The sequence below is a fragment of the Rattus rattus genome, chromosome 5, assembly GCF_011064425.1.
Source record: "Rattus rattus isolate New Zealand chromosome 5, Rrattus_CSIRO_v1, whole genome shotgun sequence".
In the NCBI taxonomy this organism is placed as follows: Eukaryota; Metazoa; Chordata; class Mammalia; order Rodentia; family Muridae; genus Rattus; species Rattus rattus.
In genome coordinates this window covers 133,776,909-134,022,291 of record NC_046158.1, presented here as the reverse complement: position 1 = coordinate 134,022,291, position 245,383 = coordinate 133,776,909, and the positions used below count along the sequence as shown (strand labels likewise).

The 245,383-nt window shown below is 46.2% G+C and overlaps 9 protein-coding genes, 1 long non-coding RNA gene and 2 pseudogenes across 15 annotated transcripts; 6 read left to right on the top strand and 6 right to left on the bottom strand.

Moving 5' to 3' along the window:
* Positions 1-5,192: 5,192 nt before the first annotated feature.
* Znf341 (zinc finger protein 341) lies at positions 5,193-37,370 on the bottom strand. Its single transcript, XM_032904505.1, has 16 exons — positions 37,283-37,370; positions 29,193-29,303; positions 26,419-26,615; positions 25,338-25,487; positions 24,375-24,620; positions 23,598-23,793; positions 22,281-22,371; position 21,734; positions 19,737-19,926; positions 17,885-18,075; positions 14,160-14,368; positions 10,782-10,878; positions 10,288-10,420; positions 8,801-8,912; positions 8,515-8,585; positions 5,193-6,392 (listed from the first exon to the last, which is right to left on the bottom strand). Exons 1-16 carry the CDS (start codon positions 37,311-37,313, stop codon positions 5,878-5,880), a joined length of 2,541 nt encoding a protein of 846 aa, XP_032760396.1. The 5' UTR covers positions 37,314-37,370; the 3' UTR covers positions 5,193-5,877.
* Positions 37,371-40,027: 2,657 nt separating this feature from the next.
* On the bottom strand, positions 40,028-40,264 carry LOC116900722 (small nuclear ribonucleoprotein E-like). Its single transcript, XM_032902429.1, has one exon. The coding sequence runs from the start codon at positions 40,262-40,264 to the stop codon at positions 40,028-40,030; it is 237 nt and encodes a 78-aa protein (XP_032758320.1).
* An 8,144-nt stretch (positions 40,265-48,408) lies between these two features.
* On the top strand, positions 48,409-65,681 carry Pxmp4 (peroxisomal membrane protein 4). Its single transcript, XM_032904504.1, has 4 exons — positions 48,409-48,604; positions 55,526-55,588; positions 58,994-59,192; positions 64,761-65,681. Exons 1-4 carry the CDS (start codon positions 48,492-48,494, stop codon positions 65,022-65,024), a joined length of 639 nt encoding a protein of 212 aa, XP_032760395.1. The 5' UTR covers positions 48,409-48,491; the 3' UTR covers positions 65,025-65,681.
* Positions 65,682-74,701: 9,020 nt separating this feature from the next.
* On the top strand, positions 74,702-94,146 carry E2f1 (E2F transcription factor 1). The gene is made up of 9 exons (XM_032902631.1): positions 74,702-74,881; positions 75,421-75,537; positions 84,502-84,747; positions 84,799-85,179; positions 90,324-90,414; positions 90,738-90,957; positions 91,746-91,898; positions 93,498-93,612; positions 94,018-94,146. Exons 1-9 carry the CDS (start codon positions 74,702-74,704, stop codon positions 94,036-94,038), a joined length of 1,524 nt encoding a protein of 507 aa, XP_032758522.1. The 3' UTR covers positions 94,039-94,146.
* A 1,850-nt stretch (positions 94,147-95,996) lies between these two features.
* Necab3 (N-terminal EF-hand calcium binding protein 3) lies at positions 95,997-110,330 on the top strand. 2 transcript variants are annotated; one of them, XM_032904502.1, is made up of 12 exons: positions 95,997-96,144; positions 97,723-97,747; positions 99,094-99,202; positions 99,835-99,860; positions 100,017-100,114; positions 107,185-107,321; positions 107,588-107,706; positions 107,863-107,942; positions 108,039-108,092; positions 108,392-108,504; positions 108,660-108,737; positions 109,409-110,330. In XM_032904502.1, exons 1-12 carry the CDS (start codon positions 96,043-96,045, stop codon positions 109,563-109,565), a joined length of 1,098 nt encoding a protein of 365 aa, XP_032760393.1. In that variant the 5' UTR covers positions 95,997-96,042; the 3' UTR covers positions 109,566-110,330. The 2 variants fall into 2 exon arrangements, with proteins under 2 accessions (XP_032760393.1, XP_032760391.1); XM_032904500.1 differs by having other exon boundaries at positions 107,863-108,092.
* On the bottom strand, positions 101,420-102,580 carry Actl10 (actin like 10; the record flags this gene model as incomplete). Its single annotated transcript, XM_032901797.1, has 1 exon — positions 101,420-102,580. A coding segment is annotated over one exon (1,161 nt), but the record flags the coding sequence as incomplete, so codon positions are not given.
* Positions 104,482-106,188, bottom strand: C5H20orf144 (chromosome 5 C20orf144 homolog). Its single transcript, XM_032904503.1, has 3 exons — positions 105,488-106,188; positions 105,156-105,215; positions 104,482-104,995 (listed from the first exon to the last, which is right to left on the bottom strand). The coding sequence occupies exons 1-3, from the start codon at positions 105,611-105,613 to the stop codon at positions 104,585-104,587; spliced, it is 597 nt and encodes a 198-aa protein (XP_032760394.1). The 5' UTR covers positions 105,614-106,188; the 3' UTR covers positions 104,482-104,584.
* Positions 110,331-116,584: 6,254 nt separating the features above from the next.
* Positions 116,585-222,318, bottom strand: Cbfa2t2 (CBFA2/RUNX1 partner transcriptional co-repressor 2). Of its 5 annotated transcripts, none has more exons than XR_004388047.1 (12): positions 222,150-222,318; positions 152,244-152,387; positions 147,530-147,771; positions 143,842-143,931; positions 138,769-138,950; positions 136,840-137,093; positions 133,862-133,947; positions 130,739-130,934; positions 126,971-127,039; positions 124,164-124,354; positions 119,536-120,887; positions 116,585-117,720 (listed from the first exon to the last, which is right to left on the bottom strand). XR_004388047.1 is itself a non-coding variant. In XM_032904496.1 (12 exons), exons 3-12 carry the CDS (start codon positions 152,359-152,361, stop codon positions 120,591-120,593), a joined length of 1,725 nt encoding a protein of 574 aa, XP_032760387.1. In that variant the 5' UTR covers positions 152,362-152,387; positions 155,849-155,991; positions 222,150-222,318; the 3' UTR covers positions 116,585-120,590. The 5 variants fall into 5 exon arrangements, 4 of the variants coding, with proteins under 4 accessions (XP_032760387.1, XP_032760389.1, XP_032760385.1 ...); XM_032904496.1 differs by adding an exon at positions 155,849-155,991 and having other exon boundaries at positions 116,585-120,887; XM_032904498.1 differs by lacking the exon at positions 222,150-222,318 and adding exons at positions 155,849-155,991; positions 156,315-156,448 and having other exon boundaries at positions 116,585-120,887.
* Positions 145,291-146,741, top strand: LOC116899978 (annotated as a pseudogene).
* LOC116902160 lies at positions 168,455-169,053 on the bottom strand. The gene is made up of 2 exons (XR_004388048.1): positions 168,875-169,053; positions 168,455-168,773 (listed from the first exon to the last, which is right to left on the bottom strand). It is a non-coding gene; the product is annotated as an uncharacterized LOC116902160 (long non-coding RNA).
* On the top strand, positions 207,111-207,524 carry LOC116899977 (annotated as a pseudogene).
* Positions 214,259-215,677, top strand: LOC116902159 (spermine synthase-like). Its single transcript, XM_032904499.1, has one exon. It carries the CDS (start codon positions 214,382-214,384, stop codon positions 215,480-215,482), a length of 1,101 nt encoding a protein of 366 aa, XP_032760390.1. The 5' UTR covers positions 214,259-214,381; the 3' UTR covers positions 215,483-215,677.
* Positions 222,319-245,383: the final 23,065 nt, after the last annotated feature.

Sequence of the window (245,383 nt, the reverse complement as noted above, 5' to 3'; positions counted from 1 at the left end):
CTGTATCCTAAACCACAGCTAACCTTCCATTGGAATGCCGGGGACACAGCAGGGCCAAGGGTCATTTGCATTTACATCCCAACTCGTGAGACTGGCTTGCTCTGCTCCCCCTGCTGCCCCCACTGTCAGATAACCCAAGTCCGGATACACTGCAAACCCAGATTTTTAAGTGAAATGCCTACACTTAAATTTTATTTTACTATTTTGTGTTTGTTTGTTTGTTTTTCGAGACAGGGTTTCTCTGCGTAGCCAGGCCGGCGGTGGAGAATTGCATTTTGAATTGCTGCTCAAGAACAGAACATTGGTATGCATCCCTCTCATTGTTTCAGCATTACTTTACCCGTCCTAAGCCTTGTAGCACCTCCTGCTCTCTCTCTTTTTTTTTTTTTTTTTAAGATTTATTTATTTATATGTAAGTACATTGTAGCTGTCTTCAGACGCACCCGAAGAGGACGTCAGATCTCATTACAGATGGTTGTGAGCCACCATGTGGTTGCTGGGAATTGAACTCAGGACCTCTGAAAGAGCAGTCAGTGCTCTTAATCACTGAGCCATTTCTCCAGCCCTCCTGCTCTCTTTTTACATTTGCTTTTGTGTGTGAGCGTGCTCGCGGGACTGCAAACGTGTGGCCGGTCTTGAGCTCGTTCCCTCCTTTTACCATGTGGCAGGTGCTTCACCCTCTAAGCCCTTATGCACCTCCTTTTCCTGTTGTATTGCTCTGGCCAGACCTCCAGGATCCTGCTGGAGTCCTTGCCTCATTCCTGGCAGCTACCATGTTTTCCCATTGTAGTGCATTTTTACCTTAATTTTTGTTTTATTTGCAGTTTATTCTAGTTTCACTATTTTGACATTTATTATTTGGAGATGGGGTTTCATGTATCCTGGGCTGGCCTCCATCTCCATGTACACAGCTCCTGCCTTCACTACCCACATTGGAATTACACGCATGCACCACCACTTGGTTTAATGTGGTGAAAAGACCCCCGGAGAGGACCTTTCCCTCAGGAGGAGACCCCCAAGCGCCCAATGACCGAACCGAGGCCACTCGGATGCAATCAGCAAGAGGGTTTATTGGAAAACACAGACAGGTACCTGCGGGCACACAGTCTCTTCGGAGGACTTGCGCGCCCAGCAGCTCCAGCATGGGGCTTTTATAGGGTTTGGGGAAGCAGAAGCGGGTGTACAGAAGCAGATACATAGTTACGGGGATTGGTGGATTTAAACGAGGCATATAGACATGTTCACATATGATTGGTTATTTCACAAGATGAGGTAATAAGGTATTGCTACACACATTGGCAGGTTTGAATCATATTCGAATGAGGTTGTAACATGGTAAAAGAGTACGTGCAGGCTGGGACGTCCTGAATGTCGGGGGGCTAGGGACTTATCCCTTCCTGCCAGATCCGGTACTCCTAGTCTGTTCTGTATTCCTTTCCTTTTATGGTCTGTTAGTTTTAACGGTGACTCGGCCCTAGGTATCTGGGCGTGCCTGGGCTCGTTCAAGCCTGTTGCAGCTCTGAGTTAAGACTCATGGGGTGGGTCTTTCAGTGGTACTGGGGATTGAACCCCGAGCTTCACATTTGTTATGAAAGCACTCCCAGCCCTTCTTTCCTTCCTTCCTCCCTTCCTTCCTTCCTTTCTCTTCCTCCTCTTCCTCCTTTCCCCTTTGAAGCAGGATCTCACAAATACAGCACTGGCTAGACTAGAACTCACTATGTAGACCAGGCTGGCCTCAAACTCACAAAGATTTACTTGCCTCTGTCTCCTAAGTGCTAAAATTAAAGGTGTGAACTACCACACCAGACTATTAGCAACACTTTTAGGTTGGTTTTTTGTTTGTTTGTTTGTTTGTTGTTTTAAAATTAGGTCTGGCTCTATAGCCCTAGCTGGCCTTGAACTCAAGAGATCTGCTTGCCTCTGCCTCCTGAGTGCTGGGATTGAAGGGTTTGCCATTGCTGGATGGTGTTGGCACTTTCTTTTAATCCCAGCACTTGAAAGGCAGAGGCAGACGGATGTCTATGAGAGTCTGAGGCCAGCCTGGTCTTCAGTGCTAGTTCCAGGACAGCCAGGGCTACATGGAGAAAGCCTGTCTCAGTCAACTAACAAACAAAAGCATGCAGTCATCATACATGAAACACGGTCTTGCTATATAGCTCAGACAACTTACTCAGTGGCCGAGGTTGACCTCAAACTTGTGATCTTCCTGCCTCAGGCTCCAGAGTGCTAGTGTTACAGTTCTGCACTGCCCCCTGGGTGAGGATTTACTAATTTATTTACCTTTCTTTGGCAGTGGTGAGGATTGAACCTGGGACCGTATACATGTGAGACAAATGGTAACCCCTGAGCCGTACCTCCTGTCTTTCTCTTTTTCTCACATGGCAAATGCCTGTCGACTGGATTCAAGCCACCACCTGCCAATTTGTGCTCTCCAGTTTACTTACTTTATTCCCCTGAATTACAGCATTAACCCCATCGAGTAGGACACGGTTCTTCCCTTAAACTGTGGGAGTTGAGAATTCGCCACAGTCCAAAAGGGGCCAGGATTCAAACACAGCCCGGTCTGATGCCAGGTTGTGGTCTCTCTGGATTGGGGTGGGGCCGGGATGCTCAGCCTCTCAACACCCCAGTGTCCCGCAACCTGGGGCTCTTCAAGCTGCTTTGGATCCCCTGCCACCAATTCTCTGTCCCTTGAAGAAGGGCTTTCCTTCCCCCGGAGCTCAGTTTCCTATCTGCTAACCTAGGAGTATGTGTGCCAGCCCACTGTCCAGCTCCCTCCCACAGCCCTACCCCAAACCTGCCTTATTCTGTGACCCGCCTCTGCCACCTATCTGCACATGGCTTTGGTCTGATAACCCTCCATACCCCCACTGCCCTATCTCAGCAGCAAAGCTGGATTAGAGGCAGCTCCTAACTTGAGTGTTGGAACAACACCAAGCTTATGGCAAGTATGCGACTTTCCACCATTCCTGGCAAATATGTGCACAGGAGGCTGCACTTCCGGTGGGCACAGAGCTCTCGAGGTGTGTGGACACAGGAATGTTAACATCTCCTTCAGTGTCCAAGCTTCCGTCTGAAACCAGGTTTTCTGCCTCCCATGACTCCTTGATGTGTAGAGAATGAAAGCCAAACTCTTTAATACCCAAGGTTCTGCTCCTTCACCACCAACTCATATGGCGCAATGTGGCTAGGAGCATGTGCAGACAGGCCAGGCTGGCTCAACTCTCAGCTCTGCAGCTTTACCAGCTCTGCGAGCTTGGCCAAGAGCTCTGCCTTCCTGTGCCTCTGCCTCCTCAGCTGCACACCCAGGAAAGCACTAGCATCACCTGACAGACTGAAACTACGTGGCACGAGCAGCTGAGCAGGGTCCATCTCATGAAGGCTCACAGAACCAGCCACTGTCACCTCCACAGTCTTTAGTCACCCTGGGCCATTCACCAGCCCCAGACCTGCCTCCTCGATCTCATACTTGGGAGGTTGAGATAAGATGACTTTTCAGGAGTTTGAAGCCAGGTTGGGTTATACAGTGAGTTCCAGGCTAGCCTGACACGCAGAGTGAGGTCTTGTCTCAGAAAGTCATCCACCCACCCATCCATCCATTCATCCATGCAGCTATCCATCCATCCAGCTATCAGTCAGCCAGCTGTATAAACCAAAACAAAGCCCCAGCTCAAATGTCCCCTCTTCAAGAATTCCTGTCCCCACCAGTCCTCTGGCACTTTTGCAAACAGGGACACATTGGTGTTGTCCCTCTTGCCACTTCCTACCCCCTTAAGCACGTGGGAAGTCAGGCATGGCTCCAAACTCCAGCCTCGGGACTTAACACAGAGGTCTGAGGATCATGCCAGGCATCTAAGAAACTCAGCCATCAAAGAGTCAACCCGATTGCCCTGCCTTGGTCCTTCTGGGCCTCAGTTTCTCCCTCTAGAACAGAAACAGCGTGGTCCTGAGGATGGCTGAGGAGAGAAATGAGAAAACATGAATTTGGGACCTTTTTCTCCTCCTGCCTCACAGTGGTCCTGGCTTGCCACCCACCTGGACCAGCCCAGACTGGGGGGGACCACGGGAGGTAGGGACTCAGGGATTGGGGCTTCTATCTAGAGAATCCACGGCAAGAGGGAAAAGACCCAGGATTCTAAAGTTACACACACAAGTATAAACCTCTCCCCCAGGCTGTAGGTTGATGTCGAGGTGATACATGATTGGACAGTAAAGAGTGGGGTGGGGACAAAGTCTTTGTAAGGTGGGAGAGGGGAGGAAGGAGAGAGATCAAAATGGAGTCTATAGAGGAGGGTGGTTCAGATTTAGGTGGACTAGATCGATTTTATCTTGTCTAGGTGGGCGGTTTATATCTTTATCAATGGGCAGTGAATTTATTGTGTGGATGAATGTGGATTGAGAATTTAACATGTAAATCTATTTGCTCAATTATAAGTTTCTGGAACTTTGATTTTACCTGGCTAAAGAGGACAGCGTGTGAAAGAAATGGCTGAGAGGCCGTTGGAGCGTGTGGATCTGGTTTTCTTCAAGGAGTGAGAAGGCGAGGCCACAGAATGAGGTAGGGGGTGTGTGTGTGTGTGTGTGTGTGTGTGTGTGTGTGTGTGTGTGTGAGAGAGAGAGAGAGAGAGAGAGAGAGAGAGAGAGAGAGAGAGAGAGAGACAGAGAGACAGAGACAGAGGGAGAGAGAGACAGAGACAGAGAGACAGAGGGACAGAGAGACAGAGAGAGACAGAGACAGAGAGAGCCTGCACACACAGCCAGGAGTAGTAACCACTGCCTGGGGGACCTCGTGGAGAGGGCGCTAAAGGGAGACAGCCGAGAGTGGGGCAGCTTGTGGACCCCGTGGCAGAGTAACAGCTGAAGTGAGCAGATCCAGATCACAGGAACTGATAGAAAATGTTCCTTTTTAATTCTTACCACAACACAGGCCGTTTGTCCAAACTATGCTATGTGAGAAACACCTGGGGAGTTCCAGGTCTGCACCCATGGGAAAGAGGGGGGCAGAAGCCTGTAACCCAGGCTGACCTGAAACTCAAAATCCTCCTGCCTCAGCTTCCTGAGTGCTGAGGACTGCTGGAGTTAGACTGATCGGGGAAGCCTGCTGACTCTCCTGGGCCAGCATGAGGGCTACAAGGCCTGTGCTTTGGGGAGAGTGGTGCCACCATGGGGCTAGAAAAGGCCCAGAACAGTGGTTTGGACTCATGTCATCGGTAAAAACATTTATTGAGATTTACTGAGCACTTTCCAGGTCATGGGTACTCTGCCCAGCCCTTTGCACATCGTAGCAGACTATGTCCCCGGGACACTCTAGGAGGTAGTGCTGTATGAAGTCCTGTTGTACAGGTGAGGAGCTCTGAGCAGAAAGAGGTTAAGTGCCCTGCTCAGGTCACACTGGTGAGTCTGAAGCCAAGGGCTGGCTGGTAGCTACAGCCTTAGCCCTGGGCTGAGTGCCTCTCACATACGCACCTCATACAGTCCTCAGAGGACCCACTCATCACGAAGTGTTTTAGTAATGGTTCAACATACAAGGACTCCGGCCACATCCAGCTAGCATCCCAAATGGCAGCACGACCTGAGGCCACCCCAGGTAACCTGGATAGGTGGGTGGGATCACCCTACCTTCTCTTGGAGGATGCCCAAGTACCAGCCTCCATCATCAGCCAGCCCCCTGGGCACTTCATGCCCTGGCCTTGTCTCTTACCACCGCTATGCCCTGGAGCTATGGCGCCTGCCTCAGACCCTATAAGTGCTGCAGGTTTCTCCAGACAATCGAGGGGCGGAGGAGGACAGCAGCCGACAAGGTTGATACAGTAACTTCCAAAAGGGATTGGGCCAATGCACTTTTCCCCCACCTCACTTTCAGCAAGTCCAGCTCGGTTACTCTGAGGCCTGGATGTAGACTGGGACAGCGAGCATGGCACACCCTCCCTCGGTTCCAGCCTGCAGCTCGGCAAGTGCCAGGTTGGAGCCCAGACCCTCAGTGTGACCAGGCACCACGAGCTCCGGGTCCCCGCCCACCACAATGGACAACACAGCGTCCTGCTCAAAGGGTGGCTTGCCAGGGGCAGCCTCAGGAGAGGGTCCTGCGGCCTTTAGCTCCTCCAGCCCCAGCGGATCCGGCAAGGGGTTCTCCTCCTTATGCACGCTGGCGATGTTGCCAGCACCACGAGCTGTTGCCCTCCTCCGAGGAGGCCGCCGGGTTTGCAGGTCCTTGTCCTTCGAGGGGCCCAGGCGGCAGCGATGATCCTTGAGGTATTTGTGTCGTGAGAAGCCCTTGGCACAGCCTGCGCAGCGGAACTTGTAGTTGCCCGTGTGAGCGCGTTGGTGCTCTGCCAGGTGGGCTCGGCGGCTGAAGGACTTGCTGCATAGCCCACACTTGTGGAGCTTCAGGCCTGGGGAATGAGGAGCCATCAGGGAGAGGCATGGCCACCCTCACCCTGCACATGTCCCACCTGGGAATGCCTGCAGGCTCTACAAGCATCCGTGTGGTTGGACCTCAGCAAGCTCCATTGTTGCTTCTCCATTGTTCCCTGCCACTCACTCCTCCGCTCTGTGCTGCTCCCTGCCCCATGGCCTCTCTTTGTACTTGCCTTTCCCGGTCTGAAGTAATTTGCTAAATCCCTAAGCCTTGGTGAACTCTGTAGGTCACACCGCCTCCCACCCAGATGACTAGGCACAGCCACCTCTTGTAGGCTGCAGGCCTCACCTCTGCCCCTCGGACCATCACAGTGGGATAGAGAAAGCTTGCTGCCTAAACCCTGCTGAGGCCTGGGTCCTACACAACAGGATGCAGTGTGCCAGCCCCTCCTCAACCCTTTGCCCTGAGCTTGGGCCCCTCCCTCCCTCTGGTCTCTCCCATTCCCAGGGGCCTGTACTCGCTGTCCTCTCTTCCAGGAAAGTTTTCCTGCTCTCTCTCCTCAGGCCTGAGCCCTGTGGGACACTTCCCAGATTCCCACACTGAAGGCCAGGCTCCTTCAGTAAATGCTTCCTGGGGCTGGGGTCCAGAAGGGGGAAGCCACTTGCCTGAGACCTACCCAGCGCTCAGAGCCAAGATGTCACAAGCCTTGATCCACTCTCCCGTGTAGCTCGGATGGCTTTTTTTGTTTTGTTTGAGACCGGGTTCCACTCTTGTAACCCTGGCTGTCCTAGAACTCACTCTGAGGACCAGGCTGGCCTCAGACTCAGAAACCCAACTGCCTCTGCCTCCCAAGTGCTGGGATTAAAGGTGGCTTCAGGCTGGCTTTGAGCTTGAACTCCTGATCCTCTTGCTTCTGTCTTTCAAGGGCTGGAACTACAGTTGGTGGCTAGCATGCTTAGTTTATGTGTTGTTGGGGATCAAACCACGGGCTTCATGGATGCTGGGCAGGTGCTCTACACACTGAGCTACGTTCCCAGTTTACTCCCCCATTTTCAAGCTTTTAACAGGAGCAATTTCATCTCCAAGGAAACTTTTGGAGACATTTTTGGTTGTTACTCTATGGGGAAGATGCTTCACTGACTTAACGTGGATGTAGAGGTGGGGATGGACCATGGGGGTGGGGGTGGAGATGGACAGCAGGTGTGGATGTGGGGATGGACAGCGGGTGTGGGTGTGGGGATGGACAGCGCAGGTGTGGGTGTGGGGATGGACAGCGGGTGTGGGGTGGGGATGGACAGTGGGGGTGGGGGTGGGGATGGACAGCAGGTGTGGGTGTGGGGATGGACAGCAGGTGTGGGTGTGGGGATGGACAGCGGGTGTGGGGGTGGGGATGGACAGCGGGTGTGGGGGTGGGGATGGACAGCAGGTGTGGGTGTGGGGATGGACAGCGGGTGTGGGGATGGGGATGGACAGCAGGTGTGGGTGTGGGGATGGACAGCGGGTGTGGGGATGAGGATAGACTGTGGGTGTGGGGATGGACAGCGGGTGTGGGTGGGGTGGACAGTGGGTGTGGGGATGGACAGCAGGGTGGTGTGGGGATGGACAGCGGGTGTGGGTGGGCGTGGACAGGGTGTGGGGTGGGGATGGACAGTGGGTGTGGGGATGGACAGCGGGTGTGGGGATGAGGATAGACTGTGGGTGTGGGGATGGACAGCGGGTGTGGGGATGGGGATGGACAGCGGGTGTGGGTGGGGATGGACAGTGGGTGTGGGTGGGCGTGGACAGAGAATATGGGGGTGGGCATTGGCAGAAGATGAGATGCTGATACTCATCTCCCCTGGGAAGGTGGCTTGGAGAGCTCTGTCCCTTCCCAGGCTACCCATGGGCTACATCTTGGATGGCACCAACACACACCTCTATGTCCCTGCAAATAATCCAGTTCAGCTGCCTATTCTCACAACTACTTCCTCTGGGACTGGAGTGGCATCTAATTTACCTCTGTACCCCAAGGTCCCCATCACAGATCTGGCTTCTAGCTCTCAGGAGCGGATAAGTAGAAAGACACCCACAATATGTCTCACACAGGCGTCCTCTCTTCCTTCCTGCTGATGGCTCGATCTCAGAGAATCATCTTAGCCAGTCCCTAAGCCTCTTACCAGCGTGGGAGAGGATGTGAGCTTTCAGCTTGTCCTGCCGGTTGAACTCCTTACTGCAGCCTGTGTGCATCCTGGAACCCAAAGCCATCAGTTACTGGAATGTGGGAGCAGGAATCCTCTCACCGGTTCCTGCACCAGCCTTTGTCAATCAAAGGGCTAAGCAGGTTGGGGAGTGAGGTAGGCAGGGTCCGAACAAGACACACGAAGGGAGGCCCTCAGCCCAGCCCTCCATATTGGCCCCTCTAAAGTAATCTAACTCCAGCCCCATTATGGCGCCTCTACTTACGAGAAGGGACATTTGTACTTCTTGAAGGGCTCGTGGATCAGCATGTGTCTCTTGAGCTTGTCTTTGCGGTTGAACGCAGACTCACACACTGAGCATTTGTAGGGCTTCTCACCTATAGAGACATGGCATGGGTACACCACATGGGTCCCACCAGGAGGAAGCTTAATTTAGGGCCCAGCTCCTCCCCCAAGTGGCTTTTCTTACTCTTCCTGACTTGGCACAGAGAATTTGGAGGGGTTTTGTTTGGGCTTTGAGACAAGTGTTCACTGTGTAGCCCATGCTGGATTGGAGTGCCCAGCCCTCCCTCGTCAGCCTTCCTAAGTGCTAGCATTACAGTAATATGTCACCATGGACCTCAAGGCTTGATGCTTGCCAGGAAAACCCCCACACCACTGCTGGGCAGCGCACAACTGCTTGTGGCGCCCTCTTCTGGTCTCATCGGGTACTGCACGTACATGGCATACACTCACACAGATATATAAATAAATCATTTTTTTTTAATCTGTTAAACTATAGTCACCCAATCTAGACAGTAGCTGCAGTTACTGGGTAGGGAGTTGTGAGTACAATATATGACCTGCAGGTGCTAGCTTGTAGGGATTTATTTTTGTCTGGTACTGTGTTGAAAGGGAGACTCATTCTATTACCCAGGCTTATCTCAAACCCCTGAGTCCTCCCATCTCAGCCTCCTGAGTAGCCAGGATTTCAGGTGTACACCACCCCCAGCCAGTACTTATTTTAAAGATAAAATTTAACTCTGGTGTTGGCATGGCTCCATGGGTGTGTGTATCCTACACAAGTGTGAGGATACACACACACACACACACACACACACACACACACACACACACACACACACACATTCAAAACAAAACAAAACTAAACTAAACCCTGTGGTACAGTCCCATAATTCCAGCACTCGAGTTGGAAGGTGGAAGATCAGGAATGCAAGGTTAGCCTTGGCTATCTCCCTCCAAGGAAGTTTAATGATTAAAAAATTTTTTTATTATACCTCAAGCTGGAAACCTAGGAGAGGGTAGGAATTTGCAGGAGGATGGTCACCCTACACCCATCAGTTAATAATCCAGTAGGGCTGGCACCCAGGGAGCAGAGCCAAGTCCACTTGCCTCTGGGACTCACCTCTACTCTCAAGGTGTTAAGAACTCAGTGTCCACAGGTGAGGTAGAGGGAATCCTGTGACCACAGGTGAGGTGGACGGAACCCCGTGTTCCCAAGTGAGGGGGTGGGAACCCTGTGTTCCCAGGGGAGGTGGAAGGAACCCGGCGACCACAGGTGAGGTGGAGGGAACCCCATGTTCACAGGTGAGGTGGAGGGAACCCGGTGACCACAGGTGAGACAGGTGAGTGGCAGTCAGTGTGGAGAACAGGAAGAAGGATTTAGAGAAGAGCCAGTAGGATGGAAACGCAACAGAGGGGCAGGTCAGACAGGAAATGGGTGGGCGGGGCACAGGTGAGCGGCGCACCCACCTGAGTGGATGTGGGCGTGCAGCTTGAGGTAGTGCTCCTTCCGGAAGAACTTCTTACAGATCTGGCACCTGAACCGGCCACCACTGCCGTGGGTGGGTAAGTGACGCCGCAGGTAGCGTTCACAAGGGAAGACCTAGAGGAAGACCTTGGTAGCTCCAGAACCCCTTCCCAGACCTTCTACCCTCTGGGACCCTAGTTTCTAGCTTCTTAGAAACATCATTCAGCCCCGCTGGGGGCTGGAGGCCAGAGTGTCAGACCTAATCCCCAGACCACTTGGCTCTCTAAGCACTTGTGAGCCCAGTCAAAGCATACCCCGCCCCCTGTTCCCACCCACGCTGTTCTTCACAAAGGGCTTTTTTCTTGCTCATAAACTCCTATTCATCCTTCGGGACCCAAGTCCGGTGCCAATGCCTCTGTGAACATGATGGCATGCTAGACTGTCAGCTCACTGTCCCTCTCCGGGCCTCCTCTGAGGGAAATGCTGTGACACCTACCTTCTGGCAGTGTGGGCAGGGGAAGCTATGAGTGGCCGTCTGTATGTGGTGCTCCAAGGCCTCAGGGGTGGAGTATTTGTTGACACACTTGACACACCTAGGCGGGAAAGAAGAGAGAGATGAGCTCTAGCAAGTTCCCCTGCTTCCCCAAAACCAACTTAGGGAGGCGAAGGCCCACGCGCCGTTCGTTCTCAAGGTGTCCACTCCTGTCTGACGTTCTCTGCGTCAGCTGAGCTGCTGAGACGTGTGTGCGAGCCTCTCTGGCTTTCCTGCCTCATCTTTACCCTGAGGTCCCTTCTCCCCCAGGGAAGCCAGGTGACACCTATAAAAACGAAAACCAGGGCTCAGTGGTTAAGAGCACTGGCTGCTCTCCCAAAGGACCTGGGTTCAATGGCACAGACAATGGCGGCTCCCAACTGTCTGTATCTCTAGTTTCAGGGGAGTCAATGCCCTCTTCAGGTTTCCATGGGTAAACAACAATAACATTTCTTTTTTAATTTAAAGAAAAAAATCTCGTGGGGACGTGGGCCATACCTATTATCCCAGTGGCTCGGGGTAGAGACAGGATGCTGGGCATTCGGGTTATCCCTGACTACATTCTCAAAAATTAAAAATAAAAATCCTTTTTCTGTATTTAACAAGAATGCATTTTTTTTTAATTTTTCTATTAGATATATTTCTTTATTTACATTTCAAACGTTATTCCCCTTCCCGGTTTCCTGTCCATAAACCCCCATTCCCTCCCCCATATGGGTATTCCCCCCATCTATCCCCCTTTGCTGCCCCACCCCATATTCCCCTGTACTGGGGGTCCAACCTTGGCAGAACCAAGGGCTTCCTTCCCCTTCCCCTTCCCCTGGTGCCCCAACAAGGCTATTCTCTACATATGTAGTTGGAGCCCTGGGTCGGTTCATGTATATATAGTCTTTCTGTAGTGGTTTAGTCCCTGGAAGCTCTGGTTGGTTGAAGAATGCCTTTTTGTAACTAGGGAGAAAATACTATCAATAATTTTTTTAAATATTTATTTTTATTTCCTGTGCATTGGTATTTGGCCTGCATGTGTGTCTGTGTGAGGATGTGTCCTCCTCTGGCTTTGCAGACAGTTGTGAGCTGCCATGTGGGTGTTGGCAATTGAACCCGTGTCCTCTGGAAGAGCAGCTAGTATCCTTAACCACTGAGCCATCGCTCCAGCCCAATAATTTTTTTTTTGAGACAAGGTCTCAGGGAGCCCAAGCTGGTTTCAAATTTCTATACAGTTGAGGCCTAGAATTCCTGCCTCCAATTCCTTAATGCTGGGTTACATGTGCTGTGACACCAGGCAATAAATCAGATTTTCAAAAGGAAAAAAAAGGGAGGGGTGCTAGGTGTGATAATCCAGCACCTGGGTAACATGGTGGAGGGTTGCTGTGAATGAAGGCTGGCCTCATCTGCATACCAAGCTCCAGCCAGTCAGGGCCATGTAGCAACACCCCGATGACTCAAACAACAAAAACAAAAACAAACAACAAAACCAAAAAAGCAAACAACCAAAGAACCAAATACAGTGAGTTGTGGAGATGGAGTCACTTCAGTGGCTTGGGGACATTCCATGGGCAGGCCAAGTCAGCTTAACTCTAAGGACACGCAGCGACCAACTGCCAGGGCCACCACACAAGCTTAGTCTACCTGAGAGGCAGAGCTTTCCATGAAGCTGTTGTCGCTTTGGGTCTCTGCACACAAGTGAACAGTACAGCAAGAAGGACAGTAGCAATCTATTCTGAGCACCTACTGTGTTCCCAGGACTGTGCTCGATAGAGTTCTCTCTTACTGGACCCTACTGAGAGTCCAGGAGAAAGCTGGGCACAATGGCCCTGGCCTAGAATTCCAACTCTCTCAGGAAGCTGAGGTAAGAGGGTCACTTCAAACGCAATGCAAGCCTCAGCTCCAGTGAGCTCAAGGTCGGCCTGGCTTACACATGGAAACAAAATGGAGGCGGAAGAAGCAGGGCTATAACTGAACTAGCACTGGAGAGTTCACGGCCAGCCTGCTACATAAGAGTACTTGAGAGAAGTGAAGACCAGGGTCACCCTTAGTTGTGCAGAGAAATCAGCCAGGACTACGGGAGATACTGAGTAGGAGGCGAGTTGAGGGAGGGGAGACTCGTTCTAATAGGCTAAGCACCATTAGAACCTCCTTATCATACGTGAGAAAATTAAGGTCCCGAAAGTCAGGCTTCAGCCCAAGGCTGTGGGATGTGAGCCTTGGCAGGTAGCGCCATAGTCCTTATCGTGACTCTTGGGCAACTCTGAAGCAGCTGCGTCCTGAGCTGGTTCACACACCTGCCCTGAGGGATCTTCACTTATCTTCATTCCAGAAGCCTCACCCAGAGGTTTCTGAGGTGAGAGAGACCACCTACCAGATCCCTACAGGCATAAGTTTGTATAGAGACGCAAAAGCCATACCAACATCAAAACATTTAGCTGAAGGCGTCCCAGACAGATACCTGTCCTTACCTGTTCCCACAGACTTGGGACTGTTTGCAAAACACCTGCTTCTAACCAGCAGCCAGCAGATGGACAGGAAAAACCCGAAGGGCAAAATTTGACGGTAGGTGCCTGCAGAATGCACCCTCTATAAAGAAGACCCAGAAAACACAGGGAGGTGCTCTAGGGAGGAGTGAAGACAAGCCCGACAGCCCCAGGGACAAAGAGCTGAAGATCTATGTGGTGACCTCATTTCTGACAACCCAGAACACCAGTGTTCAAGACTGTTTCCTGTGTGGCCGGCATGAGTTTATTGGCATCTTGTGCCTACAGGAGCCCACAGTGGCCAGAAGAGGGCACCAGATACCTCTTTTGTAACAGGCAGTTCTGAACAACAAGGTAAGTGCTGGGAACTGAACCCAGGACCTCTTCAAATACTCTTACCCACCCACTGAACCATCTCTCCAGCCCTAAACATTTGTTTGTATGTATGTATGTATGTATGTATGAGTGTATGTATGTATGTATGTATGTATGTATGTATGTATGTATGTATGTATTTTGTGTGTGCACTTGGCAGTGGGGGTGAGAGGACAACTTTGTGGAAGTGAGTTCTTTCCCTCAGTCGTGTAGGGTCTTAGGGATCAAACCCAGGCGGTGAAGCTGGTAGCAAGCATTCTCCCGCTGAGCCATCTTTCTGGCTCAGTTACCCTTTTCTATGCTAAATGACTGGCAAACAATGAACGGTCTAAGAAGAGTCCGTTTCATTTTTCTATTCGTACCAACACTCAAACCCTCCAGGCAGGACCTTGGCTGTCAGCCTCAGGCTGCCTTCGAGATGCGTCTTTTAACCGGAGCAGTCTGAGTCCGGGGCTCCCTGCCCTCAGTCCAGCGTGGCTGGTGGCATGGTACATACTTGTAGACGGTGCTGTCCTTCCTGGGGCTGTGCTGCGGCAGGAGACTGTGAGAGTACTGGTGCACGCCCAGGTCATACAGGGAGGGGAAGTCCTTGCTACAGAGATGACAGCGGTAACTCAGCTCCTCCTGGTGGCTTCTGATGTGCTCCAGAAAGGTGTCCAGCTTGGGGAACATCTGGGCACAGCTTTTAACCACGCACTTGTACACCTTGAGGGGAGACACTGGAAGGTGAGAACAGCGGGAGTGGCCTCTACTGCCGCCACAGCCTTGCGACCGCTGTGGACAACCTGCCAACCACAGAGGAAACCAGAGCCTCCGGGTGCTGGGCAAGTAAGCTGCCTTCGAGTTCTATCTCTCTTTTTTTTTTTTTTTGGTTCTTTTTTTCGGAGCTGGGGACCGAACCCAGGGCCTTGCGCTTCCTAGGCAAGCGCTCTACCACTGAGCTAAATCCCCAACCCCGAGTTCTATCTCTTATCTCTCTTCTTGGTTCTTGTTTTGATACAGGTGCTCACTAAGTCTGCCCAGGCTGGCTTTGAACTCACTCCGTGGCTCAGTCAGGCCTTGAATTGACATCCTCCTGTATGAGCCTCCTGAGGATCACAGGGGTGACACTAGCTCAGCTCCTGGCTGCACTGTGGTTAAAGGATTCTCTTCTTTTGGCCAGCTATCCCTCCTTCAGGCTTTGTAAAGCTTGAATGTTTCTGTAAAAATTACCCAAGACCTGGGAATGCAGCAAAGGGATGACGCTTTGCCCTTTGAATGTCACCCGGAATCATGTCCTGACTCTCAGAACAAGTGGACATCCTAGCTGAGGGCAGTGGTACACACCTGTGACTCCAGCACTTGGGAAGAAAAGGCAGGAAGGTCTGGACCCCAAGATCACGATCAGTCGGGGGCTGGAATGATATCTCAGCCATTAGGGTCGTTAGGAGCACGTGTTGCTCTTGCAGAGGACCCAGGTTCAAGTCCCAGCTCCCACACAGTAGTCCATAACCACCCAGAGCTCCGATTGCAGGCGATTCAATGCCTTTTCTGACTTCCAGAGCACCGGGCATACACATGGTACAGTATGCATGCATACATACACACAATCAAAACATTCATAAACAAAAATAGAGTAAGTCTTTAAACATTAAAAAACATCATTTTTAGCTACATGGTGAGTTTGCAGCCAGCCTGAGCTACGCGAGGCTGCATATTAAAAAAAGAAAAAGAAAAGAAATATTTGAGAGGCACCTCCACCAGGATCTCCGACCTGGCAGGTGGAGACGGCCCAAACACATGACTCTTAGGGCACGCTAGTCTGGGGACCGCCTTTAGAACCGCTACCCAACAAACTTCCCCAGAGTCCTCTTGCTCCTCGGGGACATGGCTGGTCTTGACTATTTATTATTGACTTAGGACCCAGACTCTCAAGTTCAATGTTAATTTGTAAGTGACATATAATCTGATATAAATGATTTTTGAGAGCACATGTGTGATGTTAGGATGTAACTCGGGGTCTTGTACGTGTCCCCAGTCCTTAAGGGGAGAGACTTTTTTTTTGTCAGATAGAAGAGTTAACTCCAAAGGCTATGGACGAGACATTAACAGAATTTGCATCTGGCTTAGCAGTCTGATGGGGGACAAGTCAAGTGTAGAGACAGGTGTCATATACTGTGTGAACTGGATGATCATTTCCACCTCTCCTTTCATAAACTGTGTGACAAGTCTATAACAAATACGCTTGCAGTATTTTGAAAATTCTAGTAGTCATCCGTATTCCTCAGGTGCCCACACAACGCCAAGTTCTCTTTATCCTTAATTACATTGACTCCAGTTCCCCCAGGGTAGCAACAGACTGGGTAAACACCCTTCATCCCCGTGACAGCCATGCGGCTCCTTCCTTGGCAATGATATGCAGGCAACAGTCTCTGGGGACATCATCCCTCCTGAAACAAGATGGCGAAAGCCTGCTGGCAGGAACCCTTCCATTTTTTTGCATTTATCTTGAGTGGCATATAAATGTGACAGATGGAGTCATCGTGACTGTCCTGCAGCTTCTTCGAGGGTGAATACCGCAAGCCAAAGACTCTAGAGAAGAGAGTCAGAAGCCTGGCCCACGGTGATACACCTAGCCTGCTATCCAAGCCCAATACTGCTCATTTCTGGCCTACTGTGATAAGAGAGAAATAAAGCCCTAACTGCTGGCCAGCCTTCTATTACTATACACACATTAAATAGTCCTCTATTTGATAAGAGCAGCACATTAACAGTGATAAGGGCTCTGGAGCTGGGGACACTTGGCTCAGTTGGTAGCAGGCTTACCTACCATGCAGGAAGCGCTCTGACACCTCATAGACAGGCACACACACTCACAACCTCGGTGCTTGGAAGATCAGTTCAAGGCCAGTCTCAGCACACACATGTGCATGCACATGCCAGTACAGGTGGCTCAGAGGCTAGAAGAGGGTGCCGTCCCTCAGAGCTGGAGTCACAGGCACTTGTGAGCCACCTGGTGTGGATGCTAGGAACTGAGCTCAGTGCACCTAACCACCGAGCCGCTGCTTGGTTTTGAGAGCGCTTGTCTTTTTTTTTTAAAGAATTATTTATGTATGTATATATAAGTACACTGTAGCTGTCCTCAGACACACCAGAAGAGGGCATCACGTCCCATTACAGATGGTTGTGAGCCACCATGTGACTGCTGGGAATTGAACTCAGGGCCTCTGGAAGAGCAGACAGTGCTCTTTTATATATATATATCTTTTTTTCAGAGCTGGGGACCCAGACCCAGGGCCTTGTGCTTGCTAGGCAAGCGCTCTACCACTGAGCTAAATCCCAACCCCAGACAGTGCTCTTAACCACTGAGCCATCTCTCCGACCCCAAGAGCACTTGTCTTTAAACAAAACTGTCTCTGATCCATAAGAGATGCAGAATTCTAGGAAGGTTTCCACTGCTCATAAGAAACACTAAGACTGGGGGTTGGGGATTTGGCTCAGTGGTAGGCTGCCTGTAAGCACAAAAACCCAAGTTCAGTCCCCAGCTCCAAAAAAAAAAAAAACAAAACATTAAGACTGGATTTTTGATGAAAAATAACCCTGACACGTGAGGCGGCTCAGAAGGTAAAGCGGGTGATGCTGAACTTGACAACCTGACCCGACTTCAATTTCCGGGAGAGAACCACCTCCTACAGTTGTCTTCTGACCTTCACATTCTCCTTGGCGCTTATGCGAGCGTGTGCTCGTGCGTGCATGTGCACACACATATTAAATAAACAAAGGTCGGAAACAGCATGCAGGCATAGCGATGCTCTTTAATCCCAGCACCCAGGAGGCTGAAGCAGTCAGATCTTTGCAAATTTGAGGCTAGCCTGGTCTACATGGCCAGTTCTAGTCAGCCTGGGCCACAACCATAACCTGTTACTTAAAAAAAGAAAAGCCACGCCCACAGTATGATAACCGCAGCCCTTGATGCTGAGCTGAGCGACTGCCCTGGCTCCGCCTCCTGCTATGTCATACACAATGTCCCTCACCATTTACACCACCTAACTCAAAGATCCCTAGGATCTGACCTAATTACAAATCACTGCTCCCTTCTGCCAGGAATCTGCCCTGAGGACAGCAAGCCATGGGAAAGGCTGGGCTCAGCCCTGTCCCTTTCTAGGCAGCAGGGGTGACCCCAGTGTCATCAAGCTCATAAATGGGGAGCTGTGCCCGCCCTCTGCTTCCCCACCCACCCACCTGCTCCTTCTTGTGCTGGATCATGTGGGACTTGAGCTGAAAGTAGGTGCTGAACTTGCTGGGGCAGAACTGACACAGGTAGGAGCTGTCGATGAGAACCACCTGCTTGGCCTCTGGCTTGTCGCCTTCCTCCTCTCCTGCCGTGGGCAAGGCCTGGGGCTGCGTGGTGCTGGACAGGGACTGACCCAACCCTACGCAGACAGAGAAGTCACAGGGAAGGGTTTTGAGTGAGGCAGGACAAGAGCCATCCCACACAGGAAGGCTCCTGGGACACGGACTGCAGACTTGCTCCCAGATGATGTGTTCAAGGCTGCACTCCAACTCCAGCACCACCAGACAAGAGGCTAAAATACTAACACACATTTTTTTTTTCCCCAAGACAGGGTCTCATGTAGTCCAGGTCGGCCTCAAATATGCTATGTAGCTAAAAGGGACCTTGAACTTCTGGTTTTGTTTGTTTTTTAAAATTAATTTATTCTATGTATATGAGCATGCTGTTCTCTGCTTGGATACTCCAGAAGAGGGCATCGGACCCCATTACAGACAGTTGTGAGCCACCATGTGGTTGTTGGGAACTGAACTCAGGACCTCTGGAAGAGCAGTCAGTGCTCTTAACCACTGAGCCATCTCTCCTGCCCCAGCCTTGAACTTCTAATCCTCCTGCACTCTCTCCCAACAGCCACCCTGCTCAGTTTATACACCGTCGGGGACTGAGCCCAGGGCATCCTGTGGGAGGCAAACACTCTAGCCTAAGTTACATCCACAGCCCTGAAGTACATTCTGACTGAGAGACAGCCAGTGACCTCAGTTCCTCTCCTTACCTTTGCCCTCTCCGTGGTCATTAGACACTGAAGACTTCTACGCACACTCAGACTGCCTCCCAGGCCTTCCTAACTGGGACACTTACCTTTGCTCCGTCTTTGCTAACTAGGCTGCCCTGCCCTCTCCCTGACATCAAGAGCCCTGAACAAACGACGCCCTGGGTTCAGCTTCTGGCACTACATAGAACTAGGTGAAATAGCACAGGCCCATAATAGCACTCAGAAGGTGGAGGAGGGAGATCAGGTGTTCAAGGCCACTTTCAGCTATACAGCTATACAGCATGTTCTAAGCCAGTCTAGGCTACATGAGACCCGGGGGAGGGGGAGGGCACAGTGAGAGGGAGGACAGAAGGACGGAAGGAAGGAAGGAAGGGAGGAAGGAAGGAAGGAAGGAAAGAAGGAAGGATATAGATTCTAATGTGGGATTCAGGCTCAGCCAGAAAGAAAGAGACAGTAACTAATTAGTGAGTGATGTCTGCCCTGGACACAGTATTAGGGTAATGGCGCACATTTATATACTTGGCGTCCTCCCCGTGCTCCCTTGCTTAGATAGGCTGCTGTAGGGTTGGGGATTTAGCTCAATGGTAGGGCGCTTGCCTAGGAAGCGCAAGGCCCTGGGTTCAGTCCCCAGCTCCAAAAAAAAGAAAAAAAAAAAAAAAGAAATAGATAGGCTGCTGTATAGCACAGACTAGACTCATAATCCCTGTGTAACAGAGACCGACTACCAACTCCTGCTCCTCCCATCTTAGCTTCTCCAAGGCTAGGATGACACGTGGATACCTCACCCAGCTCGCTAGGTCCCTTCATAGAGAAAGTAGTTTCTCTGAGGCCCAGAGAAGTCACAGGTCACAGAGGCCACCCAACTAGCAACAAAACCTATGAGGCTGGGACCGAGCACGTATCGCATGTACAGCTCTGCTCTGGAATACAACAGACCCTGGGTTCAGTTCCCACGACATCGTCAGACAACACTCTGAAGCATCAGAGGGGATGAGTGGGAAGAGTGGCCCAGCTCCTCCCAGTCCACCCACCTGTGTCTTCCTCCTCTTGCCTGTTGGGGTTCAAAGCCATGACTTGTACCGTCACAGAGTTTCGGGAAACTGTGCCACCACTTCTCCCTGGAGGCCACACCTTATGAGTCTGCATGTGCTTCTTGACGTTAGACTTCTGGGCAAAGGCACGGCCACATGCAATGCACTGGAAGGGCTTTTCCCCGTGTGGCTGTAGGAACAAGGTTAGTCAGCATTCCTGTGTACACACAGGGACACGGCCTCCACCCAGGGGCTCACAATCACCAGGAGGACCCAGAGACGCTGTCATCACTCTGACACCATGAAGACCCGCTCTCCCAGTGTGGCAGCTACACCAAAGGTGGAAAGATGGGCTCCTGAGCTCTCAATGAGCAGGTCCTCTCCTTGGCTACCTCAGTCTGGGATGACAGATTTCCTAACCTTTAAAGCATCAAGTAGGAAACTCTGTGTGTGTGTGTGTGTGTGTGTGTGTGTGTGTGTGTGTGTGTGTGTGCGCGCGCGCGCGCGCGCGCTCGCGCGCGCGTGCACGTGTGTAAGCATGAAGATGCCACAGCATATACTTGGAGGTCAAAGAAGGTCTTGTGGGGGTTTCCTTTACCGACCATGTGGTAGAAAATCCCCAGAAATTGAACCCAGGTTGTTAGGCTTGGCAAATCCCTTTACCTACTGAACTATCTATCTCCTTGGCCCAAGCACAGCCTCAGCTCAGTGCCTGCCACATTTGTTTATTAGTTACTAATTGGCATTTATTCTTTCGTTCGCTTGTTTGCCCTTACAGGGACTGGACCACAGACCTCCTACATGTTAGCGAGCCCACTACACTAAGTCAGAACCTGCAGTTTTGGGAGGAAACAATTTTTTCTTTAAGATTTGTTTTTATTTTATGTGTATGGCTGTTTTGATTGCATACATGTCTGTGTACCACATGTGTGCCTGGTGCCTACGGAGGTCAGAAGCGGGGACTGGGTCCTCCGGAACTGGAGTCACAGATAGGGCTGGAATTTGAATCTGGGTCCTCTGAAAGAGCAGACGGTGCTCACAACCTCAGAGCCACCTCTCCAGTCCCCAAGAAAATATTCATGTAGTACTATCCTAACATTTTCTTCAAAAAACAATTTTTTTTTTGAGACAAGGTCTCATGTAGCCCAGGTCACCCTAGAACTTGCTATGTAGCTAAGGATGACCTTGAATGCCATCAAGGAGAGCAGCCTTCAATTTATGATCTTCAATATTCCAAGTACCAGGATTACACAGTGCATTACCTCAGCCAGCAAAATCAACTTCCTACTGTTTTGTGGTGCTGGGGACTGACTGAACCCAGGGTCTTTCATACACTAAGCAAGTGCTGGGCCGATAAATCCTCTCAACACACTTTTTCTTTCTTTTTTTTTTTTTTTTGGAGCTGAGGTCCGAACCCAGGGCCTTGCGCTTGCTGGGCAAGTGCTCTACCCCTGAGCTAAATCCCCAACCCCACAACACACTTTTTCAAAACTTAAAGTCTTTTTTTTTTTTTTTTTTTTGGAGACAGAGTCTCAGCATATAATCCTGGCTGGCCTGGAGCTCACTAGGTAGATCACACTGGTCTGAAACTCACACAGATCCGCCTGCCTGTGCCTCCTGAGTGCTGGGATTAAAGGGGTGTGCCACCAAGCCCAGCTTTCAAAATAATTTTAAAGAGTTAAGTCTCAGGCTGGAGAGATGGCTCAGCAGTTAAGAGCACTGACTGCTCTTCCAGAGGTCCTGAGTTCAATTCCCAGCAACCACATGGTGGCTCACAACCATCTGTAATGAGATCCGATGCCCTCGTCTGGTGTATCTGAAGACAGCTACAGTGTACTCACACAAAAACCAAAACCAAAAAGTCCCACAGGCTTTAAAAAGGAAAAACTACTTCTAGTGAGTACCAATGTATTGAAAATGCAGGGACTAAATAATAGCAACGTCATTTAGGATTCAAAGGGCGCCATGTGATAAGGGAGATGTTCAGGTCTAGTCACACTCAGCTTCGTCATTAGGTGGAATTTAAAAGTTCCGATTTTTAGCTGCACTAGCCAGGCCCTAACAGCCATACAAGGTTAACAGTGCCAATTCGAACATTTCCACTAGTGCTGAATGATCTCGATGACATCCAGTTTACTTTCGGCAACATTTGGCAGTGTGTGTGTGTGTGTGTGTGTGTGTGTGTGTGTGTGTGTGTGTGTGTGAAGATGCTCTCTGTTAAGAGTGCCTGCCCACACAGAGATGCCAATCTTCCTGTCTCAGTGATTATGCTCAGGACCCTCCACTCCCCCCACTGCCCCCACCCCCTACCCCCTCATCCCCCCTCCCACCAGCCCCCCACCCCAATCTGAGAAGAATGTAGAAACCCTCCTCCTCTGTACTGCCGGCCCACAGATGGCCAGGGGGCCTGAGAAGGAAGCCCCGCTGCCTCGCTGCCTGGCCCGTGCTGCCCCCTGTGCTGCCCCTAGGGCTGGCTGGCCCGTGCTGCCCCCCCCCATGGTGCCCCCTGTGCTGCCCCCCCCCCCGTGCTGCCCCCAGGGCTACCTTCGGACGTGCTGCTGAAGGTCAAAGTTTTTGGTGAACGACTTGTCACAGTAGGAGCACTTGAGTTTCTGAGCCTTTGGCTTCCCTGCAGCTGGAAGACAATGGAGGAGAGGAATGGTTAGGCTGAGGACCCAGCAGAGGGAACTGGGGAGCCTCCAATGGCTTCTCCCCTGTCCCTGGGGTCAGACAGGGCTGCACCTTGGAGACATCTCTATCTACACATAGACAGTGTGAGAGGGAAAGTCCAAGCCTTGCTCTGAAGGGAACAGACAAAGCTCTCTCAAAGGCTGCCTCTGCCTCATGATGAAGTCCACCTGCTCTGCCATAGCCTTAAGGACTCCACACCCTCTGCCCCTGCCAACTGCAATGGATTCTTGCTACTCATGATGTCCGCACACATGGTCTTATTATCTCAGGACTTGTGTTCATTCCCCTGCCTGGAAAGTTTGTCCCCAGGTACCAATATGTCTACTTCCTTCCCTCCAGAAATGAAGGTGTGTCCTTTTCTAGCCTGCGGTTTCTCCATTAAACTGTGAGTGACAACAGGGGAGACCCTGGACAGGGACCTAAGTCCCCAGAGGGTAATGCACAGATGCTAAGAAGGAATAGGGAAGGGGTTGGGGATTTAGCTCAGTGGTAGAGCACTTGCCTAGCAAGCGCAAGGCCCTGGGTTCGGTCCCCAGCTCCGGGGGGAAAAAAAAAAAGGAGGAGGAGGAGGAGGAGGAGGAGGAGGAGGAGGAGGAGGAGGAGGAGGAAGAGGAGGAGGAGGAGGAGGAGGAGGAGGAGGAGGAGGAGGAGGAGGAAGAAGAAGAAGAAGAAGAAGAAGAAGAAGAAGAAGAAGAAGAAGAAGAAGAAGAAGAAGAAGAAGAAGAAGAAAAGAAGGGATAGGGAAAAGGTTGAAAGGGAAGCCCTTAAGAAATTCCCAGTTCCCTAGGAAGCGCAAGGCCCTGGGTTCGGTCCCCAGCTCCGAAAAAAAGAACCAAAAAATATGAAACTGATGACTGGCATTTCGGCAACCTACCTAGGTGACAGGGCACCGTGATAAACCACGTCCCTAGAAAACATGCTCTAGCGACAGAGAAACAGAACAACAAAAGTAACATGGGTGCTTGGTGACAGTGACGCAGACTTCCCAGATTTTCTGCTTCTGGTCTAAGGAAAGAAAATCCTCACCATCCTAAGTCACTGCCATTTCAACTTTTCCAATATATGCCACCAAACTCAACCCTAACCATTTTAACAGCAAAGACCAGAACCAAGCAAACTGTGGGGAAGCCAATGCCAAGGAAAGACGCCTACGTCTGGTGGGTGGCCGACCTTCTGGGAGTCCACTGGCACTTTTAGCACGTCTGGTCTTCAGCGTCGGTGGGGGGTCAAAGGTGGCCACTGTGCTCCCAGTTGCACTGGTCATGGGGGCAGTGGAGTTGGGTCCTTTGGGTTTGAATTCCTGCTTGCCAGGGCTGTACACCGGGGGTGTGGGGTACACTGGAGCCTCCACACACTGATTTGGCACCTAGAAGGACAGCACTGTGACAGGGGAGAGCCTTTGAAGGGACAGGATAGCTTCCCGCCCATGGACCTTCACTATGGCCCTAGCTGCTTTAACCACTGCCATTCCATCACCACCAAAGCTTGCCCCTGGCTCACGAAGGCCAAGTACTCCCAAGACCCCTTAGAACTTCACGAAGTGGGCCAGTAGATGGCTCAGTGGGTAAAGGCCTTTGCTGCCAAGACTCATGACCTAGGTTGGATCCCCAGAGCCCTCAGAGTGGGAGAGAATGGATTCTCACAAGTCGTCCTGTGACTTCCACACGCATGCCCCCATCCACTAAATAAGAGAAAGAAAGGGGAGGAGGGGCTTTATGAGGTAGCATTGGAGCTGGGCTGTCTGGGTTTAAACCCAGACTCTGCTCCTCAGTCCTAAGTGGCCTCACGCAGTTTGCATGTTCTAACCAGAAGACTGCACGCTTTGATTACAGCCCTCCTCCCCCTACACTGGTACTCATGAGGAGACGCTTGGGGTTGCTTCTGTTCCCCATGATGACTGTGCCCAGTTCCCCTGACCGCCCCCACCACACCACTGCCTCTGCTCACCTCCAGGGGTGGGTATGGCTGCATCCCCAGTGCCTGAATGTCCACCGTTCCGTTCCCCGCCATGGGAGCAGCAGCACTGTACACCTCCACCACGCTGTTTCCAACAGGGTTGGAGCGCCCAGAAGGACCCAGGGTCTGGGGTGGGGGAGGGGGAGGCTGGGGGGGCGGGGGCAGGGGTGGAGGAGGTGGAGGAGGGGGTGGAGGCTGGGTGAGGTAATTGGGCACAGGATGCATGTTCAAGCTGTTCTGCAATCAGAAGAGAAAATGGCAGCATTGAAGTGTCTCGTTCGCCAGCTTGTGGAAAGGACACCAACCCACTGGGCAGCTCAGAGGACGGCGCTGAGACAGGGAAGGAAACAAAGACCTGGGAGAATTTCAAGGGACATCGGCTGAGGGCTGTGATTGCTCTTCTCTACAGTTGGCTAGGCTAGCCTGACTGCCTTAGGCATACACAGGTCAACAGAGGAGGCCTAACAAGGGTATTACAAACAAACAAACAAAAGGAAACAAAACGAAAGTTCATAAAGCTGGACTGGCTCTCGATTGATGACTCAAGACTGACTTTGGGACATTTCCCAGGGCAGTGACCACAGAGCAGTCACTTACTACAATGTAACAGGGGCTTCTGAGAGCATGGTCACCTATGTGCACTAGAAAATCTCAAGGAGACACTATATTTTCTATTGTTAGCACTGGGTCAAGAATAGAAATGGAACTTAAAATAGCTGGAAAGTGGTTGTCAAGGATCCCTTGCTCTGCAGGGCTGGTCAGAGAAGGCAGAGAGTCCCTTCCACGTAGGGGAACTGGAGCTAAGGCCATTTTCTTCTACAATATTCTGGTTTCACAGGAGTTGGTTTTCAAGCCTGGAATTAAACTCTTGAGAAACGTAACTAGGCCCTGGAGTCACTCCCCACCATTGCGAGAAGAAAAAGCAGAGCCCCAGGGAAAGCCCCGCCTCCTTACCTGCACAGGGGAGGGTCCTTGAGGCATTGGCTGGTCCAGGGAGGTGAAAGCTGACATGGCTGACATGAGCACGTCATCGCTCACCAGGATGTTCCCTTGCACCAGGGTCTGGATCAGTGGGGATGGGGGCACTGTGATGTATGTGGAGATCTGAGAAAGAGAGGTGGGAACATGTCTGTGGCTCTATAAGGAAGCTGGGGGGTGATATAAAAGGCCTAAGTTCGACAGGCGGTGGTGATGTACACCTTTAATCCCAGCTCTCAGAGGCACAGGCAGAAGTCTCTGTGTTCAAGGGCAGTCTGGTCTACGGAGTGAGTGCCAGAATAGCCAATGCTACACAGAGAAACCCTACCTCAACAAAAACAAGAGAAAAAGAGAAAAAAACCTAAGTTCAAGCCACACATAGGGGTCTACCTCTAAAATCCTAGTACCTGGGGGCCAGAGGCTAACTTTGAACACAATAACTTTTAGACCAGCTTGTGCTACATAGAAAGACTGTCTCGGGCTGGAGAGATGGCTCGGCAGTTAAGAGCACTGGCTACTCTTGCAGAGGACCCTGTTCAATTCTCAGCACTCACATGGTAATTTCCAACTATCTGTAACTCTAGCCCCAGGGGACCTGATGTCCTCGTCTGTCCTCCAAGGGCATCAAGCAGCCACACAGTAGGGAACTAAGCTTCAGAGCAAGAGTAAGGAACCCCAAAGTAGTGGGGGCCCCAGGTGTTAGAGAAAGCATACTTAGAGACTGAATGAAGAAGAGAAGTCATGCTGATCTGCATAACCTAGAAAAGTGGGCAGACTGGGGACATACGTTGCTGCCACCTTGCAAGATACAGCCCAGTGCAGTCTTGAACTCTTGATTCTCCTGTTTCAGACTCCTCAGTGTTAGAATTACAGATATACACCAGTATGTCCAGCAAAACACGTCTATGTTCATGGATTTGTGTCCTATCCATTCATCCAACCCACAACAGTAGGTTCTTCATCTGCCCTGCTCAATATCGCTCCTCCAAGACTCGGTACAGCATGTGTGGGAAAAGGCCTGCTGTAGGAATCACCAAGCAAAGGAAGAAGTGACTACCTGGCGGTTGGCAGGAGGCGGGGCCTGCTGGACGGCAGCAGGTGCTGCCGAAGGTGTGTAGATGCTGTTGGTAGCCAGCGAGACCGTAGCCAGAGCAGGGGCGTTCCCCTGGCACTGCTCACGCTTGTGGGTCATGAAGGCCGGCAGTGAGTTGAATTGCTTCTTACACTTCCCGCAGAGAAAGACATCCTCATCGTCTGGGGCAGGGTGGTAGTCGAAGAGGCCACACGTAAAGTGCAGTAAAGAAAAAAAGCAAGAATGAGTCAAGGGGGGAATCACAGTGAAGAACAGGAAATCAACTGGCCTCAGAGCGGCAAGTCTGAAAACACTGTGTGACCTGCCATGCAGATGTCAAGCAGCCTAGGAATGTTCAGAGCCCAACGGGTGCCTTCAGGAAGAGCCAGTCATGTGTAGCCAGGTATCAAATAATTTAAAATATGGACGCATACAGTGACTTCACTTCCAAGTTGACCAATAGACTATTCTGATTTGACTCTCCAGTGTACCATGCAGCCTCTTCCTTATGCCTCTGCATCCACTATTCCCCTGCCTGAGTGAATCTCAGATCAACTGCATGGCTCATCAGCTTTAAGAAGTCTTCTTTATACAGATTTATTTGTATTTTTTTAATATTATGTGCATGTGTGTATTTGTGTCTGTGCATACAAGTGCAGTGCCCTCAGAGGCCAGAAGAGGGCAGTAGATCTCCTGGAGCTGAAGTTACAGGCAGTGGTGAGTCATCTTAAGTATGTGCTGGGAATGGAACTCAGGTCCTCTGCAAAAACTCTTAACTGCTGAGTCATGTCCTGTACTCCCAGGAAGTCTGCTTATGCCAGAGTTACAATTCCTTATTCCGGGCTGGCCTCACAAATAACAATTTTCACCAGCTTGCATGTTCTCTAAGGGAAAGAAGCATGTTTTATTTATCAGCATGGCTGTGATAAGTCCTGGGCACCTCAAAGGTCCTCAAAGGGCATGTGCTTTATAAATGAAAACCCACTCAAAGGATAGAGATTGCTAACTACTGAGACATACTGCTTCTTCTTCTTCTTTTTTTAAAGATTTATTTATTTATTTTATGTATATGAGTGCACTATATCCGTCTTCAGACACACCAGAAGAGGGTATCGGATCCCATTACGGATGGTTGTGAGCCACCATGTGGTTGCTGGGAATTGAACTCAGGACCTCTGGAAGAGCAGTCAGTGCTCTTAACCTCTGAGCCATCTCTCCAGCCCGACATACTGCTTCTTAAAGCACAAGGTAGCTCAAATGTCCTATTACTCAACTCTTATGTCTGGTATTGGTTATAAAATCCAATGGCGGGGTTGGGGATTTAGCCCAGGGGTAGAGCACTTGCCTAGCAAGCACAAGGCCCTGGGTTCGGTCCCCAGCTCCAAAAAAAAAAAAAAAGGAAAGGAAAAAATCCAAGGGCACTAAGCTATAACCCCAAACCTGGCATACATTTTCATTGTATTCTTCTTACAGACCAGAACAGTGGGAAATACTACTACTACTACTACTACTACTACTACTACTACTACTACTACTACTACTACTACTTCTTCTTCTTCTTCTTCTTCTTCTTCTTCTTCTTCTTCTTCTTCTTCTTCTTCTTCTTCTTCTTCTTCTTCCTTCTTCCTCCTCCTCCTCCTTCTCCTCCTTCTTTGCTTGCTTGTTTGTCTTTTCCTTTTTGAAGACAGTATTTCTCTGTGTACCTCCGGCTGTCCTGGAACTTGGTCTGTTCCAGGACAAGTTGTCTTCAAATGAGATCCACCTGCCTCTGTCTCTTGAGTGCTGGGATTAAAGAGGTGTCACTAACACTTGGCATGACTTCCTACTTAAAGTATATATTTCCCAGTTTGCTTTGAGAATATCACATGACTACTTTCTGATCAATGTGATAAGGGTAGAAGTGTAATATTTATGCAAATTTCTCCTAAAAGGAAAAGTACAGCTGGATGTGGTGGCATACACCAACAATCGCATGTCCCAGGAGGTTAAAGGCAGGAGGGTCTGGAGTTCTAGACCAGCTTGTGCTACATAGGAAACCCAACACAAACAAAACAAAACAAAACTGTATGACCTCCACTTCCTTTTCTCTCCCCTTTCCCTTCTACCATGTGAGCTCTGGGGATCAAACTCAGGTCATAGACTCGGCAGTATTTTCCGCACTGAGCCTTCTTGCTGACCTCAGAAACTTCTGTTTCTTATATACAATAGCTAAAGCCAAGTCCTGAGCACGCTCATAAGTTTCTTTCTTTCTTTTAGATTAATTTATTTATTCTATATGCATACACTGCAGCTGTCTTCAGAAACACCAGAAGAGGGCATCAGATCTCATTACAGATGGTTGTGAGCCACCATGTGGTTGCTGGGAATTGAACTCAGGACCTCTGGAAGAGCAGTCAGTGCTCCTAACTGCAGAGCCATCTCTCCAGCTCCTCCTTTGCTTTAACTGCCAGAGGCTTAACTCATGAACTGGAAAACAATCTATAGCCTCTCTTCAAGGAAGGGAAGTTGAGCTGTGACTTCCAAGGCAAAGGTCAGGGCTCCTGGACATTCCCAAAGGATGAGACCCACGATCCACGTCCTCTAAGCATTAGACAGAGAAAGGCATGAGCCAGAAGGTTCAGGCAGGAGGAAGGGAGAGAAGTCAGATCCCAGGGGTCAGTCTGAGGCCACAGGGCAGTTCCCTCCCATGCTCCGTTAACCTCACACATTCTGCTTGAGGAGCCTTTGGCCCTGTACAGATGGGCAGCGCAGATACTCACCCAGTGGCTGGATGGCAGGCGGTGCACTTACACCTTGCCCTGTTGGATCAGGGACTGCTCCTTGGCCATCCAACAAGGACTGGACGGCCAGAACAGTTTGATTGTCCATTCCTGAAACAGGAAATGCAGCCTGTGAGGAAGTGGGGCCAGCTTCCACCTAACATCGCCCTCCCAAGCCAGAGCTAACCAAAACAATCCAAGATATGTTCTCTCTATTACACTGCACCAGATTCCAGGACGTGAGTCTGGAGCCATGGCCTCAGAGTCGACTACATTCCTAAGGCTCTCACAGCTAGGAAGGAGTGCATGCAGGCAAGGAAACAGAAAGTGTAGTGTAAAAGGTTCTTAGAGCCGAGTAGAGTAGCGCACACCTTTAATTTTAGCGCTCAGGAGGCAGAGGCAGGTGGATCTTTGAGAGTTTGAGCCCAGTATGGTCTACAGAGTACCAGGATAGTTAGGGCTAAATCAGTGGTTCTCCACCTTCCTAATGCTTACAGCCTTTTCTTACAGTTCATGCTGTGGTGACTCCCAACCATAAAAAGTATTTTTGTTACTATTTCATAATTGTATTTTTGCTACTATTTTGAATTCTAATGTAAATATTAATGTATTCTGATGGTCTTAGGCAACCTTAAGAAAAGGTCATTTGACCCCTAAAGGTTGAGAACTGCTGGGCTAAATAGAGCAATTCTGTCTCAAAAAAATAAAAAATGGTTTTGAGAATGAAGGTTTCTTGCTGGGCAGTAGTGTCCTGTTTTTAACCCCAGCACTCAGGAGGCAGGGGCAGAGGCAGGCCAATCTCTGTGAGTTCAAGGCTAGCCTGGTCTACAGAGCAAGTTCCAGGACAGCCTAGGCTACACAGAGAAACCCTGTCTCAAAAAAGAAAAACAAACAACAAACAGGGGAAAAAAGCTTCTTGAAAGATGACCTACGTGGTTTTTGTTTTGTTTTGTTTTGTTGTTTTGTTTTGTTTGAGATAGTAGGGTCTCACTCTAATAGCCCAGGCTGGTCTTGAACTCATTATGAATGATTAAGCCTCCAGGTGCTGGGATCACAGGTATGCATCTCCACAACTAGCTTTCTGTGGTTTTCTGTGGTGTTGGTGACTGAACACAGGACTCTGAACGCCTGGCAGGATTCTACCACCTGAGCTGCATCCTCAAACCGAGAGACTTATGCCCACAGCAGTACATGTGGAGACCAGAGACAAGTCTATCAAGCTTTTACCTTTATGTGGGCTCCTGAGATCCACGTTAGACCCTAAGGGTGACATGGACCTTCACCTGCTGAGCCATCTTGCTAGCCCCCAAGATGTCTTAGGAGCTGCCTATTACATACTGCCTTTTTGTTTGCTTTTTTGAGACAGGGTTTCTCTGTGCATAGCTTTTGGCTGTCCTGGAACTCAATCTGTAGATCAGGCTGGCCTCGAACTCAAAGATCCATGCGTGGCTGCCTCCAGGATTAAAGGCATGTGCCACCATACCGCTCCAGTCATAGTGTCCTTCTTTACGACATCCTCAACTCTGCTTCCTAGAACAAGGACATGGAAGTCTGCACACCACTCCTGATCATGAGGATAAGCTCTAGAGACTGGAACACTAAAAAACTGGAAAGAGGAGCCAAGAGCATATTCCCACTGGTACAAAGGGCCAATGACCACTTCAACCCTGCAAAAGGTGAGAATTCTTTTGGGATTGTGAGAAGCTTAGACACAGCCAATTCACTCCCAGACCACCTCCCTTTGTACTTTTTAAAAAATATTTATACAGTGTATATGAATACACCTTAGCCGTCTTTAAACACACCAGAAGAGAGCATCAGATCCTATTACAGATGGTTGTGAGCCACCATGTGGTTGCTGGGAATTGAACTCGGGACCTCTGGAAGAGCAGCCAGTGCTCTTAACCATTGAGCCATCTCTCCAGCCCCCTTTGTACTTTTTATAAACCAGCCCTTTTCTAATGTCTCAGAGCATTGCTAGATCCTAAGTCACAAAGCCCTTTGGAAATTCCATTACTTGCTCCCCCTCACCCACACCCCACGAGTCTCCCAGGTCTCCTTGCTTCTTTGTTCTCATCTCTGCCCATTTAACAAGCATCTGCTGTCAAATCTTTGAAGTATCTGCCTGTGCCCACCATCTCCTTGCTTACCTTCCAATGTTCTTCTACCTCTTCTGGCAAAACTTAAGCTCTCACCTTCCACCAGAGACCATGCCACAGTACCTGACACACCAAGACCCCCTTCTTGGCTCCAGGTGGACCCCTTCTTGGATCTCTTCCACTTTGCTAGAGGACCTTCTTTATGATCTCCTCCTACCCGCCCAAAAAGGTAGCTGTTTGGAGGAGTTCTGTCTGTCTGGATTTTGAGGTGCTCCTTCTATTTGATTCTACCTCCCACGCTGTCCCCAGTGGTCTCATTCTCTTTCATCTAGTTCCCCGTCTTGAGGGGCACAGACTTGGGGTTCCTGCTTTCCTGAACAACTTCTGTAAACCCTTTCCCACTCTTAGGCTTCAGATGGAGTCGGGTAGTTCAAGAGGACATTGAGATGAACATAAGTTAGTTTATTAGAAGAATTATTAAAGTCATGGGTAGACAGAGGGACAACTGGATAGTGGGGGCTCTGAGGAGGCTTCAGGGACCAGAACCTGAGACAGACAGCAAGGTGTCCCATCTGAAGAGAATCAGAGCCCATGTAGCAGAAATGGGGTCTGTTCTTAAGCCTTTTGAGGACAGGGGTAGGAAATTAACAGCAAGAGTCTGAGACAGGAGTCAGGGAAGAGTGTGAGGAATAAGATGTGCTTCGTGCCAAAACCTTAACATGAATCAAAATCCTTTGATGTTACCTCAGGTCTCAAGTGACAAAGCCTGTCTGCAATGTCCCAGTACCTATCAGCATGGGGGGACAGGGGAGCTGTTGCCAAGCACTGGCTAGGTGTGTGTGTGTGTGTGTGTGTGTGTGTGTACTTGAGGAGGTCAGAGGAGTGTCAGCTCCTCTTGGAAGCTGGGCTTACAGGTATAAACAAGTGTTCCAAAACCACCAAACTAGACTCCATAGGTAGAAAAACAGTTTATTACAGTTTATTAGGGGACAAACTGGACTGCATCAGAGAGCAGACAGCTGCAACCTGGTGGGAAAGCAAGTGGATTTTATGACACTCAGCAAGGTGGGGTCTTGAGCTGATGCAGGCTGTTTGCCTTAAGTGGGAACTAGATGAGCTTTGCCCCCATCAGTTGACCATCAGAGGCAGAGAGGGTAAGTAGTGGTTTTCCTGACAAACAAAAACATAAGGAATACTGAGTTTAGAATTCTGTTTACCCAACAAGAATCCTTTATTTACCCCAATTCCAGCCTGGGTTGGGCCCCAGGTTATCATCTTAGGACACAGTCAGCACTGCCATTTTGGGGCCTGCTTTGGGACCTAACAACAGGCTGCCTGATACAGGTGCTGAGAATCAAACTCTGGTCCTTTGCAAAAACAAAAAGCACTCTTAACTACTGAGCTCTTATCCCTAGTCCCACCGGCCTAGTTCTAACATTACGTCCTTATACCCATCTTATATAAACCTGTGTTCTTGTGTCTTGATGCAAATCTGGTGCCTACAGAATTTGAATTCATAGACTTCTTTTTAAAAGATTTCTTTTTGGGCTGGAGAGATGGCTCAGTGGTTAAGAGCACTGACTGCTCTTCCAGAGGTCCTGAGTTCAAATCCCAGCAACCACATGGTGGCTCACAACCATCTGTAATGGGATCAGATGCCCTCTTCTGGTGTGTCTGAAGACAGCGACAGTGTACTTATAATAAATAAATAAGTCTTAAAGAAAAAAAAGTTTCCATACAACATATTTTGATCATATTCCTCCCAATATAATAATTGTTATTTACTTTACACCCCGATTGCAGCTTCCCCTCCCCTCCTCCCTCTCTACTTAGACAAGGGGATATCAACCAGCCTTGACCTATCAAGTTGCAGTAAGACTAGTCGAATTTTCTTCTATCGAGGTGTCTTAGTCAGGGTTCCTATTCCTGCACAAACATCATGACTAAGAAGCAAGTTGGGGAGGAAAGGGTTTATTCAGCTTACACTTCCATGTTGCTGTTCATCACCAAAGGAAGTCAGGATGTTACTTATTGGTTTGTTTCCCCTGGCTTGCTGAGCTTGCTCTCTTATAGAACCCTAGACCACCAGCCCAGGGACAGCACCACCCACAATGGGCTGGGTCCTCCCCTCCTTATCCACTAGTTGAGAAAATGCCTCACAGCTGGGTCTCATGGAGGCATTTCCTCAAGGGAGGCTCCTTTCTCTGTGGTAATTCCAGCTTGAGTCAAGTTGACACACAAAACCAGCCGGTACCCAAGGCTGAGACGAGAAAGCCCAGTCAGTGGAAAGGGATGCAAAGGCAGACAATGTATGCAGAGACAGCCCCTGCTCCTGCTCTAGAAGTCACACGGAGACCCAGCTGCACAACTGTCACACATGTGCAGAGGGCCTTGGTCCGGCCCACGAATGCTCTCTGGTTGGCGGTTTAGTATCTGTGACCCTTATGTGCCTTAGTTGATCTTGTAGGTTTTCTTGTGGTGTCCTCGACCCCTCTGGCTCCTTCCTCCCCCTCTTCCACAGGATCCCCCAAGCTCCACTTAAGACTTGGCTGTGGGTCTCTGCACCGGTTTCCATCAGTTGCTGGGTGAAGCCTCTCTGATGATGGTTTATGCTAGGCACCTGTCTGCACGTATAGCAGATTATCGTTAATACTGTCAGGGTGGGCTCCCTCACGGGGTTGGTGTCCGAATCCCACCATTGGAAGTCTTGCCTGGTCACACGTGATGGCTGTGTCAGGCTCCATCCCCCATTGCTAGGAGTCTTAACTAGGGTCACCCTGATCGTTTCACACTGCCTAGGTTTCTAGTTCATTCTGGTCCCCCCATCCAGTTGTCTCTCCCAGTCCTGTCTCCCCCTATCCTCCCTCATTTCTTTTCCAGGCAAAAATGAATAAATTTAGTGAGGCAATGAATCATTAAACATGACTAACATATCAGATGAGGTCTTGAATGTGCTCCACTGAACTGACATCCCAATTCAAACCTAAAGAGGACCTGAACTTATCAAAATCCCGACGCCTAACATCCTTAGAACTATGCGACGACTCAAGCCACTGGACTATCTTTAGGTGGAGTCCGTATTGTGAGGTTTCTGCACAAGAATTCATTACTCTGCACCTCGCCACTCAGTCACGCATCCTCTGTGCTCCATCAAACCTAACGACTTCACCATCATTTAGTGTATTTTCAAACTACACAGGCTACAAGATTGAGACCACTTGCTACATACTTGTCCATGACATCAAAATCGCCAATGAAAAGTTAAACCCATCTTTCTTGCCCAGTTCTATTCACTGTTCCTTTGTAGTTCAGATCTGTAACTCAGTACTTTCCTCAAATGTCTTCCTTTGCTCTGTTGAGTGCAGTTGTCTTTCTCCATGATTCAAATACATTTTTTCTACGGTTGAGAGAGAGAGAGAGAGAGAGAGAGAGAGAGAGAGAGAGAGAATACCAGCACATATAACCTTAAGGGTAAATAATAATTTGTGGGTAAAATATAGGTCTCAAGGGCAAGATCCTCTAGTAGCCCACTTACATAACAGACTTACAATGACAACATTTCATAGGCGAGGAATAGAAGAGGCCGGAGTCAGGGAGGATGGGAGAAGGGAGGGATGTGGCTTGAAAAAGGCCACAGCTGGAAGTGATAGACGGCTGTCGGGTAGTGAGACTCGATAGTATAACAAAGTCAAGCTGTTATCACCGGGAGAAACCAGGTTCTTGGGATCACTCTCTTAGAACTTCCGGAGGTGGGGGGGGGATCTTTTTCCAAGATAAAATATTGGGCCTGAGAGGGGTTTACACAGCGTGTAAAGGCATCTGGCAAGCTGAGTTTGGTTTCTAGGACCTACTGACTCCTGCACGTTCTCCTCTGATCGGCACATCCATGCTGTGACCTAAGTATACTCACATACATGCCATACATATAAGGGAAAAATAAAAAATAAATTAAACATTAAACATTCCACCCTCCGTTCAGTTCCCTTCTGGTAATGCCCATCAGTATAAGTAGGGGGTCAGGGCACACCGTGCGCTTCCGGAATCTTCCCTCACCCCCACAGCTTCCTTCCTGACATTTCTAGACTTTTGGCAAATCTAACCTATTCTGCCTCCCAGATATATCTGAAATCCACTCTCCCCATCCCCTCAGCTGCCTAGCCTAGCTCCTCACCCACTCCCTGCTGCCCTTCTGCCCGCTCCAGTCATTCCCCAGAAGCCAGGGTGAACTTTATAAAACATACATCAGATGATGTGGCTCCCCGATGAAAAGCTTTTTTTAGCACCGCGCTGATCCCAAGATAAAGTTCAGAAGCTCCATCAAATCAGCGGAGGGCTTTTCTCTGGCTGCTCCCCTACACTGACCTGGGAGTTATGGAAAATCTTGTTCTCCCCAGGGTTTTGCAAACTCCACTTCCACCACCTGGTCCTTCAGATGCCCTTCTATTTGGATCGCCACACACCTGCTGTTCTCTCTCTCTCAGAAATTCTATTTATTTTGGTCCTGGGGATTTTCCAAGGCCAGTGAAGCTACACTTCTTGAATTCTTTTTAATTTTTTTCTTCAGCTAATACACAGACTTATGCCTGTAGTAAACGGTTAAACAATGCAATACCCCACTGTCCTCCAAAAGGGAATGGACACCCATGACCCTGACTGCCCAGATTCACACCATCCCTGCTGTTTTCTTTACAGAACACAGCAGCTGTGTCACCTTTGTAGTCTTCTTTTTTGGGGGTTCTTGTTTTGTGTTTTTTGTTTGTTTTCTATACAATGTTATTTTTAAATATTTTTATTATTTTTGAGATTATAATTTGATCGCAACATTCCTCCCTTCACTCTCCTCCCTCCAAACCCTCCCATACAACCTCTCCACTCTCCTTCAACGTCAAGGCCTTTTTTAAAAAAGTTGTTATTGTGAGTTTATATGTATGTACACACATATTCCTAATTGGTTAAGTCTCATGGTGCCGAAGCTGGCCTCAAAACGAGGCCAACGATTTTCCTGCCTGTCTTCCCACGGCTGGGATTACCGGCATGCACCGTCACACCTGACTGAGATTTCCTTCTTTTACTATTCTTTCTCAGGCGGAGGTGGGGTGGGGTAGTAATGAGGGCCGATGAGGACAAGTGAATCTTAGTAAGAATCACTGAAACTGGACTCAGGTAGATAGGAATAGATGCTCCATCACGCCATGGTGAGTGCTCACCCTCCAAGAAGCTAGAGAACTAAAAGCCTCGGCCTCCTTCAGTCGGTCCGGCCCACAAATTTCCACTCCAGCTGTTCACTCCACCCTCCTCCCACAAGGCGACTGCGGTGGCCAACTCCTCTTCTGTCTCTAGCGCCATTCTTTGTCGCTAAACTCCAGCAGGTGCACATGGTGGCGCTCAGAGCTCCCTTTCTCCAGAGCCTAAGGCCCATCCACCACGGTGATCTTGCAGATCACAGAATCGGGTCCGATTCGATCAGAGACCAGCGTAGCCCAAGCAGGCACACGCCGGCAGGGCTTAGATCGGAGCACGGTGGGTGCCCTGTGTTTACTGGTTGGGGCCTGTGGTCACTTCCAGACTCAGCTGCGCACACAGGCGGCGCCTCCTTCCCTGCTCTGGACTTAGTAGGACTACACCCTAGCCCGGAGGGCACAGTGGATCTCCGGAAGATCTTGGTGGTTAGAGCGCCCGATTGGGCTGCCAGGCCACACAGTCCTCCCGCGCCAAAGTCTCTCCAGGCCCGGGTCCCGGGCTGTTTCCTCCGCGTGCACCCTCCCGCGCCAGCGGCCTCGATTGCCGCGCTGTTCCGGTCCCGAGGCCCCCTCCCCGCAGAGCCGGCGCCCCCCGGCTGTTCCCGCCCCCTCCCGCCCCGCGGCTGTTCCGGCCCGGACGCCCTCCGCCCTCCGCCCCGCGGCCTCCGCGCGCCCTGGGCCCGGCGCTGCGAGGGCGCGGCGGGAGGGGGCGCCACGCGGAACAGCCGCTGCCCCGGCCCGGCGCGCTCACCCTCCAGGGCCTCGAAGATCGCCTGCGCCATCTTGGAGCTGCCGCCGCCCGGGGAGTCGAAGCGGGGCTACGCAAGCATTGTGAAAACCGCGGTGGGGTCGAGGCCGCCAGGGGGCGCCCAGGAGCCGGCGCCGAACCCCCTGCCCCGGAAACAGCTTTCCCTGCTGTCCGGCTGGAGACCCAGTCCCCTTGTAGTTCCCACTCTACACACACACATCCGGCGCTCGCACATCACCTCCCAACGCTGACACTGACTCCAGCTCTGCAACACGCACCCCATTATCGCTGCACACAGTATTCTCCAACGTTGCAACATCAACCCACCTCACCGGATTGCCAGTTAGAAGGACACCTCATACCTTGCAACTGTGCCATGCAGATTGGAAAGCAATCTCGAATGACTCCCATTGTCTTAATTCATCAGTATATGTTAGATTCCCTCAGGGCTCTTCTTAACCCCAATTTCCATCTTTGGAGGGACCTCCATTCCCATTCACACACTTCAAGACCGTGATTCTCTGACACCGCATTTCTTTCACAACCCTATTCTCATCTCAGCCATTGCTAGCCCAAGCTAATAGCGATATTCAACCCCCCCCCAACTTTATGTCCTCCTTTTTACACTTATTAATTTTGTTTTGTGTGTATGTGGGCACACATGGCATGTATCTACACACAGACGCAGACACACAACAAAACACATGTGTGAATATCAGAGGACAATGTTCAGGCATCGATTCTCTCTTTCCACCCTGTAAGACCCTGGAACTGAACTCCGTCTCTGTAGCAAGTACTTTTACCAGCTGAGCCCTCTCCAAAGGCTATGTTTGGTTTATAATCCACAAGTCCACTTTGAACTGCCAGTATATTACATTGATGGGTGTGGGGTCATTCACAGGAACATGGTCTATCAGGGACTATACATGCCCTCAGAGGAAACTGACTTTCCCACCCAAGGCAGCCCTCTGTGGGGATCTGTGAGCTCTTCCCCCATGCATTCTGGAATGGTGACTGGCTTGATCCTGTGCAGGCAGAGAAACCTACATCTGGTCTAAGTTTGTGAGTGCTGTAGTCCTGTCATTTCTGAGACAACCTCTGGCTCTTATAATATCTTCCCACGCCCTCATTCATGGTGATGCCTGAGTCTTAGACAGGGGAAAAGATGAGAAAGAAGTCCTACTGTGGCTGAATACTCTACTGACACGTTGACCAGTTGCGCGAGTTTCTGACTTCACTGCCGTCCATTACACAAAGATCTGTAATGATAGCTGAGAGCCGCGCTAATGTGTGGATGGAGAGATACGAATGTTGAGGGTAGTTTGATATTATGATCATTCAATCTTTAAAAATATTTAACTACGGGGTTGGGGATTTAGCTCAGTGGTAGAGTGCTTGCCTAGCAAGCACAAGGCCCTGGGTTCGGTCCCCAGCTCTGAAAAAAAGAAAAAAGAAAAGAAAAAAAAATTTAACTACAATGTGGACTAGTGAGATCAGTCTGCTGCCCTTGGGCAGCCAGAAAGAGTTGGAAGCCCACACAGAGAAAGGGGAACCAGAGAGATGTCATCCACAGTGGATGGCTTCCATCATCATAACCACACTGTCATCCTAAGAATGCATTACCAGGGATTTGACTCCAAATGGCCTTCTTGTTTTACCACAAATACCCATTTAAGCCTCAGCCAGAGGAATAATCAATACAAACCACAATTTTCACTTTCCTCACTAAACTCCTAAAATTAGCCTCAGCCACCACCAAGCCTACAGCCAACCACTGACAAGCCAAGGACTCTCCCCTTGGTACCAGCCAGAGCTGCCCCTCTTTCCTGCTCCGCCCCGGGCTAGATCCAGCCCACGGGCCCCCACCTCTGTACTCAATTCTTCCATGGCATCCAGTGGTGCCTAGGTGTCCAAGAGCCTGAGAACCAGACAGTCCCCACCCCTACCCCCCTCACCCCGGGCCTCGACGCAGACCCAGGGACCCAGACCCAGGGACCCACGAGCCAGCTCCTGCTGTCCTGCACCTCAGGCTGTGCTTCCCCACCCCTGAGCTTTGCCCATGGGCTGCCCTACAGCCTGACACCTGCCCAGGAAGCACAGTCGAATTTCCTGCGTCTGGCCAGCTATGCCCTGTGGTGGAGCAGATGACCCCATAACCGGACAATCCCGCTGCCTCTGCCTCTGGAATGCTGGGATTAAAGGCCTGTGCCAGCACTATCCTGCTCTTGTTGGCAACCTTTAATCCTACTACTCCCAAGGCAGAAGCAGGCAGATCTCTGTGAATTTGAGGCTAACCTGATCTACATAGCAAGTTCCAAGCCAGCCAGGAGTACATAGTGAGAACCTGTCTCAAAACAAAACTAAAAACTACACCACCACAACAAAAACATTACTCCCTGACTTCATGGGCCAGTCAGTCCTTTTCCTGGGTCTTCTGCAGACTCCGAATCCTAAAGCCTCTTTCTCTCTACCCTTTCCAGGAGTGAGAACAGAATTCCTTCTTTCCTATCATAACATCGCCATTGATCCATCAGCCTCAGAGTTTAATTTCTTCCCTAAAGTTCTGTTTGGCATAGCTTGTATCATTAATATTATCATTCTAATATACCTGGTCATTTTTTTATAACAAAAACAAGCTCACATTTATTTTTACCTCAATGATAATGTGCAAGTAAAACAGGATGAATAAATGTAGTCACCAGCAGGCCCCTGAACCTCCTTCTAAACTTCTCCCCTGCTTGACTATTGCTAGTTGCAAACACGTTGGAGCAGAGTAATATTGTCTCCTTTTAGCATGATCCAACCCGGTTGTTCTCTTGACTTTGTTTTAGAATGAATTTCTTCTGCATCATCTGATATCCGAGCATCCACTTGCTCACAGAGCCACACCTGAATTCGAGATCCACTTTGCAAGTATCTGAAGATAAGATTGATGGGCTGCACCATCACCTTCTGCGCCTTCTGGCCCTGGCCGCGGTACGCCATGGTGATACCTGGTCATTTAATTTAACTTTTAATCATTGGGGCTTAATCGTGCAGCGGTTAAGAGCATTTGTTTGTGCAGAAGACCCAGGTTCCATTCCCAGCACCCATTTGTTGGCTCACAACCTTCCATCCCTCCAGTTCCAGGGGATCCAACATCTTCTGGCCTCCAGGGCACTGCTGCACACCATGCACAACTATACTTGCTCATAAAAATAAAAATTTTAGGGTTGGGGATTTAGCTCAGTGGTAGGCGCTTGCTAGCAAGTACAAGGCCCTCGGTTGGGTCCCCAGCTCGGAAAAAATAAAATAAAAATTTTGCACCTATGCACAAAATAAAAGTGAAAATAGCATCTTAAAAAAAATCCGGGGTTGGAAATTTAGCTCAGTGGTAGAGCGCACTTGCCTAGCAAGTGCAAGGTCCTGGGTTCGGTCCTCAGCTCCAGAAAAAAAAAAAAAAAGACAAAATAACAAAAAATCCATTTGTTTGTTGGGCACCTACTAAATGTCAGATATTATTCTGGATTCTAGAAACATAGCCAAGACAAAAGAAAATGTCTTCTTCATTCAGTCATAAACCAAGGGAAAGATGGGCCATCGACAAGGAAATAAACGAGGGATCCAGGAGAGAGAGGACCCATCGCTTCAAATAATGTTTTTGTTCTGGTACAAAGAGAAGCTATGTTACGTTAGTCAGGGTGGTTGGTCAAGAAAAGCCTGGGGAGGTAGATGACCTAAGAAACAGTGGTGTCGACTGTCGGAAAAGGTAATGGAAGCTAGAGAGAATAGTTAAATACAAACACTCTGAGGTCAAAATCAAAGGCTAAGGGTGGGGATGGAGCTCAAAATAGATCACCTGCTTAGCATTCATTCACACGGCTCTGTATGCAGCCCCACACACTGAGGGGAGCTGAGACTATCAAGTGAGACTTTGTTCTGAGAGTGACAGACAGTGAAAGGGTCCGTGGACACCGGGCACTGCAGCCACGGCAGCTCTCTGATCTTTTCCTCACCCAGGGGTACATGCGCATCTGTTCTGAGTGCTGGTCTGCCTTCCTAAAGGGCAGTTTTTCTGTCCTCCCTGGGACAATAGGAACCTGTCTTCTTGCCTCCCTCGAGAGATGTCCTGTGATCTCCCAGGACAGAACAACACCTGGCCTGCCATTCTAAATTCTCACGGTTCCTGGCACCACACACATCGTGTGACAATTTCCTGCTATTATTAGCAGTAGTTATCTCTCCTCTTCTTACTCATCAAGCAGGGGAGGTACTGGATCCATGCTGGTTGGACCTCAAGGCCTGTCCCAGAGGCCAGCAGGGAAATGCTTAACTGATCCCAAGCCCTGACACAGATGAATTTCCCCCAGGCAGACCTTATCCTCTACAAACATTACACTGTCTCTTCCTCTATGCCTTCCTCCATCACAATCCCTATCAGTCCCTTGGCCTAGTCCCTCTGGGCTACCTGATTGGCATTGAACTTCTGAAGCAACTAATGTAGTAACTCCAGGCCCAGGGCCAACTAGGGAAAGGAAAAAGATTGAGAAGGTTCTACCGACAAATTTGACAGTGGGCACTCCACTTACCGGCAGAACGTTAAGGACTCTGACAGAACTTAAAACTAGACCCCAGGTTAAGGGCAGGACACGAGCCTTTGAGAAGCAATGTTACATCCTTATATTTGGTGTCTGTAGGAGGTAGCAGGGCATGGGCCATTGATACACACAGAATTGAGAGTTCACCTTCACCCAACTCCCAGCCCCCAGCCCCCAGCCCATGATACCTACAGGGCCTAGACGCAGTAGTCAGAATGTTTCTTTCTGTGTGTGAGGGCTGAGGATGCAGTCTAATTGGTGCTTGCTTGGCAGGCAGGAAGCTGCAGGTGGGTCCTCAGCACTGGATAAATAAACCATCATGGTGGTGTGCCTGTAATTTCAGCAATAGGCAGGCGGCTGCGGGAAGATCATAGCTTCAAGTCATTCTCAGCCACGGAGTCGGTTTGAGGGCAGCCAGTGATATAGAAGCCCTTGGTTGGAGGGGACAGGGGTGAGGCTGACAGGAGTAAAGTAAGTAAAGAAGAGACTTGCCACATGGTGGCAGGAGGAGAACCAGGTTCTGCCTGTTGTCTTCTCATTTCATGTGCAGTGTGGTGTGTGTGCATGCACACACTAAGGAAATAGCTGTAATAAAAAATATAGATATATTAAAAACAAACTGGGAGCTAGAGAAATGGCTCAGTGGTTAAGAGCACTGCATAGTCTCCAGATGATCTGGTTTTGAGTCCCAGAACCCGCATGACCACTCGCAATGATCAGGAACTTCAGTTCCAGCGGATCTGAGGGTCTCTTTTGGACTCTGTGGGCACCAGGCACAGAAATGGTTTATAGACATATTTGTCTGCAAAACACCCATACACATAACATAGTAACATATACATCATATACATACACATACACACATATAATAGATATACATATATATGTATATATGTATAATTATACCTCAGTGAGTAAAGGGGTCACCTTTAAGCCTGAGCCTAGAGTTCGATGCCCTGGACCCATGCGTTGGAAGACAGAACTAGGGGTTGGGGATTTAGCTCAGTGGTAGAGCGCTTGCCTAGCAAGCTCAAGGCCCTGGGTTCGGTCCCCAGCTCCGGAAAAAAAAGAAAAAAAAAAAAAAAAGGAAGACAGAACTAACTTCCAGTTGTCCTCTGATCTCCAGAGGTATTTGGTAGCACACATATATGACTCTTGCCCAGGAATCAATAAATATAATTTTTAAAAGAATTTTTTTGGAGGCAGGGTCTCATTATGTAGTTCTGACAGGCCTGGAACTCAAACTCAGAGATCCACCTGTGTCTCTGTCTCCCCAGTGCTGAGATTAAAGTCATAGACCACAACTGGATAAGAATCTCTCTTTTTTTAAAAAATGGGGTGACCATGCGAGAACTCGCCTTAGAGGCACTATCTTTTATTTTTTTAAAGCTTGCTTTCTTTCTTTCTTTCTTTCTTTCTTTCTTTATTTATTTATTTATTTATTTATTTATTTATATGAGAAAACTGTGGCTGTCTTCAGACACACTAGAAGAGGGCATCAGATCCCATTACAGATAGTTATAAGCCACTATGTGGTTGCTGGGAATTGAACTCAGGACCTCTGGAAGAGCAGTCAGTGCTCTTAACCACTGAGCCATCTCTCCAGCCCTGGCACTTTCTTTTAAAAACAAGGGAGAAAGGTCTCCAGAGAATTGAAATTGACTAAGAACACTCTGGTATTTAACATCTATTTTCCAGGACTCTGATACAATAGATTTCTGCTGGCAAGTCTCTGTGATACTTTGTCACGGCAGTACTAACAAACTATATGGTTAAGATCACAGACTTTAGAAACAAGCCAGGAGACCCCGATTAAAATCCCTCCTCTAGCCTTTATCAGGGCAAGTTATTAAATTATCTTGGGCAAGTTACTTTGCCTCTGTATACCTCTGCTTCCCATAAGTTAGCTAATGTTCTTTTTTTTTTTTCTGGAGCTGGGGACCGAACCCAGGGCCTTGCGCTTGCTAGGCAAGCGCTCTACCACTGAACTAAATCCCCAACCCCCGCTGATGTTCTTTATAGCACTTAACTCACAGACCTTCTATGAGAATGAGACTGGTAACAAAAGATTTAAGGTCTGTGGGTGTAGTTCTGTGTCAGGACACTCAGTTCCCATAAGACCCAGAGGTTGATACCCAGCACTAGACAAAGAGCATTCAAGAAGTCAGTACCCAGTTAGTACACTATAAATGCACTTAATAAAATTTCTTTTTCTGGGCAAAGGTAAATAAACAGATCTGCCCTGAGGAGTTTAGAGTTGTGCAAAATGTAAATGGGTCACTAGGCAATGAATGTTTGTATTGTGGCAATATTTTTGCCTTTAGCACCATGAGAGGCTTAGAGAGGTAGAAACTTTTTCATCCAGCTAAGAAAGAGCTTACCAAGAGATAGTATACAGGAAGACTTGCCAAACCAAATTATTTCCAAACATCTGCTCCCAATGCTGGGCCACATGTCACAACCCAGGAACTGATTCTCCATGTAGTTGCAGGTGACATTTTCTTATAGCTTTACTTAGCTCTTTTCCAAATCTCTCTCTCTCTCTCTCTCTCTCTCTCTCTCTCTCTCTCTCTCTCTCTCTCTCACACACACACACACACACACACACACACGGACACACGGACACACGGCGGTTGGGTGAGAGGGAGAGAGAGATTGTGACAGGGTCCCTTGTAGCATAGACAGCTTCAAACTCTCAGTGAAGCTGAGTATGACCTCAAACTCCTGGTCCGCCAGCTTCCACCTCTCAAGCACTAAGATTACCTAATTTGACATATTGAAAATTGTTTCTGAGGCTGCGCGGTGGTAGCACACACCTTTTTGTCTTAGTCAGGGTTTTCTATTCCTGCACAAACATCACGACCAAGAAGCAAGTTGGGAAGGAAAAGGTTTATTCAGCTTACACATTCACATTGCTGTTCATCACTAAAGGAAGTCAGGACTGGAACTCAAGCAGGTCAGGAAGCAGGAGCTGATGCAGAGGCCATGGAGGGATGTTACTTACTGGCTTGCTTTCCCTGGCTTGCTTCCCCTGCTTTCTTATACAACCCAGGACCACCAGCCCAGGGACGGCACCACCCACAATGGGCTGGGTCCTCCCCCCTTGATCACTAGTTGAGGAAATGCCTTACAGCTGGATCTCAGGAAGGCATTTCCACAACTGAGGCTCCTTTCTCTGTGATAATTCCAGCTTTTGTCAAGTTGACACACAAAACCAGCCAGTACACCTTTAATACCAGTAAGCTGGAGGAAGAGGCAAGTGAATCTCTGAGTTTGAGGCCAGCCTGCTCGACAGATGGAGTCCCAGGACAGCCGGGGTTACACAGATAAACCCTATCTCCCATTTACAAACAAACAAACAAACCCACAACAGATAGACGTCTGTTGCAGAGGACCCAAGTCCAGTTCCCAGCACCCACACTAGAAGCCTCACAAAGGCTTGTTACTCCTGCTCCAGAGGGATGGGACTCTCTGGCCTCCCAGATGACTTGTACTCACATGCACATACCACACACAGATACATGCAATCACTCGTAATTGAGAAATAGCTTTCAACTTTGTGTTCATTGTTATTTCTCAAAAGTCTGTGCTGAATTATAATCTCCATAATCTGTGTTGATCTGTTTGAGTTTCTATGACCTCATAGGAACCCCATTATCTTTGATGACAGGCTGGTCGTCCACCTGCGAAAGTTTATTTTGGGGGGGTCCCAGAATCCCAAAACAGATGTGCTGTTCTTCACTTTGTTTTGAGACAAGGTCTTGTGTGGCCTTGGCTAGCCCGGAGCTCCTCCTCCTAGTTCTCCAATTCTTGGTGAGCACTAAGCCACTGCACTCCTCTAGACAAGGAGGTTCCTGGGAATCCCAACATAGGCCCTCAGGCTGGCAAGGCAAACACTATCACTTTAGTCAAATCCTCACCCCTAAGTCTGACCTCTGCGAGGCTGTGGAGACCTCCATATCTACCTTTCACGGCCTGAGGGGTCTTCCTTATTTTTATCGTGAGAAAAAAATTTTCAGGGTTGGGGAAGATCAGGTTTCAGCAGTTAAGATCACGTGCTGCGGGGCTGGGGGATTTAGCTCAGTGGTAGGCGCTTACCTAGGAAGCGCGCAAGGCCCTGGTTCGGTCCCCAGCTCGAAAAAAAAAGAACCAAAAAAAAAAAAAAAAAAAAAAAAAAAAATCACGTGCTGCTCTTGTTCAGGACCTGAGTCTGGCTCTCAGTTTCCATGTTGGGTGGCTCACTAATGGCTCCAGCTTCCCTGATCACCAACACTCAAACATATGCGCTCAGCAACAGTGAAAATAAATTTTTAAAAAAGAATAAGATGGGGCTGGAGAGATGGCTTAGTGGTTAAGAGCACTGACTGTTCTTCCAGAGGTCCTGAGTTCAAATCCCAGCAACCACATGGTGACTCACAACCATCTGTAATGGAATCCAAGGCCCTCTTCTGGTGTGTCTGAAGACAGCTACAGTGTACTCATATATAATAAATAAATAAATCATAAAAAACAAAACAAAACAATGAGGTGGGTGTGGTGGCAAATGCCCTGCCTGGAGTCTTACAGGATGGCCCAGGCTGGGCTAAAGTCTATGGTCCTTTTGCCTCTGCCTCACCAGGACTGAGATTACAGATGTGCACTACCACCACAGCTGGCATAGTTTGAGATTTCTTGATGTACCAAACCCTACTCCCCAGGGTGCAGAAAGACTCATCAGTCACATGGTCCAAGAAAGAGCTTTAAAAGAATCCCCCTTGGGGTTGGGGATTTAGCTCAGTGGTAGAGTGCTTGCCTAGCAAGCACAAGGCCCTGAGTTTGGTCCCCAGCTCCGAAAAAAAGAAAAAAAAAAAAAGAATCCCCTTTTCCTTTTTTTCCCCTCAACTGTTGTGTTTGTCTCTGAGGCATCCTTTTCTGGGGTTGCTTGGAGCTAAGGGTTATACAATGGTTTCTGTCACATTAGCCCAGAAGGTGAAATCCTTTGGCTGTTGTTTCCCTAGGGGGCCGTCTCAGAAGGACTCAGGAGGGTCTGCTCTAAGCCTCCTGACTTTGAGCAGGCCCTGAACTTTCACTCTATAATTTCATGCCCTGTGTGGTTAACAATTGAAATTCACAGGGTCAATATTTGCCAAGGCTCTCATGTCATGAGTGGCTTTAGTGTGCCAGTATCTGAGTCCTCTTGTTAACTATCTGGTTACCAGTATCTGAGTCCTCTTGTTAACTATCTGGTTACTAGTATCTGAGTCCTCTTGTTAACTATCTGGTTACCAGTATTTGCAACCTCTTGTTAACTATCTAGTTACCAGTATCTGAGTCCTCTTGTTAACTATTTAGTTACCAGTATCTGAGTCCTCTTGTTAACTATCTGGCTACCAATTTTCACTCAGTGATTGGCGTGGACATTCCTCACATTTTTAAGCATCTTTATGTTTATAAGAGGATTATATAAATAAACATATTGGAATGACTAGCTGTCTATTAACAGAAATGCCTGAAGAGTTCCCATGCTAAGACCATAATGGACAGTGGTCGCGATGTGTGGGCCTTGGACATACAAGTGCCAGATACACAATGCTGCATGGGTCTCAGTCTACATCAAGTGTCTCAGGGGCTTGACAGAAGTCGATGTGCAGACACTTGACCAAGCCTGGTTCGATTCTTTCTGCCCATCTTTCTTGTGTTCAAGTCGGGGTCTCGTTCTGGTATAGATTCTGCCTGGCTACGATCATATGTTTCCTGCACCCTCAGTGAGTTCTCCAGCACTCCACACTGAGCACATCTTTGCTCCACAACCTTTATATCAATAATGGCAAAGGCCAAGCCCTGCTGCTCGTCAGTGCTGGTGCTGAGTACCAGCAAAATGTGATGGAGCTTCTCAGAAATCACTGGAGACTTGGTCACCAACTGTAAGTCTTCCATTCTCAACATAAAGGAAGGCAACTAAGCCAGTAGGTTGGAGAGAAGAGAAGATATGAAATAAGAGGCAAAGGCTGACAATCACATAAATAAGTTCGCTCCTGAGGGCCCTAGGGAAGAGTTTGTATTTTAAAATAAGTAGAAACAGGTACGAGTATGGCACAGGCCTGCAACCCCAGTCTGTGGGAGATAGAAGCAGGGGGATCATAGTTTAAGGCCAGCCTGGGCTACAAGAGATCCTGTCTCAAAGCACCAAACAACAAGAGTGACATGTAATTTATGTTCTGAAAAGTTAGCTGTGCTACTCGCTAGGCAATTCAAAGTGTCAAGTGTGATGACAAGCCCAACGTCACCTTCCAAACACCACCCATTCCAAATCGAAAGAGCAACAAACCCCTCCTTCGCCCACAATGAAACAAACTTCTCTCTAAGAAAACTGCCTTCTTATTGGGCAAATCCTGGGTGAGACCTTCCAAGTCCTGGTGATTGGCTACCAACTCTCCATTCTCTTCCAATCAGACAGATATTCCGAAGTGTAATCGCGTCTCAGCCCCTTGCGGACAAATGCGCTCTATGATTGGCTCGCTTGTATGATTGACAGCAGGATCAGCCAATAGATACAACGACGGGGCGGTGCTCTCCAATGCAGTGAGCTGTGCACCTAGAGCGCAGGGCTGTCAGTGCTTGACCAGCTAGGTCCTTCGACCCAGTGCTCCGGTGCTATGGCTGCCCCACCGCAGCTACGGGCTCTTCTCCAGGCTGTCAACAAGCTGCTGCGCCAGCGCCGTTACCACACTGCGCTGGCCGTGATAAAGGGCTTCCGGAACGGGGCTGTGTGAGTAGGGCCCTGGACTTCGGTTAGGGCTGAGGGACGGGCCTACCTGGGGTCGTGAGTTCGAGGCTCGGAGCCACTGTGCTGTGCACTCTCTAGGAAGCCTTAGGTGTCTGTAGATTTCGGTGCCCCGTTGGTGCAGCAGGCGTAGGTTTCTGGGTTCCGGTTACCTTACCCTGAGCTGGGGCTTCCTCTGTCCTGCTTCTTGGTCCTCTGTCCTTTCCAACCTGGCATTCTTGGCTTGGTTGCCTCCTGTGCCAGCACCCGTATCCCCTCACAGGGTCTAATTCATCTCATCTTGCCTTGTGCCCTTTAGCCTACTTGGCTTCTGTAGTTCTGTCTGCACACAAAAAACTGGACTCTGTCCTTTAACAAGCAGGTGGTCACCTACTGACCTTATAGGTGCCAACAGCGTCACATCTATATGGGACTTCACCTCATTCTTCATTTCCACTGGGGACTCGTGAGAAGTGCCGGTGAATGTATGTAAGGAAATGTAGCTAATATTTGCTGGGTAAATCAATCTCACTCCCTCAGAGGTAGGAGAGGGAGATCATAGGGTAGTTTTGCATGACCGCTGCCTGGAGGGGAGTTCCAGCTTCTTTAAACCTCATGCCTTAACAGTTACTGAGAGGTTACTGTCACAGTGCGAGCAGTGACTCGGAGAAGAAACCAACGTCTCTGTCCCCTAAAGTTGGCATCCTGGTAGCAGGGTGTGGCATGGAGGTGAGTGTGTCCACTGCCAGGATTAAAACCTGGGGTCAGCTACCATGTTCTTCATCTTGAACAAATCATTTAGGCTTTCTGGGTCTCACTTTCTGGAAAATGGGTCCCCCGGAATTTTCTATACTGTTTGAAGACCATTGCTTCCTGTTCTTTACTCTCTTTCTCTATAGTTTGTGTCGCCATCAGACACTGAATAATCTTTTTCCCCGGCCCATGACTCTCACTAGAAAGTCTTGAGTGGTGTACGTGCCCGTCATCCCAACCCTCAGGAGGCTGGAACGAGCATATTTGCTCAAAATAAAGAATTCTGGGTCATCTTGGGCCACAGTGTGAGACCCTGCCTAACAACGGCAACAAAAAGTGCTTCCCAAGGTTGGACATCTTTGTCTAGACTCCTCTGTGTGTCCTGGTGCTCCCTCTGTTATAGGCATTCACAGTTCCTTTATGGATGTTTGAAAACTAGGAACCACTCTTGTCTCTGCCTCGCTGATGGGTGGGCCGCGGTTACGGGAGGTCTGTCGATCGCTCCTGGTCACATCCTGTCAGCGTTATAGTCAGGATTCAAACTCAAAATGGATACAGAGTCGGGGAGCAAATGCGTCCTACTGAATCTGGCCAAATCGTACCAGACACTGTTTGACCAAGATGGTAACGTCAGTAGCCCCTTTGCCAGGTATGTACTGTACAAAGCAGGAGCTGGCCCTGTACCAGCGAGCACTGCCCAAAATGATCTTTGTACAGCTGCCCCTATGCCACCTCTCTCTGTGCCCTCCTCAGTGGACCTTTTCTAGACAGCACAGACACTTTCTAGGGTCGGGTGCTTGGGCTCCACTCCCAGTGCTTTCATTGTAAAAACTGAGCGATTTTTCGTCTCCTCTGGTCTTGGTTTCCTTTGTAAAATTAAAACTATAAACTCAGCCAGACCTGAGTCCCCAAGGCAGGGATCTCAATACTTGGTAGAGGTACTGATGCTCTGCCTCTCTACAAGGGTCATAAGCCCTGTGACAGGGCTGAGCATGGCGACACACACTTGTCATCATAACGCTTTAGAATCAAGTGGATTGAGAATTTGAGGGTAGCCTTGGCTGAAGACCTAGACTCTATAACCAAAAACAAAACAAAACAAAACCCCAAGAAACAAATACCACGCCAGTGCAAAGCAGTACTGAACAATGCTTTTCAGGATAAGTAGTGGTGATATTCCGGAAGCCAAAATAGAATTTTCCAGAAAGAAAAGGGCATTCTAGCCGTGGAAATGCCTTCAACAAAGGCCTGGAGGCAGGGGGGAGAGGTGCTGTATTTGTGAAGAGGTGTGGCCAGTTTGGAGAGGTCAACCTGGATGACTGAGATGTTTGAACTTCTAGTAAGCGCAAGGCCCTGGGTTCGGTCCCCAGCTCCAGAAAAAAGAAAAAAGAAAAAAAAGAAAAAAAAAAAAAAGGAGATGTTTGAACTTTGTGAACACTTAACTCACCCCTAACTAGTCCACAAGTGTGAGTTGCCCTCATGCCCAGTACCCTTGCACACGTGGAGGTACAAGGACCAGCTCGCACACTTGGCTTGAGAAAGGGTCTCACTGGCCTGGAATGTCACCAGATGGCTAGCTTTTGGCCATCAACCTCCAAGAATCTCCACCCCTTATCTCATTTCTTTGGAATCGTATTTCTTTACATGCAGGTGCCCACCATTATGCCTTGCCTTTTAACGTGGGTCCCAGAGTTTCCAAATTTAGGTCCTCACACTTATAAGGCAAACACCTGACTGACCAAGACACCATTCTAGCCTCTACTTTAATTAAAAACAAAAACCCAAACCAACCAACCAACCAAACAAACAACAACAACAACAACAACAAAAAAACCCAAAATAATCCCTGTGTAGCTTAGGTAGAGCTCAAAGCTAAGGCCCTCCTGTCTCAGCCATCCGATTTCTGATACTGGAGGCATGAGGTAACACATCTCATCTGAATTTGAGGAGTCTGAGAAGGGGCTTGTCAGATGTAGGGACTTGAGGACAGGCTGTCTCTGGCATAAAAGGAAGGCCCTGACTCTGGAGGAGGCTGAAGGCCTCTGTGTAGGAGAAGGAGATAAGGCTTTGAAGGTGCTGGGAGAAAGGCCACAGAGACTGAGGTGGGAACTTCCTGGCCACTGCCAGGCAGAGGAGATAAAAGAGAGTCCTGCTGGCTTCTGCGAGAAAATCACCATTTAAAGTTGTTAACTTTAAACTTTTCCTCTAATTTCGTCTTTGAAAAGTTAGGTAACTCATTCACAAAAGTCAAGGGCACTCACTTAGCATGCGAGAGTCCCAGTCCCGGAGTTCCATCCCCAACTATAAAGTTAGGCGATTGTCCTCTGTCAGCAGTCCCTCTCTGTGGAGACAGTCCCCGTGTGAGTGCATCTCTTAGGTCTTCACCCAGAGTGTTGTGTGCACACACAAACAGGTCTAACCCCCACCCTCAATGTTTTTCTTTTTAAATGTTAATTTATAGAGTACCTTCCTCACCTTGCAATCTTTGCTACAGTTGCTCTTGTAAATCCCAAAGACAGCCCCAGAGCCAGCAGGCACTTCCCAGTGAGGGCTTTATACCTCCTCCTCCTTCCTGCTCTCGCGTATCCTTCTCAGTGAATCGTTCTGTGTTCAGGTCCTCCGGCTCAGATCTGATTCAGGCTTTTAGTCTGAACGTTGAATGAGTCGTCGTCTCTTCTGACCTCCGTTTTCTCTTTTTAAAAACGTTGACTTCTTTTTAAGATACATTTTTCGTGTGTATGAATGCTTTGCCCACGTGTGTGCTTATGTGCAATGTATGTGCTTCATACGTGTGGAAGCCAGAAGGGGGTGTGAGATGCCCCCGCAACTGGACATACAGATGGTCGTGAGCTACCGTGTGGGGCTGAGAACTGAACTGGAGTCCTCTGTGAGGGCAGCACTTTAAGTTTTGCTTTTGTTTGTTTTAAGATTTATTTATTTTAGGGGTTGGGGATTTGGCTCAGTGGTAGAACGCTTGCCTAGGAAGCGCAAGGTCCTGGGTTCGATTCCCCAGCCCCGAAAAAAAAAAAAGATTTATTTATTTTTATATATTGAATGCACTGTAGCTGTCTTCAGACACACAAGAAGAGGGCATCGGATCCCATTACAGATGGTTGTGAGCCACCATGTGGTTGTAGGGGATTGAACTCAGGACCTCTGGAAGAGCAGCCAGTGCTCTTAACCGCTGAGCCCTCTCTTCAACACCCCCCCCCCCCCCGAAACACTTGTTCTTAATCACTGAACCATCTCAGTGGTTGCCAGGCAGAGGGGAAGATAATTCCTTTATTTGCCTGATAATTCTTCAGTCCCAAACTAGTGTGTGTTTTGTTTTGTTTTTTTGTTTTGTTTTGGTTTTTTTAAGACAGAGTCTCTCTCTCTCTCTCTTTTTTTTTTTTCGTCTTCTTTTTTTCGGAGCTGGGGACCGAACCCAGGGCCTTGCGCTTGCTAGGCAAGCGCTCTACCACTGAGCTAAATCCCCAACCCCGAGACAGAGTCTCTTTATGTAACCCTGGCTCACCTGGAACTCCATGTAGACCAGGCTGGCTTTGAACTCACAAAGATCTGCCTGCCGCTTCCTCTTAAATGCTGGGATTAAAGGCCTAAAGGCATCCACCACCGCACTCAGCTTGGTTTCCTATAAGTCTCTTCTGGCCTTATTTCCTCACATGTAAAATGAAAACAAAGGAAACCATTCTCACCACCCCCACCTCTCTCATGTGCATGTGCATGTGGGTATGTGACTGAGAGAGTATGGAGGCCAGAGGTTGACATTAGTTCTCTTCCTCCATTGCGGTCTGCATTGTTTTTTGTGGCTGTGACTGTCACTGAGCCTGGAGCCTGTGCGTTGGGTGGGGTGGCCGAGCAGTGAGTTCCAAGGCTCTGCCTGCCCATCTCCGTCCCTTGGTCTGGGGCTGCTGGCGAGGCTCACAGCTATTGTGTCCTCGTGGTCACTGTGCCAGCACTTTACTTTCTGAGCCGTCCACCCTGTGCCTGATCCCAGCCATTTGCAGTTTCATTAAGTACCAGGTTAAGGCCGTGTGTCAGTGGAGTCCCTCCCTCCCCCTGACCCCCTGGCTTTTTTTTGAGACAGGGTTTCCTGTGTAGCCCTGGCTGTCCTTAAACTTACTCTGTAGACCAGGCTGGCCTTGAACTAAGAGATCGCCTGCCTCTGTCTCCCAAGTGCTGGGGCTCCTCTTCGTTGAAGCCCACAGTGAATATTCCTGTATATTCAGGTAACAACAGTAAGTGGCTCACAACCATTGTCCCAGGCCTTCAAGGGGTTTTAGGACTCATAAAGCTAGACTCAGCTGTAGAAATGAGGGTGAAGGTGTATCTTAGGGTTACCAGTGCTGTGATGAAATACCATGACCACAAGCAACTTGGAAAGGGTTTGTTCAGCTTACATGTCCTAAGTCACAGTCCACTGAAGGAAGCCAAGGCAGGCACTCAAACCAGGCAGAAACCTGAGGCAGGAGCTAATGCAGAAGCCTGCAGCCATGCTGCTTACTGCCTTATTTCCCATGGCTTGCTTAGTTGGCTTTCCTATACCAACCAGGAGCATCCGCCCACGGTTGGCCTCATCTGTGGCCTGGGCCCTCCCCATCACTCACTAATTAAGAAAATGCCCCACAGGCTTCCTGCCTACAGCTTGATCTTAAGGAGACATTTTCTCTTGAGGTTCCCCTCTCTGAAATTACTGTCACTTGTGTCAAGTTAATATAAAACCAGCTAGCATACATGTCCGCACACATACACACAAATAAATCATGTTTAAATCTATCAAAATGGGTTGGGGATTTAGCTCAGTGGTAGAGCGCTTGCCTAGGAAGCACAAGGCTCTGGGTTCAGTCCTCAGCTCCGAAAAAAAAAAAAACACTAAATCTATCAAAATAATAGTAATAAACAACTAAAATTAAATTCTTGGTATGGTGACATACACCTTTGATTCCAGCACTCAGAAGGTATAAGCAGGTAGGTCTCTATGAGGTTTTTTGTTTTTCGAGGCAGGGTTTCTCTGTATAACAGTCTTGGCTATTCTGGAGCTAACTTTGTACACCAGGTTGGCCTTGAACTCTATCTGACCCTGCAAGAGTCTGTCTGCCTCTGCTTCCCAAGTGTTGGGACTAAAGGTGTGCACCGGGCTGGAGAGATGGCTCAGTGGTTAAGAGCACTGATTGCTCTTCCAGAGGTCCTGAGTTCAAATCCCTCTTCTGATGTGTCTGAAGACAGCTACAGTGTACTGACATACATAAAAATGAATCTTTTTAAAAATGCATTTATTTATTTATTTATTTATTTATTTAATTTATTTCATGTTGCTACACCGTAGCTGTTTTGAGACATACCAGAAGAGGGCATCAGATCTCTTTACAGATGGCTGTGAGCCACCATGTGGTTGCTGGGAATTGAACTCAGGACCTCTGGAAGAGGCTCTTAACCACTGAGCCATCTCTCCAGCCCAATAAATCTTAAAAAAAAAAAAAAAAAGTGTGCACACCTCTCCAGGCCTTTATGAGGGATTTTGTTGTTTTGTTTTTGGTGGTGATGGTTTGTTTTTGAGACAGGTTCTCACTTTGTAGTCTTTGGAACTCACTATACAAACCAGGCTGGTCTGGAATTCAGAGAGACCCCGTTGGGATCAAAGGTGTGCACCACCACAGTGGGCCTCTCTGAGCTCGAGGCTAGCTTGGTGTACATGTTGAGTTCTAACCTAGTTAGTGCTACATAGTAAGATTCTGTGTCAACGAATGAATGTAATAAAATCGGTATTAGTAATAACAATAATAAATCAAATTTAAAGTTAATAAAAGATGAACATGGCTGTTATGAAATACACAAGGAGCTGAGGGCATGTCTCTGCAAAGCCAGGAGGGTGGGAATGGTGGCCACCTTTTGCATACTTCGTTTTCTCCCATTAGAATTATACCCATCCTTCTAAGGTCTAGCATTCCTTTTTACTTGGGGAAACTGAGGCTCGGGGAAGGTACAGATAAGCCAAAGGCCACTCTACCAGGAAGGACTAGAACTTGAACCCACATATAAATGGAGAGCCAACATTATTTCCTCTCCCACGGGCATCAGTATTGGGGGTGGGAGAGAGACCCTGGGGTCCAAGGGAGAGGCTGGAAACTGCTACAGCAATGGCTTAGTGACTGTTTTCTTCCATTTCTACAGCTATGGAGTCAAAATCCGGGCACCTCATGCACTGGTGATGACCTTTCTCTTCAGGAGTGGCAGGTACCTACCCTCTCTGCATACCACTGGGCGAGATGGGGTCAGCACTCAGGCCAGAACGGCTAGTTCCTAGCTGGGACAAGCTTTCCTCTGCCCCTATTCTTCCTAAAGGCCAACTCTGAGTCTGTGTCCCTGACTTGAAAATGCCTGTGGCTCCTCATATCCTCCAAAGAGACCCAGCAGTCAGATCTGACCTTCGCGGCCTTCTGCACTCTGGCAGCGTCCCGTGTGGGTTTCCTTGGCACACAAGTTCTGTTCCAGGCACATGCTTGGTTCTTCCACCCCCACACATTTCCCTGTGTGTGTGCCCACTTCCAGGTTTGCCCTGGCCTCTGTAGCGAGCCTTTATTTTCTTCCTGGAAACCTGTCTAGTTCTCCGGGAATCAGACTCTGTTCTCCCTCACCGGCTTCAGTGTCCTGGCCCTCTTTTGAGTTCCTGTAACCCTTCCTTCTTGGCCTCACTCAGAAAATTCACTGCAGTCCAGTTTTTGTGGCTATACACACACCTGCGGCTTACAAGAGTCCTACCCAAGGGTTGGAGCGACGGCGCCATTGGTTATGAGCACTTGTTGGTTTTTCAGAAGACCTGAGTTTAATTCTTAGCACTCACATAGTGACTCCCGGTCATCTGTGGCTCCAGTCCCAAGGACCCCCACGCCCTCTTCTGAGCTCTGCAGGCACCAAGCATACGTACGTGTGATATATAAAGATGCAGGCAGAACACTCAATCATCAAAAATAAATACGTCCAAAAGCAGAATCATACTGAGAGGGCAGGTTAAGTCTAAGTTGCAAGATTTCTAATTTGACATTTTTATTTTACCTACTTTTGTTGGGGCTTCTTGCCCTCCAAATCTCATCTTTTCCTTTCCTCTCCCTCCCCTTCTCTTTCCCCCCTCTCCTTCCTCTCCAGGGCCAGGAACATAGCAGCCATGCACACTGCTACTGAACTTTATCCCCAGCTCCTCCCGGCCTTTTTGTTTCTGAGACGGGGGCCCACATCGTTTTCTTTGTTTGTTTGTTTGTTTGGTTGCTTGGTTTTTGTTTTTCAAGACAGGGTTTCTCTGTCAAGCCCTGGCTGTCCTGGAATTTATTCTGTAAACCAGACTGGCCTCGAACTCACAGAGGTCTGCCTACCTGGTGTGTGCCACCATGCCTGGCCCAAATCATTTTTTAAAGCCTGAACCTATTCATTCGGTCACCAAGTATTTAGTGAATGTCCCTTATGAGATGGACACCGTTTGGGCTGCTACGGAGATAGCTGAGAGCAAAGCAGACATGGACCCCTGGATCCCTGCCTTTCTAGGGTTCGTCTTCCAGCAGGAGGAAGCAGAGCAGGAGGCGAGGCATGCCTGGTGAGGCTGAGGAGTCAGCCGCCAGAGGACTGAGCTAGTCCTGTCCAGCTCTAGACCTGAGAGACTGAGAGAGGACCTTTTAAGTGAGAACAGAAAACTAGCAGGGCATGCCAACTTCCTGCAGGGTTGTTTTTTTTTTTTTTTTTTTTAATTTATTTTATTTTTTAATTATATATCTCTGAACATGTCCCTGTGAGTGCAGGTGCCCTTGGAGGCCAAAAGAAAGTGTCAAATCTTTGGAGCTAAACCCTGATGTGGGTGCTGGGAACTGAACTTGGGCCCTCCGTGAGAGCAGTATTCGCTCCTAACCTCTGAGCCATCTCACCAGCCCCCTGTGGGAAGCATCGCACGTTCTGTTAACTTTTTGCTCCTTGAGACAAAGTGTCCTGCCCTGTTATCTGCCTGCCCTCCCACTTGAAGGCCCCTGTCCCACTTCAGCCTTCCAGACAGCTAGGAGAATAGGTTGGTGGCTTCTGTATGTGGAGCAGCATGGAGACATTTGCTGCCTGGTTGAGAACAGCTTGGAGAGAGAACCACACAAAAGCAGAAGCCATGGCGTATCCGTGGTGGCGGCTGGGAAGACAGCAGTCAGACTCGGGGACATTTTCAAGGGAAGATCACTGCCTGCTACTTACGTTTTCAGGGTTTGTTTGTTTGTTTTGTTTTGTTTTGTTTGAGGCAGAGTCTCACTGTACAGACCAGGATGGCCTCACACAGAGGTCCACAGACCTTTGCCCTCTCAAGTGCTGGAATTAAAGGCAAGCATCACAATGTTTGGCCTTACTCTTTCACTTAGTTTTTGAGACAGGGTCTTGCTTCATAGCTCAGGCTGGCCCCCAACTCCCAATCTTTCTGTTTTACCCAGGAATGTGTCACTATGCCCAACTGTAATCCAACTTTCTTGCTTTAGAAATGGTATTCATAGCTGGACATGGTGGCACACTCCTTTAATCCCAGCACTTGGGAGGCAGAGGCAGGTGGTCTCTGAGTTCCAAACAGTCTGGTCTATATAGTGAGTTTTTGGACAGCTATCTCAAAAAAAAAATTAACCAGCTAACCCATAAACAAACAAAGGTACTCATGGGGCCCATGTTCTCATTCACTACGCCCCTGTCTAGAACTGTAGTCTCTGCTCTCTCCCTGGGTTGTCTTTGCTGCCCCCTAGTGGCACTGTAAAGATGGCTCTGCCATTGTGAATGTCAGTCAGTTTTACAGAGGACTGGAATTTGGTTCCTTGCACCCCACACACCAGCTCCTGTAACTCCAGGTCCAGGGAGTCTGGTGCCCTCTTCTGGTCTCTGTAGGTACTCACATGGGAGCAAGACACCCCCTTTCACCATACCCCACTCCCCCCTTTAGAAAGAAGATGGATTGAATTAGTTCTTTATCTCAAAAGGAGGAGCAGTTGCAGTTGGCTGACTTCAGTCCCCCTTGCCCACACACAGCCCCTGTTCATAGCCCACACTGGTCTTTCTCCATTGCTTCACTCCCTTCCTCTGTGTCTGTCCTTGGGGCCTGTGTGTACATCGAGTCTTCTGCCCAGCAAGCAGCCTGCTCTCCTCACTGAGTCCTTCCTGTCCGTCAGACCCCAGGACAACCTGCTGCCAACGTCAGTGTCTAATTCTTGTCTCGTTTCCCCCTCATAGACCCCACAAAGGCAGAAAGCAGATCTGTCTTTTCTCAGAATTCAGTCTGCAGATCCAGCTCACAGTAGGCACTCATGTGTTCACTCACCTCTTCCGTTTGTTGAACACCTACTGTGTGCCGGACCCCGTTCTGTGCCCTTAAGAAAAACAAAATCTGGACCTTGCCAGAGCAGGGGCTTACACCAAGGACAAGGGGACTTCATAAACCAGCTCATTAACACTAAATGGTGACAAGAAGGACCGGTGAGGAAGGGGATGGGCACTCGTTAACAAAAGGGGTCGGGGAGTGGCTCCAGTCTGGTGAGAGAGCTACCCACGGAGGACATGATTCAGATCTGTGTGCACCCTGGGGAAACCTACCTGAGCCCGCTGGGCCTGCACTCACGGGAGGGCTTTCTGTTTGTGCAGTCTCCAAGAGAAGCTGCAGGCCATTCTGAAAGCCACGTACACCCACTCTCGGAACCTGGCCTGCTTCGTCTTCACCTATAAGAGTCTCCAGGCCCTACAGTCCCATGTGCAAGGCGGGACCCACCAGATGCACTCTTTCCTGGCTGCCTTCATCGGGGGGCTCCTGCTGTTTAGAGAGAACAATAACATTAATAGCCAGGTAAAGGCTTTCCTGAGATGGGATGGGGTCATTGGGGCGGCCTTCAGTTGAAGGTGAACTCTTGGCTGCCGTCTGTGACTGAGGTCTAAGAATTGCCAGTCCCCGGGTGACTTTGTCTGTGTCATTTCTCCCTGAATTTTCCCATTGTTGGGGTTGGGAGGTGTTTTGGGGGGCAGGGTTTCACTGTATAGCCTTGTACACATCACTCTGTAGACCAGACTGGCCTTGAAATCACATAGATCTGCTTGTCTTTGCCTCCTGACTTCTGAGATTAAAGGCAGGTGTCAGCACCTCCCAGGGCAGTTTTCCCCACAGTTGGAATCCAAGGGTTCCCCACATCAGTGTGTCTGCTGCTCTTTGGGGCAAAGATCTTGGTGGTGGTGGTGGTGGTGGTGGTGGTGGTGGTGGTGGTGGTGGTTGGGACAGGTTTCATCTGGTTCAGGCAGGCCTGGCGCTTGCTATGTAGCTAAGGCTGGGCTTGAACTCCTGATGTTCTTGCCTTGTTTCAGGTGCTGAGATTACAGATTTTAAATTATTTACTTGTGTGTGTGTGTGTGTGTGTGTGTGTGTGCCTCTGTGTGGGGTGTGTACCCGCGGGTGGGTGGTCTTGGAGGCCAGAAGAGGGTGTTATCTCTGGAGCTGGAGTTGTGTGCCACTGCCCTATGTGGGTGCTAGGAATCGAACTCTGTCCTCTGGAAGAACAGCCAGTGCTCTTAACTGCTGAGTCATCTCTCCAGCCTAAGACTTTTTTTTTTTTTTAAGATACTTTGACCTGGGTGTGGTGGTACAGTGAGAGACTAACCTGGTTTGAAGCCAGGCCTGGACTGCTTAACACAAACAAGCAGAACTCAGTGAAATTGAAAATAGGAAATCAAAAGAGAAAAGCCGGTTGCTGGAAAGATGGATAATATCTATAAGCCTCTACCCCAGGATCACCTACCAAGATCTTTCCCAGTGCTAGACCTGACACAGGTTATGTTTAATGCCTTGTACAGTAAAAGACCTTGAGGAGGTCCAGCACTCAGAAGGCAAAGGCAGGAGGATGTGTGTGAGTTGGAGGCCAGCCTGGTCTACAGAGTGACGGGGTCTCTCTATGTAGCCTGTGAGGTGCAGGTAAAGTTGCCTGCCATTAAGTCTGACAACCTGATTTGCTCCCTGGGACGCACATGGTGAAGAGAACCACCTCCTGAAGGTTTTTCTCTGATCTCTTTACATGTGCTCTGGGGTACTCATTCTGTACCCCCTAAAATAAAATAATAAGAAATGAAACATAATTTTTTTAAAGATCTTGAATACCATGGGTTACTATTCTATTTTTTGCAGACTAGCTTTTTTGCAGACTTGGTAGCTGATATGAAATAGACTGATTCTTTAGGAAGAAAAATGTGTGCCCGGGAAAAGACAGTGTGGATGACCAGTGTCTGATAAAAGGGCAGACTCTGCCTGGCTTGCTCCCAGGTGCTCAGAGACATTATGATAAAATCAGAAAACAAATGCAGGGGTTGGGGATTTGGCTCAGTGGTAGAGCGCTTGCCTAGGAAGCGCAAGGTCCTGGGTTCAATCCCCAGCCCCGGGGGAGGGGGGGGCAAATGCAAAAGAAAGTCCTCACCTACCGCCTACCCCCACCCCACCCCTCACCCTCTTAACTCAAGCTGCTGATGGAGCCAGTCCCTGTTGTCCACGCTTGTGCCAGGATGTGGATGGAGCTTTGATTTCCACCATGCCTGCTGCATGGAGATGGGAAAGGGGACTAGCTTTTGGCCATTGTACTCTGTGGCCATTTGTATGTGTGTCAGATTGCACATTCCTAGAAATGAAAGGTCTGTGGGGGTATTTTCATTTTGTAAGGAAGTTTTCTGAGGTCCTTTTGCTATATGGGTGTTTCGCCTACATGTGTGTCTGTGCAGCATATATGTGCCTGCTGTAACGGTTTGTATGTGCTCAGCCCAGGGAGTGGCACGATTAGGAGATGTGGCCTTGGTGAGTGAGTAGGTCTGTCACTGTGGGCATGGGCTTTATTTAAGACCCTCGCTGCCCAGGAGCCAGTCTTTTCAGAACTGCCTTCAGATGAAGATGTAGAACTCTCAGCTCTGCTCACACCATGTCTGCCTAGATGCTGCCATGTTCCTGCCTTGATGATAACGGACTGAACCTCTGAACCGTTGAGCCAGGCCCAGTTAAATGTTGTCCTTGTAAGACTTGCCTTGGTCATGATGTCTGTTTCACAGCATAAAACCCTGACTAAGACACGGGGACTCCCTGGAGGCCAGAAGAGGGCATTGGATCCCCTGGACCTCAAGTTACAGATGGTTGTGAGCCGCCATGTGGTTGCTGGGAATTGAACATGGGTCTCCTGGAAGAGCAGCCAGTGCTCTTAACGGCTGAGCCATCTCTCCTGCCCCAGAGTTTTTTTTCAGGGTTTTTGAAAAAGGGTTTCTCTTTAGACCTGGCTGTCCTGGAACTCAGAAGACCAGGCTGGCCTCGAACTCAGAGGACAGCCTGCCTCTGCCTCCTGAGTGCTGGGACTAAAGGCATCACCTGGCTCCTTCTTTCTTTTAAAACAAATTATTTTTCTTGTCTGTTTTGGAGTGTTTGCCTGCATGTGTGTGTGCACCGTATGCATGCCTGTGTGTGTGCACTGTATGCATGCCTGGCATCTGGGAAACCAAAAAAAGATGTTGGGTCCCCTGGAACAGGAGTTACAGAAAGTAGTGAGCTGCCATGTGGATGCTGGGAACTGAACCTGGGTCCTCTAAGAGCAGCAGTGCTTAACTGCTGAGCCATCTCTGTAGCCCATTTTACTTTTTGAGACAAGGTCGCATGTTACCCGAGCTGTCCTCAAACTCAGCATAAGGCTGAGGTTAGCCTTGAACCCCTGCTGCCTTTACTTCCCCAGCATTTGGATTATAGGCACAGCCAAGCTATTTCATTTTCCTTACAGTGTCTTGTTCTGTAGCCCACGTTGGTCTTGAGTCTTGGCAGTTTTCCCTGAGCCTCCAGGGCTCTGGATTTATAGCAGTTGCTGGCCTGCCTGGCTTAATTCATTCCTTTTTATTCCTAAGCAGTGTAGGTGGTGGTGGTGGTTGTTGTTGTTGTTGTTGTTGTTGTTGTTGTTGTCGTCGAGGGATATCTGGGGTCTCTAACTTTGGAATATTGCAAGGAGAGCTGAGAAGAACTCTCGAGTATAGATTCTCCTATGAACATAAGTTCTAGTTTTTCTGGGATAAAAGCCCAAGAGTGTAACTGTGGGCTGTGTGGTATATGCATGCTTGGTTTTAAAACAACCTGCCAAGAAAGAAAAAGGAAAAGCCGAACAACCCTCTGCTGAGCTGTTTTCCAGAGTAACTGTCATTTTTACACTCTCTCCAGGGAGACGGGGATGGCTTGTCCACCTTCTCCACATCCTAGCTAACATTTGGTTTGTTGCGTGGTTTATTTTATCCATGTCTTAAAATTTTTATGTGTGTCTGTGTGTGTGTGTGTGTGTGTGTGTGTGTGTGTGTGTGTGTGTGTGTGTGTGTGCGCATGCGTGATGTGGTAAGTGCAGGCAGGCACCTGCCGTGGTTCATGTGTGGAGGTCAGAGGACAACTGTTGGAAGTTGGTTCTCGCCTTCCACTGTTGACTCTGGGATCTAACCAGCTTGTCAGGCTTTTGCTGCAAGAGCCCTCAAACCATCCCACTGGCCCTGTCTTAGCCATTGCCACAGTGACCCCGCCTTCCCTGTTGGCATCTCCTTGTTATCATTTATTCACCACCAGCGCGAGCTCTTTGAGGAAGCGCCTTTCCTTATTCTCCAGTGGGAATACTTCATGTTTTACTTCTGAGCCCTGAGGACCGTTTCCAGGTAGTCTGCACGCTGCTGCTTTGCAGATATGCGTCGTGAACGTCTCTCATCTCTAACTTTTCTTTTGAGATAAGGTCTTGGCATGTAGCCTCTGTTGGCCTGGAATTTACTCCATACACTCAGCTGGCTTCACAAAGAAAAAAAATGGAATTTCAGGGAGATCCAAAATGTTGTTTTTCCTTCTTGGGGTTCTTTTTTTTTTTTTTTTAAATTTTGAACTGCATATAATTCATTTTAAAAACTTCTAATAAGGGAGTCAGGTATAGTGGTGCACGTCTTTAATACCCATTCTTGAGAGGCAAAGGCAGGAAGATCTTTGTGAGTTCAAGGCCAGCCTGGTCTACAGGATGAGTTCCAGGACAGACAGGGCTGTAGTGAGATATCCTGTCTAGAAAAATAAGAAGACAAAAACAATAACAACAACAACTATTATTATCATTATCATTATTATTATTATCATCATTATTATTATTTGTCAACCACAAAGGCTGACAAGATGGTTCAGCAGGCTAAGGTGCTTGCTGCCAAAGCCAATGACCGGAGTTCCATCCCTGGAACCATGTAATAGGAGGAGAGAGTATCAACTTCAAGTTATCCTTGAAGAAGCTAGGCACTAAGGTACTTACTTGTAATCTCAGCACTGGGGAGGTGGATAGTGTCCTCTGGCTTACACACACACACACACACACACACACACACACACACACACACACACACACGACACATACATATATACACCACACACAGAGAACACACATATACACTATACATACACACAAATAAGTACATACAATATTACCTTATTACTTTTTTTAAAGGCAGGCACAGAAGCATCTGTTCATGATTCCAATTTTGGGGAAATAGAAAGAGGTGAACCCCTGAACCCCCTGGTCAGCCAGCCTGGCCGCTTGGTGCATTCCAGGTTCACTGAGAAAAAAATCTTGTCTCACAAATGGGGTAGAGGACAGGATGGATCTATAGCTCAGAGATAAAGAATGTTTTTACATCTTTAAAAAGAGGAAACATTTGTATTCTTTGGGGGTCAGGGGCTGAAGCAAGGTTCATCTACACAGGCCTTGCTGTCTCAGCGCTCACTCTGTTACCAGGCTGTGTCAGACTCACAGAGGGGATTAAAGGCTTAGAGGTGCCACTCCACCTGGTTATAAATGGAAAGATTTATTAGGACATTGTTGGCTTTTTGAAAAATTTGTCAATTTGTCACAGAAAAAAAGAAAGAAAGAAAAAGAAATTAAACTAGAGCAGGCATGGTGGCGCACGCCTTTAGTCTCTGCACTCAGGAGGCAGAGGCAGACCGAGATCTCCGAGTTCCAGGCCAGCCTGCTCTTCAGACAAGTTCGAGGAGAGCTATGTAATAGGGAGACCCGGTCTCCAAACAAAAACCCAAAACAAAACAAAGAATTATGCTAGAAAGGAGAGTGAAGAAGATACTCAGTGTCTGTCTCTGGTCTCTACACACGTGTGCACGTGTCTATGTCACAAGCACCCAACACGCGCGGGGACTCACATACACAGACACATGCACCACACACACAGAAGTAGAAACATGAAGGTGCCTGTCATACCACCCCAGTCAGCTTGCCCGTTAACTTGGAGATCACAGAGCCAGTGCACAGTGGATATCCAGTGCCTCTGGTTGAGCGGGTGGGTGAAGGTTCCCAGAGGCTATGCTGACTGGTAACCCCGAGTATTTCCCTCCCCGCAGATCAACATGTACCTGACGTCACGTGTCCTGTTTGCCTTGTGCCGCCTGGGTGTGGAGAAGGGCTACATCCCTGCGCTCAAGTGGGACCCGTTCCCCTTACACACGGCGGTGATTTGGGGGCTTGTGCTGTGGCTCTTTGAGTATCACCGGCCCACTCTGCAGCCCTCACTACAGTCCTCCATGACCTACCTCTACGAGGACAGCAACGTGTGGCACGACCTCTCAGACTTCCTCATCTTCAACAAGAGCGGCCCCTCCAAGTAACACAGCCCAAGGTGCTTCGGGAACTCCAACGCCCAGACAACTTCCCTGCTGCTCAGGGTACCGTTCTATTGGCATACCGTCATGGAGGATCCTGCCTTCTCAAAGTCATGGACCTCACACTCCAACTTTTATTATCCCAGCCTCCCACTTGCTGAAGGAAAAGTACCGAGGTTTACGCCTGCCTCCGGATACTGTAGCAAGTGGCTGGATCCCGCTGAGGATTCCAGATGCTCTTCCGACCTCTGTAAGGCCAGGGCGAGTTCTACCCTCTCTGGGCCTCAGGTCATTCAGTTCAGGGGAGGACCCTCAGAGGAGAGTGTCCTCCTGGGGGATACGGTGACCCTCCCCTTTACTGTGTATCCGAGGGCTCCTTGCTACTGGGCAATAGGTTACAAATACTTTGAAAGGGAAAAAAAACTAAATTCTTTGTCTAAGTTACTCTACTGAGACGTTCCGGAGCCCCACTGTCCAATGGGAACACAACATGAGCCATGCGTACAACTAAGATTTTCAAGAGCTTAGAGGTACAGCACGTGCCAAGCTTGTGCGAGATCCTATCACCAGCACTGAGAATAAAACTAGTGACCACATTTTTGAGATGCACTAAGAAGGCTGTGGCACTAGGGTTATGCGCTCCAGGCCAGGCTGGGATACATTTAAAAAACAAAACAAAACTCTATTTCAAAAAAAAAAGGGGGGTGGTGGTGGTGGCAGAGAGATGGCTCAGTGGATAAAGGCGGTTGCTGTCCCAAGCCTGACAACCCGAGTTCCACGTGGTGACATGGTGGAAGAAGAGTACCAGATCCTGCAAATTGTCCTCTGACCTCCACATGTGTGCCTTGGCATGTATGTGTGTGTGCATGCATACACACACATGCACATATACAATAAATAAATGAAACTATAATAAAGCATTAAAGAATGTGTAAGATTAACCTTCATCGTACATTTTGTCTGCGTGTATATCTGTGTACAGTGTGTGTGTCTGGTACCAGCAGAAGTCAGCGGAGGGTGCTGACTCCTTGGAACCGGGGGCATGGGTGTTATGATCCACCATGTGAAAACTGAGGCTACGTCTTCCACAAGAGCACTTAGGGCTTTTTGCTGGTATTGTATGTTTGTCTGTTTTTTTTTGTTTTGTTTTGTTTTATTTTGTTTTGTTTTTTGTTTTGTTTTGTTTGTTTGTTTGTTTGTTTTTGTGGTTTTCCAAGACAGGCTATCCTGGAACTCAGACTGCCTCTGTCTCCCAGGGCTGGGATTAGAGACATTCGCCACCACTATCTGGTGAACTAAATGCTTTTCACTACTAAGCCATTTCTTCAGCCTCAGATTTTAATCATATACATTTTAACTCAGTATTTCCAAAACCTTATCATTGCAACATTATGTTATTATAAAGAATCAATGACAGTTCTTCCTTAAGCTGCATACTCACCACTGGCAGCGTGTGCTACGTGTATCAGGTAACGAGTTATCGGCACAGAAGATTCCAGCGGACACTGAAAATCTAGAGCTAAAGATACAGTCTGAGCTCCACAACCCCTCTGTGATGCGTCCCTTGGAGGTTGGGGGGAGGCTTTTCAACTCTCAGTACCTCCAGCCCCATAAATGAGGATAATCACGGTCACCTGATGCCCACACTGGACACATCACAACACCTGAAGCTCTGTACCAGCTACTGCAGCGTAGCGAGTTTCTACTTTCTCCTGCCCACCCTGTACATGATCGCCTCTAATCCATAGTTACCTCGCGAGGATGCTTTGTTGATCGTGTTTTCCAGGTATGGAAACTCCAGTCAGAAAAGAGGTACCTTGCCCAAAGTAACGTGGCTACCGTGATGTAGCCTCGTGATGATTTGAACAGCCTGCCTGAAACCTGGGCCATGTTCTGCAATCGCTGATTATAGGATCTGACATTTGAAACCAACCCAGATGCTCACAGGAGCTCCTGGTGGCATAAATGGAGGTGCTTGGGGTGCTATGGCACAGGGGGAAGGGAGCACAGTGAGCTGGGGAGCTGTGTGCCAGGTGGGATTTTAAAAAACATTCATCTGAAGGAAAAAATCAGCTCTCGGGAAGGCCTGGTCCAGAGGCTACAGATTTGAGACACTTTGTTTAGGTCAGTACATTACTGTACCGGCTGGTTTTGTGTGTCAACTTGACACAAGCTGGAGCTATCACAGAGAAAGGAGCCTCTGCTGAGGAAATGCCTCCGTGAGATCCAGCTGTAAGGCATTTTCTCAGTTAGTGATCCAGGGAGGAGGACCCAGGGCTGGAGAGATGGCTCAGCGGTTCAGAGCACTGACTGCTCTTCCAGAGGTCCTGAGTTCAAATCCCAGCAACCACATGGTGGCTCACAACCACCTGTAATGGGATCTGATGCCCTCTTCTGGTGTGTCTGAAGACAGCTACAGTGTACTCATATACATAAAATAAATAAAATTTAAAAAAAGGGTGGGGGAGGACCCAGCCCCATTGTGGGTGGTGCAGTCCCTGGCCTGGTGGTCTTGGGTTCTATAAGACAGTAAGCTGAGCAAGCCAGGGGAAGCAAGCCAGTAAGTAACATCCCTCTGTGGCCTCTGCATCAGCTCCTGCTTCCTGACCTGCTTGAGTTCCAGTCCTGACTTCCTTCGGTGATGAACAGAAACATGGAAGTGTAAGCTGAATAAACCCTTTCCTCCCCAACTTGCTTCTTGGTCATGATGTTTGTGCAGGAATAGAAACCCTGACTAAGACAATTACTTACAACATTCCCTCTCCTCCTGTGACTGAAATGACCAGTAGACATCTACATGGAGTGCTCATAACATGCAAATTCTGGCCAGGAATAGAGACGTACGCCTATACTCACAGTACCTGGGAGGTGGAGGCAAAGGGAAGGGAGTTCAAGGTAATATTCTGCTACAAAGCAGGTTGGAAACCAGCATAGCATGAACCACTGAGACCCTATCTCACAAACAAACGAACCGACGAATGAACACAACACAAATTCCAACCCAGGGGGTCTGGAGCTGGTCTAAGAGTCAATTGTCTTACAAGTTCCCTGTGTAGGTGCTGTCCTATGAGCTTGGCCAGCTTGCTCAGGGAGTGGTGAGCAGCAGGGCCAAGAGTGTTATTGTCCCAGGTATTATGTTATTGTGACCGATCACAGAGCTCCGGGGTAGTGGAGGTTGTGTCTGATTCCCCAGTGCTCTCAGCTACAGAGGTTTATTGCAAGTTCAGAGCAGATGGTTTGGAAGAGCTTCTTACTCTGCTCCAATTGGAAGACGAAGAAACTCTTGAGACTGTCAGGAGCCGGCCATTGCCAGGCAAGTCTATTCTAGCAGATGGTGGGGAGCCCTCTGGCTTCTCCAGTCACCACTGTGTCCCCAGCCTGAAGGCTCCCACCCCTGATGCCTGATCTACCACTCCGAAGCAGGTGGGAAGTGTTAGAGATTAATATACCCCTTGAGCAGCATTAACCAGCACTAAGAAATAACATTCCAAGCAGCCTCCAGCCCTCAGCGGCGATAAGCCTCCATACACTCTGTGTGCTGCTTGCTAGAGCTCCAAGCAGGATTGGACTCCAGGTGCCCAGAGTGGAAACTATCCCCTTCAAGACACAGCCACCCCATCCTGGGTCCCATTAAGTCACTTGCACACAAACCCTTATCTTGGGGTTTATTATTGGAGAAAGACCCAAATTAAAATTGGCCTCTGGTTCGTAGACCTCTTAAGGCAGTATACGTGGTTGCAAGGGACATGGACTTTGCAACCAGCGTGCCCAGGTTCAAGGCCCGACTGATTAAGTGACTTAGCCATCTGTGTCTCATCTGCAAAAGAGGGGTTGTGATGCCACGCACCTCGTGGTGTCTGGAAGGATGGAGTGACACACGTAAAGTGCACATTCAATAAACACTGCTCTTATTTCCAGTAGAACAAATACAGGAGGAAGCGGGTTGTAAGAAATCAGTGCGCCCTGTGTTTAGCTGGCCCTTCTCCCCAGCCAGCCTTGGACTCCTGCCCTGACATCCCTCCTCCACTGCTGGGGGTGGCCGGCTCCGCCACTGACTGGCTCTGCTCTCTAAGAATAGGTTTCCCTCGCAGATGGCATCTCTCTGGATCTTGCCAGAGCATCTGGCGCCTCCAACTGCACACTCCGGGGAGGAAGGCGGGGTGGTCCCCGCAGAGAGGAGCAGAGCCTGTCTTCAGCGGCTTTGGGAGGAGCCCAGCTTCACTAGCTGAGTCTCCATTTTCTATGATCTGTGTGTAGACATTGCCGAAGGGCCATTGGCGCATGGGAGGGCGCCACTGCCATCCGACTTCCTTAAACAGCATCGTGGATTAATCTGCAGTTACTGTCTACCACATTTGTAGAGGAGTTTTGATTGAAAAACGTACAAAATTATATCATTTCATTAACTTTTTTCGGGGGGGGTGAGGTGTCTTGTTTTGTTTTGTTTTGTTTTTTTTATTTTATTTTATTTTATTTTTTTTTTTTTTTGGTTCTTTTTTTCGGAGCTGGGGACCGAACCGAGGGCCTTGCGCTTCCTAGGCAAGCGCTCTACCACTGAGCTAAATCCCCAACCCCCTTGTTTTGTTTTTTTAAGACAGGGCGTGCCCAGCAGTGGTGGCACACACCTTTAACCCCAGTACTCAGGAGGCAGAGGCAGGTGGATCTCTGTGAATTCAACCTGGTCTATAGAGCAAGTTCCAGGACAGCCTGGGCTACACAGAAAAATCCTGTCTCCAAAACCAAAACTAAAACGAACGAACGAACAGAAGGGCAGGATATCATGTAGCCCCAGGTTAGCCTTAAACTCTGTGTGCAGCCGACGCTGGCCTTAAATTCCTGACCCTTCTGCTTGTACTTCCTGGACACTGGGATTATTAATGTGTGTCACCGTGCTCTGTCTGCCTACCTACCAGGCAGGAAGGGGATGGCTGAGCCCAGGACAGGGTGAGATCCACTTTGGCTCCAGTGAGTGCTAAGAGTATGGAGGAGGCAGGCGAGAGAAGGTCCTCTCCCTGAGGTTTAGGTGTGGCTCTTTAGGATGAAGGCCTCCAGCCTCCTCAATCCTAGAAGGAGAGGGTTCTTGCATATCCAAACTGCTTTATGTGATGGCGGATATGAATGCATATGTCTTACTCCGGGTAGACCAGAGATTAAATACCTTCTGCAGGAAAGAGTGCCCAGGAAGGGAAGCTCATTGGCTGAACACTCAAGGCCTAGCTAGTTACCTCATCGGCATGGAAAACTATAGGTTTTTATGCTAAAAGAAGGATTGTCATGGTCCTCTCAGTGGGGTGTCATGACTACATGTCCAAGTTCAGGTAGTTTGACAGGGGCCTGGCCTCATGCCTACCGTTCTCAATTCCGAGATTTCCCTGGTGGCATGGTCCACTTGCTCCACAATGCTTGGACTTCCCTCCCACTCGTGTGTGTGTGTGTGTGTGTGTGTGTGTGTGTGTGTATGAGAGTCTTACTCTGTAGCCCAGGATGACCTACAATTCACTGTAAAGCCTAAGTTAGCCATGATGGTGGCTTCCCATACATTCCTCTGATATCACCTTTCCATGGTAGAAGCCTGCACTGAGATCTCTCTGTCTCGCCTCTGTCTCTGTCTCTGTCTCTGTCTCTGTCTCTCTCACACACACACACACATACACACAGTATAAAAACACAAAGGTAGGGGTTAGGGATTTAGCTCAGTGGAAGAGCGCTTGCCTAGCAAGCGCAAGGCCCTGGGTTCGGTCCCCAGCTCCGAAAAAAAAAAAACCAAAAACCACAAAGGTGGTCCGGTCCCTTCATTCCAGCACTTGGGAGTCAGAGGCTGGCCTGTGAGTTGGAAGACCAGCCTGATCTGCATTGTAAGTTCCAGGCCAGGCTACATAATGAGACCCTGCCTCAAACAAAACAAACCATCGAGCTGCCTAACAATTGTATAAGAGGAGAAAAAGTAAGACTCTTTTCTAAGCTCAGTCCTAAGTACCCCCTTGCCAGGGAGACCCACTAGAAGAATACCCTCCACTCTGCGTGTATGTGCAGGCACATGTGTAAACATGCATGTGTGTGTGTGTGTGTGTGTGTGTGTGTGTGTGTGTGTGTGTGTGTGTGTGTGTAGGGGTCAAAGACCTACATTAGGTGTCTGTCTACCTCAGGAATTCAGTTAGGTTGGCTGGCCAGTGAGTCCCAGGGATCCTGTCCTTAACGTGGGGGTTACAGACACACACTACTGCACCTGGCCTTTTACATGGATACTGCAGATCCCAACGCTGGACTTCATGCTTCCATGACCAAGCTCGTAGCTGACTGGTTCATCCCTTTCCCCCTTTGCTCCACCCCAGCTTCCAGCACTTTCAGAGCTGCCCAACCTTCTGATGTGTCCTGTGAACAGCCACGTCTCTTCGTCTACGAATAAGCCTCTATATTGTTTTCTCTTGACTCTGACACTGCTCCTCAACTGTGTGCTTGGGTCACTTTCTATATAAAATGAGCCTTGGAAGGGCTGGAGAGATAGCTTGGTGGTTGAAAGCTCTAGCTGATCTCCCAGAGGACCCAGGTTGATCCTCAGCACCCACGTGATAACTCGGCTGTTACTTCAGTTCCAGGGGATGGAACTCTCTCTTCTGGCTCTCAGGCACCACATGCACAGTGGTGGTGGACAGACAGATGTAAAAGCAGGCATAACATCCTCACATACCCATATACATAAAATAAATTTCCATTTATTCTGTACACACACACACACACACACACACACACACACACACACACACACCAGCCAAAAATAAATCTATTCTTAAGTAATCAGACGTCCACGTGAAGGGGAAGGAAGATGTTCATTTGGGACCCTCAAGCAAGCCCATGTGAGAGCAATGATTTGCAGACTGAGATGCCAAGAAACTGCCCGTGATGCTCTCCGCTCAAGCCTTCCGCATCTATGCTCCAGAAAGGACCCTGGCAAAGGCCTCTGTCTGCACACTGTCCTCTTTTACTGCCCTGTGAGTGCATTTGGCTTATAAGAAGCAGGCTTTGAACCCTTCGTTCTCCTAAACCAGAACACCATGTTCCACCGCCCAGAATGAAGCCCTGTCACAAGCTGTGACTTAAGATCGTCCTTTTCTTTGACAAATTATAACGTATTTATAAAAGGAAAAGTGTTTTCCCCTCTTCCCTTGTCTTATTTCAGATTCCCAGGGAGGGGATGTGTCCTACTCAGGCTAGAAGGGCATTTTGGAGCGAGGGTTTTGATGTTAAGCAGAGGTAGATGAGGCCAGTGACACCCTGGCAGAGGACAAAGGAGAGCTGAACTCTCTTCTCATGTTGGTTTGAAAAATCTAAATACGGGGAGCCTGTGTTTTGCACCGGCTCTGCTCAAGAACGCCCGCGGAAGCCGTGACTGAGAAAGTAGGCTGCGCTGTACACAGGTCCTGGCGTGAATGCCAGGATCCTTGTTCTTTACTCTTCCAGGCTTCTCCCTGTGGGCTGGGTGTCAGCTGAGAGTCAGGACCAGGGCCAGGCCACATCAGCTCTCTAGACACTTCTTTTGGAGCGCCTTTGTTATGTCATGAATTCCTCTGGCATCTGTGGGAGCCCACGATCCCCTCTCGAGAGTGTTGTTTCCAAAACCCATGAATAAAGTATCACAGAGCCAGGACCAACAGACAGGCCTGTCTCAAAAACAAAAACAAAACAAAAAACCCCCAAAACACCCCCTTTAAAAAGCCCCGAACTACAAAACCTAAGATGTAATGAAACATCTAAGAACTATGGCTTTGAAGGGATAACACAAGCGATGTCTGTGCTAAGGCAGTGAACCCAGCCCAGTAGGCAGAGCTGTGAGCCCCTCTGGGTGCTGAGTGCTCGGAATGCTGGGTTTGAGCCCTACTGGGAGACAAGCAGTCTCCTGACTGAGCTACATTCCCGGCCCTGGAAAAACTGTACTTTCTGTTCCCCGTGTAATTTCAGCCATCAAGAGGTAGAGGAAGGTGAGTCATGAGTTCGAGATCATCTCCTGCTACACACAGTGAGTTTGAGCCAGTGTCTTAGATTTCTATTTCTGCTGACCATAGAACACCAGGACCAAAAGCAGCTTGGGGAAGAAAGGGTTTATTTCATCTTCTAACTACTCAGGTCACATCTTGTCACTGAGGAAGTCAGTCAGGAATGAAAGGCTGAAACTGAAGGAGAAGCCATGGAGGAATGCTGCCCCTGGCTTGATGCCCCTGGCTTGCTCAGTCTGTCTGTTTCCTTCCTTCCTTCCTTCTTTCCTTCCTTCCTTCCTTCCTGAAGACTTATTTATTTAATGTATATGAGTACACTGTAGCTGTCTTAGACACATCAGAAGAGGGCATCAGATCCCATTACAGATGGTTGTGAGCCACCATGTGGTTGCTGGGAATTGAACTCAGGACCTCAGGAAGAGCAGTCAGTGCTCTTAACCACTGAGCCATCTCTCCAGCCCTCAGTCTGTTTTCTTCTACCACCCAGCCCTTATACTGTCTGTCCAAGGATGGCACTGGCCCCTCCCATGTTGTCAATCATTAAGACAAAGTGCCCAATGGCTACACCCACAGGCCAGTCTGATGGAGGCATTTTTCTCAATTAAGGTTCCTTGTCTCAGGTGACTCTAGTTTGTGTCAAGTTGACAAAAAAATTAACCAGAACAGCCAGTCTGGACTACATGAGACTGTCAACAAAACAACAACCAAACAACCAAAAAGCAAAAATGAAAACCAAGCTGGTTAGTGATGGAGCCTGCACTGCTCTTGCAGAAGACTTGAGTTCGATTCCCAGCACCCACCCACAGCAGATGCTATGAGCGCATCTCCCCACCAGATAAGCAAATAAGCAAATTTAAAAATAAACTATTTTGGGGGCTTGGTATGATGACACACACCTTTAATCTTAGCACTCTGGGGGCTGGGGAGATGGAGATATATATATATATATATTAGACCCTGGACTCAAGGTGAGGCAGGAGTATCAGAAAGTTGATGAGACCAGAGCCTTCCAGTAAAAAGATCCTATCTCAAAAACCAAAGTCACAAATCACAGTCCTGACTTTCTTTGGTGATGAACAGCAATGTGGACGTGTAAGCTGAATAACACCCCCCCCAAAACCCAAAAAACAAAATCAAGCAATAAACTGGGATATAATAAAAGGAAGAAAAAGCCCATACATGGTTGGTAGACACTTGTAACCCCAACATTCATGAAGCATAGACTGCTTGAGGCTAGAGAGTTACAGGCCAGCCTGGGCTACATAATGAGACCATATCTTTTCTTTTTTAAAGATTTATTTATTTATTATATATGAGTACACTGAAGCTGTCTTCAGACACACCAGAAGAGGGCATCGGATCTCATTACAGATGGTTGTGAGCCACCATGTGGTTGCTGGGATTTGAACGCAGGACCTCTGAAAGAGCTGTCAGTGCTCTTAATCGCTGAGCCGTCTCTCTAGCCCGAGACCATATCTTAACAACCACAAAAATCCAAACCAGAAAAAACCAGCCTTCATGACTGCCACAGTACGGTAAGCCCGACCCTCACCTGGGCCCTTTCATCAAGCCTAACATCCTTAGGAACTCGGTGAGTTCTAACCCCAGTGAGGGCTCGGGTGCTGGCTGCAGGCCTCTGGCTTGTCACAGACATGCCTTTGGTAGGCCTAATCGAGGGAACACCAGGGTGACATGAGTTCCCTTTGGGGAAGACTTTTCTGCCTTCCTGTGAGAAATGCAGCGCGGGCTCAGCGTGCCAGCAAGAAGCACTGGTGCCGGGTGTACTGGGCCAAGATAGTGAAGGAAGAGTGGGCGAACCTGGAGAACGGCACAGTGGCCCAGGGCTTAGAAGGGGTGGGAGAGAAGGGTGTAGTGAGTGGCCCCTATGTTTTTCTACTTTAAGGTTTGCCTCCAGCCAAAAAGATAGACCTGAACCTTGTGCCCCTCCCTGTTCCTCTCCAATCCTCTCCTGCCCTTCATGGCCCTTCTGAGGCCAGCCGCCTACCAGGCCCCTGGCATGCCAGGCTTCGCAGCTGGCCCTGATTGTCATTGCTCCCCAGGGAGTCATGGGAACACATTCCCCTTGCCCTCTTCACCCCCCTCTTCCCAGACGAGGCCAGGCCCTAACAATGCCCCCTCAGCCATCCAGTGGCCTGGACACAATGCCCCTGTTTCGGTTCATTGCCAGCTCCAGGAGGCCCGCTGGGTTTCCTGGCCTGTCTTGCATATATATAACTCTAGCTTCCAGAAGAGAGTTAAAAAAAAAAAAATTAAAAATAGTGTGTCGGTGGGGGTGGGGCCGGGCGCTGGAGGGCTCTGACTCTTCCTCTGAATATCTTAATATATGTACAAAGTCCGCCACCCCTCCTCTACCCCCTCTCCCACCAACCCCCGCTCCGTCTCCTCCATAGCTGTATTTGCCATGCGCCTGTCAACTTGGGGCCCTAATGCAGGTGTCAGCTACAGAAACGAAGAAAAGCGGATTGCTCCATTGTGCCCAGCCTCTGCTGCTGCTGCAGCCCACGGTGGTAACCTGAGGGCTTAGGATGTGGCAGGCGCTGGGCCCTGCACGATGTGTGCCAGGGATGGAAACCGGTCTGACCTAGGCTGAGCATGGGCTAGCTCACCGTTGTCACACCCAGCCCCACCTGGCACTTGCTGTGCACTGTAGCTTGTCACCTCTAAGACCATTCGAGATCTAAGATGCACTGGTTCCCTAAAACGGAAGAGAGGAGCTGGAGACTTAGCTGAGTCGCAAAGCATTGCTGCTATGTGACACACTTGAGGCTTCTTGCCCTCATCACCGAAAAGAGAGGAGGGGGAGGGGTGTGGGAGAGGAAGGAGGAGGAGAGATTAAAAATGTTAGAGATTTTTTTTTTTTTTTTTTTTTTTTTGGTTTTTTTTTTTGGTGTTGGGGTCCGAACCCAGGGCCTTGCGCTTCCTAGGCAAGCGCCCTCCCCACCGAGCTAAATCCCCAACCCCTAGAGATGTTAAAATATGAAAGTTTCAGGACCTGGGTATGGTAGTATGGTATGCACACCTACCACTTAGAAGGGGAAGACCACTCAGGAGTTCAAGGTTATCCTTCGACACCTTTTCCCTCCCTCCTACCTCAGGATCAGTGGAATCGGAGTTGTCTCATTCAATTGTCCTCCGAATGTACTTCCCCTCTCCTTGTCTCTGGGCCTGTGTGTACCTATTTCAGACAACTATCCTACTCTCATGATGAACAAGCCATCTCTTTTATTCTACATTGTGAAAAATTCAAGATGAGAGAGAGACAGAGAGAGAGAGAGAGGTGTGTGTGTAATGCGAGCATGTGTGTGCTTTTGATTTAAGGTCTCATGTAGCCCATGCTGGCATTGACTTCATCAGGTAGCTAATACTGGCCTTGAACTGATCTTTCTGCTTCTGTCTCCCAAGAACTGAGATTACAGATGTGCACCTCCATTGTTTGGGTTGGTTCATCTCCATTTTATGTTTATCTATCTATCTATCTATCTATCTATCTATCTATCTATCTATCATTATTCATCATCTATCTACCTATCTATCATCTATCATCCATCATCTATCATCTATCTATCAATCATCTATCTATCAATCATCTATATATCTATCATTTATTTATCATCTATCTACTTAGCTACCATCATCTATCATCTATTATCTCTATCTATCTATCTATCTAACATCTATCATCTATCTTTCTATCTATCATCTATTATCTATATCTATCTATCTATCATCTATCATCTATCTATCTATCATCTATCTTTCTACCTATCATCTATCTATCATCTATCTATCTATCTATCTATCTATCTATCTATCTATCATCTATCTTTCTACCTATCATCTATCTATCTATCATCTATCTATCTATCTATCTATCTATCTATCTATCTATCTATCATCTATCTGTATGTATGTATCTATTTTTAGAGAGAGTGCCATTATGTAGCCATTGGGTTCTTAGAACTTGTTAAATAGACAAAGCTGAGACCCCTCTGCCCTTACTTCCTGAGTGCTGTCACTACCCCCATTAAGAACACATTTTTAACACTGACTTGTTTGTGTTGTAGGGTTGTGTATGTGGGGCTAACAATGAACTGAGAGAGTCCGTTCTCTCCTACCTTGATCTGGGTTCTGTGTATTCTTCGCTAATTGAACTCCAGTCCTCAGGCTCATGGGCGGCCATCTATCTCACTGGCCTTGTCTCTATTCTTTTATCATTTTTAAAGGCTTTTTTTTAAAAGATATGTTTTATTTTATTTTATGTGTATAAATATTTTAATAGTTTGTTTCAAATTTTTTATTTTATTTTTAGGTGTGTGTGTGTGTATGTATGTGTGTATGTGTATATGTGGTGTGTGTATGTGTGTATGTGTGTGATTGTGGTGTATGTGTATGTGTCTGTCTGTCTGTATGTACGTACGTGTGTGTGTGTGTGTGTGTGTGTGTGTGTGTGTGTGTGTGTGTGTGTTATGACGGTCTCCACTGAGAGAAGGAAAGGGGACTGGATCCTGTAGAGTTGGAGATACAGAGGATTGTGAGCTGACCTACTGACCTAAGTGGATGCTGAGAGTCAAGCTCGGATCTTCCGGAGGAGCAGTACATATTGTTTGTTTGTTTATGCATTCATTCATTCATTCATTTAGAAAAAGTCTCACTTTGTAGCACAAGATGGCCTGGAACTTACCAGGCTGGCCTTAAACTCACAGAGATCCTCTGCCTCCCAAGTGCTGGGATTAAAGGCACCAGCACTGCCCAGTTTCATCTTCTTTTTTTTTTTTTTTTTTTTTAAAGATTTATTTATTTTATGTATGTGAGCACACTGTCGCTGACTTCAGACACACCAGAAGAGGGCATCAGATCCCATCACAGATGGTTGTGAGCCACCATGTGGTTGCTGGGAATTGAACTCAGGACCTCGGGAAGAGCAGCCAGCGCTCTTAACCACTGAGCCATCTCTCCAGAACCTTCATCTTCATTCTTATAGCAGCTGACATTGCATTGAGCACTCTTGGGACCTTAGGTAGTGTTCTAAGCATCCGCAGCTCATTCACCATGGCGACAGCCCTATCAGACAAGCTGCTGCTGCTGCTTCTTCTTCTTCTTCTTCTTCTTCTTCTTCTTCTTCTTCTTCTTCTTCTTCTTCTTCTTCTTCTTCTTCTTCTTCTTCTTCTTCTTCCTCCTCCTCCTCCTCCTCCTCCTCCTCCTCCTCCTCCTCCTCCTCCTCCTCTTCTTCCTCCTCTTCTTCCTCCTCCTCCTCCTCCTCCTCCTATTGTTTTCCCCATTTACAGATGAAGAATCAGAGCCAGCTCTAAGAATCTCCTACATCATTGTGGGCCTGGTCAGGGAAGGGATAAAGCCACTCTATGTTTTTTTCCTCTCTCTTGGGAGAGGCATGATCCCTCAGAAGTTTCTCCCACTGAACACAGGGGCTTCCTGATGGCTAGGACCACACAGTGACACCGGGAGTGTCTACTTTCGCTGTCCTCCCATGTCTATATCTTAGTCTTCCTGACCTGCGGATGAGAGAAGCTGTGTTGGGACCAGTTGGTGCCCAAGCAATATCAATAGTACTGTGACATTTACTGGGGATCCCTCTGTGCCTCACAGGACACCATGTGTGAGGAGTTGCAGACTCACCTGGAACGGCAGGAGAAGCTGGACATAGTCATGGTGCAAGGCAAGCTGGGAAGTGACCAGGGGAGGAGAGAGGCACTGCTTAGTACCTTGATGACCTGTTTAGTATTGCCAACAATTACAGGTTTTTGGGTTTGTTTCATTTTGTTTGATACAGGGTCTCATGTAGCCTAGGCTAACCCTGAACTTGCTAGATGGCTAAGGATGACTTCACACTTCTGATCCTTCTGTTTCTATCTCTCTAGTGCTGGGGTTACAAGTATACATCATCACAACCGGTTTTATTCAGAGCTGGGGATGAACCCCAGGGCGATGAACCCCAGGGCAAGCACTCTCCCCAACCGAGCTACAGTCCCACACGCTATTTCTGTTTGTTGTTTTGGTTGTTGTTGATGTTATTGTTGTTGGTTTTTCTGAGACAAGGTTTCTCTGTGTAGCCCTGGCTGTCCTGGAACTTGCTCTGTAGACCAGGCTGGCCTTGAAGTCAGAAATCCACCTGCCTCTGCCTCCCCAGTGCTGAGATTAAAAGGCAGTTGCCAGTTTTATCAGAAAGCCAGGTGCTTGAATTTCAAAATTAAACCATTCTGTGTGTCAGTCTGAAAATTCTACTTCCTGTTTCTTCATCTCACCCTGACACCTGTCAGCACAGCTCCCCACATTCCAGGTCTGGGGCAAGCACAGCCCTTCTTGAACTAAGGCACTGTCAGCCAGCCAGGGTGAGGGTCTGCCTGGCTCTGAATCCTTGCCTTTGTATGAGACCACCTCTCCAGTGGGTAGGGGGTCTACTCAACCAGAGCTGGCATGATGACAGAACATCTCTAGGGACAGTAAACTGCCAGTCAGTGTAGCGTCGTGGGATCACTCAAGAGGAACGAGATGTCGCAGATGTAGAACTCCCCACTGCCTTCTGCCAGAACTCAACAATGGAGGCCTCTGTGCCCCTTAATAACATGAAGCCACTGTAGAGACATTTCTTCCAATTATGCGTCCCTTGTAATGATGGGACACTCACGTTTGGAGTGCTCTTTTTTTTTTAAACTAAGAATGTATATTTATGGGAGGTTTGTGTGAAAGAAATAGCTTTAAATTATCTGTCACTTGTCAAGCTTCGTAATGAGCATATTGTGCAGGTCCCATGGAAGTAATTCTTTAGTCTTGCACTAATCTGCAGGCTCCAGGTGTCTCAGATGTATCTGCTTTGCTCATGGATGAAGAGCCCCAGATCCTACAATGTCACACACACACACACACACACACACACACACACACACACATTCACACACTCACATATTCACACACACACTCTCTCACACACTCTCACATTCATACACACACACTCACACACACTCTCTCACATACTCTCACACACACATTCTCTCACACACTCTCACACTCACACACAGACACACAGACACAGACACACAGACACACACACACTCTCTCACACACTCTCACATTCATACACACACACTCACACACACTCTCTCACACACTCTCACACTCACACGCATAGACACACACACAGACACAGACATACAGACAGACAGACACACATACACACACACACTCTCTTTCACATACTCTCACACTCATACACACACACTCACACATACTCTCTCACACCACACACACAGATACATTACACACAGACCCCCCCACACACACACAGTAGGTGTTCAGTCGATGGCCATGGCACAAATGAGTGAGGTTCAATGGAAATGATTGTGAGCCTTGGTCACACAGCCTAGGATTCCTGTTTATGTCTATTTAAATATATGGAGTGAGAGGTCTAACCATTTACTGTTTCATCATTCTGCTTGCTTGCTTGCTTGCTTATCTATCTATCTATCTATCTATCTATCTATCTATCTATCTATCTATCTATTTATAAATAGGGTTTCTCTATGTAGCTCTCGCTGTCCTGGAACTTGCTCTGTAATCCACACTAGCCTAGAAACCAGAGATCCACCTCCTCTGCCTCCCAAGTGCTGGGATTAAAGGCGTGAGCCACCGTATCCATTCTGCATCTCAGAAAGAACCAAAGGCAAGATTTCTCCAGGGAGAGGGCACAGAACCAGGTTCCACTACCTCCAAGTGCTCCCTTAGAGATGGGGCTGGTGTAGATGTTGGTAGGTGTAAGTAACACTAACCAAGCCAGAATCCACCCTAGTATTCTTCGGAAGCCACTAATTATATCCTAATTCTGGCTCTTGGGACATTATCAAGGGCAGCCCTGGATTTTGCAGAGGAACAGGCTAAGTTCTCACTTTGCTGTGTGACCTTGAGCTGTGAGGGACCCTCTCTGAGCCGATTCCCTTCTGCATCCTGCAGATAAATAAGCTTCATTTCTGGGATTATAAGGTCGAAAGAAGAGCATCAGTTGAAGTGGCTGCCCAGTGATGGCGGATTAGTGTTTGGGTGCCAGTCAGCCTCAGAAGAACTGCTGACACTGAGAACAGCCTTATCAGGATCTTCCAGGCTCTGGGCCGAGGGGTCCAACTCTCCGGCCTTTTCAGCTGTCCACTACTTAATAACAGGTCCAAAAGCTCATTTTCTTATAAGGAATTCTGCTCTTCACCCCACAGTCCATTCTGCTGCTCAGAACCTGGGGGGCTGGTGGGAAAGAACACCTCTGTCACTTGGATATATAGTTGATTTTATTTTATTTTTTAAAGAAAGGGTCTTATTGTGTAACTCTGACTGGCCTGGAATTCTCTGTGTAGAGCAGGCTGGTCTTGAATTCACAAAGATCCACCTGACTCTGCCTTTGGAGTGGGGGAATCAAAGGCGAGCGCCACCTCACCTGGCTTAAGTTCCCTCTGTATAATGGGTATCACCATTTTTCACTCAGTGGCTCAGTGTCCTTGAATCTCTAGGCCTGAATGCCTGTGACAGTAAGCATTTATAGGATATGAAGTTGAATATTTTGGAAGGGTAAGGCTTTGCAAAGCCCTTGGCCTTGGTGTCTCCAACTCTGGGTAACGTAGCCTTTTAACCTACTAGGAAAACTCAGTTCAATCGCTATAAAATGAGATAGTATTATGTTTCCCCCTCCGGCAACCATCTCGATCCTCGATACATAACAGATGCTCAGTAAGTGTTTGTTGAATGACTATGGAGTAACAGAAGGCTTTACGAAAGCGAGTGTCCTTGTTAATGGGTCCCTTAGGAGAGCCAGAGGACAGCAAACCCTACATCTGGCATGAGAATGTGCCAACCTCTCTCATTCTGCTGTGGTGTCAGTGTCAGGCTTGGTTACCCTGAAGGTTAGCCTTCGGCTCCTCTACTGTGCTGTGGAGGGTGGGCAGCACAGGCATGGGCACAGGCAGACCCAGGTCAGGGGGCCTAGTGTGGGCCACATTCTGTCACTGAATGTGCAGGCACCAGCCCTGAATGGGCCTCCTTTTCCCATCTGTACAGCGAGAGGCTCATGTGCTCTCTGTGGTTCTTCCCTGTTCTGACACATTCCAGGATTTGCAATGAGTAATTTCACAAACTGTTCATGAGTGGGGGAAGGAAAGACACCCTCGCTGCTTTCCAAATCACCACAGAGTCTACAGAACACTTTCCAGTCCCTATGCTTCTATCCTCATGCAAACTTGAGACAGCCAAGGCAAGATCTAGGTGCCCATTTTATTTTTTTAAACACAAAACTGAACTGAAAAGCATCCTTGGGGGCTGCAGTTTGCTTGCTTTATAACAAGATCTCATGTGGCCCTGACTGCCTACATGGCCAAGGATGACCTAGCACTCTCCTGGGCTTCCTCTATCTACCTGACCTGCTGGGGTTGCAGGTGTATGCAACTATACCCAGCTGTAGGAATTGTAAATTTCGGCTCCACTCCACATTTTCATTGTAAAGGTATACCAATTTGTTTTCAAAGATGAACACATTATCTGGGATGGGCATAAGTGTTCCTTGTGTTTCTTTGTTTACATTTTTATTTATTTCTTCTTCTTTTTATTTTATTTATTTTATTTTTTTTCGGAGCTGGGAACCGAACCCAAGGCCTTGCGCTTGCTAGGCAAGCGCTCTACCACTGAGCTAAATCCCCAACCCCTTCTTCTTTTTAAAAAATATTTTATTTATTTAATATGTATATGAGTACACTGCAGTTGTCTTCAGATACACCAGAATCCGTTACAGATGGTTGTGAGCCACCACGTGGTTGCTGGGATTTGAACTCAGGACCTCTGGAAGAGCAGTCAGTGCGCTTAACCATTGAGCCATCTCTCCAGCCCCTATTTATTTATTCTTGCTGTATCACAGTCCATGTCCTGGGACTTAATCTCTTCCAATCTTGACCAAAAGACTCTAAACTGGAACTGGGGATAGTGGTCCAAACATGCAATCCTAGCACTCAGGAGGCCATGCAGGAAGGTTACATTGATTCAGTTTGAGCTACTACATAGCAAGATTCTATTATCTTAAAAAAAAGGTGTGTGCGTGTGAATAAACCAAGCATAATGGCTAACCCGTTCAATTCCAGACTTGGGAGGCAGAAGCAGGCATATTTAAGCGTGTTCCAGGACAGCCAGAGCCAGACAATGAGACCATGCCTCGAAAAAACAAAGAAACAAATTACCCCCCCCCAAAAAAAACCAAAAATAAGGGGGGCAGAGGCGGCCTGGGATTGATTCTAAATTGACCAAGGTTGGGTGGTTCAAAGTTAACCGACGCCTTGGTATTTCTGGGCCTTGGAGAATCACAGCCTCCTCAATGCATCCTGGTTCACCTCTGCCCTCAGCCTCCATTTCTCTCATACCCAGAAAGGGTATGAGAAACAGCCCCTGCTAAGCCAGCCCAGAGTAACGTGGAAGATAAAGTAGTATGAGGTGATGGTGAAAGTACCCCGGCTTAAGAGCTCCTTGTAGCTTACACTGGACTTGGGGACTTGAATATTGTCAGCTACTCTTCTTGTGGTCATCCCCACCTGCAAGGGCAGGAAGTATGTAGGTCTTGTTAAACCTTTCGCGTGTCTATTCCCAGTATTGGCAAGATGCCTGTCAGAGAGGACAACAATGCTGATCAGATAGGCTGACCTGAGCAATCAGAAATGCTGATGGAGGACCTCAGGATTAAAGGCTCCCTCCATATGCACCCTCCCCACCCCCGCACCGCCCTCTGTGAGGCCTAACGTGGAGTTACTTAGTTCAATCTCTTCACATTGTAAGCATCTGCTGCCTCTCAGTTCCCTTTTTTCCTTTTCACTAAGTCAGGAGTCAAGGTCTGGGTTGAGGATGGGACAATAAACAGGCTCTCAGGCGTTTGTGATTTTTTTTTTCTTTTCTTTTTTTCGGAGCTGGGGACCGAACCCAGGGCCTTGTGCTTGCTAGGCAAGCGCTCTACCACTGAGCTAAATCCCCAACCCCGCATTTGTGATTTTTTGAGACAGGGTCTCACTGTGTAGTCCTGAATGGCCTGAACTTGGAAAATCCGCCCGCCTCTGCCTCCCAAGTGCTGGGACTAAAGACAGGCGCCATTGTGGACTGACCAAACGAATGAACGCTAACTGGGCGTTGGCTACTAAAGGAATTTCAGTAAAATGAGACTGAGATCAAAGCCACACATCCCTACTCATTTCCTGGCACCCCTCTTGGGCTTGGCTTCTGGGTGACAGGGAAGAACCCATGATGTGAACTAATGGAATAAGTGGGTCTTAAGACCGGAGATGTGGCTGAAGTGAGCTTTGGAGGTGAGCCTGAGCGTGCAGAAGAAACAGTTTCTGGACTGTAAACTGAGGAGGTGGAGACCACAGGTTGAGAGTTTAGGGGCTCATGCGGCATGTGGAGACTGCGGGACGTGCAGAACCGAGTACGAAGTTTGTTGCCTTCGCCAGACCCCGCCACCCATCGAGTGGGCGGTGAAGGGGGCGGGGTCCATTGCCCACGCCCCCTGCAGGGCACAGCGAGAGGCAGAAGGGAGAAGGCGCCCGGCACCGCCCGGACAAAGCCTGCGCGCGCCCCGCCCCGCGATTGGCCACCCCGCCCCTGGTCCCACCCTCCGTCGCCTGCCCCGCACGCTGCAACCAATGTCTGCTACCGAAGCCGACTTCGTCACAGCCACGCCGGCCAATGGAGGAGGCGTTCGGCGGCGCGTGGCTCTTTCGCGGCAAAAAGGATTTGGCGCGTAAAAGTGGTCCGGACTTTGCAGGCAGCGGCGGCCGGGGCGGAGCGGGATCGAGCCCCCTCGCCGCGGCCTGCCGTCATGGGCCCGCGCCGCCGCCGCCGCCTGCCTCCCGGGCCACGCGGGCCGTGATTGCCATGGCCGTAGCCCCGCGGGCGGCCAGCACGCGCCGGCGCTGGAGGCCCTGCTCGGGGCGGGCGCGCTGCGGCTGCTCGACTCCTCGCAGATCGTCATCATCTCCACCGCGCCCGATGTCGGCGCCCCGCAGGTCCCCACGGGCCCCGCCGCGCCGCCCGCTGGCCCTCGCGATCCTGACGTGCTGCTCTTCGCAACGCCGCAGGCGCCCCGACCCGCGCCTAGTGCACCGCGCCCGGCTCTCGGCCGCCCGCCGGTACGGACCCTAGGCGCGGGCGGGGGAGGGGCGGGCTGCAGCGCTGGGCGGTGCGGAGTCTGGGCTGGGCCTCGGGGCTCCGCCCCGGGGCGCGCGCTGACTGCCTGCCTTGCCCTGTCTGTTTGCTGCGCCTTGCTCTGGGCCTCAGCGTCTTCACCAGAGCGGCGGGTTTATTAATGATAATGGCTCACGTGTATTCAGCTGGTGCTTGCTTATTGCACGCCCAGGCTTTGGCACACTTGGAGTCGACCAAAATTCTCAACTCTGTTGTGAGCTGGGTGTTGTCACGTGCCCATCTGCCAGAGGGAGGAACTGAGGCCCAGAGACAGGGAAGTGCTTCACGCAGCTGCAGATGGTGGGGCTGGTATTTGAACTGATGTCGGCTGGCTTGCTGCAGAACCTATGGCTAGTTAGTGCGCACAGTTGCTTGTTGGAGATGAAAGAGGGTGACTGTTGGAGACATCCTCGAGAGACCCTCCTTCGTGGCTCTGCCAGGTGCAGGCCTGGCCTTCCAGGCCTCTGGGGATAGGCCTCTTGATTGGGAGGCCTTCTCTGCAGGGGCGGGGTGCTGGGCCAGCTGCTGCAACCCTTCCTCTGCCTGTCCTTCCATCTGCCACCCTTCCAGCCCCTGGTTGCCATGGAACTTTATTAATCAGGCGGACAGACCCCTGAGACTCTGGAAGACTGGGTGGGCTGGGCCCCTGAGAAGGGGCCTCCAGTCCTGGAGAGAGAAGACGTGGGAGGGAGATCCCTGGATAAAGTCTTTTCCTGATCCTAAGTAGCAAGACCAGTTTAGGCTGGGGGCCTAGAAAAGGCAGCGGAAGTGGAGAGTGGAACTTGGATCTAAGCAGGGGCCAGCTCAGCCAGTGGGCCACCAACTTTATTGTAGGGGTGGAGCAAGCAGGAGGTGTTCACAGCAGGGGGCTTGGAGCAAGCGGGAGGGGCCAGACCCAGTACCGGAGTAGAAACTGTTCAACTCCTGATGGGGGTGCGGGTGGCAGCTGGTCCCAGAGGCATCTTAGAGAAGGCCCATACCCCCTTTGGCCCAGTGCCCAGTGCTGCCTTCCTTCCGGAATCACCAAGATGCTAATAACAATAACAATAGCAACCACCATTGTTTTGAGGACGTTTTGGGTGCCAGGCTCTGTGCTAAGCACTTTACCCACTTAACCCTGTGGACAGCCTTACTTTTTCATCCTTCCATAGATGAGGGGGCTGAAGCCCCAAAATGATGGAACTTCTTAATCATTCTTCTAGGGAATGGTATTTCCTGATTGTTAAAGCCCTTTCCTCGCACTGAGGAGGCCGGCCAGTATTTGGTGGGTCAGCTGGCTTGCCTTCCCTCTACTCCACGGGCCTGTACCAGTAGGTAGAAGGTTGGGCCCTGGGCAGATATTCTACATTTGACCAAACATTGCATTCACTCAAGTTGTGGAGTTCGTGAGTCCCCATTATGTGCTAGGTGCAGAGGTACTTAAGGATCCCCTGCCCCCATGGTACTTAAGGCCCAGCAAACATTTTCTGTGGGAGAGGTTGACACCATCCTGGAGCCAAAGGCCAGGAATGCAAATCTGGATTTTGGCCTCTACTGACTTTGCTCTGGAATTTGGGGTGGCGGGGGGCAGTCCTTGAAATAAACTACAGGCTTGGCTTCCACCCAGTGAGCACTTGCTGGGTGCTTCCTGTGTACCTCTCTACACCTCTTTGCAATTCAGACATTCTTCCTGCCCTACCTACCTTTACCTTGTTTGTCTGTCTGTCTCTGTGTGTGTGTGTGTGTGTGTGTGTGTGCGCGCGCGCGCGCGTGTGTTTATAGATTCTATCGGGGGTGTATTGACTAGGGAGAAGCAGAGACAGGAGAATCCACATGTTCAAGGCCAGCCAGGGTTACCTAGAGTGAAACTGTACCTTAAAGGAAGTTGGTCTGGAGAGATGGTTTAGCCATTGAAAGCACTTGCTGTTCTATATGACAACTTGAGTTTGATCACAGCCCCAACACTGAGGTCACAGATGACCAACTCCAGTTTCGAGGGGTTTGATATTGTCTTCTCCTGTCCTTGGGTACCCATGTTCACATATAGTCATACAGACACAAAGTTCTTTTTAAAAAGAAAACAATTTAAAAAGTAAATTAGTTAAATAAAAATAAATTAAAACACCAACAGCCTATTTTGGTTAACTGACATCTTATAATCCAAGCAGGCAAGAATGAGGATACTGAGTCTTGAGTTCAAAGCCAGCCTGCACTACAAAGACCCTGTTTCAAAATGGTAACAGCAAGACGCTGATGTTTCCATTATAATGTAGTACTTGTTTACTGTGGACAGTATGTGGTGCCATACATTGAGTCTGTAAAAGACAGGCTTAGAGTAGAAAGCTAGCTCTTCTTCAGGGCTCTTGTTTTAGGTGTGACACTGTTACTCTATTATGTGAATCTCTTGCTGGTCACTGTGAGCACTTAACTGCTGTTGGGGATTGGACCCAGAATGGAATGCACACCAAATAAGTACTCTGCCAGTCCCCAGTCTTCAGAACTTTTGTTTTTAATAGTTCTAAAAGTTGCTGTGAGCCACGTGTGATGGCACCTTTATAATTCCAGTACTTAAGAAGTAGAGGTATAAGGATCAGGAGTTCAAGGTTTTCCTGTGCCTGATCCATGTTCAAACAGTACGTCATTCACATTGCCCAGAGGAGGTAACAGTCTGCCCTGGCTCTCCCACAGAAGCGCTCCTGTTTCTGAAACACACTCTGTCAGAAACTGAACTGGAGCAGCTCCTGAGCTTTTAGTCCAGGAAGGGACCATATATGTATTAGCCTGTCACAGTGGTTTCCTTGTGTGTCTGTGAGAGCATTCTGTGCTGGCCTGGACCTGTCTCGGTCTTTTACTGAGACCGCATGCTGTTCCAGGGGCTACACACAGCTTTTGTAGATGGGTGTTTGAAGCACTCAGTTATCAATATCTTCTCCTGTGGTTTTTAGGACCTCAGTGTTGTCTAAAGATGAATGACAGAAACAGCATCAGTCTGAGCACTACTTTAAGGATGCCTTTGGAGATGGGCAAGGGCATCTGGGGCTGTGTCAGCCCATTGGGGTGCATATACCTGGATTTCTTCCTGGCTACAGGTCTTCCAAGGTGGAGACTGCCATACGTCGTCCTACAGTCAGACAAAAGTTTGCTGAGGAAATGTTTGGGATTTAGTCACCACCCTGCTCTGGCACAGACAGCAGAGGCAGTGTCTGCCTTTTTCTCATCGTCTCACTCTCATGTGCTGTCCTCTTCCTTGGCTTCCAGGAGTTGGTGGCAGGATGATGGTGGGGAGTCTTGACGGACACTGAGGCCTGTGGCAGACACTGATGCAGGGGTTTATTGGTCCAGTGTCCAATGAATGACCTTTCTCCAGTGGAGGCAGTGGGCAGGGACAACAGACACATCTGTAGAAGTTGTATTGGATGGAGGAAAAGGCCAGGTTTGAGGCAGTACCGAGAGAGGACAGCAATTGCTCTCTTAAGCAATCGTGCAGGAGGCAGCTTCAGGTGTGTGGAGAGGGCATAGAATAGCGTTAGAGCAGGGCTTGGGAGAAGCTCATCCCCACAGTTCATGTGAGGAGTGCTGTTGGAAGGCTTTACTGAGGCAGAGTGATGTAGAGGGAGACCAGCATGGGGACAGCTGTCCTGTCCGGTGGGAGGGTGATAATGGCTGTGGGTAGAATTCTTGGCAAAAGAACGTGACAGGTGGTGGGCCAGGTTGAGAGGGTTTAGTTGAGAAAGGCCCATGACTGGTGAAGGATAGCAAGTCTGGTCCGGTTAGTGTGTTTTGAGCTATCCGTGGGATTTCGGGGTCCTTCCCGTCACCGTGAAGTTAGAACTTAGGTTAGAGGGCATGGAGGTTAGCAGCTCAGGGTCTTTCTCGCAGACCTGGGTAGGGATTGTGGCTCTGCCACTTCTCTGTGGTCTTGTATGTAGGTTGTAAAGTGGAGGGTTGTGGTGGTGTCAGTCCAAAGAGCAGAGTACACTGAACACAGAGCAGTTGGTGAGCTCCAGCTGCTGCCATGGTTATAGATACGCAAATGAGCTAAAAGCTAGAGGCGGGAGCTGCCTGGGGGACCCAGACCCTCCCTTGGTGGCTGGAAGCACTGGTTGTGTAGTCTCTGTAGGTTGGGACTTGAGGGAGATTTAGCTAGTGCTTCTAGCCTGAGGTGGAGTCCTGTTGCAGCCAGAAAGGTCCCAGGCTGTAGTCAGAAGTGAGACTAAGGTTGCAAGCTTGCCCTGCTCCTCCTCACCTGGAGGAGGTCTCAGCTCTCTTGTCATAGGGGCTTATCCCCAGGGCTACTTGAGAGCATGGCACAAAGCTGTCTCCCTCCCCATCACTTCAGAAGAAGCATCACTGACGTAGTGACCAGTCTCAGCAGGGACACTATCACTCTTGGCTTGCTTTAAGGGGAGAAAGTTAGCAAATATCTTTGAAAGCGCCAAGTCCTGGTGGCATGTGCCTGTAAGCCCGGTACTTGGGAGATAGAGGCAGGAAGATAAGAAAGTAACTCAAGGTCATCTTTGGCTATATAGTGCCAGCCTGGGCTAAATAGTGAGACCTTGTATTTGTAGGAACTAAGGAGACTAATTGGTAGATTGTGTGGTAGCGTTCACGAGGCCTTTATTTTAACCTCTAGCATTACAGTGATGATTTATATGTATTTAAAAGCCACCAGGCTGGTGAGATGGCTCAGTGGTTAAGAGCACTGACTGCTCTTCCAGAGGTCCTGAGTTCAAATCCCAGCAACCCCATGATGGATCAAAACCATCTGTAATGGGAGTCTGATGCCCTCTTCTGGTGTGTCTGGAGACAGCTACAGTGTAATCATATACATAAAATAAATAAATAAATCTAAACAAATTTTTTTAAAAACCACCACCAGCCGTAATGTTGGACCTAAAATTTGAACCCAGGTTTTCAGCCTTGTACTTGACTGATTTGTGTGATAGGGTAATAAATAACCCCATGCCGTGTCCCTCAGGATCTGTCTCTCTTCGCACTCCTAGGCATCATAACAGAGAAGTAAGACTGGGTTTTGGGTATCAAGCCCTTAGCTAAGTCTTCTGTGGTGTCAGTCCTGGTTTTGGGGCATCTTCCTGTGTTTCTGCTACAGGTGAAACGGAGGCTGGATCTGGAAACTGACCATCAGTACCTTGCTGGTAGCAGCGGGCCATTCCGGGGCAGAGGCCGCCACCCAGGGAAAGGTGCCCATTGACTCCAGCTTCTCAGTCCCATACTGGGGGAGGGGCGTAGACATGGTTGTACACTCTGGGGCCCCAGGAGGTGGCTGGAATGGCTGCCTAACAGGACTTCCTTGGGCCTTGGAGGTGGGGAGTTGCCCAGCTACAAGAGGAATGCTTTGGTTGGCAGACAACAGGCACAGAGCCTTTCTGTTTGGCCTGACTAAGGGGAAGGAGCCATTTGCCTCCTGCCTCATCTTGCCACTCCAGATTGCTAGGGAGACAGGTCTGTTGGGGGCAGACTGAGTGTTTGAGGAACCCTGCCTAGCCTAACCCCTGCCCCCCAGGTGTGAAATCTCCAGGGGAGAAGTCACGCTATGAGACCTCACTAAATCTGACCACCAAACGCTTCTTGGAGCTGCTGAGCCACTCAGCTGATGGTGTTGTTGACTTGAACTGGGCAGCCGAGGTGCTGAAGGTGCAGAAACGGCGCATCTATGACATCACCAATGTCCTGGAGGGCATCCAGCTCATTGCCAAGAAGTCCAAGAATCATATCCAGTGGCTGTAAGTACTCATCAGGCAGGTGGGCAGGTGGCAGCCAGACCAAGCCAAATTGGCTTACAGTGGCTTCCTGCATTCCCAACAGCTGGGAAACCAAGGTCCAAAGAGAGTTACCTTCCCTGGGATGATAGAAGGGGAAGAACACACAGGTCTTGCAGATCCAGTTCCCTATAGCTGTAGGTTTCCTATACGTGTGTGTGCATGCACACGCGCACACACACACACGCACACACACGCACACACACGTGCCTTGCCAGAGGTTTCCTGTTCCCTCTCCCATTATTGCTCATTCTTAGATCACTGTGCTGCCACAATTCCAGCTCTTGCTGTCATCATTGAGATGGGCCTTACAGAGGCTTTGGTTTTTTTACTACTTCTCTCTTGTACCTGCTGCCTCCCCAGGCATCCTGCTGCCTTCTCTGACATATCTGCCTTGGCTTTTACTAGGCAATTCTTCATTCTGTATTGTTTTCTTTTCACTTGACAGTGTCTCAAAAATGTCTCTGTGTACATCTAATTCAGCTGTGTCATTCCATGGCACATAGGTGCTATTGTTTCCTTACCTGGCTCCTTGGTGGGGCTCTATAGGTGTTTATTGACTGATCTGATCAGGCATTTTACTAAGCCCGTCCCAGTCTAACTCAAAGCCTAGCCGGGGAGCAGAGCCACAGAAGAAGGACAACTTGCCAATTACTCACAGAAGAGTGGCAGCAGCAGATTGTCTTGAGGGCTAGGGCTGATGGATGGGTCGGGCGCTCAAGGACTGCTGATTCTTGACTGGCTTCCCACAGAGGCAGCCGCACCATGGTGGGGATCGGTCAGCGGCTTGAAGGCCTGACCCAGGACCTGCAACAACTGCAGGAGAGTGAGCAGCAGCTGGATCACCTGATGCACATCTGTACCACTCAGCTGCAATTGCTTTCTGAGGACTCAGACATCCAGCGATATCCTTGGGTTGGTCAGGGTGCATTGAAAGCAGGCATGGCCAGTGGTGGCCCACATTCCTGAGACTATAGAGGTTACCTGAGACTCAGATTATAAAGGATTCTGACTTTGGAAACAAGCCTGGCTCTGCATTTACTCTGAACAAGTTACTTGGATTTTATTGGCCTCAGTTTCATCTGTGAAATAGAGGACAGTAATATCCATTTCCAAAATTGTCAATCCCAGTATGCAGGAGGCGGAGGCAGGCAGCTCTCTCTAAATTTGAGGGCAGCCTGCTCTATAGAGCCAGTTCCAGGGCTACACAGAAATGCTATTTTGGGGCTGAAGAGATGGCTCAGAGGTTAAGAGCACCTTTCACACTGCTCTTTCAGAGGACCTGAGTTCAAATCCCTGCAACCACATGGTCGTTCACAACCATCCGTAATGAGATCTGATGCCCTCTTCTGGGGGGTGTGTGTGTGTGTGTGTGTGTGTGTGTGTGTGTGTGTGTGTGTGTGTGCTAAAAAAAAGAGATGCTATTTGAAAAAAAGGGGGGGGAAAGAGAAGAAAAAGATGGGCAAATGATTTGATAAGTAGATGTGCTTTTGGCCAGTCCTGATTACCTGAGTTTGAGTTCCCAGTGGAAGGAGAAACTAATGCCTGTAAGCTGTCCTCTGACCTGTACATATGCATTCACAAGCACACCTCTGTGGCATGTGTGGGCGCGCGCACACACACACACACACACACACACACACAAATTAAAGGACTGGAGAGATGGCTCAACTGTTAAAAGCATTTGTTACTTTTACAGAGAACCCATGTTCAAATCTTCACATCTACATGGTGGCTCTGCAAATTCTACTTTGAGTGTATCTGGTGCTTCTGACCTCCAAAATCACATACATGTAAGGAAGACACTCATATACAAAAAAGACTAGGTTGAATATGGGGGTGCAAGCCTTTAAAATCCAAACTCTTGGGAAGCAGAAGCATGTGGGTCTCTGAACTCAAGGCTGGTCTGGTCTACATACTTCTAGGCTAGCCAGGGCTATACACAATGACACCCTGTCTCAACCAAACAGAAGAAAAGCTCAGAATGTACTCGTAATTCCAGGGCCAAGTATGAGGCAGAAACTATAACATTGAAGGCCAATTGAGGTTATATATGAAGACTCTAAAAAACAAATATAGGCCACTGGATTACACAGTGAGATCTTATCACCAAAGAGAAAACCTAGTACCAGTAATGACAAACTTTACCTTAGTCATTTAGTTCCTGATTGTAGCTTCAAAGTTAAGGCTTTAATTCACAAAAAGAAACTTTATTAGGAAATGTGCCTTTTAGTGAATATCATTCATTAATTAACAGTGAGATTGTCAAAATCAATTTCCATTTTCTAGCCTGGAGACCTGTTGAGCATTTGATGTGGAATTATTGCAGGCAACCATTAGTTTGGAATTGGATGGGTAGACAGTCTCATTGTTGAGGAAGTTGAAGTTTGGGAATGAGATTCTGAGTACCTACTATGTGCCAGGCCCTGGGCTGAGGGTGTCAAAACAGGAGTGGCTAGGAAGGTATATGCTGAGTCAGTGAAGTGGCCCTTGACTCCCCCGACCCTGGCCTATGTGACCTGCCAAGATCTCCGCAGCATTGCAGACCCTGCAGAACAAATGGTCATAGTGATCAAGGCCCCTCCTGAGACCCAACTACAAGCTGTGGATTCTGCAGAGGTGAGACTTCAGACCTGAAGCCTGACCAGGACAGAGTGGGCTGGGCTGGTGGTCACCTAGGCCTCACCTATCCCGCCTGCTGCCTCCACCCAGACATTTCAGATCTCCCTTAAGAGCAAACAAGGCCCCATCGATGTTTTCCTGTGCCCTGAGGAAAGTGCAGAGGGGATTAGCCCTGGGAGGACCTCATACCAGGAGACATCTGGGGAGGACAGGAATGCTGACTCTGGCACAGCAGGGCCTCCACCATCACCTCCCTCCACATCCCCAACCTTGGATCCCAGCCAGTCCCTGTTAGGCCTGGAGCAAGGTAGGTAGGGGCAGGGTTGGTTCTGTTTGGCAGGTAATTATGGCAGTCCCTCTCCTGCTGGGCCATTCCTAACCTGTAATACCTCCTTTCTCCAGAAGCTGTATTGCCTCGAATAGGCAACCTGAGGGGCCCCATGGAAGAAGACCGGTTGTCACCACTGGTGGCTGCTGACTCACTCCTGGAGCATGTTAAAGAAGACTTCTCTGGGCTCCTCCCTGGGGAGTTCATCAGCCTTTCCCCACCCCATGAGGCCGTTGACTATCACTTTGGTCTCGAGGAGGGTGAGGGCATTAGAGATCTCTTTGACTGTGACTTTGGGGACTTGACCCCTCTGGATTTCTGACAGAAGCCTAGGGACTCGGTGTCTGGAGATGCCCACCTTGTCTGCTGCCGCTTTGGAGCGTCCTGCCCTGGGCCATCCTTCCTGCCTCATTGGAATAGCACGATTCATACTCTCTTCTCTGTCCAGTAGCTTCTAGCTCTGGGGTTTGGTTGCTGCCACATTGAGCAGACCAAAGGGGGAGGATGTTGTACAGTGTATGTGCATGCACCCCATACTGCGCACTGTGTACCTGGGGTGTGTGTGTGTTTATGTGTGTGTATGTGTGTGTGCCGGGGAATGAAGGTGAACACATCTGTATGTGTGCTGCAGACACATCCTGGTGTGTCCACATGTGTGCATGAGTCCATGTGTGCGCATTGGGGTGGGGTGGGCTCTAACAGCACTTTTGGTGTCCTTGCTGCAGGGGCCCTGTGAGGCCCAGGGTGGCTGCCTGCTTCCAGAATCCTGTGTCAGCCAGGCTGGGTGGTGCAGCTTGGCTGACTGGGTTTGCAGGGCAGCAAGAGCACTGCTTAAAAGTTTTCCGATCGAAGCTTTAATGGAACGTTTATTTATTTATCGAGGCCTCTGGCAAACCTGGGGAATAAGCAAAGAGTGGGGAGATGTGGGGCCGATACCCCAAATCCCTGTTCTCTGAAGCAAGGGCAGGGTCCCCTACTCAAGGAGCTGAGGCCCAAGCAGTTTATTTATTGGGAGAGAGGGAGACAGACTGACAGCCATGGATGGGCTGGAGAAAGTCCCTTTTTAGAAGGTAGTACCAGCACCCTGGCCACATGCATGCATGTGGATCTGAGATGGAGAGGGTGAGTGAGGGCCTTGGCTGATAGGGTGGGCAGGAGGGGTAGACGTGGGTCCCTCCTGTGGTTGGAGCGCTCCACTGCCCTTCCCACCGGCCAGTCTGCACTTTGGTTTGTTTTCTAACAGTTCTGTTCCCTCCTGCTTTGATTTTTAATAAATATTTTGATGGTGTTAGGGCTGGGTTGGGGACTCTGTGAGGCTAGTGTTGAGGGGAATGTTCATTCCCTGTACCTGACTTAATTTCCTTTCAATTTGTAACCCCTTGAGAAGAGGAAAACTGACCAAGTGATGGGTAGGAGATTATGTGTGTTACCTAAGTACAGAAAAGTGTCAGTCTGCTTGTTGTGCACCTTCTGGTCATTTCTGAGCATTAGTAAAGATGCAACACACAGTGAACTGTGTTTGTGCTGTATGCTTTCCTGTGTGTGTGTGTGGGGGGGGGCATTTGTAGTATGCGTTCCCTCTCTCTAGGCCTTGTGAGAGGACCAGGGAAAGTGCTGGGGCAGAGATCTGGGTGAAGGACTGGGTGACTGGAAATCCATGGCTTGCATTAAACCATAGGAGGAAGTCCTCTGAACTGAGCATTTACAATCTTAAGCGCTATGTTTACTTCTCCTTTACAAGCGGGAGGGGGGATGGGGGGCGCTATTGTTATCCTCATTTGGCAGGGAAGTGCCCAGATAGATGCCCAGATGTAAAAAGCTTGTGGGTTTTATCTATTAGGACTCCTGCACTTAGGGCTTTGCCTGCCCACACCCGACTAGGTGGAGTGCCCGTTCCTGTGGGATTCCTGGCAAGATGTCATTGTCAGTGACTTCTGTGGTGACTCCTTACCCCACTCCTTTTGGAAGCTTCTTCCAGGCGGGGAAACCGAGGCCAGGTGGGGGCGGGGCCGTGCTTGGGCCAATGGGCGTGCGCCCCGCCCCCAACCAGCCTGGGCGGCCTGGTAACCGCAACCCGCAGCCTTGCAAGCCTCTGAGCCATGGCGTGCGCTGGGCTGCTCACTATGTGCCTGCTTGGGCCACCTGCGCCCCAGCCGACGCGACACTCTGCGCCTGCCGCGGGACACGCGCTTTTTCAGGACGTGAGTGGGGCACCGGTGGGCGGGCATCGGGCTCCCTCGGTCTCAGTCCTCCGTGTCTCTGTCTCTCCCTCCGCATCTGTTGGTCTTGCTTCGGTCCCTCTCCTAGACTATTTGTGACCCTGCTGTTCTGGTCTTCCTGCCTTTGTGTTCCTTGTGCTGTCTGTGCCGCTCCGTGCCTCTCCTTGTCCCTCAGCAGTACTGCCCCTCACCCCAAATGTGCCCAATGGGGTTAGGGGCTGTCAGCACTCAGTCACAGCAGCCGGCTCCATGGCAGCCCCTGCTGGGCTGATAGGACCGGGGAGCCTAGACCTAGAAGGAACTCTGCCCTACCCCAGAAGCCTCAGGCCTGATCAAAGGTGGCGGAGTCTTACAGTTGGTAAGGGACTCCTCTCATGGGCAGCAGGTGGCCTTGGGCCCCCTTTTGTAGCTGTAGAGCATCCAAGCTTGTCTTGCTCACTGCACTGAGCACCCCTCTTTCCCCTTTTACTATGTGCTCAGCAAGTCCTGGCTCTCTCCTGCCCTACTCTAGAAGTCTCTGCCAATTTAAGAGGCTGTTTTGCCCCCTCCCCAATGCCCTAGTGACTCAGCACCTTGACCATGGTCCTTCAGGCCCGAGGAGGCATGTTCCAGGTCAAGAGGCATACTGGGATGTGGATGGAGTGTCTTCATTCCAAGCCTAGCTCTCCTGCCCATCCTAATGACCCCGGCCAGGCCACATTGAGCTGCTGTCGTGATCCCACTCTAGTAGCAGAGCTTCTCTCAGTTGGCCTTAAGGGTTACATTGGTTGGTTAGCCCAGTGACCCTGAGGGAGTTGGGTGGAAAGGTTTAGCATTCAGGACCCTGTGCTATATGGGTTCTGTCCAGGCTTTGAACTTGTCTGTCTCATCATTGCCTCTACAAATAAAATCTGCTAACCCTTGCCATCCTCCTTGCCCCTCACACAAATGTGTATACACACATGCCCACAGTCTTCATGATGGGTTGGCCTTATAAGCGGTCCCAGCCCTGAAAGGGTTAAGCTGCTCCCTCACATACTAGTGGGAAAACCAAAGTACCTACTGGCACTGTGGGCCAGCCACTGCCAGCCAGTCTTAAGCAGGCACAAGGGAAAGAGCCTGTTCAGTGAGGGTAGATGGAGAATAGTGTGGACTTGGGAGAACACCCAGAAAAGTCTGAGGGTGTGGGGGGCGATTCAGATCTGATATGGCTTCCAAGGCTTCTCAGGACGAATCGTAGCCCATCTGTCCAAGCTTTTTCAAGCTGGGAACATGCCAAAGGCTGCTACATCAGAGCGAACTCGGGCTTGACTCCAGCTGTGGGAAGTGAAGGTACAGAGAGCTGGTCAGGAGCACCCACCCACCGTGAAGCCAGCCCCACAGCAGGAGGGAGTCAGCATTGGGGCTGGCTGTGGGATCTTCCTGTGCTGCCTTGCTGGAGACTCCTGCAGGACCGCCCTGGGCAGGGGAAGGCGATGCAGGGGGGCTGGCTGGCAAGCTGGAGCCCCGCTGGCTTGGGAGGGGGACTCCTACCTCTCTGACTCCACTCAGAGTGTCCACTTATTCCCCTTTGTCCCTTAGGTTTTCCGAAGAGCAGACAAGAATGGTGAGTGTTTTTTTTCCCCCCTTGGGTCCCACAGTGTGTGTGTGTGTGTGTGTGTGTGTGTGTGTGTGTGTGTGTGTGTGTGTGTGTGTGTGTGTATATGTAGGAGGCAGAGTATGCGAGCCAGGGACTTGGAGTGTGGGGGCTAGGGTAAGAGAGCTAGGGATTTGGAGATGCAGCTTGGAGTAAAGTCTTGAGAGCCCAAAAACGGGGGAGGTCAAGCACGGAACCCTTCCTGGGGAGTGTACTGAATAGGATTCAGGGAAGTGTGGTGTGATCCGAGGCTGGAGGTAGGGGCTTATATTAAGACAGTTCTCTAGTTCGGTGATGGGTGTACAAGACCTTGTGATGTCCTTACAACAGCTCGCTAGGTGGGAATTCATTCCATTTCATGGGCAAAGGAGTAGTAGAGGCTCGGAGAAGTGAGTCAGTGTGGGCCTGGGATCCAGACTTGTGTGGTACGTCACTGAGGCTCCCTGAGTGAGGGTGGGTGGAGCGCGCATTTGGCCTTCACTTTTCCTCTCCCTGGGCTCGCAGACTCTTGTTTCAGCTTCTTTGTGTTCTCAGTGCTTGCCTTTTCATGGGTCTCTTCAAATTGATGGGGCCATTAATTTAACATACATACCCTCAAGCTGGATGGTGGTGGCGCACACCTTGAATCCCAGCATTTAGGAGGCAGAGGCAGGCGGATCTCTGAGTTTGACAGCCTGGGCCACACAGAGAACCCTGGCTTGGGAAAAGAAGAAAGCTAACACTCTCCCCCAAAAGATACCTGCTCTCAATACCTTCTGCTGCAGAGACTCAGACCTCCTTGCATCATCACTCAGACAGAGCAAACCCCATTGTCTTTAGCCTTGCTCTCCTCCTCCTCTCTGCCTCTGCCCCAGGAGGGGAAGCTCTTTCACATCCCAGTCAGTCCCCTGCGCTGTGGAGTCTGGCTGGTGGGCAGGCTTCCAGTGCTTCTCTGTCACTTCCTGGGAAGGTCCTGGGACCAGAACATGGAGGTCTTGTCTACCCTGGGGCAAGGCTGGTCTATAGGGCCAGGGGCTGTGCCCTCAAGTCCTAAGCTATGCTCTGATATGTCCCTGCTGTTCTTTCATGTTTCCACTTGGCAGACATTTGAGTCCCAACCAAATGTGTCCTGGATAAGGTGGGCCCTGTTTCTTTCAGCATATACTTTTTGGGGAACTTTTGTCCTTTTATTCAAAATAGGGCCCCCAGTGGAGTCAGAGCCCTGGGCTATCTGGCCGAGAGATTGTGAATGCTGCTGGCCTCTGGGGAGTCTGGATCTGGGGATAGGATGTGGCTAGGACTCAAGGGTAGCAACACCATGCCCTGTCTCTCCCCAGATGATGGTAAGCTCTCGTTTGAAGAATTCCAGAATTACTTTGCCGATGGGGTTCTCAGCTCTGCAGAGCTGCGGGAACTGTTCAGCGGCATCGATGAGCAGCTCACTGAGTGAGTACAATGGAAGGATTGGCTTGCTATGGCAGAGCAAGGCTAGCTTGTTCCAACTCACTGTGTCCCCTGCTGTCAGGCTCTTGCTGGAGGACAGGGGGTGGGGAGAGACGACAGGGCCCAGTGCAGACTTTCAACCCGCCCACACCTTCTCCAGCTCCAGTCTTGTTGCTACACTGATTCCAGCTGGGACCCCAGAATAACCAGACCTGAGTCACCAACCATGCTCAGCCCTTCCATTCCCAAGTAGAGGATGTTTGAGGACAGCTGGGTTCTGCCTGCCTCTGCCTGGAATCCACACTTCCCCACCTCCCACAAGTCCACATGTCCACATCTGGTTCAAGTGTATGCAACTTCCCCGATTCTTCACTTGGAGATGCACACAGACGCCATGAACATGCACAGCTGCCCTAGCTCCCTTCCCTTCCCTCCCCATCTCCTTAGTGTAAATCCCAGACTAGGTCAGCATTCAAAGCTTTGAGAACTTGGGTTGACCCTTTTGAAGGGCCGTGACCCTTCACCCACCAGATACACCATGTGAGGCTGAGTAGAAGGGGTGAGGACACTGACATCTATGGTTCCCTAGGCCCCAGGTCCTAAGAGTCTGAAAGATGTTTCTCTTCCCTCCACAGCAATTTAGAAACAGAGAAACTGTGTGGTGAGTAGGCCTTGGGTCGCAGCCCCTGGGTGTGTGGGTGTGATAAGGGATGCTTTATGGGGCTGGCCTCTTGGGATCGGAAGGCTGGGGCAGCCAAAGAATCCCAGGCTGGGGAGATGGTTTAGGCTGGAACCCTTGGCCCTCCCCTGTCTGTAGACTATTTCTCCACACACCTGGGTGTCTATCGGCCTGTGCTGGCTGCGCTGGAGTCTCTGAACCGCGCGGTGCTCACTGCCATGGACACGACAAAGCTGGTAAGTGCAAGGAAGGGCCTGTGGGGAACCTGAAGTGTTTGTCCTGCTGTGGCTCAGGGATGTGGAAATGGAGGTTGGGTCCAAGCTCTAGCACTTAATGACTGTGCCCTTTACTCCCAGAGCCACAGTTTTCTCGTCTATAGCCAGGGATGATAGTGAACAATTCAGTGTGTCACAGTGGCTCGCTCACACCTGGAATCTCAATGTTCAGGAGGAGAGGCAGGAAGATTTGCTGCCGGTTCCAGGCCAGTCTGGCTACAGTGAGCCCCTGTTGAGGGAGGAGCAGGCAGACATCTTATGTTTTGTTCTTTGCTCTGTTCTCTGTGCCCAAAACCATGCAGGCTACAGAGCAGGTTTTTGTTGGCCTGTTACAGTTGCTGAGAGCTGTTAAGCCAGGACCCAGTAGGCACAGGCTGGGGCATAGATGAGGTCATAAATGCCTACTGGTACATGGAGGCCATGGGGCTGGGCCTAACCCCAGGACATTTGAGACGGTAGGTGTGTATAGGCCTACCTTGTTGGCCAATGCTATGACCTGTGTAGACAAGTGTTGACAGCCAGTGCTTCAGACCCAGAAAGTGACCAAAACCAAAACCAACCCTCCTTTTATGTGTTAAGAACCATCTTTGGCAAGAACAGGTGTGGTAGCTTATACCTTTTTTTTCCCTCTGTGTATTTCTGGGTGTTCTGGAACTTGCTCTGTGGACCAGGCTGGCCTCACACACAGAGATCCACAGGCCTTTGCCTCCTGAGTGCTGGGATTAATTTTCATGATACACTTGGAAGGGGCAGGAGAGCCTGGGCAATATAGTGAGATCCTATCTGAAAAACAGAGAAAAAGATCTCTTCTCCCTGTGTCCTTAGCTCCTCTGGGGGTAGGGGGTGATGTGGCTGGGATTTACCTGACCGTACTTCTTTAGGTACTGAGGATAGAACCCAAGGCCTTGTACTATACTGCCCTCTGACCCCACTTTCTACAAAGGAAAAATGAGACCTGAGCACACAGCTAGGGACAGGACTTCTAGTTCCCTCATGTGTTTTTCCAAGTATTGTTCTTTAAGCTTGGCCCTGCTGAACTGGCATTCTCTAAACTGGTTTGGGTATTCAAATTGAAAGCAAAATGAAGGTCAGGGTTAGCTCAGAAAAGGAAAAGGGCAGCCCATTCCCATATGATAACCCTGCCAGCTGTGAACACTTTAATATTTATCTGGTTCTCCATGCTAGGACAGAATTGCAACCTCTGTTCCCGAAGTAGCCCCTGAAGTGCGCCCTGGTGGCACCATCCATTCTCGATCAATATAAAACTCAATCGAACACTTCTCGCACCAGGAAAGGGCCGTATTCCTGGTACATGGCCCGAGTCATCCAGCGGCACTGAAAGGAGTGCAAGGAGGCCATCATAGAACCTCCAGTCCACACAGCTGTGCCCCGGCCAGGATGAGCCACCAGACAGGGCTGCAGGGCCGGGTACCCATGCCTCTGGCACTGTGCCTGGAGCTCCAGGTTCATGCGCTCCACAAAGCCAGGGAAAAGGGTGGAACCACCAGCTAGCACCACCGTATTGGCCAGCCGTGTCCGCAGTGTTGTGGGTATCTTCTGCAGTGCCTGGAAGGCCAACGTGGGCAGTCCTGGCTCAGGGTGGCCTAGGAGACTTGGCTGGAAGATGGGTTCAGGGCAGCGGAAGCGCTCACTGCCTAGGCGCACGTAGCAGCCTTTGCCCAGGCAAAAACAGGCCCTCTGGTGGCGGGCAGGGTCACAAATATCACCCTGGAAATCTAGCGACACATAGCAGCAGCGCTTCTTGAGCTGTGTAACGGTCTTGCGGGGCAGGGCATGCAGCTGAAGATCTGGGCACGATGCCACCAGCAGATCGCGAAAGTAGCGCGACAGGGTGCTGCCTGCCACATTCAGACGGAAGGTGGCCTTGTGCCACGAGTGACCCGCGTAGATGGGTGTGGCGTGGCACACGCCCGCTCCCGCCTCCACAGCCAGCCCACTGAAAGCTCCGACGGAGCAGAGTGCCAGCAGCGCCGTGCTGGCCATGTGGCACGCAGGCACTGTCAGGGCCTCAAACAGCAGCTCAGCCACTTTCTCTCGGCCCTCGGGTGGTGCTGATGGCGAGTCGCTCACCAGCACAGGCCACTGCTCCGGGTGGATCTGCAGGCCTCCCACTATTAGGCGCTCCCACAGTCCCTCCAGTGCGTCCCAATCCACTACAACTCCATGCTTGATAGGGTGCGCGCGGGCCACGCCTCCCGCCAGCTCGCAACCGGGTACTCCTGGCAGCACAGGCCGGTCCCAACTGGGCATCAGATTCGAGCTCTTCAGTACGACGCGCGGCTTGATCTCCCCAGCGAAGCCTGCCTTGGTGAAGCCTGAGCCTTGATCCACTACCACAGCAACTCGGTTCAATGAAGGCAGCCTGCGGGCACCGCGAGACCGGTGCACCGACGCCACCTTCAGTGTTCAGTGCGCCCGGAAGCCCTAATGGGCCTTCTGGGCGGATAACCGGCCCTCTCAGTTCTCGGCTCCGCCTCTAGCTATGAGGTTCTGCCTCTCTAGGGTAGCGTTCCTTTCTGTGGCACTACCTCAACAAAGTGTCAGTCAAAACTTGATTCCTCCTTAGGGTCCCAGGGTCCCACCTTTCCTAGGCAGCTCTCTTGGCACGTCACCAAGCTTGGCTAGAGGTGGGAAGGAATCGTTGAAGGAACTTAGATTGGGCTCATTATGACCTCAGTCTTGCAGGCACCCCACCCCCACCCCTTGCGTGGGCTGGTGGCAGCAGCCGTTTGGGAACCCATGTTAAGGGCCTGTCTGGCCAACAGAGTACTTAATTCTTTTTCCCAACCGATGGAGTATTTATGTACTCTGGCTAGATGTACAGCATGTTAACTCTCAGTTCTAAAGAGAAACAACACATCTACAAGTACTTTCCTTGTGCCCAGCTGTGATAGCCATATGGGGTCTGGCCTGACCCCTTCAGGTCTGAAGCTCACATAGCAGCCCTAAGCAAGTCCAAATCTTTTTTTTTGTGGTGTTTCTAACTCTGAAAGGTAGCAGTGAGCCCGGCCTCCTGCATAGACCATTTTGGTTGCAAATAGAAGACTCGGTGCACTTAAACTAAAATAAGGATTTTATTACAAGGATCCTGGATTTTGTCTGGATCACAGGGGCAAACTAGGTCTCAGGAAGAGAATCTGACCTGGATGTACCTGGGAAGGTCTCTTAAAGTTCCCAGTTACGATTGTGGAGGGACGACAGTCAGCTGTCATGACACATGCTGTGTCTGTCACACTTTCCAGCACAATTCCAACCTGTGGATGGTAACAAAAGTGCATCCTCAACTCCATTGCTTATTTCTAGTGAGCTGAGACTGCCTGCCACCTCTGGCCCCAGGTGAAGCATTTTCAGTGTGTAGCAGGAAAGGAAACAAGAATTTTTGTTTTCTGAAGCAACCTGTGGCACTGAATTCACGATACTCCTACCCCATCATCTTGAGTTCTGGTATTGTCACAGTCGAAAGTGGTGGCTTTAGGGTCTGGTCTGAAGCTGGGTGTGGAATCCTAGAAAGCCAGCAGTTGGCTTCTGCCCAGAGCATGCTGCTTCTCTCACATAAAGAGTAAGAGTGACATTGGAGGCCATTGGTGCCATGTCAGTATGAAGGTGCAGAGGGCAAGCACTGAAGGTAGTCAGGATGGGGAGCTGGATGCGCATGCACTAATTTTAGCCTTGGCCGTTGGAGGGGTAGCGGGGAGACAGTGGGGATTATAAGCAGGGGAAACTAATTTGCCACAGACAGATTAGTGGTTTGGAAGAAGCTTTTGGCCTCAAATGGGGTAGAGGATGGAACTGGTACCTCCGGAGGAAAGTGCTTTGACTAAAATTTGGGGGAGTTGAGTGCTTGGAACTGTCAGGCAGTAGGGTGAGAGACTAGAGGTTCAAGCCCCCCCCTTTTTTTTTCTTTTTTTCGGAGCTGGGGACCGAACCCAGGGCCTTGCGCCTGCTAAGCGAGCGCTCTACCACTGAGCTAAATCCCCAACCTCCAAGCCCCTTTTCTTGAGTGTGTACTGTAAGCAGAATCTGAGGTTGCAGCCCCACCATGACTGACTAGCCTACCTGTTCTTCCTGAAAACCTTCCTCTGCCTAAGAGGGATTTTTGAACGTTGGGGACTCTTGGAGACTCCAAGGCTTTGCCTGAAACAAGTTCTTCCTAGCGTTTCCAAGTAGTTTGCTCAAGCCCACTTTGAATCTATGGATTTGGCATAAGCTGACCTTAGTGCCACAAAATAAGTTAAAGGCAGCCCTAGCTCAGGTTGCGCTGGTGGCTGTACTAAGTACCGATTTCTCCTACTCACCCAGGGCCTCAATTTTGACCCTGGGACCGACAGCAGGGACAGAAGTAGCAGACGCCAGGGTTGCTATGTGCTCTTTATTGAGCAGAGTCCTGGCGTTAGGGGTCGTGCCAGACACTCAGGGCCGCGGGCGAGGACAGCGGCGCCGCTTGCGCGGCTGCTCCTCGCGGGGGTCGCCTTCGCCGCAGGCCTCGCGTTGGGTCAGCAGGTGCGCATACAGCGGCTGCCAGTACTGCTGGGCCTTGGCCCCGCCCCCCGGCCTGCCTGCCACTCGACGCCCCTCCTCCTGCAGCCTCGCGTCCAGCTGCAGCAGCAGCACCAGGATCCTTTTCATCTCTCTCGCGCGCGCACCTTCGCGCCTGTCCACGCCGTCGCCTGCCCCACGTAGCATAGGCGCCACCGTGGCTGGGAAGCACGTCGGGGCGCCGAGCGGGTCCTCAGCGGGCCGCACGGGCCGCACAAATGGGCCCGCCGCTGCCTCGGCCAGCTGCTGCCGCTTGTCCAGCGGGAAAAGCAGCACGATCTTGGTCTGGGGGTGGGCCGGTGTGAAGGGAAGAACACGCCCTTGCGGGGCCTGAGGTTTCTTCCGTACCCAACCCAACCCCCCAAACCCCAATATGCCCCGCACCCTGGGACCCTGCCCCCCCCCCAAAAACCCATTGCCCACCCTAGGCTGAATAACTGCATACTTTCCCAGCCTTGATGCGGGGGTTCTCACCCACCCGGGCAGGGTCAGGAGCCTCTCGCCATTGAAAAAAGGGGAAAGTGGCATGTTGTGAGGCTGTGGGCTGGAGAGAGGGAGTAAAGGATATTTCAGGTCTGTGGTCCCAGACACTATGATTGATCCCTGGATGTGAGAGCGCACCCCCGCCTCCCAGCCCTTACTTCTAGAACCTCTACACTACCTATATGGGCCCCAGGGATCCTGCTCCTCTAGAGAGATTCTCTAACCTCTCATGACCCTCGCTAAAGGTGTAGACTCCAACACCCAGCGTCCCTTCCAGTCTCTCTCTATACTCACACTTGGCTTCTTCCGCTTGAGGTGGCTGAAGAACTGCTTGTGACGGGCCTTGTCCATGTCAGGTGGCCTGTCCTTGCTGGCCTGATTGGGTGCTTTGGTCCTCTTGTGGGAACCGCTGTTTCCCATGATAGGACTGGTCACTAGAAGCCACTGCCCATGCTGCCTCAGCCCTGCCCTCTAGCCAGGGGCCCCAGTTTGACCCCGCCCCATCAGGGTAATAGTATTGTGAGCTCACAAGTGACCTCACTCTGCTCTTCCCCTGGAACTCCCAGGAGACTTTGGCCACTGCTCACTGCCTATGACCTCTTCTGGTCTTAGCTTCCCGGCTGCAAAACAGGGCTAGTGCTTTAACGAAGCAATGCTTATAAGGTGCTTAAGGGTGAGTAGAGGGGAATTCCTATGGCTTTGATTTGAATCTTGGCCCGCCACAATTAGCTGTTTAACCTTGACTAAGGTTCAACCTCTCAAGGCCCCAGATACAAAGTGGAGTCAATTATGGTTACTAAAAGTTGTTAATGATGGACAAACAAAATTCTTGGGATTGAGTCTGGTATAAGGAGGTTGGTTATGACAACTAGGTTTGGTTGCAAACAGCAGAAAATACAAAGGGAAATTACTAAAAAGATGTCATGGAAACAGACCCACAGACTTAGGGCAGACCTCACGCACTACTCTATCCCGTTTGTTATAAGCCTGGTCCAGAATCTTAGTTGAGTCAAAGCAGGTCATACACCAAAAATGAAACCCACTGTCTGTGTTGCCATGGAGCCTGGATCTTTGTGGCTCCTCCTGTCTCTCATTTTAGGTTTGGGTGTGTGGTGGGGGTGAGGGCTTCTAAGGGTACCCTGGACTGTCCATGCAGTAGCTGGGCAGATTACTATGTTCCACAATAGTGGTGACATTTTCAGATTGACAACTTAGGCTGCAAGCACTAGGAAGTAATTGAGGGGAACCTTAATGTGGTATTGTGGGAGAAACTGAGGCACAAAGTGAAAGCAGCTGAGGAGCGTGAGTGTTCCAAGATGGTTGGCACAAGGTCTGATGTATAGTCAGGATCCCTGTTTCTGCTCACCTTCAGGGAGCTGAGGGGAGGCTGCAGTTAAGTGTTTGTGTCTGTCCAGTGACCTGGATGTCTTGTATTTGTAGCTTCCCACAAAATGCATGCAGTAAATGTTTGTTAAATGGATCACTGAATGGAATAATGAAAGAACAAACAAATGCAGACCAGTAAGGGGTCCTATCCTCCATCATCTTGTACCATGTGTAAAACTGGCTTTAGTGCCCTGCACCCTCACCCTGCCTATGTATGTCCAGAGGCCTCCCGAGCTGTTGCAAAGGTGGGAATGAGCCTTAACTTCGAAGAGGAATCGAGATCCTGGAAAACCCAGCGTGCCGGCATGGTACGATTCCTGTGAATTAGCCTCATATCTGTGAGGATGAACAATGCCCATCTGGACTGGGAAAAGGGACCTTAGAAGCTGGATAGAGTGGTACCCATTTTTAATTCTAGCACTAGAGAGGCATATGCAGGAGGATCACAATTCAAAGCCAGCCTGGGCTAGAAAGTGGTGGTAACTAGCCTGCACCGGGCCTGCGTGCTCTGTCCATCCACTTTCACTGTTGCTCTCATGAGCAAGATAAGCTCCTTCTTACAACGACAATGACGATGATGACAATACCCTCTGCCCTGCCCACAGGAGTATGAACAGGCCTCCAAGGTGGACCAGTTTGTCACACGATTCCTGCTGCGGGAGACTGCGAATCAGCTACAAGCCCTACAGACCTCCCTGGAGGGGGCATCAGACACTCTGGAGGCCCAGGCCCGTGGCCAGCGGTATGTCAGTGCTGCTGGGCTGTGGGTGTATGGGTGTCGTTTGTTCCTGCATTCCAAACTCCTCAGTATCACGATCCATCCAGCCTCTGGAGGCCACGTTCTTGGGTAGGGAGGCATGAACTGCTGAGAAGGGGTCAGTGGTTTGGGGTCCGGGCTTCAAAGATCCAGGAGACCTGTCTTGCCCCAACTAAGCTTGGTCTTGGGCTGAAATCTCAGTCCTTGACCCTATGGGTCGGAGGACACTGGACTAACCTTCTACCTTCTAGGTTGGATGAAGAAAATATCAAAGTGCAGAGTAGGTCCTGTGGCAGCCGGAGGGCAGGACGCAGAGCCCTGAGGAGCATCAGTTGGTCACCAACCTGGTCTCCTGGATCCTCTGATACAGGTGTGCCTGTGGCAGGGTAGGATTTGGTTGCATAGGGCCAGGAAAGATGTGGCGTCTCCTATTCTCTCAGGGCTTTGCTCTGCCAATGTTCCCAATTCACCCTGAGCAGCCTCCCTTCAGGGCGCCTGGCTGATGTCCTCATGGTCCCTCTGCTAGGGCGGAGTTCAGAGGCTGAGCTGCAGTGGCGGCTGCAGGTCAACCGCCTCCAAGAGCTCATAGACCAGCTTGAGTGCAAGGTAAGGGGCTGGGTGGCCAGTGCCCCTCAGAAGGGCTCCTGTCGCACCTGCCCGAGTCGATACACAGGCTCCGTCTATATTCTGTGTCTCTTGCAGGCACCACGGTTGGAACCCATGCATGAAGGGAACCTTGCCAAGGGTCTTGACTCAGTAAGTTGGGAAGAAGTGCCCAGATCTGGGAGGCAGGAGTTCTTGCTCTGTGACCTTAGGTTTTCTGTTCTTTCATCTGTATCTGTGAAAGTCAGGCCTGAGGCAGGAATGGAAGTTAGAAGGCACAGTGGGAGGTGGTACAGCACAGGGTCAGTCAACGGCTTGGAGGATGGAGTCAGATGCTAGGGGGTCCTGTTGGCCTGGGGAACTTGATCCCACAGGGGGCAGATCTGGATGACATCAGGAAAGCTGGGTTAAACGGAGCTCAGCTTAGCCCTGACTAGCTGCTTTCTTGCCAGCACATCCTTGTAGCACAGAGGCAAGTACAAGTGGCAGAGGATGCCCTGCAGGATTTCCATCGCGCTCTGTGCTGCTACATGAACTTCACAGGAGCCCAAAGTCACTGTCTGCAGTGAGTCTCTGGAGAGCCAGTGGGCTGGGTGAGCGGGTGGGAGCAGAGGTGGATGTGCACTGGGTACTCTGGGCAGGGCTCCCATGAGACCCTTGGCAGGTAGGCAGTGGTGTTCATAGCTGTGGTCCAGCCTGGCTACCTCTTTGGTTCTGCAGTGTATCTGCCCAGAAGATGCTAGACAATGCTGCTTTCACCCTATATGAGTTCTGGCAGGATGAGGCCTCCTGGAGAAGGTGAGTGGTGGTCTAACATCTGACACTGATGGGGTTCTGGAGGGCATTGGACCAGGTACAAGTCCTGCTCTCCTACTCACTGGCTGTGTGACTTCAGATAACTAACCTAACACATGTGGGTCCCAGGTGAGATGACATGTAAGGAGTAAATGCGTTAGGTATTGGGTGCTGGCCTGTTAACCCTGAAGGCAGAGGGAAGAAAGCTCCGACTACAAGGCCAATCTAGGTCTCACAGCAAATTCAGCAAAGCCCTGTCTCCAAAAACAAACCCAATAGCCCCACAACCAATCAACCAACCAAAACAACAAATAAAGTCCAAAGCAATAATGTAAGCTGGCCATGCTTACACCAGCCTATGGTCCCAGCGCTTGGAAGACAGAGGCAGGAGGACCAATGATTCAGGGGTAGCCTGAATTATATAGACCCTGTCTAACATAAACCCTCCAAACTCAATACAGTACAGATGCACAGAATGCACTCGATGAGTGTACACTACTGTCAGTATGCCCCCTGTGCTAGGGGCCTTCATCTTGTTCCCAGTTTTCTGAAGGGGAAAACTGAGGCTAGAAGCAGTAACAGAATGGTTGGTGCCTTGAGCCGGACTAAGCGTGAATGACCTAGTGAGTCTTGGAGCAGATGACTCAGCCTCTGTCTATTCCATGGCCTCCCAGGCACCAGCAGTCACCCTGCAGCAAGGCTTTCCAGCGCACCCTCATTGATCACCTGCAGGCGCCGGACACTCTCACCACTGTGTTCTTCCCAGGTGCGCTGTATTCCTGTGCTTCAAATAGTTCTGGGACCCAGGAGGAGAGCCCCAATATCTCCTGACGCCCCAACTTCTCATCCACAGCCTCCTGGTGGATTATGAATAATAACTGAGTCGCTGGTGACTACAGCCCTGCTTATTACTCTAGAGCCCGTTGCACTGGTCAACTCTACACTAAGATCAAGGAGTCTGCCTGTTCCCAGGCTAAAGGCCTGGTCAGCTGGTAGAGGGTCTCTCAGCCCAGGAATCAGGAGCCAGGCCATTTGCTTGCTTTATATATTTTACTGTTTGTAACTTTCAAGCACCTGGGCTTCTGCCTGATTCAGGAAACCCAGATTCTGGTCTCCCTTTCCTCTACCTTGCTGTGTGACCCAGGCAGATCCCTCACCTCTCTGGCTGCCTAGGGGAGTTCTTCTTTCTGCTTACTGCTTTGGGGTTATGTTTCTGTTCTTCCTCAATCAGTGGCAGAACCAGGGCTGATGCTCAGGGACCCCCCTCAAACCCTGGAACCTTGACCCTTAAGGCCATGCCAACACAGTGCATAGTGTAGAGACCTGGGTGTCTATCACCCTGGGGTCAGTCCTAACATTTCTAGCATTAGTAGTTGTACCAGAGACCTCTGGAAGATCCTGGGTTGGTTTGCATGTCATTTACATATCATTTGCATGCTCTTACCCCACCCATTCTCAGGGCACTATGGGAAGCCCCAAGATGACCTTGCAAAGTAGCAATAATTTGGGCCTAGAGTTGCCTGCTGCCCCCCAGAGATCTCTGAACCCCAGCCTGGGTCTTCAGCACAGAGGCAATAAAGTTGGTAGTCACCTGTGGTGGTCTCTCTCTTTCCTTGACTCAGGGAAGAAAGCCTATCTTTAGAGCTGCAGTTGGTCCCCAGGTGAAGCAGCCATACTGGCAGGACCTTCATCATCATTCATTCAGCTAAAGGCCATCCTACCCCAGACCCTCCATCCAGAGCACTGTCTGGAAAAGAGGAATGATATGGCCTAAGCTCAACCTCTCCCTACAGAGCCCTCTCAGTGTTCAAAAGGGCTTGCTTGGCTGGATTCCTTGAGGGGCCTATCCTATGCAGAACCTGCCCGGCTGGTCTGTTCTCCCCACTGTCTCCTCCTAGCATATTCAAGAGTCCTACCAGCCACAGTAGGTCAGGACAAGACTGAAGAGTAGCCAATGGTGACACCTAAAGTGGTACTCTATGGGAGGTGTGTGGTCTCACAAAAGCACGGAATGGATGTCACCTGTCTCAAACGTAGGAATCCAAAGCTCAGAGTGGCAGGGATACTCAACTCCAATCAACCAATGGAAGCCAAACAAGATGGATACTGAGACCAGGGGGAAGAAAGACTGGGGGGGGGGTGCAGCTAGAAAGGCAGTGCCCTTACAGGAGCTTCATTCTGGAAGCTTCAGTAAGGTTTTAAGCCAAGGCTGGTGGCCAGGGTCCGAGTGCTACTTCATTCATTTCCCTGTGTCTGATTGCCAGATCCTTGCTGGGTGCTGGGGTATGGCCAGGAAAGCAGCTCTCCTGGCACGAATGCAAATGGCCTTTTCCATAGTTCTCTCCAGTGGCCTCAAGAGAGGCCTGAATGCCTTGGGCCCAGAGGCCTAAATCCAGCAGGCTCCAGAATGAGCAGCCAGTATCTGATCCTGTTCCACATGGGCCCTGAGTGGTCTTGGAGAGGTTTGTTACCCACACTGTGGTTTCAGTGTGTGTTCATGTGCGTGCATGTGTACACACGTGCCAGAGGACAACTCAGGTATGGTTCCTCAGGTACTGGTTTAGATTTTTTGTTTTTGAGACAATGTCTCTTAATAACTTAGAGCTTGCTGAGGCTTTGCTGGCTGGATAATTAACAAACCCTGAGAACACAATCCTATCTTGGCTTTTAAAAGCTATGGGTTCTGGGGACTGAACTCAGGTCTTCTTAAAAGCTTTACTGACTGAGCTATCTCACCAGTCCCTTGCTTGATGTCCCAGGATGTTTTCTGTTCAGCAAGAGTTAACATTAAAAAATTTTTTTCTGAGACAAGGTCCTCAGACAGGCCTTGACTTTGCTGAGATGCCCCTGCCTCTGCTTCCTAAGTGCTGGGACACAGGCCTCCAGGTTTGTTTTTAGGAAGGGTCTCACTGTGTAGCTTGAACTCAGAGATCCACCTGCCTCTGCTTCCTAAGTGTCAGAATTATTATTTTTATTTTATTCTTTTGAAGTACTGGGGGCTGAGTCCAGGGACTCACAGGCTACACAAACGCTGTGCTACTGAGCTACAGCCCCAGACTTGCCATTTTTTTAAAAAAATGTATTATATATAAATACACTGTAGCGTAGCTGTCTTCAGACACCACAAGAGGGCATCAGATCCCATTACAGATGGTTGTGAGCCACCATGTGGTCGCTGGGATTTGAACTCAGGACCTCTGGAAGAGCAGTCGGTGCTCTTAACCCCTGAGCCATCTCTCCAGCTTAGATTTCCATTTTTTATCTTAGTTTTGAGACAGTGTGAAACTTGGATGGTAATCCTGCCTCACTATATACCGCCATGTTTGTTTTAACTTTCAGTTATGTGACAGGATGTCTGTAAGTTTCTAATGCATGTCTTGAACTTTTTATTCCCCTGCCTCAGCCTCCTTAGATGCTAACTCAAGGCACCTGTAGCCTTGCTCCCTTGTGACGGCCCAGAACTGCTAGTTGGAAACAGGTCCATACTGCTGGGCGTCCTCTAGGAGAGAGTGACGTGGTTTGAGATTTCCATACGTAAGCAGGATCTTTAGAGGAAGGAAAGGAGTTGGGGCAGGAGAGCTTCAGATCAGTGCAAAGGAACAGAATGAAGGAGTAATTGGAGGCCAGGCACCAGGCAGCTGCAGTGCTGCCCAGGAGTAACACAAGGCCCCAGAGGTACAGGGGTCTGGAGTCGCAGCCTCCTGTGGGGAGGTACTGGGGGCACATTGTGTCTTTGATGTGATGTGTCCCCTCACAGCCCACCTCATCTCTATCTAGCGTCTGCACCATAACTCACAGCTCACGACTGGCAACAGCAGCAGCTTCGTCAGGCTGCACATGTCCCAAAAGGGGGCCCTCACAATGTTCATCCTATGGTCGCCACATCCCTAGTCAAGACCTTCAACGGCTTCTATCTCTCCTCCACTGAAATCATTTTTTTGTCTGATATTTGAGGTCTTTCCCACTTCCAATCCATTCAGTCTGCTTTCCCTAAATCACACGTAGGCTGATGGGCCACCCCTACTCTTAGTTGCCCTTCCTTGGTCTTTCACTGATGTCTACTTTAAAGAAACACTGCCTCAGCCTTTCAGCAGCAGGGCAAAGGCACGAACTTGAAATCATCATCTCCTACCACTCTTGCCCTCAGAGCCTGCTATGACTGGCTCTGGCAGTCCTCCCAACAGCTACTGGGAACATGCTCTGTAGTAGACACTAGGGATAATACAGTGTTAGCCAGCAGGCCATGACAGGCTGAGTGAGTCCTGGAGCCTCAACTGCCTACACCTGTGACTGCAGCATGGCTTGGGGCTAGGTCAAGTGCAGCAACCTAGATAGCGCCCATTGCTGACAGCCTTAGCTCCTTGCACACCAGCTCCTGTGGATGTAGCCGCTAAGATAAAAGAAGAGGACTGTAAAGTAGGGTCACCAAGTCATTGTTTTGTTTTTCAAGACAGGTTTTCTCTGTGTAGCCCTAGCTGTCATGGAACACTCTATAGACCAGCTGGCCTCAAATTTAGAGATCCACCCGCCTCTTCCTGAGTGATAGGATTAAAGGCAGCTGCCACCACTGCTCTGCAAGAAGTCTTTTTTTTTTTTTTTCGGAGCTGGGGATCGAACCCAGGGCCTTGCGCTTGCTAGGCAAGTGCTCTACCACTGAGCTAAATCCCCAACCCCTTGCAAGAAGTCATTCTTAACAGGGCCTAACTATGAAGCCCTGGCCAGCCCGACACTCAAAGTGATACACCTGCCTTTGCCTTCCAAGTGCCAGAAGAGTCATTCTTAAATAGATATTATAGAGCAAGTCCTGCATGTTCCATGCACAGGGCTGAGGATTAATGAACCTTCAAGGAATCAGATTGGCTGGAAGAAAATACAAGAACAGCCGTGTGGATAGCAGTTTCCTGGGACCTGCTGTGCAGAGTAGGCTGACCTCAATCCTGCTATGCCTCATGACTGCCATAGCTGGCTTAAAGTGGCATAAAGAATTTTTTATTAATGTGTAATGAGTGTGTATGCCATGTGTCAGGTACTGGATGAGGTCATCAGATCCCTTGGAAGAGCAAGTGTTCTTAACCATTGAGCCAGCTCTCTAGTCCCCAACATTTGATTCTTTAAAAAATGTGTGTGCATGCGCATGGGTGCTTGCTGGTACCCCTGGAAGCCAGAGGTGGTAGCTGGAGTTGTATTGTGAGCTCAGTGCTGGAAACCAAACTGAGGTCCTCTGCAAAAGCAGTGCTCTCAACCAGTGAGCTCTCTCTACACCTGAAACATGTGAGAAAGGTTTTTGTCCCTTTTTTGGTTATTCTGTGTTTATCTGTGTACCAGGACTGGCACCTGTGGAGTCCAGAAGAGGGCACTGGATTCTCTGGAATTATGGTTATAGACAGTTGTGAACCACCATGTGGGTGCTAGGAACCGAACCCAGGTCCCCTGGAAGAGCATCTCTCCAGTCCCTGGTTTGAGGCAGGATCTCATGTAGCTCAGGTTGGCCTCAAACTCACTATAATCTTGAACCCTCAAATCTTTCTGTTATCACTTCCAAGTGCTGGGATTAGAGGCTACCACACTCCATTCCCAGAATTTCCCTCTCTTTAATTAAAAGTAGACTTTCCCCTCTCACGTGAGATACTCTGATTACTTATCCTGATTATTTCCCCTTACTCTACTCCCAGTTCCTTTCCAACTTCCCACCCCAACCCCCACCCCATCCCATCCAGATCCACTCCTTTTCTGCCTCTTGTTAGAAAAGCAAAGGCCTGTAAGGAACAATAATAACACATAAGAGCTGGACAAAGCAAACCAACAGAAGGGAAAAAGCCGAAGACAAGGCACGAGAATCAGAGATCCGCTCATTCACGCACTCAGGAGTCCCACGAAACCTCTCAACTGGGAGCTACAATAACTGGCAGAGGACTCGGTGCAGACCTGCGCTTGCTGCCTGTCTGAGTTCGTGTGAGCTTTGAGCATGTTGATCTAGAGGGCCAGTGTCCTCCATACCTTCGGGCCTTTGGGCCCTTTCAGCCCCCTTTCCCATGGGGTTCCCTGGGCCGAGGGAGGGGTTTGAGGGAGACTTCGTGTTTAGGGCTGCGTAATCCAGAGTGTTTCACTCTGCATGGTGTCTGGCTGTGGGTCTCTGTTCCTATCTGCTGCAGGAGGAAGCTTCTCTGATGATGGCTGAGCAAGGCACCAATCTAGGAGTATAGCCGAGTGTCATTAGTCTTTTTATAATATTTTTTGAGATAGGGTTTCTCTGTGTAGCATTGCCTGTCCTGAAACTCTGTAAACCAGGCTGGCCTTGAGCTCAGGGAGTAGCCTGCTACTGAGAGTAGGGGTGAAGGTTTATCTAGGCAACAGCTCAACTTCTCCCTGTTCAATGGAGTTATGTCAATGTGGTCTTCAGCAATGGGTCCTTCCCATCAGTTTGTGGAGAAGAAACTGTAGTCTTGGCAACAGCCGGAATTGTTTGGGAATTCCCATGGGACCCCTTTGGCCAACAGCTTAATTAGATGTAACACCAATACTGGGAGTTTCATTTGGTGAAGAGAGCCAGCTGGGGCTGTCTCCCCCATTATTTGATTTCCTTTAGATTACTTTCATATATGTATATATTTAAGCTCCTATTGTATTGTTTCTATACAACTCTTCAAATGGCTCTTAATTTAGCTCCTCTCCCGACTCCACTTGATGCTTCTGTTCCAGCCCCTTACCCAATCCACTCATAACTATGTATCCTATTTCCCTTCCCAATGATATCTGTCCCCAACCCTTTCCCTTACTGTATATCTAACTTCTGTGGTTCTTAGGATTGCAGCTTGGTTATTGACTAAAGCTAATCCCACATATACCACTTGGCTTTTATCACATTTCACCCTCACATCCTAGGGGTGGGCACTGCTACTCCCCCACATTACAGGAGACATATATGTAGTTACATGTTTTGTTCTGGTGCTGTGAAGTGAGGAGGGCACTGAATGTGGGCATCCTTGGGTGGCAGCTCTTGGCTAAAGCAGGGATGGGGAAAAGATTCTACTTAGTCCTACAATATGTCAAGGCCAAGCCTTGGGGTCTAGGGGAGGTCAAAACAAGGTAGAGTCAAACAGAAAAAAGCTGAATCCTGAGGCGTTCTGGAACTTCCTACATGTACCCAGAAACCATCTGAACTCGGGATGGAGGTGGTCTCAGAAAAGGCTGAAATACAGAAAACAAAAGCAGCCAGCGGATCACGCTGGATAGGACTTAGCTCTCAGAAGCAGAAGCAGCAGGCCCCGTTTTGTCCTCCAGAGGGCACTTGATACTAGAAAATGAAGCTAAATGAAGCTTGGAAAGTACTGCCTCAAATTACACAACCTTAAGATCAGTGAAATTAAAATTTAATGCCAGTTCACAAAGGATATAAAAATCTCACAAGCCCAAGTATGTTAATATTGAAATTTTGTAAGGAAATAAGTTACTTGGAAAAACTACTCATGTCCATTCTGTGGCTGAAGTTATTACTAAAAGATCACTCAATGGAGCAGAGTGCAAGGAACCCAAGGCTATCTCTGTTATTGCTGTCACCTGGACAGAGAAGTTAGGGGCAACTAGCATCATGGAGGGGTCCAACTGCAAGCACTCCAGAACTTCTGTGTTAAAACCTATCTTCTTAGCAGTCTGCCTCCTTCCTATCCCTAGCCCCATCCCATGATCTTTTGGCCATAGCAAGGATGCTTAGAGACCAGTTGCCGCTTCACCAAAGACTTGGGAAGGGAAGAGCGAGTGCCCACATGTGGTGCATGGTAATCCCGAAGCCTGCAGCAGGCCTTGGCATTTGCACTCCACCACTACACTACCTTCCCCAGGCCTAGTCCAGCTTGAGTCAGAAAAGGAATATAGCATTTTTATTAACTACTTTAAGTAGAACAAACTAAATACATATTTAACAGTTTTGGTTCATTTATACAGTACATTAAATAAGTTATGCACAGAGTTAAGTAACAAAAGTTCCTATTGAGTCAAATGACAAAGCACAGAAAAACCAGACTCAAATGCATCCTGCCGGTGGCTTCACATTCATCTGCCGCCTCTGCAAACCATGCTTGCAGGATTGGCTTTTATTTACATTATTGGTTTTCTGTAGGGATGGAGCCGTCGTAGCCTCATCAGGAACTTGGGAAGCCACAGGAGTGGAATGAAGGCCTTATATCAAACAGCCCTTCAACCATTCGCTGGATTGTTACAGCTTCTTCCAGGCAACACAAGCCAGGGACTAGGCTGTCCCTGACTGCAGCTGCGCATGCCCTTTTTGGCATAAGCACTGACAGTTTACACTGGGCAGCAGGAGGTGTGACAAGACGGGGTCTAAGCGGGAAGTACCGCCTCTTGGGCTGTGGAAGGGAAGATGGAGAAATTATCACCCGCCATCTCGCGTCCTCCTGGCTCACTTGCTCCATCATCTTTGGAAATGGGTGTCACATGAGGCAGAGCAGGCAGTCAGCATTTTGGCTTTAAAGGAATATACTTGAGTGGCCAGGCTCTGCTAAGCAGCTGCTGGACCAAGGATCTTCCACAGCTGGCCATCTGGCTCACAATGGCCAGCTCAGTTCCTTCTGGCTTTTCTCACATTTGGTTCAAACCTGCCACCACCCAGTTCTCTGCAAACAGCTAACACTCATCAAAGGACACTGGCTTAGTCTCCTGAGCCAGGAGCCTGGAGACCTTGGTTCCAGTCCAGTTCTGAAGCAAGCCTCCAGGATGTGTCCTATTTGTAAAGGTTTATCCAACCCACAGTCCTGTCTGCAGTTTCCAGAACGAAGGCCATCTGCTCATTCCTTATGCTCCAGGAGAACCACTAACACACACTTGCAGTTGTGTGGAGGCCTCACACACCTGCTGAGATCCAGAACCACTCAGAAAAAATGTCTTCACTATGAGGTGACAAGAATTCGTACACTTCCGCTTTGGAAGCTAAAGATGGTAAAGTTGACATCAAGATGCGAAGAAGCACTTCCTGGGGGTCAAATGGATAAAGGAGTCCACATTACAGAAGACTGACAGCCAATGCCTGGATAGACTCAGGGGGGCAGACAGCTTGTTCCATGCAGATCCAAGCAGCACATAACTTTGTACCTCAGGAACAGCCATTCAGCCTGTGCCCTCACCACCACCTACCTCCCTGCATGAGTCAATCTGAAGGAGCTGCAGGGACCCCTTCAGTGAGTCTTTTTGTGGGATAGGTCTAAAGTAACTTAGGCTGGTCTCAACTTGCTAAGCAGCTATGGATAATCTTAAACTTCTGGTCCTTCTGCTTCGACCTCCCAAGTTTTAGGATCATAGGTATGCACCACCATGGCTGGTTTATGTCACACTGGGAATCAAATCCATGCTAGCCATGCTATCAAATAAGCCACATCCCAACCTAGCTTTGTCAAGTCTTCATTCGCTGGAGTGAGAAACAGTGCATGACTCCCAGTTTGGTTACTTTTGTTGTCTAGTTTCTGTAATTTTATCCCACACTTGGTATTGGATGGCCAAGCCCTGACCACTTTTGTTCCCCAAGTAGTTACTGCAGAGGCCAGCCTCCTGAGCAGCCTGAAACTTTGTGTTCACTCCCAGCCGTGTGGCAGAGGGTCATATAAGCGGACTAGAAATACAGTGGGGAGCCAGGATTCACTTCTAACTCCAGCTCCTCAGATGCTGCTACTGCTCCTGCCTAGGGAGGAGTTAGAGAACTGCCAAAAGAACAACTTACATTGGAAAGCAAGTCCTAAGCAGATGCCACTTGAGAGTGATGCTGACTGCGAAAGTGGCAAGCCTGGGACCTGAACCATGTAATGTAAATAAAGTACTGCCCAGGTCTGTAGACAAACCTGGCAGGACACAGAAGCCAGGTAGTCCCCAACAGCACTATAGAAATTTGGAATCTGTCAGGCTAACCACATAGCTAAGCTGGATTTTGTATCCCAAACCTTTGCTATATAAACCAATCTCCAACCTGGTAAGTACTAGTGCATTGGTCCTAGCTCTTGATTCCAACTATCTGGGCTAGTCCTGTGGCAAAAAGATTTTAACATTTAAAATGTGTTCATCCAATCTACTAATGACCTGTGGTACACCAGGAGACATTCTTAGGTTCACAGAAGTCTGTGATCTTCTCTTGACAGTTTTGTGTCTGAGTGTGGACAAGTGCTGTCTGGTACTAACCCTACCTAGTAAAACAAAAGTTGTCCCCAGTGGCTGGGGTACTAGACTGATGGGATGGGACCAGTGAGGCCAGGCTGCACTAGGCTGTCTGGCAAGCAGTGGGTCTTGGGTACTCTATGCTAAAATAACATGATTTTAAAGGCCTAAGTTTCTAAGTCTGAAAACCCTTGTTCTATTAAGATAGGGGCTTGGTATCTTTAAATCAGCCTTAACTATGTGCAAGGACAATACATCCATACTTTTATAGGGCAAGGGCTAGTATTCAGACTTGGTCATTGTACAAATAGTGGCCACAGCTTGCAAAAGCAAAAAAATGACTCATCCCAATTGTCTGACAGAGCTTTAAAAGGATGCTAGAGTAGACTGAGTGGCCAAGGTAAGGTGCTGGCAACTAACAATGGCGAGGGAAAAGATGTGAGCAGTACTCGGCCTGATCAATGGGATCCAGTAAAGACTAATGGATCTTGTCTCCAATTTCTATTTGGAGAATCAGGTAACTGGAAAAGTTCCTGAAGATGGGAAGAATAACAGGTCAAGCTCTTCAAACAGTTCTCATTCTTCACAAACTCTGAGCTGTGAGGGACACTATCAAACACAGAAAAAGGATGCCAAGAACGTTTACCTGATAACGAACCCGTGAGGCGATGTCAAAACCAGGTGTGAATAATGCCATCAGGGTCAGGAGCACTGCTTAAACATGTGCCAAACAGAACCTATGCGCGAGACACCAAGGATCCAGACATGCACAGTCCGAGAGGGAGAAGGACACAGAACAAGGTGACTGTTTTAAACAGTCAAGCAGTGGCAGAGGGTTTTGCATTTCCAAGGTGATCCACTGAACATTTTAGTGTGGCCAGCATGCTCAGAGAAAAGACTAACACAATGGTTTATCCTCTCAGACCAACCCATGCGGTGGAGATTAGCACAAGCAAAGAAACACTGGAGTTGGGAGTGGAGGGTGGGGGGTGGGGGGTGGGGGGTGGGGGGTGGGGGGTGAGTGGGTTCCAAACTAACGAAGATGGCCCGGTTGGAAAATCTTGTCCAAAATGATCCATGATCTTGGGAAGACTAATTTAATTTTTTTAATCATTACTAGAGATTTTACTGAAATAGTGACTTCTTTCTTCCATTTTTGAGCCTCTTAACAGCTCTGAGTGGCTCAGGAAGGAGTTCTGAGTACTTACTGCTTTTGTGCTACCCAAGTCTCTTTTAGGCCAATCCGTGTCACCTGAGGGTGGATATGGGGCTCAAAGAACTGTTTGAAGGCAGGGGAAGGAAGGGCCTCCTCCTACTGCTACCAATCTTCAGGCCTCTACTATGGACACTGTGGGACACTGGTGCCTGCTGGGACACTACTGACAATCTGCTGATGCAGGGAGCTGGAGGGAGCTGGTGTATACACTGAGAAGGGGCTGGTTGTGCCAGCTTTAGCTGGAAGAGAAACCTCAGGAAAGCCATGGAGGAGGCAGCTCAAGCTCCTTCCTGTGTGCACAGAATGATCCGTTAGTTCTTCCAAGGACATGTGGCAAACCCCGGGGAAGCTGTGGAACCTCTGATGCTTCCTGCCACTTCATTTCCTGCTGATGACCCAACAGAGCTGCTTGTTCGCATAGCCAGCTCACTGCTGCAAGCATTCTGCCATGTGGAGGGGTCATCAGGGGAGGTGGAGTCTGTAGCTCAGAGCCCGTTGGCATCAATGGCTGTCACAGAGGCAGGTGTTGAGGACCGTGAGGTGGTAGCTGAGGTCTTGTCCAGGGCTGGGCTGGGCACACTGCAGTCAGCAGACCTGGCTGAGCCCCGCCCTCCAGGGAGCAGTGACCGGCTCTGGCTGTGAGGACTGTGGCCATGTAGACTCTGGCCACAGAGGCGGTGGTGCCGCTCCCAGTCCTTATGCTGGCAGAAGGAGCCACAGTAGCGAGCAATATTGCAGCCACTGCACGTCTCGCTGGCTTTTCGGCCACAGTTCCAGCAGTTCTGCAAGACACAGGCATCGGTTAGTGGCTGCTGACTTCTTGAGGGGCAGGTTTGCCACTGTCACTTGTCATCTGCATGGTACAGCAAGGGCTGTGGAGCTACAGACCTGTGGGTGTCTCTGCTGATGACTTTTAACTCTTGATCCTCTTGCTTCTCCCTCCCAAATGCCAGGATCACAGGCATGTGTCACCTGGGCCCAGGTCTTACAACTACCTTCTGAAGACCATGCGTCCACACATGAGCTTGAACAAACATTTTCTAGAGCTCCCAATGGAGGAACAGTCTTCAGCGTTTTTATTGACAATATTTGATCTTTTAACTAAGATTTTTAAAGGAATATAGGAAAACAGACTTTTCTCCAAAAAGTTACCTTCCAGGGAACCAGGATGGATGAAGAAAGAGGGAGGTGGCTATGCTGCTGCCTCCTTTGTCCTCTGTGCTTATTTCCCTCACTGTTATGTCATAAAGCAGATGGGCGGACAAGAAACTACAGTCTGTTCTCAAGGGCCACTCAATCCTGGAGTCCCTAAAGTAGACTCTGGGCATTTTCTTATTACTTGTTACATTTATTAAGAGCGGAGTAAACGATCCTGAGGCTTAGCAGAAATGGCACCTATGAATAGTAATTCTATCACAGAATGTAAGAGCAAGACAGGTTTCCTGCAGGCTCAAGGAGCAGCCATGAAAGCAGCACAGTCATTAAAAGTACAACTCACCCCCCAACCCCCAATGGCTGGGAGAAAAGACAACATAAAAAGAATGCTAGCCCTGTGCAGCCTCAGTACTAATACTCGTGATACGTGATCTATACTCGAAGACTCCCAGGACCCACTGGTAAAAGCTTTTCTCTCCCTTGATGTTCTAGTATGGTAAAACTATCAACAATAAACAACTAGCCTTCTCATCCATAAGGACACAATGGCAGAGGCCCATCTCACAGCCTGGTCACAGGACTAGCTAGGGAAGAAAGACAGCCTTCCCTGTGAACTCAGGATACTTGATCAGTGAATAAAACATGCCAAATGGCTCCTTCCCAGCACTGTAAGATGGGGAAACTGAGGCATAGATGTGCTAAGGTTAGAATGCCATCAAAGTGCTGGCTATTCAAAGCTTGAGAATGAGTTCCTGAGGTCCAGATACTCCACATAAGCATTTACTTCAAAGTACATCTCCTAACCCATGCGTCTTAAGAAATGTAACAACAGGCACAGTAACTTGCCAATACTACCAGCATCAGTGGACACAATTAGAGAATACAGAGAATTATACTCCATTTACACATCTTCTGGCAAAATGGATTCCAGAGAATGGGCCACTGAAGAGCAACAACTCAGGAAAACAATGGCACCTGTGAGGAAGAAGCCAGGGGCTGCCCTACACAGGCTACCTCTAACTCCAGGTGTCTGCAAGGGTATCTGAGAACTAGGTCACAGCACAACATTTCCATCCTGGCTGCCATTATTTAGCCATGTCTTCATGGGGATGAAATACAGAGTGGAGTAGGAGCCCCCAGTGACAGGCCTCATATGCAGGTATAACGCAGGTAGTGTCAAGAGCACTTGGGTGAAGAAATGGTGCTACCCTGTGGTTCCAGCTAATTGGGAGGCTAAAATGGAAGCTAAAATTTAACTTGGGACATCTTCAAAACAAGGGCTTAAGCCGGGCTTGGTGGTATGTGCCTACAATCCCTGCGCTTGGAGACGGAGGCAGGCGAGCTGGGAGCTCAAGGTCGGCCTGGGCTACACAGTAAATTCAAGACCAGCCTACAAAACTATCTCAAGAACAACCCTTCTTATTCTCCAAATAAAAAACGCAAATGTTTATTGTTCAGTCACGCTTCAAATTAGCATTCCCCAAAACTTGAGCTAGGTCAGTAGTGTTCTGTGGTTAGTGTGCAAAGGTTATGAACCTTCTGAGGTCAGAACTGTAATTCTAGAATCTCCTTTAAGTAGAGGCTCTCAGGTCCCAACTGGACCTCTGGGCAGCTTGGACCACAGGAGGAAGACGTTCCTCTTCACTGTCAATTGCTAGTTTATTGTGTTTGCAGGAAAATGCCTGTGGGAGAGGCAAGGTGACATGATACTCCCTGTCCCTCCATCTCAGGCAAGCAAGCAGCCTGGTCTAGGGTTTGCTGCAGGTATAGAAGTTGCTGTAGGTTGCACAGTAAAGTCCTTATCAATTGAACAAACAGCACTGTAAACTCAGTTTATCTTCCTAAAGGATGCCAGGCAACAGGACAAGGCAGCTGAGGACTCAGGCGATGTAAAGCCAGTGTGCAGACAAGCTGAGACTGGCCTTTCTCTCCAGGTCACACAGCTTATCGTGAGATGAGAAACTGCGAGTCATCCAGATGATGAAATGCGAGAGAGAATCAGAATTTTTGGTCCAATGCAAACTCAACAAAAGCTTGGGCTGTACGTTCTTCCTTTTGAAATGCAAATTTGCCAGAATCCATGCTGGCATGCATGCAGAATCCATGCAGGCTACTTAGTTTGCTGCTTAAAAATACAACTCCTACAGTCTTATTCCCTGTGTTCTACACTTGGCCAGCCTAATTTACATAGCAAGTTCCAGAACAAGAGACCCTATCGCAAATAACAACCACCTCCCCCACAACAACAACAACAACAACAACAACAACAACAAGAAAAAAAAACTGGAAAATTTGTGTTGACTTCAAATGCACTAGTGCTAGGGCTCAATGCAGGCCCTGCAGGTACAGCTGCTCTGGAGGCAGCTTTATCAACTCGGTGAGACCCTGACTCAAAACAAAAGAAGCCTGGGATGCAGTTAGGAAAGAGGCAACACACTTGCCAAATGTACCCAAGGCCCTAGTAGTGTGTGGGGGTCGGGGGAGAGGTAGATTGGTACGGTCACATTGTTTCTGCCTTTACATCATTTTTTTTTCTTCTTTATAACCTACCTGTCCTCTCCTATGTGTATCAGGATCATATGAACTCTAAATTGTCTCAGTCTCCCAAATGCTACAATTTTACACGTGTGTAACATGTCTGGTTCCAATTTTTCATTTTTGTTTTTATTGTATTAAAACATCCTGGGTCCTGGGTAAAGTATTGGGAGGTCTAAGTTTGTAAATTTAGAACCAACATCTACTAATGAGATTACTGTGAGGACTAGAAAGGAGTATACATATATAGCCAGGTATCCGCCTGCATGTGTGAGGTAAGCCTTTCTACCCAGCACCTCAGTGGCAAGCAGTGGGCTTGCTGCCCCTTCAGCCACCCAGCCCAGCCTATAGCCCAGTGACCCTCTGACCTCTGTGGACTCTTCTTGCTCATTGATGACCAGGAAAGCATCTTCTGCCGCCTGCCTTTTGACATCCGCTATGGTTTGCTCCATTCGAGCTCTCTCAGTTGCAATCACTTCAAAGGCTTTTTGCTCTGCCTCAGCTACAGCCTTTTGTACCTCTGACATGGCCTGAATTTTCACCTTGTTCACAGCTTCTTCTGGAAGAAAGCAACAGTAAAATCAACTGGCAGAGAAATCTTTTCCCTTCCAACCCACAGCATTAGGGGGTGGGAATGGAAAGTGGGGGCAGCAACACACTCAGCTGGCCAACCACAGTATTGCTAAGGGGAAAATAGTAAAACAAGATGTGCAGGGGTGAACATGTAGCCTACACTTACAGTATTCCTACAACGGCTCACCCAGTCATGCAACTGCTAGGTATAAACACAAAGGTGGATGCTGTGTTAAACCTGGGAAGACATCAGTAAGTAGACACCATATATCCTGTACGGGATCAAGTACTCTAATGGCTTAGATGCCTTATGTCAAATGAAAGACTAGAGTTTCAAGGACAAAGGTTTTCAACTTTACAAGAGCAAGAGGATCAAAAGGTGTTTTCCACATTTTACTTTCTAAAGGAAATGTGAAGTTCTAGAATTGTATACAATGAGAAAGAAAGCACCTGGAAAAGTAGGTGTGACTCAGTTGAGAGAGAGGTCTCTGGATTTGTAAACCAGGTACTTAGGACCTGAGCAGTCAGGGTAGTCTGGGTGGGGGTACAGGACAATGGTACCTGTGTGCCATGAAATGGCACAGAGAGCAGGGAAGTGAGATGGCTGAAGTGCTTGGAGTATCCAGTGCAACCAACAATGGGGAACTTGAAGAAACAGGACTGCTTGGTCCAGATCCCTCCGTCCCTCCCTGATCCACCCTGCTTGGTTGAAGACACTCCAAATGACAAGGGCTTTTAGCCAAAAGAGGATGGGAATATAAAACACCTCCTATAAGTCTGCAGGGAAACACAAGACCAAGGCCAAAACCAAAACCAAATCAAACCAAAATCATAGTTTGGATTGCTATCTTACTAGAGGTTGTCTAAGGTCACAGGAACACTGGAGCAGAGTGAGGACTTAGACTTAGTTGGCTCAATGGCAAGTTGGGTATCTACCAGCTTACAAAGGAAGGTTCTCAAGCAGTCAGTCATTAGTTCTAAGGTTCTGTTTATCATATTCTTTTCCTTTTAGTATGAATTTACACTATTCTATCTCATTTTAATATCAACATAAAAATACATCTTCTCATTTTTAAGATTATTTCCAAAACTGTATTATATGGTAAGAAAAGCCCCATCGACTTAGTGAAACCACTTCTTAAGACCACCCCTCCCTGCTCCCCCCCAAAAAGGACTAGGATGTAGTTCAAAAGAAGACCTTCAAAGTATTCTTAAGAATGTACCTGCATGTACCCACTATGGTAACTGTGTGCGCTTCTAGAGACCTAACACAATAAACATCTTTCAACCCTAGAATAGTCTTGAGTAAGCTAGAGCAAGAAAAGAAAAAGGAGCTGAAGAGATAGCTCGGTGGTTCACTGCTCTCGCAGAGAACCCAGGTTCAGTTCCTAGCACTCACATGAAGGCAGACAACTGCTTATAATCCCAGCCCAAAGGATCTGTGGTGGTTTGAATTTGAATGGACCTCTATTTGGTCCCCAGGATTAGGAGGTGTGGCCTTGAGAGGGTGAGTCATTGGGGGTGGAGGTGGGCTCTGAGGATTCAAAACATTCTAGGTTCTCAGTGTTCTGGCTCATGCCCACCTGCCCTCCCTTGCTCTATCAGTCCCTCCCTCCCGAGGTAAGCCCTCAGCTGTTGCTGCAACTCTCTTTGCTCAGCCATCATGGACTCTAACCCTCTGAAACCAAGTTAATGAAATCGTTCATATACATGCTGCCTTACCCCCGCATTTTATCATAGCAATGGCAAAGTAACTAAGACAGGATCCCATACCCTCTCCGGCCTCTGCTGGCTCAGTATGCATGCAGTACACATAAACCGGTGCAGGCTCAAACACAGACACATTAGTTTAAAAACAAAGGAAAAGGAAGAGCAACGGTGTTAAAGAGCTGGATCAAGCTCAGAATCGAGACTATGGAGATCTATGGAAATGCTCAATGGATACAGTGTCTGCCATGTAAGTATAAGATGAGCTCTTGGATCTACAGAACCCACATAAAGCTGGATGTGGAAGTATGCATCTAACTATCCCAGGATTCCAAAGGGAACCACAGAGTGGAAACAGAATTTGTTATAAGCATCCTGGCCATATAGCCGGGTGTTACAAGCAGCAAACAAGAGCCAGGTTTAAAAAGGTAGAAATCAAGAGCTGACACTGCAGACACCCTCTGTTCTCTACACCGTGGTACCCAAACACAAGAAAATTTAAAAACAAAACAACAACAACAACAACAACAACCAGAGTGAAGCAAACGTGGCGGCAGGTGAGCACATTATGACCCTAGCCAGGAGAGCAAACAGAGAGAAATTCAACCTCTGTCAAATGAGGAAGGGCCAGGTGCCCGTGGCTCAGTGGGAAGTCAATAGGGGTGTGAAAGGCCTGGGGGGAACCATCCCCAACTCCCGACCTGCCAAGGGTCAGGCATGCAGTTCAGCCCAGGAGATGTACAGTCAGCCAGAGGGTGAGCAGAAGAAGCCAACGACTCCATAAGGAGGACATTATGGACAGCTGAAAGGCTGGTTATAACTTCTCCCCAGTATACAGATTCCCAGCTTGCATTACCAGTGAGTACAGTCAGTCTACCAACAGACAGACACACACCTGTTTTCTTCCAAAACTCTACAGGCACGTATCCTGCTGCTGGCCTACTGGTGAATTCCCGCTGAGAATCTACACAAGAGAGAGAAAAGAGCAAGGTCAGAAGCTACTTTAATCAGTATTCAGAACCCAAGTACTCATAGACGCTAGGCGATACTCTAACAATCCCTAGCTCCAACACGAGATTTTAATTAAGACACAAGAAGTTTTAATCAAAGTTCTTTTACTGTCTAGATTCAAATAAGTATGCTTGTTTGATGTAAAACATTCAGAACAAGAATTAAGCTTCAAATTATGAAACCATATACTGCATTTTTATCTAAGTATACATAAGCATGGTGAATATAACATATTCCATGGTGTAGGCATCAAACCCAGGCCCTTGGTTCATGATAAGTAAGCGCTCTACCAGTGGGCCGCATAAAACGTGGGCTATCACAGACATGAATTCAGTATATCTTGGCTAGGGATCACACACAGAGACACACACACAGATACACACACAAATGGTCACTCTTGTTACTTTTAGACAGAGTGTGCCTATGTTATTCAAGCTGTCCTTGAATTTTGCAGCTCAGGTAAGCCTTGAACTCATCCTCTGGATTCTGCCTCTTGAGTAGCTGGGATTACAGGGCAGTGCCAACAAGTTCAGACTGAAAATGTCGAAACAAATAAAAATGGGGAAATTTTCTTCAAGTATGAACTGGAAGCACTTCTATCTTTCTAAATTCTATGATCTTAGCTTTTTTTGGAGCTGGGGATAAAGTTTCAGTATGTCACAATTCAGGGGGCTTGAAACTAAAGATCCTCCTGCCTTAGCTTCCAAAGTGCTTTTTCATGACATTTGCACAGTACAATTACTTATAAAATAGCATTTAACTGGGCATGGTACTGCATGTTTTAATTCCTCATGAAGGAGGCAGAGACTGACAGGAAAATTTGAGTTTGAAGGCAGCTTGTTCTATACAACTAGTTCCAGACTAGCCAGGGCTACACAGTGAGATCTGTATAAAAAACAAAACAAAAACAACACTTAAAAACATTGGTCTACATAGCAAGTTCTAGGCCAACACAGGGCTATACAGTGAGACCCTGTACACAAAAAAAGTGACAGATGGCTGAACTGCTTGCCATGCAAGCCTGTGAACTGTTAGATAATGGAGCCCAAATAAAGGAGAAGCAAAGAATCAACTCCTGCCAGAGTGAAGACGCCTGCCTTGGTGAGATTTCCTGAGGCTGAAGTTGTAAGCCATTCGGAGTCATGCCCAGGATTCCTCCCCCCACCCCTCACCCAAGAGCAGTTAGTGTTCTCAATTCGGAGCCATCTCTTCTGTCTTTTCTTTTTTTCTCTGTGTAGAACAGCCCTGTCTTTGCCTCCTGGGTGCTGGGATTAAAGGCATTCACCTCCATGCCTGGAACTGAGTCATCTCTTTAGCTCCTACCCTACCAAGTTTCCCCTTCTTTCCCTCCCCTTCCTTTCAGATAGGGTCTCATGAAGCCCATGCTAACACCAAACTTCTGAAACTCTTGTCTCTGCCTATCAAATGCTGGAATTCCAGGTATGCACTAAGGCCAAATCCAGTTTATTTGTAGCTAGAGAGCAAACCCAGAGCTCAGTGCATCTTAAGTAACACTGTGTCAACTAAGCTATATCCCAGACAAATGATACATTGTATATCAGACATGTTGGTAATTTTCTCAAAATTTTAATATATGCCACTGGGATCCATGAAGCACTAAACCTACAGTAACTAGAATTTATCACACAAATTGTCTTCATTTTGAAAGTCAGGTGCTGGTAACTATTATGACAGGTACTAGAAACAATTAAGAACTGTCCCAGGCACATTGGACAAAGTGGTTATCCCAGCTAGACCCTCAAGTTAAGGATGCTTTGTGTGGAGCAGTGACAGTGAGTTTAGTGAGTTCTGTCAGCCTGCACGCTGCCACCTCAGCTGGACACAGGCCCACACTCTGGATGGAGTACATGTGACTGTAGATGTTGACAAGAAAGATCTGTATGTTGCTGCAGGGACCTGTATCAGCAAGGGTTCAGATTTGTAAGGCTTACTTGATAATTAGCCTCGACTGGTTTTGAAATTTTTAATCAAAGTTTTGTGTCTGTGTCTGTGTGTAAGTTGTTTGTTTCTTCATATACTAGATTATCTCACATAAAATAGTACAACTGATGGCTGGCCCAGGAGTCATGCCTGTCATGAGAAGAGAGTGGCAGCCTTTAGCTATTTAGGATAGGACACACATTATTAATGCTGGCATTTCGTCTAAATTTTCTTCCAGTCCTTTTGAGACTAACAGCTGTCTTGCATGGAAAATGCTAGCACTGAAATAAGAAATTCATTCTCCTTGATGAACATTTGGGAACTTTAAGTGGGTGGGTGGAGAAAGAGTGTGATCACAGATGGCCTGTCATTCAGCTGTGCCTTTTGGATAGGGCATTTTTTCAACTTTTGGGGAAAATGATGGAACATTGTGGGGGGATATCTCTGGCTTCCTGGATGTATCCTGCTCATCTCTGCTGCTTCAACACGAGTAACCTAGCTTTGTCTAAGCTAATCTTTTGATAGTCTCTAGGCAGTGGATGGTAACTGGGGAAAGAAAGCAAAGTGGGGTACGTTCCTACGAGAAAGAATATGGTGAACATAACCATCAAAGTACCAACTGTGATGTGACATACAGAATCAGAACTCTTTTCTTTCTTACTGACTTTTTGTGCTGTTAGGTTGAAGCCAGGCCACTGTTCAGCAGGGCAAGTGCTCACCATTAGGCTACTTCTAGTTACCAAAGTTCAGAGGTTACCTATTGTTTCTGGCTACTAACAATCTTCTCCATTGGAGCCTAAAGTTCTCCTCCTCAAGGCAGGCTACAAAAGCTCTAGCATGTGTCCACCCACTACTAAAGCTTTCTATATTGGGACTGGACACAACAAAATCACAGGATTTGCTGTGGATGGGTGCTCATGCTGGAATCTTAGCAGATGCAGTGCTGAAGTAGGTTTGTGTCGGCCTGGGCTATGGAATGAGAAATATCTTGAAAACCAACTCAGAAAATAAACAATAAAACCAAACCCAACAATTCCAAAACTGTTTGAATGTATGCTTGTGTGATAATATATACAGGGGTCCTGCCTCATCACCTAGAGAAGGAATTCTGCAAAATAGCAAAACTCACCAATGCACACAGGCCATCCTTGTTTCCCCATCTAGTCTATTGTAATTCAACTGCAATGATACAGCATGAGGTACAGAATCCAGAAAGCTGGTTAGCAAAAATGTGTGACTCTTGAGTGCGGCAGGTCCAGAGAAATCCTGTGTTCCTTTCCCCAGACCTTGTGTTTCGCATCTCTTCATGCGAATTCTTTGTAAACAGATTAAGCTTGCTTCCCTGAGCCTGTGAGCAGCTCGGGCAAACCTTATGAAAGGAATTATGGGAAGCTCAGTTGATAGCCAGCAGGTAAGAACAAGAACGCACAGTGGGAAGAAGACTTAATCTTGTAAGTTGCCCTCTGACCAGACTACACACATACCCCAACATTAAAAAAAGTAAACACAAATCTCTCCCCTCCACACCCACTAAATTAATGTAGTTGGGCAAGGAGGATATCAGCAGGATGGAGTCCAGCTTAAATTACATAGTGAGAGTCTCAAAAACCAAACCAAACCAAACCAAAGCCACAGAACAAACAAAAGCATCAAACTCAGGTTAGGTGGAATGGAAGCTGCCGCTTTTTCCATGTTCCCGCTCTATATTTACCGTTGCTGAGAGAATCTGTACTCCCAGGGCTGTGCTGCCTAGAGACCAACTCGGTCCCAGTCTTCCTCAACTCTGTATTTTCATTACACCGCCTTTTCCAATAGTTAAGCTCTTCACGGTCAGATTCCTGACAGCGCCTCAGGACAGCCATGGAGCGCCTCGTTTTTTCCACCATTTCCATGATGCAATTCAGGGCCTGAAGCGAGGAGACAGGGAAGCAGAGCGGAGGTGAGAAATGTAAACAAGAACAGGAAAACCAAAGATGGATAAACAATAGGAAGAAGGGAAAGGGGGCTCTCGGATTTTATAACCGTAGGAACAAAGTTTACAGTTAAAAGTCATTATTATACCTTCTTTACTTATATTAGATTTATTTATTTTATGAGTGTCTTGTCTGCACAAAGGGATGCGCCTGTATGTGTGCCTGTGCCCTTAGAGATCAGAAGGGAAAGAAATCCCTGGAACTAGGGTTACTAATGGTTGTGAGCTACCATGTGGATGCTGAGAAGCAAACCCAGGTCTTCTACAGGAGCAGCAAGTGCTCTAACCACTGAGTGCCCTCTTAGTCCTGGTTATTTTACATATACAGCTATCTTTTCCTATCTATACAGCTGTCAGTTCTAGAACACTTCAGGGACATTAAAAGTCACGACAGTTCCAATTCCCTTAAGTAAAATGTATGGCATCTGCATACAACCTGTGCACATTTTACCTACATACCCTTTTGTTTTGTTTTCCCGAGACAGGGTTTCTCTGTGAAGTATCAGCTGTCCTGGACCTCACTTTATAGACCAGGCTGGCCCCAAAAATCACAGAGATCCACCTGCCTTTGCCTCTAGAGTGCTGAGATTAAACAGCATTCACCACCACTCCCAGCCAAGACTTTTTTTAAAGGATTATTTATTTTATGTATATGAGTGCTCTATCTGCACGCACATCTACACGTATGCCTGCACGCCAGAGAGGGCATCAGATCACATATAGATGTTTGTGAGCCACCATGTGGTTGTTGGGAACTGAACTCAGGACCGATGTTAGAGCAATCAGCAATCTGAGTTACTGGAACCCCTGAGCCATTCTCTAACCCAAGATTTTTTTTTTTTTTTTTTAAAAAGTCATTAGATACTATAATCAAGAAGTGACTTAAGCTTGTGGGTAGCTGGGTGGTGGTGGTGTACACCTTATACAAAGCACTTGGGAGGCAGAGACAGGCAATCTCTGAATTTGAGGTCAGCCTGGTCTACAAAGCAGGTTCTAGGACAGCCAGGGCCATTACATAGAGAAGCCTTGTCTCAAAAAACCCACACAAACAAAGTCTTTACATGGGCCAGCAAGATGGCTCAGTAGGTTGTGGGTACTTGCTGCCCTCTGAAACCTACAGGGTGGCAGGAGTGAAGACTTCTGAAGGTAATCCTCTGGCCTTCACACTCATTGTGGCACAACACACTACCATATACACATACATAAAGTAAGCAATTTTGGGTCTGTGCGTTAAGATGGCTCAATGAGTGAAGACCTTCTCACCAAGCCTGAGTCCCTGATAATGTTAAATAAAACTAAATGTCTGCATAATACTGCAGCCTGGAGCTGGAAAGACTGCTTAGTGATCAAAAGAATTTGCTGTTCTTGCTGAGGAGCCTGGCTCAGTTCCCATCAAATTTATTGGGTGGTCTGCAACTGCTTGTAACTTCAATTCCAAAGGACCTAACCTCCTCTTCTAGTTTGTCTGTGCCCTGAGCCACCATAGAAACTACCTGAGGTTAAGAGCTGGGATCAAATGATGATGATGATGATGATGATGATGATGATGATGATGATGATGTTATCTAAGGTACGGATCAGGGTCAGCTACCACTCAAGAAGGAAAGGCCACAATATGCAATTTTAAAGTAGGCACCACTTAAAATCAAGGATAAAGGATGCTCTATTCTGATGGGGACAAGAACGTGAGAATATAGTCTATACCAGCATGCTAACTCTTACTTGGACTTGTCTAACTCTCCATGTGCTACATCCTATGATTAGTACTTTATGTACTTTACAAATAATGCCGGTCTTTTTTTTTTTTTTTAAAGAGAAAGATTATAGTATTTTAGTATGTGTGTGGTTTTTGTGTGTCTGCTTGCACACAATCCATGGCCCATGAGTTGAAGTCAGAGGACAACTTGTGAGAATTGGTTCTTTCCCTCCTCCACATGGGTCTCAGGGCTCAAACTTGGAATCTCTAGCTTCACTGTAAATGCCTTTGTCCACTGAACATATACATATATATATATATATATATTTTTTTTTTTTTGAAAGGAGAAAGCTAAAAGAAGTAAAGTAACTTAGCCAGCTCTCAAAGGCAGTGAGTAGAAAAGTGGAAACTTTTGATTTAACTATTTATTGCATGACTACGTGGTTTAGGAACTGTCAATGTCGACCTACCACTAAGACTAGGAACCACTCTACAGTCCTTCACCAAACCAGCTTCCATTAAAAAGTCATGCTCGCTTCAGGCACCCAAGAATTTAAGTATTTAAGAATTAAGAGCTTTCAAAGCTACACAGAAAAAGCCTGTCTTGGAGAAAAAAAAAAAAAAAAGAATAATTAGGGCTGAAGAGATGGCTCAGCAGTTAAGAGCACTGACTGCTCTTCCAGAGGTCCTGAGTTCAAATCCCAGCAATAACATGGTGGCTCACAACCATCTGTAATGGGATCTGATGCCCTCTTCTGGTGTGTCTGAAGACGGCTACAGTGCACTCATTTATAATAAATAAATAAATCTTAAAAAATAAAAAAAAGAATAATTAAGAGCTAGATGCAGGTGGTACATGCCTGAGTAAAAAAAGAGAAGTATGTGTGGGGGTGGGGGTGGGAGTTGTGACAAATTGGTTCAGTGTGTAAGGGTGAGTCCTGCCAAGCCAGATGACCAAGTGTCTGTCTTCTTACTCTCCACATTCATGTCAAGGTATGTACAGCAATGAGCATGGATGCAAGCAAGCAAACACAGAGATACACACCAAACACACAAGCCATACACCAAATCCACAAGCTACCAAAACCAACAGAAAATGTGAAACAAACCATAAGGATCTAAAAATAAAAAGGACTTGGGGAAATTAAACACGCTGGGATTCTTACATGGTCAAGATGTTTCCATTCATCGGCCCACTCCCTTTCTGTCAAACGGTGGTCTACCAACTCATCTTGATAGCCTCCATTGAGACCTATTAGAAACAAGAGACCACATTTAAAGAATACAGAGCAACTGAATTCTACCAATACAGCATTTTATCAATTTAGAGCACACTACTAATACAGTAAGTTACCATAACTGGTATGAGACTCACAAAAGGACAAACCAACAGCGTTAGCACTCAGATAAAATAACGTCGGAGACTGGAAGCATACATAGTTCAGTATATATTAACTAGCATACACTAGGCCCTGGGTTCTACTGTGGGGATGTCTCCCAAACTCTTAACAATTCACTTATAATGACAAATATCACAAAAGAACAACAATCACAAGATGCAACAGGTTATATCAGGAAAAAAGAATAGATGGTTCATAAGCATGAAAACAGCCAAGCTTCTAAGTATTCAGGAGTCAATCCTTTTCTGTTGTTCACATAGCATTTCACATCCAACATTCCAGAAGATAAAATAGCAGAAACAGTCTGTTGAGTTGGATGAACTAATGGATTAAATGAGAATGGGCCCCATAGGCCCGCATATTTGAAAGGATTAGGAGGTGTGGCCTTGTAAGAAGAAGTATGTCACTGTAGGTGGACTTTGAAGTGAAAAAAACCTGAGCCAGGGTCAGCGGTTCTTCCTGCTCCCTTTGGATCTGTATCTATAGACCTCTCCAGCACCATGTTCTCCTGCTTGCTGCCGTGCTGATAATGGACAGAAAATGTAAGCTAGCTGCAATTAGATGCTTTCTTTTAGAAGAGCTGCTGTGATCGTGGTATCTCTTCATGGCAATAGAACACTAAGACTACATTGTGGCACACATTAATAATTCAACTACATACAAAGTAAAGGCAAGAGAACCAGAGTTTGCTCTGCCACTCTAAACCCTGTATTTTTCATTGCTATCTTCTAAAATTGCTATGCCTAAGAACTAGTACTTTTTTATTGTAAATTTCTTATGTGCTACATAGACTATTGACTCTAAAATTATGGATCTAAGATATACTATAGTGTCCATAGATTTCATTTTAGGAGAAAATGGGGAGTGGACTTATTGATTCAATTAAGGGGAAAGGCAAGTGGTGGTTTGATGAATGAAAACCAATATAATAGGGCAGACAATTTCTAAATAGGTCTAGGGAAAACAAGTCTCTGATGAGTCTGGTGGAGTCAGCATGGAAGGTGACTAACAGTCTTTTAGATGTAAATTAATTAGAAATACAAGAAAAATCTAACAAAATACAGTTATACCTAGCTTTCATCATTTTTCTCATTAATGGACAAAACTGTATATGAATAAATGAAAGCCTAATTCTAAAAGTAACTTAATATTATTATTTTTAAAGATTTATTTATTAATTTCATGTATGTGGCTACACTGTCGCTGTCTTTTTTTTTTTTTTTTTGTTTCTTTTTTTCGGAGCTGGGGACCGAACCCAGGGCTTTGCGCTTCCTAGGTAAGCGCTCTCCCACTGAGCTAAATCCCCAGCCCCCACTGTCGCTGTCTTTAGACACACCAGAAGAGGACATCGGATCCCATTACAGATGGTTGTGAGCCACCATGTGGTTGCTGGGATTTGAACTCAGGACCTCTGGAAGAGCAGTCAGTGCTCTTAACCACTGAGCCATCTCTCCAGCCCGTAACTTAATATTATTGTTGTGCATCATGATGATACATGGAAGTTAGAAACAACTATCTGGAGTTAATTCTCTTTAGGAAACAAACTCAGGTCCCCAGGCTTAAATGGCAAGTCCCTTTAGTCACCGGGCTATCTGCCTGAGTGCCTCCATGCCCAAATCTGGTTTGTAACAGCTGAAGAAAGAGGCATGGGAGAGTAAGAACTGGATACTGAGGAAGGTGTGTGTGTCACCATCTGCTACTAATACAGTCAAACTCAGCTTCCAGCAGGCACTTAGGAGCTGAATCTTGTCAAGACTATTTACTAGCTACGTGACACTGGCCACAGCTGCTTTGATCTTCTCTGTCTGAAGAAATTAATGACTGGTTAGACTTTTTAGAAAGACTGAATCAAATAATGTAGTATAGCTGAGACGCAGTAAGTGCGTGGAGACAAGTCTCTCATGGCCTTCACCATTACGTAGGAAGTGCACGGTGCCTGAATCCCTGCTGAGGTTTATGCCCTGGAAGATGCTTCTCAGCCTAAGTGAGAATGAGAAAGAATCACTGTGTTCTCCACAAGGTACCACAGAAACTAGAATGTAAGGGAAACCTATAAATTGGCAGTCTTTTGTGGGTTTTCTTTTTTTTTTCTCTCCTGTCAGATAGATGCTGCACAGTTAAACTCCAGAAGGGAATGTGACTAAAAGCTCTTTTAAGAACTGATCTCAAATTAGGACTCTGTAGATTTTTTTTCTTTTTTATAATGGAAGTGTTTATCCCTAAATTTAGTAGTTACATAGTCCCTGCTTCAGGCATTTTAAACCTAACAAAAGAGCAGAACTGGTAATGTTATCTTCATTCATTTCAGACCTCATTTCAGAAGCTATCACTCTCAGGTTCAAGAGCCTACGCAATTTCCATTAGATTACACACGCAGAGCCAAACCTGCTGGGGCAGTCCTGGGACTCATGTAGCTCAAACTAGCCTCCAACGTGGGGTAACTCTCCTGACTGCTAAGATAAGAAATGTGTGCCACCATGCCCAGCCCTTTCACTATTTATAGCACAGGCTATCCCGAAAACTCTAAGGTAGCTGAAGTCCAAAAGCTGATCATGCTGCCTCAGCCCCGACAGTACTGGAGTGAGAAGCATGTGCTACTATGCTTTACCTAGCTAGCTACATAACATCATCTTATCAACAGAAGAAAGGCAGTGATGAGAGTATTTGGCTTTATCACTGAATAGGAAAGCAATCCGTGAATTTCGTCGAGTTCAAAGCATCATCATGCTGTTGAGATCACTTACTAAGATTGTGGTGCCTCTCACGAACTTCTCGGTGTTCTAGCATCTTGTTTGGTTCCCGATACAGGTGAGAAGTTGCAATGTCTTCTAAGGTATAGTGCTGAAGAGGTGGTGGAGTAGGATGGAACTGGCCCCCGGCACTCATGAGGGGAACAGTGAGGGCAGGACTGTGCCGAGGAGCAGGGCTGATAGTGCACACTCTCTTGGCAGGCGGTTCAGGAGGAACTGTGTCTCTTTCAAAATTATTCTCATCCCTCCTGTAGAAGAAACCGAAGTGCTTATAGGCGCCTGGCAAGAAGTGCTCATGGTAACACCCTACAGGCTTCAGAATGGCTCCTTGCAACTCACCTCCCTTTAGATGCTACAGGACCTGGAACCTTCTGGAGCACTATGCTTTGATCTACTCACTTTCCAATATTTCCTAAGCAAGAATGATTATTTTGGTGCTGCAGCCCACATACTAAGCACATGCTTCATACTATTCTACTCCCAGCCCCTCTGCTCTTGGCCCAGCTGTCAGCCAAACTAGAGATCTGACTTTAGTGCCTTTTCTGGTGTGTGTTCCTATACCCTAGAGGCATGAACCAAACTGTCTTCGGGCCAGACACAATTCATAAATGCTTTTTTATTCCAGCATGAAGAGAGGCCAAATTTACCTATAAGTAGGCAGAACCATATAACTGTTACACAGGAAAGGGAAAACTGAATGGAACAAGAACTGAGAAACTTTAGGAATGCTGTAGGTCAAGTGTCTGCCTATGGAGGTGAGTTGCTGGGAAGAAAACTGCCTCTATGACTCAATATGGGTTTTAGTCACTCAGCTTCAACTGTAATAAGCCTTCTATTGTTGTTCAGTACTGCTTCCTCAACAACTCATACTCTATTTAACAGCCACTTTATCCTACGTTCTGACGTACTAGTCATAAAGACACACTTAGAGTCTCTCAAGTGCTAAAGTCTTAAGAGGCCAACTGTAGGCTGGCAACTACTAGGTAGCCTCAGGATTGGGGCTGGTTATGGGAAGGACCAAAACAGAATTATACTATCCACCCCTAGGGAGGGGAGGTGATTGAAGGTTAAGTAGATCATGAGTTAGTTGTCATCAATCTCACCTATGGAATGAAGCAGACCAGACAGACAAGAGTACGTGTGGCATCTCCTTGGAGATGGTGGTGCAACTACCAGGAGAGGGCAGACCCACTCCACATACCCAGTGCCACTCTGCCTTGCCTTTACCTACTGTTTATCAGTATCCTAGGAACACATCCTTAATTGTAAGACAGTTAATGGTTCTGAGTTCACTGAAACAATAAACAATTAAATAATACTGAGAAGTTCATTTTGGCCCAGCAGTGGTGCTGTACATCTTTAATCCCAGCACTCAGGAGACAAAGGCAGGCAGATCTCTGTGAGCTTGAACCCCACTTCCACCAAAAGAAGCCCAATTTAGAGACCATCATTGAGAATCAGCCAATGAGAATAAAGCAAAGGGGCTGTTTGACAGGACAGTATTCACAAACAACCACAACCTGACACTTGTCATAAGGGGGATGACAATCCTGGGAGCTGAGTCTTCAACCTGTGGCGTCTGTCGGCTGTGTCTCAAGGTAGAGAACAGCAACAGTAAAGAACAACTGACGGATGACCGCTGTAGCACTGGCTGCTGACCACATGTAAGGTCCCACGCATCTGATAAATACATCTGTCTTGCAGGTGGCAGAATAAAAAGGATCAAGGGACTGGGTGTTCTTCTACTTCTGGGACAGTGAACCTATCTAAACTCTAGGGCAGAGGTCCTCCAAAGGAATGTGCAGTCACCTGAAGAGTTGTTGGGAAAACTAACCTTGGAAAGCCTAAGACCCACAACCAAACCCTCTTTCTTTCAAAGCAGAGTAGTTCCAGAAAAACAAAACAGACCTCTTCTCTGCTCACCTTTCGGGACTGGGCCTCTTTCCATTTCCATGAACCTCCATAAGCAGTTCAGAAGAGTCAGCAGGAGATGCGATACTGGTGTTGAGCAGAAGGTGCTCATGCTGGGCCAGGTACTGGGATGGGGTCTGCTTGGCAGCCCGGGCACAGTGCAGCAGTTCTCGCTGCAGCAGGGGCAGGTTGGCCTTGAAAAGAAAGAGGCAGTTTTCTGCTGAGCCCTACCTACAGAGATTAACTTCTCAATGTGCTCTCACAGACCAAAGCCCTCTGCTTTCTCCCTCTACCACTCACTAGCAAAGTGACATCGAAGTAGTAAAGGGGCATTTTTTTGAGTTGCTGATTGGTCTGTTTCTTCCCCCAGGAAGATATCGATCTTCTTCTTCTTCTTCTTTTTTTCTCTTTTTTTTCAGAGCTGGGACCGAACCCAGGGCCTTGTGCTTGCTAGGCAAGTGCTCTACCACTGAGCTAAACCCCCCAACCCAATCTTCTTCGTTTTTCAAGACTGGGCTTTTCTATGTAGCCCTGGGTTGTCCTGGAACTCGCTCTGTAGATCAGGCTGCCTTCCAACTCAGCGATCTGCGTGCCTCTGCCTCCCAAATGCTGAGATTAAAAGGCATGTGCCACCACCACTTGGCTGACTTCAATCTTCTTAAAGGGACTGTACCTTAGTTATTTTTGTGGCCTGATACAGAACACAAAGATTTATTGAACATAATTTTAAAACATACATTTTTCTTTTTTAAAAGATGTCTTTTATTTATTTTTAACTGTGTTTGTGTTTGGGGATATGAGTGCAGATGCCCTGGAGCTGGCGGTACAAGGGGTTGTGAGCCCCAGCACTATGGGTGCTGTGCGTCGAACTTAAGTACTCTGTAAACGCAGCAAACACTCTTAGTCACTAGGCTGTCTCTCCAACCCTAAACACATCTTCAGGAAGAATGGTTCAATCTGGGAAATAGGACGAGGGCCCAATACAGACGGCGCAAATGCTCTTTTACAAAATTCTATCTCCAGCATCCAAAATACACATTTTCCTGAAGACTAGCCAGTTAGAGAATTACTAATGCCTAAAAAGGAGAATTACAAGTCCTAGTTTCCCTCTTCTAATCACAACCCTTCTCTGATAGTGGCACATTCAACTCTCTCTTAGGGTTCTCTGGAGAAATCTTGGAATTTCAGAAACCAGGATTATTTTAGAAATGGGGTTTTGAAGAGGAGTACTGGGAATAATGTAATTTGGAAAAGAAAAATTGTATTCTGCTGTCCTTTCCTTCTCACATTAAGAAAAAATTTGGTAGATTAAATCACACACACACACACACACGCACGCACGCACGCACGCACACGCACGCACGCACACTCACTCCCTATACTTTTACAGAATTCTAATTCTTTTCCAGATTTCTTTTTATATACATCAAAAATATTTTATTTTCCCCTAAATTTAAGGAAAATTCAGGGAGAACCTATAATGAACACCTTTACCTCAAAGAGTAAATAAATAATTAAAAGGTTTTAATATATTCAAGTAGTCACCCCCCTTGCTGACGGTTAACTTAGCAGGTACCATAATTAGTGGATTTTTTAAAGCAGAAATAAATTGACAAAATCTGAAATGGTAGCCAAAAACTGCTGTAACAGCCTACCTCGGGCTGTCACCCAAATAACAGAGTTAAGAATAGAGAATGGACAATACCAAACACTTCTTAAGTCTGGTCTAGAATTTTAATCTTACAACTGGGAATGTGTAATTGAAAAAGAAACATGTCAGATCATTACACTTGTGACATTAGGTCTTTGGTGAGTACTGGTGAGTACAGGAAAAGCATAGCTAATTATTTTCTGCTAACACAAATCTCATAATTTTGTTTCCTATTTTGGCTTTTCGAGACAGGGTTTCTTTGTGTAGCCCTGGCTGTCCTGGAACTCACTCTTTAGACCAGGCTGGTCTAGAACTCACAGAGATCCACCTGCCTTTGTCTCCTGGGTGCTGGGATCAAGTTATGAGCCACCACTGCCTAGCTTACTGATTTTATTATGATTAGTAACGATTTCTTGACTGTACATCCTCAGTTATTAATTGTATACAGATTCAGGCATAAAGAAAAAACATTCAGGGTCCAAGTGGCATAGGTGCTCCAGAGCTGAGTACAGGCTTATAAACCTCATACCAGAATATCTTCTTGATTTGACTAGCCTGCAAGTTATCCTACACCTCTAGTTCTAGCACTTGGGAAGCTGATCCTCTTGCCTCAGCATCCCAGTTACTACAAGGAACTGCAGTTGTGTGCCAACATGTTGTGGGGGGGGAAATAATTATTTAATCAGAGAAAATATTAACTTTATAGAAAAGAAAAATATGGTAGATAACCAGTTTTACTAAATTGTGCCCCACAAAAAAAATGATAGAGCCGTCAGTCACGACGCTGTACTATGGCAGCATATGTGTAGTGATACCACTGGCTGTCATTCCTTTTTTAGGGGTGGGAAGAGGATAATGACCTATAAGCAGACATTGTCTCTGACTTCTTAGCTGACCTTGCTATGCTGCCATCACCAGAAATCTGCAACACAGACCAGGGCAGTTCTGCTGCCTCTGCTCCTTCTTAGCTGCTGGGGTTGCAGGCATGCAACACCATGTTCTAACTTACCTGTAGTTCTTCACTAAAATGTATCAAATGACTTTAAGCTACACGAGGAGGAAGTTCCTGAACAAAGCAAGCTAAGCTTCTTTACAATAATCAGTGCCTTCTAAACTATTAGGCTCTTAGTGCTAGAAAATTGGCTCACACTTAAAGAACCCAGCACTCACATCAGATGGCTCAAAATCAGCATTAAAGCCAGTTCCAGGGGATTCAACATCCTTCTCTGGATTCTATAAGCACAAACACTCATATACATGATTAAAAATAAAATTATCAAAGCTGAAACACTCATTAAAAGTGGAAATTGTTCCAGATTAATACTACACGCAATGTGGAGTCATGTAAATATAGACCCAGACCATGATCCCCACATTCAACAAAAAAACTTGCTTTTTCACTTGGAAGACAGAGGTGTGGTGACACACATCTGTAATCCCAGCACTGGAGATGCAGAGGCTGGAGGATCTCTGAGCTCAAGACCAGCCTGGTCTACAAAGAGAGTTCTAGGCCAATCAGGACTACACAGTAAAAAGAATCTTTAAGAATTAACCTCTCTTTCCATTTCTGAAATGGCAGAAGCTTTAATGGTGGCAAGTACTTCATACAAAAGCTCTAGTGTTTCAAGGCCATTGAGAACAGGAACTGCTTCCTGTTGTACTGGGCAGACAAGAATGCCCTTTTTTTCTCCTTATCATTGCCCCTCAGGCCCTTTCCAGATACTAGATAAATACCAGCAGAAGAGAAAAAGCACAGGCACGGAGGGTAAACCCTGGGACGCACCAGGAGATGATTCCACAGTGGGCTTCCCCACACTCCAGTTGTGTAAGAGGCCAGTAGCTGAGAGGAAAAGAATCATCCCTCAGACAGCATCTGTGGCGGAACCTGATGAGTTAAGTAACCAGCCCCTTTACCAAGCTTTCTGTCTAGACTTTCTATCCTCTGCTAAATTTAGGTGATACTATGTGGCAGAGTCCTGGCCAATAAGGAGATTTAAAAAAAAAAAAAAAAAAAAGAAACAGACAGACACAGAGAGAAAGGCACAGGTGCTAGTTCCTTTATGCACCCATTTGCTTCCTCCCTAATCCATCCCTCTTAGCCATCAGCCAACTGAATTTGTGCCCTATTATCTAGAAAGCCACAGGTTGAAAATTTTGGGATTTTCCTCATTCTATGGTTCTGAACAACTATGGAAGAAAGGTCTTCATTCCTAACTCCCTTTAGCATGTTTTGTATGACTGAGGAATCCATCAATTTATTGAATAACACACACATATAAAGGCTTAATTTTGTTGTAAAGAGCATTAGTGAGACATTCGTAGAGATAAATAAAGTCTGAACATCAGATAACAAGTGTTGCCTGGATGTTAACATCTTGATTTAAGGCCCTGTGGACACGGCCCCTTAGGAGACCATGTGCCTGGCATGCTTGAAGCCCAAGGCTGGATCCCTACGATCATGAAGAATGAAATTTTCATTTGGTAGTTTAAATGTGTCACATCTATAATTTTTTATTTTTAAATATCTGAAGAAAATATGACAGGATTGTAAAATGCTCCTTTTTGGGAAATTGGTTTTGAGGCCATAAAGGAAGCTTACTGTACCATTTTACAGCTTATCTGTGAGCATGAAATTTCTTAAAAAGTGCGGTGCTTTGAATAGAAATGGCCCCCATAGATAGACTCATGTGTTTGAATGGTTGGCCCACAGAGTGGCACTACTAGGAGGTATGGTCTTGTAGTTGGTGTGCCCTTACTGGAGGAAGTGTGCCATTATGGAGGAAGGCTTTGAGATCTCATATATGCTCAAGTCACGCAGAGTGGCACAGTCATCTGCTTAGGGATCAAGATGTAGAACTCTCAGCTTCTCCAACACCCAGTCTGCCAGCAGGGTATGACATTTAATAGACTAAACCTTTGAAACTGTAAACCAGCCCTAATTAAATACTTTCCTTTAAGACAGCTGCTATGGTCATGGTGTCTCCCCACAGCAATAACAACTCAACTAAGACAGTAAGCATAATTTAAACCAGGTGCACAAAGGGATGCTCCAGGGAACAATAACTCAAGATGACATCAGTAGACTGTGGTATCTGGGGCTCTCTTGGTAAGGGTCTCCTCTCAGATAACACACACTCCATCTTCAGATCACACCTACAGGATGGAGTGGCATTCCCCCCACTGCCACAAACTCACACACTTCCATCCTCTTTCTTCTGGTACTTGCTCTTAGATGCTAACTACAGTGTCTAGAAACAGAAATCATTCTCACCAGGTATTAGGTCAGTTTACATACTGTTTATCTATCAGCCCCAAATAAGACAAAATTATGAAAATGCAACAAGCTGTCCTTGCTGAGGTCACAGAGCAAGTATCGGTAGACTTTGAGGAAATGCCGATGATAATAAATGACAATGAATGCCCCTCAGAATTACCTTGAGAAACGGAATTACAAATGGACGAAGTGGGAAGTTTGTAGCCTCCTGGAGCTTGCAATGGAATTCTTCAATTGTCACTGTTGAGTTCTGAAAAGATAAATAATATTCAATATCCAAAACTGGGCACACACAGCAAAAAAATTAAGTAGATTAAAAGCACAGAAAAGCCAAAGGAATGATCTGCTATCCCCATGGATAGACAAAGTGGTAATAGAAATTTCCAGTGGAGACTGAGTGAGGCCTGCCAGAGGCTGCCTGCATCTCAGAGGAATGAGCTGCTGTATCAAAGTGCCTTCAGGCAAATGTTCGATCACTAAGAACGTAACTGCTTAGTTTTTGCTTAGCTGTTTTATTTTCCCTCCCCTCTCTAAAGACTGCACAGTCTAGCAGGAAATCAGACTACTTTCTCGTATTTGTAATAGTGGATGATTCGGTGGGTAAAGGTGCTTACTGCCAAACCTGAGTTCCTCCACCTCTGACTTCCATGCACATATAATGGCACAAGTGTAGACACACTCAGAATCAATCAATCAATCAATCACATTTTTAAAAAAATTGTTTTGATTTTTGATACAGCACCTCACTGTGTAGTTTTAGCTGGCTTGACCTTGTAGCGATCTTCATGACTGCTAGAGGGAATTCAGGCCACGCACTCCTACTGCAGCTGTTCCTATGTGCAGTGGTTTTTGAGACAAGGATTTTCTTTGTAGTTTTGGTTGTCCTTTGGATTAAGGGTGTGCACTACCCAACCCAGCTTAATGATGTTTTTTAAAAGACCCAGAAAGTTTTGGGAGAGAGAAAATGTGAAAGGTAAAATATTAGCAGATTTATTCTTAAGGGAACACCTGCAGTGGACTTGACGTATAGGGATAGATAGGCCCCCATACTTGTTTGGTGCAGACAGGATCTCTCTGAAACTCAGAGTGGCCTGAACAGCTTACACACTGCTACAATTATTTAACATATACCTTTTAAATTTTTTGAGAAAAATTATAAACTACTAACATCCTCTCCTTTGGGCCTCTAAGGGTACTAGGTTGCGTGTGGTACACAGATGTCCACAAAACAAAGAACTCACACAATCAATTCATACAGGCCTTCCTTTCACTTTTTCTATTTTTATTACAATTTATATAATTTTATTTAGAAAATTTAAAATTAGGTTACATATGATGAGCTGTTTCTCTAATCTCCTCTGCTGTTAACATTTTATGCAGCTCACTGACATGTGTTACCAGCCACTGGCTCAGCGAGTAAAGTACTACGGCCAATCTGTAGGACATGCATTTTCCCTGGACCCAGCTGCACATTAACTTAAGGTGATACTTCTGCAAATATTTTTAAAATTTTAACTTGATTTTTATTTTTTAAAAGATTTATATTTTTGTTTAATGTGTATGTTCTGCCTGCATATGTGTACATGTAACATGTGAGTGTTTGGCGCCTATGGAGGCCAGAAAAGGACAACATCAGAACTCCTTTAACACAGCCATGCCTGCACATATCCTAAGTAAAGATTAAATTATAATAAAAATAGAAAGAAAAGGGAAAAGAAAATGCAGGCCTGCATGAGAAGCAGACTGTCAGCTGATCTGAGACTGTGAACTGGAAAACGTCTACAATGATATAAAACTTTTCCCTAAGTGGCAAGGCAGAAGCAACAATCTAGCACTCTTCATACAGGACACATGGATAAACAGAATCTGTGCATACAGATGACACAAGATGCTCTGTCCTTTAAAAAGCACCTGCACATTCTTCACAGCGCTGTGGAACCAGGAGAGGGCTGAGGAGGTAGCTGTATTGGTACAGTGCTTGTCTGGCATACGTGAAGGCCTAAATGGGACCCCAGTACAATATGAGCTCTACATGGTGGTACATGATTATAACCCTAACCCTGGGGGGTAGAGCTGAGGAGTAAGCAGACAAAAGCCACCTTTAACTACACAGTGAACTTAACCTGGCCTACATGAAACATAATCTTGACAAACCAAGTAGATGGAAGTAGTTCTGAAGACAAATGGCAGTGGTGACAGTTGTGACAGTGGGGGCACACATGGGAATGTAGTGTACTATAAACTTCAAAGGGATAAAGTGGGCTACCCTGTGTGGCTCAGCATGTGAACTGTAAGGGTTCAAGCTGTGGCTGTAGCAAGTAAGGATGCAAAGAAGTTTGTGCACTCGCCCAGTGGACTGCACATGGTACAGCACGCTGTGCCTGGGAAAGCCCACTCAGCTTGGAGGAGCGTCTAAGGTGTGTACAGCGTGATGCCAACTTGCCTTCACTACCAGAGGGCATCGCTGCAGCCACTGTAGAAAATGCTATGATGACAGGCGCTGCAGCCAGAAGGTGGCACTTCCGCACATGTGCTATGTGACCTAGTACTCCAGTGTGCTGAGTGTGCCTTGGTGTCCCACTGCAAGGCTGAGTTTTACAACTAGCAACACAAGGTGCTTCCTTGTTACTGTTGGTACTCAGAGAAGCCTGAGTCCATGGTTTGTAGTCTTTGCACAACTAGAGATGCTTGATTCTGGATGGAGACAGCCATCATGTCTATACTATGCAGATTCTCACAGAAGGCTTCCCTCCTGGAGCAGGCGAGCACTCGCACCACAGGCATGATCCTGCAGTGCACGTGATCCTGCAGTACACACTGCCAGGGGCACAGGCTGCGGCATAGCTGAAGATGATGGCTGGAGAGGATGCAAATGGCAGCAAGAGGCAGGCAGGAGCATGACTGGCAGCCACACACTAGGCTATCAAGCTCCTCCATGAAATCATGAAACCAGTAACTGCAAGGGAACTGAGCTCTGAGCACGTGTGGTTACAAAGGCCAAGGAGCTTGCCCCTGCCTGTGCACTCGGGGTTCTGCCCTGTTATGTGCTTGAAAATGTAATTCAAGTGTCTGGAAGCGGAATGTTCACTTATCTAGTGCAATGCGTACACTGCTGAGGCTTTAAGGAGCTTCTGTTGCAGCGCCCTCTTGCAACTTCAGTAGGGTTGGGAGAAGCCGCACTACAGCACTGCTAAGCCAGGTTTAATAAAACCTATTTTTTAATAAATTCCCAGGTTCATGAGAGAGTTTTGGCCCTATTCCCTCAGAAACAAATTAGGTGGTGACCACTCAGGCCCCTGGTTTAGCACTGGCCCAGCATCAATAGCCAGTTTCCAATGCCTTAGCTTACTTACAGACTCTGTTCACTTTGTCACTAACTGGGGCAATGAGTAATCCTTTTATACGGCACCAAGGGGAAGGCATCACCTTGTGTTTTCTAATTCTCACTTACTGTTCCAATTTATTAAAATGACTGTAATCTATATATAAAGTGTATGATTAAACCTTAAAAGTGGGGGTTGGGGATTTGGCTCAGGGGTAGGGGGCTTTCCTAGTAAGCGGAAGGCCCTGGGTTCTGGCCTCGGCTGGGGGGGGGGGGCCTTAAAAGTACAAAAACAGTGATGAAATGGGTTCTCATACCACGGGAACAGCCCCAGAGCAAGTGAGAACTGGAAGCGCTCTGGGCTGAGACAAACCATTAACCATGAACACAGGAGATCCTAAGGCCACAGCGCGCTCTTCTGGCTCTCTGGGCACTACACACTTATATGGGGCCATCTCCATGGTTTGGGAATGAGCAGAAATATAACCACTGCTTAGGCAGCTGATGGGGGTGAAGCTGAACTTACCACCAAGGCTAGAACAAGCGTCCGAACCTTCTCGCCAATCTCAGGTGAGATGTCATTGCCAAACTGTTGCAGAGTAGTGAGAAAGCGTTTCAACTTGCTGAGTTGCCGAGCACCACAAGTAGCTGGCAACTGCTGATTTGTTAGCGCTGAGGACGTGGAGGAGGCGGGCCCGTTGCTGAATCTCTGTGGTGGCGATGGGGCACCGTTCAGGGTAGGAGGGGAATGGCTGATGCCATTGCTTACTAAAAGAAAGGCAGGATGAGAAGAGTCAGGTGAAGTACAGAACTTATGAGGCTTTGCTCACCTCTTCACCTTTATGTTCTCTCATTTACTCATTTGTATTCTGTAAAGCATTTCGGTGTAAAAAAACCTATTTCCGTCCCCAATGAGTTTGCTGTGTGCCAAGACAAACTGTCAGAAATAAATGGTGACAGAATATTGTACAAATGTTAAAACATAAGTGTTGTGATATGTGCTTCTGTTGTAGTCATGGCCACTCAAAGGGCCAGAAAGGAAAAAAAATGTATAAACCCAGCAATACAAGGTTAGACTTGGGGGTTGGGGATTTAGCTCAGTGGTGGAGCGCTTGCCTAGCAAGCGCAAGGCCCTGGGTTCAGTCCCCATCTGGGGGGGGGGACAGGGGACGACGGACCCGACCCCAAAAAAACAAGGTTAGACTTAGTAAGATAGGGACATCTGACTTAAAGCAAGCAAACAAACAGATAAAAATAAGGTGGAGAAGGCTGGAGAGAGGAAGGAACATGGGAAGGATAACTAACATTAAAGCCTTTTGAAAAGGTCATACAGAAAAATTACTATTGTACAAGCGGTGATGCTCTCTCTATAATGGGGGAAACAATACCCCAACTATGCAGCTGACACCACCAAAGAAAACTCGTTTTAAGCTGTTGGACAATGGGGTCTGAACCCCATACTTTAAAGGCTATTGCCAATGCTATTTGTTACTCTCCAGAACTTTCTGTAAGACCCTAAAGCTGGAGATACCAACACAGGAGACATCAAATACGAAGAAATCTAGTTTGTACTTAACTAGAGCTTCGTCTCTACTGGCTAGTGTTCAAAATGCTAAAAGGGTGTTACGTACACTACTAGAGAAGACACCAAGTCATCAGTCTCGAATCCAGCTACAGACTCAATAAAGACCTGGTTGACAAGACATCCTCACTAGCATAAATGTTACAGGAGCAATCAACCATTTTTCGTAGACTTAAGGCCTTACTCCACGAGACAGAACCTGTATCTGATACTGTGTCAATGAGGCTAAGCACCTCTGGCTAGATAGGTCTTGAGTCCTAAGGGGAAACCTACTGTTATCTGCTGACACCTTGCATCTCTTAAGTGATGCACGCATGGACGCATAAACAAACAAACAAACAAACGCATCACTCAACTCTCATCAGAGAAGCTTCCTGCGGTGGATAACAACTAACACAGAAACCCACAACTGGTCAGCACGCACAGAGTGAGAGGTTTCAGGATACACAGCCCTAAAGAGGATATCTGTATTACGTTCTTCCCTGCACGGCTTAAGCCATCTATGAGAGAGACTGTAAGGTCCAGAGATGGCAGATATCTTCAAGGAAACAGTGTTCTCCATTTATAATAAGGCAGATGCACAGACTAACAGAGATTAATTGTGAAATGTGAATAAGTTAAAGCCAGATCAAATTTCAGCATAGAAGAGGACTGGAGAGGTGGGCATGAAGTCTGTTCATCCCATCCAGTTCAGTCCCATCCCATGCCAAGCCCTAGCAGCCTCCATGAGTAGCTATTGACATTTGATTCTTGCTCAATGTTTATGGCTGGTATATCAACCATACTATGGGGCAGGTCCCATACCCAGAGGTAGTCAGGTAACACAAACTAGAGGGAAAGGACAAAAGAGGAAAGGGTGAAAACACAGCAGGCAGGCAGGCAGGCAGGCAGGAGGCAGGCAGGCAGAGAGACACACAAAGCAAACAAGAGAGAAGATAAAGTTGAATAGCTAGAGGAAGATCTGAAGGAATTGGAGGAAGGGGGTTAAATACGATCAAAATATATTGTAAGAAATTCTCAACAAATCAAAACATTATTTACAAAACAAATAAGCAGACACAACATCCACACACAATCATTTTAAGGTACTACAAAGAATAGGAAAAAGCCAGCTATAATAATGTCAAATGTAATCCCGGCACTTAGGTGAAGGAGGACATTGAGTTCATTCAAGGACAAGGAATCCCTGTTGCAAAAACAAAACAAAACGAAAAACCAAAATGAAACAAACAACAAAGAAAATGCATAGGCACAGAAGTGATATTTAACTACAGACACCATAGTTGGTACTGGATTTTTTTTTTTTTTTAAACTCAGGAGACGAGTTATGAGGATTCCAACTTGGAAGCCAAACTGAGCTACAGAGTGAGACCTATCTTAGAAAGCAAAAATGGGGACTGGGGGCACATTCCTGTGATCCCACCAGTACTTGGAAGGCGGAGTCAAAAATATCCACCTTGACTGTGAAATGTACACAAGTTAAAGCCATGGCCACGCTGGGCAGTTCAAGGCTATGCTGGGCTTGTGTCACAGAGTTCAAGATTAGTGAACTACATAAGACTATAAATCAACAAACAAAAATCAAGTGTGCAAGCAACGAAGCACAGAAAATAATTTAAGACCAGCTGTGTTTTAGAAAGCTAACCTTTAACCTTTACTTAGCTAATAAACCAGAGAAGACCAGCATGAGCAGTCACACTTCCTTTCTCCTAAAATAGTCACACTTAGTTCTCTATCTCTGTTCCTTCTGTCTGGACAGACTAGGATTCAAATCCGAACCAACAAACTCTTCTTTATCTTATATATACCTTGGTTATCTCTTGAAGTAAGACCTTTTCTTTGATATTCATTCAACTGTGGTGATTTTAAGGTACATCCTAAAAGATGGAATAAACTGGAGCCAGGCTAGTGGCGCACACTTTTATTCCCAGTACTCCAGAGACAGAGGCAGGTAGATCTTTATGAGTTCAAGGACAGCCTGGTCTACAGAACAAATTTCAGAAATCTGCATGTACAAAGCTACTATTTTACCTCCCCAAATATACTTCTATTTGCACACTGGCAAAGCCTTAATGGTCTTCCTTTCGCTTGGTTTTTGCTGAGACAAGCCTTTGAACTAGAGTCCTATCCACCTCCACCTTCTAATTCCCTTCTTCCTTGAACATTTATTTACAAGCATATATCAACACAATAGGCAGGACTGCTTGATAAATATTATCTTACCATATATACCATGTATATATGCATATACACTACTAGGTTTCTGTAAACTATCATTACATGTATTCAGTGTATGTGTGCATCCAAGTGTATGCATATGCCATGAGTGTGGAGTCCTCTGAACTCTAGGAGTTGGTTCTCTCCTTCTACAACATGGGTTCTGGGGGTCAAACTCAGGTTGTCAGTCTTGGCAGCAGGCATCTTTACCTATGAGCCATCTGCCTCACATTCTTTCATTCTTTTGCTTTGTTATTCCCCAGCAAAGGGTAGGTTTTTGGAATAAGAGTGCTGAATTGGTATAAAACTAATGGGCTGAGGGGGAAAAGGGAGAACAATTCTCCCATTCGAAAAAAAAAAAAAAATCACTAAAACAACTGGAAAGGAGACCTCCACACTTAACCTCACCAATCTGGAAAATTAGCTTCAATCATCTTTCATTTCTTCGTTTGCACTGGAAGATCCATCCTGATCAAAGCTGCCCTCCCTCTTTGAAGTGCCCCACAAGAACAGTACTGGGTTTGTAGTCACTCTGACATTATAGATAAACTTTTCACAGCCTTTTAAATAAAACTACATCATCCCATTTTCATGGGTTTTTTTGTTGTAGATGCTGTTGTTACTGAGACAGGGTTTCTTTGTGTAGCCTTGGCTGTCCTAGAACTAGCTCTGTAGACCAGACTGGTCACAAACTCACAAACATCCACCTACCTTTGCCTCCTGAGTCCTTGTATTAAAGGTGAGTACCACTATTGCCCAGCTACATTTTCACAGTTTTCAAATTGTAATATATCCAGCTATATAGTGACACTGTCTCAATAAAAATCATGTCAATCTATATGTTTCTGGAGGTCAGACAGAAACATCTCCCTCCCCACCCCTTTTTGTGGATAGGGTATTACTAAGTAGCTTAACTGGCCAGGAACTCACAATATCGAACAGCCTGGCCTTAAACTCACTGAGAGCCACTTGTTTCTGCCTCCCACACTCTAGGAATAAAGGCATGAGCCACTCCAAGGGGCTGCCCTAGATTCTTGATCCTCTGAAAGGTGGAATGATTACAGGCTGAGATTATAGGAATGCATTGCTATACCCCGCCCCCATGCACACACGTATAGTCATGTTGAATGGTGTATACACTGAAGGTTTAATGTAAACCTGTCACTCGTCACTCAGATCTAAATTATGATTTGAAGTATAAATTCAACTTAATTAAGAGGTCTCATGGGCTGGAGAGATGGCTCAGCGGTTAAGAGCAACGACTGCTCTTCCAGAGGTCCTGAGTTCCATTCCCAGCAACCACATGGTGGCTCACAACCATCTGTAATGAGATCTGATGCCCTCTTCTGGTGTGTCTGAAGACAGCTACAGTGTACTCATATATAAAAATATATAAATAAAATTAAAAAAAAAATCTTAAAAAAAAAAAAAGAGGTCTCACATGCTGTAGGAGTAAAGGACACTGGCCTCGGTCCTCCAGGATTTATTGGTGGGAGGGGTGGCATGATGGGAGGTGAGGCTCTTGACTGTATCTTCACTTCCACAGGCGATCCAGGCATTGCTGGCACCCTTTTCTCACAACCAACTGCAAATAAAAGAAAGGGAGGTCAAAGCTCTCTATAAAATAATAATAAATATCAATGACAATTGAAAATGAACCTCTTCCCCAGAGAACTCAGAAGTTAAGACAAAGCTTCCAAGGGTTCATGTCCTAACATCTAGCCTGTGAATGCCACCTTATTTGGTGAATAGGGAAGGACCTCTTTTTAAAAATCTAATTATATTTTTACTGTGTGTGTGTGTGTGTGTGTGTGTGTGTGTGTGTGTGTGTGTGTGTGTGTGTGTGTGTGTCGGGAGAGGGGGGGTGCCATGATATGTGTTTGGAAGTTGGAAGACAGGCTATCAGCCTTGGTAATAAACATCTTACTGGCTGAGCCACATTGCAGACCTGGGAAAGGACCTTTTAAGATGAGGGGGATGGAGCTGGAGAGATGGCCAGTGGTCAAGAGCACTGACTGCTCTGAGTTCAAATCCCAGCAAACACATGGTGGCTCACAACCATCTGTAATCAGATCTGATGTCCTCTTCTGATGTGTCTGAAGACAACTACAGGGTACTCATATAAATAAAATAAATCTTAAAAAAAAAAAAAAAGATGAGGGGGTGGGGGTGGGGACGACGACTCAGCAGTTAAGAGCACTGGCAGCTCTTCCAGAGGGCCTGGATTCAATGCCCAGCACCCACGTGGCACCTCATGACTGTCTATAATGATTCCAGTTCCAGGGGATTTGATGCTACCACTGACATAAATGCAAGCAAACCGCACAGACAGACAGACAGACAGACAGACAGACACACACACACACACACACACACACACACACACACACACACACACACACACACAAGATGTTAAATGGCAGCTGGAGAGACAGGTGGCTCAGTGGTTAAGAGCACTGGCTGCTCTTCCAGAGGACAGAGGTGCAGTCCTAGCTCACAACCATCTCTAACTTCTGCTCCAGGCAATCTTACAGCCTCTTCTGGACTCTCATATTCGGAGGCAAAAATACATATACAGGTAAGAAAAAAATCCCCCAAATTATGAAAACAAAAAATAAAACAGAATCTTGAATGGTGTTACACTACCTGCAATCCCAGCACTGGGGTGGTAAAAACAGAAGAATCAGGAACTCAAAGTCAGACTCTAGCTATAAAACATTTTGGATTAAATGAGGCAAAACCCTGATTAAAAAAAAAATTTTTTTTTAAATAAATTATTTCTCACCCAAGAGAACGTATTGGTGTTGATGCCCGCACCGACAAGGCACCGAGAATCGGGTGAAAGCTACTTGATTCAGGTTCACCTTTAAAGTTAACTATATTCCTTTCACTAGTTTCCTGGGTTTTGTTCTGTTTGGTTAAACTTAAGTATTGTAGTAGTAGTTGTCTTCAATTCAAGTGCAAAAAACCACGGAACAGGTTTAAATGAGAAGTTTTCTTGTAGGATCAGTTATTAAGATAGTATGTCCCAGCATGTTCATATAAACCACAAGGTACGTCTTAGCATATTTACCACATTTTCTGATGGGAAAGATGTCCCCAAATACTGTAATATGTTCCAGTTTCCAGTGACTATGTTTTGGGAAAGGATATATAAACAGAAAGTATCAAGGAGGGGCTGGAGAGATGGCTCAGCGGTTAAGAGCACCCGACTGCTCTTCCAGAGGTCATGAGTTCAATTCCCAGCAACCACATGGTGGCTCTCAACCATCTGTAAGGAGATTGGATGCCCTCTTCTGGTGTATCTGAAGACAGCTATAGTATATATAAAAAATAAATTTAAAAAAAAAAAAAAAAAAAAAAGAAAGTATCAAGGAAGCCAAGCCCTACCCGCTATGTTACAACCTCCATAACAAAACCTATAGTATTCTGAAAACTATGAGGCTAAAATTTCCCACTCTTGCTGTCCCTAGTCTGGATGCTTTCTTCATGAAATTGATGGCCGTCCTATCTGATTAGTGGACTAATGTGCTATTACGCCTGCCTTTTCCTTCCTGCCAGTGTTTTCTCAATGCCCTTCAGAGAACAGTTGACATGTTTCCAGGCCTTCCATCTGGGCCCAGCTTTCTGGAGGGTTGGGAGGAAGGAACCGACAGTTGTCTCGCACTGTTATGTTATGTGCAGTGTGCGTCAACCTGGAGGGCATCTTTCTCAGACCACCTGTCTTTACAGCAAGGGAGCCAAAGGCTGGAGGAGGCCCAGCAGTCAGAGAGATGTGTTTTAACATTCAGCACTTGGCAGGATAAGGACAATGGGTCAGCCCAACTCCAACTGCATACTTCATCTCCAGAAAACTTAGCTGGTGAGTAAAATTCAGCTTAAAGAACACAGTTCACAGGCCACACTACTTCTTGTGTACTTCACTACTCATAAACCAGCTCTCAAACAGTAATGACATACAGAGTGAAAAGGCTGATTTGGCTCCTCCCCCTGTCACTCATGATCTACACTAAGTTTGGCTAATGATTTCACCTTTCTACATCTTGTTTTTCAACACAAATCAATGAATGACATAAAAACAACCTTTTGAAAGGGAAGCTATGAAAGTCAGAGACAGAGCTGGAGAGTTAGATCAGAGATTAAGAACACAGCTACAGGGCTGGAGAGATGGCTCAGTGGTTAAGAGCACTGACTGCTCTTCCAGAGGTCCTAAGTTCAATTCCCAGCAACCACATGGTGGCTCACAGCCATCTGCAAAGAGATCTGATGCCCTCTTCTGGTGTGTCTGAAGACAGCTACAGTGTACTTATATATAATAAATGAATAAATCTTTAAAAAAAAAAACACACACACAGCTACAGGGGTTTGAATTCTTAGCGCCCACATGGTGGCTTTTAACTGTCTCTAACTCCACTTCTAGGGAATGCAATGCTTCTGGCGGCACAAATGTGGTACAGTACATAAACATACACACAGCTAAAATGCATACATAAATAAAACAAATAGGGATGAGAAAGTTGGCTCAGCACTATATTGCTTTTGCAGAGGACCTGTGTTTGGTTCCAGCACCACATAATGGTTCACGGCCATCCAGAACTGCACTTCCGCTTCCAGGTGCCCTGACAACCATCTTCTGAACTGTGGGCACCAGGCATGTGATGCACATCCATACATGTAGGCAAAATACATACACACAAAATGCTCTAAAAAAATAAAATACACAGGGAGACCTTGTCTCCAAAAAAAAAAAAAAAAAAAAGTCAAGAAAAATATAAAAAGGTGATCAGCAACCCCTGGAAAAGCATTAATAGGAATGAAATGGGGAGGGGGGTAAAAAGATATTTCAAATTTGAACACTGGAGATGGACTTGGTCACCATAAGGTGATGAATGGGAAACGCACACCAAGGAGGAAGTGCAGACCAAGAGAAAAAACACTACGAGATAGCAGATTTGGGGAAAGGAATGATGTACTTAGTATGGGACAGTAAGGGATTTTTTTTTGTTTGTTTATTGGTTTGTTTGTTTTTTCCAGACAGGGTCTTACTATGTAGCCCTGACTTGTCCTTGAGCTCACAGAGATCCTCTTGAATGCTTGGATTAAAGGTATTTGTCACTTCGGCAGGACATTAAGTTTTTAATGCGGACTCTTAAACCACATATATGTTCCCAGTAGGTAGTTAAATAAGTCTGGAAAGAAAAGAAAACTTTAGCTTCAAACTGGAACATAAGAATGAAGAAGCTGGCACTATGAAAGAATGTAAAATATAACTAAAATTTAAAAAGATTTTTATTTTGTATTTTTACATTTATGTGTGCCATAGAGGAGATCATAAGTATGGGGCCCCAGAACTGGAATTGCAGGCAGTTGTGAGCTGCTGGATGTGGGTGCAGGAAACTGAATTGTGATCCTTCCCAAGAGTAGTCTGCACTATCTAACCACTGAGCATGCCTCCAGGCCCAACTAAATTTTATTTTATTTTTTGAGTCCCAGGCTGGATTGGAATATATACTTTGTTAACAGACACAGTCTTCAACTTCTGATCTTCCTGCTGAGTTGCAGCTTCAGGTCTGACTGCTTCTTGTTTTGTTCTGTTGTCATATTTTTATGAGCCAGGCTGAGTGTTGATATGGGAAAGTGTGTACTGTTATATCCAACTTCTGTTTGTTTTTTCCTGCTTTTTTGGTATTAAGGAGAAAAAAAAAAAGGCTGGCAGCTGGGCAGTGGCACACGCCTTTAATCCCAGCACTCAGGAGCAGAGGCAGGTGGGTCTCTGTGTACTGAGCTAGTTCCAGGACAGTCAAATTCCAGGACACTAAGAAACTCGGTCTTAAAAGGCAAACAAAAAGCAGGTATTACACGTTAAGTTCCCTTTCTCTTTAATAAGCCTTAACTATTTTCTCAGATCATCTTCTCCAGGCTACTCCTGCTCCTTTGGTTAAATCACAAAGCCAAATGCTCACAAATATTAGATGTTACGGCCTGGGTAACTGTTGCCTGTCTGGACAATCAGTTTGTGTGGTTATCAATGTTATAAGGACACTGTCTCAGGTACATTACTAGGCAACTTTCTTATGCCTGAGATGATTACTGCATATTCTGCTGTGTTCTGTGCGTGGATTTCTTGGAAACCAATCACAACAGACGTCAGTTGAAACTGCTTTGAATGGTTAGCTATAATGACCCTAACCAACCTCACTCACAGCAGCACTTTCCTGCAGCCGTGTGTGAGCTTTTATGGTTTTTGCACTTATAAGCTGTCCCTGGGATGTACCCAACATAAGAGAGAGTCCTGCGCCAATATAAGAAGCCATTTAGATTAAAACTTCTACTTAGAGTAATGGTCAAGTAAAGTTTTAAGTTCCTAAGACCTCCCTGGAAATTCACCATCTTACTTGGCAGAAAGAGACATACACATAGTAACTGACATTCTGGTTGGCAAGTCAAGGCATGAATGTTGGGTAAGACAAGTCCTCTGCCACAGTTGAATACCCTAAACAATGGAGACAGGATAAATGTACAATAAAGACATGTTCCTAAGGAAGTCCCTATCCTTATATCCTGACTGGAATAACTGGGTTTCTACCTTAAAAAGCTTGCAGGATCTTGACTCAAGCTGGCAGGCAGTTCAGTTCCTGAGTCTGGACTATTTTCCCTGATTGATCAGTCTTGGGGTGTACATTCAATAAACTGTCGGTCTGACTGAGATCCGTGTCTGAGTGGTTTATGCAGCCATTCCCGGACCCAACACCAGATCACATCATTCTGTACCTTCTATAATCCATCCACAACTGTCCCATGAAAAACCTGGCTTTACATTTCTTTGCTGCCATTTCCAGTACCTACTTCTGGAAAGTTATTTTTAAGCCCCCCAGCCATGTCTCCAATCTAAACCAGAGATTCTCAACACTTTGAGGGTTGCTTAGCAAACATCTTGCACATCAGATATTTATGTTACGATTCATAACAGTAGCAACATTAGTCATAAAATAGCAACAAAATAATTGTTTGGGGGTTGGGCTAAATCCTCAGTGGTAGAGCGCTTGCCTAGCAAACGCAAGGCCCTGGGTTCGGTCCCCAGCTCCGAAAAAAAAGAAAAAAAAAATTGTTTGGTTGGAGGTCACCATAACTTGAGGAACTGGAAGAGTCGTAGCATTAGGAAGGTTGAAAAACACTGACCTAAACCAAAGCTCCTTAAGACAAGAAATTTACAAGGAAAGAAGAAAAAAACAAATGTGGGGCCTGGGGAGATGGCTCAGCAGTTTTAGAGTGCTTGCTGTCCTAATTTTAATCCCTAGGGCCCCACATGTATGATTCTAGTTCCAGGGAATTTGATACCATACCTTCTTTTATCTTCCTCACATACCAGGCACATTCAAAGTGTACACTTAAGACATGCTGGCAAAACACTCATACACAGAAAACAAAGATAAATCTTGTTTTCTTTAAAGTAACAGAAAAAGGCCAGGTGTGGTGGTGTAGGCCTTTAATCCCAGCATTTGGGAGGCAGAGATAGCCTGAGTTCAAAGCCAGCATGGTCTGCAGTAAGTTTCAGGACAGCGAGAGCTAAATTGAAAAACCTTTTATCAAATAGAACAGAAACTTAAAAAAAAAAAAAAAGAATATGGTAAGATGCCACTTTACTCGACTGGAAAAAAATTAACTAGTTTTATGGGTTTGCTTTCTCTGCTAGATTAGCTTGCTCACAACCTGATGTCTTTAAACAGCACAAACTTTTTCTCAAAACTCTGTGGAGGCTGGAAGTTTGAGGTCAGGTGGAGGCAGGGATTGGTGTCTTCTAGGACCTTCTCCTGAATACAGATAGCCACTGTTTCTCTGCTCCCTTACATGGTTTTCTGATATACCTGAACATATGAATTTCCACTTATAGTGTAGCCTGACTGACCTGGGATAGAAGTGTGGGCTTTAGATTAATGGATGTCAACTGATGGTACATACACTTTTTAAAGCCTGAGAGCATGTATGTAACTTGAATGAAGTTAATAAAGAACAGTTCTGAGAAATGCATCCCAGATTTCTATATTTAAGACAACAAAGAAACTAAAGGAAGTGCATGAAAAACAGCAGCCAGGGAAATGGGGGTGGCAAGAACACACATGGAACCAAGTAAACTATCATGTGCTGGCCTACAGCACTGCAAATGTGAAGTAAAATAACATACAGAAAACACCACTACAATTGACACTACCTATTTACATTATTATAAGAAACAGATATATTAGTAATAAAATACCTTAAATTTTCTCATTTTAGGGGGCTGGAGAGATGGCTCAGCCATTAAGGGCACTGGTTGTTCTTTCAAAATTACTGAGTTCAACTCCATGCACTCACATGATAGCTTACACAGTTCATAATGAGATCCAATGCCCTCTTCTGTGCAGACACACACACAGATAAGAACACCCATAACCATTGTGATGGTTTGTGTATGCTTGGCCCAGGGAGTGGTACTATTAGGAGGTATGGCCTTGTTGGAGTAGGTGAGTCACTGTGGGCACAGGCTTAAGACCCTCACTCACCCTAGCTGCCTGGAAGTCAGTCTGCTAGCTGCTTTCAGATAAAGATGCAGAACTCTCAGCTCTGTCTGCACCTTGTCTGCCTGGATGCTGTCACGCTCCCGCCTTGATGATAATGGCTGAAAGCCAGTTCCAATTAAATGTCCTTTTATAAGTTGCCTTGGTCACGGTGCTTGTTCACAGAGGTAAAACCCTAAGACATCCATAAACAACAACAACAACAACCACCACCTCTAAAAAGCCAGAGGAATGGTGGTGCACACCTTTAGTTCCCCTTTAATCCCAGCACTCGGGAGGCAGAGGCAGGTAGATCTTTGAGGTCCATTCCACCCGGGTCTACAGATTGAGTACCAGGGATATACAATGACACTGTCTCAAAACACACTAACACCTCGAATTTTGTGAGTGTGGAGATCAGAGGACAACTTGGGAGAATCTATTTTCTCTTTCTACCAGATGGGTTCCAGGGATTGAACTCAGGCTACAAGGCCTAGATACAGTAGCTTTTACCTGCTTAATAATCTTTACAGCTCTAAAATACGTTCTAAATTTTATTTACTCAGTTTGAATTGTGGTATGATGGAGGAGTGGGATCTCGCTGAGCATCTGCCTATCCTTGTCTCATACTCAACTGTCTGAGCTTTAGCACAGTTCCAAATGGCTGGCAATAAGGTTGGAAATGACTCTACAAAGGTGGTTCCCCCAACCCCTGGCCCCCAGCAATTCCCTGTAGGCCATATTCATTAACACCTGAAACTTAGGACAACCAGCCACCAACAGTGCAGCCACTCTGGAGTACCTGGTTGCAAAGGCATTTGAGTTGGCAGGAAATGCATCAAAAGATTTTAAGGTAAAAATGTATTAACCCTCGTCACTTGCAACTTGCTATTTGTGGAGAAGAACTGGACTCTCTGATCAAGGCTACCATTACTGGTGGAGGTGTCAGCCCACAAATCCATAAATCTCTTAGAAGAAAGGATAACAGAAGACTGTCTAAGGATGCCTGGATTCCTTAATTATTTCACACCTAAATACTTTTTAAAAAAATGTTTTATTTATTTAATGTATATGAGTACACTGTAGCTAGCTGTCTTCAGATACACCAGAATCTGTTAGAGATGGTTGTGAGCCACCATGTGGTTGCTGGGAATTGAACTCAGGACCTCTAGGAAGAGCAGACAGTGTTCTTAACTACTGAGCCAACTCTTCAGCTCAAGCCTAAATATTCTTAACAGTTGCCCAGTGCTGGTGATTCCAGTGGACTGTATCTCTATGAAAACCACAATTTTGCCTTTTTGTAATTCTATTTGACCAAGTTGGAGGCTTAATTAGCCTTCCAACCAACCAACTTCGCGTGATTGAGTCTTAACCATATTTAAATGTTACTGTGGCTTTAAAAAAAAAAAAAAAAAAGAAGCTACTGATTCGGAAGTAGTGGGTTTTGACTGAGTTGACTATTTAAAAAAAACCCTGAATTTATATTCTGATGCAGAAGTCATAGTAACAAACATTTGGTTTTGTACAGACATTATTTCCACTCTGGTGGATAAGCTTGATAAAGTCATATCCCCAAAATAAGATAACAACAACACCTTAAAATTTATTTTGTGGATGTTCATATGGGATAGCCAGGGAGGCATCCAAAATCCTTGATTTTACTCCTTTGGAACAAGGTGTCTCTGAATCTGGAGCCAGACTTGTGGTCAGCAACCACAGTGGTCCTCCTGTCTCTATTTACCCACACCCTAGCTGTTATAGTCACCTGTTGCTCTTCCAGAGGGCCTGAGTTCAATTCCCAATATTCACACTATACAAGTGAGGGTAGCCAGACGTAGTTTTTCCTACTGGTGCTGCCATCCCAGCAAGTCCTCATGGTTGAGCAGCAAACATTCTTATTCACTGAAATCTTTCTTCAGGTGTGATAATGAAGGCCTATATGCCCAGCACTTGTTAAGTAGGCAAGAGGAACAGAAAAGAGTTCAAGATCATCCACCACCCTTGGTTATGTTAAGATTCAAGGACAACATGATCTACAATGAGAATTCCTCTCAAATTTTACCAGACATGTGCCAAGGCATTCAAAAGAACACAGGAGAGAGCTGGAGAGATGGCTCAGTGGTAAGAGCACCAACTATTCTTCCCAAGGTCCTGAGTTCAAATTCCAGCAAACACATGGTGGCTTCTAATCATCTGTAATGAGATCTGATGCCCTCTATATAATAAATAAATCAATCTTTTTTTTTTTTTTAAGTATATCTTAGGCTTGGAAGTGGTTGTATATGCCTTGATCCAGAAGCTGGCAGATTCAAGGCCAGCCTGGGCAATGTACAGCAAGACCCTGTCTTCAGAGAAGAAGGCTCATATCCTGAGTTCAAGGACAGCCAGGGATATACAGAGAAACCCTGTGGGAGCAGGTGTGGTGGCATCACCTTTATTCCCAGCGCTCAAGAGACAGGGAGGCAGATCTTTGTGAGTTCTAAGCCAGCCTGGTCTACAAAGCCAAGTCCAGGACATACAGGGCTATTACACAGAAAGACCCTGTCTCAAAACAAAACAAAAAAGAAAGAAAGGGAAAAAAAGAACAAAATAAGTAAAAAGGTTTGTTCGCAGCTAAGATGAGAGACAGTGTTGCCTGGACATGATGGGGCATACCTACTAGACTACTGGAAGGGCTGAGAGGACTGAGGACTCCAGGTTTGGAGCCACTTGTCCGCAGCAGGCAAGGCTCCTGTACAAGACTACACTGATCTTGAATCTGTGCCTGAAACCGGATTCTAATACTAACTGAAGAGCTACACTAGCACCTGAGGCAAGCCATTCCGTAAGGAGCTGTTAAAATTAAATAAGAGATGAGAAAGTGAGTTAGATATCCACACACAGGTACTGTCAGATAGCTCTCCCGTTAGAATGCATTATCAATCATACCACACTGAGTATGGAAGGGAGATAACTCCATGTTTCTTCCAGTGCTAATCACTTTAATATTTAAAGATGTTGTAACCAGCCTGCCAACTTCAAAGCCTGTTGATAACCTGAATGCAAGTAAAAGCAGCAGCAACACAGCTGACCTGATGATATGAGTATCAAGAGTGAAATGTGGATGCTGTAACCCAGTTCCAGCTCGTGTTTATTTGCAGTAACAGTCTACTCCAACTGCACACCATCTGTTTCCAATCTCCACTAAGGTATTATTTTTCACATCAAGAAAAATGACAAATACCTTGAACCTTTTCAGGGAGGCTACCTCTGTCACAGTCTAAATTTACTAATCTCAATCGTTTAACATTATGTAGCATTAATGTCCTGGCCAAACATTTATTGCCACAGTCAGAATCCAGGAGCCTGAGACCCGTCAGGAAATAAGTTAAGTCTAGTCTTTTTATTCAAATACAATCCTTCTCTCTTCATTTGCTTATTTGTTTATGTGTCTGAAACAGAGCACTGTCAACTTTTCAGACCACTAATTAATGCTCTCCTATGTTGGAAACTCAGGTCTCTCAAGCTCCAGCCACTGACACGACTGTCAGACACAAACATCAGAGTAAATGCTGACAGTCCAATGGCTGAATACTTTACAAGGTATCACATATCCCTCATCCTCTAGTGAGGCCATAGCCATGGGCAGTGACAACTAGGCCCAAACCCCACTTCAGAGGTAACACTTCCAATCTAGCTGATTTAAACCTTAAAATGAGTCCTCTCAGAAATGAATTTAAACTCTAAGGTCTTCTTGTCCTTACAATAAGACATAACCTCTTTGCCCTGGCTTATTGACGGGAGATAAGACAATGTTTCTCTATGCATCCAAAGCTAGGCTTGAACTTACTACTGTGTAGCCCTGGCGACCTGGAACTTGCAACAAATTTCCATTTTCAGTCTCCAGAAGACTAGGAGTACTGAAAATACTGAAAACAGGAGTATTAAAGTACTCTCCAGGTCTTTTAGACAGTTTTCAAAGTTTGGTCTGGAATTGCTGAGCATTCTAGAGCCTCTTTGTGGAAGAGGATGGGCAAGTGGGGAGGAGGGAAAAAACAGATTTTCAAAATCACATTAGGGACTCAAATGCCTTATTTATTTGAAAACAAACACATACCCACACCCACCAAGATGACCTCTACTGGATCCTTCTGTCTCCACCTCCTGAATCCTGGTATTTCAGGTGTGCTACAGTGTCCAGCTATACACTGTTTTTCTATTACTTGCCGGCTACATAACATCTGGGACAAACAATTATTTTCCCACTTTTATCTGTCACCTGACTGAAAGGCAGGCTTGTGAAAAGATATTTATATTACTATAGTCATTCCCATTAACAGCACTGTTCACAATAGCTAAACCAAAAGAGCAGAGACAAGGAATGGTGCATATCAGTCAGTAATCCTGGTGTTTTAAGGTATCAAGCACTCAAGGCCAGCCTGGCTAAATAACACCAACTCAAAAACACCAACCGAACACTGCACATTCCCTGGGGAAAATGAAATATATTCCTACAATGCAGTAATAATCAGCCTTGAAGGAAATTTTGATATATTAGAAGAGTAATGGTGTGCTATATGAAATAAGCCAGACACAAAAAGGCAAATGCTGGGGCTCTACTCAAGGCTTCCTGAGAGAATGGTAGCTGCCAGGAACAGGCAAAGGAATGGAGGAGTTACCATTTAATGGATATATAATTTAAATTTAAAAGAGAATTTCTGAAGATGGATGGTGATCATGACTAAACTTAATGGCATTGAATGGTATCTGATTTAAGATACACTGAGCAAGGTAGCATTCCCTGTCTGTAATCTAGCGCTCAGAGGATGTGGAGAAGATCTAGGGTTCTGGGTCAGCTGGGGCAAGTGTACAGCAAGACCCTGTTTATTCAGTGGTAGAATGCTTGTGAAATACTTACGGACCTGAAAATTGATCCACAGAGGAGGGGGGGAGGGAGAATATGGAGAATAGATCCAAATTCAGATATTCTGAAAAAGCAGTATATGCTCTTAATCAACAAGTCATCTGTAGCTTCTTTAATTTTTTATTTAATCTTCTCTTATATAATACATTATAACCACAGTGTCCCCTTCTTCCCTCCTTCCCAGTTTCCCCACCTCCCCTCCCCTCCAGATCTACATCACCACAATGTTCCACCCCCTACCCCAGAATGCCTCCCAGCAACATCAACCAAGCAGAGCACAAGATACAATAAGACTAGGCATAAACCCCTCAAATCAAAGCTGGGAGAGGCAGTATAGTAGAAGGAAAGAAGTCCCAAAAGCAGAAAAAAGAGTCAAAGACACCCCCACCCAACTTCCACTGTTAGGAGTCCCCCTAAAACACCAACATATATATGCATAGGAGCTAGCACAGACCAGTGCAGGCTCTAAGATTTGCTGCTTCAGTCTCTGTGAACCCCCACCTCACCCCCCCACCCCTCCCTAAGTCCTGCTTTGTTAATTCTGCAGTCTTGCTCTCTCAGTGTCCTGACACCTCTGGCCCCCACATTTCCTCCTCTCACTCTTCTACCAGGTTCCCTGAGCTGTGAGTGGAGGGATCAGATAGACAACTCCAACCCTGGCTCTCTCTGTCTAATGTTTGTCTGTGGGTCTTCTGCATTCTCTAGGTCCTTCTTTAATTACTTAGGTTCTCTGAGACAGTTTTTACCATGTAGCCTGGCTGGCCTGGAACTTGCTACATAAACCAGTTTGGCCTTGAACTCATAGGATCTGTCAGTACCTGCTTCATGCTTCTGGTTACAATTTTTTAAAATACCTATAATATATATATATATATATATATGAGTGTTTTGCCTGGGATTCCCTGAAACTGGAGTATGTACAGGAAGCTATTAAGCTGCCATGTGAATGCTGGGAATTGAACCCAAGTGCTATCGACTACTGAGCCATCTCTCTCCAACCCCTAAAAAAATGTATAACATTTTTTGAGTGCACATGCACATAAGTGTGCACGTGGAGGTATGCAGAGGTTAGTTCTCCCCTACCACCAAGTAGGGATGAGGGATCAAATTAAGGCTATCAGGCTTGGGAGGGGACAAATACCTGTACCTACAGAACCATCTCACTGACCACACATTTGCCCTCCCCCCAGTTATGGTATATGAGGGGAGGGTTGAGTGTGTACACATCTTCATGCTTGTCTGTGAAGATGTACATGCATGTCTATTTGTGGAGGCCAGAGAGGCTCACATCAGGTGTTTTCTTCCATCACTCTCCATCGTAGTTTTAGTAACAAAGTCCTTCCCCAAATCTGGAGTTGGACAGTCTGGCTAGGCTGGGGTGCTGATGAGCTCAGGTCTCCACCTGTCTCCGCAATGGGATTACACACTCATGCCTAGCCTTTACGTAAGTGTTGAGAATTGAACACAGGTCGTCCATAACAACTGAGCCATCTCTCCAGACCATGTTTGTAGGTTTGCTTTTTTGTTTTGTTTTTCTTTTAAATACAGTTTCATCCTACAACCCATGCTAGCCTGAGTCTCACGGCAGGATCTTGTATCAACATCTGGAGTACTATGATTACAGATGAGAGCCAATACATTCAGGTTTTTATTTTATGTCACCAAGTGAAAACACGTTAAGGGGTGGTGGAGTACACCTTTAATGCCAGCACTCTGCAGTGGATCTCTAAGTTCAAAGTCAGCCTGGTCTATACAGTTTCAGGCAAACCATAGCAATATTGAGAGATCCCGATTTGAAAAATTAAGCAGGAACTAGGCTGTGGTAATACACGCCTTTAATCCCAAGCACCTGGGAGGCAGAGTCAGGCAAATCTCTGTGAGTTCAAGGCCAGCCTGGTCTAGGACAGCCAGGGCTACATAGAAGAACATGGTCTCAAAAACAAATTAACAAAACAAAAAATAAAAATCTACAAACAGCATAAACAAAGGCATATGTTCTAAGTACTGTCTTTCAAATAGTCTATCATATTAACTCTAAGCATAGTGCCTTGGCTGGCTTTCTTTCTTTCTGGCCTCCAGAATGCTAGGATTAATGTGAGACCATGCCTGGTGAGAACCAGGATTTAAAGGGCAGCCTTACTAAATAGTGAATTCTAGATCTAACTGGCTATATGAGACTCTGTCTCTCCAAAAATGTGGGCTGGAGAATGGACTAGTGGTTAAGAGCACTTGTCACCCTGGTAGAGTTCACTTCATAGCACCCACGTTGGGCAGCTCACAACTGCCAATAGATCCAACTTCAAGGGGGCCTAATACCCTCTTTTTGGTTTCCTGAGATGGACAAAGGTAGTAGAGAGTAAACAAGGGGGGCCACCATAAATAAGTTATGTGGCTTGTGATATACATCTGGCTCCCATCCAATTCTAGTCCATTTGATCATGTGATTCCCTTTTATTTTCATTTGGTCTAAGTAATATTGGAAAATTAGCTTGTGCATGTGAGGCACTCTGAGCTATATCCTCAACTCTAAGGAAAAGTTTTGCCTCATTTTACCACATTCCAGCTTATATGACACAAATATTTTCTTTTTATATATATCTGTCAAACTCTGACAGTTTGCCAGTCAAAACTAGGGTTCCACCTTGATGTATGTCCCTTAATATTTGAAAACTTATGCTCCTATAGCCCCAAGGAGAACACATAGTTTCTGTTTTAGAGTGGGAAAACAAACACACAAACAACAGAACCTCAGGTTCAGGAGTGGAAGAGACCAAGGACCAAGTTTCCCATTATGAAAAGCTTCTGGACAATACCCCTAACTGTAACAATATCTAGTAAGGAACTTTTGACATAGAGCATTTTGCAATAATGTAAAATATTTTGCCAATTAAGTGAGAAGTAGAAGTAGGCAATTGCCTAGTCAAAGATAGGTGGTGATACAGACCATGGACTCAACCTTCAATGTCCTGCTCACAGGTTCACAAGCTCTAGCAAGTCAGGCCAAAATAGTCAAAGCTCAATCTGATTTCTAGAAATAGTTAACAATAAACTAGTGTGAGATTGCACATCTACATCACACACAGTGCACATGTGGGGGTCAGAGGACAATTTATGGGAGTATGTTCTTTCTACCATTTGGGGCCCAGTGCTAGAACCTGGATCATCAGACATAGTGGCATCTTAACACACTGACCCATGACCAGCTCAAAAAATTTAAACTATTTGAATGAAACAACGTTTGTGACAAAAGATCCAGACATGAAATCTGGCCCTCATTTGCTTGAGGACAGAAATCCTGCAAGCTAAGGTTAATAGTTATAAATGCCCAAACAGGGAAGACATTCAGAGAGCCATGTCCGCTGTCATGTGCCACTACGATTAAGATGTATGCGGTGGGGGCTGGGGATTTAGCTCAGCGGTAGAGCGCTTACCTAGGAAGCGCAAGGCCCTGGGTTCGGTCCCCAGCTCCGGAAAAAAAAAAAAAATGTATGCGGGGGAGAGATGGGAGTGGAAATGTTCGTGCACGAGGAAGGAAACTCAAGGATGGTGAGGAACAGCCTGACGTGAGTAGCCTGTGCTGCCACCTGAGGCCATGTCAATGTCCATGGCCCATGTAGCACTAAAAGCCCTGCAGATGTCCCTGGTCTGGGCTGTCACCTAGGGCCATGTTGATGTCTGAAGGCTACACAGAGCTGGCTCCTCCCCTCGCCGGGGCAGTGTAATGGATGGAGCCCTGCTCTGGTGGCATAGGTGAGAGGGAGTTAGCCTTGATGGCATGAGCGCAGGAGAGCTGGTCTTATTTTTTGCCAGCTGTTGAAGGCAGGAGAGGTGGCCCTGGTGGCCAGGGTTCAAGAGAGCTAAACAACTAAGGTAACAACTAAGGTGCCACTCAGGCCCAGATCCAGAGGTTGAGTAAAGGTCCACCCCAATATCTACAGTTATCTACGACTGCTGGAGCACTTGGAAGGGGCCATTACTACAGATCCAAAGCAGTGGGATCCCCAAGACACAGGGCAGTAACAGGAAATCCTTCCAACTTAGCCTCCAGAGTAGTTCAAAGATCTCAAGTAGCCCAGGCTGGCCTCAAAGTTACTATGTTACTAGAGAGACTCTTGAACATTTAGTCACCTGTCCTCCATCTTCCAGAGCATTTCCACTCCCAGTTTCCGGTGGTACAGGGAGTAGAACCCATGCTTTTCTTTTTTTTTTTCCCCCCAAGCTAGACAAATATTTTATCAACGGAGTTGAGCTGCAACACAAACCACCTAACTGGGTGTTACCATTTGGCTTTTTCTCCTGTGCTGGAGCTCAGCATTTCCCCTCTGAGTCCCCCTGGCCCTCTGTTTACCTTCTAGTTACAGAGGACTTGTGCCTAGGATTGTGGTACAGGGATCAAACCTAAGGACTTGAGAATACTAGCAAGTGCTCTGCCACCCACCACAGACCCAAGGCCTAGAAACTAACTTTGGGGCCCCTGCAACACAAGCCTGACCTTCTTAGTGTGATCCCTGAAACATAAGAATAAAGGAGAAAGCTTGAGGGGTTGGGGATTTAGCTCAGTGGTAGAGCGCTTGCCTAGGGGCGCAAGGCCCTGGGTTCGGGTCCCCAGCTCCAAAAAAAAAAAAAAAGGAGAACGATACCTGAAAGTCTTCTGACTTAGCAAGATCCAGTCTCAAAATAAACTTAAAAGTGGGAGTGAGGCTACTAGTGCAGCTTATTACTAGCATGCTGGATCAGATGACAAGTTCAGGACATTTTGTGGGATTGTGAGGAAAATATCAAGGGATAGGTAAGAAGATACTGTTGGGGAGTGTGTGTGTGTGTGTGTGTGTGTGTGTGTGTGTCTGTCTGTCTGTCTGTGTCTGTGTGTGTGGAAGGGGGGGTGATAATAAGTAATTATCAACAAGAACCTCAGTTTTCCCCATTTCAACAACAATTAATCATTAATCACACTGTTGACAGGACTGCAGGCACACACTAGTAGTTCTTTCGTACTTTGTCAACTCCCTTATTCATTAATTAGCTAGCTCTTAGAGACACAGGAAGTCAAAAGGATTAACCTTAGGCTGGTGAGGTGGCTCAGCAGGTTAAGGTGATTGCTACCAAGCCTGACAACCTGAAATTGACTCCTGGGACCCACATGGTGAAAGGAGAGAACTGACTCCTGCAAGCTGTCCTTTGAGCTACAAACACATACAATGCAAAAAAAAAAAAAAAAAAAAAAAAAGAAAATATTAGGTATCGTGTGGTGGCACATGCCTTTAATCCCATCACTGGAAGCAGAGGTAGGTTGAGAGGCCAGGGCTACACAGAGAAGCTTTGTCTCAAAAAAATAAATAAATAAATAAATAAATAAATAAATAAAATAAAATAAAATAAATATATATATATAAAACTTATTAGTCAGATCATAAACAATAATTATGCTCTTCTTCTACAGCTAATCTCTTATTCTAAAATAAGTTTTTTACTTCTCGTAGCTAGAATTTTAATACTAATCCTCCTCAGACTTCCTCTGTCAGTCCCCACAGCTTGCCCAAACACAATAAACTGACTGGGACAGTGACTTTTGGAAGAAAATAATCACCCATTTCCAGTTTTGGCTGCTGAGAGTTTTTGTCTTGTTTTGTTTTTATGCATGTGAGTACACTGTTGCACGGAGCCATATTGGATTTGGGCCTAGCCGCTTTTTGACTGCATGGCTCAAAGTGGCTAGGTAACTCTGGGCTGTTTGGCCACAGATATTCACCCATAAGATGACTGCCATAAGTCTTAAGATTGTTGGATAAAGCCTCTCCCATGAATTTACGGCACAGGAAGATAACATTCAAGGGATGCCTCAGCTCGAGCAGATACCAGTTATCTCCTCAGTCTACACCCAGTGTCTCCACCACCTGACCTCCTTCCTGACCTCTTTGCCTCCAGCTATCACTGCCTACCCTCATCTCCCCTCCTTCATATTTCACAAGTCCTCCCCCTACCTGAAAGCCTTAAAAAGCTGTAACGTTCATCCCAATAAACGAGACCTTGACAACAGAACTTTTGCTTGGTCTCCTTCTTCTCTTCACCCCCATTTTGGCCCACAGGTAGAAAACCTCTTCGGGATCCTGAATAACTGGGTCCCCGCTGGCGGGGACACACTGTATCTTCAGCCACACCAGAAGAGGACATCAGATCCCATTACAGATGGTTGTGAGCCACCACGTAGTTGATGGGAATTGGTCGAACTCAGGACCTTGGGAAGAGCAGTCAGTGCTCTTAACCCCTGAGCCATCTCTCCAGCCCCCCCACCCTTTTTTAAAGAGTTTTTATAGATCTATACTCTCATTTGATACCATTAGTAGTCAGAAGAAAGGGCAAAAATAAATGCATTTCAAAGTACCAATATTAAATTAGTAGGATATAAAAAAAAGTATTTCTTTGGCAGCAAAATATTCATTCTCTTTGATTGTGTGACCTCATTCCTCAGGAATTTGTCCTTAAGAAAATAACTCAAGGGAAAACGCAATTTATTCCACAGAGGAATGGTCAATTAAATGGTAGGACAGCATGTCAATGCAAACTGTGAAGGCATTGAAAATTATAATTACAAAGAATACCAACAATTGGAAAATGCATACATACAGAGCCAGGTGAAGGGGCATTCTCTACAAAAAACTTTACATGCAGTGTAATTACCATTACTTATAAAATACATATGGTCACAGCAAGAGAAAAATCATGGAAATGGAACTAATGAGATGGCATAAACAACAGGTCAACACCCACTTCCCTGACTTTCTTTGAGTATAACAGATTTTCATTTACATTTTTATTTTACTTTTTAAGAGATTTATTTATTTATTTTATGCATGTGAGTACACTGTAGCTGTCCTTAGATACACCAGAAGAGGGCATCAGATTCCATCACAGATGGTTGTGAGCCACCATGTGGTTGCTGGGAATTGAACTCAGGACCTCTGGAAGAGCAGTCAGTGCTCTTAACCACTGAGCCATCTCTCCAACCCATTTACATTTTTATTAAACTTGGTTTCCTACAGAACAATTAAACATCCATTGGGCTACCAAGCAATTCTTCATATATGGCTAGGATTACTCTAGTTACATTGACTTACAATTTTAAGTCCAAAAAAATTCAGTCTTTATGTATATATAGTATACTCTGGCCACTCTCATGTCCTCTTTCCAGGCCTTCAACCCCCACCTTCTCCCAACTAAATCACTATCCTACTTTATTTTTTAGCTACATTTTTTTTTTCTTTTTAGAGTTACTCTGTATGTATGAGTATTTCTTTCATCTTTATATCTGTGTACCATCTGAGTGCCTGGTACACTGGGAGGTCAGAAAGTGGGTACTGCCATGGGGCTGTGCTGAAAATCGAACCCAGCTCCGATTCAAGAACAAGTATTCTTAACTTGCCAAGTCATTTTTCTAGTTTTCCTGGTCCCACTTTCATACCTGCCCATTTTGTTTTGGGCTAAACCAGGACTATGGAGCGGACAAAAGTTTCAACAGGTAGTTAGGATTGAAGGAACAACAGGACAGAGTATTTGAAACAGTAACACAACAAGGCAGGCAAATCAAGGCTTCAAGTCTTAAGCATGAGACCTCAGTCTTGACCTGAGTCTCTTTAACAAAGGATTAAATCTGACTGGTTTGTCTTTCTACCTTTGCTATGACAAACATCCGGACAAAGGCCACTTTAAAGAGAAAAAAAAGGGGGGGGGATTTAGCTCAGTGGTAGAGCAAGCACAAGGCCCTGGGTTTGGTCCCCAGTTTCGGGGAAAAAAAAAAAGGAAAAAGGGTTTAACTGACCTCATAATTCCAGGAGACAGGATCCTGCTCCTGCTGGTGGTGCAGGCACAGCCAAGAACAAAGAGAAATACTACATCCATGCTTATCTTAGTACTTAGTTCACTTGCTCCGCTCTCCTTAATAAAGTCCATGACATCCAACCCTAGGAAATGGTATTCCTCACATTGGACTGGGTCTTACACATCAAGGTAATCAAAATACAACACCCCCCCCCAACAGCCATGCCCACAGTCCAATCTAATTTAGTCTAATTTAGATACTCTCTCTTTGAGAATCTATTTCCAGGTTAAGTCTAGATTATTCCATGTTAACAATTAGGACAAACTCAAACAGGTCCTCATCTAAGCAGCCAAAGTGTGTACTTTATGCTCAAGTCAGAAGGGGTACTTTAGCCTAAAGCTCACATTTAACCTACCAAAAATCTCATCTTGAATTTAGAGAGTCTAAATTTTTGGCCAAATGCTAAACAAACACATCCCCCAACCCCCCTCACACAAAACAATAGCTATATCACCTTCATAAAAAGCTCAGTTCAATCGCCCCTCAATCTAATGTTATCAGAAAGTGAACTGCAAGCCAAGTTACAAACCATTATCATCACTACATCCATCATGATACTGTTAATATCCCTGGCACCTCTACCACAAGAATCTATCAGATAGGGTAGGAGAAAAAAATTTTTTTTCTAATCTTAAAATGTTACTTAAAGGGCTAGAGGTAAAGAGCTCAGTTGGTCGAGCACATAAACCAGGTGCTACAAAACATGCTTATAATCAGAGCACTAGCAAGGCAGAAGCAAAAGTCTCAGCTGAATAGTAAGTTTGAGACCAACCTAGAATTCATGATTTTTTTTTTTTTTAAAGGGCAAAACAAAACAAGAAAAGGGGAAGGGGAAGTTGTGATGATCTGAATAGGAATGGCCCACATATTTGTGTTTAAAAGCTTGTCCCATATGGAGTAGCACTATTAGGAGGTGTGGCCTTGTTGGAGTAGGCAGGTGTACAGCCTTGTTGGAGGAAGTGTGTCTCCCTGGAGGAAGGCTTTGAGGTCTCATATGCTCAAGCTAGGCCTAGTGATCAGAAACTCTCAGCTCCTTTTTGGCCAAATGCTAAACAAATACATGCACCATGTCTGCCTGCAAGCGACCATATTTCCCACTACGACCATAATAGACCAAACCTCTGAACTGTTTAGCCAGCCCCAATCAAATGTTTTCCTTTATAAGAGTTGCAGTGGTCATGGTCTCTTCAAAGCAATCAAACCCTAAGTCAGAAGGAAAGAAGAGTTACTTAAACCAAACAACAAAAAAGAGGGCATTCAAAAAGGAAACTACAAAGCAAATAATACACAATGACAAGCACCCCACTTCATATAGGAGGGAGTGAAGAAAAGTGCTTCCAAAACTTTGAGAGAGTTATTCTTGCAAAGATCGGTGAAAGTGCTAAGAATAAACGTATAATCTAACAAAATACCTTGCAAAAGAATAAACCTGACAAAATCGTTGTTTATAATATTGCTAATAGAAACAGATTATCACCTAAATACAAACTAAACTGACTTAGAAATTCATCTCGTAAATTTACAACTATGGTTATTTAAGTTCAACAAATAATTTCATTCCCAAATACATGTCATTATCTTTTTGGGAAAATTATTTAAAAGATATTTACTAAATATGATTCGACTGGGTGTGGTGGCATACACCTTTATTCCTAGCACTCAGGAGGCAGAGGCAGGTGGGTCTCTGAGTTCAGCCTGGTCTACACAAAGAAACTATGTCTCAGACAAAGCAAAAGAAAACAGAAAAATCTCATCGCATACTGTGTTCACATTATTGGCTGAAAAGTTAACTTTGTCTCCATAAACAGAATGAAAACCTGGGTGAAAAGGATGAGGTGGCTCATGCTCTCGGCACGCAGGAAGCAGAAGCAGAAGCAGGTAGATCACTGAGTTTAAGGCTTACCTGGTCTATATACTGAGCTTCAGGTCAGCCAGACTATTTAGAAACCCTGTCTCTAAATAAACATTTTAATAAAAGAATTAACTGAAGAGCTTAAAGCCAGAAAGTCATACACACAACAAAAAAGAAATATATAGATTGGGACACAGGCTACAGTCCTGAAGAAGGACCAACTACCATGTAGGTAAAACAATTCCGTACTGACAACTAAATTAAAAACAACAGATCTTTCAAACTAGTAGAAAAACCATGTTCTAGAATAAAGATATCTAGGTAGTAACACATAACTTAATGAAACTAATGGTATGTTGGTGAAAATGCCTATTCTGGACATACTTCTCCATAGAAATGATAGATAAGTATTCCTTAACATAGAATATGCCTTGATAGAATAAGGAATATGGAGAAATTATAAGACAGTTTTAATAAAAGTATTACTGTCACTTCTAATACAAAGGTCACTGAAAGGCTAGCATGACCTAAGCAATGTACTAAGAATGTAAACATGAAGATACAATCCCAACCTCAAGGAGTTTATGATGAGCTGGGCCCCACACTCAGGAAGCTGAGACAAAACAGCTGCCAGGAGTTCAAAGCTAGCCTAGGACACTCAACAATATCCTGTCTCAACCTCCCATGAGTAAAGCTTGAGCTATACTAAAGTTGCATCGGTATAACAAAAAGGGAAAACATAACTCAGCTGAATCTAAGTGCAAGCAAAGTTCAGATTTCTGGTCTGTTTGCTTTCTTATTTTTGTGACATGGTTTTAATCCATAGCTGAGGCTGACTTCAAACTCCCCAGATCTGGCCACAGATGGGCGTTTTATCATTCCAATAGTGCTTTAGGTTCTGACTACTCTTGAAAACTGATTCCTTTCTGTTATATAAAGAGAATGTCTACATATCTTATACTTCCACACAGTGCCTTCACACTGAGTCAGAGTATTTCTTAAGACTTCACTTACAGGAAAGCCCACTTTCTTATGTGCATCTTAACTAACAGACTTCAAATGCTATGGCAAACTTTCCTCTGGATTTGGGAATAAGGAGCAGATGGCCTACCCAACATAAACTCTTACAAGAACTAATTCTCCCGACTTAAACCTACAGATTAATGAGCAACAGCAACTCTCATAATGATGTGACAATTAATTATGCAGTGTGACAGCTGTTTGTACCACTACCAAATGTGAGTTTTAAAACATAGGTTTAACACCTCTGGTTCTTTCAGATTAAAGCAAAACAAAACAGCATAAAGAATCTACCTAATATGTTTTAAGATATCAATCACAAGTATAAAACATCAATGCAAAAATTATTTTAAATTTATTTTGTGATGCTAAGGATTGAATACAGGACCGTCCTCCTGTGATACAAGCACTACCATAAAGCTAACATCCTCCAAACATTTTAAGTTATTTTGAAACCAGGTACTGCTAGACTGTCTATACTGACCTAGATAGAAACTACAATCCTCCAGTCTCAGGTTCCTAAGTACCTAGAATTACTGGCTTCTGCCTGGGGGAAAATTATGGGTGGGAGTTGGGGGCTGTCCTCACTATATAATCCTGAATGGCCTCAGATTCATAAAGGGCTATCTGCCTCTCCTCCCCGAGTGCTGGGAAAAGTCTAGCACAACCGCCTGGCCCTGCAAAGGAAAAACTTTAAAGTGGGCAATCCTTAGAAGATAGGCTAGGCTGGCATGATGGTGTACACCTTAATCCTCGCTTACAGGAGGCAATGATGGGCAGATCTCTCAAGTTCATTCCCTACAAAAATTGAATTCTGGGACATTCAAAACTACACAATGAGACTTTGTCTCAAAAATAAAATGAATTAAAATAATAATAAAAAAGAATAGGTAGCCAATGAAGAAAACCATGAACATGGACAAGTACATAATCATTCCAAAATCCATGCTATTATCCCCATGGCTTTAGCAAGTATTTTCATCAAATAACAATACTACTACTAACAATCAAAAAAGCCCTATAAATAAGTCCTTATCAAAAAAAGCTCTACGAAACTTTGACCATTCCCATCAGTCAACTACATAATGAAGAATACTAAAGACTTTACATCACAGGCCCCTAAATCCACCACTATGCATTCTTGTTTCTGAAGGGCTAGGCTCTGCTCCTCAAGTCATAGATGCCTGAGAGCTAAAACCAGAACTAGAATTGCCCACCACTGTGGTATTCCCAGTGTCATATCCAGTTACAAGAACATTAAACATATTTACATGCAATGTCAACCCATTGGTTTTTTTCCCCTCATTCTTTCCCTTTTGGGGGGATGGGGAAGCATTCAAGAAAGGGTTTCTCTGTGTAGCCCTGACTGCCCTGGAATTCAGCTGTAAACCAGGCTGGCCTCAAACTCAAGAGATCCTCTTGCCTATGCCTCCGGACTGCTGGGATTAAAGATGTGCAACCCCACCACCCTGCTTCTTTCCTTTTCTCTTAAGTAACTCTAAGGCTTACTAGGTAATTGCTGTAACTAAGCGCTTGGGCAATCTAGCAGATATTTACTCTAAGCCCTCTTTTTATTTTAGTTTTTTTTTTTTTTTTTTTCGGAGGTGGGGTTCGAACCCAGGGCCTTGCGCTTCCTAGGCAGCCGCTCTACCACTGAGTAAAATCCCCCACCCCCTAGTTTAATGTTTTTGGAGACAGGGTTTCATGAAGCCTATGCTGGCCTCAAGCTTACACCAGTCCTGCCTCAGACCCCTGAATGCTAAGTTAGATGGTTACATCACTATAACTGACCTCTTAAACACACCTGGTTTAAAACAAACAAGAAAATTTAATGATTTGCAACTTTTTCACTATAACTACCTAAAATATATTACCCCGAAAAAATTTTAAATTCAAGAACATCTCTCTATTTTAGGGAGGGTGACAGAGGTATCCAGGATAATTATACTGCTGTGAAGAATACTCACTTCATAAATACAAACAGAATGACTTGTGATGGATCCCTGGCTAACATCCAGAACAACAAAAGCTTTTTGAAAATAAAGCAAGAAAGCTAGACATGGTAGTCCATGCCTTTAATTCTTGTATTAAGGAGGCTGAGACAGGAAAATGCCAGGTTTAAGGCTAGCCTAAGGCTACAGAAAGAGTTTGTCTTTAACAACAACTACAACAACCATACACATGTACACACAAAAAGCCCAAGGGGTTATCTTTATGAGCATAATATGCAAAATATTCAGGTCACACAGCATCCAAACCAGGACCACTTAGATGGCACAACAGGTAAAGCGTGGATTCCCAGAGTTTTCTTCTCACAGCCACACATGTCCCTACACTGACACGTGCAAACCACACAGTCATAATATTTATAATGAGTTTTAAGGGCTGGAGAGATGGCTCAACAGTACTTATCGCTCTTACAGCAGAAGACTGGGGTTTGATTCTCAGTACCCACATAGTGGCTCACAGCCATTGGTAACTTTAATTCCAGGAGATCTAATACTCTCTTCTGACCTCTGTGGCCATCAGGCATGTAAGCTGTGTACATACATACACACATGCAAATGCACAGACATGAAAAATGTTATCTTTAAAAGAGTATTTTTAAACCCACAATCAAAAATTTTAAGTGGACAAACAAAACTATGAAAAAACCTTTACTTTCTTTTTTTTTTTTTTGGGGGGGGGGGCGGTGTAAAGCAAACTGAAACAGGTTTGTGCTCACCATGGACACAAGCAGGCCCTAAACTCAGCCCTTGGGTCTCCACTAGGGCTACAAGTGTATGGTTTTATGCCTATCTAAAAGTAGTTTTCTATTTTCAAAAGATACAAATTAAGAAGGGGCTGAAGATGCTGGAGAGATGGCTCAGTGGTTAAGAGCACCGACTGCTCTTCCCGAGGTCCTGAGTTCAATTCCCAGCAACCACATGGTGGCTCACAACCATCTGTAATGGGATCCGATGCCCTCTTCTGGTATGTCTGAAGACAGCTACAGTGTACTCATATACTAAATAAATAAATAAATAAATAAATAAATAAATAAATAAATAAATAAATAAATAAATGGCTGAAGAAATGGTTCAGCTGTTAAGAGCACTGGCTTCTCTTTCAGAAGACTGGGGTTCAATTCTCAGCACCTACAAGGCAGCTCATAACTGTCTGTAACTCCTGTTCTTAGGGCTCTGACACCTTCATAAAGGCATCTATGCAGGCAAAACACCAATGTGCATTAAAGATAAAAATTAATTAAAAAAAAAGTAAACAAAGCCAGCCTTTAATTCTAGTAGTTGCGAGGCAGAGAGGCAGGAAGACCTCGGTGAGTTCAGGGCTGGCCTAGTTCACATGAGTTTTAGCACAACCAGAACTATGTAATGAGACTCTGCCTCTCCTCCATCCCCAGAAAGTTTTCTACTTCTTTAGCTGGTTGGTGGTGGCACATGCCTTTAATACCAGCCAAGGCTACATAGAGAAACCCTGGAAAAAAAAAAGGAAAAAAAAAAAGTGGCTGAAGGGCTCACCTGGATTTGATTCCCAGCCCTCACATGGTAGCTCACAACAGTTTATAACTGCAGTTCCGGGGCATTCGATGCTCTCTTCTAGCAACCACTGGCTCTACATACTTCATGTAGTAACACACATAAGGCAAAACACTCACATACATAAACTAAATCTTTAAAATATAACCACAACAAAAAAGAACCAGCAATCAGCATTTGGACATATGATATCTGTATTTTACTGATGTATTTCTAAAAAGCAGTACAAAAGGTTTCTACCTTATCACACTGCCTCCTTTCTAAGAGCAGTAACTATATGTAGATACTTTTTGATAAAGAACTCGGGCTCTCTGTACCACGGCTGTGAAAAGATTTTCTTTCAGATTCTCACAGAGCTAGTTAAGTCACCCTTTAGCTTTCCTACCCTATTTCATGTTGAAGGCTGGGTCTGATAACCAGACGTCCTGACTGACTAGCATTCACTTCTAATCAAGAGCCGATGTAGAATGCTGCCAGGGCGGGCCTTATGCCAAAGGAACAGTTTTCTTCCGCTATTCAAGAGCAAACACCCTTCCTAAGCTCTAAGTCATCTAAACAGAGGGAATGACATCTGGAAAAGCACTGTAGTGCCATGTGTTTGGCCTCTTTGGATGACAGCTCTAGGCATTACAAGCAAGGAGTTGTCATACCAGTCTATGGGACACTGCACACTATAGCAACTCTAAAAGCTTGCAATATGAAGACTTAACAAGCCAAGCGTGGGGGACAATACCAATGAGTACACAAGTTCTTTAAGAAACTCACACTGGGGGTTGGGGATTTAGCTCAGTGGTAGAGCGCTTGCGTAGCAAGCACAAGGCCCTGGGTTCGGTCCCCAGCTCCGGAAAAAAAACAAAAAGCCTCACACTGACGGTAATGGTTTCTTTCAAATACCTGGAAACAGTTTATCTCAAGGTCCAAAAGAAAAACCAAAAGTCAATAAAAAGAATTCCCAATCACACATAAATTGTCCTAGAGAATACATTTTCTTTAGTCCCAGAACCAAGGAGGCAGGAGGCAGGAGGCAGGAGGCAGCAAGATCTCTGTGAGTTGGAGGCCAGTCTGGTCTACAGAGTTCCAGGACAGCCAGGGCTACACAGAGAAAACAAACAAACCAACCAATCAAACACACAACAAGGCACAGGAATTTAAATTATAGTCAGGATATATATACATACATACACATATACGTATGCAATAGTTTTGCTATACTTAAGTCTAGAACTCTTTTTAAAGATTTATTTGTTTATTACATCACCAGAAGAGGGCATCAGATCCCATTACAGATGGATGTGAGCCACCATATGATTGCTGGGATTTGAACTCAGGACCTCAGGAAGAGCAGTCGGTGCTCTTAACTACCGAGCCATGTCTCCAGCCCTAAGTCTAGAACTCTAACAAAAGAAATCTAAATTGAGGGGTTGGGGATTTAGCTCAGTGGTAGAGCGCTTGCCTAGGAAGCGTAAGGCCCTGGGTTCAGTCCCCAGCTCTGAAAAAAAGAAGAAACAAACAAACAAAAAAACAAAAAAAAAAATCTAAATTGAGGAGTGCATGGCTTTAGCCCCAGCATTTGGGAGGCTGACAAAGGCAGATCTCTCTTAGTTCTAGGCCAGCCTGATATACATAGCAAGTGAGTACATAGTAAGAACCTGTCTCAAAAGACAAAACAAAAAAAGAGAAAACTATAAGATTCAATTAAGTTTGTACATTCTGACTAAGAATTTAAGAGAAAAGATACTGATCACAGCTCAAAGTGACAAACATGAGTAAATGTAGCCTATACCTAATACAGACCATAAAAAGTTAGAAGTAGAAGCTATAGTAAAAAGAGCCCAATTATGTCCTCCACCCATAATGAAAAAAGCTTCTCACTTTAGCAAATTAATGGGTTTGTTTAAGAATTAGCGACAGATGTGCTTTATAGTAACAAACTTGCCAGGCAGAGGTGGCTCACACCTTTAATCCCAGTACTTTCAAAGTAGAAACAGGCTGATGATCTCTGTGAGTTTGAGGCCAGTCTGGTCTACAGAGCCAATTCCAGGACAGCAAAGGCTACACAGAAAAAAACAAGCAAACAAACTAAACAGGAATCATGGGCTACGGCTCAGCTGGTACAGTACTTGCTTAATTCACAAGGTCCTGGCTCAATATCCAGGACTGCATAAGCCCAGCACAGTGGTGCATGCCTGTAAATCCAGCAATGGAAGAAACAGGAGGCTGCCTAGATGGGGATAGAGTTGCCAAGCAACCAGAGGCACAATCTTGTCCCTAAAGCATAAATAAACAAATCACACAGCCTGAAATGATGGTTCACTTAGGACAATGTGGCAAGAAAAATGTCACCATGAGTAGGAGGCCAGGACCCAGAATGGGTAAATTATTGAGATGGTCCCAAATGGGGACAGAGGAGTTCTATAAACAACCCTGCTCAGTGATACCCCAAAATGTAACCAGTTTATTATATGTTTGCCAAAACAGGCAAAAGAATAGAAGAACAAAATCAAGAGAAAGTTGTCTTTGGCAGACACTTCAGTGACACACTTAGCACCCACTCAATTTATCTATCATGATAGCTCAATCTTATTTTGGCATTAAACTAAAACTGGCATAGGGATGACGAACAGAAGATGGCAATAAATGAACTGAGAGAACAGTACCAATAGGAGATTTCAGATCAGCTCTCATCACAGAATACTCCCACACACCGAGCAAACTTCCCAGTTTGGAATGTTTAACTTACATTCTCCCAGATTCTGTGATCTTCACAAATGTAGGCAGAAATACAGACTGGAGCAAAAGGGCACAGCTACAGCTTGCAGATGTCAGGCTGTTAAGTAAGCTCCATGCTCAGCAACCATGATACCTGCCTTGCCAGGTGCTTGGGTAAGGCTGCCTGAGGTAGCATTCAGGGATATACAAAATACCTGAAGGAGGTTCTTCCTATTGGAGAACACTCTTCGCATGCAGTCAAGCTATGGGAAACGACCTTATCTAAGAGCTGAAGTGATCCGATAATGGTGTCCCAGTTTTCTCTTCGATAAAAATATGACACCTGGTTTATACTTCCTGCCCCGAGGGGCCTTTATGAGGATTAAAAAGCCTTTCAAGATTAAAAGCACAATGTAAATGTGAGGCTATAATATAGCAGGGACTGAATCCAAACAACATAAATGGAAGGTAGATGGGCACTCTGGCAGAGCAGACAGCCACCTATGCCATCAGAGTAAGCGTGTAAGCATCAATACCTGCTATTATACTAAAAGGATCTCTGGGAGCTTAGGAGATGGCTCACTAATTAAGAATAGTCTTAATCTCTGCTCTTGCAGAGAATCCAAGTTTTGTTCCCAGTACCACATGGTGACTCAAGTATCTGCAACTTCAATTCTAGAGGATCCAACAACCCTCTTCTGACCTCTGTGGGCACCAGGCACACACACACTGTACAGACATAAGAAGGAGGCAAAATACCCATACACATAAAATCTAAAAAAGAAAAAAATTATTACAAAACAAACCTTTGCTATACAAAAGTTGTGCTCCCTGTGCCTTGCCTTCCTTGTCTTGGAATCTCTTTCATGCTCCAGATGCACCTTGAGTTAAGTCTATCCACACCTACACTCTCCAGCACATCTTACAAACCACTGTAATGCCTCAAGTGGAATTTTCCCACAAGTGACTTCTTGCTCTGCCTGGTTCTCTGAATTGTTTGAGATTTCTATTTTACTAAGTACAGTTCCTAGTGGGGTATCTAGTATTAGTACACAGTATTAATCCTAAAAGGCTAAGTACAATGTAGAAGTTTCTGTACTGTTTCTACTGAGGCAGAACTCTGCAAGCAGATGACAGTCACAATGGGAAATATTCTAATGGTTGAATTTACTCAGCTGTTACTTAATCATACTGAGACAGTAAACACGACCTTATTTCTTTCTGATATCTGCTATGAGGATGATGTAAAGAAACAGTATTTAGTGAGAAATTTCCATGTCTGCGTGGTATGTATACACACACACACACACACACACACACACACACACACACACACACACACACACACACACACACACCCGATCTTTTAGGTGTCTATACTGATGTGAATAAGTGTGTGGAGAAAAGACAGACTGATGACATCCAATATCATCCTTATCTGCTCTCTATCTTATTTTTTGAAATTGGGTCTCTTCCTGAGCCTGCAGCTCATCGATCTAGCTAGGATGACTGGCTGAGCTCCAGGGATGCACCTATTCTCCCCAAAATACCCCAACTACAGGAGTTACAGCTGTGTGCCACCACACCAATTCTGACATTGGTGCTGAGGATGTGAACTTCTTCCTTTTACTGACTCACCTGTCACCTCATGTCTCCTCAATCCTGAAATGCTTCTTTAAATACTATACATACACAAATGATGTCCTACACTGTAATCCAGCACTCGAGAAGTTTAGGTAGCTGAGCAGTAATGCACACCTTTAATCCCAACACTCAGGAGGAAGAGGCATGTGGATCTCTGTAAGTTCAAGGCCAGCCTGGTCTACAGAGAGAGTTCCAGGACAGCCAAGGCTATACAAGAGAAACCCTGTCTCAAAAAACAAAACAAAACAAAACAAAAACAACAACAACAACAACAAAAAAAAAACTCAAAACCCAAAAACAAAGCAGCAGCTTAAGAAGTATGGCTGCGGCTGGAGAGATGGCTCAGCAGTTAAGAGCACTGACTGCTCACCCAGAGGTCCTGAGTTCAAATCCCAGCAACCACATGGTGGCTCACAACCATCTGTAATGGGATCTGGTGCCCTCTTCTGGTGTGTCTGAAGACAGCTACAGTGCACTTATATATAATACATAAATAAATTAAAAAAAAAAAAAAAAAGAAGTATGACTGCCTCAAATCTGGTCCCTTGGGAATAAAGATCTCATCTTGAGGAAGGTGAATCTCTTGAGTTCAAGGCCAGTACACATATAATGAGGTTCAAGTCATCCAGGGACACATAGTGAGACTGTCTCAAAAACAATAAGAGCTTTGGTAGTGGCTTATCTGGTAGAGTGCTAGCCCTAAAATGCATGAAGCCTTGGATTAGACCCTTAGTAACTCATACAATTACATATGATGGTACTTAACCATAATCCCAGTGCTCAAAAGGTTCGAAGAGAAAGACCAGAAGTTCAAGGTTGCCCTAAGTTTGAGAAAGTTTTAGACTAGCCTAAAATATATATGACACCCTAAGGAGGTGTGGGGGGAGCAAAGAAAAAATAGAATGATTAGAATAATTGCTGCACATACTGATGACTAGAAAATAAATGTTTCAGAACATTGGCATCAGGTAAAGCATTTTATCCTGAAAGAAAAATAACGTAGCTTCCTCACATAAGCAGTCTGTGCAAACACCATATGGTCTGCTAGGGAGAAAAAGGTTTACTTTTTTGTCCTACAGATAAAAATGAAAATGAGGTTGCCAGAAATATTTCTGCCATCCCAATTGTCTAATAAAGTATGTACAGCATCCAAGTTTATATATCTAACTTCATTATGAAAGCTCAAAATGATTTACCCACCACACTTTAAATATGAGCAAGGGGTGGTTGTGGTGGTGGCTTTAACCCCAGATCTCAGGAAGCTGTGAATTTCATGCCAGCCAAGACTCACACTCACACTCTCTCTATATCTATATCTATCTATCTATCTATTTATCTATCTATCTATCTATAGATATAGATATAGATATAGATAGATAGATATAGTGAGACCCAGATAGATAGATAGATAGATAGATAGATAGATAGATAGATAGATAGATAGATAGATATAGTGAGACCCTGAAAAAAGTGAAGTAAAACAAAAGTTAAAAAATTGATCAGGGAGCTGGAGAGATGGCTCAGTGATTAAGGGCACTGGCTTCCAGAGGTTTCTGAGTTCAATTCTCCACAACCTCATGGTGCCTCACGACTCTCTCCAAATGTAGTCCCATGGAATCTTATGCCCTTTTCTGTTGTGCATACATAAAATATAGAAATAAATTAATCTTAAAAAATTATAAAGGGCTGGAGAGATGAATCGGCAATTAAGAGTACGGCTGCTCTTCCAGAAGATCCAAGTTCAATTCCCAACACCCATGAGGCAGCACACACCTGTGTGTAACACCAGTCCTAGGGGTTCTGACAACTCTCACACAGTCACATTCGGCAAAACACCAAAATGAACAGAAAATAAAAATAAATTATATAGTTAAGACAATTGACCAGAACTGGAGAGGCTGGGGGTTAAGGTTCTTGCCACAACACCTGACAACTTGGGTTCAACCTCCAGAAGCTACCTGGTGAAAGAAAACTCCTGAAAGTTATTCTCTGACCTCCACATGTGAATCAAACACTAGTGTCCCTTCACCCAAATTATATATTTATATGTAATTGTAAACAATTTTAGATGCTGGGTGGTAGCAGCAGGGTCAATCTCATGTCTTCACTACATTTTAATTATACTGGGCTTTTTTCTTTTCTTTGAGCATACCAAACTTATTCCCATTGTTTAAACTCTGCCCTGGGGGTTGGGGATTTAGCTCAGTGGTAGAGCGCTTGCCTAGCAAGCACAAGGCCCTGGGTTCGGTCCCCAGCTCCGAAAAAACAAAACAAAACAAAACAAAACAAAACCTCTGCCCTGAAATAGTCTTCCTTCTGATATCTATGAGATTTCTATGATGTGATTTAGAACAGTCTATTTCTTCAGGTAACTGTAAACTCATCACTTAGTATCTCTCACAGCCTGGTTTGGCTACTGTTGTTGACAGCCATCTATCTACTCATCTTCACTTTTGTTTTAAAGGCTGGGCACTTTGTATTTCAGGCAGGTTTCCAACTCACTATTCAGCTAGCCAAGGAGAATCTTGAATTGATCCTCCTCCTACCTTCACTTCCCAAGTGCTAAATTTACAGACATGCTCCTGTAATAAGCTGACAGGAAACTGAACCTTGGGCTTTGTGCATACTATCATCTGTACTACACCCCTAGTCCTGTATTTATTTCTTGCATGCTTGCTTATTTATTTATTTACTTGTTTGTTTATTGGGGGTAGGAGGGTGGGGCACAGGTCTCTGTCCATAACCCTGACTATCCTAGAACTCATTATGCTGGCCTCAAACTCAGATCTGCCTACCACTGCCTCCCCCGTGCTTCTGGGATTACAGCTGTGTGCCACTGTATCTGTCATGCATGGAAGCCGGAGAAGAATATCAGATCTTCTGGAACTGGAATTACAAAAAGTTGTGAGCCACCATGTGGGTGCTGGGACTTGAACCCAGTTCCTCTGCAAGAGCACCATAATACATTTGTGACTGACAGGTATGTTGCTCATCAGTAAGTAGCCCCTCCTAGCCCCTCTTCTCTGGAGATAGGATCTCAACCATCTAGCTCCCAATAACCTTAAAACTCATCATAAAGCAGACCTACCTTTGTTTCCCAGGTACTAGAGCTACTGGTGCCACTCTTTCATGTTCTCTGTCTGCCTATCTCTTATCAAATGTAGCATAGCATTCTTAGTAGGGTGACCAGCCACACAAAACAGAATTGTTTTGTCCCAATCCTAGAAGAATCCCCAGCTTGGTTTCTCTGTGTAAAAATGAGAATAAGATCTTTAGTTTAGTGGTGCAGTCAACCCTTTTGATAACTGTGGTTATATAAGCAAAGTCTGTAGTTCTTAACAACTACATGCTGAAATATTTACAGACATGATTACATTTAGTTGCTTTAGACAGAAAAGTTGAAAAAAGAAAATCTAGGGGCTGGAGAGATGACTCAGGAGTAAAAGCACTAGCTGACATTTCAGAGGGCCTGCGTTTCAGTCCCAGCATATACATGATAGCTAACAATCATTTGTAACTAAATTTCTAGGGAAACTAACACCCTCTTCTGGCCTCTGAGGACACCAGGCACACAAAACACTTATACGCAATTTTAAAAACAAAACCTCTTACCTATTTTTTTCAGTTTTCCTTTAATTATTAAAATATGCACAAAAACCTGAAAGCAGTAATGGCTACATCAGTACTGTACTTACACCGGTTCCAACTTGTTCTAGTTCCAAACTGCAAATGAATGGACCCCAACTCTATGAGCAGAAGACCCCATTCCAAATGCCACTTTCTTTTCACTGATGCAGTGGTTTGAGTAAGAATGGCCTCCATGGGCTCATATATTTGAATGATTAGCCACCAGGGAATGGCACTACTTAAGAAAGATTAGAAGATGTGGCCTTGTTAAAGGAAGTGTGCCACTGGGGGTGGGTTTTAGGTTACAAAAGTCCACCTCAGACCCAGCATATCTCTGCCTTTGGATCATATAGTTCTGGCACCATGCTGCCAAACATGGTAACAATGGAATAACCCTATGAAACTGTAAGCAAGGTCCAATTAAATGTTTTCTTTTATAACAATTGTCTTGGTCAGGCTGGAGAGATGGCTCAGCGGTTAAGAGCACTGACTGCTCTTCCAGAGGTCCTGAGTTCAAATCCCAGCAACCACATCGTGGCTCACAACCATCTGTAGTGGGATCCGATGCCCTCTTCTGGTGTGTCTGAAGACAGCGACAGTATGCGCAAATACATAAAATAAATAAAATAAATCTTAAAAAAAAAATAATAATTGCCTTGGTCATGTGTCTTTTCACAGCAACAAACACTAATCAAACACCTTATCTCTTCCCGTCTTCCCATCGTTCTGCTTACAGTAACGAGGCTGCATGTGCATGGTGGTGTGTACCTTTAACACCACCCCATTCCAGGAAGAAGCAGGACAATCTGTGAGTTAAAGGCAAGCCTGGTCCAGAGTGAGTTCTAGGACAGCTAGAGTTACACAATAAGACACCCCTCTCAAAAACAAACAAAACCTAAAAAACGATGAAGCAAATTCAAAGCTCTCTGAACACTCCAACGCAGTCACGACACTTTCCCTGGAGGCCTGCCTTCAGAGAAGGTGCCAGATAGCTCTGGTCATCAAGAGTTTTTCAAATCCTGAACTTCTTTAAACTCAGAAGTAGAACAGAAAGGTAAAAAGATAGATCCTCAACAGAAATGGCCCTATATTCCATATTTCCATATACTAACTTTGAAGCAGTAATGAAACCGTCACTTTAAATGTTGACATATTAGATAATCTGATTTATGACATTATAAACTAAAGATTTTATGGTAAAGCCTGAGCCACAAAACCAAACACTCACAGTCAAGCCGGCAAGCTGGCTGACTCCCAGGGCTGTGGCACGAGACAGTCTGTTAGGACACTCACTCTCCGTTGGTTTTAACTTTGACAAAGTCAATGTTTGCTTTTGGACTCTGGGACAAGGGACTGAGGTACATATTTTACACACCAAAGCAACCTGGCCTCCAGGTTCTCTCAGCATCCATCAGTCCCTACCTATCATACTCTGCCCCAACCTTGACCTTTTCAGCCCAGAGGCTCCTCCCTATATAATTCAGGCACTCTGGTCTCCTCTCTCTGAACAAGCACCCTTTCTCTTTTTCTCTCCCTTCCCTATCCCCCATTCCCAATGTCCAGTTTCCCGGTCTCAGTCCTTGGGGCCAGCAAACTCGCCTGCCTGAGAGCAGTTTCCCAATAAACCTGCCTTTAATATGATCTAATCTGGCTTGAATTGGCTCATTTCACCAGAAGCAAAGAAATGATGTATCAGTCAACATAATCATTGGAAACAAAAGCAACTTCAAACTGTCCTTAAAAATTGGATTTGGGATTTTAAATCCAATTCACCTTTTTATGTTTTGAGATAAGGCTTTGACAGGTAGGCTAGCCTTGAGCCTACTGTAAAGGTGTCCTAAAAGTTGAGATCTCCCTACTTTCTAAAAACTGGGACCTCAGGCATGTGTCACCCAGCACACCACTACAATCAATTCATAACAAGACCCAAAATGGGGGTTGGGGATTTAGCTCAGCGGTAGAGCGCTTGCCTAGGAAGTGCAAGGCCCTGGGTTCGGTCCCCAGATCAAAAAAAAAAAAAAAAAAGAAGGAGTGAAGACCCAAAATGAAACACACACATTTAACAATAAAGAAGTCTAAGCCATAAACCATCTTACATGACGTTTGAGGCAAACTACAACCAGAGTGCATGCACTAACACTGACTGCATATAGTTTCCCCAATCAACTTTTTAAATTAGGCACCCTTTTCAACATACTGAACACTTCAAATAATTTACTAAAGCAGGTAATAAAAATTTGTGTCCCTTAACACCTCTATCCTAAGAACTTATTAGGAAATGGGTTTGCTTGAACACTATGGGTGTGGTATGAAATATTTAAAATAGTGACTAAAATTTTCCAGACAAGTCCATCCAAACTCTTAAAGTTGCACTACTCAGACGTATCTAGCTCCAGACATTCAAATTACTACCCCGCTTGGATAACTCAGGTCTTTCTCCATCTGATATTTAGGAAAGAAGCTAAAAAGGAAGAAAAAGGACAATTATTTTTGCTTGTAAACTGTTCGTCACAGTGTAGTGCCAATTGAGCTACAGCCTATGGGAGGCCTAATAGATTTCAGGTTATCATGTTAGAGGTGGGGGCTTGTGGTGGAAATCAATAAATGACTACTGCTTCTTTCACAGCCCCATATGGAAGTAATCAAGCGCAAGGGTGGCAGCTGGGGCCAGTAACAGTCACCTGCAGTTGAGGGACATGGGGGTTTCAGATGGATTTAATGCTAATTTCCTAAAGAGACAATGGGCTACAAAGCACAGAGTAACAGACAGGAGGGATGAAGAGAGCAGCCAGAACAATTGCTGCACCTGGTGCTGGGAGCAGAGGACACATCTGTCACCCTCAAAGTGGCCCATCCCCCAGCTCTTCCAGCAAAGTAAGGCAGGTCCCTAAACAGCCTGCCATTCAGCAACAGGTCTGAGGTTTTCAGGCTAATACATTCTCTACTTGAAAGCGTCTCTCCCTCTCTCTTGTGACTAAGAATTAGTTAAGGAGGCAGAGCTGGGTCCATCAGCCTAGAGAGACATATTAAAAACATGCATATCGCATTAGCTTCTTCATTACTGTCACATCGATGTTGGGACAGCAAAAGAAAAATTACATAGGAAGATAAAGTTTATTAAGTATTCATGTAACAAGTATTAATGCTTAAAACTCATTTCACTACAATTTTACAGTTAAAAAAAGGCTCAGATGATAAATCAATGCTGGTGGCTATACAACCTAATCTAATGTTAAAGCCTACACAGTATTTTCATTCTTTCTTCCATCTTTCTTAACAGTCAAATTAAAATACATGTTCTAAGTCTGTGCTACATGCTTGCAAGCCCAGCAGTTGGGAGGTAGAAGCAAGAGGCTCAGAAGATCAAAGTTATCCTTAGCCACACAGAGTTTGAGGCCAACCTGGGCTACATGAGAACCTGTTTCCAATGACCTAAGAAAAAAACAAAACATATATTCCACTTAAGTTTTAGTTGCAGCTATGAGATGATACAGCAGGTAGCATAAATCCATTTTCTACACAGAACTATACCCCTCTCTGCTGGGTATCTCTAACAAGCTGCTCAAGATGGAAAGATAACAGAATTTCCACCAGTGGTTGCTTAGAAAAGTAAACCCATATGCATTTTCAGTCCCCTAGCATAAATCTGTCAATACATAACTTGAGGGTGTGTGCTTTATGGTTGCTGGGTACTGAATACACAGTTGTTTTCTTGGTGGTGCTATGGTTTGAAACTGGAACCTAATGCAATCATTTTCACTATACGGTGTCCACAGACCTTTTTTTTTTTTTTTTTTAACTTATTTGAAGAAGAGGAGGAGGAGGAAGAGGAGGAAGAAGAGGAGAGAAAGAAGAAGAGAAAGAGAAGGAGGAGGAGGAAGAGGAAGAAGAAATCATCTCACAAAATTGGCTAGAAGTATTATAGGCCTATTTTAGGTACTAGCTAGCCACATAGTTCTTAAAAGTTAACCATCTGGGAAGTCCATCACAGCCAGTCAGACTCTATCTAACAAGCCATTTAGCAGGGTTTTTTGGCTTGCTTGCTTTTCCTGTAAGCCACTCCTGATCCTTTCTTTACTGATCTGAACTTGGAGGGAATCAATGCACGTACTCTCCACGTATCAGGACGACCTTCTAAACTGGAACTTGCATGTTCAAGGGGAGAAATCATGTAAGTAAATGCCTCATAAGCAAACAACTGTGCTCAGATCCAAGCAGCTGCAGGGCTCCAAAGCCTCCAGCATCCTTGGACACCTGCACTTATACTCTCACACAGATACGCACACGTTAATTTCAAAAACAAAATTAAAAGAAACAAAATTCCACAGTACACTAGTCAGCATAGAGGTACATGCTAGTAATCCCAGCACCTGGAAGTAGAGGCAGGAAGATCTTGAGTTCAAGGCCAGTCTAGGTCATATGAGACCTTCATCTCCAGCAAAACTATGGCAGAACGTATAACTCAGTGTAAGGACACACTTGGCAAAATTTAACTGAAGGAACTTTGGTCTGTGCCAGGGAGGACCAGTCCAAGCACCTGGATGGGAATTGGAACTAGTGCATTTCTATCTGCCCTCCCCAACAAAATCCAAGGCTTCCTAATCAAATGTGTTACCTTCTCTCCGAAAGATCTGGTTCCCTGTTAGAAATAACTTCCAGAACTTATCTTCTCTATATTCCACCCTTAAAAAAGTCTGGGCTGGAGAGATGGTTCAACTGGTTAAAACTTGGCTTATAATCGTATGCATGTATGTACGTATGCATGTATTATAAAAAGTATATACAATATTATAAAATCTAAGCTGAGCATGATGGTTCATACCTATAATCAAAGCCATCAGCAACTACCTAAGAAGGAATTCAAATATTGGCAGGGATTTCCTGTCTCAACATCTTCCTCTGTACCTCCCAAATCTCAAAACTAGGTGTGGCACACATCTGAAATCCCAGTACCTGTGAGATCACAGCCAGCTTGGACACCTCCGTTAAGTCCTATCACAAAATATTAAGGAAAAACAAAAAACAAAAAAATGAAACAAAACAACCTCAAGATATTATCATAAACACATAAAATCAGAATAATTTATTAAAATCTAGGTGTTGGGTAGCAGACTCAAGGCTACATAGCAAGACCCTGTCAGAAAATTTACTTACATACATACATACATACATACATACATACATACATACATGCTAAGGTGAATATTCTGGAAATTTAGAATACCATTCCAAGTTTAGCCACTGGATATTAAAACTCTTGTGCTAGAGAGGACCCTTCCCACACAAGCACCTTGCTAGGGACTGAAACTAGCACATGATTGGGCAGTGCTCCACTGCTGACCCATTCCCTCAGCTTATGATGCAATAATGCAATTAATTAAATTAGATAAAGAACATTCCCTGGGCCCAATAGCATGACTCAGCTGGTAAAGAGCCTAGCAATCTGAGCTCAACATCTGGAGCTCCCATGGTAGGAGAAATTAACATCTGTAAGGCTAGCTCCAACTTCCCAAGAGTGGCTTCCTCGGCCCTCAGAAAGTACTGTGACTTTCTCAGTAACTTTTTAAGATTTATTTATGTATTCATGAGTACACTGTAGTTGTCTTCAGATACACCAGAAGAGGGCACTGGATTCCAATACAGATGATTGTGAGCCACCATGTGGTTGCTGGGAATTGAACTCAGGACCTCTGGCACAGCAGCCAGTGCTCTTAACCACTAAGCCATGTCTCCAGCCTTCAGTATTATTTAACTGGATTTTTTTGGTTTGGGGTTGAAGTGATAGCTTATAGTTAAGAGTGCTTACTGGTCTATCAAAGAACTCTGTATCCTATTAGACAGCTCACAAACACTTCTAAACTCCTGTTCTAAGGGACATACCCCCATACCTCCACGGGTCCTGTTCAAGCACACTTGACACACACACACACACACACACACACTCACACCCATACCCATACATAACATAAACTATAACACATCTCTAAAAATAAAATCTCTTGGCAATAAAATTTTTCATTGGTTTTTTGTTGTTGTTTATTTATTTTGAATAAGGGCCGCTTTTTGTAGTCTTGAAGTGTCCTGAAACTAATATGTAGACCAAGCTGGGCTTGAACTTAGATAGAGTTAACGCCTGTCTCTGCTTTCTGGAATGTTGGGAAGTGTTCCTGGATTACTAGCAAGTGCCATCCCCACCCCTGATTTTGTCTTTTAACTGCAAGGCCCTAGCTGGGTCCCCCACCCACAACTGAAAGCTGACCTCAGGGCCTCACCTCACCTCACCAAGACTGCTAAACACTTTTATTATAGTCAACGAACTATCACATAAGCCAAGTGTAGTAACATATACCTGTTATCCTAGCATTTGGGAGACTAAGACTGGACAATTACTGTTAGTTCAAGACCAGCCTGGGCTATAAACAGAGTTCACTGTATACCAAATCTGGGCCACAGTATTTCTGAAGGCTAGGAACTTAGCCACTGATAGAACACATGCTTTTTTAGCATCCACAAAGTCTTGGATGCAATCCCAAGTCCCAGAATATAAAACAGTGTTGCTAGAATAGACATATTGCAATATAAAAACTCCTTTTAAGCTCTCTCACAGAGTATAGCCTACACTACACGTTCAGCATTACATTCTTTTTTTTTTTGGTTCTTTTTTTCGGAGCTGGGGACCGAACCCAGGGCCTTGCGCTTCCTAGGCAAGCGCTCTACCATTGAGCTAAATCCCCAATCCCTCAGCATTACATTCTTTTCTTGCCACTCATTCCCAGGAACTTAGTTCCTAAGAGTGCAATATTGCTGACTGAATGACAACCGTGTAAGTTCAACATAACTACAGCCTCTCAGATATTCAGAAAGTGCTGCCCACCGCACCTATCAAAACTCCCCAACTTTGTTCTACAACATTCAGTCAATCTAACATAAAAGAAACTTCTAAAAAGATCCGTTTTGAATAAAAGTTCCCATTATCTCATAGAAAGGGAGATAAACTGAAAGACCTGAGCAGGGTACTGCACTGCAGCCAGGTACATGCCTGTTCTCCCAGGACCCAGAAGGCAAGACAGGAGTGCTGCAAGTTTGAGGCCAGGACAGGTCTACACAGCAAATTCTAGCCAGCTGAGGATACTGAGTAAGATCCAGTCTTTAATAACCAAACAAACAGGCTTTCATGGAGTGCACATGCATGCAGCTGAAACCTACATCTAGAATAGTAAAAGTTATTTTTAAAGATATCATTTTTTTTGAAGTCCCCATTTGCCATTTCATAGAATCTTTGGGGAGTCAGGTATAATTTAAATATTGCTGACCAGTGAAGGCTCAGTAAAGGCACTTGCAGCCAAGCCTAATATGACTTGAATTTGAATCCCAGAACCCACACAGTAGGAAAAAATAAAAAACAAACAAACAAACAAACAAAAAACACACACACAGAAACAAATATTAAAATATTTTTTAAGTAATTGGTGCATTCAAAAGTAATAGAATCAATACTTCCCTAATGTAATCAGACTTTTCTTTTTTAAAAATATATATTTATTATTTTATTTATATGAGTACACCATTACTGTCTTCAGACACACCAGAAGAGGGCATCAGATTACAGATGGTTGTGAGCCACCATGTGCTTGTTGGGAATTGAACTGGGGACCTCTGAAAGAGTAGTCAGTGCTCTTAACCACTGAGCCATCTCTCCAGGCCATAAATTGCCTTTTCAAAGCTCTGTTCTGGTACAGTCAAAGGGAATACATTTTCATTTTATATTCAGAATGCTCTCCAAACCATAGTCATGAAGAGGTTTGGCAAAGATTGGACATACAACACAATAGATACAAAGGATCAGGGGTCTGGAGAATAGGCCCAGCAGTTATGAACACTGGCTGTTCTTCCAGAGGGCCTGGGTTCAATTCCCAACACTCACATTACAGCTACCATCTGTAATTCCAATTCCAAGGGATCTTTTCTAGCCTCTGTAGGCATCAGGCAGTCCTGTGGTACAAACATCCAAATAGGCAAAACACACATACATGAAACAAAAATTTAAAGTGTAAATATAAAGTAGGAGCAGCAAGAATAATACTGCCCTGAAAATGTGAGTTAGACCAGATAATTTGTGGCTCAAGGTAAAAGGGAAGTTGAAAAGGTTTAGACACAACAGAAAAATATCTAAAAACTTCTGAAATTGATCAGTATGCCTTCGATGTGCTGGAAAAGTGCTGGACAAATTTTCCCAGTACCAACACAAATCAGGAGTCAGCTGGCTATGGTGGCACATGCCTTTAGGGAAGAGACAGAGGAGGGTGGATCTCTGTGAGTTGGAGGCCAGCCTGGTGTACATAAATACATAGTAAGATCCAGTAGAGAAAGAGAAACAGAAGTGGGGATAGGCAAAAAACAAAACAAAACAAAACAAAACAAATAGATTCAGAACAGCAGAAATTGCCCAAGATGGGAGAACTAGGAAATAATTTCTATACATTATGTACTAAACTCAGGGTCTAGAGATAGGTGGGCTGATTTGGAAGCCTTTCAAAAATAATAAACACTATGGAAATAGCCAATAGGCACCACAAACTGATAAAAACTCCAGGTAGGGATAGAGGTTATCTGTCCAACTCACAATTCAAGTCCGAGTTGATGCTGTTTCAGACATAGAAAACAGCATAGAGCAAACATAACAAGATATAAAACGCTGAGATGACACTAGCTTTGCTACAATCTTTTAGTTGTAACTGATTACTTTGAAGTAAAATCTAACAATGAAAATGAGCACTGCAGCGGTCATCTCTTTAACACTGGTATTCTACGTACTTAAGAAAAATTCCCTCAGAATAGCCAAGAAGTATTTAATATGGAATAGTTTAAAGAAAGAAGTATTTGTGGGACTACTTTTCTAACTATAGAATTTATGAACTACATCTGATTTTAACTAAGCTTTCCACTAAAAAATACAAAGGTGGCAAGTGAAAAATTAAATAGAAACAGAAAATCACATGAAGCACCAAAATGAAACCAAGACTAAACCCTGATAAAATATCAATAAACATAATTTGAGATAAGCAAAAAGCTTTGGAAAGACAGAATTGTGCACTTTATTATCCCCCAAACTATTATTAAAATGTACACTTACCCTGAATGTCCAAATTATAAAATCCAGACTCGTAATATACCAAATCTACTTGAAATAGGTATTAAAAGGCTCTGTTTTCTCCCCCTAATCTTCAAAGCCCAATCGGAGCCCAGCCTTCCTCCTCCTTTCATTAGCTGGACATGTGTCAGCTCTCTCACATCTGCCATTTCTCACTGACTAGAGCTGCCTGTCCCATTCCAGGGAAACACAGATGGATCCCAGATGGGAAGGTCCTGCCAAACAGACCAGCTCTTCACCTTGCCAGAATCCCCAGATACAGTCAGTCTCTCCCTCCCTCCCTCCCTCCCTCCCTCCTGCTTCCTCTCTCCCCTACCCTTCCACCTCCCTGTTACCAGGGCACTTTGCCAGCTGATGTCACTAAGAGCACACCTCCTAGTGGCTCCTGGCCAATCTGACATTAACTTGTTAAATGCATGTAATTTGTTTATGGCTGACAATAACAGCAAGAATATCTGTAAAACCTGTCTATTTGAGTCACTAGTGGACTAAATGTACACACAGACTCACGTCGTGAGAGACATTCAAATGTTTAACAATCACCATTTAAAGCCCTACCAGTGTGTAGTTTCTGCCTATTGTTTAATAACTTCTGCTCTGTTGGCTAGTTTTAAACCCTGTATGAGACAAAAGCCTTCATAAAATAAATTGTAAACATATTTTGAATGTATAATTGGATCAAAAATAAAAAGCTGCAAATTAGTTTTGGGAACATAAGCAGAAATATATGTAAATGATTCACACGAGCCGCCTTCCAGATCAGACTTGGTACTCTACTAAACTGGCACGTGATTAAATTAAGACAATGCAAGCAACAATGGTTCTGGTGCTATAAAGACTGTAAATCAAAGATGAGAACACACTGCAAAAATTGCTTTAAAATCAAGCAAATGTAAATGTACAGTTCCCATAATTAAATTTAGAACCGTTAGTCTAAGTTTCAACAGTGAATACAGTAAAACTTGAGATAATTATGTTGAGAATCCAGAGAAATGATAGAAATACACAATGTCAGACTTTAATCCTTGACACCTCCCAATAGTTTATACAAGATATTTAATCAATTTCTGGGGCATAAAAACAGTTATCTGAAAGCCGAAACTATACCAGTTACTATAAAGATCTTATTACGGGGTAAACTGAGTGAAGGGTCTTGAGCTTCTCTATATACTCTTTCAATTTCCTGTGAATATTTTAGAATAAAAATACAAAATGGGGCTGGAGAGATTTCTCAGTGGTTAAGACCACTGACTGCTCTTCCAGAGGTCCTGAGTTCAATTTCTGGCAACAACTTGGTGGCTCACAACCATCTGTAATGGGATCTGATGCCCTCTTCAGGTGTGTCTGAAGACAGCTACAGTGTACTTATGTATAATAAATAAACCTTTAAAATACATATATATATATAATATATATATATAATGAAGGAGATGCTTGCCTTCTTCCCAGTTCATACTACACGAACACATATCCTATATTAACATTTACATGAACAAACATTAAGAATGAAGACCTCTGGACTGGAGAGATGGCTCAGCGGTTAAGAGCACTGACTGCTCTTCCAGAGGTCCTGAGTTCAAATCCCAGCAATCACATGGTGGCTCACAACCATCTGTAATGGGATCTGGTGTGTCTGAAGACAGCGACAGTGTGCTTATATACATGAAATAAATAAATCTTTAAAATAGAGAATGAAGATCTCCACATACATAATCAAGCATATATGCCTTCCTTAAGCCTCTACCACACTTTGGAGAGATAAAACTTAAGGAAGATTCACACCCCGGAGGCAGCTAGCAACAACATTAATTGATGAGGTAGTGATTTGTATTGTGCAGTACTGAGTATCAAGAACCAACTTTATTTCCTTGTTTGTCACAAACAGTCTACACGACAGCCTATTGGTAGACATCATTATCTCATTGTTGCAACTAAGGAAAGAAACCAAAATATAACATCATGTGACCTAGTGTCAGCACTGTGGTGCCTACACAGTACTATACAATAAGAAAGTAATCAAGATACTACTGAAGTGAGACCCAGGGGCACACACCTGTAGTCCCAGCTACTTGGGAGACTGAAGCAGGAACACTGTGTAAACCTAGGAGTTCAAACTCAGACTGGGCAACATAGTGATGCCCACAAATATTGACTGATCCTAGCAAAGCAGTACAGGAGGGAAAGAAGGAATAAAGGAGGGAAGAAGAAAGCAAGGAGTAATCCCAAATTACTCACTTTGGCGGATGTTAGCTACCAAGTCATAGAAACATTCAAGTACCTCTGATGGGAGGACCACCTGACAAGGAATCAAGATTTCTTGCCAACAGGCAGTATCAACTTGTTCACTATTTAAGTAAGCAATCATCTTCTTAATGTTTATAAGTGCTTTGCCTGCATGAAAGTGTGTGAACCACATTCATACCTGGTACCTGTAGAGATTAGAAGAGGGTCGTGTTTTGTAAAATGGAGTTTACAAATAGTTTTGAGCCACCACATGGAGGCTGGGAATTGAACCTGGGTCCTCTGACAGAGCAACAGGTAATCTTAACCATTGAGCTATCTCTCCAGTCCAGCCCCCAGTAAACAATCTTGTTAGCAGGCACCAAGCTACTCTCACCAGCAAAGAAAGACAATTTGGAATTACGACCCATACAAAGTACTTAAGAGGGACTGGAGAGGGGTTGGGGATTTAGCTCGGTGGTAGAGCGCTTGCCTAGGAAGTGCAAGGCCCTGGGTTCGGGTCCCCAGCTCCAAAAAAAAAAAAAAAAAAAAAAAAAAAAAAAAAAAGAGGGACTGGAGAGATGGGTCAGTGGTTAAGAGCACTGACTGTTCTTCCAGAGGTCCTGAGTTCAATTCAAATCCCACAACCACATGGTGGCTCACAACCATCTGTAATGAGATTAGATGCCCTCTTCTGGTGTGTCTGAAGACAGCTACAGTGTACTCATATAAATAAAATAAATAAATAAATAAAAAGAAAGCACATAATATGTTTATTTTTACAAAGGAAAAAGATGATTTTCTCAAACCGTGCCTGTAGTCGCAGCCACAGCCAAGAGGCTGAAGCAGAAAGGCCATTGTAAGTTTAGGGCCATACTGGTCTATATAGTTTGTTCTATTACAAAGATTATAAAGGCACTGGCTGCTCTTCCGAAAACCCAATTTCAATCCCCAGCACCCATATGGTGGCTAACAACTCCAGTCTCAAGGGATTTAACACCCTCTCCTGGCTTCCTTAGACACCAGACACACATAGAGTACACAGACATACATTCAGGCAAAATAATCATACACACGAAACAGTAAAATTATTTATTTGGTTATTTTTGAGACATACGTAGCCCTGGCTGCCCTGGAACTCACTATGTAGACCAAGCTAGCCTCAAACTCACAAAGTTCCTCCTGGCTCTGCCTCCCAAGTACTAGGATTAAATGGATCCATCACAACAACTGGCCTAAATAAGTTTTCAATATTAAAACAAACAAATATAAATTTAAAACAGGCATGGTAATGCACTTTATTATTTATAAAAATAATGCCTTTAATTATAGCACTTGGGAGGCAGAGGCATGGAGATCTGTGTGTGAATTTGATGCCAGTCTGATCTACTTATCAAGTTCCAGTCCAGCCACAGTTACATGGGTAAGACTTGCCTCAAAATACAAGCACCCCATTTATTCTCTTTTCTTCCTTTGTCTCCATCATCCCCTTTTGTCCCCTTCCCCCACAATAAACCTCTCCCATGTAGAAAAAAAAAATACAAGCATCCCTAAAACAATGTAAAAATATAGGCCAGGTGTGGTCCCTTTAATCCCAGCACTTGGGAAGGCATAGGCAGTCAGATCTCCATGAGTTCACGGCCAGCCTGATCTACAGAGTTCCAGGACGCCAGGACACAGAGAAATCTTGTCTCGAAAAACAAACAAAAAATAAAAACCGAAACACAAAACAAGGCAGGAGGGGGCTAGGTGAGGTAACGTGGTAGTGTCTGTGATTGAGAGCACTGGCTCCTCTTCCCAAAGATCTGGGTTCAAGTCCCATTACCCACATGGAAGATTATAGCTATCTGCAACACTGTCTTCTGGCTTCCAAGGATACTGCATGAAAGTGGTACACAGACGGACACACATACAGGCAAGATACATAAAGCAATACAAATAATGGTGTGTGTGTGTGTGTGCCCGCCCGCGCAATTTGAGCAACAGAACTAACTCCAAGCCAGCTACAGATAACACACACAGTGAGACTTTTAGCCTCTGAGGCACCTCTCCAGATCTACTTTAAATATATTATTTATTATATTATTAAATATATTATTTATTCTAAGTTGATTACAAGTTTTTTTGAGATATGGCCTCTAGGGTGTCCTCAGAATGCAATTGCAGGCACTCAGTATCTCACTCAGTTTAGCTGGTGTTGGAGATCAAATCCTGAGCTTTGTGCCTGGTGAGCAGACATTCTACCAACCTACCTACATTCCTGGCCGTACTATACAACTAGTGTTTTCCTTTAAGACAAAAAATATACACAAGTGTGTGTGCAAAAGAAAAAGGCTTCAGAAGATAAGGCCAATAAGAAGCTCTGCTGCTCAGGAAAGTGTCCATCCCTGAGGATTCCATGTAATTTGAAACAGCTGGATCTGAAAAGACAGGGAATAAAGCCAAATGGACATCATCTGTGGGCAGTGAAAACAGTGAGTGAGTCTGAAAACCGAAAGGAACCACTCCTTGAACAAGAGACAGCACAAGCCAGAGGGCCGTAGCAGCTAGCTCAGTCACTCTCTCATTAACCTGTACAACACTACCCACAGTACCCACCCACCCACCCTCTCCACCTCCTGCCAGCTTTTATAAAGCTAACAAGGTGAAGACTGTTCTCCTGCACCATTTCACTGAAAAACATATGATGCAGACACAGCCTCATAAGGCCTCTTGCCGACAATCAAACTTGGTTCAAACGTGCTCTGAAATGGTGATTTTTATTAGGTTTTGTTTTTTGTTTTTTGTTAGCCAAGGCTACACAGAGATACCCTCTCTCAGAGCCACTTCCCACCCCTGGCCAAAGAAAAGTTTAAGTAACATATCCCTCATTACAAAGGCCAAGCATGGTGCTCTGCTGCAGGGTGTCTGATGACAAATGTAACAAGACCTGATATGGAGACCAAACCCAAGGCTCAGAGTTCTGGTTTCTCTTCATTAACCGCCACTCACTGCAGCTAGAGGATAGGGTCATGGGCACTCAGTACACTGTTCTACTTTTTGTGTTCAAAATTTTCCAAAGCATCATGCCCATAGATTTGATTCACAGCCCCCCCCCCCCCACCACCCACAAAAAAAAAAAAAAAAAGATTGTTTTTGAGAAAGGGTCTCTGTATACAGCTCTAGCAGATCTGGAACTCACTATAGACCAAAACAGAGATCTATCTGCCTCTGCCTCCCAAGAACTGGGATTAAAGAGTGCACCACCAAACCCAGCTTTCAGGAATGAAATCTCTGTATAACAAATTACTAAAATTAAATAAGTAAATAAAAAAGAGGGAAGGGGAAAAACATGGAGTGGTAACTCACACTGTTGATCCCAGGGAGGCAGAAGCAAGCTGGACATCTTAGAGTTCCAGGCCAGCCTGGTCTATAATAGCAAGCCAGGGCTACAGCTACATATCGAGATCCCGTCTGTCTGTCTGTCTGTGTCCGGGGGTGGGAGTGGGGGTGGGGGGTGAAGACATGACTAAACCCTTCTCTTATTTTCCTACCTTTGAACTATTTTTCCCTTTTAACTTGATCTTTGCCAGTCTCCCCCCTCTTGTCAACAGGTCCACTGCCATTTAACAAATGGTGGTTTGGAGGATAAAAGACAGACCCTTAGCACAGGCAGTGGAATTCCAAATGCTAGACTCTTGGCTCCACAATGTCTGATTCAGAACTGCTGGGAGCTATTAGTGTAGCTCGCCCACCCAGGCATGTGAGGCTGGGAGAGCTCCTTTCACACCACCCGCACAAGCCTCTCATTTATGCGACAGGCTTCGGTGATCATGTGCTTTTGTTCCCCACAGGAACACACGAAGTCCAATGTAACTCCAGACATTATTTAGGAAGGCCCAAAAGGAATATTGAAGCAGTTTCAAATGTAGATCTGCAACAGAATCTTTTTATAACAGGGCACTCGTCCAAAAAAAAAAAAAAAAACTTTCAAAATCCTCAAATACAAAGTGAAAGGATCTGCTGTTAGTAGTCTCAAACACATTCTGGTTCAAAATGACAACACTTGCCATTGTTAAAACCCACTTACCTATGACCTGCAACTGTGGTCCCAAACAGCCCGCACACATTTTTCATCATCCCTCATCTTTGACTGCTAACTCATACCCTTCCTTCCAAACAAGTGTTTATAAAACACTGCACCCGGGGTTGGGGATTTAGCTCAGTGGTAGAGCACTTGCCTAGCAAGCGCAAGGCCCTGGGTTCGGTCCCCAGCTCCGGAAAAAAAAACAAAAACAAAAACAAAACACTACACCCTATCAGTCCCTAAACCTCTGTTCTTGATTCAACTTTTTGAAGCAGTTCTAAGAACTGAACCAAGGGTGTCAGTACCCATGATAGTCAAGTGCTCTATGACTGAGCTATACCCCAAACTTTTTGTCCTTACTACATGTTAAAAACCAAAACCAACCAACCACACAACAAAACAGCAACAACAACTTTCAAACAGGCATGGTGCCTCATGCCTTTAGTCCTAGTACTCTGGAGAGGCAGGCAGATCTCTGAATTCTAGGACTATAACAGACAAACCCTGTCAAAAAAAAACAAAACAAAACAAAAATCTTTACTTTCCTGGAATGCCCCTAGCAATTTTTATGATGTGCTTAACAACTGGATCAAGCAGAGACATGATAAAGTGCGAATTGGTGGAGCATGACTCTAATCCCAGAGCTAGGGAGGCAAAGGCAGGTGGATCTCTGAGAGTTCAAACCCAGCCTGGTCTACAGAATGAGTTCCAAGGCAGGCAGGCAGGGCTACACAGAGAGACCCTACCTTGAAAGACCAATAAACAAGCAAGCAAGTGGCATGATAAGCCAAGTAATTCTGTTTTCCCTTTACCTTGTCCTCGACTATTCATTTTCTACAATTATGTAAGCAGCCCATTTCCAACGGGGAAAACCAGATTATTAAGTCAGGTATCGATTACAACTCTGTAATCCCAGTACTTGGAAACTGAGACAGAAAGACTGCCATAACTTTGAGGCAAGAAGGAAGGGTATTGACAAAGAGGAAGAAAAATATAATGAATAATAAAGCCAGATGTCCTATTGCACACCTGTCACCTCAGAACTTGCAAAGAGGACATCCGGGAATTCAAGATCCTCCCAAAACAAACAAAAGAGATTACAGAAGCTGGATAGCATTTCAGCAGTTAAGAACACCTCCTAGGGCACACATCTGGTTGCATCTCCAGTCCCAGAGGACCCAATGTCCTCTTCTGTCCCCTATGGGCATTACACTCAAGTGGTGCACAGACACACACATGCAAGCAAAACACCCACACATAATAAATAAATAGATAGATAGATATAGACAGATAAAATGCTTTTTAAAAGGCCAAAGACATGGTGGCTCAGATCTAAGAACATGAGACAGAAAAGATGCTTAGTCCCAGCAGCTCCAGGCCTGCCTGGGCAACAAAATGAAACACTATCTAAAAAAGTTAAGAAAATATAGGGGTTGGGGATTTAGCTCAGTGGTAGAGCGCTTGCCTAGCAAACGCAAGGCCCTGGGTTCGGTCCCCAGCTCCATAAATAAATAAATAAATAAATAAATAAATAAATAAATAAGTAAATAAATAAATAATGGGCTAGGGAGAAAGCTTATGTAAGAACCCACATATAAGGAAAGGGCGGGGGAAGGGGGCTGGAGAACCATCTCAGCAGTTAAAGCATAGAAGACCCAGGTTCCCTTCCTAGCGCCCACATACTGGCTCACAACTAACTATATGTAACCCCAGTTCAAGGGATCTGACACCCTTTTTTGAACTCCAAGGACATCAGGCAGGCACATGATGACATACAAACAAAACATCTATGCACATAAAATATGTAAATCTTAAGGAGAAGAAAAAGCCAGCCTAAGCGACATAGCTAATATCTGAAGCTAGCTAGAGCTAACAGTGAGACCAGATCCAAGCTCAACAAACCGAGGTAGAATAAACAGACATAGCCCTAAATTTGATCTCCAGAACTGAAAAGAAGAAATATCCCCAAATTTTACTCAGCTGTTACTTTACGTATTACTACACTGTGACCAAGTTAATGATACAACCAAGACTGTTTTAAGCTCCTATGAGATATTCGCTTGGTTACTGTGGAGAATACAAAAACCTAAAAGCTGTAGTCCCCTGGTGTATTCCCCATGGTGATGTACACCTAAGGTTGGTTCGGGAGCATAAAAGTGAGAAATAAAGTAGGACATGATGGCCCGTGTCTTTCCTCCTAGAGTTGTCTGGTTGGTTGATTGGTTTGGTTTTTGAGATAGGGTTTCTCTCTGTAGTCCGGGAACACCCCCGTAGAACACGCTGACCTGACTGCTGGGATTAAAGGCACGTGCCATCAACACCACCCCCCCCTTTAATCCTAGCTCTTATGAGGCAGAAGCAGGTGGATCTCTGGAAGTTGGAGGCCAGCCTGGTCTGCATATCAAATTCTAGGATTGTCAGGACTATACAGTGAGACCCTGACTCAAAACAGACAAAACAAAGGAGCTTGTGGCTTTGCTGTTGAGGGCAAAGACAAGAGGACCATTGGGGCCTGCCAGTCATCAGCCACCAGTCACCAGCCTAGCTCTATTCAGTGGGAGACCATGTCTCACGGGACTAAGACAAAGTATATGATACAGAAAAGACACCTGATATTCTCCAACCTCTGAACCTCTAAACACAGAGGCACACCTCCTTCCCACCCCTCTTTTTAAAAAATAAGGTTCTGAAAAGATAGCTTAGTTGGTAAAGCATTTGCAACATAAAAATAAGAACTAGGTTGGGGATTTAGCTCAGTGGTAGAGCGCTTGCCTAGGAAGCGCAAGGCCCTGGGTTCGGTCCCCAGCTCCGAAAAAAAAGAACCAAAAAAAAAAAAAAATAAGAACTAGTTTGACCTTTAACACCTGCATAAAAGGCTAGTGTGCATTCAGAAGAGCGGCACACTCGACCCATGGGTTGTGATGACCAGCCAGCCTAGTCTATCACATTCTCAAAAATCAAAGTGAACGGCTCTACCTCTGCTCCCCAAAGACATAAGCACATACATTAAAACATACACATCGGAAGTCAGACACAAATCAATGAACCCTGAGCTTATTTTCCGCAGTATCAATCTAAAAATACTAAGCAGGGCGTGGTAACATACCCCTGCAACCCAAGCTTTTGAGAGAATGAGACAGGACAGTACCAGTTCCAAGCCAGCAGACGTATCAGGCAATGTCTTAACACAAAATACTCATACCTTCTTATTTTTGTTCCTTTTTGCTGTTAATGTCCTAACCAGATCCTAATCAATACATTTGTGGCCGTAAAACTGCATTCAGGTAGAAAGAGCTGGGAAAGCAACCAATTAGTTCTAAGTCTCACCAGCTGTGTTTCTCTGATGACAGAGACCTGCCCACCTGCTCCCACAGATGGTACAGCTGAAGCAAAACACCTGGTTCAGTACACCCATTCCACAGTCAGAACAAAGCTAGCTGTGAAGACGCCAAGTCCAAATCAGTATTTTAGTGTCTACACAAAGGCCAAAGTCATCACTAAATAAAGCTTTGTACCTCTCAAATACAAATACTATAATCTCAAAGTATAATAATAATAATATGGGGGGGAGGGAATGCTAGGAACACAGATCACAGAGTTTTATTTATTTATCTATATTAACTTTGGGTGGCCAACCTGGTCTACGTAGCAGGCATCAGAGCTAGTTAGGCAATACAGACAGACCTTGCTGTTTTAAATAAATAAAGAAAGAAAGACGGGGTTGGGGATTTAGCTCAGTGGTAGAGCACTTGCCTAGGAAGCGCAAGGCCCTGGGTTCGATCCCCGGCTCCGAAAAAAAGAACAAAAAAAAAAAGAAAAAAGAAAGAAAGGAAGGAAGAAAGCAAGCAAGCAAGCAAGCAAGCAAGCAAGGCCAGACCTTGTTGTTTAAAAAAAATAAATTAAAAAAAAAAAACAAAAAAAAAACAAAAGCATAAAACCAAAACCAGACATTGATGGTGCACATGTTTAGTCCTAGCACTCTTGGAGGCAGAAACAAGATCTCTGACTTCAAGGCTAGCCTGGTCTACAAAGCAAGTTCCAGGACAGCCAGGACTAAATAGAGAAATCCTGCCTTGGAAAAAAAACCAAATAAATAAAATAAATAAGTAAATAAATAGGGGTTGGGGATTTAGCCCAGTGGTAGAGCGCTTGCCTAGCAAGCGCAAGGCCCTGGGTTCGGTCCCCAGCTCCCAAAAAAAAAAAAAAAAAAAAAAAAAAAAAAAAAAGTAAATAAATAATCTTAAAAAGTGAGTAGAGGTGGTGAATACCTTTAATCCCAGTTCTCAGGAAGCAGATGAGTTCAAGGCCAGCCTGGTCTAAAGAGTGAGTTTCAGGACAGCCATGGCTCCACAGAGAAACCCTGTCTCAAAAGCACAAAACAAAGGACAGGCATAAAACCAGAAGATGATTCAGCAAGTAAAGGTACTTGTCATCAAGCCTGACAACCTAAATTCAATCCCCTGGCCTCACACGGTAGGAGAGAACTCACAAGAGTTCTCTAACCTCCAACATGTGGCATTTACACCCACTTAAAAGATTCATCAATATTGACAAATTTAGGGCCTGGAGAGATGACTCAATCACTACTGCTCTTCCAGTGGACAAGTTCAGTTCCCAGCACCCATGTGGGGGCAGCTCACTCACATGCACACACCAACATACTCACACACATAATTAAAAAGAAAACAAATCTTTTTTTTAAATATGTACATTACCATTAAAATTAAATCAGTGGTTTTTATTATTTTTGAGACAGAGTCTCACCATGTAGCCTTTGCTCCCTGTGATTTCATTATGTGGACTGGGCTGCCCTTAAATTCAAAGAAACCCACCTGCCTCTGCCTCCCAAGAGCTGCAATTATGGGCTTAGAGTTCTGAGATTAAATCTATGCACTACCATGACCAGCCAGTGACATTTCTTGTGCAAATTAAAAACTCATGAAATAAAAAAAAAAAAAAAAAAAAAAAAAAAAAAAAAACTCATGAAATGACAGATGGTTTTATGCCCTAATCACCAGTGTATTTAAACTGTCACAAACCCATATAAAGTCACAAAACTGAATGTAAGGTGGCAAGATCCAAAAGTTCAAACTCAAGTTGGGAACACAGGTCCTAAAAGGAAAACTCAGCAGTTTACTGTGGGGTGCTGCTACCTGTGGAGAAGGTAGCCATGGGGAGCCTCTGAGGCCTGCATCTGGTGGCAGGAAATTGTTTTAGGTTATAAAGAAATGCTTTTTTGTCTCTTAAGGCTTACTAGAAACACTGATTTGAAGAAGATCAAGCCACAGAAAGTCTCAAAGTTCCAGTCCATATTTAATAAACACAGAGTGCCATTACACAGATCCAAAGACATGGAGAGGACACTGATATTGTCAGAGAGCTTCAAAAGGGAAGAAGAAGAAATCCTGGAGATATTTAGTTTGAGGTACTTGATGCTGCAAAGAACAAGAACTATTTAATGATCGCCTGACAGTGGCAGGATGCATCTATATGGTTATTGAGGGCAAGAAGGCTGTGGAAAGACATGTCTTTTACAAGATTGAACCTAGAAAGGAAAGCCTGTCAGAGAGGAAAGCAGCTATGAAAACTCGGGAGTTATGTTCTAACAAGAAGCCTGTTAGGATGCGCGTGCTCACTTCAGCGGCACATAGTACTAAAGGTGGACAATACGGAGAGGATTAGCATTAGCGAAGCAGTTCATGTTTAAAAAAAAGAGGACATGATATGAAACCCACTTCACAGATGTACACCTTCACAAACTTACTCCACTTCCCTACTTCCAAGTAAAAATTGTTAAAGAATAAAATAAATAAAATAAAAGAGTCCTTACTGCTTCTCTTCAGGAGGATCAGGGCTCAGGTTCCAGCACCCATTGAGTGGCTCGCAGCTGCCTAACAACTCCAGTTCCACAGGATCCAGCGCTGGCAACTCTAGTACACACACTGGAGAAACAGACACACTCCTCACAAATGAAAATAAGTCTCTCTCTTTCCTTCCCCTTCCTTCTAGGCAGAATTTATCTGTGCTGCCTTGGCTGTCCTGGAACACATTCGGTAGACCAAGCTGGGCTAGAACTCAAGAGATCTGCCTGCCTCTTCCTCCCAAGTGCTGGGAATAAAGTCACATGCCATTACACCTGGCCTAGGACACAATTTCTAAAATGGCCTAAACACATCTTTGGTATCTAGTACTTGTATATTATGTGAAGTACACTCTCAGCATTAACAGTTACAAAATCAAATTACTGATCAAGTTAGAAAATCACTGGGGGCTGGAGAGATGGCTCAGTGGTTCAGAGCACTGATTGCTCTTCCAAAGAGTTCAATTCCCAGCAACCACATGGTGGCTCACAGCCATCTGTCATGAGATCTGGTGCCCTCTTCTGGTGTGTCTGAAGACAGCTACAGTGTACTCATATACATAAACAAATCTTTAAAAAAAATTAGAAAAACACTGAAGGCGTTATGTGCTCTGTAATACCAGATATTTAGTCAAAGTTCAATTCATTACTTCACATGTGATCAGTGATGACATGTGTGGTGGAGTATATGGCATGTGTACACAAGTGCCCCTGGAGGAGAAAACAGAATACTGGAACTGCAGTTAAAGGTGGTTGTTCCCCTCAGATATATACATCCTCTGGAAGAGCAGCAAGCACTTAACTGCTGAGACAGACATCTTTCCAGCCCCTGGGAAGGCTTCCCTTCCTGACATTTTTCTTCCCATGTCAAACGGCAGAAAGGGACATATTTACACTTCCAAAAGAGTTCTATCTATTTGTAGAACTCCACAGGTTCATTAGTTACTTTATCTATGCTGATGAAAACCACAGATAACAGATAACTGAACAAAATGCAAATAACTCCAAAATGGACAATCTTACAACCTCTAAGAAAGTTGGATGGAAATGCTGTTTGGCAAATTTATGAAGCGGTCAACAAAGTAATGGTCATCATTTATTACAGAACATTTGCAGCTTTCTCTGAAATGAAAGCTATAATCACTTTAAAGGTGTCTCACATTAAGAAAATCAGTAGTGAAAAGTAATCCTACCCATGCCTACTCAATTGCCCTTAGAATTCTATCAGTAGCCTTAATCAATAATCTCAACATTGCCTTGGCTTTCCCGGTCCCTATCCCAGTCCACGATCAAATACTGGCAACTCTAAACTGGGTGTGGCAACATCTGGCACACTCTTATAAAGCCTGCACTAAAGCAGAAGGTTGAGGAGTTCAAGACCATCTTCAGGTAATAAGGAGTTTAAAGCTAGCATATTTAAACTATATTAGCTTATATTTAAATAAAAGCAGTTGTGTTGTGGTTTGCCCTGAAGTTATCTGTATTTTGATGCTAATTCCACTGCCCCAAGGACAGCTGCCTAGTCACGTACTCAGGAATCAGGTGACTTCACAAGACCCTTCTCCCCACTGAATCTGTAAAGTACAGGTGAGGGGCAGGTACAGGATAGAAGAAGGCCTGTCATTGGAGGAGAAGGAAGGATGGGCAGGAGAGAAGTTTGAAGGAAGAGGAGGAGACTGTGGAGAAAGGAAGAGACAGGAGGGGAAGAGGGTGAGAAGCCATGGCAGGTGATGTTAAGATTCTGCTCTGTGTATTTACAGGTTGTTATCAATGTTCCTAAGGGATGGATGGTACCGGGCTTTGTATGTTTAAGTGAGCAATTATATCTTACTATTGGGTCAAAGATTATTGTGTTGTGTGTTCTTTTATGTGAGGGTTTAAGTGTTGGAAAGTGTGCGGCTGGGATGTGTTTCTGCCAAGATATCTAGCAGATATCTTGGGGCACCACGGTGCGGACCTAGCAGGGTAAAAGACACCATTACTTTTTTTGTTTTTTGTTTTTTTTTTTTTTCCGGAGCTGGGGACCGAATACTTTTTTATTATTATATTTTTACAACAACACAGTTGGGCTGGGTATGATGGCTCACACCTTTATCCCAGCTATCAAGAGACAGAAGTAGGCTGATCTCTGTGAATTCAAGTCCAACCTGGTCTGCACAGTGAATTCCAGGCCAGTAAGAGTTACTTAGTGAGACCATGGCTCAACAAACAAACAAACAAACAAACAAACAAACAAACAAACAAAGAGGGCTAGAGAGATAGCTCAGTGGTTAAGAACACTTGAACTCCTAGCAACTCTAACTTCAGTTCCAGAGAATCTGATACCTTATTCTAACCTCTACTGGCCACAAGCATGCACATGTGCACATACATACATACATACATACATACATACATACATACAAACAAACAATACATATAGCCAAAAAATATCCGGGCTGGAGAGATGGTTCAGCAGCTAAGAGCACTCACTGACTGCTCCTTCAGAGGTCCTGAGTTCAATTCCCAGCAACCACACAGTGGCTCACAACCATCTGTAATGGAATCCAGTACCCTCTTCTGGTGTGTCTGAAGGGTAGCTACAGTGTACTCACATACAATAAATAAATGTTTAAAAAAAATCTAACTTGGGGTTGGGGATTTAGCTCAGTGGTAGAACGCTTGCCTAGTAAGCGCAAGGCCCTGGGTTCGGTCCCCAGCTCCGAAAAAAAAAAAGAAAAAAAAATCTAACTTTTAAAACTAAGAAAAAGAGCAGAAAAGCAGTCCAACAAGACAGTTCGGCCTGTAAAGGCACTTACTGACTTACTGACAAACCTGAGGCTCTGAGTGGGTCCCCTGGACTACATCTCAAGAACCTTTACACACACATCATAATACATACAATAATAAACTGGGGAGGGGAGGTGGGAAAAAATAAAAAACTGGGGAAGGGGGAGTATGGCACCTACTAGCTCTAACTTCAAAATAGTCTAATAGTCTGAATCTCAAACAAAGATAGATAGATGTGAATGCAACTATTTCTACATCCACTGTTAATAAATATTCTGGTCTGTGGTGGTCTGAATATGTTTGGCCTAGGGAGTGGCACTACTAGGAGGTATGGCCTTGTTGGAGGAAGTGTGGCCATGTTGGAGGAAGTGTGTCACTCTGAGGGTGGGCTTTGAGACCCTCCTCCTAGTTGCCTGGAAGAAAGTCTTCTCCTAAAAAAAAAAGTCTTCTTTGGACCAAGAGGTAGAACTCTCGGCTCCTCCAATGCCATGCCTGCCAGGATGCTGCCATGCTTTCCAGCAATGATGATAATGGACCGAACCTCAGAACCAGTAAACCAGCCCCAGTTAAATGTCCTTTATAAGAGATGCCTTGGTCATTATGTCTCTTTACAGCATAGTGGAAACCCTAACCAAGACATGGTACAAACCAGAAACAACCTTCTCTAAATCAGCAACTTCTTTCTTACTTTGTATCTCAGATCCCACCTTCTTCGATTAACAAAATGTTTGCTCCAGAAGTAAAGTGATCTAAGTGTAAACCATATCAAAACATGTCACCCGATTAATATGTACAATTTTAATAGTTTTCTTCTAATTAGTTAAAAAACAAAACAAAACAACTTGGATCTATTGGAGAGATGGTCCAGCAGTTATAAGTACTTGGTGCTCGCTCTTTTTAAAGGACCCTAACTCAACTCCCAGCACCCAGGCACCTCACTACTGTCTGTAATTCTCAGTTCCAGGAAACCCAACACACCTGGCTTCCTAAGGCACCTGCACTCACGTGTACATACCCATATAAATGTACACACATACCTACACATAATTTAAAACCAATAAAAATAGCTGGGCACGTGGTGTACACATTTAATTCCAGGGGTCAGGAGGTAGAGGCAGTCAGATCTCTATGAGTTTGAAGCCAGCCTGTTTCTCATAACTAAGTTCTAGGACAGCCAGAGCTACATGGAAAAACCTTGGGTTGGAGAGATGGCTTGGAGGTTGGGAGCACTGTCTTGCTCTTCCAGAGGTCCTGAGTTCGGTTCCCAGCAACCACATGGTCACTCAGCCATCTATAGTCAGAACTGGTGGTGCCCTCGTCTGGCCGGCAGACATACATGCAGGCAGAAAGCTGTATGATGTATACAGGAAGGAAGGAAAGAAGGAAGTAAGGAAGGAAGGAAGGGAGGGAGGGAGGGAGGGAGGGAGGAAGGAAGGAAGGGAGGGAGGGAGGGAGGGAGGGAGGAAGGAAGGAAGGACCTTGTCTTGGTGGAAAAACTCATAAATAAATACAAACAGTAATACAAATACAATCAGGAGCTATGCACATTAGTGTGTACCCACAATACCAATATTTGGGAATCTGAGAAGAGCCACTTGAGTCTACAAACAGGAGACCAGCCCAGATCACAGAGTGAGAGTTTGTCTCAAAAACTAAAATAAAGCCTGAAACAGTTGTACACAGTTGTAGTCCTAATAACTAGGAGGCAGAAGTGGGAAGATCATTGCACTTAGAAGCCAGCCTAGACTACACAGCCAGTTCGAGGGATACACAGGAAGGTCCTGTCTCAAAAAAAAAAATAAGGTTCTGGGTCTATAGTTCAGTGATAGAGTACTTAATAAAACAAGACCTCCCAGCACCGTAGAAAGAAACAAGAACAAATGAATAGAGAGATAGTTCAGCTATCAAGAGTACTGGCTGTTCTCTCAGAAGACCTAGGTTGGTTCCCAACACCCAAATGGTGGTTCACAGCTCAACTATCTGTAATTCCAGTCCTAAAGGATCAGACACCATCTTCTGGGCCCCAGACATACATGTAGACATACTTATAGACTAAATACACCATACATATAAAACAAATTAGAAAACAAAAAAACAGGGGTTGGGGATTTAGCTCAGGGGTAGAGCGCTTGCCTAGGAAGCGCAAGGCCCTGGGTTCGGTCCCCAGCTCCAGAAAAAAAAAAAGAAAAAAAAAAAAAAAAAGGGGGGACGATCTGGCTCTAAAGCCCTAAGTTTGACCCCTAGCACCACAATGAGTAAGTGTGTGTGTGTGAGTGTGAGTGTGTGTGTGTGTGTGTGTGTGTGTGTGTGTGTGTGTCTAAGGTTAGAGCTTGGTTAAGTTAAGCACATCTCAGACCTGTGGATGGATGAACAGACTGACAAAGCGAAAGCGATGTTGCTCCTCAAGACCCCTGCCTGCAATGGCTTCCCATCTTATTCAGAAAAGCTAATATTCTTGCTAACACCCTTTATTAGTAGTACCACATTCAATGCCCAAGTTCTACCACTAGCCTGTACTTCAACCAAACTAACTGCATGCCTTTTCTGTGAAACTACAAGGCACATTCCCACACAGCCCTGATGTTTGCTAGTCTCTGTTGCACTGCTCATCTCTGAGATGTGCACATAGCCAGCTTAGCCAATTCCTTCAGATCTTTACTCGATTGTCACTTGATATGAAAAATAAAAATAACTAAGTATTCTGTCAAGGAACATCCCCATTCTTTCTTTTCTCTTTCCAACATATCTTTGTGTACATATATGTATGGTACATAAATGCTCAACTACCTGTACATGAATGTGAGGAAACCAGAGGTCAATGCTTGGTTTCTTCTTCCAATCACCTCATTTTTTGAGACAGGGTCTCTCACTGGACCTAGAGCTTAAGTTTTGGCCAGACTGATCAGCAAAACCCCCAAATCTGCCTGTCCTACCCACCTTGTGCTGGTGTTATAGGTGTTTGCCACCACACCTGGCTTTTTACTCTTTACATGAGCTGACCCAAACTCAGTCAATGTCCTCAAGCTTGAGCAGCAAGCACTCTACCCATGGAATCATCTCTAGGCCCCCAATAGTACATGGAGGGGGTGCTTAATTATGTACATGGGCATTTTGTTTGACATGTATATTCGTGTATCACAGGTGCAGTGTCTACCAAAGCCAGAAAAGGGTGGACAAGACACCTTGAAATTGGAGTTAAGAACAGTTAACTGCCAAGTTGGCTGCTGGGAACCAAACCCGGGTCCTCTGCAAGAACAACTAACTGCTAAGATATCCAGCCCCACAACAAACCTTCTAAAATCATAAAAATAAAAGGGACACAAGATGCTGCTCAGTGATAAAGTGATTGCCCAGCATGTACAAGGTCCTAGGCTTAATCCCCAATTCATTACCAAAAGAAATACAATCGAAGCAATCAGGGCAGAGGTGTCATACCCCTTTAATCCAAGCTCTCGGGAGGAAGAGCCAGGCTGATCTCTAGGGTTTTAAGCTAGCCTGGTCTACAGATAGGGAGGTAGATAGGTAAACTGAATGAGTTCACACCTGCAATCCCTAAGATTGAGGCAGAAAAATGTCTGAATAAGAGTGGGGTGGGTAAGTTCGGGGCTGAAGGCGTCCCTGCTTCCTCCTTTAAGAGGCGGGTCGGCCCCGCCCCTGCGCCCCGGGTCTCTTGCCCGTGGCCCCGCCCACCTCCTGCTCCTGGCCTCCCCCGGCGCAGCGCACTCCCCGCCCGCCCGCAGCCTGACACGCCGCGCGGTCCCTCAGTCTCCCGCGATCGCCTCCCCAGGCATGGCACAGGGCCTCGCCACACTATGGCAGCAGCAAGGCACAGCACGCTCGACTTCACGCTCGGCGCCAAAGCTGATGGTGAGGCCATTCTGAAAGGCCTTCAGTCCATCTTTCAGGAGCAGGGGATGGCAGAGTCGGTGCACACCTGGCAGGACCATGGGTATTTAGCAACCTACACGAACAAGAATGGCAGCTTTGCCAATTTGAGAATTTATCCACATGGATTGGTGTTGCTGGACCTTCAGAGTTACGACAGTGATGTGCAAGGCAAACAAGAAACTGACAGCCTTTTGAATAAAATAGAAGAAAAAATGAAAGAATTGAGTCAAGACAGTACTGGTCGGGTGAAGCGACTACCACCCATAGTTCGAGGAGGGGCCATTGACAGATACTGGCCTACTGCTGACGGGCGCCTGGTTGAGTATGACATAGATGAAGTGGTGTATGACGAAGACTCACCTTATCAGAACATTAAAATTCTTCACTCAAAACAGTTTGGGAATATTCTCATCCTCAGCGGGGATGTTAATTTGGCAGAGAGTGACTTGGCATATACCAGGGCCATCATGGGCAATGGTAAAGAAGACTACACTGGCAAAGATGTACTGATTCTGGGAGGCGGCGATGGAGGCATATTATGTGAAATTGTCAAACTGAAACCAAAGATGGTCACTATGGTAGAGATTGACCAGATGGTAATTGATGGATGTAAGAAATACATGCGCAGAACATGTGGAGATGTCTTAGACAATCTTAAAGGAGATTGCTATCAGGTTCTTATAGAAGACTGTATCCCAGTACTGAAGAGGTACGCCAAAGAAGGGAGAGAGTTTGATTATGTGATTAATGATTTGACAGCTGTCCCTATCTCTACATCTCCAGAAGAAGATTCCACATGGGAGTTTCTCAGACTGATTCTTGACCTGTCAATGAAGGTTCTGAAACAGGATGGAAAATATTTCACACAGGGGAACTGTGTCAACTTGACTGAAGCCCTGTCGCTCTATGAAGAACAGCTGGGGTGCCTGTATTGTCCTGTGGAATTCTCAAAAGAGATTGTCTGTGTCCCTTCATACTTGGAATTGTGGGTATTTTACACTGTTTGGAAGAAAGCTAAGCCTTAAAGATGAGCATCCCCTGAATGATGTGTTCTGCAAGCCACCTTCCTGACCTCCATATGCCATATATGCCATCACATGAGTCAGGCAACTGTTCATGAATTCCTTCAAGTGGTTTTCTTTTTAATTATTATTTTTAATTTAAAAAAGCCAATGGGAAAAATGTATATTTTGATGAGTTAGGGTGTTAATTTTTAAAAGTCAGCCAATTAGACAGCCCTGCAAAGACTACGGAATGCACTGACCCCCTAGAATGTGATTTTAGTATCTTTTTTTTTCTCTATGTGGGGGTTGGGGTTTTGTTTTGGTTGTAGGAGACCTTTAATTTGGACACGTGGAGGAATGAACATCATTGTTTTGTTCTGGAGAGAAGTTCCTGAGAGTGTTTCTCCCCTCTCACCCCCAAATAGACTTAGATATTAAAATTTGGTGCTTTTAAAGGTTAAAAAAAAAAAAGAGTGGGGTGGGGTAGGGAGGGGAGGGGAGGGGAATGAGGAAGAGGGAAAGGAAAAGGGAGAGGGAAAGGGAAAGGGAAGAGGAAGAGGGAAAGGAAAAAGGAAAGGGAAGAGGAAAAGGGATAGGGAAGATGACTTGTTTCTGCTTGTCACCTACCCTCAAGGCTGACATGACTTCTCTAGAAACAAACAAAAAGAACTGAAGACAAGAAAAACTTGTCACTTTTTTTATCATATAGAAAACCAGCACAAGCATATTAACTTTTATGGGATGGGGGTGGCAGTGGTCAGGAGTGTTGTGAATTCCAGGAAAATGAGGGTGTGTTTATTGTTATTCTAGGGATATGAGACCTAAATGAATAAATCTGTGCTATGTGAATATTTGCTCTCATGTGGTTTTGAAAAATTAAAAGCAGGCAGAGCCTCTACATGATGATCAAAATTAACAAAGGAATGAGACAAACATTTGTAAAAGAGAAAAGGTCACAGTTCTGTGTGTGTCAAGGAATGTGTGTGATGCCAGATAGCAACGTTTCGCTTGAGCTGTTGGAGGTTAGATTACATATTGTTGCTGTCAGCTGATTTAATTTAAAAGTCTGCCAACTCCAGAGCTATAAATTCAGAATTTCACATTGGTCACTCCAAATTTTACTTTGATTTCTGCATTTAATTATAGCAATGCAAAACAGAAGGGAGAATCAAAGTCTGTCTGTTTGTTGGTTTGCCTTCTTCCATCTTAAGATAGCCTGGAGAGATGGCTCAGTGGTTAAGAGCACTGACTGCTCTTCCAGAGGTCCTGAGTTCAAATCCCAGCAACCACATGGTGGCTCACAACCATCTGTAATGGGATCTGATGGCCTCTTCGGGTGTGTCTGAAGACAGCTATAGTGTACTTATATATAATAAATAAATCTTAAAAAAAACAAAAACGAGTCTCACTATACAGCCCAGATAGCTTCATAATCACCTACCTCAGCCTCCCAACAGTAGATTACAGGCAGGAACCACAATGCCCAGCAAGAGTCAAATCTTGTTTTGTTTTGTTTGCTTTTCAGACAGGGTTTCTCTGTGTAGCCCTGGCTGTCCTGGAAGATCCTGGCCTCAAACTCATGAGATACACCTGCCTCTGCCTCCTACGAACTGAGATTTAAGGCATGTGCCACCAGATTTAAAAGCCACCACTGTTTGTTTTCTGTCTGGTCCAGGTTGTCTTGGTGCTTGTAATAATCCTCCTGGCTCAACCTCCCAAATGCTGGTTATAGGTGTGTGCTATTAACCCAACACTGCCTTTTCCCCAGTTCATCTCTAAGGTATTTATGGCAATCCTGTATAGGCATGGTTGCTCATGCTCTTGATCTCAGCACTAGACAGGTAGGAAGACAGGAGGATCTGGAGTTGGAAATCAGCATGGGCTACACTGAGAGGAGGAGCTTACGATGACCCAGTCAGCTAGGAGCAATCCCTGATTTAAAAAAAATGGAGCAGGGGAATAATTTGATCATTTCAGAGGGGAAGGAGGTCCACAGATACAGTTCAAATAACTAAGTCAACCAGAGAATAGAATGAAAAACAGGAGAGGACCAGGGTTGCGGATTTAGCTCAGTGGTACAGCGCTTGCCTAGTAAGCGCAAGGCCCTGGGTTCGGACCCCAGCTCCGAAAAAAAAAAAAAAAAAAAAAAAAGAAAAAGAAAAAAGAAAAACAGGAGAGGAGCAAGAGAAGCAAACAGAAGGTACTTAGGTGTTCATCCTCAGTAAGATCTCACTGGTGCATTTTCATTTCTCTTCATCCTAATAGCAGTGTGCCACATGAGGAAAAGGCCCTTAAGAGAACACTTCTCACAGCTGTTCATAGTCATGAATGCACAGGACTTGTCCCCTGTAAAAATACCTGTAATTACCTAACATTTAGATACCATTCCACTTATGTTCAGGCTTCTTTTAGGGTCACTGACTTATGAAGCTCTTGCCACTTTCTCAAGGAGCTTGGTCTGCAAGTTTGCTTTCTTAGCTAAGTGGGCAAAATGAAGGAGTAGCTGAGAGTGAGCTGTGAGCCTGTTGAACTCTAGAACTGTCTTGTCGTGTAGCACTCCCAGGCCCAACCCAGCTAACACTGCCACTCTGTTAACATCATATATCCCACTTTTCCCATAAAAATAAAATAAATCCCAAAAAACTAAGCACTTAGTACCCCCATGAAATGTGAGCTCCAGAGCCACCTTTCTATCTTCACCCACTAACATCATCACAGAACAGCCTGCCAAGCATTGTTAAAGCATTTTACAGGCCACACTCTCACATACTAATCAAAATAAAATCACAAATGAGCTAGGGTACTGTTGCAGGTCTTTAATCCCAGCACTCTGGAGGAAGAGACAGGCAGATTTCTGAGTTCCAGGACTGCCAGAGCTACACAGAGAAACATGCTACACAGATTACATGCTAGTAACCCCAGAACTCAGGAGGCAGAAGCTAGAGGATCAGGGCAAGTTCAAGACCAGACTAGTCTACATACCTAGTCCCAAGACAGACAAAGCTATTACAGAGAAACCCTGTCTCAAAACAGGGTCATCCTAAACCACTGCACTCTACTTCTACTGAGTGAGGCACACTTGTCTTTCTGACAGTAGCATAGGGAGAGGTAAGACCCACTATAAGATGATGATCTCCATACCAAGGGTAGTGACTATCACGCAGGGAGCATGAAGAGACAATACTATGACTTCCGCTTACATTTTAGCTCACCATTCCTTAAAATAGCAAATTTTACACATTATGAAATGTTAAAACATCAACTATAACAGGACTGTAATTGTTACTTTTTATGTGCAAGGGATCAAACCCAGGGCCTTGGTGGGTGGGTAGTCAGTCTACCACTGAGCTATCCCTATCCTAAACCTGTAATTTAAAACAAATACTGAGTGCTCGCTTCGGCAGCACATATACTAAAACAAATACTGAGTCAGGCTCACATCTATAATCCCTTCAATTTAAAAGGCTGGGATACAAAGCGAGCCATGAGGGCAGCCTGATCTACTTAGTAAGTTGAGGCGAGTCTTTGCTACAGAGTAAGACCTTATACTTCACTGAAACAAAATATTCAGGTCTGGGATAAAGCTCAGTAGTAAAACACTTAACCTAGGGGATGGGAGCCCCTACCTAGCTGTTGTTGTGGGTTGGTGTTTTGTTTTGTTTTTTGATCATCACTGCCAGAAAAAAAAAAAAAAGTAAAGCAAATATTCACGTCCTGTGTGTGACCTTAGCCGCCTATCCTGATGGAACGGATCACCAGAGGACCAGAGTGCTCCAGTATTTCCCCAGGGACTTCGCTTTGGTAAAGCAAACTTAGGACTGAGCTCTTTCCCACTTTCCTTTCCCAGGGACTACAGTTAAAACATAAGACAGCTAGAGACCTCATCTAGCATACACTAAAGCCTGTGTTCCTTCAGCATTGAGAAAAAAGGAAGAAAAGAGTGTAGGTAAGTTTCTGAAATCACTAAAAATGACACATGCCTGCAACACCCTAGGTCTAAGGAGCCCAACAAGGAGGTGGGACTGACCTAGGATGAGGACATAGATCCTATCTTTTCTGTTTTGGTTTGTTTTTGTGAGTTTTTTGTTTGAGACATAGTTTCTTTGTGTAGCCCAGGGTATCCTGGAACTAGTTCTAAATAGACAGAGGTAGACAGATCTCTGTGAGTTCTAGGTCAGCTGGAGAGACGGCTCAGTGGTTAAGACTGCTCTTACAGAGGTCCTGAGTTCAAATCCCAGCAACCACATGGTGGCTCACAACCATCTGTAATGGGATCCGATGCCCTCTTCTGGTGTGTCTGAAGACAGCTACAGTGTACTCATATATAATAAATAAATACACCTTAAAAAAAAATTGGGGTTGGGATTTAGCTCAGTGGTAGGCGCTTGCCTAGGAGGCTTAAGGCCCTGGGTTCGATCCCCAGCTCCGAAAAAAAGAACAAAAAAAAAAAAAAAAAAAAAAAAAATTGGAGGCCCAGAGAGATTCTTTTTTAAAGGAGAATTCTGTAGTTTTGAGTTATAAGTACCTGCCTTGCTGGGTGGCGGTGGTACACACCTTTAATACTAACACTGGAAGGCAGAGGCAAGTGGATCTAAGGCTAGCTTGGTCTACAGAGTGAGTTCCAGGACAGTTAAGGCTACACAGAGGGAAAGAAAAACAAAAGGTACCTACCTAATACATAATAAGCATTCAGTTCAATCCTGGACCCTAATAAATTAGTTGACATAACAAACAATAGGCAAGCACACTTGACCCACAATAGAGCAACTTTGCAAAGAAACTTAGTTACATAAGGAACCACAAAGACCTACTTCTTGGCTTTTGTTTTTCCACAGTCTTACTACACATTTTGGACTGATCTCAAACTCACATTCTCCTGCCTCAGCCTCCTGAGTGCTGGAATTACAGAGGCTTTCACCATACTCAACCTTTTGGGACTATATTTAACTAAAAACATAAAAGATATGGAAATAAAAATGTGTTAGTTCATCTGGACCTAGTGACACAGGCCTGTATTTTTAGCTCCTGGGAAGCTGAGACAGAATTACAAGTTGCCTGGGCAACTTTGTCTGAAAATAAAGAAGGCTAGGGATACAGTTCAGTGCAGTGCAAAAAGCCCTAAGTGCAATCCCAATACTGCTATAAGTAAATGAATTTAAATTCAGATAAAAGTTTCTTCCACTTTTCTTATATAATAAAATCATCTTCCTTCACAAGAGCATCAAGAGCAGGAACAGCACACTCAACTACAGAAGGCATTAGTGGGTAAATCTATTTTGTATTTTTTCAATCCGACGTGGAATGAGTGCCCAAGAAAAAGGCTGTAAGAATCCTCTGCTGTAATTGCTGTCGAGCAAGGAGGGGAGGGGATTAAGACTTCTCAATAGGCCTCATTTTACCCTTGCACAATAGACATCCCCAAATACCTGACTTTAGCTTTTTTGTTTGTTTTATTTTTAGGGTTGGTATTTTGTTGGGTTTTTTTGGTTTTAGTTTTGGTTTTTTGAGGCAGGGTCCCATGATGTAACCCTGGCTGGTCTAGAACTGACTGTATAGACCACGTTGGTCTAAACTCTGAGATCCACCCGCCTCCAAAGTGCCTCAAATACCTGTTTTTAGACCGTCACCTGGCATAGACAAAGAAATATCCACAAAACGTTTGAGTCCCTCTCTCAAACTCAAATCCAGAATCTAGCCTGTCAAGTTTGTTCGCCATAGTCTCCGGGCCTTGAGTGATACTTTGTACTTAAGAGATGATTTAATAAATATTAAATGAATCGAACGCAAAATGCCTGGTGCTCAAGTAATGCTAGCTATTACTGCTATTTTAATGACAATTAAATTTTTATTGTTCTTATTAAACGATGCCATCCCTCCTCCAAGATCTTACAATTCTAGGAAGAACATCGGATAAATGGAATACCGAAATGTGGGTAAGAGTAAAAACACAACTGGGTCACACAGTAGGACTAGTCAAACACAAGATATCTTAAACAAACAAAACACAACCAGATCCCAATTTCGGACTTTTCCGAGAACACACATAACAAACTGAGATTAAGATAGTGAGTTTTCACACTTGTATATGATGTGTGTTCAGGGTATTCTACTGAATTCGCAAAACCCTACCACAGAGCTATTCAGGGTACGTTCCTCACAACCCATCCTCACAACCCATTTTTCAGACAGAGCAACTGAGTCTTGGGGAGCGCCAAGGTCACACAGCCTATACGCGGGGCAGCCGGGACATGAACCCAAGCAGTACGACCCCAGAGCCTGCATTCAACAGGGCCCTCCGGAATATCAGCCCGGCATCCTCCAACATCTACCACACGTCGCTCCAAATCCGGCGTGTTTCCCAGGACCGGACTTTCAGCCCCGAAGCCGCGAAAACAAAACAATACTTCTCTCGCGGCCAGTCCATAGGGCGCCCGCCAGGCCTGAGCTCCAAGGCCGCTCCACAGTCCGGCTTAGCACCAGAAGCCGCGAGCCCCACAGGAAGCGCCGGGATAGCCCCGAGGGCCCCGGAAGGCCGGGGAGCCGCGTGACCTTGGATCCAGTGCCCCAATCCCAGCCTCAGTTTCCCTGCCCAGGCCTCCGCCGGGGGCCTCTGCAGAGCCTCGCGCTTATGGAGCAGCAGGCCCCTCAACACACACCCCTCAGCCGTCCACCTTCCCGCCCCACTTACGCTGGAAGGCGGCCGCTCCAGGGACGCCCACCATCGCGGAGCGCAGTCTGTCGCGAGCGCCGCCCGCTTCGACCCTCCGCCTGAGCCCTCCGCAGGCGCAGGCCGGGACCTGCACCCGCCGAACTCGCCCGCACCAGCGCCGCCGCTGCCGCTGCCGCCGCCGCCGTTAGGCCGCGCGCCGCCCCGCCCCCAGACGGCCCCGGCACGCCCCCGCCGCGCGCTCCCGCGTGCAGACCAACGCACGCGGAAGCCGGGCCCGAGGGCGCTCACGCGAAGCACCGCCTCCTGACCTGGCCCGCCCCTTCCGCGCCAGGCTGCGTCCTATCCTGGAGATGCCTGCACCTCGACCCGCCTCCCGCGCGCTACGCAGGGCCGCACGAACCGCCCTTCTCGGAGCTCCAGACTTCCGGACGTGGACTGGGCGGTGACCTAGGAGCAGGGGCGGAGTCCTGGGGCGGGGCTTCGGGGAGGAACCCTTCAGGTATCGGCCTCAATGCCTTGACGGTTGTATTGGGTGTTAAATTGTTCTTTCCTCCTTTTACTTACTTATTTGTTTTTACATTGATTTATTGCATATGTGTGCGTGTATATGTTTGAGGAAGTGCATTCCAACGCGTGCATGTGAATGTCAGAGAACAAGTCGAGGGTATGCTCTCCTTTCACCCTCTGAATCCAGCAGATCAAATTTCGGGCATCAAGCTTGACAGCAAGCATCTTTGCCAAATTAGCTATCTCGCAGATTTCTGTGTCTTTTGGGGCTATAGGAATCTAAATATTTGAGATAGCTAATAGCTGCCATTATTGATTTCTGTATTAGATCGAGGACTTTGTGGGGTTTGTGTCTGTGTTTGGGTGGGGGGAACGTGTATATACAGGGGTGTTTTGTTTTTTGTTTTTGTTTTTTTGACACAGTGTCTCACGTGTAGCTCTGACTGTCCTAACTAGCCCTATAGAACAGACTGGCCTTGAACTTAGATATCTATCTACCTAACTCTACATCCCAAGTGCTGGGACTAAAGGCCTATGCTACCAGGCCTGGTTAAGTGCAGGTTTGTTTTGATTTGTTGAAACAATGTCTTAATGTATGTTTGGCTAGTCTGAACTCACTGACCTAGATCAAGTTAGCCTTGAACCTTAAGCCATTTTTTTTTTTTTTTTTTGGTTCTTTTTTCGGAGCTGGGGACCCGAACCCAGGGCCTTGCGCTTCCCTAGGCAAGCGCTCTACCACTGAGAGCTAAATCCCCCAACCCTTTAAGCCATATTTTTAATCTGCCTCTCAAATGCTGTGTTTATAACACCAGCAGGCCTCACAAACAGTTTGTTTCTGAAAAAGGTTTATTTTATACCTCTAGCTGACCTAGAACACACAGTGTAGCCACGACGGTCTGGCACTCTCACCAACCGTCCTCCCTTGGCCACCCAAGTACTGGGATTTTAAGTAAGAGTCACTAGCCTGTCTTCAACAGCTGCTTTTGTATACTATGCAATTAATCTTCACAGTACCAAGTATAGTTTTACCCCTTTTCTACACATTAGGAAGAGTCTTTCCCACTGGCTTGTCCACCTAGTGCTGTTAGCAAAGTCAAAACATAAATCCCATAGCAACCCAAGAAAGCACTCTGACTATAGGATGAATGTTGTCATTCTGTCTCTCAAAAATTCAAAAACAGGAATTAGAACTAAAATGAAGCCAGTCTGGCATGGTGCCACAAACCTGTAATCCCAACCCTTGGGAAACTGAAACAAAATAACTGCCTTCAAAACCAGCCTTGGGCCACATAGTAAGACTGTCTCAATAAAACAAGGTCAGGCGTGGTGCTGTACTTCCAGCACTTGATTGGTAAGCGCAGGAGGTCAGTTCAAGGTTATCCTCCTCTATCCGATGAGTTAGAGGCCAGCTTGGGTGAGCTGCAGTAGCATTTGCCAGGTGAAGTGGCACACAGCTATGATCCTGGACAGTGGCACTTGGGAAGGTCAACAGTTCAGCTCCATATCTTTTAATCCCAGCACACAGGAGGCAGAGGCAGGCAGGTTTCAGTGAGTTTGAGACTAACCTGGTCTACAGCGCATATTCCAAGACAGCCAGGGCTACACAGAGGAAACCCTGCTTTGAAGCTGGTGGGGGTGGAAAGAATTTAGTTACAGGGGCTGGAGAGATGATGGCTCAGAGGTTAGAGGCACTGGCTGCTCTTCTATAGGACTTCCGTTTAATTCTCAGCACCCACATGGCCGCTCACACCTGCCTGTAACTCCGGTTACAGGCGATCCGACTCCCTCACACAGTCATACATGCAGGCAGAACTCTAATGCATATAAGATAAAAATACTTTTTTAAAAAAAAGAAAAGAAAAATAATTCTACATATCAAGTGTATCCTGAAACAGAAAAATGGCTACTGTGAGGCCAGTCTGAGGTACTGTCAGAGCCTGTTTTATAACAAAGTAACAACTCCCTAACGTGGACAGAGCTAGATTTGATCTCTGGCTCTGTAAACAAACTACAAGTTACAGGTTCAGATAGACCTAAGGAAATGGAAATTGCTTGGACCTCTGGGCTATTTCTTTATTTTATTTTTATTGTTTTTTTTTTTCCCTAAGATTCTCTGTCTATATCTCAGACTGGCCTGGAACTCCTAACAAGTCCCATGCCTTGGCATCCCAAATTCTGGGATTCCAGACCTGATCATACCAAGCTGAATTTGTTTCTTCTCCCTCTTCCCCCCAATGTTTGTCTTTAGTGACAGGAAGAGTAAAGATGGGCAGGCAGAGAGACGTGCGTGCCGCCTGCCATCTGTCTAGGCCATACCACTTCCTCTGCTAGTGAATGATAAACTCGAGGCCAGAGCAGACAGTGAGAGAAGCTGCTTACAGACTTGTGGAGTAACTCCTTTAAGCAGTGTTCCTGGTTGAAACACCACTGACACTTTATTTACTTAGGTATTTATTTATGATAGTAGTGTGGTGGTTGGTTGCTTGTTGATTGGTCCCCAACCCACAAGGTGGCATTATTATTATAATAGAACTTAGGAATTAGTCCTGGGGTCCTTCTTCTTGTCATAGGTAAGCCCAACATTGACAAAGGGAAGGTTGTACTGCATTGACCTCTTGGCCTGGCCTCCTCTTCCTCCTCCCCCTCCTCCTCCTCCCCCTCCTCCCCCTCCTCTCCATCCTCCTCTTCCTCCTCCTCCCCATCCTCCTCTTCTTCTTCCTCCTCCTCCTTTTTGGCCACTTTGGGAGTTTGACCTCTCACTTTTCCAGCACGAATTCAGGGAACCATGAACTTCCCCTCCCAGCATGCAGCCAGCTTCTTGCAGAGTGTTCAGGGCCCCTACAGCACCCTGGCCTGGGACTCTAGCACAGCATCAGGCCCAGATTTTGTATCATTATCATGTTTCAACTGGGGTTTCTCTAGATGACTCCGGCTGGCTAACTACTTGCCCTGTGGTGATTCCACAGTCTGGAATTCGTAGCAAGCCTCCTGTTTCAGCTTCCCGAAGTGGTACAGGTGTGTTCCATTACATTCAGTTTCTTCCCACTTGACCAAGCCTGTCTATGTAATGGAGAGATCTTTGCCAGGAGTCTGACTTTCTTAAGGAAAAAAAAAAAAAACCAAAACTTCCTCCAAAACAGAAAGTGCCTAAAAAGGTCTCAGTGGAAGTCATGAACAGTCATGGTTCGTGGACACTAGCTGTATTATTAGAATTCATACTATTTATGAGTTCCATAATAATGAGCATGCTTCTGATGAAGATTAACATATAATACAAAAGCATTGTGTCGGGTATGTTGGTAAATGCCTATAAACCCAGTACCCAGGAGACAGAAACCAGGAGGAGCAAGGCCTCTGAGCCAGTTTGAGGAACAAGTAGTAACGTGAGTTCCTGTCTCAAAATAAGTAAAATAGGGCTGGAGAGATGGCTCAGCGGTTAAGAGCACTGGCTGCTCTTCCAAAGGTCCTGAATTCAAATCCCAGCAACCATATGGTAGCTCATAACCATCTGTAATGAGATCTGATGCCCTCTTCTGGTGTGTCTGAAGACAGCTACAGTGTACTTATAAATAAATAAATCTTTTAAAAAAAAATAAGTAAAATAAAATCCAAATTAAATACCCAAGGAGAACATGAAGAAATAAATACACCTTTTTTTTTTTTTTTAAATTTTTGTTATTGAGACAGTTTCACTATCTAACTGGGGCTGGCTTCAGACTCATTTCCTTCAGTCTAGGCTTAAACTATTAACTCTCTGCCTTGACCTCTTGAATGCTGGTCTTGCAAAGCTGCAATACCACAAGTGGACTAGAGATCGGGATGTCCCTGCTCTGGCTACCACTTAATTTGGTGATAGACGTTATCAGAGAAAGCAGGCCCACTGACTTATCAAACACACCAGACCAAAGAACACTCCAACTCCTTCTCTTGGATCGCACAGTAAAATCAGCTCCTAACGTTGGCTGAGACGTTATCCATCCTCAAGATATCCACAAGCACTAAGTTCCTAACTGTGTCCCCCAGAGCCCTAAGTGTTTTGGCTTACATGGGTGGCTTGATGAAGCCAGTTATCTTTTCTGGGGACCTAGTAAGCCTAGAATTTACCACCTATCACCACCCTGTTATCATTGTTGTTCTTTAAAACAAAAGCTGCCTGTGTAGCCCTGTCCGGCCAGATAGTAACGACTTGACCCAGCAGGCTGTCCCCGAATTTCATGCCCTTGCCTGTGCCTTGCAAATGCTGGAGTTTCAGATGTGAAACACTCCCACCCTGTTCAATTCTGTACCTGGAACCACCCCAGAGCTTCAGTAGCCCAGGCTGGAACTGTGCCAACCTCGGTTTGTTATGTTAATCTCAGCACCGGCAGTAACTCTCCTAGAATCTATCTGCATTACCTCCCTGCCTCCCTTCAGTAAGGCACCTTTGAACCTTGTAGTCTCTTTAACAGGTTCTTAGCCTTTCTGTATTGTATCCTTGTGGTAGTATGTGATCTGAAAATTAACAGTGATAATTAAGATGGGACTGGGTGGGTTGTCCTTTCTTGTAATCCCATTATTTGTTAGGCAGAGGTGGATCCCTGTGAATTTAAGACCAGCCTAGTCTACATAGTGAGTTTCAGGACCACCAGGGCTATGTAGTGAGACCCTGTCTTAAAATGATGATGATGGTGGTGATGATAGTGGTGGTGATGATTGGAAAAATCTGTATTTGCCAATGATCAGGAAAACTGAAGGAAGCCCAAACTATTAGGCAAATTAGAGGCCACAGAGATAGTCTAGAGGTAGAGAGATTGTCTATCATGCGTAAGAACCTGCGTTCAATCTTTGGAACCACGCAAAGAGAAAAGCCTTTTCCAGAAGTGATTGTGCAAAAGGATCAGGAGTTCAAAGTTATCCTCTATTGGGTTTGATGCCAGTGTACTACTTGGTACTCTGTTTCAAAGCAAGCAAGAACAAGTTTTCATTAAGCTGATCTGGCTTGCCTTGAACTCCTAAACTTGCTGACTCATCCCCCGTAACTGGGATTGCGGGCGAGTCAGGTTTAGGGGGTGCTGGGGACAGAATCCAGGGCTTAGTGCTAGCTAAGCATTTCACCAACTAATCTACATCCCAGCTCCCAAAGAGCCTTTTATTTCCTTCGCCATACCTCTCAGAAGCTGAGAGGACAAGAAAACACTAGTCTGGATGAATAGGCTTCCTGCTGCCTACTTGAAGACCACGGGGTGGATTCTGGAGCCTGGGGCAAAAGAAAACATAAAAAGGACTCTGGCTTACCCCCCACCACACACACAATACACCCTTCTAAACAAAGGTACCACCAGATGGTCTTAGAGGAAAAAATCCAAAAGGTTGGAGCCTCTGCAGGACAGGGGGTCTCAGACCTCATCCCCGTGGAACTGGATCTCCCAGGGAACAGGGTACGGAGTGTCCTTCCACTCTGGCTATTGCTTCCACTTGTCTGTGGGGAAGTGGTCCTGGCCCCCAAACCTTATTTTCCCATATCTAACACTAATCACCAGCCCCCCTTATAAACTAAGCTCAAGGTGAGAGAATTTTTTTCTGACAAATGCACCTAGCTTCCCAGGGGCCCATGTTGCAGAAGTCTCTACCACTTTGTAAAAACTTTTATATAAATGTTTTAAATTTCCCTACATGGTAAAATTTTGGTCTATACAAAGCACTCCCATTATTTGCTTGACTAGCATATCCCAGAGTCCTGAGCATACTAGGCAAACTTTCTTCCACTGTTCCACACTTCAAATTATCACTTCAAATTATCAGCTCTGGGGGTAACAACAGTCCTAGACAAAATCCCTTTCCTGTGGGGCTGACCCACTAGCTGACATAGGGTATGTAATAACACTATTCTGAGAAAAAAAAATAGGCAGGAGAAGAGCCAAGAGAGTGATTCAGGTACTGTTTTTTGTTTGTTTGTTTGTTTGTTTTGTTTTGTTTTGTTTTGTTTGTTTAAGTAGCAAAGGGAGTCTTTTTGTTTGTCTGAGACAGGGTTTTCCTGTGTTAGCCCTTGCTGTACTGGATCTGCTCTGTAGACCAGGCTGGCCTCTAATGCAGAGAAACACCTACCTCTTCCCCCCAGAGGATTAAAGGCGTGAGCCACCACCTGGCTAAGAAGGTGACATTTATACCACTGAAACCTGAAGAATGTGGAAGAGCTGCCAAGTTTGAATGAAGGAGAGGATGGTAGGAAATGAAGCCCTCGAGGCAGGAACATTTGTAGCACACCAAGGAAACTGGTAAAGAGCAAAAGACATAGAGGGCAACTGGAGCTTGGGTGGGACCTGTTGCACCTTAATAAAGACTATGGCTTTGTTCTAAGTCAATTTTGCAGTCACCTGACAGTTTTGAGATCTTGATCTATATAGGAAAGAGAATATACTGGAGAAAGGCAAAGGTGGAATGTTCCTGGGGCAATACTCAAAGCTCAAAGCGGATAGAGGGAGTGGAGACTTGAAAAGGGAGTGGATTCCACACATATTTTGAAGGTGGAAGCAGCAGAATTTGCCGAAGATTCTTCCGTGGTCCTACGTAGGGCACCAGAAAGGTCTGGCTGATGCCTGTAATCCCAGCAGTCAGGAGACTGAGGCAAAAGGATTACAGTATGTTCGAAGCCAGATAAAATGATACAGCAAGACCCTGTCTCAAACAAAACAAAAGATTTGAAGCATTACTATTTGGAAGGATGGACTAGCCATCAGTTGAGACCACACTAGTCGTAGGACTAGCAGAACCAGCAGTTTAGATGTGGGTGTACAGTTTGGGATGGCAAGACAGCCACATGGCTATAAAAATATCGTTGTTGAGGTTAATAAACTCCCGATTCTCTCCAGAGGTGAGGTGGGGCCTCAGTGGGTGTGGGATATGTATAACCTGAAATAGGCTCGACCAGACCCACACAGGCCGTCTACAGCCGGCGCTGCAGCTGGGCCTCAACCACTGGCAGGTTGCCAGTCCTTCCCCTCCCCCCTCCTGTAATCGCATTCCATCTGGCACACCTTCTCCAGGTGTCAGCTGCGCTAGAAACCACTCATCCCAGGAGGAGGAATGACCTTAAACTCCCCTTGAGTGGTGGTGGAGACAGGGTTCACAGTTCCCGGAGCCTTTCCTCCCTCAATTCACCTCCAGGCGAAGGAGGCTCCAGTTGAAGCCAAAGACAGCGTTGGGTGCAGTTGTTTGCTTTAGAACAACAATTGAGCCCACCTCTCGGGTGCTCCCGGGCACAGCTGCACACCTGCTCTCCACCCTCTGCCCAGGTGCAGGCCTTCTGAGAACAAAGAACACCTACTCACCAAGGTCATTCCCTCCGCGGCGGGAGGGAGAAGGGCTGTAAAAGGAAGGTCTCTATTCTAAAAAACTAGTTGAATTAAAGGGTTTGAATCAGCCTCATCCTGCAGAAGTTTCTATGGTGGTGTTTTACACCTATACTGACTGCTTACTATGAGAGTCCTTAAATAGGTTTAGCTTTGTTTGTTTGTTTGTTTGTTTGCTTAATTTAGTTTTAGACAGGTCTCACTATGTAGTCCTGGCTAGCCCGGAACTATGTAAACCACTCTGGTCGACGGTCCTCTGGCCACTGCCTCTCAGGTGCTGAGATTACAGGTGTGTACCAGCATGACCAGCAAGCTAGCTTTGTGTGTGTGGTGGTAATGGAATTCAGGGCCTGTGTACATACTAAGTGCTTCACCTCCCAGTTACACTCCCAGCCCCTACTTGTGGCTATTGAGCATTTAATATGTGGTTGCTAGACTGGAGGACAGGAGATGGAGTTCAGATTGGTATGATGGTGCAAGCCTGTAATACTCCAAATCGTAGAAGGTAGGAGGATCAGGAGTTCAAAGTCAGCCTTGACTACATAGCAAAACTCAAGGCCAACCAGACCTAAAAACAAGGCAAAACAAAACAAAAAACAACAACGAAAACCAAACCTCTTCGTGTGTTGGATGCCTACAACTGAGGCACCGAAGTACTAAGATTATTTAATTTTAATTTAAATAGATTTGCCTCTTAGCTGGGTATTGAATAATGGTCCTCGTTATCGCTGATAGCTGGAGGCAGAGTCGCAAAGTGAGTTCCAAGCCTGGGTTACAAAAATAGAATTACCAGAATAAAACAAACCCGAAGGCCAAGCGGGCTTACACCAGCCTAGCCCTCCACTAAAGAATGGGCTATGCAAATTGCCAAAGAATGCAAATCAGCCTGTGATTTGAAGGACAAAAGCCCAGGCTCCGCGATCGCCCAAGGATTCTCTCTGGGTTGCCCGGCGGTTTTGGGGCAAGCTGAGAGACTGGGAGGGTCTAGGGAGGAGGACGTTTAGAGGTGGTGTGGGGGCCTAACCAGCTGGTGTCGGCGACCCAAGACATCAGCTGGTTGGCGGGCCCGCAGGCTGGCGGGCTGGCGAGCTGAGACAATGGGTGGGGGCCTGTCCGGAACCTGCCTCCCTTGGCGCCGGGTCCTCTCCCGGACCCTGGCCAGCTGCCGTGGGCACTTTCCGTGGTCTCTGCTGAGGCTTGTGGGGCGAGAAGATCACGCAATGAGCTGGGGGGTGGAGGGGGAAAGACATGAAGGATGCTGGGAAAACCTATGTGAAATGGCCTGGGATGTGGATGGGGGTTGGGGGTGGGGGATGAGGGTGTAAAATGGGGCGGTTAGGAGCCTTTATGAAGGTCTCCAGTGTGACAGACATTGCGCCGGAGGATTTGCATATATCATTCCGTTTGCTACTCCCAAAGTCCCCCTGGTCATAGTAATAATAACCATTATCAACAATAGCAATCCGGTGTGTAACGCAGAGCCCGCCCTCCCTTTCCCCTCCCCACCTCCCCGATGGAGTTGAAGGCTTGTCTCAGTTAATCCTCATGATCGCTTTGGGAGCCAAGTTCTTTTATTATAGCCCTTTTGCAAAAGAGAAGCCCCAGGCTTCAGGGATTCACAACGTCACTGAAATTGGAGGGAAAAGGTGTTTCTACTCCATTTGAGTCTCTCACTTCCTAAAGCTTTATAAGCAGACTCCCAAGACCTTTTTTCTGTGCCTGGGAGAGTTAAGGAAAAGCCCATCTTTAGTGTAAAAACTTTATTTCTGCAAGTTCCAGTTATCGTCTGTGGCTCATGTTGTGTACGTCTGACAGCTGTGACACAGAGGGACCACAAACCACATGGCTAGCACAGCTTATTTTTTAATGTATTACTCTAAGAAAAAGAAATGTATTCTGGACATGGAGGCTTTGTGATGACAGGCTTTGTTATATTACAGTTAAGAAGGCTAGGTCAGTGTTAAACCGACCTCTGAGGGACCCATGCCAGCCTGGTCTACATAGTGAGTTCCAGCCAGAGTTTTGTCTCAAAGCAACAGCAAAATAATAACAAAAGATGTTTAAGGAGTGAGAGCCATTGCTGCTCTTACAGAAGATCTGGATTCAATCTCTTAGCACCCACAGAGAAGCTCAGCGCCCCCGTAATTCCAGTTCCCGGGGTCTGGCGCCCTCTTCTGGCCTCCATGGGTACTAGGCTCATATAGCACACATACATATATGTAGCAAACATGTGAAAGAAAAATAAATGTTTTTTAAAGTGAAAAATAATTTATCCATTTTTTTAAAAATTTTTTAAGGGAATTATTTATTTATTATATGTAAGTACACTGTCGCTGTCTTCAGACACACCAGGAGAGGGCATCAGATCTCATTACAGATGGTTGTGAGCCACCATGTGGTTGCTGGGAATTGAACTCATGACCTCTGGAAGAGCAGTGGGGTGCTCTTAACCGCTGAGCCATCTCTCCAGCCCTAATTTATCCATTTTTATGGAAAAATAATTTGTCCATTTTCCCCCTTCTGAAGAAGGCAGCTGTGAACCCCAAAATCTTGGCTCCTTAAGGTTTTCCTCCTCGCATCCTCTGATTCTTTTTTTTTTTTTTCTTTTAAAGATTTATTTTACACTGTAGCTATCTTCAGACACACCAGAAGAGGGCATCGGGTCCCAGGATCCCATTACAGATGGTTGTGAGCCACCAAATGGTTGCTGGTTGCTGGGAATTGAACTCAGGACCTCTAGAAGAACAGTCAGTGCTCTTAACCACTGAGCCATCTCTCCAGCCCACATCCTCTGATTCTTTTTTTTTTTTTGGTTCTTTTTTTTTTTTCCGGAGCTGAGGACTGAACCCAGGGCCTTGTGCTTCCTAGGCAAGCGCTCTACCACTGAGCTAAATCCCCAACCCCCTCTGATTCTTGATGGCACTTAGCCCTAGCAAATCTTTTTCCATTCTGCTTGCCGGAGTGCAATATGGTATTGTGCTTGGGTGCCAGGCACTGGTTTAGACAGGAGGTATAAAGTAAATAGGCTTCTCTGCAGGTATTAATCAGCCAGCTGGTGATTGGTATTGGTGGCGTATGACTTTAGTATCGGCACTCAGATAGCAAAGAGAGAAGGATAGTTTCCAGGCTAGCCTGGGTTACATAGAGAGGCCCTGTCACAAAAAGGGATAGGGAGGAGGGGGAGAGAGGCAGAATATTAGCTAGCATCTATCTTTTTTTTTTTTAAAGATTTATTTATTATATGTGAGTACACTGTAGCTGTCTTCAGACACACCAGAAAGGGCATTAGATCTCATTACAGATGGTTGTGAGCCACCATGTGGTTGCTGGGATTTGAACTCAGGACCTCTGGAAGAGCAGTCAATGCTCTAACCACTGAGCCATCTCTCCAGCCACTAGCATCTATCTTTTTTTTTTTTTTTTTTTTTTTTGGTTCTTTTTTTTTTTTTTTCCGGAGCTGGGGACCGAACCCAGGGCCTTGCGCTTCCTAGGCAGCGCTCTACCACTGAGCTAAATCCCAACCCCACTAGCATCTATCTTAAATAGCAGTAGTACAGAGTCTAAAATGGACAGGACTTTAAACAACACTCGACAATGGAGGCAAATAAATCTGGCCACCGGTGGGGGGAGCTTTCTGGAGAAGGCAATGGTAACATTGAAGAGCTAGGAAGATGAGATGTGTCCAGTTAGCCCTGGGTTCTTGTCCCACTACCAAATAAACTGGAACACAGGCAGAGAAAGGCAGAATAACCGATTGGTGGTGATACATGACTTTAATCCCAGCACTCGGGATGCAAATGCAGAGGCAGGCAAATCTCTGAGTTCCAGGCCAGCCTGCTCTATGGAGAGAGTTCCAGGACAACCAAGGCTATGCAGAGAAACCATGTCTCAAAAAAACAAAAACAAAAACAACAACAACAAAAAATAAACAGACAAAGGTGAGAGAGAGAGACAGAGGCACAGTAGTCAGTTAAAGGACATCTTACTGAGTTACATGACACACAGTCCCCCCAGAAACCCCAAATTCCAAAATAAGTTTCTACCCCAGTGGCTTCCTGCATTGTGGAATACATTTGTTATATTTTTAAGTGTTTATCAATATGATGGAGAAAATCAAAGCAGATGACAGGTAGACAGAAACATCTTAGGGAAGGTCTTACAGGGGAGGTGACAGAGCAAGAGATCCTAGTCATTTTGGTGGAGAAGCCTGCATCGCTGAAACACTGACATGCCTTGATATTCAAGCCGATGGGGCTCTCAAGGCGTGACACCTTCAGTAATAAAGTCTGTGGTGCTGGAATGTTAATCAGTATTCCTCCAGTGCCATAAAACTCCAATCATGAACATTCTCTAGTTGTGAAATCTTAACTGATAAAACTTTGAAGTCTTGGAATTCTAGTCAACCAGGAAACTTTCCTAGACAACAGAAAGCTTAGGACTTCAAGGTCAGTTTTGCTGTACATGGCAAGTTCAAGGCCAGCCTGAGCTACTTGAGAGTAGTCTCAAGGCTGCAGGGAGATGGCTCAGGTGACTGGGACCAAGGCCTATGCTACATTCGACCGTGTCTCAAAAGTAAGTTAGTGTAAAATAGAATGCGGGACGGTGTAGCTCAGTGATGCACTGAATTGGGTCAGCAGTATCACCCTATCTATAGGTTCTTGACTCTCAGAAGTGACTCGAAAGGTTACACAGAAGAACACTTATAAAGTAAGGAGGACCTGATGAGATTCGATGTTGTTTTTAAACGGGATCATGTTGTATAACCCTCCCTAGCTAGGATCTCAGCAAAACTCCTGTTTCAGGCTCTTCCCCAGAACTAGGATTACAGATGTAAGCCACTATACCCGGATTATTTTTTGTTTTACGAGATGAGTCCCATGCAATCCAAGGTGTCCTTGAATTCACTATGTAGTTGAGGTTATCAATAACTCCTGATTCTTTAGAGCCTCTGCCTCTCAAATGCTGGGATTACAGGTGTGTACACCATTCTATTTTTTCCCTTATATTTTTGTGTACGAGTGTACCGCTTGTGTCTGGTGCCCACAGAATGCAGGAAAAGATGCCCGATCCCCTGGAACTAGAGTTACAGGCAGTTTTGATCCAGCATGTGGGTGCTGGTACTAGAATCTGGGTCCTCTACAAGACCAGCATGTCCTCTTAATTGCTGAATCTCCTTGGCCAGTCTTCTTCAGGCAGAAAACGGATAGGGATTGAGCAAAGTTTGTGATATAATAGTTTAGGGCCATAAACATCTGAAAAGTGGCTTTTTAAGAAATAATCATGGGCTGGAGAGATGGCTCAGTGGTTAAGAGCGCTGACTGCTCTTCCAGAGGTCCTGAGTTCAATTCCCAGCAACCACATGGTGGCTCACAACCATCTGTAATAGGATCTGATGCCCTCTTCTGGTGTGTCTGAAGACAGCTACAATGTACTTATATATAATAAATAAATCTTATAAAGAAAAAGAAAAAAAATAAAATTTAAAGAAATAATCACAAATGTTGCCATGTGTAGTGTCCCACGCTTTTAATCCCAGCATTTGGGAGGCAGAGGTAGATGGGACTCAGTGAGTTCAAGGACAGCCTGGTCAACAGAGTGGGTTCCAGGACAGCCAGGGCTATATAAAGATACCCTGTCTCCAAAAACTAGATAGATAGATAGATAGATAGATAGATAGATAGATAGATAGATCAAAATACTTCTTGTTTCCAATGGGGGAAGAGATTTCTTTCATTTTCCAAATGACCTAGGAGTAGTCTAGGAAATTCCCACAGTTAAGGCAGGTGCAATTGTGTGTCCTTCTAACACTGCGATTGTACAGAGTGGCTTTCAGTCCTAGATGAAGTTGCTTTTCATGATAACATGAGGCAGCGTGACGCACATGTAAATTAACTTGACATTGAGCTACTGATCCACAGAATGCCTCCCTCCATCCCACACGTGCTCAGGTCCAGAAGGAACCTGAAAAGGAAACCAGCTTTATGCTGGAGCTTCAGACTGCCTGCTGAGCTGTGGGGAGAGAGCTGGGAGTCAGGAGCCTGAGTCCAGGTGGAATCCTGAGAGCAAGCCCATGTGTAGACAGGTCAGGATTCTGCGAAGATACTCCAAAAACATTGAAATGAAACTGTCCTCTGACAAAAACAGGTACTGGCCATTGGACAAATTGTTTGCCCAAAGAAATTGGTTTGCAAGAACTCCCTGAGCAAACAGTAGGTGATTTGTTGGTTTATTGCCTTGTCTTTTCAGACAAGAGACTCCCAGATAGTCAGATGACAAACAGACCTCAGTTCTCCAGAAGTTGCGTAACATTGAAGATGGTCTCAGTCTTTCGATTAACCCAGTTCCTGTTGACGAGCACTTACGTTTTCCCCAGTATTTGTCTCCAACATCGTTGCAGTGATGCCCTGAGCATATTTAGGGAGAGTTTCCAGGGTTCCCATCTGGAACCAGAACAGCTAGGTAGGTGTGAGAATGAGCAATTTCCCTGGAGTCCAATAACCTCTTCCCTGCCTCCCAGAAGGGGAAACCCTCCCTCTGTGATCACTAGAGAAGACAGCAGGAACTCCCAGGGCCTTGCCCACACCGCCTGCCTGCCCACCTGCCTGTCCTCTCTTGTTCTGGCAGATTAACGGTGACCTGCGACCCTGACAGGCTGGCCACACTCCCGGCCAATTTCAGTCTGTCTAAAGGAGTCCCAGGGGTGGTCAGAGCCTGGGGATGTGTTGACCAGATGGGCCTGGGAGGTCTTGGATCAGCTTATCCCAGGAGGCAGAGCAGGTGGGTAGTCCCTAGCACCCCCCACCCCACCCCCATATTCCCCATCATGCATCACTGGACTGGAGCAGGAGCCAGATGGTGGGGATGGGGCAGCTTTGTAGCTTCTGGTCTAACAAAGGATCCTCTATACTGCCCTCCTCCCACCTCCTAGCTCAGCCAGTCAAGTCTCTGGCTGCCCAATCACTCTCAGTCCTGGCTTTCTGTTGAGACTATCACTCTTCCCTTTATGAAGGAAGCTTCCCAGGAAGTGCTCCCGGAGAGCCTTGGACTTGGACCCGTATCTGTCAATCTGAGAATGGATAAGTGTGGCCAACAAAGTGTGGCCAGCCATATGGTCACAACCGGTTGCTGATTCAAAGGCAGTGATAGGGTGAGATGCAGCAGAGGGTTGGGTAGGGATTGGGGCAAACCAGTCAATAAACTGACATTCAGTGGGCCTTCTTTAGTGGTCTCAGAGACTGTTCTGGATGGCCTTGAGAGGGAGATGCTTGCAGGAGAGTCTTAAGGTGAAGAGAGTAAGCTGGGAGTCTAGTCCACCCTCATTGGCTGCTGAGCGCACACTCTGACAGATCACCGGAGGTCTCATAGCATAGTCTCAGATGAGGTGACAAAATGTAAGGCAGCTCGTAGAAGAACTCAACACATGCAGGGTAAGGCCACCATTTTCCTATATCTAGGAAGAACTTGCAGATCTAGAGGTAAGGAAGCCTCTAGGTGGAGAGAGAGAAATCCTTAGGGCATCTGTAGCTGGTAGGTTTAGGCCCAGAATCCTGAGGACTCCTCAGCTACAAGTTTGTGTTCTTTCCTTGACTCAATTTTCTCATCTGTAAAGTGGGCTAAATGACAGCAGATGCCTCATTTTCTTCAAGAAGCATTTTGAAATACAAGGACTACATATTATTAAAAAAACAATAATGTGGGCTGGAGAGATGGCTCAGTGGTTAAGAGCACTGACTGCTCTTCCAGAGGTCCTGAGTTCAAATCCCAGCAACCACATGGTGGCTCACAACCATCTGTAATGGGATCTGATGCCCTCTTCTGGTGTGTCTGAAGGGAGCTACAGTGTACCAGTGTACTCATATACAATAAATAAATCTTAAAAAAAAAACAAAAAAACAACAAAAAAACCAATAATGTAAGAATGTAGCGAGGAGTAAATAAATTATTGACCAGGTAATATATAGACCACAGTGAATAACAGAGCTTTAAGGAAACCAATAAAGGGCCTGGGGAGATGTCCTTCAGTCTGAGCTTCCAAAAAGACTTCCAATTCAGATGTAGCTGAGGGAAGAGAGGGGGAGGCTGCCTAGGTTAGCCGGAAGCCCTGGGCTCCCTTCCAGGCTCTGCGGCTCCTTTGCTGTGAGACTCTAGGCCTCTTGAGGAGTAAATAAATTATTGACCAGGTAATATATAGACCACAGTGAATAACAGAGCTTTAAGGAAACCAATAAAGGGCCTGGGGAGATGTCCTTCAGTCTGAGCTTCCAAAAAGACTTCCAATTCAGATGTAGCTGAGGGAAGAGAGGGGGAGGCTGCCTAGGTTAGCCGGAAGCCCTGGGCTCCCTTCCAGGCTCTGCGGCTCCTTTGCTGTGAGACTCTAGGCCTCTTGAGAGTGCGTGGCTTAGACTCCACCACTTCTTTTTCTCCTTTCCTTTTCCTGCTTAGGCCTCTGTCATTTCTCAGGAGCCTATGGTTCCAGAGTTCTCTTAATGTCGACCAGAACGCACGGGAGCAAAGGTGAAGGAAGGAGGCAAGCAAGGGCTGTCCTAGGGGCCAGCACTCATGAAGGGCTGCTCTTCGGAATCCCTCTCCACCCCTCACCGGGGGCCTGACGCTCTCAATTGGCTCCCTGGTGCCAAGTGAAGTCTATTAATATCAAAGTAATGAGGTAATTACTGTGATTTTGGAAAAATTACCAGTGAATGCTTTTGAGGGAATTTCTGAGGAAAAAAAGTGGCTGTGTGAAACATCTGTGAGGAAAGGAAAAAGAGTTGCTCTGGGTGAAGCGTGAGTACGAATGGTGAGGTTGCCTGGAGAACCACAGAAGGAGGGGACAGGGTCGGGGGAGGGGTGGGGTCTTGACTAGGGACAGGGTTTTAGAAAAATCCCTGACTTTGGGTGGTGAAAAGCAGCAGATTCCAGTGTGAAAGGAAAATTCTGGAGTCAAAGGATTAGCCCTTTGTTCCCTCACGCTCTGCCCTCCTTCCTGAGACAGGGCATTCCTGTGGAACTCTGGCTGACCCAGAGCTGCTGATCTACACTAAGCCAGCTTCAAATTCATAGCGATCCACCTGCCTCTGGCTCCTGCATGCTGGCACAAAGTGCGGCTGGAGAGAGGGCTCAGTGCTTACGAGCACTGGCTGCTCTTCCAGAGGTCCTGGGGTTCAATTCCCAGCAACCACATGGCAGCTCACAACCATCTGTAGCTCCAGTTCCGAATCCGGATACCCCTTCACACAGATACACATGCAGGCAAATAACGCCCAGAAAATAAAAATAAGTAAGTTATCTTTAAAAAGATAATTAAAATTCTTGCTGAATAAAATGACAAGTTCTTAAAAAAATAATAATAACAATATCAGTCCCAATAAAATAGTCCTCAAACCAGGAACAGAAATTTGAATTAAATATTACCATTATTATATACTTTTCTGAGATAGGGTCTCTCTCTCTTTTCTTTTTTTAAAAAATTTTTAAAGATATATTTATTAATTTTATGTATATGAGTACAGTGCAGCTGCCTTTAGACACATCAGAAGAGGAAATTGTATGCATTACAGATGGTTGTGGGCCACCATGTGGTTGCTGGGATTTGAACTCAGGACCTCTGGAAGAACAGTCAGTGCTCTTAACCTCTGAGCCATCTCTCCAGCCCCCTCTCTTTTCTTTTAAATTTATTTCTTTTATGTCCGTGAATATTGAACTCAGGATCTTCAGGCCCTAATGGAAGAGCAGTCAGTGCTCTTAACCACTGAGCCATCTCTCCAGCCGGAGGTAGAATCTCCTGTATCTAGGGTTAGCTTCCTATGTACCATGTAGCTGGGGGTGACCTTGAACTTCTGATCCTGCTGCACTATTTCCCATGTGGGACTACAGGCTTGTGCTACTTTACTTAGTTTACGCAGTTTAAACCCAGGGCTTCCTACATGCTAAGCAAGTACTCCGTTAGCTGAGCGCCTTGTTTTTGTTTTTAAAGCAGGGTTTCACGTAGCCTGTGTTCACCTCTCGCTGGCTTTGTAGCTGAGGTTGGCCCTGATCCTCTCTTATGTGCTAGGATAACAGGCATGTACCACCACACCAAGTTTACTATTTATTTTTGTATGTTCTGGTGGTTGTCCTCAGGGCTTCATGCGTGCTAGAGTAGCACTCCACCAACTGACCCACTGTGAAAGCACACCAGGGGCCATTGTTAGGTCTCCATACCTTACAAGGATACGGTTCTGTTTCTCAAGCCTAGCCTGTCCGGCAAATCATGGTTTCCAACCTAGGCTGAACTTGATTTTTTTTTTTTTTTTTTTTCTTTTTTTCGGAGCTGGGGACCAAACCCAGGGCCTTTTGTTTGCTAGGCAAGCGCTCTACCACTTGGCTAAATCCCCAACCCCTAGGCTGAACTTGAAACCCTGCTTCCTAAACTCCTAAACACCTGTGAGGGCCCCCTCCCCTCCCCCACTTCCATAGGATACATTCTTGCACCTATTTACCCCACAGGCTGCCTGGAGCCCTAAGTCCCTCACTCTTCTGTCCAGGTGATAACAGTCAATGATCTCAATAGCTGTCTTTTATCACCCTAACCCTGCCCTGTAAAGGGATCTCAAGGGCTTGAAAGATGGCTCAGTGGTTAAGAGCACTGACTATTCTTCCAGTAGGTCCTGAAGACCCTGAGTTGTTCAATTCCAAGCAAGCACATGTGGCTCGCAACCATCTGTAATGGGATCCAATACTTTCTTCTGGTGTGTGTGTGTGTGTGTGTGTGTGTGTGTGTGTGTGTGTGTGTGTGTAATAATCTTTTTTTAAAAAGGGATCTAAAAGCCAGTGAGAAGCTGACTTAGGGGGAGGAAGTCATCTAGCCAGTCCCATGTGTACTTCTAAATACAGCTCGCTTTAGTCAGACAGTTGTGATTTTTTTTTTTCAGTTCTAACTCTACACCTCTGGCTATTAGTGTTTATTTATTATTACTGAATGGGTACGAGTGTAGAAGACAAGCCAGGACTTGCTTCTCTCCTTCCAAAGTGGTTCTGATGATAGTGCACATGTTATTGACAGGGATTTTAGTCACTGAGTGATTGACCTCTCTGGTCCACTTTTGTTTAACTTTTTTTTCTTGAGGAAGCCCAAACTGCCCTGGAACTTATTATATAGACCAGGCTAGCCTAGACCTTATACTAATTCTCCTGCCTCAGTCTCCTTCCTTCATTGTCTTAGTTTTATTCAATATCATGGGATAGGTAGTCATGATGTTTATGGATGAGTAGAGATGCCGACGTTTCACAGTGAGCAGGTGGAAGACAGGACAGCCTCTGGGTCCTTCTTCAATCTTCCCACCATGGGTTCTGGGGATTGAACTCTGGCTTTGGGGGCAAGTGCTTTTACTCGTGGCCCATTTTTCCTTCTTTCCTTTCTTCCTTCTGAGGCTTATATTATTTATTTAATTAAATTAATTTATTTTTGTTTTTTTCAAGATAGAGTTTCTTTTTTTTGAAAGATTGTATTTTTTTTTTAAAGATTTATTTATTTTATATGTGTGACTACACTGTTGCTGTCTTTAGACACACCAGAAGAGGGTATCGGATCCCATTTCAGATGGTTGTGAGCCACCATGTGGTTGCTGGGATTTGAACTCAGGACCTCTGGAAGAGCAGCCAGTGCTCTTAACCACATTAGCCATCTCCAGCCTCAAGTCAGGGTTTCCTTATGTAGCTCTGGCTGTCCTGGTACTCGCTCTCTAGACCAGGCTGGCCTCAGACTTAGGGATTCATTGGCCCTGTCCTCTTCCTAATCCTATTTCACAGAGGTGCAAAGTAGAATTTAAGAGACAGATGTCCTGTTTGAGGTCACACACTCTGTCAATGGAAAGCCGGAGCTGTAATCCTAGTCAGTTTGCTCTCCATATTGGTTCTTTTCCTACTGACCCAGTCCAGGTTCTTGAGGGGGAATAGAGGTAGGGTGGCTGATACAATGATGTTGGTGGTAGTGGTGATGATGATGGTGGTGGCGGCGGCCGCGGTGATGATATATAATCCTCATGGAGAAGAGAAAAACAGGTCTTCAAAACCAACAGTCTCAGCAGACCCATGCTGCAACGCCCGTGCCCAAGAGTCAAGGCTTGGAGATTGCAATGAGCTTGAAACCAGGCTGGGCTACATAGCTGAGCTCAGGGCCCAGTTGGGGACTACAGAATGAGACCCTGTCTCAAAAACAAACAAAAAATAATAACTATCTCAATAGCCCTTGGCTAGAATGTGGATTCAGTCTTCAGCATCACCAAATAGTGAATTAACGAAGGAGTAAGCAGCTAGACAGTGACAACCTGAATCACGTGGCTCTCCCAGAAGATGGCAGTTTGGTTCCTGTAACTTTAGCTCCAGATCTGACACCCTCTTCTAGCCTCTGAGGGCACCCACGCAGACATAACATCACCCCCAATCCATCCTCCTCCGCTACAATATTAAAGCCAGGCCTAGCAACACACAGCTTTAATATAGGTACCTAGGAGACAAAGGCAGGTGGATTTCTGTGAGTTCCAAACTAGCCTGGTTACAAGTGAGTTCCAGGACAGTCAGAGCTACACAGTCAGACTATGTCTCAGGAAAAACAAAACAACACGAAACAAGTTTGATAGCTGGGCCATGGTGGCACATGCCTTTAGTCCCAGCACTCTGGAGGCAGAGGTAAGCAGAGCTCTGAGTTCGAAGCCAGCCTGGTCTACAGAGTGAGTTCCAGGACAGCCAAGGTTATACAAAGAAACTCTGTCTCAAACCAACCAACCAACCAACCAACCAACCAACCAACCAACCAACCAACCAACCAACCAACCAACCAACCAAGGAAGATATCACTGGCCTATGATTCCTGAACTTGGGAGGCTAAGGAAGGGAGATTTTCCAGTTTGAGGCTATGCTGGTAGATCCTTTGTGAAAGAAACAAAAGACAAAGAGGAGAAGAGGGTGAAGGAGACAAGGAAAAGATAAAGAAGAAAAAGAAGGAAGGAGAGGCCCACTCCTTTTCTACTTTGTTACTTATTCCCTTGTTTTCAAAGGGAGTTGTTCTAGTGCAAGCCAAGACCCTGCACCAGGCAATCCCGGCTGTCTGCTGCCCCCTGCTGGTATTCCCCTCACTCTAAGACAAAGTTTTAATTTGAAAGAAAAAGGTGTAGGAAAAGGATATAGACAGCACTGGTCCCCAGGAACTCACGCTGTCCTGCCCAGCTGGCATTTTGGGATGTTGGCCTTGGAGGCAGAACATGTGCAGGCCGAATGAATTCAGCATTAGTCTGTCTGGAACCCTAAACAGGGCGACTGCTCCTGGGCTGGAGGGACAAGGCTGGTAAGTGTTGCTCTAACTGAAATCGCTTAGACCAGGAACCTGAATGATGAACACCATCCTGGTTTCCGTTGACTCCATCATAAAAAGTGACTTATTTGCTCTGATAGGCCTCGTCCACTTCATTCTCTAAAAGTGTATGTTCATCGATACCGGGACATTGTGAAAACCCAGCTGAAACCACAAATCACAACTCCCCAGGATAAGGGATATTGGCCTGTGCTATGGCCATCAGACAGTTGCCCTTGACATGACCTTCAAACACAGGTAAAAGCATCACACAGTCCATTTTGTTAAAATTGGCAAATTCATTCTGGGATGTTTTCCATAAAGATGCTGAGGTGACTTTGAGCTACCTTTGATTAATTAAACTTATATACTTATATCCTATATAAAGGTACATAATTAATTAATTGGCTTATCTGCTTTTTATTTTGAGACAGGATCTCAACGTGAAACCTTTGTTAGTATGGGCTAGTATGGGGCACAGGATGTAGAACTTGCTAAGTTGTGGTCTTCCTGCCTCTGCCTCCCAAGTGCTGGGATTCTAGGCAGGTACTGCCATTTCCAGTTCACTCATTCGTTTATTTGTTTGTCTTCTTTGTAGACGGGGCTTCTCTAAATTGCCTTGGCTGTCCTGGAACTCACTATGTAGACCAGGTTTCTAGAACTGGAGGAGATGCTCCTGCCTCTGCCACCCAAGAGCTGAAGTTAAAGACACACTATTACGCCTGATTTTTTTCCTTTTTTTTCTTTTTCCTTTTTGAGGCTGGGTATCATGTAGCCCAGACTGGCCTTGTTGCTGAAGCTGGACTTAAATTCCTGATTTTCTTACTTTTTCCTCTTGAGTGCTAAGAGGACAGAAATGTGCTATTAGCCAGGTATGGTGGCTGCCTGAATGTATGTGCACCAAGTACTTGCTTGTGCCCATGGAGGTCAAAAGAGGGCATTTGTCTCCTGGAACTGTAGTTACAGATGGTTAGGAGAGGCCATGTAGGAACCCAACCTTCATCCTCTGCAAGAGCAGCAAGCGGCCTTGATGGCTGGACCTTCCCTCCAGACTCCTCTCACCTATTTCTGAGACTGGGTCTCACTCCTTAGCTCTAGTGGCCTGGAACATGTCATGTAGACCAGTCTGGCCCTCCTCTGCCTCCTGAGTGTTGAGATTAAAGGCTGTGCCATCACAGTTGTCTTAAATGGTTTTTAGAATAGCATATATCAATTGTCCATGACACTGAATTTCGCTATGATATTTTCACTTATGCATATAATGAATTTTGATCATATCTTCTCTCCACTCCTCTCTCTTGTCCCACTTCTAGTCCCAATAATCCCCTTCCTCTCCCAAATTAACCCTTTACAACTTGATTTGTTGTTTTATTTTATTCGAGACAGGGTTTCTCTGTAACAGCCCTGGCTGTCCTAAAACTCACTAGTCTGTAGACCAGACTGGCCTTGAACTCACAGAGATCTCCCTGCTCTGCCTCACACCCAGCTAACAAGTTCTTTATGAGTTCTGAAGCATGGTACATGCGCTGTATGAGACCCCTCACTGTCACAGAGGGGTGGACGTGAAACTACAATGCCCAGGCAGACTCTCACGAGTCATGGAGTATTTGTTTACTTCCCACGGTCGGTCTAATCATCTGCAGTAGGGTGCCAGAGTATTCACTGATGATACTTAACCAGTGTTTGGCTCTTGGAAGGCTTATTGGCTAATGCCCCACGGCAACATTTTCCATGTATCTTTTTTTTTTTTTTTTTTTTTTTTTTTTGGAGCTGGGGACCAACCTGGGCCTTGCGCCACTAGGCAAGCGCTCTACCACTGAGCTAAATCCCCAACCCTAACATTTTCCATGTATTATGGACGTCATGAAGGATGCCTGCCTTCTCTTGTGCTACCAAAAATTTTAGTACTTTTCCCTCATTCATTCTTCTTGTCTCTCTCTCTCTCTTTTTTTAAAACATGGACACTGTTTGCCCAACACATAATTTTCTTTAAAAGATTTATTTTATTTATTATACATAAGTACATTGTAGCTGTCTTCCGACACACCAGAAGAGGGCATTGGATCCCATTATGGTTGTGAGTCACCACA

What these genes read in the sequence shown, in the direction of transcription:
- E2f1 (XM_032902631.1), top strand. Translation starts at nt 74,702, where the DNA reads ATGAGTTCCCTTTGGGGAAGACTTTTCTGCCTTCCTGTGAGAAATGCA. An exon ending in TGCTGCTGCAGCCCACGGTG is followed by an intron (nt 75,538 to 84,501) that starts GTAACCTGAGGG and finishes TGCCTTCGCCAG; the next exon opens with ACCCCGCCACCCATCGAGTG. An exon ending in AGGCCGCCACCCAGGGAAAG is followed by an intron (nt 90,415 to 90,737) that starts GTGCCCATTGAC and finishes CCTGCCCCCCAG; the next exon opens with GTGTGAAATCTCCAGGGGAG.
- Cbfa2t2 (XM_032904494.1), bottom strand. Translation starts at nt 222,183, where the DNA reads ATGGTGGGCGTCCCTGGAGCGGCCGCCTTCCAGC. An exon ending in AAGAGGCCCAGTCCCGAAAG is followed by an intron (nt 137,094 to 138,768) that starts GTGAGCAGAGAA and finishes TTTCTTCTACAG; the next exon opens with GAGGGATGAGAATAATTTTG. An exon ending in TGAGAGGCACCACAATCTTA is followed by an intron (nt 133,948 to 136,839) that starts GTAAGTGATCTC and finishes TGTTTCTAATAG; the next exon opens with GTCTCAATGGAGGCTATCAA.
- LOC116902159 (XM_032904499.1), top strand. Translation starts at nt 214,382, where the DNA reads ATGGCAGCAGCAAGGCACAGCACGCTCGACTTCACGCTCGGCGCCAAA.
- C5H20orf144 (XM_032904503.1), bottom strand. Translation starts at nt 105,613, where the DNA reads ATGGGAAACAGCGGTTCCCACAAGAGGACCAAAGCACCCAATCAGGCC. An exon ending in TCAAGCGGAAGAAGCCAAGT is followed by an intron (nt 105,216 to 105,487) that starts GTGAGTATAGAG and finishes CCCTTTTTTCAA; the next exon opens with TGGCGAGAGGCTCCTGACCC. An exon ending in CCCGCATCAAGGCTGGGAAA is followed by an intron (nt 104,996 to 105,155) that starts GTATGCAGTTAT and finishes GCCCACCCCCAG; the next exon opens with ACCAAGATCGTGCTGCTTTT.
- LOC116900722 (XM_032902429.1), bottom strand. Translation starts at nt 40,264, where the DNA reads ATGGCGTACCGCGGCCAGGGCCAGAAGGCGCAGAAGGTGATGGTGCAG.
- Znf341 (XM_032904505.1), bottom strand. Translation starts at nt 37,313, where the DNA reads ATGGCGCAGGCGATCTTCGAGGCCCTGGAGG. An exon ending in AAGGACCCTCCCCTGTGCAG is followed by an intron (nt 24,621 to 25,337) that starts GTAAGGAGGCGG and finishes TTCTGATTGCAG; the next exon opens with AACAGCTTGAACATGCATCC. An exon ending in TCACATCCTCTCCCACGCTG is followed by an intron (nt 6,393 to 8,514) that starts GTAAGAGGCTTA and finishes CTCATTCCCCAG; the next exon opens with GCCTGAAGCTCCACAAGTGT.
- Necab3 (XM_032904500.1), top strand. Translation starts at nt 96,043, where the DNA reads ATGGCGTGCGCTGGGCTGCTCACTATGTGCCTGCTTGGGCCACCTGCG. An exon ending in GACACGCGCTTTTTCAGGAC is followed by an intron (nt 96,145 to 97,722) that starts GTGAGTGGGGCA and finishes TTTGTCCCTTAG; the next exon opens with GTTTTCCGAAGAGCAGACAA. An exon ending in TTGCCAAGGGTCTTGACTCA is followed by an intron (nt 108,093 to 108,391) that starts GTAAGTTGGGAA and finishes CTTTCTTGCCAG; the next exon opens with CACATCCTTGTAGCACAGAG.
- Pxmp4 (XM_032904504.1), top strand. Translation starts at nt 48,492, where the DNA reads ATGGCTGCCCCACCGCAGCTACGGGCTCTTCTCCAGGCTGTCAACAAG. An exon ending in TTTCTCTTCAGGAGTGGCAG is followed by an intron (nt 55,589 to 58,993) that starts GTACCTACCCTC and finishes CTGTTTGTGCAG; the next exon opens with TCTCCAAGAGAAGCTGCAGG. An exon ending in ACAATAACATTAATAGCCAG is followed by an intron (nt 59,193 to 64,760) that starts GTAAAGGCTTTC and finishes CCCTCCCCGCAG; the next exon opens with ATCAACATGTACCTGACGTC.